Source organism: Hyaena hyaena, unplaced genomic scaffold, assembly GCF_003009895.1.
Source record: "Hyaena hyaena isolate Hyena2069 unplaced genomic scaffold, ASM300989v1 scaffold_493, whole genome shotgun sequence".
Taxonomy (NCBI): Eukaryota; Metazoa; Chordata; class Mammalia; order Carnivora; family Hyaenidae; genus Hyaena; species Hyaena hyaena.
Genome location: NW_024081125.1, coordinates 1052061 through 1336981, shown reverse-complemented (window position 1 = coordinate 1336981; position 284921 = coordinate 1052061). Strand labels below are relative to the sequence as shown.

General features: G+C 51.6%; 3 protein-coding genes, 1 long non-coding RNA gene and 1 other non-coding gene across 11 annotated transcripts in view; 4 read left to right on the top strand and 1 right to left on the bottom strand.

The window, feature by feature from the left end:
• Positions 1–70480: 70480 nt before the first annotated feature.
• GLRX5 (glutaredoxin 5) lies at positions 70481–81944 on the bottom strand. Its single transcript, XM_039254576.1, has 2 exons — positions 81590–81944; positions 70481–71126 (listed from the first exon to the last, which is right to left on the bottom strand). The coding sequence occupies exons 1-2, from the start codon at positions 81885–81887 to the stop codon at positions 70948–70950; spliced, it is 477 nt and encodes a 158-aa protein (XP_039110507.1). The 5' UTR covers positions 81888–81944; the 3' UTR covers positions 70481–70947.
• Positions 81945–82237: 293 nt separating this feature from the next.
• On the top strand, positions 82238–84289 carry LOC120246919. Its single transcript, XR_005532179.1, has 3 exons — positions 82238–82467; positions 83735–83910; positions 84003–84289. It is a non-coding gene; the product is annotated as an uncharacterized LOC120246919 (long non-coding RNA).
• On the top strand, positions 83160–83434 carry LOC120246922. The gene has a single exon (XR_005532181.1).
• Positions 84290–98630: 14341 nt separating the features above from the next.
• Positions 98631–192114, top strand: SYNE3 (spectrin repeat containing nuclear envelope family member 3). Of its 4 annotated transcripts, none has more exons than XM_039254562.1 (18): positions 98631–98690; positions 136885–137042; positions 145277–145449; positions 146472–146781; positions 154159–154320; positions 156041–156388; positions 158889–159025; positions 160122–160296; positions 169231–169413; positions 170324–170467; positions 171309–171443; positions 174434–174595; positions 174739–174911; positions 175352–175481; positions 177056–177214; positions 180140–180289; positions 181306–181344; positions 191683–192114. In XM_039254562.1, exons 2-18 carry the CDS (start codon positions 136899–136901, stop codon positions 191893–191895), a joined length of 2937 nt encoding a protein of 978 aa, XP_039110493.1. In that variant the 5' UTR covers positions 98631–98690; positions 136885–136898; the 3' UTR covers positions 191896–192114. The 4 variants fall into 4 exon arrangements, with proteins under 4 accessions (XP_039110493.1, XP_039110492.1, XP_039110491.1 ...); XM_039254561.1 differs by lacking the exon at positions 191683–192114 and adding an exon at positions 185099–185201 and having other exon boundaries at positions 98633–98690; XM_039254560.1 differs by having other exon boundaries at positions 98654–98690; positions 136894–137042.
• Positions 192115–278579: 86465 nt separating this feature from the next.
• The window catches only part of CLMN (calmin), a 113283-nt gene continuing 106941 nt past the window's right edge, over positions 278580–284921 (top strand). For all 4 annotated transcript variants that reach the window (XM_039254568.1, XM_039254567.1, XM_039254570.1 and 1 more), the window contains exon 1: positions 278580–278695. In XM_039254568.1, coding sequence (XP_039110499.1) covers positions 278614–278695 — 82 coding nt within the window. In that variant the 5' untranslated portion in view covers positions 278580–278613. The remainder of the gene's footprint in view (positions 278696–284921) is intronic.

The window sequence follows — 284921 nt, the reverse complement described above, 5'->3', positions numbered from 1 at the left end:
ACAGTGACCGGAAGTCATGGATATCTTCAATCATACAGGCAAAAGCTAATGCTATTAAGGAAGCTCTATGTGACAGCATCTTTCAAAATTGTGGCCTCTCTGGGCAGCAAACAGAGAGCATCCTGGCGGGGGGGGTGGGCGTCAACGTTCTGCAGCACCCTTCTCATCTTACCAATGGGGAAACTGAGGCTCAGAGAGGGGAAGGCCGCACCCAGGTCACACAGAGAGTTAAAGAAAGCTGGGCTTGGACCACGGTGTCCTCCTTCCCAAGTCAGTGCTCGTAGCCTCCAAAGAAGAGGATTTCCTTAAAGAGAGAAGGACGGGCAGGGACATTACTGAAGAATTTTCTAACTGCTCCTCTGGGGCAGGCTTCCGAGGTTCTTTTTTTTTTTTTTTTACATTTTTTTAACATTTATTAATTTTTGAGAGACAGATCGTGAATGGGAGAGGAGCAGCGAGAGAGAGGGAGACACAGAATCCGAAGCAGGCTCCAGGCTCTAAGCTGTTAGTACAGAGCGCGACGCGACGTGGGGCTCGAATCCACGAACTGTGAGATCATGACCTGAGCCAAAGTCAGATGCTTAACTGCTTAACCGACTAAGCCACTCAGGCGCCCCACGGGCTTCTGAGGTTCTTAAGGCGGAATGCTGATGAGGAGGGGCCAAGAATGCGTTTCCATGGGAACTGACCTGAGGGAGGTGATGCTCACTCCTGGAAGAGGGGGCTGGGGAAGGAAGAAGGTGGAGTCTGCTCCTGGAAGAATGGTCCAGTGGGCAAGACCAGACTCCAAGGTGGGAGTTTCCTCTCTATCCTGGCAAATCCCTGAATGAGGGGGATTCAGATGAATGGATACTTTGAGCTTCTAGAATAATCCCCAGGACCTGCCCTTGCACCTGCCTCCTGCAAGGCTCAGACCTGCGTAGAGGTCTGGGAAGAATCACATCCCTGCAAACGATATCCATCCCTTTCCTTGCTCAGACCTCCTCCCTTTGCCTTCCATCTCTTTCCACTTGGCCCACCAGCCACCCAGCTGCCCCAGCCTGAAGCCCGAGAGTTGCCTTGGTCTCTTCCTTCTCTCCATCCCACGCAGCCGGCTGAGCCCTGAGTCTCATCTCCTTTAAGAAGGGCGTTTTGCTGCAAGCAACGGAAACCTGATCTGTCTTATTAAAAGGACATCGAGCTAAATGCAATATGGGATCTTGGAATCGATCCTAGAACACAAATAGAACAGTAAGTGCATAAACTGGTGAAATCCAAGTAAAGTCCACCCACAGTTTGGTTAATGGTAACGTTCCCATCTTGGTTCTGACAAATGTTCTGTGCTCACGAAAGATGTCAGAGCAGGGGAACCGGGGGGAGGGGTGAACGTAAGGACTCTGTACTCTCTGCAACTTGACTAGAAATCAAAAATCATTCCAAAATAAATAGTTTATTTAAAAATTTTAAGAACCGAGGGCACCTGGGTGGCTCAGTCGGTTAAGTATCTAACTCTTTGACTGAGGTCATGATCTCGTAGTTCATGAGTTCAAGCCCCAAGTCAGGGCTCTGTGCTGGAAGCTTGGAGACTGCTTGGGATTCTCTCTCTCTCTCTCTCTCTCTCTCTACCCCTCCCCTGCTCTTGTTCTCCCTCTCTGCCTGTCTCTAAATGGATAGATAAACAAACAATTCTGTTTTAATTTTAAGAATGAATGAATGGATAAGTGAAATGTGGTTTATACACACAATGAAATATTACTCAGCTCTTAAGAAACACGAAACTCTGATACATGCCCCAACATGGTTGAACCTCGAAGATGTGATGCTCCGTGAGATAAGCCAGTGACAGAAGACAGAAAGTAGAATGAAGGTTGCTGGGGCAGGGAGGAGCCGCGGGGAACAGGGAGTTAGCCTTCAGCGGTTTCAGTTGGGGAAGATGGAAAAGTTCTGGAGGGGGATGGTGGTGATGGCGGAAAAGCATTGTGCGGGTACTTCATCCTGCTGAACAGTACCCTTAAAAATGGTTAAAATGGTAGATTTTCTTATGTGTGGTTTACCACAATTTAAAATAAAAATTAAGACACTGGGGAGGTCACATCCCTGGCGGGGACTCAGAGGCTACACAGCCAAGGACTGAACCCCAAACTCCCCCGCAAAACAGGCTGGGTGCAGCCTCGCGGCCAACACTGCCCGGCACAGACACCCCGAGCGGGTCCCCGGCCCCAGCCGTGCTGACCCGGAGGTCCTAAGGGGCCCCTGCTTCTGCTGCCCCCTTCGCCTGCATGTCCCTGGTCCTTCACAAACTTCCAGTGCAAAGGAGGTCATGTGCCTGTGGGCTGGGTGCAAAGGGCCCTGGGAAATGGAGGCTGTGGAATTCGCATCGTTTTCTATAGTGCGAGGTGGTTTCTAGCTCACAGGACAAGAAAAGTTGTCTTAAATAGTTTGGAAGTATGGCCCTTCCTTCCGTCCACACACTTCCAGCTCAGACCAGCAGCGCGTGTTGTCTACCCCCTGGTCTCCCTGCCGCCTCTGTGATCCCGTGTGCCCTCTCTCTTCCTTGCACACATCCACTGTGTCACCAAAGACAGCCAGTTCTTCCCCCCCCACCCCATATCTCTCCTCCATGACCTCCTTTCCACTTCTAGTCTAGAGCCTTCCGGCAGGTTCTCATCACTTTCTTGCTGGTCCCCAGGCCCAGGAGTGGTCTCAACTTTCCACTTGGATGCCTCTAAGTGAGATACGTCAGGGGCGCCTGGGTGGCTCAGTCCGTTAAGCGTCCTACTTCGGCTCAGGTCATGATCTCACAGTCCATGGGTTTGAGCCTCGCGTCGGGCTCTGTGCTGACAGCTCAGAGCCTGGAGCCTGCTTCAGATTGTGTGTCTCCCTCTCTCTCTGCCCCTTCCTCGCTCGTTCTCTGTCTCTGTCTCTCAAAGTAAAATAAAGACGTAACAAATTTTTTAAAAATAAAATAAACCAGACACTCCTGAAATAAACCAAGGTACTCCTCTGGTCAAAACCCACCTACCGCTGGCCCCTCCCTGCCTTCACGCTAGAACTCCGAGGCCTTAGCCTCGCATCTGCGACCTTGACCCCCAGCCTCCCCTGCTGTCCTAAGGAGAGCACATCCCAGCTTCTGGCCCCAGGGCCTCTCTCATGCCCCCAGGGCAGCTGTGCTACATCTTCTAAATGGAACAGCCTTCTATCATTTTTAGCCAAACAAAAGCACCACTCTGATGTGATCTCCTCACTGATGTTTTCCTTACACGTCAGGGCTAGGCTGGGGCCCTCTGTGTCCCCCGACTCCCCGCCCCTGCCCATGCATGCCCTGGCTCAGCTCCAGCGGGACGCCTACCAGTGGACTGGAGTGTGCTGTTCGCTTCATGCTTCCCGCGACCCTCACTGACTTGGAAGACCCTCTAAGTCTGGAACAATGTTTCATTCACTGTGACATCCTCAGAACCTAGCACAGCAAACAGTAGGCACACAATAAATGCTCTGTGAACGAATGAGGCACATGGACTTCGAGACCTTAAAAAACATGGCTACTATGTCTGGGGAATCTGTCCCAGGGTTTCTAATCTGGGATGATGCCACCTCACCCTGCTGCCTCCAGACCACAAGGGCTCTTCCCTCAAAGCCACCAGGGAGCCTCTCCAGAACGTCCTGTCTGACTGAGCTGAGCCCAGGACCGTTCAGAACCAGCCTCCCATCTACTGAGCGAGAGCCCTGCCCCTCCCAGGTGGGGAGTTAAGCCCCAGACCTCCATGATCCAACCACAGAAGCTGCCTGGATATCTGACCCTCCCCTGCTCCCCTGCCTTCCTCAACTCCCCAGCTGCCTTCTTGCTCTCCTTTCCTTCCTCTCGTCCGTCCACGGACATTTCCATGAATGCCTTCAGCCTCTCTGGCAGGAGGAAGAATCAGTGAATCAGTACACCCTGCCCCTGTGCCAGCCACCTAATACAGAGTGCCTCCCGCCTCCTGCCCACAAGCTCCGATGCTGGGATTCTGGTGCCTGACTTACAGAGGAGCCCCAAACGACGGGTGCAACCATTTGTCTAACTTTACTCAACAGTCACCTGGCCGGAGTTAGAACTCTGACTCCAAAGGACACCCCCTTTTCCCTGTAGCATCTGCTTCTTCTCCCCTGCCCCATCTTTCTGCAAGAGGAGAAAGGCCTGATCCTTCTGACCGTGAAGGACTTTCAGCACCACCATTGGGGGAGAACTCCCTGTCCTCCGAGATTCAGACAGAACCTGGCTGGAGCCCAGCAGAGGGGGGCATTTGCTTCCAACTGGGACACTGGTAGAATTGTGGCTTCAAGAATAGATAGGGCTTGGACTTTGGGGAAGAAAGTTCAAGGGTAGGACGGGCAAGAAGGATGGGGTGAGCTGTGCAAACATGCTGACTCCCCAGAACTCGGTGAGGCCTGTGCGTCACTGGGAAGTGATGCCCATCACGCAGACCCCAGAGGAAACGGAAATATCGGGCAATGATAAAAATAGCCGCAGCAGTGACGCTGACTTTCTTGGAACCACGTGGAAAATGAGATACGGCTAGAACTCCACTGGTGAAGTCATTCAGATTGATCTACACTCTTGCGGGAGGAGGGGGAAGGTTTCGTTTCAGAGAGAGGGGGAGAGGGTCTCCTTTGATAACAAGACATTTTCTCAAGTTATGGAGCCTGGCGATGCCTAAACCTCACCTTTATGTCTTTAAATAACTGGGGTGGGGGGTTGCAGCCTTGGGGGGGGGTGTGAAAGTCCCTCTGCAGTGAGGGTCATTTAAGGAAACCAATGGTCAGTTTTTACCTTATAATGACAGTTAAAAACAGATCCTTCAAACCAAGCAAGAGGACCCTCTCTGGAAGCCTCTGACAGATGACAAAGCGCAGGATGGAAGGCCCGGGGCGCCTGAGCACAGCCATGGTCCCACCTCCCTGAAGGAGCTGGGCTGGGGGCTCTTAGCCCAAGAGGTTTTGTTTTGCTCCTGAATTTTTCTTGCCAGCTTTCACCCTTTGCGGAGGTTCTTAAAATAAGGGAAAAGAGAGCGAGAAACCTCGATTAACATGCTAATCACACCCTTGGTAATTACATTTACTTTAACTGACTCCATAGGCTTTCACTTGTCAGGAAACAGAAGTAATCTCCCCACAGTGCATTTCCTTGCTGCTTTGGCTGCTAGCACTAGAAATCAAATTGGTGTCTCCTTAAGGGCATATATCTGAGGGGCCTGGTAAAAGCTACAGGGTCTCCTCCTTTTTAAAAAATGACAGCAATCACACACAAAAATATTAACACTTCTAAGGATTTTACTGTGCTTCCAGCGCCCCCCCCCCCCCCCGTGCTTGCTCTTATGTTCATTGCCTCTTATTTCATCCTCAAACAACTCTGGGGGTAGAGACCTTTTGTTATCTCCGTTGCATGGATAAGGAAAAGAGACCCAGAGAAGTTAAGGAACATACCCAAGGTACACAGGCCATTTGTGGCTGAGCTGGGACTCCTCCGAGGCAGATCCTCAGCGCCCAGTTCTTAGACATCATGGCATATACTTCTTGGGAAGGTCTCTGTTCTTATTCTTAAATGTCCCCTTTTGTACTGTGCCTTAGACCAGGGGTCCGCCCACTACACAGGCGAGCCAAACCCAGCCTCCAGGCTTTTTTTTTGTAAATAAAGTTTTATGTAGCCACACTCATTCATTTACATATCATTTAGGGCTGCTTTCATCCTTCAACAAAAGGGTTGAGTGCTTGTGAACAAGACTGGCTGACTTGCAAAGCCTGAAATATTTATTATCTGGGCCTTTTTTAGAAAACCTTTGTCAACGCCTGACTTAGATCATTGGTTCTCAGGCCTGACTGTGCATGGAAATCACCTGCAGGCTGGGGTCAGGGGTGGGGATGAAAAAATACCCACATCTGAGCCCCATCCCCAGAGATTCTGATTAAATTTGTATGGGGTGCCGCCTGGGTGTCCAATTCTAGAAAGCCCCCCAGGGCCCAAGTGATTCCAACCACAGCTAAGTTCAAGAACCATTGCCTTAAATTTTTTAATGTTTATGTATTTTTGAGAGAGACAGAGAGAGTGTGAGCGGGGGAGAGGCAGGGAGAGAGGGAGACTCAGAATCCGAAAACAGACTCCAGGCTCTGAGCTGTCAGCACAGAGGGTGACACGGGGCTTGAACTCATAGACCATGAGATCATGACCCAAGCCAAAGTCGGATGCCCAACCAACTGAACCACCCAAGCGCCCCAAGAACCATTTTGCCTTAGATTGTAAGGGACTTGCATCTTTGAAATAATTACACAAGTTTAGTTTGCACATAAGGAACATTTTTGTGGCACTGAAGTGTAGCCCTGTCTTTCCTTGAAAAGAAATAGCAGCCTGTAGGGTACCAGGCTGACACTGAGAGTATTTACCTATACCCATGGGCCAGGGGAGGCCAAGTACCAAGATGTATCGCATGTGGGTACCAGGAGGGAACCTTCTTTCTGCTTGCCATGTTTCCATTTCAAGGGACAGCAATTAGCGTAACACTCTTGGCCTCCTGCCAACCCCTAACTTTGTGAATTCTGATCAGAGGAAGAGGAGGTGCTCATGCCCAGCTCAGCCCCTTCTTCTTCCCACTTGCTCCTCTGCGACCAAGGTGCCCACAGGAAATGTATATTTGGGGCTGCCTTTCCCTGGGTGTTAGGTTTACAGGGCCAGGTCCCCATGTGGGGGGTGCTGGCGGTGGTCTACGGCACCCGTCAGCAGTGGGTGAGACTTTCTGATAAAGGTTCAACGTCTCCTTTGTTTTCAAGCACCAAAGCCCTGTCCACACATAAAGCGTATGATTTCCTTCCTGTTCTTCCCTCCTTGTCCACAGAATGGTTCACTGTGGATGATGGAATGGATGCTGGCCTCGGCCACATGATTTGCTTTGGCCAATGGAACGTGAGGGAAAGTGCCAGCTCTGGGCTGAGACGTTAAGAGGCATCACGGGTGAACCCCCTGTCCCCTCGTGCACTTCTGCTACCTGCCATGAGAAGAGGGTGCAACATCTCCCCCTGTCCCAGAATCAGGGACACATAGAGCAGAGACAAGCCTTGCCCACTGCCTGAAACAGGGCTGCCTTGGTGCACACAGCCCCATCGCTAAGAAAATTAGGTTGTTTGTTTTGTTTTGTTTTTTTGTCATCGCCACTGAGACTTGGGGGTTGCTTGGTCTGCCGCAAGAAACTAATGTTCAGAGGTGTTATTTTGTTCTCCTCCTGCTAAACTCATGCTGGGAAAGAGAGGTTTTATCAAATGACCTCTCAAGGCAGAACAATATGCAGCATTGTGCGGAAAGGTCTGGGGCTCAGGAGCTACTTTGGATCTAGATCAACCCCAAGCCACTTGCACACACCTTTAGAAGATGGTAAGGTTTGTGATGAAGGGCTCACGAGGTGGACAGAAACGAACGGCTTTGGGAACATCAGGCTGTTCTCCAAATGGTAGTTCGGGAAGGAATTCAACTCATCTCGCTACCTTGTCGGGCCATTTGGAGTCGGGTCAAAACCAGAACTAGCGTAGGGCACTTTTAAAGCTTCCACTTTTCTATAATTTTTACTCCTCCCCCTGGAGTATCTGTCAACACTGCTTCCCTTCCCCGGGCAGAGCGGTACCACAGTGCCCCTTTTATCTGTCTGTTTTCCCTTCTACGCTGGACGCTACTTAAGGACACTGTACAGACAGACTGCTGTCTTACTCACCTTCATGTTCCTAGGACCTAGCTCAGCACCTTGGTCTGAGTTGAATGACTGGGTAACAGGGAGGCTCTCTGACGCTCGCAGCGCAAGCTGGGCGCACGTTGCTGGTGTCGTAAGGGATGCGTCCTTCGGCGTTAGCTTTCCGAGACTGTTATGGTCAAACAAGAAGTGCAGAACCCCAGCTCCCTTCATCTGCGCACCTCTGTGGGAGTTCCTGGCTATATGGATGAAGTTGAGCTCCCGGGGACCGTTTCCACCATTCCCTAAAAGGACGAGGCATGGCGATCTAAAATGAATTATTCTTCACGGTAGACACCCGGTTGGGAGTTGCTAAAGCAGTGTGTCCAAGAATATGGCATGCGCTTTTTCAAGGAGAGGTGCCGAGGAAGGCGACACAGACACAGGAATCTTACCCCTGTCCTCACAAGCCCTGTGACTTTGGGGAAGGAACGTAATCACTTTGAGCCTCTTATAAAAATGGCCATTGTGCTGCCTACCGCGGAGTACTTAAATCATACACGTTAGATACAAAATGCCTTGCTCGGCGTAGGCATGCATTAGAACTGAGGGTCTTTAAAATTTTCTCCTTAATGTTTTGGCAACAGCTGGACTTTTAGCCGAATGGGCTTTTTATAACCTGTTTGGCCCAGACAACTCAAAAGGTAATTCTATTTTCTTTTCAGTACATCTTGGATCTGCGTCGTTTGAGGGGATGTGAAGCAGAGAAATGCTGATTTCTATTTTAAGGACTTTGGAGAGCATGACACATCTTTCAATAGCAAATATGAAAGCTTTGCAAATTAGAAATTAAAGGAGTAGCTTCGAACCTGCATCTCAACTGGTGCCTGGCCCCACTCTGCCTTTCCAACCTTCTTGACCACGATGGTCTTTCTTATACAGTGGTTGCTGGGCTGCTTCTTCCCTGAACAACGCCCTCTCGGGGCTGGCTGATCACCCTTTTTACCATCTCAAATAACAATTCCTATCATCATCCTCGCATGTTCGTGCCATGTCCTGTCTTCAAGGTGGTATGGATGCCACCTCCTCCAGGAAGTCTTCTGGGAAGCCCCAGTGCATTTACCATTTCTTTGTGGGTGCTGCAGGGCACAGAGCTTTAGAACAAGACAACCCTGGATGGACCTCACTTCAGCTATGTGACCTTAAGGCAAACAGCCTAACCTGTCTAGCCAGCCATCTCCTTGTGCAAAAATAGAACAGTCACTTAAATTTGTAGTGCGGCTGTAAAGATTAAGTGCCAAAATCTTTTATAGAAAAGTCTCGGTTAAAAAAAAACCAAGTCTCAGTTCATCGAGGGCACTCAACACACATTACTTCCTTTCTTCCTCCTTCCACTGGCCTGTGTCACTACCTTCTCTGTCTTAGACGGAACGCTCAGGTCTTCTACGAGTTTGAGGCGGGTCGTTGGTCCACTAAAAATTACTCATTGATCATCTGCTCTTTGCAGGCGGGCTCTGCCCCCAGCATCTGGGTAGATGCATGAATCGGGCAATCAGAGATCTCTGCCATCGCGGGGCTCAACTTCTAGTCTAGGAGACAGAAAGTAAACCAAAAAAAAAAAAAAAGTAATAAATCAGTACATTATTTTGTATATTGGAAGTTCCCCACTGGGGTGGGGAGGAAGGGGGCGCAGTTTGCAGCACTGAACAGGTGACTGGGAAAGCCTTACGGAGAAGGTGGAATTTGGGCACAGACTCCAAAGAAGTGAGTAGATTGTATCCATTTGTTGAGTGAATGAAACAAGAAAACCCCAAACTTCATTTATTTCTAAGGGAAAATGACTCACGGGCAAGGGCGCGAACTGTTAAAAGATTTCTGCCAGACCCAGATAGAGGAAATTAACAGAGGAAAGGAGAATTCTGAGTATTAGTCCTACAAAGACACATGCCGGCTTCACAAACAACGACATTGTGCTGGGCGCCATGGAGGGTGGGAACAGGCGGGCCTGAGTCAGCAGGGCGAGTTTTAATTGACTTCCTTTTGTAAATGATATTTACAAATTGCATCTGACAAGAGGAGTCTGTTTGTATAGTGAGTAATTCCTCCAGCTAATTCTAAAATGAGTTTGAGGCCTCTAGGCTGAGCTGCGCGAGCAGCATTCAGGAAGACTCCAGAGCTGGCGCTGCATCTGAGAACCTGGCTGGAATTTCAACGCGTTTCTTCCTTCTGCTGGCTTTGGAGGGCCGATAAAAAGGCATGTGATGGTGGGATCCCACGTGGCCGGTCCAGTGGGCATCTGCGTATCTGCAGAGAGTCCTTGTGGACTAGTCTTCTTGTAGGCTTCTGGCGAGTCCAGACGGTGGCAGCCGGGGCTCAGAGAGGGCAAGGGATTCCCCAAAGCCACGCAGCCACTGCTCACAGGTCTTCCAGCGCCCTGTTTGATCCTCCCCACCCCAGGCTGGTAGACCCCCGGTACAAGGAGGGGGTGAGACCCCACTAGCTGCTTCTGCCTCTGAGCCCCCGCTTCCTCCTGAGCCGGAATGGGTGCTCACAGACTGTCACCAAACATTACCACCTTGCTGGAGGGCTGTGTGAAGCGTGTCCACTGGGGTCCCCGTGGGAACCAGTCCATCTCAGGTGCCAAATGGCCCATACATGGAGGGACAGGGAGGGCCTCAAGGTGTCAATCTCACTGTGTAAAAATTTCCAGCAGCAGCAGGAATACTTCTTATTTGGTTCAGCTCACAAATCTGCAGGGGCCAGACATCCATGCAGATGAAGTTGCAGTATAGTTTCCTTCCGTAGGTCCAGCCTCACCAGGAAAATGAAGGATGGTCCTAAAGCAGCTTTAGACCTGCAGAGATCTCACTCCTTTCTTGATGGGACTTTATGCTCATTCGTTCGTTCGTTCATTCATTCATTCATTCATTCATTCATTCATTCATTCCAAACGTTTGCTGAGTACTTGCTATGAACCAGGACTTCCCATAGGCATTGGGAACCCAAAAACAACAAGACCCTGGTCCTGCCCTTGCCTGTGGCCATGTTGGAGGTACCAAGGGCAGAGGAAACAGAGAATTAAAGGAACCCAAAGAGAGATACCTAACTGTGTCTGTAAGTGGTCATGGAAGGCTTCCTGGAGGAGGTGGAGCGAGCCTGAGCTGAGCCTAAGGATAGGAGGAGTTATCAAGGTGAAAGAGGGAGAGGGGAGAGGGGTAAGTGTGAGGGCATGCCATCAGAAGGTGTGAGCAAAGGCCTGAAGAGTGCAGGCAGGCCTGGGATTCAGATTATCGAAGCACAAGGTTTGGAGTCCCCTCGGGCTGATGGAGCCAAGCAATGAAGACCGGGAAAGAAAGGCAGAGAGAGAAGACCTTGGGAACCAAACGGAAGAGGCCTGGATGTAATCTCCAGGGAGGGCAGAGCTTGTTTTGTGCATTAGGAAGAGCAGGCTGGCATCCACAGGGAGCAGAAAGAGGTAGGCAGAGGGGAGAGGGGAGATCCAGGAAAATTCTTTGCTCTCCCAGGTCAGTCTCCCAGTTTCCACCACCCCCTCCCAGCTGATGGGCCCTGGTGCCCAGTGCAGAATCCATCCTTGGATTCTGGGGCAGCAGACAGGGAATGGAATCTCCAGCACATCAGCTCTCTGCTGCCCCCAACTGTCTAGAAGAGACAAACACACCCTCCCTTTGGATCTTACAGGGTTTCTCTTAACCCCTCACATCCCGACACAGAAGTAGCAAACTTTTTCTGTAAAACATGGCAGAGCAGAATATTAAGATTTGCAGGACATATAATCTCTCCCGCAAATACTCACCTCTGCATCTGTAACTCAAAGGCAACTCTAGACACAATGTAGACAAATGAGTGTAGCTGTGTTCCAATAAACCATTCATTTATGGACGTTAACATTTGAAGTGAATATAATTTTCACAAGTCATGAAATATCCTTCTTCTTTTGTTTTCTTTGTCTTTTGTTATTTTCAAGAGGGACTGAGAGAGAGCCATGTGGGCAGGAGGAGAGGGGGAGACGGAGAGAGAGAGAATGGGGAAGAGATAATCTTAAGCAGGCTGCACGCCCAGTGTAGAGCTAGGTGTAGGCTCGACACCAGGACCCTGGGATCATGACCTGAGCCAAAATCAAAAGTCAGAAGCTCAACTGACTTGGCCACTCAAGCGTCCCTTCTTTTGATTTCTTTAACCATTTAAGAATGTAAAATCCGACTTCAACTCAGGTCAAGATCTCCTGGTTGACGAGTTCAAGTCTGGTGTTGGACTCTGTGCTGACAGCCTAAAGCCCGGAGCCTGCTTCAGGTTCTCTATCGCTCTCTCTCTCCGCCCCTCCCCTGCTCATGCTCTGTGTCTCTCTGTTTCAAAAATAAATATACACATTGAAAAAATTTTAATATAAACTTGTCAAAAAGTAAATAAACAAAATAAAAATGTAAACCTCTCAACAAAAACAAAAAATCCAGTTTAAAAATGGGCAAAGGACTCAAGACATTTTTTTGAGATGGCATGCAAACGGCAGTACGCATATGAAAAGATGCTCAACAACTCTAACCTTGAAGGAAGTGCAAATCGAAACACAATGAGATAGCAGCTCACATCCATTAGAATAGGTACTATCCGAAAGAAAGAAAGAAAGAAAGAAAGAAAGAAAGAAAGAAAGAAAGAAAGAAAGAAAGAAAGAAAAAGAAAGAAAGGAAGAAAGAAAGAAAATAACAAATATTGAGGGGGATGTGCAGAAATTGGAACTTTCCTGCCCTGTCGGTGGGAAAACAAAATGCTGCGACCACTGTGGGAAACAGTATGGAGGTTCCTCAAACAATTAGAACTAGGATTTTGACAGGATCCAGCAATTCCACTTCCAGGTACACACCCAAAAGATTTGCAAGCAAGGTCTTGGAGGCTTACCTTCATAGGCATACTTCACAGCAACTCTATTCACAATAGACAAGAAATGGAAGCAGTTCGAGGGTCCATCAGTAGATAAACAGCTAAGCAAACTGTGGTCTATCCACACAATGGAACAGCATTTTGGCCTTAAAAGAAAGGAAATTCTGACAAATGCCATGACAGGGACAGACCTGAGGACGTTATGCTAAGTGAAACAAGACTTTGTCACAAAAAGACAAATACTGTATGATTGCATTTATATATAAAGCATCTAGAGTACCAAACTCATAGAAACAAAAAGTACAACAGGGGCTGCCTGAGGTTGAGGGAAGGGGGTGGGCAGTTCTTTAATGGGTGTAGAGTTTCAATACTGCAAGGCACACAAATTCTGGAGATAAACTACACAACAATGTGAACATGCTTAACACTAGTAAACTAGTAGCCCTCTTTAAAGTCGTGGCTGTGACCTCATGAGAAATTGGCCGCTAAGCCACTTTCAAACATCTGACCTACAGAAACTGTGAGTGAGAATGAACATTGATTGTAGTTTTAAGTCACAGAGCTTGGGATAATTTGTTACACGGCAGTAGCTGACAAATACAGTAGGTTTACAAAGGAGCCCTCACAATAGTTACAATGATAAATCTCATACTGCGTATTTTAACCCAATTTAAAAAATTGTATAAACCATTCTTAGCTTGAGAGCTATATGAAAACAGGCAGAAGGCTGGACTTGGTCTTGGGGCCATAGTTTGCTGACTCCTGTTCTAACAGAATAGAATCCACTGAATTCTCAAAGGCTTCCTTAAGGCTGTACAGGACCCCTTTGGAAGTCCTTAGGATGAACTGTATTTCCCAGTTTCCTACAGGGCTAGCAGAGAAAACCTCTCCTGGCTCTTAATCCGATGTGGCTTGTGAACTCCATGGTAGGGTCAAGGACACAGAAGCAGGTCCAGGTATGGGCCCCAGGTGAAGGCACAGAGGCCTGAGGTAGACATGGACATAGTATAGCTGAAGGGGTTACAGGCGAGACTTCACCAACACCCCACAAGGATCAAATAAGCTAGTGGATAAAGTGCTCAGAACGCTTGATTCACACTAGCTTTTATGATTATTATCCAGGCTTGTAGCTTTGCATCCAGAATTCCGTTGAATCTATTTTTTTTTAAAATTTTTTAAATGTTTTTATTTATTTCTAGGAGAGAGAGAGAGAGACAGCATGAGCAGGGGAGGGTCAGAGAGAGGGGGAGATACAGACTCTGAAATAGGCTCGAGGCTCTGAGCTGGCAGTCAGCACAGAGCCCGACGCGGGGCTCGAACCCACGAACTGCGAGATCATGACCTAAGCGAAAGTCGGACGCTTAACCGACTAAGCCACCCAGGCGCCCCTCCGTTGAATCTATTGATTCTATTGATTTACTGAATCGAGTGTAAGACACACCATTATACTATGTGCCATTTAGAAAGAAAACATTTAAGGCTTCTTCCAGTTCATCTATATTGTCATGAGTTCGTTTTTATGTTTTATGCACGAGAGAGCTTTTTCGACTTATTTTGACATTGGTATTTATCACATATCATGCTCATGGACACATTTCATGAATATATAAGTCAAATAAACTGGTTAAGATATTCCTAAAATCTTTTTGCATCCAAAGCCCAACTTCTTGGAAAGACTTTTCAACTCAGAACAGTCTGTGTTCCCTTTGTCTGCATAGGCTCATTCTCTGGTGCTCTGGAGAGATAGAATGTGTAAAGAGCTTCCACTGTGGTCACTGGGACTTTGTCTCCAGCCCCGGACACGCACACATAGGCAACGGCAGCTGTGTCCCAAATGCCACGTGCCTCAAAGCGATTGCGGATAGCGTGGTATTGAAATATGAAAATTGATGCATTTTGGAGTAGGCAAAATATGCGACCTTGGCATCTCCACCGAGAGACCTAACAGGGTTCTCAGTTCCTCGTGGCCCTCCACACACACACACACACACACACACACACACACACACGCACCTCCTCTAGGTTATTAAATGGCATCACCAACTACCTACTGGAGTAGGTCGAAGATTTGGGACCCATCTTTAATTGTTTTCTTCTCTCCACTGTATCTGCAAGGTTGACTCCTTAGCAAACCTTGTGGATTCCACTTCCAAAACATATTCCAAAACTTCCACTTATGCTCCATCTCCATGGCCTCTGTTCTTGCCTGAGTCATCGTGCGCAGAGAAGTCCTGTTAACACAGAAATCAGTCCTCACCGCTGTCTGCTGTTCGTCTCCCTCCCATCACGGTTGAAAGGAAAGCCGAGGTCCTTACCCCACCTGGGAGGCAAAGTGATCTGGTCTCACCTGTCTGACTTCACCTCCCCCAACCCACCTGGTTTCTTCTTCCCTTATTCTGTTCCAGGTGCGCTGATCTTTCTGCTGCCTACCAACGCCAACACTTGTTTCTGCCTCAGTGCCCTTGCACTATTTCCCTGCCCAGAATTCTCTGCCTCTTACTCTGCCCTTGACTACTCCTTCTCTTCCGTCCACTCTTAGCTTCAATGCTACCTCTTCAGAGGTCACTCCACTGAAGTTTGCCTTTCCACCAACACACGCACATGCACACGTGCACCTCTCTCCATCACATTACCCTTTTCTGTTGTTTTCATGGCATTACCTTATTAACATGTTAATTCCATGGAACAGGAACCTAACTCAGCACCTAGAACAGCCCCTGGCACAGAGCAAGTGCTCAAAACAATTTATGGAAACAAGTGAATATTCAATAAATGTTTGTGGATAAAGCTGCAGAGTATACAATATTATTCTGAAATTAAGAAGATAGTGGAGTGACGGTTTTAAAATATATCCTTAAATTTTTTGACGCTCTCTCTCTCCCTCTCTTCCAAAGGTGTAAACTATTGGCCTCCCCTTGAAATAAAGATGGTTGTGGACTCATTTCTACTGAACAGAACATGGCAAGGTGATGTTTTGTGACTCCCAAGTTTAGGTAATAAACAGATAGTTTCTGCCATGTTCTCTCTCTCTCTCTCTCTCTCTCTCTCTCTCTCCGTCTCTGTTCCCCTCTGTCTTTCTCTCCCTTTCATTTCCTCTGGGAAAAGGCAGCTACCACGCTGTCAGGACACTCAAGCAGCCTGAGGTCCAGGGAAACAGAAGCTGAGATATTCTGCCAATATTCAAGATCTGTCCACCAGCTGCATGAATGAGCCCCTTGGACGTGGACCCTTCAGCCACAGTTAAGCCCTCGGATAACTGTAGCCTTAGTTAAAGTCATGGCTGCGACCTCATGAGAAATTGACAGCTAAGCCACTTCCAAACATCTGACCCACAGAAACTGTGAGTCAGAATAAACGTTGATTGCAGTTTTAAGTCCTGGAGCTTGGGGATAATTTGTTACACAGCAGTAGCTGACAAATACAGTAAGTTTACAAAGGAGCATGTTTGAAAACCGCCAAGGAAAGAAGTGAAGTTTGTCTAACATGGATGTTACTTTTTTTTAAGGTGTTTATTTAAATTGAGAAGGGGGAAGAAGCAGAGAGAGAGGAAGAGAGAGAGAACCCGAAGCAGGTGCAGATACTGATGTGGGGCTCAGTCTTACAAACCTTGAGATCATGACCTGAGCCAAAACCAGGAGTCAGATGCTTACCAACTGAGTCACCCAGGTGCCACTGGATTTTCATTCATGATCAACTCCTTTTAAGTCCTGACATCACTACTTCCACTTCACAGTGTTTTATGATATATTCTGGAGCTGCACTGCTACCAAAATCAAGCTGATTGGTTTATAATTCGAAAAATATACATTTTTTCTTTTCTGAGAAGCAGAGCCCCATCCCCCATCTTCAGAGATTCCCCTTTTATCAAACATGTTTCAACAGATGCAACATTGTCTGCATTTTCTTCAGGTCCCAGGAGAATATTCTTTTAGGACAAGAAACTCATATTCTTTTTCTTTAAAAAATTTTTTTAAATGTTTTATTTATTTCTAAGAGAGAGAGAGAGAGAGACGGTATGAGCAGGGGAGGGTCAGAGAGAGAGGGAGATACAGAATCTGAAACAGGCTCCAGGCTCTGAGCTGGCTGTCAGCACAGAGCCCGACGCGGGGCTCGAACCAATGAACCAGGAGATCATGACCTGAGCCGAAGTTGGACACTTAACCGACTGAGCTCCCCAGGCGCCCCAAGAAACTCATATTCTTGAACACCTGCTGCATGTTCTTTTATAATCTCCATCCTCAACTTCTTTCTAGGTGATTCCCAAGGTCCTCTGACAGTTCTTCTTTTATTTTTTTTAGTGTTTATTTTTGAGTGAGTGAAAGAGAGAGAGAGAGAGAACACAAGCAGGGAAGGGAGAGAGAGGGAGAGACAATCCAAAACAGGCTCCAGGCTCCCAGCTGTCAGCACAGAGCCCAGTGTAGGTCTTGAACCCACAAACTGCAAGATCATGACCTGAGCCAAAGTCTGATGCTTAACCGACCAAGTCACCCAGGTGCCCCAGTCCTTTGACAGTTCTTTCTAGAATTATACTGGTCTTGATCCAAGTCGCTTAGAGTATGATGTGGAGGAATTAGAACATGCTGGGCCTCAGCTGGGTTCCTTACTGGGACCAGGCACAAATCAGCCTCCCTGCCCCTCACACACATGCACACTCACGCAGGCACACGCACACAAATGCATGCATGCACGCATTCTAGGTTATTGAAAAGTCAAACGAGATAACACACGTAAAGAGCTTTATCAAGGCTGGTATAAAGCAGCTGCTGTAGATAATTATTATTCCGAGAGACTGTATCTGCTTGCATGTCACATATCTGGATTTGTCTAGGAAATCATCTATGATTAAAGCCGAGAAGTTAGAAAACTTTAAACAGAGACAGCTAAAGAGGAAGGGAGCGGACTGTGACACGTTCTAAGCATCTAGTCTGTGCCCAGCACTTTACAAGCATTGTTTCACTGACTCCTGACACAAGCAGACCCCACCACACACACGGGGAGACCGAGGCACGGGTGGCGCTGCTGCTCACAGACAGACCAGCATCTGAGATCGGATCTGCCTCCTACGCCCATGGGCTTTTTTCTTCCTAATGCAAGCATCTGTGTCTAGAGTATGTTGAAACCTTGCAGTGGCCAAGTGCAGGGTATGGCTGCAGAAGCAGTGAGGCGGTGAGGACAGACGCGAGCAGGTGGTGGCTGGTGGTGCACTGGCCCCATGCCAAGGTCACAGCAACTTGGAAATTCACTTTGAAGCCCTCCCTCCCGGCCGGCCTTCACCCTCTGCCGCCTCTGTGTGAGAAGGTCTCTGCTGCAGAACAGGGGCCGGGGCTCCACCGCTTCCCCTCCGGCCCCTGACACTTCCCGAGTGACCTGACCCGTCACGGAGGACAGGACGCCCCCCCCCAGACCATTGTACCTCCCGCAGATGTAATGAGATTGTGCATGTGGGGTGTCTCACACGCAGCAGGTCCCAGAGCAACGGGTGGTGAAAATACAGCGTCCCAAGCTCTGATCCGGGTTACCTACGGCAGGAGCACCCATCAGCCCTCCCGCCCCACCCCTACATCCCCTCATATACGCACACATTCACACACGTACACACGCACACACTCATACATGTATGCACGTGCACTCACTCGTACAAACACGCGCCCACACATATACATACACATACACACATACACATGTATGCACACACACTCACAGAGACACACACACAGACACACGCCCACTCATAGAAACGCTCAAGCACTCATACACACATGCACACACACTCACACATGCTCACATACAGACATATTCACCCACAGACACTCATACACACACGTACGTGCACTCACACATACAGACACATGTTCACATATGCACACACGTGCACATGCGGATGCACACAGACGCACGCTCACGCAGACACATGCCCTCACGTACACACACGTGTGTGCACATGCACTCGCACACACATGCTCACACATACGCACTCGCATGTACACACACTCACGTAAACCCACACTCGCACGTGTACACACACACACGTGCACACACTCTCATCCCACTGTGAGATCTGGACCAGCACCGCCCGTTGACATGTAACGCGAGCCACACACCTAACCTAGATTTTCCGAGTCCTCACATTACAAAAAAGGACACAGAAACAAGGGACACTCATTTTGATACTATATTTTGTTTCACCTAATATATTTAAAATAGCATTCCATGCTGAGAACAAACTGAGGGCTGATGGGGGTAGGGGAGAGGGGAAGGGGGGTGATGGGCATGGAGGAGGGCACTTGTGGGAATGAGCACTGGGTACTATATGGAAACCAACTTGACAATATACTATTTAAGAAAAATATAAAAATAAAAATAAAATATCATTCCAACAGGTAATCCATAATTTGATCACGGCCCAGACTCCCCGCATTTCCAGCGCTCACCAGCCGCATGGGCCCCTGGCTGTCCTGCAGCACATGCGACCGTGCCGGGGCGGGGCTGGGGGGGAACCACATGGCCTCCTCCCGACCTGACCAGCCGACCCCCGGTCACGGCCACCTTACCACGCTGCCCACTCCTGACCGATTAGCGGGGAGTCCCCGCCGTGGCCGTTGCTGGGACTTAATGAAGCAGAGCTCACCAGGCTATAAAAATGTCGTTAGGCAGCCCTCCAGCCATGGGGTTAACCATGGAAGTATTGAAAGAGCGCATTAGGGAGATAATCAGCTCATAATTGCCGGCGAAATGAAGGGACTGTCTTGAAAGCAGGCAAAAGCACAGGGTAGTCAGTCACTCTGGGCTGCCACCACCCCAAAGAGGAACACGTGACCCAGGATTTATACCTACAAGTTTGATTCTAAAAGCAGAGACACCTCACCAGTGACCAACAAATACCAAAGAAAGAGTCAATCTCTGGCATAGTTACAGAAATGCAAATCAAACCATATGCCCTGTCCCTTTTCACGCATCAAGTTTGCAAATGCCTTTTAGAATAATACCCACTGCCGGGGAAGATGTAGTGAAATGAGCAGTCTCGTATATTGCCAGGGAGTATATAAATGGATACAGCCTTTCTAAAAAGTGATTTGGCAGTATGTGCTAAGTAACTTCAGTCTCCCCAGATATCAACCATTAGGGAATGATCAGAGACTTTATTAGTTATCTTGTGCTGTGAAATACACCGTCCCAAAACTTGATGCTTTAAGAATTATGTGCAACCCCTGAGTCTGTGAGTGGCTAGGCAGTTTTTCCGGTCTTGGTGGCTTAGCTGATCTTTCTCACATGTCTATGGTCAGCTGGAGGGCCGGCTGAGAATGGATGGTACAAGAGAAATCATCTCATGGATCTCCAGCTACAGGAAGCTTAACTCACCAGGAGCCTGGGAGCTGTGCTCTGAGATCCATCGCCACAATTGCACCGAGGCCCCCTTGCCTGTGTGCCGCGCTCTTCAGTGAATCTCCATGGTGTGGACACAAAGCCAAGTCATCATTGCTGGGGACCATGGAGCTGCTCTGGTGGCCATGTCTGGCTTCGCACAATCTCATGGGATTCTCTGCAATCCCCATGGCTGAAACTTGACCCGTCCTATTTTCTAGTGTCTCATCGCCCACATCCAGAACCAGTGTGGAAGAAACCCATTCCAGGGCACGGAGATGGGTGGGAGAACTATTATAACCCTGTTCGCAGACAATATGCCACAGAGGCTTTCAGAGGTGCGTTTACAAGGGCTCTCATCATGTTATTCATTTATTCATTCAACATACATTTACGGAATGCCCACTATAGGCCAGGCACAGTTCAAGGTGCTGGGAATTCAGTTGTACACAAATTGGCAGGCTCTATGTTTTCACGGAAACTGTATTCGGGCGGAGAAAGGCAAATACACAAATAAACAAGCAAAAGAAAAGATCCGAGTGATAATCATCACACGGAAGATGCCAAGAATCAAAATGTGGTCTTGGGAGGGTGAGCTGAGGGGAAAGTACCAGTCACGTGAGCATTCCAGACAAAAGGAGCAGATGAGGCAGAGGCCTGGAGGCAGGAGCGAGCGCCGTAGGAGAGAGGCAGAGAAAGAAAAGCAGATCGTCCAGGGAGGCGGGTGACGAGGCACATGTGTGCGACGAGGGCCCAGAGGAAAGCCAGTCTTAGACCTTGAAGGAATGTGGTTGGAAATTTCTAGAAGGTTTTAAACGGGCGTGTTGTGACACGGTCTAATTTACATTTGGGGGAAGTCTCTCTGGCCACTCGTGGAGATGAGGTTGTACTGGGGACAAAGAGTGGACAGAGACCAGGTCTCTGGCGAGGGTGGTTATCCAGTGAGAGAGGGTATGGGCTCGGAGTGTGCAGCCAGAGGAGGAAGTGGAGAGAATTTGGTGCGTTTTGAAAATAGAGACTCTAAGACCTGCTCAGGCTTGGGTGTGGGGGAAACAGAGGAGTCAAAAGTAACTCCCAGCTACTTGGATGGGTGGCTGACGGTGGGTGGCTGACGGTGGCTGCCTGGGGAAGGACGGACGAGGAGCTGGCCTGGCCAATGGGAACCCCAAGTTTAGTTTGGGGCTTATGGAGCTTGAGGTGTTGTCGGACTTCCGTGTGCAGCTGTCACGCGCATGATTGATGGTGCGAATGAAGGTATGAAGTTCAAAAGCGAGGTCAAGGGCAGCAGACAGAGACTGGGGGCTCTCGGCCTCCGGTGTGTGTGGGGGGGGATGTAGCAATCTGGGAGTGGCTGGGCTGGTCAGGGAGAGTGCAGAGGACAGAGCGGATGGAGGGTTGAGTCCCCGGGACCCCGCCCCAGAAGTCAGGCAGGGCAGGGGCGCCCCGAGGAGCCAACAGTGAGGACAGGAGAACAGGAAAGCGTGGAGGCCGAGAGAAGGGAGAGAAGTTCAAGGAGGGAAAGGGACCGTTCACCGTGTCAGATGCTGCTAAGACACGGAACTTGGATTTGGCGTCCCAGGAGCCATTGCCGCCCTGGTCAAGAGCAGGCACAGGCGACGCTGGTGACTAGAGACACGTGGGCATCAGCTGAAGGCACAGAGAAGCACAGGTGGACACAGCAACCTCAGGCCATGCGCTCGAGAAGGAGGCACAGAGAAGGGAGAGTCCCTGGTGGATGATGTCGTGTCCAGGGAGGGTTTGTTTTAATGAAATGATGTCGAGAGGGTTTCCAACCTCATGGGATCCATCCAGTGAGAAGGCCAAGTTCTGTGTCCAGGGAGATGCAAGGTACCTGTAAGAGGCAGACGCCTGACGCGGCCAGAGGGGCAGGTCCCGAGCTCGCGCTGAGGGCCTGGACGTTGATAGAGCCGAGCAGTCCATGGGGGTGGGTGGGAATCGGCGGCCGCTGTTGCATTTGCAAGCCCACCTGATGATTCCGTTCAGTGTGGCCCTCCCGCTAGATTGTGAATTCACAGCGTGGGAGGGGTGTTTCATTGCGCCCCCAGCAGCTACCCCAGCGTGGGCGTGTGGTGCCCGTTCACAGGGTGTTTGAGGAATAAAGGATTCTCACATCGATTTCTTTTTTTTTTTAATTTTTTAATGTTTTATTTATTTTGAGAGAGAGAGAGAGACAGCATGAGCAGGGGAGGGTCAGAGAGAGAGGGAGACACAGAATCAGAAGCAGGCTTCAGGCTCTGAGCTGGCTGTCAGCACGGAGCCGGACACGGGGCTCGAACCCACGAACCGTGAGATCGTGACCTGAGCTGAAGTCAGACGCTTAACCGACTGAGCCACCAGGTGCCCCTCTCACATCAATTTCTAAAGCTGACGTTAAAAAGGCAGGGAAGCTCTGCTGTACCAGTAAAGCCAGTGGCACTGGGTTGCAAGGGTGAGTCTATTTCCTGCAGGCCCTTGACCTTCTGCATGCCGCCCTCCCCCCCCCCCCCCCCCCCCCCCCCCCCCCCCCCCCCCCCCCCCCCCCCCCCCCCCCCCCCCCCCCCCCCCCCCCCCCCCCCCCCCCCCCGTCTCTGCCTTCAAAGTCCCTCCAGGCCTACGGCCAAGGCCACCCTCCTCCAGGAGGCCTTTCGATTCTTCCAGCTTCCGGAGCCGGCTCCCTTCCTCCAACCTGCGCCAGAGCATTCCTTTGCCTCCTCTGGCAATTCTCCCATTTGACCTGGAATTAGACGCACTGTATGTTTCTCTTGGCTGCCTCCAAACCTGATGTTTGTGAGTGAGTGAAGGGTGGGGTCCCTGGGGGCGGGGTTGCATCCTGGTGCCTTGTTAGCAGGGCCCCAACACGTATCCACCGCATCGAGCTGGAGGCCACCGATGCAGCCCCGGGTCTCCTTCTTCCTCCTTCCTCCATGCCTCAAATTTCACACTTGCTCTGCAAAAAGGGAAGGTGACCTAATGATCAGCTTGGTACAAACAGCCGGTTTCAGTGCGTCTTTAAGCGGGAGGTGGGGCTTAACTGGCCCCTGGAGTAAACCCAGCCAACAAAGGCAGGCGATCTTTCTCGAGGAGCCTCAGGCGCTTGGAGACCAGGGCCAACCCAAGCGCCTGCCTTCCTTGCATCCCTGGCACCTGGCCCAGAGCCTGGCCCAGAGTGGGTCCCCCGCCTGTGGCAGAAGGGTTGAATTTCAAAGCCTGGAGGGCCCCCTGTCTTTCTACCACTGAATTACTTGGACTTTCAGTCACTGATAAGTAGTTTCCGAAAGAATATACTTTCGAAGGCCATTTTAAAGGTCTGACATGATGAGGCGCCTGGGTGGCTCAGTCGGTTAAGCATCTGACTTTGGCTCAGGTCATGATCATACAGTTCACGGGTTCGAGCCCCGCGTCGGGCTCTGTGCTGACAGCTCAGAGCCTGGAGCCTGTTTCAGATTCTGTGTCTCCCTCTTTCTCTCTGCCCATCCTTGGCTCACACTCTCTCTCTCTGTCTTTCAAAAATGAACAACATTAATTTTTTTGTTGTTGTTGTTAAATAAAGTGGTTCCACGAATCCTTTTGCTTTTGGAGAGGAAGCAGGCGCTCTGGGGTGGCCAGCAGGGCTCACGCTGAGAGAATCTGAGCCTCCCCCACCCCCGGGTCACCTCATCAGCACTATCATACCCTGGGGGAGCCCGTACAGAATTGCTTCTGACCCTCTGTGATGTCATCGTGCTTTAGGGAGCTCTGACAGCCTCAATCTTGAAATGTCAGGCCACAGGTCACCACGACGGGGTAGCAGAGAAAAAGAAGCAGTGCCCCTTGCCCCTAGGGAGCTCACTGTCTAGTATGGGCGCCGAAGGGGAGAGAAAGGGCATTCTGAAGGCCAGGGGGCACTAAATAAGAACATTCTGTTTGCTTCTCTTGCCTTCAAAACCAACTGTGAAAAGGGAAACAGGAGACAGGCAGAGATGGTCGAACCATCAGCTTGATTGATGAAGGTGACCTAGTGCCAGATATGATCTGCTGTTCGGGCCCGACTGACCCCCCGCTCGCCACCTGCGGGTCCTCTCCTCCAGAACTCGGGGCTCCTCGTGCCCAGAGCACAGCGGGGACCCGCGTGGGGTCCCTCCTCCCAGCTCGCCGACCTGAGCACCTTCCTTCCCGCCTTCAGGAGTGACCGAGAGGCCGGAGAGGCTGGCAGTGTCCCCCGCGCCCTCCCAGCTTTCTCTCCTGGGAGTGGGGTCCACCCTGTGTCCCCTCGTGGAAGCAGGAGGAGTGAGGGATGAAGGCTCCTGCACCCAACACAAGCAGCAAACCAGGGCAGGGGGCGCCCTGCACGTAGATCACTTAGGGCCCACGTGCACGGGGAGGAGGTGACCACGGGTGCTGCCCACCCAGGAGGACTGTGGGGAGGACCCAGTGGCCCCACGGGTGACCCTGACACCTGGGCAGCTCATCTGGCAAACCTGCCTTCTCACTGGGGCTCCCGCGTGTCACTGACTGCACGGACTCTGCTCCCGCTGGTCACTTGGGGGTCCCTGGTCAAGAGAGGCATCACCTTCTCGTGAAGCACCTTTCAACGCGTCATTGCAGAGATCCTGGGGCTGGGGGGGTGAGAGCAGGGGTCAGGAGGGGCTTCTCACCACACCTGCTGGAAGTGACATGTGTCCTGGCAATCACAGCCCATTAGCCAGAGCCAGTCCCTGACCACCCGACGGTGAGCAGGCGGGAGGGTGCAGGAGCATGAGCCTCGTCCACACAGCCAGCTCCACAGATGGCCACGGTTGCTTTGCAGGAAAGACTGTTCTGTGGCCCTGAGCTCCAGCAGCCAGGAGCAAGGCTTCTGGAAACAAACCTGACTAATGCTTCTGCCTACCAGAGGGACGCTGAGTGAGCTTCGACGCCAAGCTGCTCGGAATCCCGCCTACACTGGGGAAAACATCCGTGGTGCTACCTAAGCTCAGATGCCACGGTTTGAACCTGGAGTCCTTAAACCCTGGAGGTGGCATGGACAGAATTCAGGGTAGCCCGTGAACTTGGATGGAGAAAAATTACATGTTTACTTTCTCTAATCCCTCATGGAAATTTAGCATTTTTTATTATTACCTATATGCCTATTGCCAGTAGGCAGCAAACTGCAACAGTATGACCAGTGACTGAATTTGTCATCAGTAGAACACACGAACACAGGTGTGTTCATTCACACTAGAGTTGTTGATCTCTGTAAATATCATGCCCACTAAGCTGGAGTTTGAAATTACAATCATTCCGAGATTCCATCTCTGGAGATGGTTATTTGTGCTAAGAGAGAAGCACATATTTGTAACTGTATCATGTGCTTTTATGCTTTGATAACTTTATCTTGGGATAATGGCTTTCTGTTAGTTAGAATACCATGCTGTTTATGCTATGCATGTAAGACCTTGATTCTGAGAAGAAGCTGAAGTTTTAGCCCTGGGGTCCACAGCATAGATCAGGCTAGAACTCCAGGTTTACTTAATCTGAGAAGAGAGACACCCAGAAAAGCTTTAAAAGATCAGTAATGTTTAAAGACACAAAAAAGGCTTTGGCTGCTTCCGGGATGCTAATGTTTCTTTAAATTTTTCATTGTTTCATTTATAAGTAGTGATTAGAGGTCACCTTATTTGGTGGGGGGAGAGATCGTGAAATTGTATGAGAGACAGAGAGAGAGGCAGAGAGAGAATCTCAAGTAGACTCTACACTCAGCACAGAGCCCGATGTGGGGCTTGATCCCACAACCCTGGGATCGTGACCCAAGCCAAAATCAAGAGTCGGATGCTCAATTGATGGAGCCACGCAGGCGCCCCTAGCAGTCATCTTCAAGTTTCCTTTTTAACATTTTAATAGAAAGCACATGAATGCCTAGGAGCATATGCTACATTTCTTCCTCTCAGCATATCTTTATAAACACTGGTGCCAATAAATGGGGTGTGGAGGAGGGAAAAGTGCTGATTTGTTTGTTTGCCAATATTTGTGGTGTAGACATGCCCAGCACAACTGATTTCAGACAAGCAATGTGATATCCTGAACACTGAGTTGGGAAGAGATATACAAGTATGCCCTCTTGTATAGTATTTCCACCATATGGATACATTCAACATACATCACCTCGAGAATCTAGGAAACAGGAACGTGAAGTGAAATAATAGGAAGCAATGAGTTTTTAATGTATATTAGTTTGCTTTTAAAATAGTTAATTGTAGGGGCGCCTTGGTGGCTCAGTCAGTTAAGCATCCGACTTCAGCTCAGGTCCTGATCTCTCGGTTCATAGGTTCTAGCCCTGCGTTGTTCGGGCTCTGTGTTGACAGCTTAGAGCCTGGAGCCTACTTCAGATTCTGTGTCTCCCTCTCTCTCTGACCCTCCCCTGCTCACACTGTCTCTCTCGCTCAGAAATAAATAAAACATTAAAAAGAATTTAAAAATAAAACAAAATAGTTCATTGTAAGCTTATGTGATTTCATCAAGTAATAGTAAAATATGAACTTTAATTTTATTTTTAATAATTTAATTATTGAATGTTCAAAAATTCAAATAATAATTTGAACCACCAGTTTGCAAAATCCCAAGTCCCGCCGTGAGCTCCCGTAGGCTGGTCGGGGGGGCTCAGCACACCTCTGTCAGTTCCTGAATCTTCCTTAGAGTAATTTGGACTCAGAAAGTGGATTCAGCTGAGACAGATGTGAACTGACACACAAGCTCCGCTAATCGGAGGGGAACGGGGTGTAAATGATGGGCAGGAAATAGATTCCTCAGCTGTCTTCTGGGGCTCTTGTTGCTAGAATCCTTCCAACAGTCCATTAGGGCCACTAGGGTCTGACTTCACCTAAATCAAAGTCCTATTGACATGGGTCACCCTGGGGATGGGTCTTCTGAACAGATAGCCCCTTGGGTGGGATGTCAAGGGAGCCCGAAGGGCTGGCCCCCTGCTCCCTTCTCCCTACTGAGTTCACCCCTCACCTGTTGACCTGGTCATTGGCCCCTTGTGCACGACTTACTCCTTTTGCTGAAAGCTTTGCCCTTTGGTAAACTTCAAATGGCCAAGAAGGAGAGTCCACTGTACACCCTTGGTCCATGTCCTGGGGTCCTCTTGGCTCTGTCCTGGGATGCTTCCCCTTGCCTCTCACACACTCTCCTTGATGACCCCATCCAGTGGCCCATTACCCACATCTGCTGGACCCCCCGATGCCCACTTGTGTGCTGGACAGCGCCACACCTCAAATATGTCCCAAACCAAGCTCACCGCCTTTCTCCACCTCCTCCTCCCAGCCCATCTGCTCAGTCCCTGGGGCTCCCAACCTTAGTGCGTGACAGAAGACCAGCTGCCGAAACTGATCCAGAATCCCTCACTTCTCCTACCCCACCATTCTGTCCCCTCCCTGCCCACGGTGTCCCTTCCTTCTTCTCCCTGACCATGGATGACACTTCTCCCTCACGGACCTCTCAGATCCACCCACCAGTCCCCAGGCGCCACCACCCCAGCTCTGGGCTGGACCCTAAGGTCATCTTCCTACCTCATCCAGCCCCCACCCTGCACCATCTGTGCTCTTTCCGCCTTCACTCTACCTTCTCACACCTCTGGCTCCATCCCACCCACTCCCTGCCCTCACCCCCGCCCCCACCTTCACACACAGCATTTTTCATAGAACGAGAACAGGCAATCCTAAAATTTGTATGGAACCACAAAAGACTCCAAATCGCTAAAGCAATCTTGAAAAAGAAAAAACAAAACTGGAGGCATCACAACTCCAGACTTCAAGTTATGTGACAAAGCTGTAGTGATCCAAAGAGTATGATACTGGCACTAAAATAGACACACAGATCAACAGAACAGAAAACCCAGAAATAAACCCACAATTATATGATCAATTAATCTTCAACAGGGGAGAAAAGAATATGCAATGGGAAAAAGTCTCTTCAGCAAATGGTGCTGGGAAAACTGGACAGCAACATGCAAAAGGACGAAACTTGACCACTTTCTTACACCACACACAAAAATAAACTCAAAATGGATTAAAGAGTTAAATGTGGGACCTGAAACCATAAAAATCTTAGAAGAGCACAGGCAGCAATTTCTCTGACATCGGCCATAACAACATTTTTCTAGATGTCTCCTGAAAAAAAAAAAATAAAAGCAAAAATAAACTATTGGGACTACGACAAAATAAAAAGCTTCTGCACAGCAAAGCTAAAAGGCAACCTATTAATGGGAGAAGAGATTTGCAAGTGACATATCTGATAAAGTGTTAGTATCCAAAATATTTAAAGAACTGATACAACTCAACAGCCAAGAAACAAATATTCCAATTAGAAATGGGCAGAAGACATGAACAGACATTTCTCCAAAGAAGACATCCAGATGGCCAACAGACACATGAAAAGATGCTCAATACCACTCATCCTCAGGGAAATGAAAATCAAAACTACAATGGGATATCACCTCGCACCTGTCAGAATGGCTAAAATAAAGAACACAAGACACAACAAATGTTGGTGAGGATGTGGAGAAAGAGGAGCCCTTCTGCACTGTTGATGGGAATGCCAACTGGTGCAGCCACTCTGGAAAACAGTATGAAGGTCAAAGGCATACATGCACTCTATGTTTATTGCAGCATTATTTACAATAGCCGAATTATGGAAGCAGCTCAAGTGTCTGCGGATAGAAGAATGGATAAAGAAGATATGGTCTATATACATAATGGAATATTATTCAGCCATAACAAAATAAAATCTTGCCATTTGCAATGACATGGGTGTAGGTGGAGAGTATTTTGCTGAGTGAAATCAAACAGCCAGAGGAAAACAAATACCTTATGATTTCACTCATGTGGAATTTAAGAAACAAAACAAATGAGCAAAGGAAGAAAGGGAGAGAGAGGCACACCCAGAAACAGACTCTTAACTATCGAGAATAAAGTGATGGTTAGAATGAAGGTGGTTAGGGGGCTGGGAGAAAGAGATGAGGGGGATGAGTCATATATGGAATTGTTGAATCACTATATTGTCCACCTGAAACTAATATAACACCGTACTAACTAGACTGGAATTAAAATTTAAAACTTAGTAAAAAAAAAAAAAAAGGGATAAAGCCTTGTTGATAGAAATCCAAGTTTTGTTAATAGTCAAAGGTAGAACTCTCGAAGTTGTTACTACGTCCCGGGTCCTACTCCAGGCACTTAGATAGAACAACCCACTCAGTGCTGACTACAGCTGATGGGAGAGCCACTGCTCTTATCCCGTATCACAGGAGACTGAGGCACAGAGCGGTTAAGTGATGCACCCCTGGGGTGTGACTCAAAGCCGCCGGATCCCAGCGTCCATGCTGGTAACCACTGTGCTGCCTGGTCTGTGCACTGAGCAGGGAAAGCAGAAAAATAGGGGCATTTGTCAGCTAAGGAGACAGAGCTCTGATGAGGAGGCACCAGAGCTCACATTAGAACGAGGAGTGGGGATGAAAACCACTTGTAAATTCCTGATACCAACCTCAGGGTCCCCACAGCTCCAGGGCGAGGATGGAGCACTCATATTTTCCCTTTCTTTCCCTGGAGGGGTTTGAGGAACAGAGAGGCTGAGTTACCTCCACAAAGTAACACAGCTGCTAAGTTCCAGGGCTGAGCTTCCAGTTCTAAGATGAGTATTCATTCCAGAGTATCAGGAACCTCCCAGATCTACCCTAAGTTTGGGGGCCAGTTCAGGCCCAGCCCCACCCAAAGCATTCTGGGCCTAAGGAAGCAGGAAACTAGATACGAGGATGACATTTTAAATTGGACTGAGCTGGTTTACCCAAGGGACACAGGAGTGCTGATGCACAGGGGCACATGGACCCCAATGTTCACAGCAGCACTCTCCACAATAGCCAAATCATGGAAAGAGCCTAAGTGTCCATCAACGGACAAATGGATCAAGAAGATGTGGTTTATCTATACGATGGAATACTACATGGCAATGAGAAAGAATGAAATCTGGCCGTGTGTAGCAACATGGATGGGACTTGAGGGTTTTATGCTGAGCGACAGAAGTCAGTCAGAGAAAGACATATATCATATGTTTTCACTCCTATGTGGATCTTGAGAAACTAAGCAGAAGACCATGGGGAAAGGGAATGGAGAAAAAGGTTACAGAGAGGGAGGGAGGCAAAGCATAAGAGACTCTCAAATACAGAGAACAAACTGAGGGTTGATGGGGGTGCAGGGGAGAGGGGAAAGTGGGTGATGGGCATTGAGGAGGGCACTTGTTGGGACGAGCACTGGGTGTTGTATGGAAGCCAATGTGACAATAAATTATATTTAAAAAAACTGGACTGAGCTGAAAAATAAAATAAAATGAAAACATTAATTGGACCAGGCTGGACTTAATAACGAAGTCACGGGATTTGCTGAGAGGTCGTTGGGAGAGAGAGAAGGAGGAGGGAGTGTGGCCGAGGAAAGCGCTGGAGGAAAAGAAAGGCATGGGTCTGGCTTCAGAGGGTCCAAGACACCAGCCCCACTCGGGCTCAGCTTCCTGTGATGGGGCCCGCACCGCACTCAGCCTCTAGGGGGCGCTCCACCCATGTTTGCTCCTGCGGCTCCTGGGAATGGGCGGATCAGGTGGCCAACTCGATCTGCAGCCTGCGGGTTTATCTGGCTTGGGGTTCTGTGTCCCGGATGCTATTACAGACCTGTAATTGTTTTCTCAGAGGCGATTTATTTCTCTAGTTAGCAGACTAGGGTTGTTGAGGGTTTCAATTTACCCACTTTTAGATTGCGTTGGGAGACGAGCCAGCACTTTCTGTCCCCACAGCTTTTAAGTGCCTGCAGCCACGTCCCTGCCCTGGGCTCCAGGCAGAAGGCTAGCAGCACTGACCTCCGGTCCCGACGACATCAGCCGCGGTGTGAGAGGGCTGGCCTCTGCGCCTTTCCAGAGAAAGCCTGGCGCCCGCTTCATTTGGGGAGGTGGATCCCTCTCAATCCCGAGCTCGTTCACTAGACTTCTGAAGCCACCCTTTGGGCAGAGTGGTCCTGGCCTGTGTGAGTGGCTGGACACCACCACCACGTCCTCGCTCCGGTCTCAGACACATTCTTGAAAGGAGGTTTCCCACCAAAACCACACTGGTGCAGCCGATGACCATCAGGTCTGTGACAAAGTCTCCTGGTCCCCTCTGCCTTTGCTTTGTGCCTTTATTAGGCACTGGGCCCCTGTGTCTTCTCTAAGACCTGCCAGCTCGCCGTCCATCCCCCCTCCCCGCATGTCAATCCCTACTCACTTCATGTCTTTCCTACCTCACCCTCTGACTCCCCACTCTGAGCTCAGCAAAGGCAGGGCATATCTAGTTTTATTTACTCTGATATTCTAAACGCATCGTGGAGTCTGACACCCAGCAGACTCTGGGGACCTGGGGGAGGGACTGTATATATCCACACCTTGGACTTCCTCAGCCCTTCTCATACTAGGAACAGATTGTCAAGCTCCTCCAGGAGGAGAGGAAATAGCTTGTGGTTTGGGGCCAGGAGGCCTGGCCCCCGGATCCTGGGTGAGCTGTAAAATCGGATGATAAATGACAAGATGAATGGGCTGCTGTGGGCTTGAGTGAGAAAGACACTGTCATCACCACGTCATGTGCTGTTTCAGGATGACCAAACCTGTTGGTATTCCCATTTCATCATCCTTCTGCAAGTTCTGGATATGTAGACACCCCGAAAATGTATCAGAGTGTCCAAAGGAAACTGGTCTTTAGGAGAATTTTTACGGCAGGACATACCATCCTTCTAGAACTTGGAAACAGTGTTTGGAGTGGAGGCTGGGCCTTGGTCCTAGCTCCGGGAGGGGGACCAGACACTGAGCCTCCTGACTTGCATCTAAGATGAACTGTACCCAGAGTTCTAGGACGCACCTGAAGGGAAATAGCCCTAATGCAGCTGCTTCTAACAGAGAGGAAGGTTCTGGTTAGTTTCTAGCAGAAATGCTCTTAAATGCACCTGTGCATGAACTTGGAGTTGTCGGACTACCCAGTAGTCTTGGGTAGACTTGGGACACGCGAGGGCTTTCCTGGGGCAATGGAGGCAGATCTCATCCTGGAGGTGGACACAGGGCGTTCCTTGAAGGAAGCAAAATTCCCAGGGAGGGGATGAGGGGGCTCTGGACTGGGAGGGGTGCAGCCCTAGGATGGAACTGGGCTGTTGGAGACGCCAGAGGCCTGGTGTTGGGAGAGAGGTTGAGCCTGCTGTAAGGAGACATCCAGGGCTGGGATAGGGAGTTAGCCCTTTTACAGTTTCTGAGGTCAGATCTGAGCCAGGACTTCTGGCAACGGACTCTCTGGTAGCAAGTGTAAGACCCTGTGTTGGATCTCTGATAATTCCACGTCTCCGCACGGGTCCTATTTCACATACAGTGTAGTATTGGCTTCAAGTAGAGCCCAGTGATTCATCGCTTACATATAACACCCAGAGCTCATCCCAACAAGTGCCCTCCTTAATGCTCAGCTGTATAAACTGGAGTTTGAACACTGCCTCTCTGGGGCTACTCTGACTCTGCCCACCTGTCCAGAGATGCACACAGCCCCTCCCAGTTGAGCAACCCCCACCCCAGCCCAATAAGGAAATTTGATGTCCATTCCCAGGCCACTCCTCTTTGCTGAATCACTTCTAATTTGATTTTTGTCTTTGTCTCTCCCAGTGGGGGACAGACAGACCCCACCACCACCATCACCCCCCGGCAAGGGCAGAGGCTGTGTGTCTCTCATCTCTGCACACCCAACAGACAGGACAATTGTTGGCATCTAGGAGGTGCTCAGACACATTGCTGAAGGTTTAACAAACCATGGCCTTCAAGATGTCAATGGGAGACAGACTCACAGCACCCTCAGTGCCCAGGCATCATTTTTACATTTTAATATCTCTGAGATCAAGAGGCATCTTGTAATCACTGTGGCCAATGGCATTTGCCATTCCTACTTGTGCATGTCAAAGCTTGAAGAACATGGATGAGCTGCTCGGAAGCAAATCTCTTAGACAACAGTGGAGCCGTCTTAAGAAACTGTGATATATGGTAGGCAGAAAAATGCACTCCCCCCTGCAAAGATGTCCACATATGAATCATTGGAACCTGAGAATATGCTACTTTCCAATGCAAAAGGCACTTTGCAGATGTGATTAAGCTAAAGATCTTAAGATGAGAAGATTGTCTGGATTGTCTGGGCGAGCCCAATGTAACCACAAGGGTCCTTAGGAAAGGGAGGCAAGAAGGTCAGAATGAGAGAAGTAGCTGCAACCACAGAAGCAGAAGTCAGGACTGATGTGGCCATGAGTCAAGGAATATGGCCGGTCTCTAGAACCAGAAAAAGCAAGAAAACAGATTCCCCCCTAGGGTTGCCAGAAGGAACCCCACCCAGCTGATACTTTCATGCTAGCCCAGTGAGACTGTTTTTAGACTTCTGACCTCCAGAGCTGTAAGAGAATAAATTAATTTTGTTTGGCCACTAAGTTTGTGGTCTTTGCCAAAGCACCTGAGGAAACCAATATGGCGCATCTCACCATTTACCATGCATCACAGTTACAGTGGGTTCAGGTAAAACTCATCAGAGAAAGATAAAAGTAAGGGGTGAACATATGATGAAAAACAGGATATGTACACAGTCTCCAAGTACCTGCCCACTAGATGTTTATTAATTACAGAGGGGAAAAATACATATTTTTAAAAGAAATATTTTAGTTTATTTAATATTATATATAGCATTTTTTTCTTTTGTTGTAAAAGACTTTATTGATAAAATGAGGGCATCTAAATAAGGTCTGTAGGTGAGGTAATAGTATTGTATCAATGTTAATTTCCTTTGCTCATTGTTTTAATCATCATTCTGTGGTTAAATTAGAAGGTATTTTCTCTTTCGAGGGAATACGCACTGTAGTGTTTAAAGGTAAAGGGACATTATATCTTTGACTTAATTTCAGCTGATTCAGAAAAACAATAAACAGATCTTCCTCAACTTGCAATGGAGTTACCTTCTGATAAACCGATAAACCCATTGTAGATTGAAAATATGAAGTCAAAAATACATTGCATACTACATCTGAACCCACCAAACATCACAGCTTAGCCTTGCCCACCTTACACATCCTCGCCCACCTCACACTAGCCTACAGTTGGGCAGAATCATCCCACACAAAGCCTATTTTGTAATGAAGTGTTGAGTATCTCATGTAACTGACTGAATACCATACTGAAAGCAAAAACCAGAAAAACAGAATGGTTCTCTGTGGAGCGGTTGCTGACCTTGTGATCATGTGGCTGATGGGGGGGCATGACCTGTTGCAGCCACCCAGCATCACGAGAGAGGATTGTACCACATACCCCTACTCTGGGGAAAGATCAAAATTCAAAATTTAAAGTATGGTTCCTACTGAATGCGCACCGTCGTAAAGTTGAAAAATCGTAAAGATGAACCACTGTAAATCAGAGACCATCTGTACACACACAGTAGCACCTATGTGTCATGATAAATAGGATATGAGCAAAGTAAATAAACCTTTGGGACTCTGAGCAAAACATATAAAAGAATTCTTTGTAGTATTCTGGCAACTTTTCTCCAAGTTTGAAATTATTCCAAAATATAAAGTTTTGTAAAAAAACAAGAAAATTCCCATCATAACACATTTTGCACAGAGGAGGTACATCACTCTGAGTTTCAAGGTGTCTTAAAGAATTGGAGCCTGAACATGAAGACATTTTAGGAATACTCAACCAATTTATTTCACGTATATTGTCTTTTCCATGTATGCGAAACAGTAACAAATGGTCACTCCATGTCTAAACAAGTTTAAAAGAGTTCTTACAGTTAGTTTGCCAAAAAATTCTAAAAGCTACAGAAATCCTGTGTCACAGTTCAATTGCTAGCTGTTTTTCTTTCTTTTTTTTAATTTAAAAAATTGTTATTATTTATTTTTGAGAGAGAGAGTGTGTGAACAGGGGAGGGGAGAGAGAGGGACACACAGAATCGAAAGCAGGCTCCAGGCTCTGAGCTGTCAGCACACAACCCAACGCGGGGCTCGAACCCACGAACCGCAAGATGATGACCAGAGCTGAAGTCGGATGCTTAACTGACTGAGCCACCCAAGTGCCCTTGTTTTTCTTTCTTACTTGGTACGTGAAATAATTATATGTCTTTCAACTGGAAAAAATAAGGTAAATAAATGTTTTTAACCCAGACTTCAATTAAAACATGTGACCTTGGGTAAGTCACCTAGAGCATATTTTCCTCATCAATAAAACTAGGTGACAATATTCATTATGTGCAGAACCGTCAGGAGGATTATGATATTGATAATGTCAAGAACAATGACGTTTAAGCCAATGTGTCTACTTGCCTGGCACTACATTAACTACTGAAAACTAGCACAGAGACCAGCAAAAAACAGATACTCAGTAAACCGTAATATTGGGTGGGAAAGATAATTTCACCCTCTACCATTTTGAGTCCTTAGCTGAAACCTCTTGTAATAAAAAAATAAAGTAAAAAAAAAAAACTGGATTAACAAGAGAACAAGCAGAAGTGAATTAACATGTATACCTCACAAATCTACAGGAGACAGTCAGGGAAACTAAGTCCCCAAGATGGCCCAACCCGTCATCTTAAACACCATCTGCAGTTAAAGACAGAAGAGAGAGATGAGGGGGCTGGACTGGGGTGGGGGTCAGTTATAGGAGGTAAAAAAGCCTGGTAAATGAGGGTGAGGTTGCGGTGCCGATTCAGGTGGGTGCCTTCTCTGCTGCTAAGTTTTTCATGATTTAGAGTCCTTCTCTTCCTGGTACGGAGAGGGAGACACACTGACTGATGGAGATTTCGGGTTTTCTTTTTTGTTTTTGTTTTTGTTTTATTTATTTCTAGGAGAGAGAGAGACAGCGTGAATAGGGGAGGGTCAGAGAGAGAGGGAGTCACAGACTGAAACAGGCTCCAGGCTCCGAGCTGGCAGTCAGCACAGAGCCCGACGCGGGGCTCGAACCCACGAACCGCGAGATCATGACCTAAGCGAAAGTCGGACACTTAACCGACTAAGCCACCCAGGCGCCCCATTTTTTTGGGTTTTCTTTATAGGCACAAATGCTTCTTAGAAAAGGGTAATTTGTATTCTGTTTTCAGAGCTTCTTCTAGGTCTGTTATTCTCAAAAAAATAATCAGCTCAAAAAATTCCTTATGTCAAAGAAGCATCTTGCGGGGGTGAGGGGAGGTGGGAGGGGAGGGTGAGGGAGGGGAGTGGGGGTGGATTCTGTTCCCCTTCAGTAGCTATTGAATCAAGGTTATAAATTTAATTTGTACTAAGATCAGGCTGTACAGAAAAAAAAAATCCTGCTTTTACTTATTTAATGTGGAATGAATTGAGTTTTTCTCCTGAGCTCTCTCCACCCCCTGGGTGGCAGGCAAAAGTATTATTGGGATCTGATATAGAATTTTCAGAGATCCGAGCCTCCAACTAGTATTTCAGTCTTTCGGAGGTACCTGTTTCATCAGCTGGCCTCTTTCTATCTCTGTAGTCTCCCTGAGGTGACATCTGGTGACTGGGAGAGAGAAGCGTACCATCCCTGGGGTGTTGGCGGAGCTATAGGCGATGCTCCTGGCCCCTCAAATTCATATGCTGAGACACAATCCCCTGTGTGATGGGGTTGGGAGGTGGGGCCTTTGTGGTGGTGATTAGGTCATGAGGGTGGATCTCTCAAAAATGGGATTAGTACCCTTATAAAAGGGACCCAGAGGGGCGCCTGGGTGGCTTAGTCTGTTGGGTGCAGACTTCGGCTCAAGTGATAATCTCGTGGTTCATGGGTTTGAGCCCCGCATAGGGCTCTGTGCCGACAGCTCAGAGCCTGGAGCCTGCTTCAGGTTCTGTGTCTCCCTCTCTCTTTACCCCTCTCCTGCTCACACTCTCTCTCTCTCTCAAAGGTAAGTGATCATTAAGAAAAAAAATTTTTAATAAAAGGGACCCCAGAGAGATCTTTGGCCCCTTGTTCCATGTGAGGACAAAGCAGGAGAGCAGTAGACTATGACCCAGGAAGTGGGCTCTCTCTGAACTCCCAACCTGCTGCCCCCTTGATCTCTGAGAAACCAAAGCCCCCAGTATTCTGTTCTAGCAGCCTGAGTGGACTGAGATGGGTGTAGACGCCCTGACCCGTCCTGAGCTCATGGATGCGCCCTTGGAAGTGTTGTGCCCGAATCGTGAGTCCCAGAGACCTCCAAGGAGCCGGCACCGATGCAAATACAAAAGGGTCTTTATTACAAGCTCGAGCAGGGGCTCACCCGCCTACCAGTGTTGTGGCAGAAGGTGAAGCCCCGAACAATAGTGAGCAGGGTTTTTATGGGGGAAGGGACGGGGGTGTTACAGTGCACACGTTGTACGTATAGCATCATCACATAAGCACCAATTACAACTGTACAGCAGCACCCAGGGTAACAGCTTTGACCATTCAGTATCTGTGAGGTGTCCATTACATTTGGTGGGACCCAACCATGACGTTTGAGGATCCTTTGAAAATGACCAATTATGAGGTGAGTTCAAAGGGCCCACGTGGGGTTCAGGCAAGCGGTGAGAAATTGGCTGGTTTGTACAGAATAACGGTCTACAGTTCCCAGCCTTGACTCAGACCACAGGAATGTTTTTTGATTAGCAGATCTGAGGGCGGTCCGAGGATGGCTTTAGCCTTGAGCGATCTGAGGAGTTGGGGCTACGTGCAGCCCGAGGTTGCTCTTAATGAAGGACCTAATTTTTGGCTCTTCAGCATTCGTGGACCTCCACGAATCTCTAGCCTCAACGCTTCTGGAGGGCAGGGCTTGTTCGAGGTCCTGGGTGCTCCGGCATCACCCATGGCTCCCATCTTCCAGCCAGCCCACTGACTCGAGCCGTCACGTCGCCTTGCCCAGGACAAGCCACCTGGTGGTGCCACTCAGGAGAAAGCTAAAACTCAGGGTGCCCTTCAACGGAGCCTCTTGGCAGCTTTCTGAAGGTGGACACCAGGGGCCCTGGGATCAGCCTCCTCTTTGCCTTTCTGACATCCTCACCGATCCAACACCTGCCCGGGTCTGCCAGCCTCGGGCCCAGGAATTACAATCCGAAGAGCGGCTTCTGACACCTCTGCCCTCCATCCGCTGGCTCACACCGCCTTCCTTCTCTCCCACAGTCCTTCAGGGCTGGCTGCTTTCTGTGTCCTACTTTGCCCATCCCCCAACCCTGGGACTGCATTCTCAGTGCGGGCCTGGCCCCGCCCACACAGAGCGCTGGGGCCCTCTCAGGTCTCCAGGCTTTGCCCTTGATATGCTAACGAGGGAGATAAAGGAATCCTAGCACATCCTCCCTCCTCAGAGCTTTCAAAACCTGGTTGCAAAGCCTCTCCTGCCTGGGAGCAAAAGCCTTCTGGCTCCCCCGGAGGAAGCAGCTACAAGGAAACTTGACTGAAAGAGGGAAGTGAAAATGCTTTGGTTTAAATTTACAAAGAGATTATCCTTGGGACACTCTTAGGATAATTATGGCCCTGGGAGCCGAGGTGAGGTCTCCAGGGCTTCACAATGAACTTCAAGACTTAATGCGCAAATTCATGGTAAAAATCACTAGGACAGCATGATGTGAAGGAAAGCAGGCAGAGCTCTGCAGCTGGGACCTGCCTTGAACTCTCCGGAGTCAATCATGCCTCTCCTCTGATTATGAAATGCAGGGTTTGGAAGAGGTCATCTCCAGGGGCTTTCAACTCAGAGGTTCTCTGACCAAAGGTTCTAATTCCACGCGTTCACATTTCTGATGGAAGCTGCTAAAATACAATAAAAATTCAAGCGATTTTAAAATTCCAGGGTGTGAGAAATAAGCTCGCCGGCCCAGTCAAAGGAGGGACGCGGAGACTCAGAGCACAGTGAAGTGAGGCTTTAACCAAGGTTCTTGCAAGAGCAGGTGTGTCGGGGACAGGCACGTAGGGGGCAGTTACAGCAGGCGACTTACCTCCTAGCGTGCAAGTCCCGCCCCTGATTCCTTAGTGGCTGAGCAACGCAGAGGTCGCAGCCTTACCCGGAAGTCTTCTATGTCCCTGGAAGGCCAAAGGTAGTCTTGACTGGAACAAATGTACATTCCCTGAGGTGACACAGAGACTTCAGGTCTCTGGCACGTGCTCTTTGCAAAGCCCATGAAAAAGAAGCCCATGAAGTGGAGAGGGGAAGAGGAACCAGAGGTGACGTGTCTAAGGGTTTGGGACTCCATTGTGGGGGGCTGGGGGGGCGGTGGTTGTACATATTTCCAATAGTTTGTAAACCGACTGTTAACTAGGCAGCCCGGCTTTTATTTGGTTTTTCTGATAATGAATCACCTCGCTTTCTTTGCACACAGGGTCCTTCAGGGGTTGGGCTCCCAGGTTCTGCCCAAGCTGGCTCCCTACAGGGCTTTGGGACAAAGCGTCAGGAAGAGGGGTGGGCTCAGCTACTGGAGGCCCACACGGCAGGTGGACACGAGAGCAGAGAGCCCAGCTACAAGGGAATAGGGTCCAAGATGAGGGGACATGGACAACCGCGTGAGAGGGTTCAGAAAACCCAGCCCAGCAACCGCTTGAACCACCCACTCTTGTCGGGTCCTACCACGGGCAAGCCAGGGGCTCGGCAGTTCTCCCCGATCTGCTCCACTGCCCCACTCTGGGTACCCCTCCTCCCCGACTCAGCAGTGGGGAGTCCGCCTCCCTCTGTCTTTCCGCTGACCAAGATGGCAGCCCCGGCCCCGCAAGGCGTGGCACACTGGCTCTCACCCCGACAGCTGCGAAATTGTAGAGTCTCTGGACATGAGGGACTCCATTTCAGAGAAAAGCCCCATCTTCCTTTCTAGAACCAGTGTCTTAGGAACTAGCCCGAGAGACCTTTGGACTGGGCCAGAAGTGGTAACTGTCGTACAAGCCAGCTGCTCGTAAGCCAACGGGAGAGCTGGCACCCTGACCATGAAACTGTGACTGTGAGCTTTCTGAGGACAGAATAGTTCATTCAGGCACAACAGATGTGTAACCAACGTGGCTCAGTTTCTTTTCTTTTTTTTTTTTAATTTTTTAAAATGTTTTTATTTATTTCTAGGAGAGAGAGAGAGAGACAGCGTGAGCAGGGGAGGGTCAGAGAGAGAGGGAGTCACAGACTGAAACAGGCTCCAGGCTCCGAGCTGGCAGTCAGCACAGAGCCCCATGCGGGGCCCGAACCCACAAACCGCGAGATCATGACCTAAGCGAAAGTCGGACGCTTAACCAACTAAGCCACCCAGGCGCCCCCAGTTTCTTAATACTAATTGACCTTTCCCCCCTTTTATCCAAGTCATGTAATTGTACCTCCATCGGCCTTCTCATAAGCACCTCTTGCTTTCACCCTGCAGGCCAGACACTCTTTGAGTTTCCAGCTGAATCTGTGCTCTTGGGATTGCAATTCTTTGATCCCAAATAAACTCTGGTTGGCTGCTCACTGTGGCTCTTTCTTTTCAGGTTGACACTGCGGGTAAGAATCCTGCTGGCCCTAACCCAAGAGATTATGAGTCTGTTAAGCTGGGGTGGGATGATTCGAACGTTCGGCAAGGATGGAGAACCCCTGGTTAGGCCGCATTCCCAGCACCACTCATCAGTGCTTGCCTTCCCCCTTGGACCACTTACACTTGTTCCCTAGAAATCCCCCTCACTCATCAGACCTCGGCTGGACCTGTCTGTCCCCTGGCGAAGCCTCCCTGACCTGTGAGGCTGGATCACATGGTCCTCTTTCCTGCTCTATTCCTCGAGGTCCACTTAGGGAAGCAGAGACCACTCTAGGTATTTCAAACAGAAGGAATTCAAATATGGGAACTGACTACATGGGTGATGGAAATACTGAGAAGCCAGAGGACGGTGTAGTAACAGCAGGGAAACAGTACTGTACCTGGGGGCCAGAGGGCTATAGGATGTGCCCTAGAAGCCAGAAGCCAGGGCAGGCTGGCAGGAGCCAGAATGCATCCAGGACCATGGAGAGAAGGTCTGTCTGACAAGAGACAGAGGCGAGGCGGGGGTGTTGCCATTGTAGGAGATACCACCCAAATCCCAGAGAAAGGGAAAGAAAATACCCTGGCTCCTTACCCCCTCCCATCTTCCAGTCTCCCACCAGTGCCTCCCATTGACCCTAACTTCCAAGAACCCAAATGGCAAGTGAGCCTAGGAAATATAATTCTATGTGATACCAAGCAAAGCAGATGTTCTAGTTATCTATGGCCATATCAAACCACTACAAATCTCAGTGACTTAAAACTCTTATTATTGCTCGTGATGGGGGGATGGATTGGGCTCAGCTGAGAAGTCCTTTGGGCTCTCTCATGCAGTTTCAGTCAGATGGTAGCTGAGCCGCAGTTACCTAAAGGCTGAATCAGGCTAGGTGTCCAAGATGGCGCACTCAATGGGCCACTAGCTGACGCTGACTGTCAGCTAGGTGCTCAGCTGGAGCCGTCAACCAGAACTCCTCTGTATGGCCTTTCTGTGGCCTTAGGGCTGGCTCACAGCATAAGGGATAGGTTCCCAAAAGGAGTTCCCAGTAGGCTTCTATGACCAAGCCTTGGACCCCATCTCTGCTCTATCTGTTAGTCAAAGCACAAGTAGGATTCGAGGTGTTAAAAGAATAGACTCTACTTACCAATGGGTAAACATATGCACACAGGGAAAAAGAGAATTAATGGTGACCATCTTTGGAGGCAAGCTATCACCATCCAGTTTGTAGTCACAACAATTCACATCCTGTCACAAGCAAAATTTACTCATCCTTTGCCAAGACATCCAAACTTTCATCCTGTTATGGAATCGGCCTTAGGTTCAAGGTCTAGGACCCCACCATATACATCAGGTCCAGGTACGGATGAGGCCGGCTTTGGTCTGAATGCTTGTGTCCCCCCAAATTCATGTGTTGAAATCTCAACCCTCATAGATGATAATACATGGAGGTGGGACCTTTGGGAGGTGTCTAAGTCATGAAGGTAGAACCCTCACGAATGGGATTAGCACCTTTATAAAAGAGGTCCCAGACAGATCCCTCAACCTTCCACCATGTGACGACCCAGAGAGAAGTTATCAGCTTGAACCATGAAGACAGCCTTCCCCAGAATGTGACCCTGCTGGTGCCTTGACCTCAGACTTCCCAACCTCCAGAACTATGAGCAACACTTATCTGTTGTTTTTAAGCCCCCCAGTCCGTGGTATTTTGTTACAACAGCATGAGCAGATTGACAAGGCTCCTTAAGTGCAGATGCTCAAGGGACATTCCTTGTAATCTAAAGACCAGAAGATTATAGAGAGAATTATGTGTCCCCTCCATATTCTGGTCCCCAGCAGACAATGGTTAGACAGGCAGAAAATACGTGCAGTGACATTCCCAGTCAAGAGGGGTGGGGGAAATAAGGCTTTGGGGGAGTGGGAAATACACAGGGGTCCCTGGTCCATAGCAATTCTGAAATGCAGCTGGGTCCACATCACCAGTTCCTTGATGAAAGCATAGTCTTGCTCCCTGGGGATGCTCCCTGGGGGTGCTCCCCCATGACTCTGGATTCTTGGCTCTGCTCTCTGGTTCATCTTTCTTTTTCCATCAAAAATAGCCCCATGTGTACAGCTTTTTCAGGCTTCCTCCTGAGCGTACTATTTCCAAGGCCAAAAGGTGTTTTGTCATTTTGAATTGTCCATCCCTCCATCAAAGCTGATACATTTCCTCTAAAATGTATATGGATTTCCTATCATCAAATTATAAGCTACACATTTCTTTCCAGGACACACCCTTCTATATTATGGGCTCTTCATGAGGCTGCTGTGGGACAGCTTTCAGATTCTTAAAGACCTCATTGCCTAGCAGAGATGACATAATGGCATCCCCTTAAGAGTCTTAAAGTCTTCCTGTCTCACAGAGGTCTGCATGTCCTCAAATCTTTCTGATATCTTAAGAAAAGGTCTTTTGCTTGTAGCCTGGATGTCATTTTGCCTTGACACACCACCTTTTACTGACATCTTCCTGATCTGATCTTTGCCATGGGGCCATTTCTTAGTTTGACAACATCTTGTCCTTTGGACAGATCGCCCTGAGCTCTCTCTACTTCCTCTAAATTCTGTCGAGAACTGAACAGTCGCTTTTCACATTGAGCTCATTTTTCCATACCTGTGTCTTTTCACACGTGGCTAAAAGAAGCCAGTTGGCACTTTTAGCATTCCACCGGCAAACCTCCTTAGCCACATCCATAAGTTCATTAAGTACATTTTGTTGTTGTTGTTGTTGTTGTTTTTAGAGAGGGAGATAGAGGGAGTGAGAGCAGGGGCAGAGAGAGAGAGAGAGAGAGAGATTGAGAGAATCTTAAGCAGGCTCCACATTGATTGCAGAGCCCCATGTGGGGCTCAATCCACAACTCTAGGATCATGACCTGAGCTGAAATCAAGAGTTGGAGTCTCGGGGCGCCTGGGAGGCTCAGTCAGTTAAGCGTCCAACTTCGGCTCAGGTCATGATCTCACGGTTCATGGGTTCGAGCGCCGTGTCGGGCTCTGTGCTGACAGCTCGGAGCCTGGAGCCTGTTTCGGATTCTGTGTCTCCCTCTCTCTCTCTGCCCTTCCCTACTCGTGCTCTATCTCTCTTTGTCTCTCAATAATAAATAAATGTTTTAAAAAATAAAATAGAGGCACCTGGGTGGCTCAGTCGGTTAAGCGTCTGACTTCGGCTCAGGTCATGATCTCACAGTTTGTAGGTTCAAGCCCCGCATCGGGCTCTGTGCTGTCAGCTAGCTCAGAGCCTGGAGCCTGCTTCAGATTCAGTGTCTCTCTCTCTCTCTCTGTCCCTCCCCTTCTCATGCTGTCTCTCTCTCTCAGAGATAAACAAAACATTTAAAGAAAAAAAAAAGAGTTGGAGGCTCAACCGACTGAGCCACCCAGGCGCCCCCATTATGTACAGTTTTATGTTCCAAGGTGGCACAGGCAACCTCCTGACCAACCGTTCTGCCACTATGTAAACCACATCTCTTTCCCTCCATCTCCAGTTACAATTATTTCACTTCCTTCACGCCTTCATGACGGTTTCTGAAATCCTTCCACGCCAGTCCCAAGCGAAGTAGCACCTCCTTCCCCAGTTCTAATTCCTTCTCTGGTTACCTGTTACTGTGTAAGAAGCCGACCTGGGGAGCCTGGGTAGCTCTGTCGGTTAAGTGTCGACTTCAGCTCAGGTCATGATCTCAGTTTGTGGGATCGAGCCCCGTGTCGGGCTCTGTGCTGACAGCTAGCTCAGAGCCTGGAACCTGTTTCAGATTCTATGTCTCCCTCTCTCTCTGCCCCTTCCCTGCTCATGCTGTCTCTCTCTGTCAGAAATAAATTAAAAAAAAAAAAAAAAACTTAAAAAAAAAAAAAAAGAAGCCGACCTGGAACTTAACAGCTTACAGTAAGTTTATTATCCTTCATCCTTCTGTGGACTGGCTGGGCTCACCTGGGATCTCTCATACGGTCACAGCCGAATGGCAGCTGGGGCTGCCAGCCGTGTGGCCTCCCCATATGCCTTGGGTTTCCCACGGTATCATGGCTAGATTCCAAGAGGGAGCGTCCAGAGAGCAAGCAATGTTTCAAAACCTCGGAGGAAGGTTTAAGACTTCTTATGGTCTAGTCTTAAACATCATTTCCACTGTAGCCTTTATTCTAGACCATGGCATTCCACCAGATGGAGAATCAGGTAGACAAATGACCCTCACCTCCCAGTTGTGGGGGGGGGGGGTGCCATGTATGTCCAGGGAAGAGAGGGGTGGACAGCGGCCATCCTTGGAGGCAGGTTACCATGACATAGAAAGACAGGCAATGGTTCTGAGAACAGGTGACCAGCACGCTTACCCTCACTGCTCCCTGTCTCCATAGCACTTAGTACCATTTCTAATTAAATATCCGTGTGGCTCTGATAATTCTGCCGTCCTCAGTAGAATAGGGACTGGGTGACTGCAGGGGTCACGTCCGTTTTCATGCACTATTGCAGAGTCGTATTAGCACAATGTCTGCTCCTTACTGAGCTCAGTATGCGCAGCATTTGTGAAATAAACGAATGAAGAGGGCATCCGCCCAGCCATTCCTTCGGAGTTTTCAGGAGAACCAAGGGCCGTGTATCCGCAGAAGCATTTAGGGGCCTGTCCTTGGATGAAGAGTGGCAGAACTCACTCATTCTTCACGCGCTTAACGACCGTCAGCTTATTGCAGACAAGCATTTCTCGAAGATTGCGCCACAGACGCTGGCTAGTGGCACGTCTTGGATTTGAATATGTGTGGTGGGGGAGGGGCGCCGGGTGGCTAATGAGTAAGGCAGGTGCAGGGGTCCACACCGGCCCTAGCAAGTCGGGATCCACGGGAAGGGGCCTCAGGACGCTGCACCAGGACCAGTTCCCGGTGGCTTCATGCCCAGGAGAGTGTAAAGACTTCCGTGTGGGAGATACTGAGGTCAGGCAAAGTGACCTGGGGACAGGGGGTGGGACCATGAGAGAGCTAAAGCAAGGGTCCCAGGGAAGCAGCCTTTCTTTGGGTCGCTGGTGAAGCTCCTACTGTGTGCTCCAGGGTAGAGCAGTGAGGAAGACAGGCAGATCCTGCCCTCAGTGAGTCTCTATTTTCATGGAAAGTCAGGTAGTTAACAAACGTTCCCCAGAATATCAGAATATCGGCTGTTGGCAGGACATATGAGGCCCTCGGGGACCTCAGCGGCACCTGCCCCAGTGGTGTGCTGGGGAGGACATCTCTGAGAACGTGGCTTGCAGCTGAAATCTGGAGGGGCAAGGGAGTCAGCCCCCCAAGCTAGGCAGGGGCTCAGGGCGTCCCAGGCCGAGGGACCAGCCCATGGAAAGACCTAAGAGCCCATGGTCCCGGGGCCGAAGGAGGCCGGTGATGCCAGAGCAAGAAACCAGTCGGGGAGGCGAAGAGGCCAGCAGAGTCAGACGCCCAGGACCCAGAGGGCCAGGGAAGGGGTCGTCACTCCATCCTCCATTCTCAGGGCAGTGAGTGAGCAGGGGGGAGCGGTGGTGGCCCAGTGTCGTGCATCCCAGAGAAAGGGGGCCCGGAGGACAGCGCGCCAATGGCAGACCGTGGTGCCCGGGGGCGTGCGGCCCGGCAGCTGAGCCTCCGAGCGCTTTGGCAGGGTGCCCAGCGCGTGCGCCCTCCTTATCCTGGCCTAAAGCACGGCCCGAGGGCCAAGTCCGGTGTGCTGCCTGCACACGTACAATCCACAAGCTAAGAACGTTTTCACAGTTTTTAATGTTGAAGAAGATTTAAAGAATAACATCTCATGATGAGTGAAAGCTTTCTAAAGTTCAGAGTCCAGTGTCGCAAAATGAAGTGTTATGGGAACACAGCCACGCCTGTTCATTTGAGTCCACGCTGTCTGTGGCCACGGCGCCATCGCCCCACAAAGCCTGAAGGGCTTCCTCTCTGGCCCCTCGAGGGGAAAGTTCGCCAACCCCTGCTCTGACCTGCTCAGCGGGGACCTCTTCTGGAGGGACACCAGGTCTCCATTTGCTGTGCAGCCTCAAAGACAAATGGAAGAACGCGACCCCCTGAAATCTGAATCTCAAGCTAAGCGTCAGGCCCCCTGGGACACACACTTTTCTGTCTCCACGGCTTGGATCCGCCTCCGCAGGGAGACAGGACGCCCCGAGCAAAGAAGGAAGCTCCCTGCCCTGGCACCTGCCCGGGAGGATGTCCCTGTGTGTATCAGCGGTTGTCCCGGCCAGCGAATTCATGTCACCTCTCGAAGCTGCAGCCGTGGGACAGCTGGGCTCCTGCTTAGGGCGCTGCCCACCCTGTCACTGCCGGGCCAGGCTCGGCCCCCCACCCCAGTGTGCACGGGGTGCCAGTGGGAGCTGCCAAGGGGCTCCTCCCTCAGCCGCACCCCTGCCCTCCTGCATCCACTCCCTGCCGGTCTCCGTGCCTGGCCCAGGCCTTGGAACTGGCCACGGAGAGGAGTCCGTACAAGGTCAGCTTTCGGGCGAAGCAAAGTGGGCTTGTTACCCAGGCGCACAGAGGGAGAAGAAAGTCAAGAGTAGTAATGTCCAAATAGTTACTCCTATGTGCGTGTCGCTCACTACGTTGCCTCTGTTGTTCATTATTTGTCACCTCTGGGGACCCAGTGGAAACCAGACATCCCTGAAAAGGAGCAGGAAAAGAGCAGCCCCCCATTTCCGGGCTCCTGACATTTACCACCCCATGGGATCGTCCAATAGCCCAGAGGGAAGCATGTGTGACCTCTGCCTTTCGAGAATTAACACACCCATGATCACACAGCTGACTGGCAGCGACACTTGGATTTGACTGGCAGCCCGTGGGTGCTCTTTCCACAACAAACTTACAGGGCAAGTGAAGGTGAGAAGCAATGGCAGACCAGAGATTAGAGCACAGGCTTTGTTGTTGGTGGGCCCTGGAGTCGAATCCTGACTGTGTCATTCATTGTAGTAGAGTGTCTAAGATATGACACATGGCCAGCCTCCTTGCGTCTAAATGTGCCCATAGAACTACCAAATGGCTAATGACAACTGGGCAGAGTGTAGCATGTGACCCCCTCCATCCAGTCTTTTAAAACAAGCACGTGCACACTTCTGGGTGCCTTCCTCCATCCTCCTGTTGGAAAGTGGATGTGATGATGGGAGCACTGGCAGCCACTTTGAAACATGAGGAATGGGGTTATACCCAAGAGACTGGGGATCAGACAGCACAGAGAACTTTGAGGACCTGCCACTTTTATACACAAGGGAAAAATAAACTTCCATCTTGCTTAAGCCACCAATTGTATATTTCTCTTAAAAGCAGCTGAATATAATCCTTACCGTCCTATTTAATCTCCCTGAATCTCAGTCGCCTATCCAGAGTATCTGGGTTGTAGGAGCTACATCATGGAATCACATGTGGCTTAAATAGCAGCTAACACTTATTGAGCACCTACGACTTACCAAACACCTTTCTATGCATTTTACATGTGCTGGCACATTGAATCCTCAAAACAAACCAACCTTCGGGGTGGGGGGCGGGATATTCTTATTGTTTACATACAGGATACCAAGGCTCAAGAGCATTAGTTAACTCAGGTTCAGCTGTGAGCGACACAAAGCCAGGCGAAGAGTGACAGTGGTGTTTCCCGCATGTCACAGCACTTAGCAGACCAGCTCAGGTACGGAGCCCCGTCCAGGAGTCCTCGCAGCTCAGCACACTGTCGCCATGGATGGTGGCCTCCCCCTCGGGATCCGCACTGGCAGCCCCATGGCAAAATGGAAGGGAAATTTAAGAAAGTAGAGAGACAGGCTGTCTTTTAAGGAAGATGTCCCAGGAACCAACACGTGACATTTTGGCTTCGATCACATTGGCCAGAATATTGGCACATGGCCACGTGCGGCTACAGGGAGGCCGGGAACCGTCTCTTTATTCTGGAATAGCACCTTCCCAGCTGAAAACTCACCTCTCTGAAAAGGGGGAGGATGGATACTGGGGGACAGTATTAGTGAGGATTGTCTGAAATAGACAGTATTAGATAGATAGATAGATAGATAGATAGATAGATAGATAGATAGATAGAAGATAGATGATAGATAGATAGATAGATAGATAGATAGATGGATAGAAAGATAGATAGAATGGAGATAGATGAGGAGAAATGTATTATGTGAATTGGCTCATATGGTTATGGCTGACAAATCCCATGAACTGCTACCTTCATGCTAGGACCCAGGAAAGCAGGTGATGTGAGTTGGAGCTGAAGGCCTTGGGGCTGATGTTGTAATTCCCAGTCTAAGAGTGAAAGCCGGAGAATGAGGAAAGCTGATGTCCAAGGGCAGGAGAAGATGGAGGTCTCGGCTCAAGCAGAGAGTGGATTTGTCCTTCCTCTGCCTTTTTGTTCTATTTAGGCCTTCAGGAGACTGGACGGTGACCATCCGGGATGGGGAGGGTCATCTGCTCTACTGGGTCGACACCCTCACAGCCACACCGGAAATAATGTCTTACCAGCTATCTGAGCATCCGTTAGCTCAGCCAAGTTGAAATGCACCATCAAGTGGCGCCTGGGTGGCTCAGTCGGTGAAGCATCTGACTCCAGCTCAGGTCATGATCTCGTGGTTCATGAGTTCGGGCCCCACATTAGTCTCTGTGCTGACAGCCCAGACCTGGAGCCGGTTCGGATTCTGTGTCTCCTTCTCTCTCTACCCTCCCCCGCCCAACGTAAATAAACATTAAAAAAAGAAGAAGAAATGAACCATCACAAGCGGTTCAGTAACTGACCCAAGGATCTGTAGAGAAAAAGTGGCAGAGCTTGGGTTCAAGTGCAGGCAGCCTAGCTCAGAGTCTGCCCTCTTGGCCATTCCACTCTCCCAGGGTGGCCATACTCAGCCCCCTTGTGCTTTTGTAAGCAAAGTTTCCTTGGTACGCAGCCACGCCCACTTGTTCCCGGGGTGTGCGGCTGCTTTGTACCACACGCCAGGGTCCACTGATTGCAACAGACACTAGCTGGCTGGCAAAACCGAAATTATTTACCCTTTACAAACGAAGCGTCCAACCCCTGCACTGGTAGACTGCCTTAAGCAAGAGAAAGTAGGAGAAACGCCTGGCGCCGTTTCAGAGCAAGAATCCTCAGAAGCCAGCCCTCCGGACGGTGTTGTGGTTACAACTGACAATATCGGGACTGGTACCCAGATCTGCATGGGCATCAGGGCAGAATCAGGACCTCATTGTCGATGGGCTGCCACCCAGAGGAGAAGCGGAACTCCCAGGGAGGGGGCGGGAGTGGGTCTGCAGGGAGGTGTGCAGGCCCGCCCCCCCCCCCCCCCCCCCCCCCGCCGGCCAGCAGAGGTGAGGTGGTGAGCACGGGCCCTCAGGAGGTGGGAGACGACCGTCTGCTGCCACGGAGCCTGTGCTCTGCCGGACTGGGGACAGGCTGAGATGGCGGCTATTTTTCAATGCCCCGAATGTGCGTAGGTGAGCAAAAGTTAAAAAGAGAATCTGTTGACAACATGGTTCTGAAGTTCACGAGGAAGGGGAAACTAGGAAAATAGCCAAGAAAAGTTTGGAAAACTCCCTCCCTTCATCCTCACACAAGCTCAGTACGGGGGAGACTGTGGTTAGCCCCTCTTGGAGGATGAGAAGGCTGAGTTCAGAGGTGACGGAGGGTCAGAGAGAGATTTACACGCACCTGTATCTGCACACATACCTCTACCCATGCTGGTGCCCGTATAAATGGGCAGGGCAGGCATTTAAATGTAGTTCTTTCTAGCAGATCCTACACGCTCTGTACCCCCTGATGTTTCCAAAACTGTCACAAAAACCCCAGTCCCCTCGGCACTGCTGCCAGAGGGATTTCTGAGGATCCCAGCCTGCTAAGAACACCCGTCTCACTGCTGGCATTGCTGTCATCTCTACCAGAAATGTGTGGGGCGCCTGGGTGGCTCAGCCGGTTAAGCGTCCGACTTCGGCTCAGGTCATGATCTCACGGTTTGTGGGTTCGAGCCCCACATCGGGCTCTGTGCTGACAGCTCGGAACCTGGAGCCTGCTTCAGATTTGGGGTCTCCCTCCCTCTCTGCCCCTCCCCGCTCACACTCTGTCTCTCTGTTTCAAAAATAAGCATTAAAACAATTACCAAAAAAAAGAGTAGATCTTAAGCATTCTAACCAGACATTAAAAAAAAAAATGGTAACTACGTGAAGTCATGGATGTGGACATCAAATCAGCACATTGTACATATGAAATTTATACAAGTATGCTTGTCAATGATACCCCAGTAGAGCTGGGAAATGAATGAATGAACGAATGAATGTCCAGGGTACTTTCCTCTTTGGGAAAATGGCAGCATGGGTAAGCTTACATTGAGCCTGTGGCCACCGGCGTACAGTGGTCAAGGAGCTAGGATTGGAACCGCCTAGAAGGCTTTGGACAGGGCACTCCTTTTCCTGGGCCTCAGTTTGTAAAAATGGACATATTATTATTATTTTAATGTTTATTTCTGAGAGAGAGAGAGAGCACGAGCAGGGGAGGGTAGAGAGACACACACAGAATCTGAAGCAGGCTCCAGGCTCTGAGCTGTCAGTACAGAGCCTGATGTGCAGCTTGAACCCACAAACTGAGAGATATGAGCTGAGCTGAAGTTGGATGTTTAACTGACTGAGCCACTCCGGGCGCCCCGAGAATGGGCGTCTTCTTAAGAACTGTGTCACCAAATAAAGGTGATGATTTGCAGTGATTTTCTTTTCATTCTTTTACTCATTCATTGATTTCCTGAGCACCCACGTCAGGCCTAGCACCCATTCACTGTGTGAACGAGGGACACATGGTGGTGAACACTTTTGCAAATTGTGTCTTTGGTCTTCACAACAGAGATTAGGAGCTCATTCCTGTCCTAACGAAGCTCCGATGGCTTAAGTAACCGGCCTGGGGTCACACAGCTGCTGAGGAGGGGTGTCCGGAGTTGGACCCAGGCATGTAGCTCTGGAGTCTGTTCTCCTCATGCCGCGGTGACTCCGGGGACTGGGTCCCTTCCTGAACACCCTACAGCGAGCCGTGCCGACCACACACATATAGCGAAGCCTAACACGAGGCTGCTTATACAGAGGGCCAGGCTTCTGGAGCAGGGAGGCAGCAGTGTGACACGGATGAGTCAGGGAAGACTTCTTGGAGGAAGCAACCTCGAGTTCAATTTGCCGGCAGAGCCGAAGAGAGGCCCTCCGGCCCACCCCTCCCCCCATGCTGCTCTGATCCAGGTCCCCAGTGACCCCCATGTTGCCAAGTCCTGTGGCCGGGTCTCCACCCTCATGTCACCTGAGCCCTGGGCGCATTTGCCCTGGTTGACCTCTCCCTGCTGCTGCAGACACTCAGCGCGCACTGTTCATCCCTGCATGCTGTCCCTTCCCTCCTCTGCTGTTCTCTCCTGCTCTCCTCTCCCTGGGAACACAGGAGAGCCCCAGGGCTCAGGTCAGGACTCACTCCCACTCTCCACTCCTGGGGGCGTGAAGCACCACCCCCAGAGGGGACAGGTCCTTCCTCAACCTGCCTTCATTCCCTGGACACACTCACTGTCGCGGAGCTCTGAGGCTAGAGGCTGGTGGCGCCGTGCGCCTCGGAAACCTCTGCAGACAGCCCTTCCCTGTCTCGCTCTGAGCTCTGGGCGGGGCCGGCCAACCTTGACTTCCAGCCGCCTCGCTGCAGCCTCTGCCTGTGTCCCCACGTCTCTGTGTCTGGGTCTCTTCTTTCTTCCTAGAAAGACCCAGGCTATGAGATGTAGGGCCCACCCGACTCTATGATGACCTCATCTTAACCAATCACGTCTGCAAAGACCCCCTTTCCAAATGTCACAGTCTGTGTCCCAACTGTCCCTTCCTTGAATGTATGGCACGTAAGTAACCATGCGATTCATATAATCAATGCGACATTGACACAAATGTCCCTTCTCATCAGGCCCCAGTGTCCCACACTGAGGCCACACGGGGACAAGCTGCCTGGTGTGTCCCTCGGGCCTCCCAAGAGTGCGCCGACAGACACCTGCATGCAGAAGGTATGGCTGGTTTCACACAGCCAGCCAGCCCTGGTTAGGCCCCAGAGGGATTATTCAGGTCCACCAAACACCAAGATGTTCCAGGGCTTCCCTCTGCCCTCTCTCCCTGCTGCGGTGTTCTAGAACTTACCACTCCCTGATGACATAGAACACATCTGCTCTTGCTTCCTTGTCTCCCTTAACTCGAGGGCCCGATGTCATTCTCCAAACCCCTCCAGGAGATCCGGACCCCATCGGGCACTCCCTACCCGCCTTGCTGGCCCACTCCTGCACCGCAGTCCAGAAGGCCCAGAGCTGTCTGACGTCCAGAACAGGGGTCTGAAATGATGGCCCATGGACCGAAGCCAGCCCTCCACCTCTTTCTGTATGCCTGGTGAGCTGGGACTGGGTTTTACATTGTTTAAATAGTTGGGGGGATGGGGTGGGGGAAGAGAGAACAAAATAAAAATAGTATTTCACGGCACGCGAACACTATATAAAATTCTAATTCTAGTGTTTATGATTAAAATCTGGAACACAGTCACCCGTACTTGCTTACAGCTCACGGATGGCTTCTTCAAGCCACCGAGGCAGCCTCGAAGGGCTGTGACAGAGCCAGCATGGCCCACAAAGCCTAAAACATTTACTAACAGAGTCTTTGCAAAATTAGTTTGCTGATCATGCAAAATTAGTTTGCTGATCGCCGGTCTAGAACGCGATGATCTGCCGGCTGGCGGCCAGTGACCTGATAAGCCAATCCCGGCGGGTCCCCCGGTGAGCAAACCCAATGTGTGCAACTCCAGGGTGGTGAGAGCAAACTTCAGAATAGTCCCCTTGCTTGGCAAGTGCCCCGGTCACAGCCGGCCCTTGCGCTTCAGACTTCACGCCATCTGAGGTCAAAGGGCGTTATCTTGGATGCCTTGAAAAAGTGAGCATGGGACTAATATTGAGCAGGGTGTGAGGGATCCTCTTAGCTGAGAGAAATGTGTGGCTGCAAAGATTTTTGCCTGCCTCTGGGACTCCTGATCAGCCACCGATGATGACTTCTGAGTCATAATGCTTTGGTACAGCAGATGTGGCCAGGGCCAGGGAACTGGGGCAGCCCAACTGCTTATATATCCAGCTGGGGCAACTGAGGCCCAGAGAGGGAAAGTGATTCTCTTAAAGATTCTCTTAAAGCGTAAGAGCTGCAGATCCGGGACTAGAAGTCAGGTCCTCTGAGTCCTAACCTGGTGCTCTCTGCTACTATAGATGGCACAGTGGCCCCCACTCTGAGTTCTTATATATATATATATATATATATATATATTTTTTTTTTTTTTTAAATAAGACTCTTTTCTACCACTGCAAACTAGTATCACCATTTCCGATTGGCCTCCCACCCAGCACCTTTCTAACTTAGTGAGATTGCTCTTTGATTCACAAATGTCCATGGTTCTGAGAAAGAGTGGCCCTCATCTAAGGAAGCACAGGGCTGAGGATTCTCCCACTACAATTGATATTTATTGAGCACCTACTGAGTTCCAGGCGCTGTGCTGGGTACTGAACGGGACGCAGGGAAGAAGGGAGACATGTGCCCGCCCCCTGGGGGCTTACATTCAGTGGCAGAGGTAAGTAAGAACCCCAGGGCTGGCATGGAGGGTCCCAGGAGACACCTGCTGGGACATGGGGCTGTGGCTTCCTCTAGGAAGAAGAAGGGGTGTTTTCAGCTGAGGCCAGTGGGGTGAGCGTTTTATCCAGCTTCCGAGAGGGCAGCGCTTCTCAGACCCCGGGAAGGGGTGAACAGAGGCGTGGCCAGAGGGCGCCAGGGCCAGGGGGACTCAGAAGTCCTCGCGAGGGGCCTCCGGGAGGGTCTGGGCAATGGGAATCGCCCAGCGCTCTCACACAGGGTGGGTCCTGGGCGCGCGGCGTTCTCAGGAGGGAGCGTGCACAGGCAGGGGAGTTAGGCGACGGGGCATGGTCACGGGGTGGGGGGTGAGGGGAAGGACGAGCACCGACTCAAGGAGCCTCTGGGGCAGACGTCAAGAGGCCTGTGTGGACCGGGCAGGCAGAGTGTCTGGTTCACGCAGCTGGTTGGAACGTGGATTCAGACAACATTGCAGCATGTGACACGTGTGTGCTGCTCACATTCCCAGCGCACGGTCACACCCACCCTTCCGGCCTCACGGCCACCCTGGGGGGAAGGACACAGCCATCCCGATGGGGGAAATGGTGCCAACAGGGACACAGGAGATGGGGGTGCTATCAACGGCCCTGACGGACAGATGCAGGGACAGCCTGTCCTGAATATGAGGGACTTCAAACCCCAAGTTGCTTGGAGACCCTGGACAACTCGGACCGCTTCCCTCGATGACCCATCTGCGGGCCAAGGGCAGGGTTCCCGGCCTGGCCCTCTGTGACACTGGCCACTTAGCACCTCACCCGCAGACGGACAGCTCCTGTCTTTGCCTTTGCTGCATGGACATCCAGTCTTGGCCGGTTGCCCTCGTGGAGAAGCAAGTTAACATGCCAATCGTGGGGCGCCTGGGGGGCTCAGTCCATTAAGCGTCTGACTTCGGCTCAGGTCATGATCTCACCGCTCGTGGGTTCGAGCCCCGCGTCGGGCTCTGTGCTGACAGCTCAGAGCCTGGAGCCTGTTTCAGAGTCTGTGTCTGCCTCTCTCTCTGCCCCTCCCCTGCTCACGCTGTCTCTCTCTCTCTCTCTCTCTCTCTCTCAGAAATAAATAAAACATTAAAAAAAAAAAAGCCAGTCGTCACCTGTGGCTGCTTTACCCTTTGATGGGAGGCACTGTGACGAGGAAACCGAGGCACGGGGAGCAGAGGGGGCTTGTCCGAGTTCAGTGGGAGCCAGGATTCCCATCTTGGTCTTGGGTCCCCAAACGCCTCCCTCACCACGCCCCCACCCCCGCCCGCGACTCTCAGCCTGAGAACACGACACCACCCGGTTCTGCCTGCTGGGGAGCCATGTCCAGCGGAGAAAGGACGGACTCGGAACTCACCAGCCTTCTCTGTGGACTGGCCTGCCCGGCGCCAACAGACACCCCCTCACACCCGCCAGGAGTCAGGGAGGGACGCGAGACCCCTTCCTAGGAAGTGAGGGTGTGGGGGAAGCGGGGCTGTGCCTGGGGGCATATATAAATCTGCCTGATTCGCTTCCCACACGGAGGATTCTTCAGGAAGGTCAGACTATGTCTCAGCGTGGCTGAGCTCCAGTCACGTGACGGACAGGGGGCCCGAACGGCCGACGCCCAAGGGGAGCGGCTCAGCGCCGGGGAACCAGCGCCACCTGCTGGATCTCTGCAGCGTGACGCCGTCCGCGACAGAACAGGATGAAACCACTGAGAAAACAGCATCTCAGACACATAAAAAAGCTAACTTGGTATTTTACTGTTGGCAGTTGAATTTGGGGTCACGCAACGGTTTTATCCACTTCACGTTTAAAACAAAACCAAAATGAGTGTTGGTTAACTATGTCCTAAATACGTGTTGAACGCCTAATAGAACAAGACGGCCGCAGCTTCAGACGTTTTTGGAAGTTGTGTTTGGTAAAGGGTAGCCATACCGTCGCACGCACACACATGTACATACACAGACCTCCCTACACACGTGCCTGTGCACACATGCACATGTATGTACACACGCAAGCTCGGTTTAGGTATTGACAGACGTCATGATTAAGATGGAGGATATATCAATATCGATATTGATACTGATATCGATTTTTTGATTTTTTAACGTTTATTTATTTTTGAGAGACACACAGAGTGCGAGGAATTGGTGAGATTGATTTTTCCGGAAATTATCTCTTGAAAAAGAAGACACTTCTTATAGTTGATCCTTTGCAAAATCGCACGCTACAGGGCATTTTCTCACCTGCTTTAGTTGAAATAACTGCCTTCCATCTGGGAAAGCCGGAAACGTCCGCCTGTGGAGCTAGTTTGGCCAAAGTATTTAAACAGGATGCAATCAATATCCCCCGCTGGAATGTTGAACATCATTATAAACAAGTCTTTTAAAGATGACTTTAAAAAGCAAAACAGAGGGGCGCCTGGGTGGCTCTCAGTCAGTTGAGTGTCCAACTCTTGATTTCAGCTCAGGTCATGATCCCTGGGTCGTGGGATTGAGCCCTGCCTAGGGCTCTGCGCTGAGCATGGAGCCTTCTTGAGATTCTCTCTCTTTCCCTCTGCCTCTCTTCCCCATTCTTGCTCTCTCTCTCTCAAATAAGTAAGTAAAAATTAAAAAGCAAAACAAACCGTAGGTGGTTACACCATGAAGACTGTGGGTAAACACCTAGAAGGAAAGCTCAAGTGTGCTAATATGTGTAAGATAAGATTCCTGTGCAAATGGTCGTGTCTAGATTCAAAACTGTTCCTTCTCAGGCAATTTAAATAAAAGCTAAAGGCATGTGCTCTTGGGACCTGCCTCTCAGTCCACGGTCTTCAGACGAGCAGCAGCAACAGGGACTGGGAGCTGGTTAGAAATTCCAAACCGGGGGGTGCCTGGGTGGCTCAGTTGGTTAAGCGTCCGACTTCAGCTCAGGTCAGATCTCATGGTTCATGGGTTCGAGCCCCACATCAGGCTCTGTGCTGACAGCTCAGAGCCTGGAGCCTGTTTCAGATTCTGTGTCTTCCTCTCTCTCTGCCCCTCCCCCACTCATGCTCTGTCTCTCTCTGTCTCGAAAATAAATAAACTATTAAAAAAAATTAAAAAAAAAAGAAAGAAATTCCGAACCGGAACCTGTATTTATTTATTTATTATTATTATTTTTTAATATTTTTATTTATTTCTAGGAGAGAGAGAGAGAGACAGCGTGAGCAGGGGAGGGTCAGAGAGAGAGGGAGTCACAGACTGAAACAGGCTCCAGGCTCTGAGCTGGCAGTCAGCACAGAGCCCAACGCGGGGCTAGAACCCATGAACCGCGAGATCATGACCTAAGCGAAAGTCGGACACTTAACCGACTAAGCCACCCAGGCGCCCCCGGAACCTGCATTTAAACAGGATCTCTCCACGAGGTGGTTCATATGCACCGCAAGGTTTGAGAAGCCTAGAAAACCCAATATCCATCTCAAAATGTGATCTCGTTAGGACAGCGGTGTTGCTGTTGAAAATGCAAATGGAGCGTTCAAATATTGTTTCATAAACGGTGGGGGGGGATGGCAATATTCCTTAATAAATATGTTTTATAATACATTATATGTAACTAAATTGATATTGTAGCAGTTATGATTATGGGCCCTGGAGCCACTTGCTTGTGCTTATTATCTAATTCTTACAGTTTTTTTTAAAGCTGTGTGTCCTTTGGTCACTTGACTCTTGTCTACCTCAATGCTCTCATCGGTAAATTTAAAACAAATGTTAAAAGTGAGGTGGAGGGGCGCCTGGGGGGCTCAGTCGGTTGAGGATCCAGCTTCAGCTCAGGTCATGATCTCACGGTTCGTGAGTTTAAGCCCCTCGTCGGCTCTGTGCTGACGGCTTAGAGCCTGGAACCTGCCTCAGATTCTGGATCTCCCTTTCTCTCTGCCCCTCCCCTGCTTGCGCCTCTGTCTCTGTCTCTCTCAAAAATAAATAAACGCTAAAAAAATAATTAAAAGTGAGATGGTTATGGTGTATATTTAATATGCTCGAATGTTTGGAAACATGAAGTGATTCTGTATGAGCTGGTGGGGTTCATTTCAGTTTGTTCTAAGTTGGATTCGGCCCAAGTCTCTGCTCTCAGGCTGTATTTGTGTTGACCACCTCTGCTGAGCTCAGTAAACAGCTGGGTAAAGTCTTCAAATGTAAACAATCTATTCACTGAATAGATGTAAACCCAGGAGACTTTGAAAAGCACAGAGAAGCTGCACTTTGCCCAGTGTCATTCTACAGGACCATCCCCCCAAGTGCGCTTCACCGCGGGTGGATAGGGTGGATAATGGCCGGCGTTACCGCACGGCATGGGGGCCAGAGGTCTCTCCCAGAGACACTGAGATATGCAGGAGGCTGGGACCCAGACGGGAAATCCCAGCTCAGAGATTGTCTCTGGGTAGACGAAAGAGAGGGCTTGGAACTATTTCTCTTTTGGCTCGGACCTTGAGAGGTGCGGAGACCCAGTGCGAGTGTTTGGGGGCGGGGGTGATCAGGGGTCAGATCTTGGGGAAGGTCGCAGTGAACAAGTCCAGATGCCATCGATAAGCCAGCTGTCTACTCTGAGCGTGCCGGTGTCCCAAGTCTTTAGAAAAGTCTTGGCCCCCGTGCCCTGGCCTTGACCCGGCTATGCTAAAGGGGTCCATGGGAAGGGCGTGGGTCCCTGAGTCTGAGGTCAGCCTGAGAACGGTGGGGTAGTTTGTACTGAGTGAATGAGATAGGGTCACTCTTACTTCTTTTTAAAATTTTTTTTAAAGTTTTTTTTTTTTTTTTAATTTCTAGGAGAGAGAGAGAGAGACAGCGTGAGCAGGGGAGGGTCAGAGAGAGAGGGAGATACAGACTCTGAAATAGGCTCCAGGCTCTGGGCTGGCAGTCAGCACAGAACCCGATGCGGGGCTCGAACCCACAAACCGCGAGATCATGACCTGAGCGATAGTCGGACGCTTAACCGACTAAGCCACCCAGGTGCCCCTTTTTTAAATTTTTTAATGTTTATTTATTTTTGAGACAGAGAGACAGAGTGTGAGTGGGGGAGGGGCAGAGAGAGAAGGAGACACAGAATCTGAAACAGGCCTCAGGCTCTGAGCTGTCAGCACAGAGCCCGATGCAGGGCTCGAACCCAAAACCATGGGATCATGATCTGAGCCGAAGTCGGAGGCTTAACCGACTGAGCCCCCCGGGTGCTGCGAGATAGGGTGACACTTAGAGAAGAGTGTTGGGGCTTCCGAGCCCAGCCAGCAGGGAGTCCTCCCCAATGTCACGGTCCCCAAGGCCACCTGATAGGATGGGATTCAGAAAGGCCGCTACATGGTTTGCACAGCGAAGGGCTATAAATAAAAATGTTTTAAGTTTATTTATTTGGAGAGAAAGAGAGAGAGTGCAGGAGGGGCAAAGAGAGAGGAAGAGAGAATCCCAGGCAGGCTCTGCACTGTCAGCATGGGGCCCGATGCCAGGCTCGAACCCACAAACCGTGAGATCATGACCTGCACTGAAATCAAGGGTCAGACGCTTAACCAACTGAGCCACCGGGGCCCCCTGGGATATAGATAATTTTTTAAAGCAAAGGTAAAAGGTGCACAGGGCACTGTCCATGCGAGACCAGGCAGGAGCTCCCAGGTGCCCTCCTCAGGGTCGCTGCAGAGACTGCATGTGACACGTAAAGTGTGAGCAAGCAGGGGAGCTCCCCTGAGCTGGGGGCCCGGGGTTTCTACTGGAGGTCGATGGTGCCGGTGCTCACCCCTCAGCCACTGTCTCCAGTCCCCAGCCCCCCGGCCACACAGAGACACTCCCAGCAGGCAGGATGTCCCAAGGGCCAGGGGTTGCTTCCCAGGAGCCAAAGTCCAGTCCTTTCTTTGAGACGTGCAGGGTGCTGGGCACTCGGAGCCCTTACTACACCCTCGCACGTGCCACACTCAAAGGCTCCCCCTTTACTCATGCAGGAAGGTGGCAGATCAGGGGGCCTGGGCCCACTACGCTGGCTTGCAGGAGACGGGAGGAGACGCTGGTCAGGGTGGCCAACACCAGAGTGTGGCTCCAGCCCCAAGGTCGGCCTGCAGGGGCCTGTAGCTGCACAGGCTGAAGCTGGACCTGCATGCACGAGGGGCTGGCGGCCCATCCTGCGCTGCCCGTGCCCCGTTCCCCCCTCCGCCCCCCGAGCTCCGGGGCGGCCCTTGTCAGCGGGTCAGCGGTGAGCCTTGTTCTTGGCACAGAATGACCGGGGGCGGGGGGGCGCCTGGGTGGCTTAGTCGGTTAAGCGTCCGACTTTCGCTTAGGTCATGATCTGGCGGTTCGTGGGTTCGAGCCCTGCGTCGGGCTCTGTGCTGACTGCCAGCTCAGAGCCTGGAGCCTGTTTCAGTCTGTGACTCCCTCTCTCTCTGACCCTCCCCTGCTCACGCTGTCTCTCTCTGTCTCCTAGAAATAAATAAAACATTAAAAAAATTTAAAAAAAAAAAAAAGAGAGAGAGAGAATGACCAGGGGGGCGCATGCCCAGAGTTGGAGCAAAAAGAAAGCCCGCACACAGTTCAGCCCAGAGTCGTCCAAGCCAGTGGCTCCCACCTCCCTGCGGGTCCCTCCCAGTTAGTCTTAAATCCAAACTGAGCTTGGTTCTTTCCAGTACTCTCCTCAAAGCACGAAGAAGAATCCCAAGGTGGGATTCTTGACAAATGTCAAGGGGTGCCTGGGTGGCTCAGTCGGTTAAGCGTCTGATTCTGGTGCAGGTCAAGATCTAGTGGTTTGTGAGTTCGAGCCCTGCGTCGGGCTCTGTGCTGACAGCTCAGAGCCTGGAGCCTGCTTCAGATTCTGTGTCTCTCTCTCTCTCTCTCTGTTCCTCCCCTGCTCTTGTTCTGTCTGTCCCTTAAAAATAAATAAACATTAAAAAATTTTTTTAAATGCACAAAGCGGGCAAGAGGCAGCCCAGGTCACATCCCTAAGCAGGTGTAGGCGGGTGTAGGGGGAGCACCTCTGTTTCCTCGAGGAGCCTGCACGGAACCAAAAGCAGGTCTCCGGAGGTCCTGGGGGCAGCTGGACGCGCACGCGCAGGAGCCCAGAAGAGCCCCAGCAGGAAGCCGGGTTCGGGCCTGGGCTCTAACAGCAAGGGAGCGGTGGCAGGTGGGGGGCCCGGCCCTCCTCGGCCTGAGAGCTCCCACCGGCGCTGTTCACCACCCATGGCTCCCGCAGCGCCCCCAGCATGTCTTCGGCCACGGAACGGCTACGCTGGCTTCCAGGAGGGTGTTTCCAACTCAGGTCGGAGCCTCTACCTGGGCCTCCCCAGAGCCCCCCTCTGCTCCCCCATGAAAAGTCGACAGCCGTGTGTGGCATGAAGCCGGGTTCACATTCCACCACTGCCAGCTTCACCCCTGCCTCCCGCCTGCCCCTCGATCTCCACTCTCCACCCACCAGTCACCAGCTGGCCCCCACCCTCCTCAGCCTAACTGCAGGCTGCTTTCTGTGTCTGAATACCCCTCCCCCCAGCCTGGGGAGGCCCTGGTGAGACCTGAGACGCCTGGGTAGTCACGACACCGTGTCATTATGGTCGTCCTGTCCCACGTTGGCACAGCCAGACGATCCTGGATGAGACAGAGACAAGCCCCATCTGGTCGGAAGCTAATCTAGAACGCCTGGTGGCCTGCTGAACGCTGCTATGCATGGGGCACTTCGGGCCATCTGTGACAGGTGACAAAGTAGGGACTGGCCCTTGGTCCTCCCGTTCTCCGTGCAGTGACTGCATCCAGCACCTGGGTGGGGGTGGCCACCTGAATGTGGCCATGTCCAGGCTCTACGCACAAGTGCCCATGAACTCTTGGGCAGAAGGTCCATCCACTGGTATGACGGCGCGGTCCTCCCTCAGAAACACGGACTTTGAAGCCTGCGGTCCCTGGAGGCAGATGCTGGGCATCGAGGCTGAGGGCTCCCAGATCGCGGTTACCCTGGGACAGCCCTGGGGAGGCAGAGAACAGGGCTGCGGGTGGCATGGCCCTTTGGCCCCACTGAGGGACTGTCCTGCAGGCGGGGAAGCAAGTAGGAGGAGCCAGAGTGCAGGGTCTGATGCAGGGTCGAGGGGTGGCTGCCCGCAGCTCAGCGCAGCCCCTGGCCAGCCGGGAACTCCACCGGTGCACGCGTACACACACGTACACATGTGCACACACTGGGGCCAATGCACAGATCCTGCCGATGCAGTCACTACCGAGGATGACGCAAACCTCCACAGGGACCCTGGCCACTCAGGCAGGCCCACTCCATCACCCGCGGACCAGCACGGCCCCTCATCACCAGGATCTGGCCTTGACGGGGCTGGGGTGGCAGGGGGGATGACCTGCTAAGGAACACAGTCTGATGCGGCCTGCTGGCCGTCAGGGTCATTGTCCTGTAAGACTCAGCAGAGGGTCCACCTCTTCGGTGACCTCAGCCCAGAAGGCCCCTGCTCTGCGCCTCCCTGGCATCCGAGCAAGCTCTACTGTCACGTTAGAATGTTCTGTAAAGTCAACCACAGCCCCCCCTACACTGCAGCGAGGAGCGTAGGTCTTACTCAGAATTGGGCCCTTGCCACCTGTCTGTCCGTCAGTAAGTAGATAAGGAATGTCTGCCGTGTGGGAGTTTATCAGAAGACAGGCTCTCACCCCCTAGATGTGTGGCCTTAGAGGAAGGATGTCCAAATGCTCACAGACTTCATAGTGGATGGTTGGGGTCGGGGGTCCCCTAAAAGCCCCAGGTTGCCCAGCTGCGGGCTTCCATGGGACGTGAAGATGGAGTTCAGTGGCAGGACTGGTTCTTGCCCTCAGCACCACAGAGGGAGCGATGATTTGGCCAGGTCTCCTTCAAAGTGTGCTATAACGTGAGGACTTCAGCTCAACCCTCAGCCCTGCTACCCACGAGGCAGTGACCTTGGACAAGGGCCCCCACCTCCCTTGAGTCACCCGAGGCAGAGAAGGCAGAGATAATATCCCACAGTTGCAGACCTTTGGTGACAAGTGTGTTAGGGATCTAAATGCTTGACACAGTAGGGGCTCAATAAATGCTCGTCCCCTGAATATCATATGACTTCACTCCTATGAGGGCTTCAGGGTATAAAACAGATGAACGTAAGGGAAGGAAAGCAAAAATAATATAAAAACAGGGAGGAGGACAAAAACATAGGAGACTCTTAAATATGGACAACAAACAGAGGGTTCCTGGCGGGGGGAGGGGGGAGGGGCTAAATGGGGGAGGGGCATTAAGGAATCTACTCCTGAAATCATTGTTGCACTATAGGCTAACTCACTTGGATGTAAATTTAAAAAAAAAATAGTAAAAAAAAGAAAATAAATAAATTTGTTATGAAAATCCAAAAAATAAAATAAAATAAAAACAAACGTTTGTCCCCGACCCGTGTCCACTCCTACCAAGGGGCGCTGACCATGGACATCTGCAAAGCTGGATGTGGTAGATTTCTGTTGCTGTGTTGCTCCTGTAGCAAATAACCACAAACTTGGGGGCCTAAGAGCAGCTGAGTGTCTTCTCTCACGGTTCTGGAGGTCACACGTCTGACATCAGTCTCCCCGGGCCAACAGCAAGGCCGGGGTCCCTACGGAGGCTCCAGGGGAGAAGCCGTTTCCTCGCCTTTCCCAGCCTCTGGGGGCCCCTGCGTCCTTGGCTCGCGGCCAATTCCCTATCTGCAAAGGCCACCTCTCCACGCTCTGCGCCTGACGCCCCGCCTCCTCTCTGATGGTGGCCCTACCTCCCTCTTGTAGGACACGTGTGATTGCATCGGGCCCGCCCAGACCATCTTGAACTTGACCACATCTGCAAAGTCTCCGGTAATCACACAGCCTCGAGTTCCAGGATTAGGACGCGGGCACCTTCTTGCAGCTCCCTGGTTCAAACTGCCAAACCAGACCCTTGGGAAGTCTACCCCAACTGTGGGGATTTGGACGGGTGGGACGGAGACTACCCTCTGTGCTCACCTCCATAGTATGTTCTGCTCTCTCAAAGATCATTTGAAGCAGGCTAAGTGGAGAAAAGTTAAGATTAAAATGAAGAAAGCCAGCAGCATTGTGAGGTTCCCAGGATCCCAGCTTCGTTGTGAAAGTACCGAGTCAACGCAAAGTCCTCCCTCAGATGCCAAGTATGCTGACACCCGTGTCAGACCCTGACCCTGATCAGCTGACCCCCAGCGGGAAGGCTCGCTCCAACCAGCCTGGGTCCAGGGTAGGAAGGGGCCCCCCTGCAGACTCAGTGTGGACCCTCCCCTCCCACCCAGATAGGCTGGTGTGTCCACGGCCGCTGACTAACAAAGCCCCTGCCTGCTTGGGATGAGTGACAGACACCAATAATCTGGAAATGCTTTCTATACTCCATCACCCAGCTTCCTATGAACGTCTTCTTCTTCTGGCGAAACGTATCTCTGTGAAAACTGTTAAATTAGTTAAGTAGAACCCAGTGTCAGAATCCTGGCTACTGGCAAACTAGAATTAATTCAGGGTCTGGCTGTTTGCTCAAGCATCATTCCACACACTAGAAGTGTAACCTAGCAGTTCAGTAGAGTTCCCATGGTATGAAATAAAAATAGTATTTAAAAAAGATACAATCCCATGGCAGCCAGTGAAATTATAATCTTAGGAAAGTAATTTACAGGGAACTCATTGTCCGAGGCTCTCCCGTCACCAAGAACAGTGGGGGAATGCGCTCCATTGAGAAAAACTGTCACAAGTACTAATTCTTGTCGTTTACCTTCAAAGAGGAGTTTCCATGCTTCCGGGGCAACCAGCTATTAATAAGGGTCTGTCCTCAAATGCTGGTGAAGGGCATACCACAATCACGCCTAGATGTGGTCCGAGGTAACTGCAGGGATTCCCTTATCCTGAGAGCTCACCGTAGGCCAGACTCTCCATGGGGATTCTCACATCTCAGCCTTTTGACAAGCCTGACGGAGGTGACATTGGCCGCTTTCCCCATCAGTCGAGTGGGAAAGGGAGGTTATTAGTGTGTTTGGAGTATCGCACACCCAGGAAGAGTCAGGATGGGAATCCAGGAAGTGTGTGTGATCTCAGCTCCTGCCCAGTGCTTGGCTGGTCGACCACGAACCTAACGCTTCTTATAACCAGTTCAGAAAGAATGGAGAGGGCATCCTTTGCTCGTGATTTACATCTTTTTTTGAGTGCTATACATGCCAGACATAGGGGATCCCTGAGCAAAGTTAGGAAGACCGCCGTTAGAACCTGGTACGATGGACAAAGGGGCTGGGAGAGAAGAGGGAGGTCGGGGAGGGCTTTGGGGGCAGCGACCTAGGGAGGGTCTAGGTAGGGGAGTGGAGGGGCCAGTGAGGGGTTCGAGGAACGCCACTCTGGCTGAAGCTGGGACAAGGTCTTTGAAGCTGATGTACCTGCCTTAGACCCAGGCCGCACCTGCTCTCAGCCCAGCTGCCCTTGGCCCAGCGCCACAAAGACACTCTTCTCAGGAAGTAGGACGGGGGCCCCTCGGTCACCTTGCGTGTCTGTGCCTGGGCTTGGAACCAGCTCTTCTCCCTTCCTCCCTCCCCACTCTCGCTGGGCTGGCTGTCATAGCCTTCCTAGGTGTAACTTTAAGCTGTTTCGGGTTTATTGGACAATTCATATGCAGAACAGAAAAAAAAATTTTTTTTTTTTTAAGTCACATCAGCTACTTTTTTGTGTGACGGTCCACCAAGATCTATTTTTTTCTTGTCAGCAACTCTCAGGAACAAACTGGGAAGCTTTCTCGCCTCTGGTTTAAATTTACTTCAACCAAACCTGGCCAGCACAAAGGCTGTTCCCCTGAACCCTGAGCCCAATCTCTCCTGTCCAGGGTGACAAGGGACTCGACCTCTTGAGATACAATTTCTCCCTGTGTATCTAACTAAGCTATTTAACAAATACTAGAATTCTCTCTCAAGCTAGGTGCTGTGACTTTATTAATTGTAGGAAAGCTGCATGTCTCAGATTCTGCACGAGTCAACTCACGAGCGCCAGTAACAACAAACCCAAGAGACTTCTTAAAATCTACTGTCTGTCCTCAAGTTTATCTCCAACACTCGCTGCTTAAATGAAGTGCGAGGACATTTAGGGAACCACCGACCTAGGAAACAAAAACTACCTGAAATCATGTGACGGTTTAAGCTTCTAAAACAACCTCAGCTGTCTCTAAAGGGTGTATGAACACAGTATGTTGAAGTTGTGACGATAAGCTAATAAATCACAAAGACACAAGCCCAACATACTCCAGTGGAAAGCTGTGAAGCAGACCTTGCATTTCAAAATAGATGATGTGGGATATTGCTGTTTGTACAAGAACTTTGGTGTCACTGTTCTAATTATCACAGTGAATTCTAATTATACAGATCATTAAAATTATTCAGACTGACATAAGATAGCATCTTCAATTTTCTACTTGCTAACGACGCGATAAGCATATAGGGGAAAAAAAGTATTAATTAACTTCTGGAAAGAACATTTCTGTTTCTGGAGAGCTTAGGGATTTCCTTAACCATTGGAGCTCTCTGGCAACTGATACGATCTCACCGTGATTCATGAGCACCGGAGCGAGATTATTCAGTTGGGAACCTTCCCCTGGTCCTCATAGTCTGGGGCGGCTTCTCCCACTGTTTCCCTGCTAATCTTATCATTTCATTTTTCAGACGAACCTGAAAGGCATGTTGGCAGATCTAAGGAAAAGCCAAAAAATGGCAAGATTATGCTAAGTTACCGACTATACAGCAGATGTGAAGGTGAGGAACAATTTTGCTGTCATATGTGAACCCCATGGCCCGGGGCTCCTCCAGGGACAGTATGAAGTGATTTGTCAATGTTCTCTCCAAAGGCCAAGGTCACAACCTTGGCTCTGCCGCCTCACAGCAGCAGCACGGGGGACACCTAGAGCCTTCCTTCTAGTGTCTACACTTCCATTTGTAGAACAGGAAAGGTCACTTGGCTGAGCTCCAACCTCCCTTAGGGGGTCTATGTAAACTCATTTTGAGCAGTCACCAAGGCAATGATGGGGTGGAGTGCGCAATTCATGTACTAAAAAACCTTGTGAGAACAATTTGCTTTTCTCTCTCTGAAGCCCTGAGCTCAGAGACTGGCCAGGAGCTGCCCTCTAACCAGACTGGGCGGTCTGGTCTCCAGTGCAGTGGGGGTGGGGCTCCCACTTTCCTTTCTTTCGGAATCCCCAAAACCTCTTTGGGAGGCAGGGTGGCAGGGACCCAGAAGGTCCATCCTACCTCCGTCAGCCTGTTTTCAGAGCTTTTTCAAGAAGTGCTCAAGAGGATTAAATACACAGAACAAGCCTGAGAACGGCCCTGGGGAATGAGCCACTCTTCCTTCCTCGTCACCTTGCCCTTTTCACAAAAACCTGCATTCTCTGTCCTTCCTCTGCCACCGGAAAGGTGCAATTCCAACAGATGCTCTGTTTAAGGCCCTGGAGATTAATGAAGGCCTCTGGGGACACAAAGGCGCTTGGTGACAGGATGGCTTTCTTCCCAGGAGCCACTGTAAAGCTCACCTCCGGCTTCGCCTCCAGCCTCAGGACAGAGAAACACTGGGAGTCTTACAAAGAGATAGAGATACCGCACTGGAGGAATCTCTGCTAGGATTCCAATTAACCCCTTTTTTATTAAGACCTTATTTTTTTTTATGTGCCAAATCTTTTTTTTTTTTTTTTAATTCCAGTATAGCCAACATACTTCGGCTAGTTACGTAGTTACATTAGTTTCAGGTGTACAATATAGTGATTCAACGGCCCCATATATTACTTGGTGCTCATCATCCCCATCACCTATTTCACCCATCCCCCCACCCACCTCCCCTCTGGAAACCATCAGTTTGTTTTCTATAGTTAAGAGTCGGGTTTGTCTTTGTTCCTTGGTTTCTTAAATTCCACATATAGTGAGATCAAATGGTATGTCTTTCTCTGACTTAACTTCACTTACCATTTACTCTCTAGATCCATCCATGTTGTTGCAAATGGCAAGATTTCATTCTTTTTATAGCTGAATAATATTCCATTGTAGATCTATACTATATCTACTTTATCCATTCATCTATGAAATAGGACCCTTGAGCTGCTTCCATAATTTATAGTGCTGCAGTCAACACAGGGGTGTACATATCCCTCCAAACTAGTGTGTTAGTATACTTTAAATACTCAGTAGTGCAATTACTGGATTGTATGGGAGTTCTACTTTTTACTTAAGGAAACTCCATACTGTGTTCCAGAGTGGCTTCACCAGTTTGCATTCCCACCAACGCACAGGAGGATTCCCCTTTCTCCACCTCCTCACCAACACCTCCTACTGTTTCCTGCATTGTTGATTTTCACCATTCTGACAGTTGTGAGGTGGCATCTCGTTGTGGTTTTGATTTGCATCTCCCCGAGGATATGATGTTGAGCATCTTTTCATGTGTCTGTTGGCCATCTGGATGTCTTTTTTGGAAAAATGTCTATTCATATCCTCTGCCCATTTTTAATTGGATTATTTGTTTTTTAAGTGTTGAGTTGTATCAGTTCTTTATATATTTTGGATACTAACCCCTTATCGGAAGTCATTTGCAAACCTCTTCTCCTATTCAGTACGAGGGTTTCGTTTTGTTTTTTCCTTTGTGCAGAGTTTGATGTGGTCCCAATGGTTTATTTTCACTTTTATTTCCCTTGCCTCAGGAGACCTGTCTCGAAAAATGCTGTTATAGTTGATATTGGAGAAATTGCTGCCTATGCTCTCTTCCAGACTTTTTATGGTTTCACGTCTCACATTTAGGTCTTTAATCCATTTTGAGTTTCTTTTTGGTATAATGTAAGTGGTCCAGTTTCATTCTTTTGTATGTAGCTGTCTTGTTTTCCCAACACCATTTATTGAAAGGACTTTTTCCCATTGCATATTCTTTAAAAAAATTTTTTTTAAATGTTTTATTTATTTCTGAGAGAGAGACAACATGAGCAGAAGAAGGGCAGAGAGAGAGGGAGACACAGAATCTGAAACAGGCTCCAGCCTCTGAGCTGTCAGCACAGAACCCGACGCGGGGCTGGAACCCACGAACCGTGAGATCATGACCTGAGCCGAAGTCGGAAGCTTAACTGACTGAGCCCCCCCAGGCGCCCCTCCCATTGCATATTCTTGCGTCCCTTGTTGAAGATTAACTGATCATATAATTGTGGGTTTACTCTTCTGTTCCATTGATCCATGTGTCTATTTTTATGCCAGTGCCATACTATTGATCACTATAGCCTTGTAACGTAACTTGAAATCTGGAATTGTGATACCTCCAGGTTTGTTCTTTTTTTTTTTTTTTTCAAGATTGCTTTGGCTATTTGGGATCTTCTGTGGCTCTATACAAATTTTAGGACTGTTTGTTCTAATTCTGTGAAAAATGCTGTTGGCATTTTGGTAGGGACTACACCGACTGTATAGATTGCTTGGTTAGCACAGACATTTAACCAGTGTTTGTTCTTCCAATCCATGAGCATGGAATGTTTTCCATTTGCGTCTTCAGTTTCTTTCATCAGTGTTTTATAGTTTTCAGAGTACAGGGCTTTCACCTCCCTGGTTAAGTTAATTCCTATGTAATTTATTTACTTTTGGTGCAATTATAAATGAAACTTTTTTTTTTTTTTTAACTTTCCTTTCTGCTGCTTCATTATTAGTGTCTAGGAATGAAGTGGATTTTAAATTCTATGACTTTCCTGAATTCCTTCATCAGTTTTGGTAGATTTTTGGTGGGGTGGGGTGTTCAGGGTGTTTTCTACATAATATAGTGTATATACCACATTTTTTAAGAAAATAAAATGCTCAGTGGATTCCTGTCTTCGGAAGATTTCTGGTGACGTCTCCCTGTCTGCCAGTAGCTCAGCTTGTGAGCACCAGACCTCAGGGGCAGGCGAGCGGGGCTGCCTCCTCCAGCCTCGGCCACTTGCTTCTCGGCCGGCCGCCTGGGCGCCCGGCTGGACCGTCAACACCTGGCACTCACAGGGCTTACCTTCCCTGGCGAAATCAGACCATCACATACTTTTTGGCCATTTTTATATCAAATTTAACAGAAGAGTATGAGATTCACTCCTCGTTTCTAAAAACAAGAGGTCAGAGGCACGTAAAATGCACACTGCTACAGACTGAATTTCGTGTCCCCTCATCATTCTGAGGTGGATACCCACCCCCAAGAATGGTGGTGCTGGAGGAGGGGGACTTGGGGAGGCGATCAGATGAGGGCAGGGTCCTCATGAATGGGATCTGTGCCATATAAAAGGGACCCCAGAGAGCTTCCTCCTGAAGACACGGTGAGAAGACACCGTCTATGAACCAGGCACAGCCCTCACCAGACAGCTAACCTGGGCTAGAGCCTTGATCTTGGACTTCCAGCTCCTAAGACCAAAAGAAATAAACATGTGCTGTTCAGAAGCGCCCCAGGTTGTGGGACTTTGCTGCAGCAGGCCCGAGCAGAGTAAGGTACAGTCTTTCTGCTATTCAGAATGAACGACTCACACGCAGGATCCCCGGGTTGGCAGTTTATTTTAAAAAAACAACACCCCAGTTATCACATCTTCTTCCTTGTCCATCATTTTTCTTAACAGAAGAAGCTACGAGAAGTTTGGGGAGATATATTATCTTTGCAGACGGACACATGTGCAGAGGACTCATGAAGAATGATTCAAGAGCTCCTCGTTTTACTCCTGAATCAGGCATGGAGCAAATGACAGTCTCCGAACAGATTCTGTTTACAGCGATACCCTAATACAACATTGAATTATTACAGTGCAGTGGTTATAATTAAGTTCACAATAGGATATGCGCAGCCCAAACACCAGACACACTCAAATCACCCAACTGCTTACAGGCTGGAGGAATCTGGGCGAGCAGCTGCCGTCTGGAGAGCGAAGACCAGAATCAGTAAGGCTTTGCCGGCAGGGAGTCTGGGCACCGGCAGCCCCTGCTGCTCTGGGAGGCCCCGGGGCCGCCCTCACTTGGAGTCTTGGTCCTTCTTTTCATCCACAAGGGCAGAGCGGATCCCCAGCTTTCTCAGTTCCTCCACCAGGTCCCCATTCTGGTGCATCTGCAGCAGAATGTCACAGCCCCCCACGAACTCGCCGTTGAGGTACACTTGTGGGATGGTGGGCCAGTTGGAATAGTCTTTAATGCCTACGGGGAGAGAACATTCCAGTGTCATTTCAATGGTCAGAGCGGAACTCTTCGTGGCAAAATCTGTTTCCTGCACGCACCCAGCGGGATGCTGGTGCTCCCTCCCCCGTCCCTGGGGGACACAGGGTGCTGGCCGCGGAGCAGAAGCCTTAGCATCAACTGGGTCACGGTTCAAACCCCACCTCCTCCAGTAACAAGCTATGAGGCCTCAGACAAGTTGCTCAGCCACCCACCCAGTCCCACCCCCATCTCACAGGGCTTTCGCGACACCACAACCAAGTAGGCGAGGCCCTCGTACACGCTCTGACACACAACCCGCAGGGACTGATGGCGGGGAACCGACCGGTTCCGCTAAGTCCCACAGCACGCACTGAGCCGCATTCTCCCCATTCATCCGCCGGCCGTGGCTTCGGGGAGACAAAATGTTAAAGAAACGCCATGCCTTCATTTCCAAACGGACTACTGAACATGGGTCCGCCAGGCACCAATGGTCCAACTCTGCCAATGACAGTCCCCACCTCACGGCTTTTATGCCTGTCTGGGTTGGTCACTGGTTTTTATCTTTAAGTCTCTGACCCAGAGAAAAATCCTTTCCTATGACCGACTGCAGCCCTCACCCCCTTCAGCCCCTCGGATGGGCTCCCCGCGGGGCAGGTGGATTTGGCTCAGCCCAGAACTCGCAGCGACTGAGTCAAAGCAAGGAGAAGCCCGAAGCTCGCTTAAGGCCCGTGTCCTGGGCCAGGAGCAGCGCCAGAGGAGGGGGACGCCCTCCCCGGTCAAGAGCTCCTGGAAGACGAGGAACCAACCAGCATGCATGTGATCAGTGCCGTGTGTGAGTGGCTCGGAGGACACCCAGAGGGCGCAGCTACGGGGCTTTTCTGTTCAGTTCTGGGCCATGAGGCTGATGCTCTTAACAAAAGAGGAACGAAAAAATGTGGTTTCAATCTTAAGACAGAAGGTTGCTCTTTCCTCACATTCTTCCAACCATTCTACTTCCTTCCTACTTGTGTGCTGAGATGAGAAACATGTTCAAAAACATATCCATCCAGGAAAACATGTGTCGGTTCTATTAAAAACAGAGGATGATCAAAAGCATGGCACATGACCACTAATCACTATATATTTGCTATTTTTACACATCTATAGATATTTTTTTACTTAAAAATTTTTTAATATTTATTTATTATTGAGAGACAGAGAGAGACAGAGCGTGAACATGGGAGGGGCAGAGAGAGAGGGAGACACAGAATCCGAAGCAGGCTCCAGGCTCTGAGCTGTCAGCCACAGAGCCCAACGCTGGGCTCGAACTCACAAACTGTGAGATCACGACCTAAGCCAAAGTTGTACCTCAACTGACTGAGCCCCCCAGGTGCCCCCATCTATAGATATTTTTAAATGGCCAAAACGAGCAGACAAATAAAACAGAAAAGTCAACAGCTTGTTCAAACAAAACACAATGCCATGAAAATTAAAAGTCGCTTGAGTGGCGGTTTTCACATAAACAAACTAAAAATACAAAACCTGGTCCTTGATGCCCTATAATTTATCAAACATTTATTTTCCTAATAAAACACAGCAACTTGAGTTATGGCCCCAATCCTAAGATACAATGTGTTTGTCTTTTAAAAAAAGGCACTGCTGGGGCGCCTGGGAGGCTTAGTCGGTTAAGCGTCCGACTTTCGCTTAGGTCATGATCTCGCGGTTCGTGGGTTCGAGCCCCGCGTCGGGCTCTGTGCTGACTGCCAGCTCGGAGCCTGGAGCCTGTTTCAGTCTGTGACTCCCTCTCTTTCTGACCCTCCCCTGCTCATGCTGTCTCTCTCTCCTAGAAATAAATAAAAACATTTAAAAATAAAATAAAATAAAATAAAAAAGGCACTGCCTTGGAAAACATAGTAACTAAGCTCTGAATCGCAGCACTGAAGACCGCCCCCCAGCCGAGAGCTTTATCTTTCTTCTCCAGACTTCTATGGAGAAATGGTTAGTGGTATAGGCCCCAGAAAGCACACTTTTTTTTTGAGGTAGATTTGACATATGACATTGTCTTATTTCAGGCATGCATTGTAACGATTTGATACTTGTATATATTACAAAATGATCACCACAATAAGTCTAGTTAACACCTGATCCCATTTACTGTTACAAAGGTTCTTTCCTGTGATGAGAACTTTTGAGATTACCTTAAAAGCTCACAAATATGCAATGCAGTATTGTTAACTATAGTCACTGTGCTGTACGTTATATCCCCAGAAAAGCACACTTCTAAAGCCGCTCCAAGGGTCTTAAAAAAAAATCACCTAGAGGTATGGGGCTCACTAATAAAAGGAAACCTTCAAGGGGCGCCTGGGTGGCTTAGTCGGTTAAGTGTCCGACTTTCGCTTAGGTCATGATCTCGCGGTTCGTGGGTTCGAGCCCCGCGTTGGGCTCTGTGCTGACTGCCAGCTCGGAGCCTGGAGCCTGTTTCAGTCTGTGACTCCCTCTCTTTCTGACCCTCCCCTGCTCATGCTGTCTCTCTCTCCTAGAAATAAATAAAAACATTTAAAAATAAAATAAAATAAAATAAAAAAGGCACTGCCTTGGAAAACATAGTAACTAAGCTCTGAATCGCAGCACTGAAGACCGCCCCCCAGCCGAGAGCTTTATCTTTCTTCTCCAGACTTCTATGGAGAAATGGTTAGTGGTATAGGCCCCAGAAAGCACACTTTTTTTTTGAGGTAGATTTGACATATGACATTGTCTTATTTCAGGCATGCATTGTAACGATTTGATACTTGTATATATTACAAAATGATCACCACAATAAGTCTAGTTAACACCTGATCCCATTTACTGTTACAAAGGTTCTTTCCTGTGATGAGAACTTTTGAGATTACCTTAAAAGCTCACAAATATGCAATGCAGTATTGTTAACTATAGTCACTGTGCTGTACGTTATATCCCCAGAAAAGCACACTTCTAAAGCCGCTCCAAGGGTCTTAAAAAAAAATCACCTAGAGGTATGGGGCTCACTAATAAAAGGAAACCTTCAAGGGGCGCCTGGGTGGCTTAGTCGGTTAAGTGTCCGACTTTCGCTTAGGTCATGATCTCGCGGTTCGTGGGTTCGAGCCCCGCGTTGGGCTCTGTGCTGACTGCCAGCTCGGAGCCTGGAGCCTGTTTCAGTCTGTGACTCCCTCTCTTTCTGACCCTCCCCTGCTCACGCTGTCTCTCTCTCTCTCCTAGAAATAAATAAAACATTTAAAAAAAAAAAAAAAAAGGAAACCTTCATAACCATCAGAATGTCTTCAGAGTACCAAATAGCTCGATATATTAGAATATCTTGATGAATTCGTGTTTTCATCATTTTGATACTTGATGCCACAGAGACGACTTAACAGATAAACTATATTTTATCCTTAAATACAGCCTATCTGAACTTCTTTCACAACGAAGCTGGTTACACATCTTTTTTTACTTTCAGGGGATTGGGAGTGGGTGTGGGAATTAAGAAATGTGGAAAGTAAATACCAGTCTCTTTTAATCCTTTGAAACTTTCTCAAATACCTTCTATATTGTGTCCATGTACCATTTATGGGCAGATTTTATACCTGGGTCTTTTCAATCAGTAATGCATTGTGTGATGCTTTCCAAGACTATGAAGAGCTACTGACTTGTTCAGGGAGTCCCGACCGACTTTTGAAACACACCATAAATGAAAGCAAATTTGCCACCTGAGGTCCCCCCCCAAAACCACATGCAGCCAATCCTAAAAAGTAGTTTTTTTTTTTTTTAAATAAAATCTTCGCTAAGTAAAAGAATGATTGCTTCCATCGATCATGTTTATAGTACCACATTCAACCAGAGCTTTAGGCTTGACTCCTTCATTACATTTCACATTGCTGCAGATCACACGTCCGGACCAGACGGAAGAGGCGGACACGCCACCAGAATCAACTGCTACCATTAAAACTACCAGGCAAGTGGGCTTTCCAGCTTCCTGAACATCCCCTGCCCACAGTCACGTGGGAGGGAGATGGCCTCTTTCCCAACCTCGGAGGCATTAAACTTACTTAATGACCTGCTAACTCACATTTCAGGAACTCAGAAGAACTGCGCCTCGGAGCCCACGATGGCAGTGGGGCAGTAGGCTAGGTGCCTCCTAGCTGACAGTTTATCAAAATGAAACCTACCTTCTCCTTTGGTTTTTAGACTAACAAAGGTTACAGGCAGCTGACAGCAAGGTAGAGCTTTAGCGTCTTAAAAAAAACCACTACGTTCCTTTTTTTAGACCTGTGATTACAAGTCTAAATATTTAAGGAGATAACCAGTGGATCCCTAGAGTGCGAAGCAAGTCACTTCTGATAATAAGAGACCACTGCTCACAAGTTGAAAATTAAAATGAATCCCATAGGTTCACCACTGTTTAAACATGGCTAATCTCCCACACTGTTTAATTTTCAAAGCCTGCAATATACTCTGGTAGTTCTTATAAATTTCACTCCGAATAACTCAGAATCAGAGAGAGAAACTCCTGAAAATTAGAAAATCGTGCCCAAGAATGGATTTTTAATGACAATTGTATTTTGAAGATGATAGATGACAATGATTCAACTCGGGACAAAAACTACTGACTGCAAAGGTCTACAGTAGGGTGACACCAGGAATTTGGGGTGACGAAAGAGATGGTCTGACAAAATCGATTCTATGTACACCTGCTGCACCACTGAAAAGAAATCAATATCCCAAAGCATCAAACCAGAGTGGAAATAAAGTACTTCAGAACTTTCGAAAGGTACTTTTCAAAATTCATCACGTTTCAGGACACTAGACTTCATTCCCGGGTTTGGACACCAAACAAATGATAAGAGCACCTTAACGATAGTTTTTTTTTTTCCTGACAGATTTTCATCAGAGGAGCTTCAGAGTCTGGGGCAGGGTAATTTTGCCTTGGGCAAGTCACACCGCCTCCACCTGGAGTTTTCCTAGGAAACAATGATGTCAGCACCCCATGAGGTCATCTGAGCTGAGACAGCAAGGGAAAGAGCAGACCCTCAACAGGGGAAAAGCAAAGGCTGGTGACACAGTGAACAAAGCAATGGCTTCAAGGACAGCTGGCTGTGGGTTGCGGGCCTGTAGATGCAGCCTCAGTCTCCCTACCTGCAAAGTGGGAGTAAATCCACGGCTCACGGATTTATTATGAAGGTGAAACGAGATCTAACTCTTGAAAGGATCGAGCTCACACATTCCAGGTACAAGGCGGACAGCCTCTCCACAGCACAGTCCCACCTCTCTAGAAATACGTGCAACAGAGGAAGCGCAGAAAAGAATGCTGACAAAATACCAGTCAGGTATTCCATGCGGCATGAAAATACTCACTTGCTGATAGGGCTGCTCAGTTTCACACTCTAAGTGTTTTACATACATACCCTCTGTATGTATGTAAAAGTCCTTCAAGGACTGCATAATTATCCCTATTTTGGAAGAAACTGAGGCTCAGAGAAGTTCTTTAACCGAAGTCGCAGGGCTGGCAAACAGCGGAGCCTGGATTTCCACCCAGGTTTCTAGGAATCCAAGGGCCAGGTTCCAGACCGCCACAGGTGGCCTCTGGCGGGCATGTCACCCCTGCCCACGAACCGTACAACTGCACATGTACCTGCCACACGTGGGGCCGTTTCACACCTGTAACGTCTGTATTCACAAATGGCATTATGCCGTGATTACCTTTTTCCAACTTACTTTGTGACTGAACACTGTAGTTTTTGAGATTCAGTCATATGAAATACATCTAGATCTAGTTCATTTTACCACAACTTAGCTTTTATCACCTGACTACACTGCGGTCTGTTTATCCAGTCTAATAGACCAAGATGCTTTCTGGCCAAGTTTTCATTATTACAGGCAATGCTTCAGTGAATCTTATGTCTTCTAACTTATACACAGGGATCTTCCTCGCTGGAGAAAGGGGTGGCAGACTATGGCCTTTGGGCCAAATGTGGTCCACTTCCTGTTTTTTGTAAATAAAGTTTTATTGGGACTCGGACACACCTACCTATCTTCCTACCTTCAGGCCACACGGGCAGAATGGACCGGTGTTGTTTCACAAAGACCTTTAAAAGGTCATCTGTCAGCCCCCACTCTAGACTATACCCAGGAGGGAAGCAGCTGGGTCCTCGGCTAGGGTCACCTTCAACTTGACCCGGCACTGACAGTAACTCCTCCAAAGTGTTGGTACCATTTTATTCTCTCATCTGCCGCATGTTAACACATCCATCGCACAGACCAGAAACACCACTCCTTAACCTGACTTTTTAACATTTGCCAAGGTCCCAGATTTGTTACTGTTGCCCAAATTTCAAAGTTCAAATGCTTAATATTCAACAATGGGATAATGGCTATTCATTCAACAGACACTGCTCCTCTTGAAAGGAATACAATGGTGATCTGAACACGAAGAAATTTAAGAGGGCTTCTGTTTTTAAAGAGCATGGAAGATGGTTTAGGTCATATGATAAATAAGAGAAGTATTTACTTATTCATTAAAATCATCACTGAAAGCTTGCTCCACATAAGCAATCTACATGGTACTCAGGCAATCTGGTCAGACAGGCTCCCTGCTCTCCAGAGGGCAAAGTGCTGAGCAGGGACACGCGTGATCTCAAATGTGTTTTTTAAGCAAAACAAAACAAACAAAAAACACCCAACAACTAGAAACTAGATCCAAATGTTAATAAAGGTGTATATAGACTTTCAGGTAGTTTTTTCATTTGCTTTATTACATCTGGCATTTCCAAGTTTCCTCGATAAGCATGTTACTTTTACAATGGAAAATAAAAGATAGTCCTTGTTAAAACCAGGTTTTGGAGGGGTGCCTGGGTGGCTCAGTCGGGGAGCATCTGACTTCAGCTCAGGTCATGATCTCACGGTCTGTGAGTTTGAGCCCCGCATCAGGCTCTGTGCTGACAGCTCAGAGCCTGGAGCCTGCTTCTGATTCTGTGTCTCCCCCTCTCTCTGCCCCTCCCCTGGTCACACTCTGTCTCTCAAAAATAAATAAACATTTAAAAAAATAAATAAATAAAACCAGGATTTGGACATGCTGACATCTGTCTGCTGGGACGCAATCCCTCTGTGGCTGCCTTGTGTGTGCATTCCAGAGAAACAGGAGAAAGAAAAGACCGGAGGACCTCACAGTCGTCTGTTCCCTGGGCTACAGGTTGAGACCTCTCTGCGTCGCACCTTGGGCCCCAGGCAGCCAGAACACGACAGCGTCGGTGGATGTTCTCCAAGCTCTGGGCCCTCTGTAAAGCAGTGGCACAAGAGAAAAGGAAGGACAGTTTTGCAGGAGCCCTTCTCTGGTTACTAGCAGTGACCTTGAGTCTGGGAAAGGTGCCGCTGTAGCACTGACTAGCAAAAGCAAGCAACAGACAGCTTCTCTGGGCAAACTCCAAAGAGCAGAGAATAAAGAGATGATGAGTCTGAATGGTTATTATGAAGTCTTACTCTGGCTAAACAAATCCCCACTGTGGGGGACGTCTGCACATGACCCTGCCTCCAGCCTCAAGGTTAACACTTGCCTGCGGGTTTCTTTTTCTAAGCGACAGAAAAGGTGTGTTATGCTCAACATCTATGCAACACATTTATTGACCAAGGTAACAATCTGGTATGAAACAAAATGGGAATGGCATCGCTGAAACTCAACGGTCAAGAAATTTAAGGGCTGGGGCGCCTGGACAACTCAGTCGGTTAAGCATCTGACTCTTGGTTTCAGCTCAGGTCATGATGTCACGGTTTGCGGGTTCAAGCCCCGTGTCGGGCTCCGCAGGGCTCTTTAGGGCTCCACACTGGCAGCGGGGAGGCTGCTTGAGATTCTCTCTCTCCCTCTCTCTGTCCCTCCCCTGCTTGTGCTCTCTGTCACACAAAAAAATAAAGCTTAAAATTTTTTTTTAAAAAATTTAAAAAAAAAGGAAACTTAAGGGCTAAATTCCTGTTGCTATTGTCTGAACACTTAGAATGTGAGACTTGGGGCGCTTGGGTGGCTCAGACAGTTAAGTGACTGACTCTTGATTTCGGCTCAGGTCATGATCCCAGGGTCATGGGCTCAAACCCGTGTTGGGCTCCGCAAAGACAACATGGAGCCTGCTTGGTATTCTCTCCCTCTCCCTGCCTCTGCCCTGCTCACGTACACATACTCTCTCTCAAAAACAAACAAACAAACTTAAAAAAAAAAAAAAAAAAAAAAAAGAATGTGAGGCTGGAAACCAGATCAGTGAAATGGAAGACGGGGACCTAAGTGCTGTGAGCCAACCTTCTTATTTCTGCTCCTCCTTTATCCTTATGTTCCCGGGTACCCCATCTCCGGTTATATTAAACAGAGCAGAAACCACAAACCAAAGACCTTCAAAACTTCATATTAAGCGGACTATTAACAACACACCTTTGTATTAACAGCCAGACCAGCAATTTGCAGGGGAGCTGTGGCAAGGTCCCCACCGAAAGATTACAGAGTAGTTTCTCCTATCTTATCTTTTAGGCTGAGCAGCACTGCTGGGTGAAGACCGCAGATTCCCTCCTCCTCCTCCCCCCCCACCTTAAAAAGAAAAAAAAACAACAACCCACAACCCAAGGCCTAGTGACCAGTGGCATTCTAGCAGGAAAACACAGATCATGAGCATGAATTCAGGGCAAGATCACACAAGCTGGTAATATTAACCTGCTTTCACCCCTCCTAGTTTCCTAGTTTCCACCCACAGAAACCAAGAGTTTCCCCCCACAGAAACCAAGAGTTTCCCAGGGATTAATTTGGGGCGGGGGGGCGGGGGAGGGAATACTTTGAAAACCAAAATAACCCAATAATAAGACAGCTACCATTTAGTGGATGCCTTCTGTATGCCTGGAGAAAAGGATGGACCCTTTCTAAAAAGTTTTACTTTCTCTTTTTTCCTCATGCAAACTTTGTCAAGTCTGCTTTCCTTATCTTCCTGCCACTGGAAAAGAAAACGAAGTGATGGGATTTAAGGCTGCAGAGGGATGACAACCCAAAACCTTTCCACCACCCTGGCCAGTCTCATCAAGCAGAAAAGACTACGGACTGGTCGTTTCAACTGGAGAATAACAGTCCTAAATAGGTAACAAGAAAATGGAGAATTCTAGTCCTAGAATAACAGAAAGGCTGGCTCTGTAAAACTGTTTTTGGAGCACTGTAACTTAAGAATAGCGCTAGGCTCAGGGAGAGGCCAGGATTCAGCCACTGGAAGTTTCTAACAGGAATGCAGGAGCCTAAGCCACCCTCTAGGAGGTACGTACAGCCTCCACCTTTCTCTGCCAACCCTGACGCAGGACCTTAAGCCAAGGGGCAGGTCAACACACTCCTCTGTCCCCTTCCTCCTCCCCCACTAAGATAAAATACGCGAAAGCCTGTCAATAAGGTTCCTGGCACGGTGCTTATTAGAAGAGGTACTACTTAGCTGTCAGGGCCCTCCCTCCTGTCCCCTGTGCAATGCCACAGGACCTGCTGCATCTGGCCCAGGCCCTCACTGATCCTTGCGGTTCCTTGAGCTCCAAGCTTGAGTTTGCTAGGGCACAGGGTTCATTCCTTATCTCTCTGCCCACAAGCCTCTCCACGCCCCAGCACGCCCCCTCCCCCACGATCCTAACCTGCCCTTGAGTATCTAAAAACAAATTTCATGGGGCGCCTGGGTGGCTTAGTCGATTGAGTGTCCGATTTTCGCTTAGGTAACGATCTCGCGGTTCGTGGGTTCGAGCCCCGCGTCGGGCTCTGTGCTGACTGCCAGCTCAGAGCCTAGAGCCTGTTTCAGAGTCTGTGTCTCCCTCTCTCTCTGACCCTCCCCTGTTCACGCTGTCTCTCTCTCTCTCCTAGAAATAAATACATTTAAAAAAAAAAAACTTTGAAAAAAAAATAAAAAATAAAAACAAATTTCATGACTTTTTCCTCCCACATCAAGTGATCCCAAAAGTAGTCCAAAAGCTGTGTCAAGGCCCTCCTTTTAACAAGAGAGGATGATTCCTGACACCCTGAGCCTTGAAGCACCAGCCAGCCTCAGACAAAGGCAACCTCGGCCCTTCCTCCACCATCAACAGCACGAGCTCCTTAACATGAGCGAGGCCAGCCTCCTCAACGTGTCCCCCAGAGTGCCTGCCTCCTAGTGGATCTTATGCATCCCTTCTTGCTTCCCTTCCCCACCACCGTCCCCCGACTGAGGCTGAGAGATCTGGCCCCAAAACGCCTGTCTGGGGTCAGCGTGGGGACCGGTGAACAGCTAGGACTTACCCAATGCCCAAGTTGGCAAGAGTACCAGAAGCCCAGATCCTCAAGACCCACATCCAGCCGATCATGCCCCCACCCGACCCCGAATACTGAGTAGTAACCCGCGCCCTAGCCCCGCTCGAGCCCCCAGACAGCTCTGGCGCGACACACCCAGGCCCCGCGGAGCGGCCCCGGCCCGTCGCCCCCCACCCGGCGGACCCCGCCTGACCTTGCCGGAGCTGGGGGTCGTCCAGCACATTGTAGGCCGCGTAGTCGCGGACGCCGTGCAGCCGCAGGATCTGCACCACCGCGTTGCTGAAGCCGCACTGGGGCCGCTCCGGAGTCCCCTTGAGGAAGACCACCACCTTGTCCTTCTTCACCAGCGCGTCCAGTTGCTCCGCCGAGCCGCCCCCGCCGCCGCCGCCCGAACCCGCCGCCCGCACGCCGGGGCCCCACAGGCCGCCGCCGCCTGCGCCACGCCCCCAGCGGAGCAGAGCCGCCGCCACCCGGCCCAGGGACCCGCTCATTCCCGCACGCTGGCCGGAGCCTTCGACGGCCCGGGACCTCGGCTCACCCCCGGGAGCCTTCCCCGGGCCCGCGGCAGTCCGGCCCGCCCCCCGGGGGCCCTCATTGGGCCGGCTCCGAATTCCTCTCCGTGATTGGACAACGCTAGCCCGCACTTACTCGAGTCTACCAATCGTATGACTCGGCCGGCCCCCGACAGGTGGGAGGTGGTCCTTAAACCAGAACCGCATCCCACAGCCTTCCTATTGGTGGCTGGCAATCGCTCTGTCAGTTGATTGGAAAGAGTGAGTGTCCATCAGGGTCACGCTCCAAGGCGAGGAGAGGCGAAACGAGAGGAAAGACGACTTCCCTCCGAAGGGTAGACAGGCCTGCTGGGATACTCCCGGATGACTGCGTAGGGCAGTGGGCCGGCTTCGCTGTTCCGCGGAACGCCGGGAAGAGGTCACTTCCAAGGGAAGGTTCCGGTTCCGGTGTAGGCGGTGGTTGAGTTGCTGTGGCAACGCGATACCTGCGCGCCCGGTTTCCTCGTTCAAGGGCGGCGGCGGGGCTGGAGCCGGCTTGGGTCCGCCTCTCCCAGCCTAGGTGAGCGACGCCGGTGCCTCCGTGCGGCCGCCGCGGTCGTGGAGGCAGCGGGGCCGGGCTGGGCGCTGGCGGCCGGGGCGTTCGCGTCGAAGCGGGGGGCCACGTGTCCCGGCGGTGCCTGGGCCGCGCCGCCCGCGTGGGAGCAGAGGCCGGGCCCCACGGCTCCCGCCTCCAGCGCGCAATTATTCCGGGAAAATAACGTTTAAAACCGTGTGGCGTGCTCTTGTGTGCATATCCCTTCCGGGTTTGGGGTCGTCGTGGACTTTGCGGCCCACTTAAGTCTTTTGGGCTTAAGGCCCAGGAAAGATGTGTTGCCCGGGGAGCTACGAGGGAATTGGTTCGCTGGACAAACGTCTTCCGGGCCGGGTGCCGGGTGTCCAGACTTGGTGCCCCGAGCTTGTCAGCGGGAGAAACGAGAAGCAGGTACAGAGCAGTGTGCGGGGTCCAGGGAGGAGGAAAGAAAGCCTCCCGGGCTCATTGCTTTCTCAGTTCCCCTGTGGATTTAGTGCACCTTGATATATATCCATTAACTCGTTTATTGATCTCCCTCCCCTCCCCCGCCCCAGGCACTGGGCTTAATTCACTGCCATTTCCTCCGACCCTAGAACAGTGAGTGCTTGAGACGCGGCCGGGGCTCCTATTGGCGCAAGGGACGATTCGGGACGATCGGGACCCGCGGGAAATGGAGACGTGATCTGTAGTCTTGGAGCCGCACTGGGTTGGTAGTACCCGAGGGCACACCAGACTTGCAGAAAAAGCATACCCCAGAGGAAGCTGAGGCATAACTGCTCCAGATCCAGCCGTTCTATGTGCAATTTTCCTCTGATAGTTCCTGGGTACTGTTGCCACGGTGGTAATGGCGGCGCCGTGCCATTATCTATCCATCAACAGCCAGAGAAGCCGTGCAGTCGAGATATTGTTTAACAGACGGAGTGGTTTCTGTTGGACACTGAGTACTGCTACAATCTTTTTTTTTTTTTAAGCCTTACCTGTTTTAAACATTGTTTCTTGAGGTGACCTGTTTATGTTTGGGAGGTTCTCGAATTTCAAATCAGAAAATTAGGATGTGCCCTTAGCAAGTGATCTTGCAAGGAGTCATTCTCCATGAAACTGTAACCCTAGCCCATTGAGAATAAACTCAAGGTACTACTGAGAAGCGCTCCTCAGTGATGTACTGATTTCATCCTTATTGATGTTGTGGATACGTGTTAGTTTTCTAAGGTGAGACCCCCGCTTCTTAATCCTTTATTCCCCCCCCCCTCCCCAGATCCATGGAATTCCGGTAAATCAGAGGAGCAGGCATCATGAACAGAAATCTATATAGGAAACGTCATGGTACTGAAGGCTAAGCCTTGTTGCGGAAGTCGAGTCCCAGGTGCACTTATCAGTAGGGGATGTATTATTTCCCAAGTCACCTAACCTTTTCCTCGTGCTTCTATTCTAGTAAGTAGGGTGTTTGTTTTTTTTAAATAAATCTAGAACTGTTCATTGCCTCCTTGAAACTGTCTGCCCTGTTTTTGTGTTGGCTGGAACAGGGAGAAGAATTCACCGACTTCTGTTCTGAGGATCCGGGGACGCAGGACGGTAACAGGGGGTAGCACTTGTCTTACCTAGTGTGTGACATTGGCTTGGAAGCATAGTTGTCTCTCTCACTTTCAGACGTTTCACTGAGAGCACAGCTGTCATTAAAGGTTCCAAGTAAGCCCTGAGCAGGAAGACTACCCAGCCTGCGTTCTTGGAATTTACCAGTAAGCAGAGTTGCTGTGTGCGGCGGAGCCTAAGAAAGGATATGAGAAAGCGTGTCTGTGCTCATTCAGAACCTGCTGGGGGGGGGGGGGGGGGGGGGGGGGGGGGGGGGGGGGGGGGGGGGGGTGCCGGGTGACGGAGGGAGTCGAAGTGCTAGTGCCGCGGCGGCAGCGGCGGCGGACGGCCCTGCCCGAACGTGAGGGGGTGGGGGGGGGGGGGGGGGGGCGCGGGGGCGAGGTGGTGGCGGGGAATGAGGGTTGGCTCTGATAGCATGGCCAAGGGCAAGGTAAATCTGAACCTTTGGGTTAGGTCTCCAAGCCAAAGAAATTAAAAGAATTTGAAGTTTTTCATAAAGCAGCCTAAAATATAAAATATTATGTACGTTGAACCTCTTCCTTTCTGTCTTTGATTTAAAACCACCACTGAGCGCGCCTGGGCTGCTCAATCGGTTGAGTGTCCGACTCTTGATTTCAGCTCAGGTCACGGTCTCACGGTTCGTAGGTTCGAGCCACACGTCAGGCTCTGCACCGGCGTCACAGAGCCTGCTCGGGATTTTCTGTCTCCCTCTCTCTCTGCCTCTCCCCTACTCACGCTCTCTCTCTAGATAAATAAATAAGTAAACATTTAAAAAATAAAAAACAAAACCACTCTTGGAGTATTGCCTCCAAACATTGTGATTTAAAGAAGCAAAGAAGATGGTGTTCCAAATATTTCTTTCAGGGGCGCCCGGGTGACTCACCTGATTGCGTGCCCCACCTTCGGCTCAGGTCACGATCTCATCATTCCCGAGTTCGAGTCCAGGGTCAGACTCTGTGCTAACAGCTCACAGCCTGGAGCCTCGCTCTCTCTGCCCCTCCCACACTCATGGCGGTCTCTGTCTCAAAAATAAACCAAAAAAAAATTTTTTTTTAGAAATATTCTTCCAAAGCATCAAACTCCCATTTATGATGTGGCATTTTAGTTTTGGGGTTTCTCTTTAGAAATTCTATTAATGACTGAATCACTATCTTGGAAACCTGAACTCCGATGTAAAGCTCCATGTTAACTATACTGGGATGAAAAGCAAAAGAATCTTCTATAATGAAAACACGATGAAAACATACTTAAACAGTTGTCAGAAGTCTGCTTTTCTACTCCAGTGTGTTTGGGTGGTTTGAAGACATGAGTCACTCATCTTTATCAGTTTGTGATGCCTCCCGTGTGACCATTAGTGAGAAGGTGGGGAGGGGTGGGAGGGACTCAGTTCTCTGAATCCTATTACATGAAATGTAATTAGACCACAAGCTAAATAATCATGCCATGTGTGAACATGCCGGCTCAGGCATCCTAAATGTGTTTTTCTCTCTGGGCTTATTTATAGATAAAGCTTAACTATGTTTGGCAAAAATATGCTTTCTACCCAGCCTTCCAAAGGCAAATTCACCATTGGACCTATGGTTAAAAACCTTAACAGATTTGAACTAGTTTCTTCCCATATATCAGCCCGAAACGAAGAATCAGGAGTATTGAGCCGAAAACTATAGGTTATTTGAACACTCAGCAGATCGGCGTTTCCGACTTCAAGTCTTAAAGTCCCTGCTTCATTCTTGCAAAGAGCGTGTGTTTCTGTGCACTGGACAGGTGATACAGACGTGTTGGTCCAAACCGGCCATTCTGGAAGGGTCATTTTAAAATGAGAAAAGTGGCTGTTCGGAGACAGGGGGTTGAGCCACCAAACATTCCTGAGCTAAAATAAAATAGCATCTGAGACCCAGAGTTCCACAGTCATGAGCCGGAACCTGGACTCTTTCTTTGTGGAGCACTTAGCCATCATCCAGTAATTTTAGAGCATCCGTGTAACCATGGAATTAACTGGATTCCCCAGCGACCCTAAAAATAAGGGAAAATGCGAGAAACCAAGACCGTGCCCAGCCCTCTGAGAGAGTGCTTGCCAATCCCTAATGCCAGATCTGAATGCGTTTGGGATTCCTAACCCCTATCTGACAAGACAGCTGGCTTTATAAATACTGCTCCGGCCATGGGTGTGGCCTGCTTTTCTCATCTCTGTTTCCCACACCATGTGGGCTCAGCCTCCGTCAGGAAGGGAAGGCCTTGGTAGGACCCACCTCCACTGGTCCTGCTCTCCTCTGGGTGAAACGAAGAGATGGTGGGCCGGAAATTGGGTTCCTTTCATCTAGGACCGATGGTGGGAGACGCAGGTGAAGACGGAGTCTCTGTATGAAGAGCCTGGATGCCACAGCAGAAGCCTGAGTCTGTTCTGGGACTCGGAATGTGGAGGTGTGAGGCCTGGGTTCTAGGTGCGACGTCACCAAGGCGAGTTCCTTCTTGCCGCTTTCCACCCCTTTCCCTCCTCCCAGTCCTGGGTTTGGGAAAATTACGTTTGCATTGTGTGTGGAAGTTTGTGCCTGTTTCAAGATGTTTTCATACAAGGGCTGCACGGTTTTAAGGCATCTGTTTGTACTCTGTGCCTCTGCTTTGGAACATTCACCAACCGCCCGCCGCAATATCATCGTCTATGTGTAGCAAGTACCATTTTGTTCTCCCAGGTTCTGTGTACATGAACTCATTTGAACTGTTCGTTAACCCTAGGATGATGGTGCTCGGACATTGTGGTCTCCAAATTATGTTCTCTCTCCTGTGTTTGTTTATCACGTCTTTTTGGCAGACTCTAGTACTTTGGGTCCCTCTCTGTGTTCTGTTGGCCTTGAAAGCACTTTTTTAAAAAAGATTTTCTGCTGAATCATAGCATCGCCAGCAAATCCTGCAGAAAATCAAATATTCCTCAATTATCTTTGCCGCATGTGTATATATTGGATACAGATGTGATTTGTAGGCTCTCTGAAACTAAAATGGCAACAATTTCACTCCAGAAATCCAGTGGGGGAAAACAATCAACATGACTGATCGCTTCGGAAGCTCCATGCCACTTCGTCCCCATCCTGCTGTCGCACCTTGAGGACAGAACTTGGCAGGAGCCCTTTAAAACGACATATATGCTGGACTTTGCTTTAGTGAGAGCCTTATTTTATTCAGAGGAAAAGGACCCAAGTCATAACCTGTAAGGTAGTATTAAGAATTAAGTGGTGGGACATTAAAAAAAATTTAAAAAAAAAAAAAAAGGGGGTGCCTGGGTGGCTTAGTCGGTTAAGCGTCCGACTTTCGCTTAGGTCATGATCTCGTGGTTCATGGGTTCGAGCCCCGTGTCGGGCTCTGTGCTGACTGCCAGCTCAGAGCCTGGAGCCTGTTTCAGAGTCTGTGACTCCCTCTCTCTCTGACCCTCCCCTGCTCACGCTCTCTCTCTCTCTCTCTCCTAGAAATAAATTAAAAAAAAAAAAAACATTAAAAAAATAAAAAAAAGAATTAAGTGGTGGGAGGGGCGCCTGAGCGGCTCAGTCAGTTAAGCGTCTGACTTTTGATTTCGGCTCAGGTCACGATCACATGGTCCGTGGGCCACGCTGATAGCGCGGAGCCTGCTCGGGATTCCCTCTCTCCGTCTCTCTGCCCCTCCCATGGGCCCTCACTCTCTCAAAATAAACTTTAAAGAAAAAAAAGAATTAAGTGGTCATCAGAAACCGTATTAAGACACGATTAAAAGTGATAAAAGAGGAGCACCTGGGCGGCTCGGTTGGTTGAGCGTCCCACTCATGATTTTGGCTCAGATCATGATCCCGGGGTCTTGGGATCAAGGCCCTCTTCCGGCTCCGTGCTGAGCATTTTAAGATTCTCCCCCCCACCCCATCCCCTGCTCGCTCGCTCTCTTTCTAAAATGTACTTTTAAAAAGTGATAAAAGAATTGTCAATTTTTCCTCAACCGTCTAATGAAATTTTTCATGTTTTACATTCTGTGCTGCTTATTTATTGGTTGCCAGCAGATATTTTCCATAGCTCGAACTGCTAACTAGATTCCAGCAGCTTCCGAGAAGCTGCCTGGACCCCAGGCCGTGGAGGGCAAGCAGCCAGAGCTGGTGTGTGTCAGACCTGCTGTGAGGATTTATCTGTTAGCAGAAGGTTACGTCTCCCTCCTATGATCATGGAGTTCGAGGCCAGATGAACGTTTGGAAAATTTTCATTGTTTTTTCTTTTGAATGATTGCTAAGATGTTTTGCCAAAGCCATGAATACATAAATAGGATGAGTCAGAATTTCACTTTGTACTTCAGCCTTTGAGTCTGAAGCCATGGCCTCACAATTAAGTCTTGCCATCGCCAGGATCCAGCCTTCTGCAACAATCCGTGCAGCCAAGGAAGGGAAATTCACCCAGGGGTAGGGGGAAGTGGGGGTGGGTGGGGATGGGAGGAGACATTAACAGTTTTCTGTTACAGGCAAAAAGTAGAGGATTTTAAGTAAATTTTTTCCTTTTTTTCCCTAATTTTGCCTTTATGGCCAGAAAGATCGCTTTTGTTAACTCTCAACTTTATACTTTTTGAAAGCATAGCCCACCGATATACAATTAATTGACATCGAATTTCTGTATGCGGGAGCTTCAGAGTTTCAGGAAAAGACTACATGATAAACCAGCTCTACTCTGGAAAAGAAAAAAAGGAAAGGGGAAGTGCTTTGCAAAAATGGAGTGACCAAGAGAGTTGTGTATGAAAAGCGCTGGGCAGAAGGTGACGTGTTTCAGGCCCGCCACCCTCTGCAGCGGCCTGGGACCTGGCATTCTCTCTAATGCAGGGGGTGGGGGTGGGGGGGGCTGTGTGTGTGCAGCCCTGTCTGCATGAGCCCCGTCGGGGGTGAGGGTGAGAGATCCCCACTCGTTCATCTCGTTCCCTCCCAGGCAGCTGCAGCCCTGTGATAGTTCACACGTCCCGCGGGCTGGCTGGGGACAGGGCCAGTGATACCCTTTGACTTGGATTTTTGCTCATGGTCAAAAGTAACACGTGTCTTTCAAAATCATTCTTTTGAGAAACTTTGGAGCACTTCCCTAGAGCCTGCCTTTCCCTGCGTGGCCGGCAGGGGGCACTCGTCCTTCTAGGAAGCCAGGGCAGGGAGAGCCAATCCCCGCTGTCCCTGCCGTTGCACAGAGGGGGGAGTCTTGTGCTTGCGGATTCTGGGATTCTGGGAAGAGCCCCTCAGGCCCCCCAAGGCCCGCCCTTGTTTCAGGGAAGACCTAGCTTGCTTTGCTACCATTACAGCCGCAGCGCACGAGAGGCAATAAACTCAAAAGGCTAACACTAAATGCAGGAAGAAGCAAGGCGATTTTACAAATTAAGAAGCCGAAGCTGACTCTCTGGGAACCCTTGATATAAGTTAGGGCCAACAGCCCTCACATGGGCCTAGAGCCTTGTATGGAAATCCCAGGTCACCAGGAAGGGAACCATTCTAATCCACGCGCTTCGGTGAAGACGTCAAGGGAACATAGCATATATTAGATTCCCAGCACGAATTATACACACATGGCTTTATTAAAGGGGCTGTGGTACAAAACAAAAAAACAAAACAGAACAAAACAAAAACCGAACCAGAAGAACACTTTCTTCCATCGTTACGCCAGATAAACAGAATACCATGGTCCTTCTGTGATGTGTCTCTTTTCAGTCCCTGGTAAGCCCCGTAGAAATGCTCCATTGAATTAGATGGCGAGGGATTGAATGATATGGGCATACAGTTCGGTCTTTCTAAACTGCGAACCAACTGCTGGGCTTGAGAAAGCTCAGCTAACCTCAGGCCTGCAGACGGCCGGCCGCCCGGAGATTGGACTGCTGCTGTCCTGTGCGATCCAGGAGGCGAATGTAGAGGCACCAGAGAACACAGCCTCTGCGCGGCCCATGGCCCAGCCCTATTTTCTTGCTGTCGGGGGCCAAACCCTTCAGAGGTTTTGTACGGATTATAGGGGTTTTTTTTTCCCTGCTCCCCTCCCCCACCATTAGACCATCGGCTTCTAGTCTGACAAAATTGATTATTTTGCCCTCCAGTCCTTAGCAATTAGGAGTCCCTACGCGCTCCACGCACGATTCTCGAGTGAAGAACACGTACCGTGATGAGCTGTGCAGGACTCTTGGTTTCGGCTCCGGTCTTGATCCCATGGTTCGTGAGATGGAGGCCCGCGTCGGGTTGTGCATTGACAGTGCGGAGCCTGCTTGGGGTTTTCTCTCTGCTCTCTCTCTGTAACCTCCCATGCTCACTTGCTCTCTCTCTCTCTCTCTCAAATAAATAAAAACCTAAAAAAAATGAAACAAAATAAAATATGGGAGCATAATCCTTAGATTATTGCCTCTCTGGGCCTGATGACTAGAGCTTTGGGCCAGGAGAACAGAAGAAAGTGGGGAATGGGTGCAGTTAGGGAAGACCAGGCCGTGGGACTGAAAAGGAGGTGGGGGGGGGGGTGGGGGAGAGGCCGGGAAGGACCCAAGTGCTGCCTGGATTGGGTGACGGAGGTGAGCGTGGTGGGGGCTGAAGCGGCCAGGGACTACCCTGGCCCTCTGGGGGTCTCTGAGGGTGTGGAAGGTGACTTCCGGCTGTCCTCACTGCGTGAGTCTGTAGACGGGGCAGACAGGACCCAGTGCTTTTGCCCAGAATCGCAGTGACACCAACAAGCAAACATCTCAGTGTGGATGGTGAACAGCCTTGACTCTCAAAGGCGCCCTGCCAGCAAAGACCTTTCTGAAACACCCAGGGACACCGAAAACGTGTGCGCTGCCTTCTCTCCTGTTCACGGGGCCGCCTCTGCTGAGTGTGGCTTTTCCAGTAGCCGGGAGGCGCGCTGGGTGGCACTCGCTCTCGCTGTTCCTCTCTGCGTGCTGGCTCCACAACATCAAAGAAGAAACCAAGGAGGAAAGTTCTTTCGATCTTAGGCCGGGTGCAGCTCCTGCAGCGGGGGAAAGTTGCAAGGAGTCCATCTAGAAAGCACTTGTCATGCGCGTCTGCGGTCAGCTGTGTTGCTGCATGACCTTAGTGTTTTGTGCTCGAGGCTCTGCTGGGGACCGCCTTGGGCCATGAAGATCTGTCCTCGCGACCAGCAGGCTTCACACAGAGCACGGACCTGTTAGACACCACCCCTGCCATCCAAGCCCGGAGCCCTGAATGCTGTTGGAGGGGGCAGCCCGGTTGCCCAGCCCTGGCGCCCTGCTTCCCCCAATGCCAGTGCCAAGGCCACGCCTCCGCGAGCCTGCCAGGCGGGGCTCAGAGGCCTCCCGGCTTCCTGGGCACGCTGCCTATAGTCCAGCACCTCCACGTTATTGCCTGTCCAGAGCAGCCAAGCCCGCTGAAAAGCAAGCCGAGAACACCTCAGCAGATTTCAAAAACACATCTCCAGGGGGCAAAAGAGTGAAAGATTTCCCTTGCCTCCTTAGCCGAGAAGACTTCCTTGCTCACAGCCTCTTTCTGAGTTGGCTTCTGTCCTCCAATTTTGTTTGCAAGCATGGTAATTGCAGGATCTAATTTCCCACAATAGCCCACATTTGCATGGAAATGAGTTTGCAGCACTTTCTCAGTGTCCTTCCCCTCGCTCCTGGACAGCTCCTGTAGCTCCTAAGGGGGAAGACGTGGGGGAACTGGCCCCACTTTCTAGATGTGGAGACAGTGTGGGGGCAGTGTGGGGGGGGGGGGGGACATGGCCCGCCATGCTTAGCCAGCCAGGGGACCCAGAGCCCAGAAAGACCCCCATGTCAGGAGACTCCCCCAGTGAACCCCTCATGCTGCCCGCCCACCCCAGGGCTTGCAGCAAGGGTACCCTCAAGGCTGCATTTAGGTTTCAAAACAAAAGCCGACAATTAAACCAAAATGATGAAGTCACAAGGGCGAGGGGCCCTGGGTGCTGTGACGGAAGACAAGTCATACCCCTCGAATGTTTAGCAGCCACGGAGAGAGCCAAGTGCGGACATGGCTTTTGTGGTATACAGCGATTCAGAAACCATGAATGCACATTATCTGAAATGCACTCAGCCCGCCCCTGGTGTTTTGTGGTATAAAGCTGGAAGTTTGATGCTTTTCTTGCTACGTACACAGGTAATCAGCACAACCAGAGCATTCAGTGCTGCTGTTTTCACACACACACACACACACACATACACACACACACACACAGAACAGACTTTCAGGCTGGTGTTTGCCTCTCACAGCACATGCGTGACATGCAGGGGTCTCCCCTGTTACTAAAGCTGGTGCTGTTCTTTGCAAAGTACTTTAATTTTTCATCCATAGCCTTGACCCCTAGGGAACTCATCACACCAGTGAAGCCAGGGCTTACCATTTCAGGTTCACCGTAACCCTGTGTAAAAATATAACCTAACAAATGGATGAGAATTAAATCATGACCAGGAAATGGTCCTCCGCCATTGCTACCAGACAGAATGCACAGCAATGAAGTGTGGCCTGAGGCCAGAACGCCTGGATCTGTACCCTAGATTCGTCATATGATAGCTGTGTGATGACAAGTTATTACCCTCTCTGTCCCTTCATTTGTAAAATTAGATAATAGTAGCCACCCTATAGGGTGGTGGTGAGCATCAAGTGAGTTAATATGAGTAAAGGCTTAGTGCAGTGTTTGGCACATAGTAAACCCTTAATCAGCATTAGATATCATTATTGCCCAGAATGCCTTCCGCCAGACACTTGGACCTTCACTCCTCTCATTTCTAGATACCTCTAAGTCTCAATTCTGTACCGTGCAGGCTAGCATTTGATGACACGCAGCGTAGTCTTGTTATTACATTGTTCTTTCAATGTCTGAGTCTTAATGTTGCTTCCTCGATAGACGGTAAATTCCCAATGGTAGGAACAGTGCAGTTTGCTTTTGCTGGATTTCCACAACTCACAGCCCCATCCTGGGCGACCGCTACACACATAAACATCCCGGGAGTGTGCGCATCACTGTGAGCACGTGGGAAGCGACCTGGTGCGGTGGCGTTGCATGTGCGTACCACGACCAATAGCTGACATGCCAAGTGGGAAGACTTCTATCGGCCCCAAAACCTATACTGAATGTTGATGGCTGCTTTGCTCACAATAGCCCCAAACCGGAAACAACCCAGATGCCCTTCAGCAAGCGAGTGGCTAGACAAACTGTGGTCCCTCCATGCCATGCGATGGAGGAGTATGAGCTCTTGATACAGAAACACTCGGGAAGAATCGCCAGTGAATTATACTGAGTGAAGGTAGCCAACTGACAAAGGTTACACGCTATATGATTCCACTGTACTCTTCTAAATATGGCAAAAATTATGGAAGTGCGAACTGATTAATGGTTGCCAGGGGTGAAAGGGGGCATAAGAGTGCGGGATTGCGTGCATTTTATTGGTGTCAGCCTCAACATCCTGGTTGTGATACCGTGCTACATAGCTTTGCAAGACATTACCACTGGGGGAAACTGGTAAAAGGTACAGGGATCATTCAGTATAATTTCTTACAACTGCATAATCTACAATGATCTCCAAATCAAATGTTTAATTTAAAAAAAAACCCCACTGGGGCGCCTGGGTGGCTTAGTCGGTTAAGCGTCCGACTTTCGCTTGGGTCATGATCTCGCGGTTCGTGGGTTCAAGCCCCGCGTCGGGCTCTGTGCTGACAGCTCAGAGCCTGGAGCCTGTTTCAGTCTGTGACTCCCTCTCTCTCTGACTCTCCCCTGCTTACGCTGTCTCTCTCTCTCTCTCTCTCCTAGAAATAAATAAAAATATATTAAAAAAAAAAACCCACTGATGGTGTTCCCAGAAGAAGCAGAAAGTATAGGTTGGGCTGCCCACGGATGGGAGAGTATGGCAAGCCTCTTCTAGAAAGATTTTATTTTTTAAGAATGAAGTTTGTCCTTTGTAGTTGACATTTTGTTTCTATTAGTACTCAATCCTTGGAATATATTAATAGCTGTGTTTAGTCACGCTAAACAACCTTATTGTCTAATACGATTAAAATTCACACAGTTTTTTATTTTTTATTATTTTATTTATTTTTAAGTTTATTTATTTCCAGGGGCTTATTTATTTCTGAGCCTGGGTGGCTCAGTGGGTTAAGCATCCAACTTCGGCTCAGGTCATGATCTTGCAGTTCATGAGTTTGAGCCCCTCGTTGGGCTCTGTGCTGACAGCTCAGAGCCTGGAGGCTGCTTTGGATTCTGTGTCTCCCTCACTCTCTCTGCCCCTCCCTCGCTCACGCTCATCTCTCTCTCTCTCAAAAATGAATAAACTTTAAAAAAAATTTTTTTAAATAAAGTTTATTTCGAGAGAGAATGTGTGAGCAGGAGAGGGGCAGAGAGAGAGAGGAAGACAGAGAGAATCCTAAGCAGGCTCTGCACAATCAGTGAGGAGCCTGACACCAGGCTCGAACTCACGAACCACGAGATCATGACCTGAGCCGAAACCAATGCATACGCAACTGAGCCACTCAGGCGTCCCAGAACTCACACAGTTTCTTAATCTGAGAGTAGTAACCGAAAGGTGATCTGTTCCAAAGCCCTCATTTCCAGATTCAGGAACTCAGAAAAGACCCAACGTTACACAGCTAACTAGCAGCATTAACCCAGGATCCAGTCCTGAGCTTCCAGCACACTTAATATTTTTATTTTATAAAAGCAGCCCAGTTAGTGTATGTAAAGGGGTATCCTGAATCACTCTGGGTCCCATGCTGAGTGCCTGAGATGACTCATGGCCCTCCAGCAGGGGTGTCCCTGCTCAGTTACGGGGTGACTGCTGCTGGTGGGGTCAGCAACGTACTCTGAGAACAACCCAGGCTGGTGGGCCCCTCCCCCTACGAGCACATGACAGGACCAGAGTGGGAAAGGACGGACTAACACTCGGAGAACTGGCTAGAAAGAAAGCAGAGGAAAAAGCAGCCAGGATGAGAACCGCTCCCCATGCCCAGCTCAGGGCTTCTCTGGGAGCACCCCAGAAACGGCCAACCCCGTGTGAGCCTGTTAATTCGCCGGTGCGGCCAATGGGACTGACTTAAGTCATCGTGAAGGGGAAAGCCAGGCTAGAGACAGAGAAATGGCAACACGGGTTTCCGGAACACCAGTTACCACGTGAGACCCTGGGCAGGGCCCCTCCTTCCTGCTCTCTTGCCTCAGTTTACTCATTTATACGACAAGAGGTTTGGATTAGCCCGAAGAGCCACTCCAGCTTCTGTTCTAAGCTTCCTATGGAGACGGAAGACACACACAACTAAAAATCAGGCCTGCAGCATATGACTTTGTACAGATCGGAGTTGAGGCAAACTAAGGAACCGCCACTGAGTAACAGACCTGAATCATTTCCCCCCTGGCTGGGTGAATAGGCCCCTGCTTCCCCGCGATGCTGGCAGCAGCAAAGGGAGGTGGGGAAGGAGCAGCACACATTTCACTGTTTGGGAGACATTTTGTACGTTACACAAACAGCCCCCGTCGCCAGATGAGTCAGAATTTCCGAATGGCATAATTTTAGGGCCTTCTTGTGGTTCCTCTCTGGGCCACTTCTGAAAGGGAGGCCTCAGGGCGAGGTTTCCTGTGCTCAATTCCAGAGATGACAGAGGGGCTCTCCCCCACCGTCCTTTGCCAGAATTTTCCTTCCAGATCCGTTTTCGTTTCCACCCGTTTCTGGAGCAGTGGGTAACGCGGAACACTAGGTGAAGGTTTTCTGGCCTTCCGCGTTGCAAACCTCCTCTTCCTCCCGCACTGATTACTCAAGGCTTTCCCCTTCGGGATGAACTACTTTGGAGTGGCAGAAGACTGCCACAGAATTAACAAAAATTAAGGCCCTGTTTTTATGGCAGGCTTAAGAAAAGCAACGGGAGAGTGTTCTCACAAATCACCTAGCCCTGTAAAGCTAAAGATAATAATTGGTGACAATAAAACAACCAATGTGTGCCTAGTATTTTGCATCTTATATAAGATATTTTTCTTTTCACATCTATTTTCACCTATGGAATAGTATTGCTCTCCCCACTTAAAAGTTAAGGTTCTAAGAGGTTGCACGGCTTGTTAGGGTTCATAGCAAAGCTGGGTCCTCGGGGCGCCTGGGTGGCTTGTCGGTTAAGCGTCCGACTTTCGCTTAGATCATGATCTCACGGTTCGTGGGTTCGAGCCCCACGTTGGGCTCTGTGCTGACTGCCAGCTCAGAGCCTGGAGCCTGTTTCAGTCTGTGACTCCCTCTCTCTCTGACCCTCCCTTGCTCACGCTGTCTCTCTCTCTCTCTCCTAGAAATTAAAAAAAAAAAAAAAAAAAAAAAAAAGCTGGGTCCTCAATGCGGTCTCGAAGGTCTGAAATGGTGCTCTGCGCTCTCTGTGCCCGTCACGGCCCCATTCCGGAGACAGGCCCTTGGACACAAAATCATTGCACTGTGACTTCCTCATCTGGGGGTACTACTACGTGCCTCACTCTCCATATTCCCAGGGACTAACACATAGTAGGTGCTCAGGAAATGCTGCATGAAAGACTGAACAGCTGTTTACCAGAACCTGTCGTGCCCACACTGTACCCAAAACAGCTCATGTGACAACGTCAGGCACAGAGCCATTCAAGATGGATTCCTGTGAGGAGGCCCATTTAACAGAAAAGGAAACCGAGGATGAGTAATGGGCGGAAAGAGGCCAACTCGGGCAATTCAGTGCCAGAGCTTGTGTAAAGCACCTGACCTCCGTGAGTCTCAGTCTCCACCCCAAGACAGAACTAGTTAAACCCTTCCTAACTACCTGGAAGACCTTTGCAGAGATGTAATGCGGAGATATATGTGAACACACGGGGAAAGCAAAGAGCATTATCCACGTGCAGGGATAGCAATCATTGTCATTGCCGTCTGCACCTTCAGCTGGGCTGCTGTGACCCCCAGGGTGGTGTCAGCACCTCGGATGGAGTCAGGATGATAATGAGAAACATAACAGGACACCCAGAACCGGTCAAGGGGAAACATGGGCCAGGCCCTTTGTTGGCACGTCCTGTGACCCTGTGAATAATTGTAGCTTAATGAAGGGAGTTCTGAGTTAGGAGGTGTGGCTGACCCTGGTATTCTAACTCCAGCTAGATGATCTACCCCAGCGTTAATTCTGGGCTCTGGCACTCACACACACACACACACCCCATTTCTCTCTGGTCCTGTTTTACAATTTAACCTTTCTCTTAGAACACTGATTTCTTTTTATTTTTTTAAATGTTATATTTATTTCTGAGAGAGAAAGAGACAGTGTGAGCAGGGGAGGGTCAGAGAGAGAGGGAGATACAGAATCTGAAATAGGCTCCAGGCTCTGAGCTAGCTGTCAGCACAGAGCCCGACGCGGGGCTCAAACCCACAAACCGTGAGATCATGACCTGAGCCGAAGTCGAATGCTTAAACGACTGAGCCACCCAAGCGCCTCTTAGAACACTGATTTCTACACCGATGTATTCAACAACTATGGAGAGAGGGAAACGCCCTCTGGGAAGCAGTAGATCTGGGGCAGCTCCCTAAAGCCTCAAGCCCAGCCTCTGCTTCCTCATCTGCAAAATGGGCACAGCCACACTTACATTGCAAAGCCTGGAGTCCCCTGTGATACATAGTTCCACAAGTTGGGTCCTTAGCGGCTCTCATCCCCATTCAGAGGAGACAGAACCAATCAGGGAAAGATGTAATTAGTCTGACAAGGATCAGGGCGAGTGGAGAACAGTTCAAAGGGCCCTAATGCTCTGGGAGCCAAAGGCACAGAGGCAGATAAGATGCAGACGTTCGGCTGTAAGGTTTAAGGCTTTGGTGCAGCTGCAGATCAAACGTGGGCAGGGGTGGGGAGAGAGGAGGGACACTTCCCTGGGCCCTGGGTTTGTGAGATGTCCGGATTATGCTTCGGATTCACATTCCTCGTGGCTCACCCCCTGGCCCCCGTCGCCTCCTCTGAGCATCCTGGCGGGCTCCCATCTGAACCCAGGGCCCAGAAGGAGCCCCCCTCCCCGCCGCGGTGGCTCCTGGCACTGTGGGGAGGAGTGGCCGGATGGGGCGCCCCACTGTCAGGCCAGCCGATAGGTGTCACTTCCTCCTTGGATTTGGCGCCTCCGGGAGGAGTGCCCCTGTCTTTGGCCTCACCTTGGCTCTGAGGGGGCAAGACTTGCCCGCCCCTCGCCTCCTCCCCAGATCTGGACGCCGGAGGCGCTCCCTCCCCAGATCCAACTTTCCCCCGGGGGAGAGGCAGCTCCGTGCGGTCCCCAAGGATGGGACCCGGGCGCAGGCCGGCGGGGGGCCGGGGATCCGAAAGGCTCCAGGGCCGGAGGGGGTGGCCCAGGGCGCGGAGCCGGGTGTGAGGATGGGGAGCCCCCGCGGCAGCGCTCCTGCCCCCGGAGGGGTCTGCGACTGGGCGCCGCGGAGCTGGGGCCGCACCCCGGGGGCCTCCGCCTGGAGCGCGGGGCCGGGCGCGTCCTGCTCCCGCCCCGCCGGGTGTCACGGCCCCGGGGCGGCTCCCGCGGCGGGTCCCCGAGGGGACTGGGCGGGGCCGGGGGCGAGTGTCCGGCCCCGCCCCGGCCCCGCCCCGCTCCGGAGCCGCCCGGGACGCAGGGAGGAGGGCGGCTGGGCCGGAGCTGCCCGCCGCGCCGCGCTCCTGCACGCTCGGGACCCGGTAAGTGGCGCGGGGCGGGGAGGCCGGGCCGGGGCTGGGGGGGCCGGGGCCGGGAGGGCAGGGGCCGCAGTCCCCGGCCCAGTCCCGATGCGTCTGGGCCCAGGGTCGCCGAAAGTCGAGGGGACCCGGGGAGGCGCGCCAGGCGCGGGGGCGGGGGCCCTGGCGTGACAGCTGCGGGCGGGCGGGTATTTTTAGTTTAAACCTAACCGTTCCCTGCCGCCTGCGAAGTCCCCGAGCCTTTCCGCTCCCCAAGCCTGGAGGCGCGGCCCCCAAGAAAAAGCCCCTAAGCGCTGGGCGGCGTGTCCCCGGCGGGCCGGGCGCCGCCTCCAGTCGTCGCTCAGCTGCCGCTTGGGGCCAGCGGACCTGTCACCGCGGGCCCGCGCGCCGCCGGGCGTCCCGGGCCTGGGCAGTAACCGCGGGCAGGAGTACCCCCTCCTGGCGACCACGCGGCTGGCTTCCTAGTGCTTGGGACAGCCCAGAGAGGGCGCCCTGGGGAGGGGAGGCAGCCCGGCAGCCTCGGTTTCATTCAGACACCTGGCTGGGCAGCTCTGGGCAAGCTGCTCAGCCTCTCTGAGCCTCACCCCGAGTCTCTCCACAAGGGCGCAGGGAGGCCAGAGATCTCTTGCGGGGCCTGAGCGATCCCCAAATGGATGCTGACTCCCTTTAGGGTCTTCAGATCTTGACTCCAGACTGTGGACCTGGTGAATGTAACCCAAGGGTCAACCGAGCAGCAGCGAGGACCTCCCGGTGGCACAGCCGAGCTCTGCTTCAAAACTAAAAGGCTGGGCTGGGGTGATAATGAATGTTACTATTTTATCATGTTGGCCTTGAAGCTCTAGCTCAAGGCTGCCCTGGGACCCTCTCCCGGGTTCCTGGTCTCTTTCAGCTCGTAAGGGGTTAAATTCCTCCTGGCACTAGTGGAGGGATCTTCTACAGCCCAGGGGTGCCTGACATGCTGGGGAAGCATGCCCCATCCCAGGCCAGTGAGGGCAGGAGGAGACAGTGGGGGACAAGGGACTGTCCTTCCAGAAAAGGGAGTATGTCACAAAACCACTGCCATTCTGAGCTTGGCGGGCCAGCTTCCTTAATCCACCCCAGAGATGGGGAGTAATTTTCCCAGAGCCGCACAACCAAGAACAGAAGCGGGCTTTCTGGAAAGGTCAGGCCATGCCTCCTGCACACGCAGCAGCCCCCAGGGGTCACAGGCTGGGAGGCGGGAGGCACAAGCTGGTGCCAAAGGGCTGTTTTGCTCCGTTTCCTGGAACCAGCCCCCAGCGGGGCTCTCCGACACGTGTGGGTCTGCACATTCCTCAAGCAGGACCTCGCCCGGCTGCCCGATAGTCACAGCTGTGCCCAGGCCGTGGGCCCCGGGGCGCCGTTTTCAGCTCCAGAGGCCCCTCTGGGGGCAGCCGGAGGGGGGAGCGGGCTGGGAAGGCTTATTTCTGGAACTCCTGCCTTGCAGGGGGTCCTGAGGAGGCCTGAAGATTTGCTGGTGGCCCTGAGGGGAGGGGTGAGAATCCGGGCTCAGGCTGTAGACCCCCTTCAGGGTGAGTTTGAACTCTTTCTGTTTCCATGGGAACAGCGGCATAGCCCAGTTGCTTTGCATGTTCTGTTGCGGCCGCAGACCTGTCCGTGCCTGGGTGGCCCCCACATCTCGTGATGCAAAAACCTGGGGCAGGGGCAGCTGAGGGATCCTAGCTGGGCTGGAGGGTGAGCACTGTCCTAGGGAGGTACGACCAGACAGATCCAGCACAACCCCCCTAAAAACCTCGGGGCCCCTGAGAGCCAAGGGGGCTGAGGGTTAGGCCCCGCTGTTGAGAATGGGGGTGGCCATGTTAGACGGCCTGGGTCCAGTCCTGCCTTGGCCTTGGCCATGAAAACCTCTCAGAGTTTCGATTTTCTTCCCCACGAGATGGGCATAACCTTAGCACCCGCATTATGGGTGGGTGCTGTGAGCTTTAGACGGGACGGTCCATGAATAGTGTTTTGTATGGTACCTGACAGCACAGGAATTGTCACAGTTTAGGGTGATGGGATCTGGTTGGGACACCTGAGTCATCCCCCCCACCCCCCACCGTCGCCACCTGCCTCAGCTCTGCCCTTTCCTCTCTGCCTTGATTTCCTGTGTCTGTCTAATGGTGGGTGGCCCTGAATGATCTTGGAGGCCTTCCATCACCAAGAGCTGGTCTTTGGCCCAGGCAGAGAAATTTGAGAGGGGGTCTGCCAGGTCTGTGTGTGGACTGTTAGGAAGCATTTTCTGTGTCTCACCTCCTACGATCCTGACGAAAGCCAAGGCTGCCATTGCTGGCCCATTTGCGGATGAGGAGACAGATCCAGAGGACAGGAGTGACTGAGTCAGGATTTGAACTCAGAGCTTTTGACTTGCTGCCCTTCATTACACCACACAGAGCCTCTCAGACAATAGAATGACAACAGTAAGAAATATACTAACCACCAGGAGAACAGCATTGGCGAGGCGGGGTCCTGGTCATCAGTAAGCCATTGGTATTTGCTGGGAAAGAATGGATTCTGCTTTTTTTTCCCCCCTGTTAACATCTAAAAGTAGCCCAGCAGAGTCACCATAAGAGGAACCTGGGAGGAGGAGATGGAAGTTCCGGAATTGTCCACTGACCCTCTCCACCCCCAGGGAGTTGTGGCGTCAGGATTTGGGGATGATGTTCCTGGGGCTGAGCCGCCAGGAAGCAGATGGGGGACAGTCCCAGCAGCCCGAGCCTCAATTTTGTTGTCTCTAAAATAGAGATAAGAGGCCCCCGTGGGGTTGCTGTGGGGATAAATGAGACAATTGGGAACAAGCCTCAGCAGAATGCCCCGCGGGGCGGGAGCACATCATAAGAGGAGTTATCGTGGTTTTATTATTCCTAATCCTCCTAATGCGGCTGTAACAATGTACTGTGGCCTGCGCCTCTTGCCTGGATTTCTGGGCTGCAGACTCTGGGCAGGGAATCTCAGCATCTCCGAAATGCTTTGGAAGGGGGACAGAGAGCCGCTAATTAGGAAAGCTCAAAACACAAACGCCAACTGTGAGTCGTTTCGCGGTACATACCCGGCAAGTCAAACAATGGCAGAAGGTGAGAAGTGATCACCTTAAATGTGGAGCAAAGTTGGCTGGGAGTGGGTAAGAACGGGTTGGTAGGGTCATGGGGTCTGTGACAGAAGAATTCCCCTGGGAGCTATTCGTGAAGCCATGTATGTTGTCTGTGCGCCTCTCTACATGGATCCTGTTCTACAGACTTAAGCAGGTTTTATAAAGTCAGGGGAGTAGTAACCCCACAATCAGGATGGGGAAGAGGGCACAGGGTCAGAGAGGAGCCAGGTCTACCCTCGACAGGATTCATTATGTTCTTCTGTCGAGTGGTGAACTCATGGGCGCTATTTTAAAATATTTTTATGCTTCATCATTTACAAATATATATTTGTTTATGCACATACAGGCAGATATATTCCATTGCACATATCAAATCTTACATGCAAATAAAATTAAATATGAGGGGCACGTGGGTGGCCCCATCGGTGAAGCATCCGACTACAGCCAGCTCGGGTCATGATCTCGTTGTTCGTGAGTTCGAGCTCTGCATCAGGCTCCGCACTGACAGCTCAGAGCCTGGAGGCTGCTTCAGATTCTGTGACTCCCTCTCTCTCTGCTCCTCTCCCGCTCACTCACGCGATCTCTGTCTCTCTGTCTCTCTCAAAAATAAATAAACATTAACATTTTTTTAAAAAAGGTTAATATGAAACATCTCACAACGCTCTCTTGGGAAATCAGACTCTTGCCACAGGTTCAAGTTAGTCTAGCTAAATTTGGAAAACATGACAAGCACAAACCCTACTGTGTGACTGATAAATGGTGTCTGATTCCGGAGAAATCATCTCCCTCTTTGAACACATATGACTAGGGGGTGGCATGAGTGCTCTGCAATCTCAGACTATCTATGGGAGTTTTTAAAGTCTTGGTGTAATGATTTATGCCTGTGAATCAGAAAGTCCTGAAATATTTGAGCTGGGAGGGACCTCGGGTACCCTGGACCAACCTGTTGCTTTTATGGCTGATGGAAGTGCCCTGGCCAAGGTCAACATCAGGCACAGAGGTGGGGAAGATAGCTTGCTGTGCGCTGCCACACCTGTATGACTCTCACCGAGACACCACTGTGGCAAGCCCACGGCTTCCTCCTCGAGACAGGGCGACGGGTGGCCTATGTGAGATTCATCTAAGGTGATCAGTTTAATTTTTAAAAGTCAGAAAAGAGAGCTACCGTGTGCAGTGACCACACACTTCCCGAACATACACAAATGCAAACCTCACCAAAGGTCATGCAGAAGCTGTGCCCACACTCTCCTTTCCCTCGAAACCCGCCTTGGACAGCCACTCCTATTCTTCCAGTTCTTTCTGGGACACGCTTGATGTATTTAGAAGTTATCAGAACAACTTACTGCTATGGGCATGGTTATCCCCGTTTTTCATGGGGAAACAGGTTCAGAGAGGTTGAAGGCCTTGCCCCAAATCCCGTGGCAGGTGAGTAAGTGATGGGGTGGGAGTTTTACCCAGAGGACGCACTGAAAAGACGGGAAGCTTTTTTTTTGTTTTGGCGTGTGCTGTGCTCTGCACACAGCCTTCAGTCCTCAGACGCTGCAACCCCGGGGCGCCCCAGCCCAGCTGTCAGGGGAGGGGAGGGGAGAGGAGGGGAACATGCCCTTGTCCAGGGTATGTTGGGTCAGATCACAGGAGGCCTTGTCTCCCTCCTTAGGATGGAGCAGAGCAGCGGTACGTGGAGATTTGGGGAGTCCATCCCATTAATCCCATCCCAGGAGGCCCTGGAGCTTTAAACGCTCACTCCGATTCCTGGCCACCTTCCTTCTGCCCAAATCAAAGGTGTTCTCTGGGTCTTCCCTCTGCAGAGATATCTGTCCCGGCCAAAGAGTCTCAAAGCGCCGGGTGCCCCGGGACTGATGTGTCTGCTGGTGGTTCTGAGGCGCTTTGGGCACGGAGGCAGCCGTCAGCGTGTGTGCTCACCTGGAGAGTGGGGACCTGGGCCCGGGTCTCCCTGCTCTCGGTCCTGTGACCCCATTTTCCATGTGCCTGATGGGGCTGGCGGTACCTTCCCGTAGGGCAGGGCTTTTGTGAGGACCTGCTGAGATGGAACTGCACAAGTCAGGCATCTTTCAGAGTCTGGGAAACAAGCCCTCTCTCTATGTGTCTGCGGAGAATGTGTATGCAGTGTTCTCGAACCGACAGCTGCCGCAGAGAGTAAGGGAATGAGGCAGCCAGCCGGAGCCCCAGATTCCTCCCATCTCAGCCTCTAATTTTACCCCCCGGGGAAACTGAGTCTTTGCCAGCAGAAGTGACCGGCCCAGGCCTCTCTTTGGGTGCCTCGGGGCCAGTCTGGGACCTGAGATGGTGTCGTCTGGTTCCTGGCCAGTACTCTTCCCTCGCAGCCACCTTCCCTGAAAGTCTGTTTCATCTGCATTCATTCCTAACACAGTGTGGGCTGGTCATGTGATGAAAATGGGGAGGCTTGTCTTCAGGGTCGGGCCCTCCCAGTCATCGCCAACGCCTGGATAGAGTAGGTGGGTCCCTGTCGCCACTGGCTGGGTTCTAATTAAGCCAAGAGTTTTATTTGAGGTCTGCAAAGGGCTGAGCCCCTCCCAAGTGACATTTGCCGAAATAATACCGCAGGCTGACTCACTGGGGTAGCCTCTTTCCTTGTTGCTTCAAAGAGCTGGCTCTTCTGTGATGATGGGAGGTGCTGGTAGTTCCCCAGGCACCTTGACCTTCAACCTGGGCCAGGCCAGTCTCGGCTTCCTGCCCTTCAGAAGGGGAGGCCGGAATTAGGAGAGCTCCAAGGTGCCTTGAAGTCATCCAAGAACCATGGCCTCCAAGGGGGTGTTTGGGGACTCAGTTTTCCCGATGCAATGTGCCACCCTCGGGAGAGGCCAGCTCACTTAAGGGGGGGAGTCCCTGCTGTCCCCTCCCGTGGCTCCCCCTTGCTCTGAGGAGGAAGTCCCAGGCCCCCAGCCTGCCCTGCTGGCATTTCATGCTTTCTACCACCTGGGCCACCTCACCTCCTGGTCCCACGAGGCTGCAAACTCACCCTGGACTTTCCAGCCTCCAGACTGGCGCTCCAGCCATTACCTCTGCCAGACTGTGCGCCTGCCCCGCGGCTCTTACCCACCAACACCTGCCACAAATCTCCTCCTCCTGGAAGCCTTCCTCCGGCAGCCCAGCGGGGTGGGTGGTTTGTTTTCCTGTTCCCAGTGCACTTTGCACTCATTTCGGTTTTCGTGTCTGATTCTGTTAGGTTGTGACCTCCTTGAGGGCAGGGCTACAGGATTTTTCATTCGTTGATTATTACTATTTCATTAAAAAGCTTTAGTCTTTAACATGGAATCTCACAAACTGCAGGGGTGCAGATGTAGCCCCAGTGAGCACCCCTGAATGAAGTGGACGGGACAGATCCTAGTGATTGCCAGGACACAGAGGAGACAAGTGGGCTCTGGAGTCGTGAGCCATGGCTGGGAAGAGAAGGGGGGATGCTTGTCACCTCCCTTCGAGGCCCTTCTGGAAGGCCATCCCTTTTCCTGGGCTCTCCGGGGCCAGCGCTGGAAGTTGAGGACATTTCTTTGTCTCTCCAGGACTCAGGTCTGACGTCCGTTCCCTCTCTGAGGATACAGGGCGTCTCCCACTCAGGCCTCTGCCTTCTTGACCTTCCTCTGCCTACAACTGCACCCCACCCCCTCAGCTTTCCAAAGCTGCATGTGTTCATCACTGAGATCCCGAGTCCCGGTCACAGGCTGCGAGGAGCCTGGGGAAGGGGAGGCTTCCTGCCCACGCGGGAGCACCTGTCCTCACGCCCTGCCCCTGCGCTCTGTCCGATCGCCCTGTTTCACTGTCTGTCTGGTACTTATCACCAACTGATATGATCTTACATGTCCACTCTTGGGTTTATCATTCATCTCCTCTGCTAGCACGTACCCTCCATGAGGGCAGGGATTCTTCTCCGTCCCCAGAGCCTGGCCCTAGTAGCTGCTCAGTCCATCTGGATGGAATGAAAGGAGGGACGAATGGACATGTAAACCGAGGAGGGGGACTGGCTGGCACCTGGGGCACCTCGCGCACTTCAGGACAACGGCTGGGGTCTCTTCCACATGGGGGATGCTAGTGTTGCTTGAATGCCTCTGCATTTCCCCCTCGACCTTCACAACAGCTCAGGGGGCAGACTCTGATGGTCCCATTTTACAGAAAAGTCCGACAGCCTGCCCTCGGCTTCTTAGCAGCGGGTCGGAACTTAGCTCCAGTGATCTGATCCCACAGGTCATGCAGGGAAAGCCTCAGCGTTCACGGCCTCTCCATGCTCCGTGCTTGTGTGTATGTGTGTGTGTCGGGGGCGGGGGCCGCAGTGGGCAGGACGCGATGAGTCAGACCCAGAACTCGGGCCTCCACCCTGAGCATCTAATTCTTTCTCCGCAGCCCCTAGTGGCTCTCACATGGACAGGCCATCGCTCTACAGGAAGTCCCTTCTGTGTGGCCAGTATCACCCGGGGCACAGCTTTTCCAGAGCCGGGACCCACCCGGGAGCACCCCGACCACGCTGACCACACCCTTTTCTCAAGTGGTGCCAGGAGAGTCGGCCCGCGGCTCTCTCGCGCTGCGGAGAACTGGTGACCACAAGCCAGCGGTTGTAGGTTGGATGTGAGCCAGTCGGGGTTGCCAGGTTAAATTCCTTTATCCAGGACTGGGCAGCCGTGGAGGCTGGCTTATGTAATTTGCCTGTTTATCTGTTTGCTGATTTCAAATTCGACTTTGCTCGGGGCTAATCTTAATACATGAGTTTTTACAAAAATTCCATCTTGTGGTGGTGTCTTGTCCCCACTTCCTTCTGGGTAAGAGCACCTGAATGCCTAGGGGGAGGGCAGGTGCTCCCAGCAGTCTTTGCTTATTGATATGCTCCTTTGGGGAGAGGAGGGAGTGACCCCATAAGTCCCTGCACTGGTCCCTTGTAGGTAGCAGCGGGGTTTGCCACACAACTCCTAGCTGGAGCCACTTTAGTTTGGGAGCCAGAGAGGCATGCGTTTGTGGCTGGGTGGTAGCCCTTCCGCTCGGGGAGCCGCGTGGCTTGGGCAGCCGCATTCCTTCAACATGCTGACCTTGACCGAGCTGGACAGGGGAGGAGGGCTCCAGAGGCACGTCCATGTCCTGTGCCTAGGCGGAGTGTGGTGGGTGAGGTGGGTGCTTAAAACAGGCTGTCCCATCCTGGGGGGCAAGGGCTCACGGAGAGGGGAGCCCAGGGGCTATGGGGGCACCAGGAAGGACCCTTTTATTTTCTTGGAGGGCACGGTCTTTAGGGACCTCAACTCCTTTCTCTGTAAGGCTGGGAAACACGAGCTCTGCTCTTGACCATGCTGGCTGTGTCTGAGTTTGTGTTGCAGACCGAAAGCCCCCACCTGAGCTAAGAGGCCGTTAGGATGGCCAGCTTAGCCCACAGACCAAGGTGTCACTGCCTTCCTGGGCAGAAGACAGAGCTTTGGCGGAATTCCTTCCTGAGGTGTGGGGCCGGCAGCCTTGACCGGTGGAATCAGACAGACCTGGGCTGGGACCCGGGTTCTGCCACCTGCAGCGTGATCTTGGCAGGTCCCAGCACCTGCATGGGCCTGGCCAACTCACCTGTTCAGTGGGGCTGGTCACACCTTCCCTGCAGAGTTGGTGGGAGGGGCGGCGGGCAGGATCACAGGTGGGCGAGGCATTCTCAGCTCCAAGCAGGTGCTAGGTCCCGGGATCTCCGGCTCTTCCATTTCCAGCTATTTCCCCTAGGTGCTCCCTGGCTGGGGAGCTGACTTCGGTGGCAGCGTGGGTCACTGGGAAGGGAGCCGGACACCTCCGCCTGCCCCTGCCCCGGCTGGCACAGCAATTGCATCCACACAGCCGCTGCTGAGTCAGCCCCTTGGCGCACGTGTTCTTGGCCGAGGCTGTGCTCTGGCTGGTCTCAGGGTGTGACGGGCTGAAGCCAACTCAGCCAGGCCTGTCCTGCTTTGGAAGACCCTTGTTGAGGTGGACACACCCTTCCCTCCCGGCCACCCCTAATGACCAGTGTGACCTTTTACTTTTATAGAATTTGGAAAAAAGTCAGTGTCACCCCACTAGCCGCCCTACCCCCACCCCGGTCTTATCCCAGCCCTGAGCCTCGGGGTCCTCAATACAGTGCAGGGGTGCAGACTAGGTCTGAGTTTGGACTGGGAGCTGCTGGTCACAGACAGGATGGACAGGGTGGCACGTGCTTGGAGCGTGGAATGACAGTAATTCCCTTCTCCATCATCCGCTCTGTCTTCCCTTTGACTTTTTCCTTTTATCCTTCTGATTATGCAATGTTTTCCTCATCACGGGGGCTCCACTTTAGGCCAACGTAGGAGTCTCTGGGCCAACGGCTGCTTGTCGGAGCTCCTTAGAAGCTCTCTGGGTGACCCTGCTGCATGTGGCTGGTTGGCAGCTACTGGATTTTGTCAGGAGAATGTCTCCACCTGGGGCCAGTCTGGCTCTAATGCTTGCGCGTCCCTAACCGGGAACAGGCCTCGGGCGCAAGCTAGCAACGGCTTCAGATGGTAGAGACACTGTACTGATCCCTTATGCTGTTCTGTGCATGGTAATCAGTCCTCATTCTGGTTTTCGATTTGAAGTAAAGATTTACAAAATTCTCTTTTTGAAAGAAATTTACGTTTAAATGGATAAAATTAAAGAAAAACCAACTAATGAGGAAAAATTAAGCCCAGGCACCCCTAGATTGTCCAGAGTCACGGATGTGAGGCACTGATGGCCAGACTGTGTAAAAACTGTAGCCAGGTGACCTCAGAGGGGCCCTCCAGGCCCCATGTCCGGATGGCCTAACAAAACAGAGAGATAGCCCAGAGTGTTCACACCAGGCCCCTTGGCCCAGGGGAGCCTGGGTCAGCGGGTTCGGGGGGGGTTGTGCAGAAGGGTTTCCCCATCTGGCTTTACTTAGTGACCCCCACCAAGCAGCTTGGTTCTCTCAGATGCAATGGCCTCCACCACTCCTGGGTCATCGCGGCGGCCCAGAAGGCCCCCCGGTCCAGCACTTGGGGCTTTTGTTTTCCGGGGACGTTGCTGCATGAACCCAGTGAATGCAGAGTCACTGCGATCCGACTCCACAGGACGCCGGCATCCCTGGGTGCTGGCCCGGGGCCTTGACTTCTCAGATGGGGGAGGTCCCTCCCCCCTCCGCCCCCAGTTCTTAAACGATCCAGAATGGAAATAGACACCGAACTTGAGGCGAACAGACCCCTCCTGGGCCCAGCTCACCTTTCCTGCTTTTGTCTGGTGGCAGCTACCTGTTACCACTGGAAGGCTGGCCTGTGTGCCTTTCTTTTGTGTCTCTGGGAGGTTCCTGTTGTCTTTTAACTGAGCGGCCCATTCTGGATATCAGGGATTGCATACTTTTAGCTGAAAGGAATAGTATGGAATCTTCTAGAGTTCCAGACTTCTCAGGAATGCTGTGCTAATAGGCAGGGGCCGGGTGAGGTATTTCTCTTATGCTGATAAATGGCACTGGCAAACCTTTTCTGTAAAGGGGCAGATAGTAAATATCTTTGTCTTAGGGACCATACAGACTCTTAAAATTACTTTATTCTTCTGTTGTATCTAAAGCAGTCACGGACTCCATAACGAATGGGTGTGGCTGTGTTCCAATAAAACTGCCTATGGACACTGGAATTTGAATTTCATGTCACTTTTACCTATCACAAAATATTACTCTTTCCATTTTTTTTTCAACCACTTAAAAACATAAACATCATTCTTAGCTGGAGAGCTGGGCTGAAACAGGCAATAGGTCATGGTTTACAGGGCCCTGCTCTAGAAGCTTCTAGAAGCCTTTAGAAGCAGGGGGGCAGGGGAGGGTGGGCCTTGCAGATTTGAGGAAGTCGCTGTTCTAACCATTTCAGTCCTGAAAATTCTAGTTCTGAAATGGATCCTGATCTTTTTTTTTTTTTTTTTTCTCTTTCAGATGTTTTTATTTAAATAATTTAAGATCCAGATTATTAATTTTGTGTTGGCATTACTTATCTTCTCTGGTAAGATTACTCTTTTTTTTTTTTTTTAATAGTTTATTGTCAAATTAGTTTCTACATAACACTCAGTGCTCATCCCCATAAGTGCCCTCCTTCATGCCCATCCCCCCCTCCCCCCCACATCCATCAGTCCTCAGTTTTTGTCAGCATTCAAGAGTCTCTCATGGTTTGCCTCTCTCCCTTTCCCCCACCATTTCCGCCCTTCTTCTCCCCCTGATCTTTTAAACCTGCTGCTTAAAATAAAATAGTTCATTACTTATGTCCTGCATTCAGCAAACCTTAAGTCTAGTGGCAAAGAGGGGAGGGACCCGGAGGGAGAAAATTTGTCCTGTGCTGGCTGTGGAGCCGCGGGCAGGTGGCTGACCCTCTCCGGGCCTCACTTCTTCCATCTGGGGAGTCAATAACAGTGGACCTAGCACATTAATGGAATGCCCAGTGAGAAGGTTAATGCATACCTGGCACCCAGCACACTCTTCTGGGACGTCCGCTATTTTCTCTCACCTCTGTGAGGATTCAGGAGTACAGGTGGACAGGAGTGCTTTATCCTTTCAGCCATCAGCCCCCGCACAGTAGACTTGACTTAGCACTTTATGGAGAAGGACGCCCAGAGACCTTATGGAGCTTGTCCAAGGTCACAGCTGGCAGTAAATCGTAGAGCTAGAAGACTGTGTAACTCATAGGACCTAGCTCTTCCCATGCAATGGCCTTGCAGGGGACCGGAGGAGAGATGAAATCTCCTTCAGCTCCGTGCTTGTCGAGGGGTTAATGTAATCAGCATCTTTCCCTTGACAGCCAGGCTCTTGCAACTCCTCCATGCTATGCCTCCAAGTCTCTGGGGAATGAGTATCATTTGAGGGACGTCACAGACTTCCAGCAGCCCGTGGGGGGTTCCGGGCCGAGGGTTTTCTGTAAATATCCTAGAGGGACCTTTGTTGCTCTGGTTGCAGGCAGCTCTGGTTTTCAAATGCCAGCCTGGAAATAGGCATTGGGGGGAAGTCTTTAAGTTTTCCTGACTCCCCTTGGGTGAGAAGAGCCAAGTCTCTGCAGGGCTAGTGGGGAAGGCTCTAGAAGGTTCTAGAAGACTGGATTCAGGGTAGGCGCATTTGAAGAATGGAACCATCGGGGTCTTAGGAAATAAATACTGGCCGTGAGTTCCTAAAAAGTGTTATGCCTTGGTTTCCACTTCTGTAAAATGGAGGTGGAAATGTCATAATTAGTTGCCTGTTGCTTGAGCACGTGCTTGTTGGATGCCTGCCATGGGCCTTGCTCTGAATGCACAAAGGACGGCTGGGGGTGGGGGTGGGGGGCTGACCTTGGATCGTGGAGGCCTCTGGAAGTAAAGCTCAGACACGGAAACAGTGAAGGGAACTGTGATTCTGTGATGCTGGGGCAGCTGCGATTAGGCTCTGAGCTGGGGGAGGTGGGCTGAGCCAGGGGGTTTTGGGCACCCTTGCACTTGTCTGAAGGCTTAATCAGAGAAGGGAGGACACCGGACAGTGGAAACTTGCCGGTCAGCTGCCCTGTCTGTGACCTGGAACAGTCCCTCTCAGTTACCTGAGGAAAGGCTGCCTCAGTGCAGGATGCTGGAAACCCAGCCCCCACCCATGAGTGGCTGAGAGGTGGCGGTAGGGAGAGGGGGATGGGGGGAGGGGTCTTGGGCGGGAAAGGAAGGTGGAAGCCGGTGTCAGCGGCTATCGCCTGTTTGCCCTAGATTGAGGGGTTTCCTGGGATACAGGACTTTCAGGGCAAACACAGGGACAACTGGTCACCCTTGTCAGTCAGTCGTGCCACTTGGATTGTGGCGCTGGGCAGCCTGGGTCGTGGCTGGGCAGTGTAAAAGGGGTCAGCTCTCCCCTGAGCCTCAGTGTCTGCTCAGAGTTGTGAGTGAAGAATCACACGACTGTCTCCCAGGTCTGTGGGCGCATGACGGTAGAAACCAACCCACCCCAGAGGGGAGCCACCCCCGCAGGTCCCAGAGCACAGGGCACCCTGTAAACGCTGTAGGGTAAATGGATGGGGGTTGAGGGTCTCCATCACACTGGGGCAAGTGACTCAGATGCTAATTCATGCTTTGCCACTTTACACATGCTGTTCCCTGTTTCTTGTCCACCTCCTCTGTGACCCGTCCCTTGATCCTTTGCCGTAAACAGTGTCTCCCACCTCCACTGTGTGTCTTGGGGCTGAACCTTTCTCAGCTCCCTAACTGGGCTTCTTTGTTTATGCATCTTTCTCCCATACACTGTGGCTCCTCCTCCCCTCCTCCCAAGGGTAGTATTTCGTCTGCTGACCTTGGTGCCTGGAGGCCCTGGAAAGGTCTCTTGAAGGACTGGGTGGCACGAAACACAGAGAGCAGAGAGTCATTCATGCCTTGCTGAGGACCTACTGTGTGCCAGGCACTGTCCCAGGAAGTGAGATGGGAGCAGTGGCCATGACTGGCAGAGTCCTTGCTCTAATGGAACTGACATTCTAGAAGAATCTAGAATCAACCAGATTCAACAAGCAAGTAGTAACTACACAGACCATATAAAAAGGTTGCATGTGCTCTGAAGAAAAGGAAAAGAAAAAGGCAAGTCTCTGAGCCCCCACCAACTGTCCACAGCTGGGGGAGGGGTGGAGGGTGCAGTTTGGGGGGGCGGAGAGTGGGATGGTTCAGACCTAGCGCATCCTGGCGCCTTCCTATGGAGGCAGAAAGAATGTACCTTCCCTTGAGTGGTGGCAGCCTTACTGTCCAGTGTGGTCAGCTCAGGGTTGGTGGCATGTGGGCCATCGGTCCCTTCGAGGAAATCTGTCAAAGCCCGCGTTGTGCGAGTGGGGGAGGAAACATATTTGGGAGAGTCAGGTGGTGTCTTGTGCCTGGTGGGGGAGCTGAGCATGTGTCTGCCCTCTCCTTGGCGTGGGAGTGCAAAGGACCAGGCTCACGTGCTGGGTGAGTACCCTTGCCAGGACAGCAGCAGGACTGGACATGGGCTCTTGCTAAGGGACTGGTAGCAAGAACCCGGGAGCCCAGGCTTTTCCAGTGGGATCACACTCGTTCCAGCCCAAAGCAGGGAGAAGGGTCAAGAGGGTTAAGGAGGGTGACAGCTCGATCAGCTTCCATGGGTTGCACTTGACCTTGGACTACTATCTTCTGGGACTGGCGGGGAGCTCAACCCCAGACACAGGCCCTGCCAGGAGGGACGGAGGGGCCTCTCTCTGCGGGGCCAAAGCACCCCAAGATTGGGGAACACGCTGCTCCCCAGAGCCCAGGGCCTGCCTTCTATCTGCCGCCTGGTGTGGGCAGCCCCTGGGTGGCACCTCTGAGTCCAGAAGGATGCCACTCACGCGTGTGGGTAACGCCATCATGTTGAGCCCCTGGAAGACAGACCGACAAAAGTGAGTCCACAAGCCCGTGCCCTTGGCTTTCCACAGACCCGTCCTAAACCTGGCGTCTTGAAGTCCTGGCAGGAACAGGCATGTGCTAATTATAATCTGCACAGACTATTAACGATCGACCTTGGGCACCAGGGAGGTGAAGGTTCCTGGGGGAAACGTCTCCAGGGTGCTCTGAGGCTCACAGATACAAGGCAGGGGGTGGCAATACGGGGTGTGGACCCTTCTGGGTGGCCTAGTGGGTATCACCTTGCAGCCCCAGCGCAGTGGGGACAAGGGTTAAATGTCTTGGGCTCTGCTAAGAGAAGAGAAGGCAGCAGGATTACTTGCTGTGTGACCCTGGGCAGGTTATATAGCTGCTCTGAATCGTGATTTCTTTATAAAAAGGCAATCATTTCTACTTAACAGTGGGTGGGAGACTCTGATGAGCTGATGTGATGTAACAGTGCCTGACACCTGGTAGATATTTAGCAATGTTAGTTCCCAGACCTCTGCCCACTGAGAAATCCTGGAGTGCTTCCTGGAGTCAGTGATGGGTCAATGTAGCCAGGGAGAGAGGAGCATAAAGGGGAAAAGCCCCCAGGGAGCTCCTGCTGCAGGGAGAGGAGGTGGGAAGTGAGAGGAGGTGAACCTGTCCTGTTAAGCATCTGGGATTTTCTTGGTTGGGGTCTATGGAGTACTGGAGGGTTTAAGTCAGGAAGGCCTTGACCCTGAGCCCTTAAATGTCCTTTTCTGTCAAGAAGAGAGGACTCTGGTCTGTCTGTCTCCTGCAAGTCTGGGGAAAGAGACGACGTACCCTGATGCCTGAGGCTCGGGAACCGGGCACGGATTCGGCTCTGCAGGGCCAGGGTCTCCCCAGGTGTCAGTGAGCAGAGCCCCCAGGGCGCCCTGCTTCCAAGAACCCCCATCCGGAATGAACATTGCTCTCCTTGGGCTGTTCAGCCCACAGCTGGAGTGCCTTTTCTTAATTGAAAGGCGATGTTCAAGTCGTTCTGTGTCATTTGCTAAGCCAAACCTGAAAACCATCGGAGGGCATTTTTCTCACCTGGAAAGTGGATGTGCTGGGCTTCCTAGTCTGTCTTGTTCTTGGTGATTGACAGAGGCCCATGTGGGTCCTTGGGGGTCAGAGAGGCAAGCCCTACGGTGCCCCAGGCTCAGTGCCAAGCCTTGGTGCCATTGTTAGTCTCACTTTACAAACAAGGACAGCGAGGCACAGAGAGGGTAATGAACTTGCCCAAGGTCACACAGCGGCCAGATTCAGTCCCAGACTGGCCATGCTTTAAAGTCTCTACCTCTTCCGCGCAACACAATGTAACTGCTGGGCTTAAGACTCATTTGAGCTTATTTTGAAAGTCTTAACAGGACAGAGAAACCTCTTCATTTGTTATTAGAATGTATGTCACTTACAAGCCCTTTAGTTTCAAAACACATTGTAACTACCGCCTTAAGGAAATTGCAATTTTGACAACGAACCTATGATTCCACTGCTCTAAGAGAAGCCCTGGTCTTTTTCCATATTCCTTTCAATCTTTGTCTTTTTTGACACAGCTTTTGCTGACGTTGCCAGCAGGGATTGGCACGCCACAGCCTGCTGGCCACATGCCACTTGTTTTTATAAACAAAGCTGTTGGAACACAGCCGTGCGCATGGCTTTTACTATTGCCTGGGACTGTTTTCACACCACAACTGTGGATCTGAGCAGTTGCGACAGAGACCATATGGCTTGCAAACCCTGAAACCTTCCCTAATCGGTTCCAGAAACAGTTTGCCGACCCCGGGTCTAGGGTGCACATGGTGTGATAGCAGGCACTTTTTTTTCTTGCTAGCTGCACCATGATGCCATGGTGGGCCATCCGGTTTTCCTTGTCAATGGCCCAGAATCCGTGAAATGGGTATCACAAAATTTTCTCGATCCTTTCCTTTTCCGCCGGACTGTTAGAGCACACCTTTTGTTTGATTTCGTTTTGTTTTTCCCATTTCCCCATTTGCTAATGTGTTATTTCTTTGAAGCACTGACATAATACCCACTGCTTTTACCGGTACTGCTCTAAGCACTTCACCAATATCACTCACTTTATTCTCAGATCAGCGATTAGAGTTCTTATGATTACCCCCATTTTGCAGATGAGAAAGTGAAGGCAGGCGAGTTAAATCCTCTTGGCTTGGATCTGAATCCTCTAGGAGGCTAGCTCTGGAGACTTACCAGCTCTTAGGAAGCGTCCAGAAGAAACAGGCCTTTGTGACGGCTGTGCGGGGGGGGGGGGGGGGGTCCTGTGACTCACTAGGATGGACCCTGCCCTGCCCAGCCGCCCCACCTCACCCTGCTTTGGCGATTCTCTGGTCTTCCTTGTCACAAGCCAGGCAACTAGGGCCACGTGACCGCAAATCCTGTTTCTTTGTGAAAAATGGCTCAGAAAAGAGGGCGGGCCGCCGAAGCTGAAGGCGAAGTGCGGGGCCAAGAAAATGATGTCTCCTGGTCCGAAAAATACTGCGTGGGTGTAACAATCGAGACTAGATCAAGGGCTCTGCTTTGTGGCCACAGGGACCCGGGGTCTTGCTCAGCTGTTAAATAAGCAAGAAATTTGCAAATTCTCTAGTTGAACTGAGGAGAACAACAACAAAAGTGCAGTGTATCGGTCCAGCCAAGTGGAAGGGTGAAGGATGATTTGTGACATCACCCCACGGAATATTCTGGGTCACTTGCAATGAGAAATGTTAATGGTTAACACCGTGAGTGGTGTGTGGTGGGCTTGGCTTTAGTCTTCCCTGAGCCAGGGGGCCCCGTGAGACCCGCGAACTTCATCAGGAGAATGAGCGTGAGATGCCAGCCTCGTGACGCCCTTGCGGCCCATCCAGAAGCCCTTGGGCATTGTCCCAGGGGGGAGGTTAAAGTCCTTGGTTCACAGAGACACACTGAAAAGTGCATTTAGTGAGTGCTTCCCCTAGGACGCGTGGGCTGGTGGATTGCAGAAGGGCTCAGGTTGAGAAACGCCTTGATCTTGAGATCCTGGTGGGAGACAGACCACGGGAGAACCCTGGACCCTGCGCCCGTCTCCCAGAGGAGTAAGGGGAGACTGAGCTGTCAGGCCTCCCAAGGGCGCAAAACCTGAAGGTCCCCTTGCTCTCTGTGACCTTCACACTGACCGACCACCGCAGCACCTGGCGCGGAGCAGGCGTTGAAACGAGGTTTGCCAGTGAAGGCACTGAGCCTCTCCCTGGCTTTGGAGCGGAGGGAAGTCAGGGCTGGCGTGGTTCTCGCTCAGGAGGTGAGATGGGCCCAACCCAAGCCTCTGCCTGCTCAGTCGGGGTCCTTGGAGGGCATGCCCTGAGGCCATGCACCTGAGAGACCCGCTGGGGCGGCGTCACCTCAAGCCATGCTTGTCTCTCAGGCTTGTCTCTGTCCCAGCCATGCTCCCCGTGGAGGGCTGGCCGCGCCTGGGCGTCTTTGTCAGCCTGAGCCGCGGGGGCTCCCCCCCACCCAGCTCGGCGGCCTCTGCTGGCTGTTGGGTGCGTGATGGGAAATCTTGTTCTGACTCAAAGAGGAACCCACCCCCTTCTTTTGCCTGCCTGACTCACTTCCTCATTTTTGCAGACCGTTTTGTACCATGGCATGGGTGCTGGAGGCCACATGGGCCTGGGCTTGTCCCCAGCTCTGTGCCTGGGTAGCACAGGTGGCCCCTCGGGGCCTCAGTTTCCCCATCTGTAGAGTGGTGCCGTCACCTCTGCCTCCATGTTGGTGGGTAATGGGTGCTGAGCGTCTGCTCGGTGCCTGGCACACAGCAGCTGGTCTCACACGTAGGCACTTTTGCTGACAATTTCCCCAACCCACAGCATCCGAAGGTCAAGATCCGTGCTGAACCTGACACCACCCCCTCCAGGGCAATTTGTAGGTCACAGATGAGCTTGGGGTGGGGACAGGGTAGGGCAGGCGGGACGCCTGTCACCCACCACGCAGTGCTGGCCACGGTGTGTGGCTGGGTGCTTTGCTGGCCAAGGGCCCGCGAGGACGGGCTTCCAGCACAAACACTGTTTGGGAGGCTGGAGGGTGCTCTCCGCAGCTCATCAGATGTCCGCACGTTCAACCAGTTGTCAAAGAAAGATTCTTCAACTTGAACTCTTGCCCTTGTGTTTGAAGAGCAGGTTTCTGATGAGAAGGATGCCTTAGGGCAAATGACACTTTACGAGGCACTTCCCAGCATGTGGCTGGAGGTGCCGGGCTGCAAGGAGCCTGCCCAGTCCAACATTGTCTTCAGACGGTTGGCCAGATGCTGTCTGGTTGCTTGCGGGTCTGTCACTGACCAGAGGAGGCCACTCCCTTGCTCACAGACCCTCACTGGCTCCCTACTGCCCGCAGATGAAAGCCACCGCACCCCTTTGAATCCCGTGCCGTTTGGGCCCTGTGCAGCCTGCCTCTCTGACAGCTGCGTCCTGCCTCTCTTTAGCAATCCCCACGCCCCCGCTGCAGCCTGAACTTGGTCTTGCACTTGCTCACCTCCCAGCTTCGGCTCACACTGGGTCCGTCTATTTGTCATGCTCTCTGCTGCTTTGCATCTTGTCCAGACCTTGCTTATCCTTCGTGTCTCCCCTTCTCTGTGAACCCCTTCTTGGCTCCCCTGGCCAGCATTGCCTGTTCTCCAGGCCTCACGGGCTTCTGGGGTGCCTCTCCACTTGGGCACCCATAACAGCCTCATCTTAGTTCCTGAGCATGCGGACCATGAACTTCATAACCTGCAGGCATGCCGGGCTCTGTGCCGGGCACATCTGGATGCTGAAGTCAGATGGTCTTAGATTTGACTCCTTATCTCCCAGCTGCTGGCTCTGGGACCGTGGGCAGCACACGTGACTTCTTCACTCAGTGGCTTCATCTATAAAATGGGACGGAATATTGAAACCGACTCTTTAAGTATAAAAAATATGTTTATGATGAACTCAGCATAAGCTGTCATATCGAGTAGCTTCTCACAGGGAGGGTTGGTCCCTCAGGGGAATTCTCGATGCCAGGTGGCATGTCCTTGACTTGCAAACCCTGTTGGAGTGTTTCCAAGGGCCTCACTTTGCTTAGTTTCCTCTGAGATTGCCCAGGTTCAGCCCTCTTCCCGTGGTGACGCGGCCCCGGCCGGCCACACTTCTGCTCCCGGCTAGCACCTTGCTCAGCCCATCGGGCCGCCGTCAGCCCCTTCAGGGTGGGGGAGTTTGCTTTCTGTGTGTTCCAGCGTGTGATGGGGAAGTTCCAGGTTTGGATGCTGTGTGGTGTCCGGCTCTCAGAAGCAGTCTGGCCCAGCAAGCGGAAGCAAGTGGCTGGAGGCAGCGGCCTCCCCGGAGTCCGGCAGACCCGGGATCAAATCCCGGCTGTGTGTCTTGAGCGACAAGAATGCCCAGTTCCAGGGGCGCCTGGGTGGCTTAGTCGGTTAAGCGTCCGACTTTCACTTAGGTCATGATCTCGCGGTTCGTGGGTTCGAGCCCCGCGTCGGGCTCTGTGCTGACTGCCAGCTCAGAGCCTGGAGCCTGTTTCAGTCTGTGACTCCCTCTCTCTCTGACCCTCCCCTGCTCACGCTGTCTCTCTCTCTCTCTCTCCTAGAAATAAATAAAACATTAAAAAAAAAAAAAAGAATGCCCAGTCCTGAAATATTAAAGTCAAGTGATTTCGCCTCTCTGAGACTCAGTTTCCTCATCTTTGTAGTGGGGGCGATCATTAAAACCTTCAAAGTTATCTCAAGGATCAGGTGAGGTAATGAATGCTGAGGGAGAGAGGAGCATGCTGACGGGCACCTGATATACACTCAGTGAATGGAAGGCACAGGGTCACCATTTTCAAAAAGATCTCAAAGAGGGGCCTGGGTGGCTCAGTCGGTTAAGCGTCCAACTTCCGCTCAGGTCATGATCTCACAGTTTGTGAGTTGGAGCCCTGCATCGGGCTTGGCCTTGACAGTGCAGAGCCTGCTTTGGTCCTCTGTCTCTCTCTTTTTCTGCCCCTCCCCCGCTCCTGCTTTCTCTCTCTCTCAAAAATAAATAAACATTAAATTACAAATAGAAGGAAAGAAAGAAGAGGATCTCAAGTAGTCCCTGGATGCATCACTGATAAGGTGCAGGTTTGGGATCCTTGGAGGGAAGAACTTCCTTCTTGTCTCTCAACTTTGTAGCCCCACGGTAGGCTACCTGGAAGAGGTAGTGAGCCACCCATCACCAGAGGTGTACAGGAGTCTGGGAGGCCTTTGAATGGGTGTGTTTTAAAGGAAATTCAGGCAAAGGTGGGTGCTTAAACTAGGCCCTCTTAGTTTTCAGATTTTTACTGTTTCTTAAAAAAAGAAACAGCTCTTTTGAGATATAAGTCACCACATCCAGTTCACCTATTTAAAGTATACAATTTGGGGCGCCTTGGCTGCTCAGTCGGTCAAGCCTCTGACTTCAGCCCAGGTCATGATCTCGCAGTTCATGAGTTTGAGCCCCATGTCTGGCTCTGCGCTGACAGCTCAGAGCCTGGAGCCTGCTTCAGATTCTGTGTCTCCCTCTCTCTCTTTACCCCTCCCCTGCTCATGCTCTGTCTCTGTCTGTCTCTCTCAAAAATAAATAAACATTAAAAAATAAAGTTTAAAGTATGCAGTTTGGGGCACCTGCGTGGCTGTTGGTTGAGCATCTGACGTTCGCTCAGGTGATGATCTCGCGTTTCATGAGTTCAAACCCCACGTCGGGCTCTGTGCTGACAGAATGGAGCCTGGAGCCTGCTTCAGATCTGTGTCTCCCCCTCTCTCTCTCTGACCCTCCCTGCTCGAGCTCTGTCTCTCTCTCTCTCTCTTAAAGATAAATTAAACATTTTTTTTTAAATTTAAAGTATATAATTTACTGCCTTTTAGTATATTCACAGAGTTGTGCACGTAAGGTTTTTGAGTGAAAAAAGACCCTAAGGCAAAAGGTTCCGCAGAAGGAGTTTGATTGCCTGCACCCTCGGCCAAGGTGAGAGAATTTACGGGGACAGTTTTATTGTCTGCGTCCCCAGGCGAGGTTCCGTGACTCCAGAGAGAGGGGAGTCGGGGAAGTCGCGGCCTGGTTGGGTGGTGGTGGGGTTTTATAGACTGTTAGTGGGGGTTCAGATAACAGGGGCAGTCTCTTGACTGGAAAGTCCAGGATTGGAAGGTTTAAATTTCTGTTTCCCGCCAATGTAGTAACGGTCACTGATGTAGTGGCGGGAAGGTCAGCCATCTTAAGAAGGTCTGCCATTCTGTGGCTTCTCTGCCCCGCCTCTCAGCCAGCCCAACGGTGCAAACATCACCGTGATCATTATTAGAACATTTTTATCACCCCAAGAAGAAACCCCAGCCAGTGCTCATCCCCCCTGGCCCCAGCCCTAGGCAACACCAAGCTGCTTTCCGTTTCTATAACTGCCTGTTCTGCACATTTTACATAAATGGAATTATGCCACATGTGGTCCTTTGTGACCGGCTGCTTTCATTTAGCATCATGTTCTTGAGGGTCACTTATGTTATAAGATCATCAGTGCTGCATTCCTTTTTCTTGCTGCATGATATTCCATGGTGTGGATATAACATATTTTATCTATCCCCTCATAGGTTGATGGATATGTTGTTGCTTCCACTGTTTTGGGTATCGTGAACGTTGGCGTGTGGGTTTCTGTGTGGGTGCAAGTTGTCATTTCTCTTGGGTGGGTTCCTAGGGATTGCTTGGTCCTATGGTAGCGATGCACTCAATCATTTGAGAAACTGCCAGGCTGCAGTGCCTCAAAGCCCGTGCCATTGAGCTCATAGAGTGGTAGCTGGCCCCATATGCTGCCAGGCTAAAGCCCAGGGCCATCTGCAGAATAAGAATGGTATCAAAGGCCAGCCACTAACCCTATACACTCACCCAATCCCCAGGATAGGAGGCACTTACCCAGGCCCAGAATGAGGCAGGTGAGTAGAAGAACACCAAGGTCACAGACAGTAAATGGCCTGTAAGCAGATACATGGTAGGCTGGGATCAAAAGCTACCCTAAACCACGGGTCTCTCTCGACTCTGACCAAGAGTTAGGCCAGGCTGTGGAAAGAGACAAGTTGTTTCTCATAGGATTGTGGGGGGAAAGGGTCTGAGCCCCATGTCTGAGTACCCAGGCTCCCCTCTGACATGTCAACCCAGCACAGGAAAGAAGGCCCCGTGTATTTGGGATCCAAAGAATGGGCTCAAAATCATCTGAGACTCAAACCCTCGTTTTGTTTGAGCCTCAAAGTGGCTGCACCATTGTGCGTTCTCACCAACAGTAGATGACGGTTCCACTTTTTCCACACCTTCTTCCGTACTCTGTTATTGTCTGTCTTTTTGATTCTAAGCATCCTAATGAGTGTGAAGTGGTATCTCATGGTTTTAACTTGCATTTCCCTGGTGGCTAATGATGTTGAGCGCCACTTATGTGCATATTGGCTGTCTGTGTGTACATCTTCTTGGAAGAAAGGTCATTCAGGTCCTTTGCCCATTTTATAATGGGGCTTTTGTCTTCCTAGGTAGAAGTCCCTTGTTAGAGAAATTATTTGCAGATTTTTCTTTCATTCTGTGGGTTTTCTCTTCATTGTGTTGATGGTGTCCTTCGAAACACAAAAGTTAATAATTTTGATAAATCCAATTTATCTAAGTTTCCTTTGTTGTTTGTACTTCTGTTGTCACATCTAAGAAGTCAGTGCCTAATCCAAGGCTGGGAAGATTTATGCTTATGTTTTCCTCTAAGAGTTTTATAGTCTAGGGTCGCCTGGGGGGCTCAGTCGGTTAAGCGTCCAGCTTCAGCTCAGGTCATGATCTTGTGTTTCAGGAGTTTGAGCTCCGCATCGGGCTCTGTGCTGACAGCTCAGAGCCTGGAGCCTGCTTCCGATTCTGTCTCTCTCTCTTTCTCTCTCAGAAATAATAACATGAATAAGCTTTAAAAAAATACAAAAAAAAAAAAGGTTAATAGTCTGGCTTCTACATGTTGGCCTTTGATCTATTTTCTGTGTGCATATGGTGTGAGGTAGGGGTCCAAGTTCTGTCTTTTGCATGTGGATATCAAGTTGTTCTAACACTAGTTGTTGAAAAGACTTCTCAACAAATTCTTGGCCCCCTTGTTGGAAATTAACTGTCTGTAAATACGATAGCTAATCATTTCTTTATCTGTGGGTCAATGTGAAGAAATGCACATTACCTAGGATGTGTTTATACCAAGATAAATCCTGGCCACAGCTCTGCCACTGAGCAAGATCCTGGTTGGGTCTCTTTCCTTTTCTAAGCCTCAGTCTCCCCATCTATAAAATGGCACAGCTAGGTAAGATTCCTAGGCAGTGGTCTGATTATTACACGGTGAGACTCAGGGAGGTCTCTGCGGAATCTTTGCTTGGCTCCTTGGGGCTTCCCATCATCCTGTGAGCCCAGCCCTGCAGCCTGAGGTCTGGAGCCAGTCTCATATCAGGGGTGGGGGTGGGGGTGGATATCAGGCTCATGGAAGCCAGCCCTGTCTTTCCAAGAATGCTGATGTCGTGCTCACCACTGTTCTCCTCCACGCCAACTGTGCTCCAGGCCTGAGTATACAGAGCAGATTTACGCTGATGAGACACGACCTCCGCCCTTGAGGGCCACAGTCTAATGGGAAGGTAGTCACATCACCAACAATCATGGAGCCAAGAGGGGTGTGCTGGCTGGTGCCGCGTTCCGAGGGCCGCAGGTGCAAGGAAGGGGCAGATGGCAAATCGCGGCTTCGCTGCTAAGGCCATAGTCCTGGCCCGAATGAGAATGCTTGCTCTGGGCAGGATCCGAAGAGTGTTAGGTTGAGCCGTGTAGGACATTCACAGGTCTTTTGTCCGCGACATGGTAACTAGCGGCTATTGCTTTACTGACATCTCTGGCTTGCTAACCAGCCCTAACATGCCAACCAGGTAGGTACTGAACACCTCTCCACGGGTAAAGTGCTGTGGTTAAGGAGAAGGCTGGGGAGCCACACTGCCGCAGTTTCAACTCCAGCTTTGCATGTCTGGGGGAAAGTTATTCAAGATCTCTGCTTTGTTTCCATAGGATAAAATGGGGCTATTGCCACAGCGCCTACCTTGCAGGGTAAGGCATCAAGACCCTGGTCTCATGAAGCTCTCTAGCTATCAGGTTGGAGCTGTAGGTGGGAACAATGTAGCATTTACTGCAGCCGGTGCTCTGCTCGCTTGGCGGTGGCTTGTTCTAGCCGGTGTTGTAACACGGTAACAGTACACTTAGCCTTTCCAAGCTGGAACAGAAGATGATGATTACAGTCCTGTGCATTTGGATAGAGCGAGGTTTCTGGGCCCCATATAATTCCCGTACTAAGAGTGATTCTGTTAGAAGAAGTCCCGAGGTGAATTGGATGGGCCCTTTCCCTTCGTGAGACCCTTCTGGTTTTTATTTTTTATTATTTTTTAATTTTTATTTATTTCTAGGAGAGAGAGAGAGACAGCGTGAGCAGGGGAGGGTCAGAGAGAGAGGGAGACACAGACTCTGAAACAGGCTCCAGGCTCTTAGCTGGCAGTCAGCACAGAGCCCGACGCGGGGCTCGAACCCACGAACCGCGAGATCATGACCTAAGCGAAAGTCAGTCGCTTAACCGACTAAGCCACCCAGGCGCCCCGAGACCCTTCTGGTTTTAAGCTCACCCACCGCAGAGAAGATGGAAGTCAGGTGGTAACTATTGCTTCCACCTTACCAGCAGGGAAACTGGGTTTGGGAGCCGGTTGGTGGCAGTCAGCACTGGAACTAGTGTTTCTCTGATCCCATTCTGGGCCCCACCCCGCCCCCACCCATGGCCTGCGGGAAGGCGCTCATGCTGGGTCAATGAAGTCCGCTGACGCCCCCCTCCCCCCTCCCTGCCTTTCTTGGCTTGTTCCTGAACTGGCAGCAGGTGTCTGTCAAGGACCAGTAAGGCCAGAAAGATGTTCCTTCTGGCTCTATGCTTTCTCCTTTCGGCAAAAAAAACCCCCTGAGCTGGTAATTATTAAGTACCTACTAAGTGCCAATGGGAGTAAATATTCTTTATAATTTCCCGATTTGCCCATCTGTTCACAAATATGTGTAGCACCCACTGTGTGTCAGTGTCTGTCCCAGGTACCTAGATCCAGAGAGCAGTGGTCGAGATAGGCCAGGGCCAGGCCCAGATGCAAGGTCACGTTCAAACGAGAAAAGGCCCGAGAGCTCAGTGCAGTTGGTGAAGTTGTTGATTTTCATACCCAGCTCTAGGAGACCCTGTGGCAGCCACTGAATCGTTGAGCTGTGCAGGCATCCAGGCCCCTTTTGAATCCAGCCTGTCTGGGAGCTGCAGGGGCACGGAACAGGGACCCCAGGGAGCCCCTTTCTCAGAGCTCAGAGAGCCCCTCGCACAGTATGTGCTTCTGGCCGTTGGTTAAAGACGCTGGGTTTCGTCCTCAGAGAACCACCTGTTCAAGGAGTCGCTGGCAGGGACCTTGGAATTGGATCAGGTTCCTCTTGGCTGCGTGTCCCCCCTGTCACTCAGCTCCTCACTCCTCTGGCCTTTGGCCAGCCCTGGAGCTGAGCCACCTACAGCCTTAAGGGAGGAGGGGCTTGGGAAGTGCTCTGTGGAGCCTGAGAGCCTAGGAAGGATGTTTCAAGTTCAAATGCAAGTCAGTCAGGTGAATAGCCTTTCGGGACTGCAGATTACAACTGCCATGAGCTATCACGGCCCCCGCCGAAGGGAAGAGCTAAGTTTGGGAAACTGGCCGTGGAAGGTGTGCGGGGGCCGGAATGGACAGTTCTGGCAGTTTCTGAAAAAAATGTCAAAGCATGCCTACCAGCTAAGCCAGCCACTCCGCTCCTAGATATCTCTGCGAGAGACATGAAAGCCGGCGTGAGCGCACAAAGTGGTCAGAACAGCGTTATTCCTAGTAGCCGGACGCCACATCTATGGTCTGCGCAGACCGTGGGATATTATTACTCAGCACGGAAAGGAATGAGCCATGCATACGGGCAACAGCGTGGATGTATCTCAGGTTAATTGTCCTGGGGAAAAAAAATAATAGTGAGAGAAGCCAGGCCAAAAATAAACAAATAAAGACTTCAGTGCCTCATGCAATTTATGCCAGATCCTCCAGGAAGTGCAGCATAGTCTCAGGGACTGTGCACACATCAGCTGTTGCCTGGGGCAGGGCTGGGCAGAGGGAGGGATCAGAAACGGGATCAGGAGACTTGAGGAGGTATTGCATGTGCTCTTTATCTTGACGGGGGAGATGGTTTTATGGATGTCCCTTTGTGAAACCTACAAATTGTGCAGTTTAACCACGCGTTTGTTTATCAAGCATACTCCTACTAGAGCTGTTAAAGATAAAGGCGACCCCATCCCCAGCCTATAATCAATAAGATGAACCTGACCCTGCCTTCCTTCAGGGAACTCCTATCTGTGCCAACAAATAGGAACAGTAAAATAGGAACAGCCCCATCGAGCTGCAGGGGCCCACCCTGGGTCCATGGCTTACCAGCCACACCGTGCCTTCCAATGCCTCCGTTTTCTTTCTGTGAGATGGACCCAATAATCGTAACTCCCTCCTAGGTCGGGAGGAGAACATAGGGAGAGCCACAGAAAGTGCCTAGGAAACGTGCAGTAAACAGCAGCGTGCACAGGGCCCGTGGGCACCCAAGGAAGGGAGGTCCTTGTCTGGAGAAAGAGGAAGTGGGGAAGCTCTCCACCTCTCAGTGGCTGTAAGTGGATCTTGGAAAGGGGAACGGGGAAGAGTCTGAGGGAGGATTTGGAGGGGTGGGGTAGGGAAGGACTTACCAGGCAGAGGAAACCTAGGGGTGGGGCAGCACCTGGACCCTAAGCTTCTAGAAACATCCGTGCAGTAAGATAAGACTAGGGTTAGGCAGGAGCTGCATCCTGGAGGGTCCCAAGGAGCACTGGCTTCATCCTCCAGCCCGGGGTTTCCTAAACTGGGGTCTGGGGAGGGTCTTTCTGGAGGCTGATGAGGTTTTGGGGTGTTGGTGGGGATTTGGAGCCAACAGGCAAGAAAGAATTCTTGAAGACGTCTTTGGTGCAAAAAGGCGATTTTATTAAAGCATAGGGACCGGACCTGTGGGCAGAGAGAGCTGCGCTGGGTTTGTGAGGAGTGACTGGGTATATAATGTGGAATTGGGGAAGGTAGAGTCAAAAGGAAGTTTCTTAAAGGGATTTCCATATGCAAAAGAAAACTCACAGATTTGTTGGGGGCGTGGCTAGCTGTTGTCAAGCTAAGGTCGTTTTTCCCTCTAGCCAAGCATTAGCATTAAGACCGTCGGGCGGTCCTGGAAAATAGGCTATTAATAAAATCGCCCTTTTCTCGGAATATTACTAAGATATTTGTAAACCGTGGAGACGCTTATCAGCTTAACCATTTGATTTCCGTCTTTTCCTTTGTTCTTGGGCGGCCGGGAGTCCCTGAGGAAGGTCACACACACCCCACCTTGGGGTCGGCGGTGGTTTTTGCCTTATGCTCCCTCATCAGAGCCCGCAAGTTCTCTGAGAGGTTCTACAATTTCTGTCTAATAAAAACAAAGGCAACGTTAAAAAGAAAGCAAACCCTGCCTATGTCAGTGCGATGCTTTCAAATTGAAAGACATTTTTATTTAAGTAGAAAGCTCTCGTTTCTAAAGACAGCGTTGCTAAGAGTGGGTCCTGAGAGTATGTTACTGTGCAGCTGTGTTTTCTTGAAAGAGGTTTGCTCACATGTTATGCCATCGGGGAATGACGGGAGGTGTGTGGCAATGTGTGCGGAGCCACTGTGGCCCAGCCTGCCCCCGTGGGCTGTGGGGTCAATGGATCAGCAAGTCCAGGGAGGGAGCACCAGTTCCGTGGGAGGTAAGGAAGCTCAGGCCAGAAGGCCAGGCAGGTCTGGTGGGTTCAGGAACGGATCGCTTGGGAAGGGAGGTCTGGGGCAGGGGCAGAGAGAGGGCTGACGTCCCCTCCTGGCTTCCACCCTGTTGGGCCACATCTTCTCAGGGAGGTGCCTTGGGGGCTGGGGCAGCACCTGGGGCTGGCCTTGTCCGGGGCCACATGGAGCACTGACCTCCTGGCCCAGGGCCTCGGAAATGTCATTTACAAGACACTTGGGCGCATGGGCGGGGTTTTTATTGCCCAGGCGTGACACGACCCGCGGTGTGAACATCTAACACAGACCTAAGGCTCTCTTGGGAGTCAGAGGCCAGCAGGACCGAGCTGACTGCCTTGCACATCCTTGTGCCTGTGGTCTGAGGCCCTGTGTCCCAACCGGGTCCGACCAGGGCCGACTCTGAGGCCCTGCCCCCAGCACTCTCTGACCTGCATCCAAGGGCCAGTCCCTGCCTCCGTGATCTCTGAGCACCCCGCCCACATCGCCAGCAGCTGGCTGTGACCCTGGGGGAGGGGTGCCTGTCAGGATCCTTCTGGAGATCCCTACAAGGAGCCCTTCCCGTCGAGGCCTCTGATTGGCTGCTCTCCCCGCAGCTGGAGCCAAGCACACCTGTGCCCGAAGAGCTATGCGCCTACACCTGGGAGCCGCCTGCCCTCCCCCCATTCTCTTCGGTGCCCTGTGCATTCTCTCCCCTCCCAGATATTTATATTTGACCTTTGATCTTGCTTGCCAAGGTCAGCGTTCCTGCTTAGAAATCTTGGCGTTCTCCGTGCTATGCCTTTTGATGGAGAGCTTGGCTTTAGTCAAGTTAGAGCAATGGGAAAATGACGTTTTATAGTCAGAGGGTCTGGGGCAGATGAGGGGCCAGAGCACGGCTGGTTTTCACCGCCGGATACCATTTACCAGTGACAGAGAGCTGTTTGAAAAGCCCTCTCAGAGCCCTTGTGGTGAAGCCATGGCTGGCCCGTCCCCTTTGTGGCTGGAGCTGTAAAGCAGCCCCTAAGCCCCTGTTACTATCCAGCATTTGTAAGGCAGTGGGCGGAGGCTTGGCTGGGGCGCCCTGCCGGCTGTGTGGCTTTGCTGCTGTCCCTTAACCTCTCTGAGCCTGCGCTTACCTCTGTGACCCGATAAAGCCCCGTAATTGTCCCAAACTCTGGACTCAGCCACCTTCGAGGATTGTTAAAAGATCAGCCATGATGGTGTGAGAGTTTTCTGTCCCTGCTTTTCTTTTTTTTTTTTTTAAATATTTTTATTTATTTCTAGGAGAGAGAGACAGCGCGAGCAGGGGAGGGTCAGAGAGAGAGGGAGTCACAGACTGCAACAGGCTCCAGGCTCTGAGCTGGCAGTCAGCACAGAGCCCGATGCGGGGCTCGAACCCACGAACCGCGAGATCATGACCTGAGCGAAAGTTGGACGCCCAACCGACTAAGCCACCCAGGCGCCCCTTCTGTCCCTGCTTTTCACACGTTGCTCTCGGGATCACCTTCTGCAAATGCCACGCAGGAGATAACGCCCAGGAGCAAGCACCCTGGCACTTGGGACAATGGCTTCGCCACATCGGGGCCTGCTGTGCACAAATAACGAGCGTGTTCCCAGAATCCACTTGAAACAAGCTTTGGGATTAAAACCAGCTGCCTGCTGGTTCCTGAAATTCCATCTGTGTGTGTGAGAGCGGTGGGAAGGAGTGAGGGCGGAAACTGCCGCAGGGCAGGGATGAGTCACGGGGGAGCTGAGGGAGTCGCCGCAGGGTAGTACGCCCCATTCCCTGGGCACTGGGTCAGCGGGCGGCGGGGGCCCCTGGCCAGGCTGGCGGGGCAGGCGCACCGGGCTGTCACTGGGTATGGAGCCTGCCACGGGGGGCGGAGCTTGCCTGGGTCTGCGTCCTGAAGCCTCTGGGTTCCAGAACAAATGCCCATGGCCAGACATTTAGCCTTGCAGTGACCTCCCTGGAACTTAGATGTTCGTCAAAGACGATCCCAAGAGGGCGGGCTGCCTCAGGCTCCCCACACTGCATGGGCAGCCCCCAGTGAGGTTGGGAGTGCACGGGCAGGGGTGTGGAAGCCAGGGAGAGCTGTGGTGTTTAAGAGCAAAAGCTTTGGGGGCACCGGAGTGGCTCAGTTGGTTAAGTATCCCACTCCTTTAAAAAAAAAATTTTTTTAATGTTAATTTACTTGAGAGAGAGAGAGAGAGAGAGAGAGAGAGACAGTGCGAGTGGAGGAGGGGCAGAGAAAGAGGGAGACACAGAATCCGAAGCAGGCTCCAGGCTCTGAGCTCTCAGCACAGAGCCTGGCGTGGGGCTTGAACTCACAGGCCATAGGATCATGACCTGAGCCGAAGCTGGACACCTAGCCGACTGAGCCACCCAGGCGCCCCAAGCATCCCACTCCTGATATGGGCTCAGGTCATGACCTCACGGTCGTGAGATGGAGCCCCGTGTTGGGGCTCTGTGCTGAGAATGGAGCCTGCTTGGGATTCTCTCTCCCTCTCCCTCTCTTTCAAAATAAATAAACATTTAAGAAAAAAAAAGAGCACAGGCTTTGGACTTAGGCCATCTTGAGCTCAAGTCCTGCCTTTGCTACTTAATATCCCTCTGACTTTGGGCTATGTTCTTAGTGTCATTGATCGTCAGTTTCTCAGCAATAACGTAGGGATATTAAAAGTCTCTTGGTGGATCTTTGTAGAATAAGTGAGTTCATAGCTATAAGCCCTTCATCCTAGAGCCAGGCAAACACACAGTGCCAGGTACATGCTGGCTTTTACGATTATTATCATTAATGCTGCATCCATCACTTGGGGCAGGCTGTTTGCCTTTCTCAGCCTATTTCCATGTTTTTTAAAGTTTATTTATTTTGAGAGAGAGAGAGACCAAGAGTGTGCACATGTGCAGGTAAGGGGCAGAGAGAGAGAGGGAGGGAGGGAGAGAATTCCAAGCAGGCTCCAGGCTATCAGCGCAAGGCTCGAACTCACAAACCATGAAATCATGACCTGAGCTGAAACCAAGAGTCTGATGCTTAACCGACTGAGCCACCCGGGCATCCCTGTTTCCATCTTTGTAAATTGATACTAATACTAGCCACGTAGCAGCCACTCCGTGAACCTGGCTTTGCCCCCTCTCTGCTTGGGAGGGGGCTGGTGCCATGTGCTAGAGTGTTCCCTGATGGACTGTGGTCAGGTCCCAAGCAGGACTCTTACAGCATCCGCCTCACCAAACGGCAAGCTGGGTTACGTGTCAGCATTTCCCAGAGATTGTGTTGGAGGGAGTGAGGTGGGGGACTATCCCAGCCTGGTCCTTATGGTGTCTGCCCCTTACGGGGAGACACCTCATAGCCAAGCAGGGGCCTCCACCATGAAGTCTCTGCTTTGTAGGTCCCAGGGAAGGGAAGGGGAAAGCCATGGACCCCTCGGGAGACAGGGCTTTGGGCCCCAGGAGGCAGTTAATGTCAGGCAATTTTGTCGCTGTCGGGACTGAGCACCTGCTGCTCAGGGCTCCCAGCCTGGGTCTGGTCACATCACCTTCGTCCCTCCAGGTCAGTGCTGGAGGTGGCCGGCCTCTGGGTTCCCTTCTGTCTCCTGGCAGCCTCTTGCCCTGTCCCGCCCCCTCCCCCACCGCCGGCAGGTCCCTGTGGTTTGGGGCTGGACTGAATGGATTCAGTTTGCCTGCTTGGATCCTGTCCCATACGGACAGGGTCACTGCCTGCCCGGGGGCGGTTCCGTCTGATGCCCCAGCGGGCAGGGAGTTGGCCTGGGTTTTGGAGGCTGTGTGGAGGGGGAGACAGGCGCGGGCTATGGAATCTGACAGAGCGAGGTTCACACATCGGTGTCGAGGCCGTAGGTCCATGACCTGGGCCGCTTGCTCTCTCTCAGTGCTCTCCTCTGCGAGTGGACAGGGTGGGGGCAGCCCTGCCCTTGAGCACCTGTCTTCCTGAGTAAGTGCCCGAGGGGTGCCCGCAACATTCTAAGAAGAGGTGCTGGTGGAGAGGAGGAGGCGGGGCTGAGATCCCCCCCCACATCAACCGAAGCGCACAGCACAAGAGGAAGCCTCTGCTCTACCTGCTGCCTCCCCAAGTCACCTACCCCTCAGGTCCGGGTGCCACGGGCACTTGAGCCCAAGTGCCCAGCACGGAGTAGGCCTTTTACCATGGCAGTCGGGAGAGTGCCCTTGTCCTTCCTGGATGGTCTTTTTCTTTTTTAAGGCTACATCGCATTTCTAGCACCCTCTGCCCACTACACACTTACTTTTTTTAGCCTTTTTTCTTTAATGTTTATTCATTTTTGAGACGCAGGGAGACAGAGGGTGAGCAGGGGAGGGGCAGAGAGAGAGGGAGACACAGAATCCGAAGCAGGTTTCAGGCTCTGAGCTGTCAGCACAGAGCCCGATGCGGGACTCGGACTCATGAACTGTGAGATCATGACCTGAGCTGAAGTCAGACGCTTAACCGACTGAGCTACCCAGGCGCGCTTTTAAACTTTTTTTTTTTTTTTTTTTATGGAGGAGGGCACTTTGGGGATGAGCACTGAGTGTTATGTGGAAAATAATTTGACAATAAACTATTTGTTAAAAAAAACAAAACTTTTTTTTAAAGTTTATTTATTTTGAGAGAGAGCGCAAGTGGGGGAGGGGCAGAGAGAGCGGGAGAGAGAGAATCCAAAGCAGGCTCTGCGCTGTCAGCACAGAGCCCGACAGGGGGCTCGATCCCGCAAACCCAGACCTCATGACTTGAGCTGAGGTCGGTGCTTAGCCGATGAGCCACCCAGCGCCCCTCACCATGCCCTTACGATGACATTTCCGCCCCTCACTTTGCCCGCAGCCTCTCCCTGACCCTCGAGTTCAGCTCTCCCCTTTTGATCCTGACCAAGCCTGAGAATCTCGCCAGCCTCCTGGCAACAGGTTGGTCTCACAGACCTATGACTTCTGACCCTTGCTCGGTCCGAGCACATGATCTGTCTTGATTCGGGGTTTTCCTCTGTCCTGGCCCAGCTTGTCTGTCATCAAGGCAAAAATGCCACTTCTCTTCCGGCTGTCATTTGTGATAACCACACAGGATGCTGGAAACCAAGGCAGTTTGCTTTCTGTCTCTCTCCGCTGGACCAGCTCCAGCCCGAATGGCAATGAGCCATGTCCTCTCACCCGGCTCTCGCTGGTTCTTCAGGGACAGCCCAGGGCCACCCCTGGAGGCCCAGTCTCTGGCCACCTGTAGCCACACCCCAGGGCCGCTTCTTGGACTTGGAAATGGAAACAGCATTTTTTTTTTAACCCTGAGCACATTTTGTTTCCTCCTTCCTTTTCTCCCTTCCTTCCTTCCTTCTCACTCCCTTTCTTTCTTTCTTTTCTTTGTCTGTTTCTTTCTTTTGCTTTCTCTTTTCTTTCTTCTTCCTTCCTTCTTTCCACTCTTTTTTCTTTCTTTCTCTTTCTTTTCTTCCTTCCTCTCTCTTTCACTTTTTCTTCTTTCTTTCTTTCTTTCTTTCTTTCTTTCTTTCTTTCTTTCTTTCTTTCTTTCTTTTCTTTTCTTTCTTTCTTCTTCCTTCCTTCCTCTCTCTCTCTCTCTTTCTTTATCCAAAATGTTTGGAAAATACATGGTCCTTTTTAAAAAGAATTAAGTTTATTTATCTATTTTGTGAGAGAGAGAGAGCAGGAGAGAGGCAGAGAGAGAGAGAGAGAGAGAGAGAGAGACTCCCTAGCAGGCTCCCCACTGGCAGCACAGAGCCTGACACAGGGCTCAAGTTCACAAACTGTGAGACCATGACCTGAGCTGAAATCAGGAGCCGGACACTTAGACTGAGCCACCCAGGCGCCCCTGCATAGTCCCAGTTTTTAATACTACATCCATTCAGCCAGTCCAAGGACAAACAAACTTGCCTGCCTGCGTGCTCGCTCCCACGTCCCTTCCCTGATCGTCCTTGGCCTCTCGCAGCTGCCGCTGTCCGCACTGCCCACCAGCCTCTATCCCCCTGTCTACCCTCCTGGCCAGGGTCACCTGTCTACCCTCCTGGCCAGGGTCACCTGTCTGAAGCCCAGCATAGCTGTGTCACCCCCACCTGAACACTTGGTGGCTTCCTGTTGTCCCCAGGGCCCCCGGACCTGGTTCCAAAGGTTGAGATCTGGCCCTCGAAGCACCGCCCCTCCCAGCCCCTCCCCCCCTTCCCCAGTCTCCTCCTCTCGGTTCCCACGCTCCAGCCTCCCCCTCCCCCAGCGTCAGGAGCCTCCCACTGCCATCAGCAAGCAACACCTCCGGCTCAGCCAGCCTGCTCCAGCCCAGGTGACAAGCCCTCTTTTGTGGCCCTGGTGGCTGTCTCTCAAAGCTCAGGTGGGTCTGTCCCCCTTCCCCCCCTCCCCTGCCCCCTTCCTGGGCCACACCTCTGCCCCTGGCTTCCACAAGGCAGGTTCCCAGGAAGCTTTCAGCGAGGGCTGCTCTGCTCAGGAGGAACGCCTTCCTGGTCCTCAGTTGCGGGTGAGCTTTCCTTGGCTGCCGATTTGATTTTTAACTTGAAACTCAACCTCGTGTAACAAAACTGGCGGCTCTCCTTCCTACCCCCTGCGAGAAGACGCAGCGCAGGCTTCCTCCCGAAGGTCCAGGTCTGAGCGGCAATGTAGGGGCCAAGAACTCGGATGGGAAACTGTAGACTTATTGCTTCAAACCTCTACCTGATAGCGGCCCCCTCGATGAGGCAGGAGGCGAAGCCAAAGCGAAGCCCTCTCTCTCGCATTCGCAGTGCTGATAACTTGGTCACATCTACTTTTAGGCTGCATTAGAGTTGTACGTATCTTGAAATGTCGTGTCTGCCCATCGCCACTTCGGAATTATGGTAGTTATTAGACACAGTGTTGGCGCTGGTGATTTAATGTGTTAATAAAGAGGCCTGTGCATGTGCGTGCACGTGTGTGTGTTTCATTGATTCAGTTCAGTCTTTTAAACATTTTTTTTAAATGTTTTATTTATTTCTAGGAGAGAGAGAGAGAGGGACAGCGTGAGCAGGGGAGGGTCAGAGAGAGAGGGAGTCACAGACTGAAACAGGCTCCAGGCTCTGAGCTGGCAGTCAGCACAGAGCCCGACGCGGGCGGGGCTCGAACCCACGAACCGCGAGATCATGACCTAAGCGAAAGTCGGACGCTTAACTGACTAAGCCACCCAGGCGCCCCTAAACATTTTTTTAAAAATGTTTTATTTATGTTAGAGAGAAGGAGCACAAGTGGGGGAGGGACAGATAGAGAGGGAGAGAGAGGATCCCAAGCAGGCGCAAAGCCCTACTTGGGGCTCGAACTCACCAACCAGGAGATCATGACCTGAGCCAAAGCCAGACGCTCAACTGACTGAGCTGCTCAGGTGCCCCCCTCATTCAGTCTTTTGATAATTATGTTTTAAGGTAATCGCTTTCCTTTGTGATTCTTTGCATTTTCTGGTTGGCGTTTAAAGCCTTTATTCAGAGAAAGCCTCCACAGAGGAAGCCAAGAGCTGTCCCACGGCCCTCGAAGCCTCCACCCAGCCCGCGGCTCACCCATGGGCCCGTTCGGTGTGCAGCTTCCCGAGGCCTCTCTGGGAGCCTGTGCTTAAATCCCATGTGTGTCGCTGAATGGGCACCGGCCTCTTGATCTCTGCCTGCAGCCTCCCCAAGCCCAGCTTAGCGAGATCCCTCAGCCTCAGCCGAGGCTGATCGGTGGTGGGTCCCAGCCCCCCCCCCCCCACCCCGCCCCCGGGCCCTGCCCCAGCCCGCAGGGCCCGACGTGTGCCATTTAGCATATCTCAGGGTCTGCAAACCACTAGACCTCGCAGGCCAGCCAGAAGGGCTCTCCCATCTCTCGTGGAGACTCTGTAGAGACTGTCTCTGCCCCTCCCATCCCTTGCTGCTTTGTTAAGTTACTTTACGTAAACCAAGGCCCACACTAGACAAGAGATTAAAGTCACAATGAACCAATTTAAATGCCTGCATCTTCTGACTCGCTGAAGCATTCAAAGACAGGGAGTGGTTTCAGGGAATTATTAAAGGGTTAGAAAAAATCAAAACAGCTCTGAAAGGAGAGCAGGATGGGAGGCTGAGCTCTGACCTGTCAGCCTAGCTGCAGGCCCTCGCGGAGGCATCCCTCAGCTGTGATGACCTGTCTCCTGCAGTTCGGTGGCCGGCCACCCAGGGCGGTGGGGACGGGGGACGGGGCGGTGCTCCAAGCCTCGGGCCGTGCTGATAACCACCGACTGATGATCAAGAAGAGAAGGCCAACGCAGTTCGGCCCATGTCAGAAACTGTGTTTCAGTTTAAAGTGGTGCTTGTTCTTTCTAGAAAGTTCTAGAAAAATGCCTAAGGAAAAATAAGGAAACAGAACCTTCTAGCTGCGTGTTTCTACCATCCACAGGCAAATCGTCTTTAATCAAGTGGCCTCTGACAACGCTGTGCCCAGAAAAGAGAGACCTGAGGTCACGTGGGATGTGGCTCTGGCCACTTCGGCCCACACCCCGTGTCATGTGGGCGTGTCATGACAAGACTGCCCTACCTTTCCCCGTGCGCGTCGTCTTTTGTGTTACTGGTTGTAGAGAGTCGTGACTTCTTTTATTTTTAATTTTTTTAATGTTTATTTATTATTGAGACAGAGAGAAACAGAACATGAGGTAGACTCTCTAAGAAGCAGGCTCCAGGCTCTGAGCTGTCAGCACAGAGCCCGATGCAGGGCCTGAACCCACGAGCCGTGAGATCATGACCTGAGCTGAAGTCGGACGCTTAACCGACTGAGCCACCCAAGCGCCCTGAGAGTCGTGACTTCTAAAGATACGATTTTGCCTAATTTGGGGGTATCATATTGTAAGAATCCTCCATCATAAATTCATTTTGAGCATATTTTTCAGGGGCTGCGTGATATAGTGCAATGCAGCGCACCGTGCCGTCCTTGACCAATCCCCCATTGTCGGGCACTTGGGTCATTCCTGGCCGTGCCTTGTTGGCCATTTTAACTAATGCTGTGTTCAGCTTTTGGTGCGTTACCCTTTACACCGATGCTGGACTATTCCGACGTCATGCAAGGCGCAGTGAGAGCTCGAAGATAAGCTGCACACAATCCCTTCACGGAAGGTGCAGATATAAATAACCTTAATCCAAAGTAGGTGATAGTTGTCATAAGCAGGCAGCTAGAACTGGAATCCAGGAGAGTCTTGCCTGGGCTGCACGGGATTCTAAGAAAGTTTCCTGCGAAAATCTGAGCCTCTGCGTCTGTCCGCAGCCGCAAGGTCAGGGTAAGGGATCCGAGGGCTGCGGAGCTGAGGGCTGGCAGGCGTCACCTGAGGGGGCACAGCAGGTGGGGACCGTGTCACATGCAAACCCTGGTGAGCTGTCAGCGGCTGCCGCGAGGTAGGTGGCCTGCGGCTCCGTGGACGTGCCAGTGATGCCAGCCGTGGACCCAGGTTGGGGGCGGAGTCGCGAGCAGGCACCTGGCTGCTATGGGCACCCCCAGCCCCGAGGTCCTGATATTCGGGTGTGGTCCGAGGCTGGCATCAGCCTGGCCCACGCCCAGCGCTGTGTTTCTTCGGCCGAGGCTTCTTGATCCATTCGGGTCAAGATTCACCATCCGCCGCGGGCATCCCTGACCGTGTATGCGTTTCAGGGTCCCCTTTTGGAGGGGCTTCAACCCACAGAGACAGAAGAGAATTGCCCCCGAGTCTCCGGGTAGGTGAGAGGCCAGCCCAGCGCCCCGCACCTGCTCTCCCTTCTCGGCCACAGCAGAGCCCGGTCTTTCTCCCTGCCAGACGCTACTTTGACAGCCACGGTCACCCCCGGCTGTGCGGCCGGGTGGACGTGCCGGCAGGGACACTGGCGCTGTGTGGGCCTGTCCCCAGCGTTACGCCCCCTCCCCTGCCCCCCACCATCGCCTGTTCTCTCGCCTGCCTGCCTATCTCACGTGCCCTTGCCTTAAGCCCCTACAGGTGCCATGACTCAGCCGCCCCAGGAGGACTTCAACAGGAGCGTGGAGGACGCCCGGGACTGGATGAAGGCCGTGCACGAGCGGCTGCAGGTCAACGACAACACCCAGGGGCCCCGCGCGGCCCTGGAGGCCAGGCTGCGGGAGACCGAGGTATGCAGCGGCCACCGCTTCCGTAGCCCCGAGGCCTCCGTGTGCCTCCCTCTCAGGCCTGAGACTAGACCAGGGCTTCTCCAACTTGGATGTGTTTGAATTTCTTAGGGAGTTGGGTGCAGACTCTGATCCAGGGGTCAGGGTGAACCCCAGCTCTGGCGTTTCTAACGCGCTCCAGGGGACGTGCCGCTGCTGGTCCTGGGACCACACTTTCGTAGGAAGGGGCCGGAGGGGCTTTCTGGTTGTCCTGTCCTGGCAGAGGCGCTTTGCAGCCGGGTGGGTCCCCCACCCAGCCCTTCCTGTTACTTCCCTGGTTCCCCATGTTGAAGGTCACTGTCAGGTCTGGGTGGGCCCAGATCGGCCTTCAGGAGGGCGGAGAAGGGACTCTGCCCAGTGAGAAGTGACCCATCAGCTTCTCCAGGGCCAGGGTCTGGCCTTGCTCCCTGTCTAGCACAAGGCAGGGCTCAGGGCGTATGGTGCTGCGCCTACCGGCAACGCTGGTGTCCAGTGCCTGGTCCGGCATTATGGTGCCCCCATCCGAGGGCACCTGCTCTGGGCCAGGGGGCCAGGGGGTCAGGGGGTGGAGCCTGGGCTAATGTCTCCATGCTGATGCAAAAGTGCTGTGTGACCTTGGCCAAATCCCTATCCCTCTCTGGGCCTCGGGTCATCAGAGCCATGACTTACGCATCTCTCAGGTCACACCTGTTGGGATAGTCCACAGTTCTGATTTGTCAGCTAACAAGGGTCGCTCTTAAGGGAGGGACTACTGTCTCCTACACAGATTGATCTCCTGACCGGGCTAGACGTGGGGCTGGCCCCATACGCAGCGCCCTGCGTGCTTCCTCGGGCGTGCTGCCTTTCTGATTTTGTGCATCTTATGGAAAATACCTAATGCTCTTTTTGAATTTTTTTTTTTATGTTTTATTTATTTCTGAGAGAGAGGGAGAGAGAGAGAGAGACAGCGTGAGCAGGGGAGGGTCAGAGAGAGAGGGAGACACAGGATCTGAAACAGGCTCCGGGCTCTGAGCTGTCAGCACAGAGTCCGATGTGGGGCTCAAACCCACGAACCGTGAGATCATGACCTGAGCCGAAGTTGGACGCTTAACCAACTGAGCCACCCAGGTGCCCCACCTAATGCTCTTTTTGGAAATGGATGGTCAAAAATCAAGAAAATGTATACCATGTCTTTAGGGCCGATATTTTAAGGCTCACGACCACGCTGTGAAGGGTGAGCCTTTGTGCGCATCTTATTAACACGGAAACTGAGGCTTAGAGAGGTCATGTGACTTGTCCAAGTTGAAAAGGTCTCTGGGCAGGACATTCCACCCTGGAATTTGAGTCTTCTGATTGCTTGTCAGATGAGTTTTCTGCTTCCCTACAGCGTCATGTGCTTCTCAGATGACACAGTAGAGCCGTACCCGGCAGGCTGAGAACCGCACGTTCCATTTAATAGAACAGCTCCCTGGACTTGAGAGAGGACAGGTTTTGGAGTCTGGACATCTTGGGTTCAAATCCCAGCTCTGCTTCTTGCTGGCTGTGTGAGTCCCTGCAAGTCACTTGACCCTGCTGAGCCCGTTTACTTCTCTTCTCGAATGGGGTGACATTAATTATCTAAAGTGGTCCTTCTCGGTCCTTGAGTGGCCTGACTCTGGTGGGCCAGAGACCCTCTACTTTGAGTCCTGTTTTCTACTGGCCTCCCCCGTGTCAGGCCTCGGACCCTGGCCTCCGGACCCCCAGGGGACTGTCCCTGGTCCCTGCCCTTGGGATGCTCCTGACATGGCCCCTGCCCACACACCTTAAGTAGGTGTCCTGTCCCGGTCTGCGAGGTAGGCATGGAGGGGCCTGCATCCCCCAGCACGGAAGGCTGCCTGTCCCTGGTGTGGCGCCACCTGAGCTCTCACCATCCTGGGCCACTTGTCCTTCTGTGACAGCCAAGGACAATTGCTTGATGGGGCTGGTCAGAGGGCCCCACCGAGTGACCATGATGGCAGAAAAGGGGGGGGGCCACTTTTAAGTCATATGGTCGGAGGCTTCCCAATTGGACGGTGGAGTGAACAGAGAACCCAGGATGCTTTGAGGCAGCCTGGGGTGTCAGGCCTCTGGGGACAAGTGACTTTATTGCTGAAGCTCAAATACAGACGAGGTGGCCAGGTTGGGGGCTGCAGGGGTGAGGGTGGGGAGGAGGGGGCTCCCGGCGGAGGGAGCAGCAGAGGAGAGACCGAGCAGGTGGGCATGGCCCGAGGCACGTGCTCGGAGCCCCAGCAAGGCTGGGGTTGGGGTAGCACCAGTCATCATGCGGGAGCAGGGGACAGGGCCAGGAGAGGCGGTCAGGGGCCAGAGGCGACAGCCTAGAACACTGAGCCGGGAGCTTGGATGCCTTTGCTGCGACGGGGATGGCGGATTGGAGACTTGGAAGGAAGGTCAGGGGTTAAAGGAGAGGAGTTGGCCTTGGTCATCATCAGCATTGTTACTGTCACCAGTAGGCATTTATCAAATGATTGGTCCTCACAGATCAGACAGAGGGGACCCGACATTCATTCAACACCCATCACGTGCTCAGGGCTGCACTATCGGCTTTCAGGTTGAATCTCACAAAAGCCCTGTGGTGGTTTTATTAGCCCCACTTTTCAAGAATAAAATGTGATTCCTAGACGCTAGGAACTGATATCGTTGGGACTTGAACCCAGGGCCGAGTCCAGAGCATCTCTGGCCATCCCCGTGCGGGAACCTGGGGCAGTGGAGACGGCGAGGGGTGCACCTTACTCTGGGGCTCATGGCGTAAGGGGGGACAGGGGACGAGACACATAATCCAGGTTGCACCAGGACCTCATGATGTTACTGATGTTGTTCCCCTCCTCTAAAACCTTCCATGGCTCCCTGTTGCCCACCAAACTGAAACCAAATTTTACCTGGCATCCAAGTCTGCCACTATCTACCCCACCCTGTCTTCCAGCCTCAGCTGCCCCACCCACCCACGTACCGAGCACACACCCCCTCCTGCTGGCAGACCGCCTAGATTTCCTGTCCGCGGGTCTCTGTCCTGTGCTGCTGTTGCCTCTACTTGGGATGCCCTTTAGTTTACGTGTGTGTGTGTGCGCTTGTGAAATGAAACACTCCCGCCGCCCCCAAGCCCCGGCCCCAGCTCCTGAAACACCATAGCCGTGTCTGTGTGCTTGCTGGTTCAGGGTACTAATCCCTTTGCACCTTGCAGCCTTATACTGGCAGGAAGTTACCCTCTGGCGGTGGGTCAGGCTTAAGCCGGGGCAAGAGTGGTCCTTAGGAACAGCCCTTGGCCAGGCCAGGGTGGAAACTGGAGGGGAGCACGCCACCCCCCACCAGGCGGAGCCCCCAGGGACTGGACTCGGAGCCTAGGTGGAGGGGTCACACGCAGGGGCTCCATCTCTGGCTCTCCCACGGGGCTCAGCCTTGCTACTTTCTGGGCTTTGACATTTCAAAACCCGTTTTGCAACAAGAAAGAAAACATTTCACTCCTGCCATCTGGTGAAGGGAGCAGCTGGTGACTTTTCCACCTTCACGTCCGCGGGCCGTGGGGGCCTCACCTTGGGGGCGGGGTCTCCCCTGGGGGGCCCCCCCACCAGCTCAGCGATGTGCGTCCAGGGTGACTCTTCGCCAGAGTGGCCAGGATGTGAGTCCCAGTCCGGCTCGGAAGCTGCATAGCTACGTGGCCAGAAGCGAGTCCCGTGCCCTCCTGCGACCTCCTTTCCTGGCTACAAAGTGGGAGCAGAGCCCTCTCCACCTTGGGTACCGAGGGGCCGCTGGCGGCTCGGGGACCCTCATGGTGGTGGAGCCTTCTGTGAAGGGAGACGGGGGGAGGGTGGCTCCCGGGGTTAGTCCCCGCCATGGCTGCGGCGCCTTGGGAGAGTCTCTGGAGCATCTGGGGCTTCTGCTTGTTGGGTGGGGGTGGGGGTGCTAGTTGCCACCTTGCAGGAGGGACAGAATGAGGCGAATGACTTAGAGGTGCGCTTGGCAAGGCTCAGGCACCCTGGCGGAGCCGGCCCGATGGATGAGGTTGTTTCTCGTGGTTTCCCTGTGGGGATACGTGCACGCCCACCCTGCTGCCCACGCCCGAGCCTCCGGGAGCGGGGCCCCCAGGTCCCAGCGCTTGTCCCCTGGTCCTGTGGTTTCCAGCCTCGCGGCCCTGCGCTCGGGGCCCGGCCTCAGCCAGGCTGCTTCCTAACCGGCCTCCGGGCCCCTCTGTGGCCAGAGACAGGCTCCATTTCCTTGGACTTGGCCTCCAGACACAGTGCGCTTCCCTGCCTTTGCTCAAGCCCCATCTCGATTGCGTGCACGTCGCTGAGCCTCAGTGCCAACCCCACCTACTCGCAAGCCTCCTTGGGTTTCCCTGTGTGCCTCGTTGGTGCTCCGGTAATTACTCTGTGGTGTCTGTGGCTGTTATAGTCATGCGTGCTTTTCTCTGCGACCCCACCACGGCCTGCACGCATGGGCCATATTTGTTCCTCCTGGACCTCAGTGCCCAACACAGTACTAGCATAGTACCAAGAATAGCACCCAGTATAGTACCTAGCATTGTACCCAGCATAGGACCCAGCACAGTGCCCAGCATAGTACCAAGAATAGCACCCAGTATAGTACCTAGCATAGGACCCAGCCCAACTTAGCACCCCACTCGGTACCAAGCATAGTGCATAGGACCCAGCCCAACTTAGCACCCCACTCGGTACCAAGCATAGTACTCAGCACAGTGCCCAACTCAGGACCCAGCACAGTACTGCACATAGTACCCAGTGCAGTGCTCATCTTAGCACCCCACCCAGTACCAAGCATAGTCCCCAGCACAGTGCCCAACTCAGGACCCAGCACAGTACTGCACATAGTACCCAGTGCAGTGCTCATCTTAGCACCCCACCCAGTACCAAGCATAGTCCCCAGCACAGTGCCCAACTCAGGACCCAGCACAGTACTGCACATAGTACCCAGTGCAGTGCTCATCTTAGCACCCCACCCAGTACCAAGCATAGTCCCCAGCACAGTGCCCAACTCAGGACTCAGTACAGTACTGCACATAGTACCCAGCATCGTACTGAGCAAAGTACCCAGCACAGTACCCAGCACCGTACTTACCTGGTCTTGGCTGCATAGATGGAGACCCCTGACTAACCCATCCCCCCAGCTTTCCTGATGTATCTCTTCTCTCCCCGATCCCTCCACCCAACCCCCACCTGACTGTGGCTCTCATTGGCTCCTTCCCATGAGAATCATTTTGTACTCCTTCCCAGGCGGCTAGTCCTTCCTGCCAAGCTCTCCTGGGTCCTGCTGGTGATCGGCTCTAAAGGACCCTCACACTGGCCGAAGAGCATAATCGTGACAGCAGTGAAGAAAGGTGGAAACGACTTCTTCAAAGCCAGACTCATCGGCTTAGCCACAGCCTCTGGCCCCCGGCCCCCAGCAAACACCCTGTTGGTTGATATTTTGGTCTGGGGGCAGATGCTTCTGCTGGGGGCCAGAAGCTGGGGGCTTCTTGCCATCCCGCCTCTGGGACTGGCCGCCTCTCCTCTCTCTGGGAGGGAAGGGCGGTGGAGTTGGCCATCTGCCGTGTGTCCCCAGTCCGGCCAGCCCCTCTCTGAGCAAGAGTCGGGACAGCAAAGGTCCAGAGGCCTAGAGGAGGTCACATAGTCAGGAACCGAGGCTTTGGGAGAGGGGCCATTGTCCTCATGGGGACTTTCCAGGCCTGGCGGTTCCCTCTGGGTGCGGCAGAGAGAGGCATTCAGCTTCTTCCCCGAGGCCGTGGGCTCCCTAGGTTCTGGATTCTGACTGAGCCTCCTTTGGACAGACAGCGGGTAGAAGTAGGCCTCTGATGGCTGCAGGGACCAGCCCCGCGGAGCCCAGGGGTTCGGTGGGCTCCCAGGGCCCTTGTCTGTCAGCTGCGATCACTGTGGCTGGCTAGCCTGGGGGGAGGGGTGGGCCCGCCGCCCGCCCCTCAGCGCTGGGTGTCAGAAAATCAGGTCCTTAAACTGAATCTCACGGGATGGTAAGAAATTCCTCCTGAGCCACCCCATGGGGCTCCTGCTCCTGAGTGGGGTGAAATGTTCTGTGCAGGGGGTGGGTAATCTTGCTTAGCCCAGAACATTCCGCAGTGGCCCTTGGATTGTTGGTCCACACTAATCACTCTAATACCTTAGTCTTCTTCATGGCTGCTTGCTGCTGAGTGGGACTTGGGGTCTCGGTCATGACCTTCTGGGGTCCCACTGTATCCCTCCGCCTGGCTGGGCTCAAACAACAAACAAAATGCCTTTCCCCTTCTTGGGGTATCTCACCTGCCGCCCGCCCCGCCCTCGACACACACTCACAGACCGCAGAGAGCCTGTGGAAGGAGCCTGTTTAATTTCACTCTCTGGTAACACAGGTAGGAGGGGAAGTCCCTCGGCACCAGCATCGTCACCATCTTTGGTAACCAGTCTCACATGAAGCAGTAAAAAGGATTGACACCACTGCCCATCTGCACGGGTCAGAAAAGGGTCTACATCGTACAACCACCGTTTACGAAGTATACTAACACATCGATGTTTTAAGTAACTGTATTTTTAAAAATTAACGTTAGGACCCTACGGGGTAGACAAAGTGGCTGTTGTTATCACAATCCCCGGGGAAGAAAGGGAGGCCCGGGGTGATCAAGCCACCTGCCTGGCGTCACACAGCTCTCGATGAAGCAGCATTTGGCAGCCCCCTCCCCGCCCCTGCACCATCCACAGAGAAGGGTCAGAGACGGCCAGCCGGCTGGGACTTCATTCTGAGAAGTCCCCCAGGGAGACAGGCTGGGGAATACAGCTTGAACTTCAGGCAGATGTGCTGTCAGTAAAGAGGGCTCAAAGGTGTGTAAAGATAGTACTAACAGTGAACAGTTGGTGGCTGAGAATGGAACATGGGCCAGGCGGCGTGCCCAGGGCCCTCCCTGCAGCACAGAATGTTACTGCAACCCTGGGTGGTGTAACTGCCGTCTGCTCCCCTGCTCCCGTTTCATAGCCCTCGAGAATCTAAGTACTGTGACAAAGGTCAAGCAGGTGGGAGGGAATGGCTCTGAAATTGGAATCCAATTGGACTTCTACTACGGAGACGCCTGAGTTGCCAAAGAACTAAGTCATGGCAGTTAATAAGGACAAGAGCCGATGTTAATCAGAAACACAGTAACTTGCCAGACATTGTATATTCGCCTCGGTCTTCCCAGAGGCCAAGGCCAAGATGAGATTCAACGCGAGAGATGTTCTTTAGGGAAACATCCGTGAGAGAACAGGTTGGGAGACTGGGAGGGGTGAGGTTGGTCGGATGTGGGTCTGACCCCCAATCCAGGAGATCCAGGGAGAGTCTGGGGCCGCGGCGTAACTCTAAGGGAGGCTGGCAAGGCCCTGGGGTTTCCTGGACCTGTCACCTGTCAGAGGAGCCCGATCCCTCGGGGGACAGGCCTGCCTTCACCTTCCTGCTTGGTCACTGGTAGGAGCAGCTGAGGGAGCAGGGCCTTGGTGCGAACTGCACATTCAGACAGAATTCTGGAGCCTCGGTCGGGGCTCTGGGTCAAGCCCACTCCCTGCAGTAGATCTGAGAGGCAGATTCTCACAGCCCCACACAGCGTGACATGCACCTTGCATTTTATGTTTATTTATTTTTATTTCCTTAAGTTTATTTATTTATTATTGAGAGAGAACAAGAAAGCACGAGCAGGGGAGGAGCAGAGAGAGAGAGAGGGAGACACAAAATCCGAAGCAGGCTCCAGGCTCTGAGCTGTCGGCTCAGAGCCTGACGCGGGACTTGAACTCACAAACCGAGAGATCATGACCTAAGCCGAAGTCGGATGCTTGACCGACTGAGCCACCCGGGCGCCCCTACCTTGCATTTTCTCCTTTAATACTGAAAAGAGTTGGGGAGCTCGGTACTATGAGTGACCCCAGTTTACAAAGGAGGAAACTGAGCCCGGGGAGACAAACGTGTGTGAGCTCACACAGCCGGAAGCGGCCCGGTGGGAAAGGGAGGGGCCTTATACCATCAGGCGGCTCCACGGTTCTGTGCGAATCTCCCCAGTTCCTTGCTTCCAAACTCAGGGCCTTTAGCTGGCTGCCCCCGGGTCACAGGAGGAGGTAAGGGACGCCATTTGAACCCCAGCCCCTCTGGCCTCAAAGTCCTGGCTCTTTCCATCATGCCACCGTCTGGCCAATGCTCTGCCTTGTCTCACCCCTGGAAACTGGCTTTTGTGTCCACGGCAGAAAATATGCCAGCTGGAGCCGGAGGGGCGCGTGAAGGTGGACCTCGTGCTGCGGGCGGCCGAAGTCCTCCTGGCGTGTTGCCGTGACGACCAGAAGCCCGAGATCCTGGCCCAGCTGAGGGACATCAAAGCCCAGTGGGAGGAGACGGTCACTTACATGACCCACTGTCACAGGTAGGGCGGCTGGGGATTCCCGGCCCCCCCCCCACGCCTTTGCTGTGGACCCTCCTCGTCCACCACCGCACTGTCCTCGGGCCTCTACCCAAAGGGACATTTCTCCAGTCCTGGAATTGCTGAGGACAGGATGTCCTCCTGGGATTGGGGCCAGCCCTGCCTGCCTCTTTCTAATTATAATCAAGCTTAATGACGATAACGGGCAGTGGGAGCCCATCATGTTTTGCCCACAACGCTTTCTTAGTAGACTTGCCGTGTGTGCATCTTCCAGCAGGGTGGCCGGGCGGCCCCGGTGCCTGGCCAGCCACTTAGCCCAGATTCTGTGCTTGTACCTGAGGGGCAGGGAGGGAGGGGGCTGAGGCGGGCCTGAGACTGCCTCTGGCTCTGCTGCCTGCTTGCATGTGGTCTTGGGAGGGTCACTTGACCTCTCTGAGCCCCAGGCTCCTCATCTGGATGATGGGTATAATCAAGTGTTCCTTGAAGGCTGTCGGGAAGACAGGAGAGGACAGCAAATGTCACGAGCCAGGCACAGTAGGCCCTCAGTGACCAGAAGCGGCTGGTCCCCCCTCCTTCTTTAGGGCTGAGTGGCCGGGATGACTTTGTGCTGTGCTTTCTGCCTTTCAAACCCATTCACTTGGAATTGCGAAGTCGTTTGACGTTGGCTGGAGAGACGGGGCCATCTCCATGTTACAGATGGGGAAACTGAGGCGGGTGAGGGGGTAGGGGTATGCAGCCAGCTCATGGCGCCTTGGGAGCCCACACACGGGTCCCCAGCCTTCTGCCCCACTGAGCAGCGACAAGCCCCGGACGCCTGTGCACTGTGCCCATTACTAGACACACTCCCACTTCTGAGGTGGGGCCCAGGGCCTGGAGGGTCCCCAAGCTGCCCAGGTGACTGTGAGGCCCCGGGACAGTGTCATTTCATTGCACTCCTTCCCACCTCCCCCCGCCCCCCCAGTAGTGGGGAGGGGGCGGCGGCCGGGCTGCCCGGGCGGCTCACACCCCGTGCCCTCTGTCCGCAGCCGCATCGAGTGGGTGTGGCTGCACTGGAGCGAGTACCTGCTGGCTCGAGACGAGTTCTACCGCTGGTTCCAGAAGGTGACGGTGGTGCTGGAGCTGCCCGTGGAGCTGCAGCTGGGCCTGAAGGAGAAGCAGTGGCAGCTGGGCCACGCCCAGGTCCTGCTGCACAACGTGGGCAACCAGGCTGTGCTCCTGGACCGGCTGCTGGAGGAGGCGGCCTCCCTGTTCAACAGGATCGGGGACCCCAGTGTGGATGAAGACGCCCAGAAGAGGATGAAGGCCGAGTACGGCGTGGTGAAGGCCAAAGCCCAGGTGCGTGAGGCGTGGTAGGCTGTCTTCACCTGTGCACCCATTATCCACCTCTGTCTACCTGTGCACCCATTGTCCACCTCTGTCTGCCTGTGCGTCCATTATCTGCTTCTGTCTACCCGTGCAGCCATTATCCACTTCTGTCTACCGGTGTGTCCGTTATCCACTTTTGTCTACTGTGCAGCCATTACCCGCCTCTGTCTACCCATGTACCCATTACCCACTTCTGTCTACCTGTGCACCCATTATCCACCTCTGTCTGCCTGTGCGTCCATTATCTGCTTCTGTCTACCCGTGCAGCCATTATCCACTTCTGTCTACCGGTGTGTCCGTTATCCACTTTTGTCTACTGTGCAGCCATTACCCGCCTCTGTCTACCCATGTACCCATTATCCACTTCTGTCTACCTGTGCACCCATTATCCACCTCTGCCTCCCATGCACCATTATCCACCTCTGCCTACCCATGCATCCATTATCCACCTCTGCCTACCCATGCATTCATTATCCACCTCTGCCTACCCATGCATCCATTATCCACCTTTGTCTACCCATACGTCCATCATCCACTTTTGTCTACCCGTGCATCCATTAGCCACCTCTGTCTACCCGTGCATCCATTAGCCACCTCTCCCTACCCATGCAGCCACCCACTTGCTTCCCATATGCCTCTCCCTTCATCTACTCACCATTTACTGTGCAAGCACCCAATACCCACTCACCACCCAGCCACCACCTCCATCTACCTACCCTCCTCCCACTTACCATCTGCCCCCCACTAAACTATCCCGTCTGCTTTTTGCCATCCAGCCACACCCATCCACTTACCTGCCCAGCTATCTCTCTGTACCCACGCCTCCACCCCAGCTCTCTCCCACCAGCCTAACCAGCCTCTTATTCATCCTCACAACCATTTGCTCACCCACCCGTCCATCTACATGCTCACGCACCTACTCATCAACCCACTCCCCCGTATGTGTTCACTGTTCCCACCCATCCCCCGCCTCCCCGTCACCATGTGCTCACTATCCACCTGTCCCCCACACTTCCTGCACTCACCCACCCACCCCCTAACTACCACACACCTTTCATCTACTCCACCACCCCTCCTTCACCCACCCGTCAGCCTATTATCTATCATCCATACACCCAGTGCCACTCAGTGCTTAGCACACGTGTCGGTGCTTAATACGTGTGCACTGACCGACTGACAGACCGAAAGACCGCGATGCTCGCCTTTGCCCGGCTCCTCCCCTCTTCTCCCCGCCCTTCCTCCGCTGCTCTCTTGTTCTTCCCCTAACCCTTCTGCCCGTTCTTTGTCCCCCATCCCCATACCTCATTATATCCTTGATTTTTAACCAGTCCATTGAGTTGTCAAGTTCAATCATTAGTATCTTTGGACGGAATTCTAATTGGGTTTTTATTACATTCACTGTTCTTTTCTGCATCATGTGAATTTTGCCCTGTGAATCCAGGTACAGGTTATATCTGTAATCATTCCAAGTGTACGTATTTTATAAAGCCCATCAGATTGTTCAAGTAGCTGAGGTTTCGGAGCCTGATGCCGCCATCTATGGGGTCTTCTGCCCTGTGGACCCTTTCCTTAGGGTCTTTGTAGTTCTGAGCTATGAGCTCATGCTGAGCAGGACTTTATCTGGAGACCCCTGTGACTGGGGCCGGACACTCCCCGAGTGGCTGGTGTTTGCCTCATCGAGGCTCCCCTGGGGATTTACCTTCATGATTCCTGTGCTTTCACATCAGTGCCTTGTTGACTTGGGAATCCCTGCATCTCAACTTGAACTCCAAGCCAAAATTATGCGAGAGGCCCCTGGCTCCACATTCTGAAAGGTGATTAGTCTTTCATTTGATTTGTTTTGGTTTTTATCCCAGAGCCCACGCTGAAACCCAAACTTCTTTCTTGCGTTGTGCATACGGGGAAATTTTTCCAGTTCACCCTTTGACAGTCGGGGTGGGGTGGGGCAGGGAGGCAGCCTCTTGAGAGTTCTGCCTTTTTCAGTTGCTTCTGGACCCAAAGTCTTACTTCCTTCTCCAGCTTGAGCATCAAACCCAGGAAAACCTCAAGCGCACACATGACCTTAGCAATCTGTAACATCTTTGCTTGTCATCCACGTGATGTCTCTTACCTTGGTATGTGCATGGGTCTGCATTTAAACAATGCTTGTTAAATTTTATGCAGCCATTTTGGCTGTCTGTCGCGGAAGGGTGTGCAGGTTTTGTAGTCCGCCACGTTGCTGGGTCCTTCGTGATTACAGTTTAAGGGCAACAGACCTGTAATGGACAGAGATCTGGGAATGCACTAGCAAGAACAGGACTCTGGTCCCTGGACGCTTGGGAAGAGGCCTGGGTTCAAGGCTGGCTCTGCCTCCTTCCCAGCTGTGTGGCCTCAGGGCAGCTCACCCTACCTGCTAGCAGATGAGGGCCGAGTGAGTGCACGAGGGCTCTTTGAAAATGGGCACGTGGTTTCCCCACATAAAGGACACTCCACTCCCAACAGCAGTGAGAACAAATAGCAACAACAATGGGTCCTGACACACGGCAGGTGCTCAGAGCTGTTTATTGAATGAGTGAGAGCCCCGCCCTTCAGCTTGGAGGCTCATGATTCCCGGGGCCGCAGAGGGAGGTGGGGGGTGAGGTGCTGGGGCAGTTGTGCAGGGGCCAGAATGGACAGGAAGGCGGGTGTGAGTTTGGCTCTCACGTACGTAGCCAGTTGGCCCTCACCAAGTCCCGAGTGGCAAGGGCGGGCTTAACAGCCATTCTCCGCGTCCGGCCCTGGGGCCCAGGCCGAGAAGGTGCCGTGCATGGCCTCCTGTGACTGCACAGGAAGCAGGTGCGCCTGTCAATCAGCTGAGAGCCGTCCACGCAGCATGCAGGGGACAGGAAGTGGAAAGTAGTTTGGCCTGTGTGTGTGTGTGTGTGTGTGTGTGTGTGTGCGTGCGCACGCCTGTGTGGAGGGGGCGTGCCAGCAGCACTGGGTGAGCACAGTCCTGGCCCACGTGTGCAGATGCTCACCTCAGAGGTTCTCACAGTCCCTTGAGGGGACCCTCCCCTCACGGGGTCCAAAAATCAGAAACACCACCACGCTTGCTGACGATGGCGGTCTTTTCCAAGTCCCTTCGCGTCTTTGCCCTCATTTGCTCCTCTCAGCCTCCTTGTCTGGTAGACAGAGAAGGCTGGACTGGGCCCTTTTGGCAGACTTAAAAAAAAAATCTCAGTGGCAGATGCCATTGTCCCACTCGAAAGACCAGAAGTTCTAGGCGACTCTCAAGGTCGGGGTCTTCTCTCGGCGGTGCCTCAGGTCCTGTGCCCTGTGCCCGTCGGGGGGGAGCCCGGCCGGCCAGTGCTGCTGCGGGTCACACTGACAAAGTGGAAGGCAGCAGTGAGTGGGCGGTTCAGAGCCCCTGGAGGAGGGGGGAGCCCCTGGAGGGGAGGGAGGAGTCCCTAGAGGGGAGGGAGGAGCCCATGGAGGAGGGAGGAGCCCCTAGAGGGGAGGGAGGAGCCCGTGGAGGAAGGAGGAGTCCCTGGAGGGGAGGGAAGAGTCCCTGGAAGGAGGAGCCCCTAGAGTGGAGGGAGGAGTCCCTGGAAGAGAGAGGAGCCCCTAGAGTGGAGGGAGGAGTCCCTGGAAGAGGGAGGAGCCCCTGGAGGAGAGGGAGGAGTCCCTAGAGGAGAGGGAAGAGTCTTATAAGGACTCTGACCCCATGATGGGGGATCGCACCCTCAAGACCTCCCGTGATCCTGATCACCTCTCAAAGGCCCCACCTCCAAATACCATCACGTTGGGGGTTAGGGCTTCAACCTTATGAATTTGGGGGACACAGCTCAGTCTGTCGCAAACGTCATATGTATTAATACCTTGACATTCACCAATGAGAGCCCGTTTCGACGTTCCTCAAGCTACTTAACAGGCCATCGTTTTCACTTCTGAGAACCCACTTTTGACCTCTGACATGTTAACTGGCAAAGCCTCTGGTGTTGAGGGGAACAGGAGCGCAGGAGCACCGTGGGGGCCGCCTCCTGGACTGTGGCCGTCGTGACCACCCCCTGCAGGGGGGTCCTCGGACTGGATCGGCTGGCCAAGCCCGGGGGGGGAGCAGTAGCCCGCTGCCAACCCCAGACACTGAGAGTCAAGAATAGAGCGGGCTGGTGGCCAGTGGGGTCCTGTTTATTATGAGTGTTTTTAATCCACCAGTTACGTTTTCTGAAGGGCCGGGCACATAGCAGCCTCCTCCTCCTCCTCCTCCTCCTCCCTGCCTCCCCTGGGCGGCTCTCAAAGGAGGCGGGTCTGTCTGGCATCTGGACCATGAATCAAACTTGTTGGCTGAGGCTCGCAGAGACATAAATCCACGCCGCCCTTGTTAATTGGTGGGGTTTTGACGTTCCTGACAACGCTGCCTGCCACAGAGGGTTTAATTGTCTGGCCTGAGGGGCGAAGGTTGAGGACTCCCCCATCCGTCACCCCTGTCATCCTGCGACGCGGCCGGCCCGGCAGCGGCTGAATTGTGCTCTGCGATCGCTATGCCTGGCACGGGGCTCGTCTGGACGCCTGCCCGCTGGGCCACGCTGCTCTCCGGGCGCCTGCTCACTGTCACGGGGGCTCTTATTTACTCTGGGTTTCCCGAGCGCCAGCACCTCATCGCTCACACGCGGAGCCGCCGGCCGGCGCGTTCTGGGGAGACTTCACTTCGCGACAACATCCATCACCATCAGCGTCAACCAGGGGCCTGGCATTTATTCTCTGCTTGTTATTCCTGACCCGCTTTGTTTCATAAACGAGGCTCTCCTGCGGAGGCTCTGGGAGGGTTTTGATGGATGCAGACGGTCCCGCAGGAAGGGGGTGGGGGCACGGGAATCCTGAAGCAGTGGTGGCAGTGGCCTCTGTCTCTTGGTCTCCGTGTTTGGAATTCAGACGCCCGCTGTGCTTTGCTGTCACTGCTTACACTCCTCTAAGCGGGAGGCTCCCGGCTCTGCACGGAAGGACTTGGTCTCGTGCCTTGGTTTCCCCATCTCTAAAATGGGGGTTCTTTTCTCCTCCCTGTCATGGTTGTTGCAAAGGTCGGGATGAATTAATTCGTATTTTCAGGTTTGGCGGGAAAGACCATGTACGAATAGCAGCGAAGCTGTCTGAATCCCTGTGTCCGTCTGCGCCTCCCTTTGGGGAACTTTGGGCTGGGTTGTGTAGCAGAGGGCCAGCGACCTCCTAGACATGGCCTGCTCCCTGGCTGAGAGCGGAGGCCAGCATACGACAGCCCCTAGGCCAAATCCAGCCCATCTCCTGGCTTCGTATGGCTCGTGAACCAAGAATGGCTTTTGCCTGCTTAAGTGGCGGAAAATAAAAAGCCGAATCTTCGAGGACATGTAAAAATGAGGTGAACTTCACATTGCAGGGTCCAGATTTCAGTTTCATTGGGACATGAGCCCGTTCTGCATGTTTGCCTGCGTCAGCCTGAGAGCCATTAGTAAGAAGGGCGTAACTGGTTACAACAGAAACCACGAAGTCGGAAACATCTACCCCCTACGGTCAGCCAACCCCTGGCATAGGGCAATGGCTTTGCAGTTGGGCTCTTGCCGTTTACATCTTGTCTAGAAGGCTCTTCAAGAGCTATGTGGCCCCCAGCGTCAGCTCGGATGTCTGTGGAAGGAGAGGGCTTGGCATCGCTGGGACGATTAAGTGTAAGGTAGTGCTTGTCACGCTCCAGGCGCATGGCAGGTGCGTAGGAAATGGGGGTCCTTGTGTTTCCTCTTCTTGACGCTCATTGGGAACCTCCCGCTGCCGGCCACACTCAGTGTTGATTCTTCCTGCTGTCTGGGAAGCTTTCATTCACGGAGCCTGGGGAGGAAGTCAGCAAGGGGCTGCGTGGTGGGTAGGGAGCTCTGGACTCTCAGTGGGTGGAAGGCATGGACAGTGCCAGAAGAGAACCCCAGGACAAGGGGAAGGCCGCTCGTTGAGTCTGGGGCCGCAGGCCAAGTCACAGGCTGTGGGGCCCGGAGGTCAGTGCTGCCGGGCAGAAGCGCTCACGTACCCACTCCTGCCGGGTTGGGTGTGATGAGAGCCCAGGGGAGAGCAGGTGCTTACCAGCTGCCCAGCGCGGTTCTGGGGTGGTGTGAGTTCTGACTCATTTCATTCCATTGCACTCTGGTGAGGTGGGTTATTAACCACATGCACCGAGAGACTTGGACACGAAGCAGGCCAGCGTTCACGTCATGGGCAGTGGGCTTCCAAGCCAGAGTGTTGGCCGCAGGGCCGCAGCCACGTTGTGGGGTCCTGCCCTTGACCAGCATGCTGCAGCACTTGGATCTGGGCCTATGGGCAGTGGGGAGCCATGGAGGGCTTTAGAGAAATGGTGTTGTGATCAGGGGCGTGTTTGAGAAACAGTCCCTGGGCACCCAGGTCTGATAGCAGGGACCTTTATTTCTCAGATGACAGCCACGCTCAGGACACATCTTGCCCCTGTGTGGTGAGGACTCGAGTAGGACTGTCTGAAAACTGAGGTGACTCCAGCCCATGCCGGCAGCTTTGCACAAACGCCGTTGGCGCAGTCTTGCCTTCTGGGTTTGAATTTGGTGCTTTCCCACCCAGGTGACCTTGGGCCAGGGCTTCCTGAGGCACCTCTCCCATGCCCCAGCTTCCCCGTGTGTCAAACTGCGGTCATAACGGTGCAACCAGATGGGGTGGTCGGGAGAGCTCAGTGAGGTGAGAACGTGCCCAAGGTCCCTGGAGTGCTCCCGGCACCTTGGTGAGTGCTCCACCAATGGCGTGTAGCAGGAGTTGTTAAATGCTCCTACCGTTTTTCTTTAATGTTTATTTATTTATTTTGAGAGTGAGTGTGTGTGCAAGCAAGGGGAGTAGCCAGAGAGAGGGAGAGAGAGAGAGAGATTGAGAGACAGAGAGAATCCCAAGCAGGTTCTGTGCTGTCAGTGCAGAGCCCGATGGGGGCTCGAACTCATGAACTGTGAGATCATGACCTGAAGCGATATCACGAGTTGGATGCTTAACCAACTGAGCCACTCAGGCGCCCTTAAGTACTGTCTTGAGTCCCGTTCCCCAGACACGGCAGGAAAAGAAAGCCAGCTGTATAGTTGTCAGGGCCCAGATTGGACATGCTCTGACCCAGAGTCTCCTGGGTTACTACGGATAAGGTAGCGAGGAGGCTCTGGGATTCTTTATCTTTGGCAAAAGGGCAGGGGGTTAATTGCATGTCACACTCCCTACACCCCCCCCCAAACACACACACACACACACACACACACACACACACACAAACCCTACCCCGCCCCACACACACACATGCAAGTCTTGAAAGCCAAGGGTAGCCTGGGCTGGGGACCTTCACGGATGGTGACTGTCCCTCCCTTTCCCCCACAGGACAGAGTGGACCTGCTAGAGCAGGTGACCCGGGAGCACGAGCACTTCCAGGCACGCGTGGACGAGTTCCAGCTGTGGCTGAAGGCGGTGGTGGAGAAGGTGGGCAGCTGCCTCGGGCGGGACTGCAAGCTGACCACGGAGCGCCGTCTCTGCACGCTGCAGGTGAACTTGACCGAGTCTCTACCAGAGGGATCCACTGAGGAGAGGCTCAACCATGGGTTGCTGTGTGGTCATTTATTTACTGCGATGTGCTGGGGGCCCCGGGGGATACAAAATCCACGGCACACAGACCCCATGCGAGATGCACGGAATGTAGTGCAGTATGTGTGGGGCCTCGGCGGCTTTATGGAAATCTCCGAGCCGGCAGGGCATTTGGAAACCCAAGGTCATGGCGGCATGGTCTAGACCAGTGGGTCTCAAATGGGGGACATCTGGCAGTGTCTGGAGACATTTTTTAGTTGTTACACCTGGAGGTGGAGATGCCAGTGGCACATGGTGGATGAATGGCCAGATGGGTTGGTCCGCACCTGTGATGTGCAGGGCAGCCGATACAATGGACCCATCCGACAGCAGGTGTCAGCAGTGCCATGGGTGGGGAGCCCTGCGGTGGAGACATCAAGTCTGCAGTGGAGACAGGCTTGGTCCTCTTTGGCCTTCCTGAATTGCTGTGACCTTGAATGAGCTCCTGGCTTCCTCCGTAAAGGGAGTGTTAGATTATCTTCAGTAATTCAAGGACTACTTTATAATTTTTGCCACAGATATACACCACCTGTACCACTTAATATTTGTATGTAAGTTGATTCTTCTTTAAAGACCAGTGAACAGTAACCCCCCCTGCCCAATCCTATGTGACTAGCATAAGAATGTTCATCGGGACCTTATTTGTAATGGCCCTAAACTGCAAACAACTCAGATTTTAGTCAGCAGAGTGTTGGATTAACATATTTGGAACAGGAGATAGATATAGATATAGATACAGATATAGACATTGGTCACATGTCTCTATCTCTGTCTCTATCTATATATAAAGGGCTATGACTCAGAGTAAAAAAGAATGAAGTGCTAATACCTACAGCAGCATGGACGAATCTAAAAAACATGATTTTGAAACTGGAAAGAAGCCAGTTTCAAAAAATAATATATTCTGTGATTTCAGATATGTAGAGTTCTAGAATCTTTTGGGATGTTTAGAAATGCCTATATTTGGATAACAACATGGACTACGTGGGTGTGCATATTTCTCAGAACTCTTTGAATGGTGATGCTTAAGATCTGTGTAATTTATTCGAAGCAATTACACTTCAACACAAAAGTAAAATATTTTGAAGGCACTTTCAAAATAAAAAAGATTAAAAAGTGCCTCTATAGATGTTTTAAATGAAAAACTAATGAATTGTTATATGAAGGGAAAATTTTGGTCATCGTCGTGAATGGAAAACCCAGTGCTCACTTGTAATTAGTAGATAACCAGACAAATAAATATAATGAAACCCAAGGGGGTTGTTAGGTTCTATTTGGCCCCTTACTTCTGCCAACTGAAGGCTCCAAGCCCGAGGCTGCCTCTGTTGTTGTTAAAAAGGAAGAGCAACAAACATCAGAGAGGGTTAAAGGCAGACATACTCAACCTGGGTTTTCTCCTTGACTTAATCAAATGGTTGTAAAAGTTGCGGGAAGGGAATTACACCCTCCTGTGCTATTAAGTCAGTGCCGTGAAGGCGGACAGTCCACCCCTTGGAAAGGCACCTCTGGCTCTCATCTAGGAGTTTGCGTTTAACATGACATTCCCAGGGGCTCTGGAAATGCAGCACATCATGTCTTTTCCCCCTTGTATGTTTCCCCATTACCCACCCCTCCCTTCCCCCCCCCACCCCGTCCCCTTCAGGAGATCGCCAGCGATTTCCCCAGGGGTGAGGAATCCTTGAGGAGGCTGGAGGAGGAGGCTGTGGGGGTCATCCAGAACACCTCTCCTCTGGGTGCAGAGAAGATCACCGAGGAACTGGAGGAGATGCGGAAAGTTCTGGACAAGCTGCGAGCCCTCTGGGAGGAGGAGGAGGAGCGGCTGCAGGGCCTGCTCAAGTCCATGGGAGCCTGTGAGCAGCAGAGGCGGCAGCTGGAGGCCGAGCTGGCAGAGTTCAGGAAGGACCTTCAGCGGCTGGCCGAGGATGGTCTGGAGCCCGCGGCGAAAGCAGGGACTGAGGACGAGCTGGTGGCCCGCTGGAGACTCTGCTCGGTAAGTGGGGTTTGGCCAAGACAGGGATGGTCCAGATGACATGTGTGCTTTGGGGCATCACAACTTGGAGCTGCTCTGCTCTGCTCTGCATGGGGAGAGAGTCATGCTAAGCTTTAACCACATAGACTCTGGTCCCTCTAGAGCTTTAAGTTCCCTGGCTAGAGTACACAAGTTGGATGTTTGTACCCATTTTCCAGATGAGGAAGCTGAGGCCTGGAGAGATTTCCCTTCCCCCCAACATCCCCAAGATCACATGATGAATTTGTGGGTAAATAAGACCAGCAGTGGATTGCCTAGGGGTCTGCCATTCCCTGGCCCAGTGTGGCACATGGGGTGGACTTCCTGAGCCCAGAGCAGGGAGAGTTAGGTGAGAGGGCAAGTGCTTAGTGTACAGACAATAGAGCTCTAGGGAGACCAAGCCAACAGTGCCCATCCTGTGGGGGTGGAGTGGGTTCTGACCCAGACACAATGTCCAACTAGAGCACAGTCGCCTTCCCCCCACCCATGTGCACACTCGGGAGGTCTGACTTACGGACAGAGAGGTTTTTTAAAATCAGGATTAACAATCTCCCTCCCTCCTATCTTTGCTTATCAGCTCGGTGGGTTAGCTCCACGGCAGTCCCACCAGGGGAAATATTTAAAAGAAAAGCTCCCCAGATCCTGCCTCCACTCTGCATTGTTATTCTATTTTCTCTCTTCCTTCTAATGTTTGCCCATTTGCAAAAATATTTTTGTGTGGGTAGAAGCAAAGCACAGACTCTTTAGGGCTCATGGAGCCCCGTAGGAGACCAGATTCCCCTGCCGCGATCAACTGAGCGCAAAGAGAACCACTTCCTCTTTAGGACCGTTCGCCTCGGCACAGGGAGAGGTGGCCTCTGCAGTGGCGAAGGGCGGGACTTTGGGGTCAGACTCTGCCTGTGTGCAGAGCCTGCTCTTTCTTCTTGCTAACCGGGTGGCCTTGGGAGAAGTACTTTAACCTCAGTTCAGTATGGACCCGGATGAACCCGTGAAAACTTAAAAAGTACTTAGCACAGCACCCGCCAAAGTGGATGCTCAAAAAGTACCGGCTCTTGCCACTAGATGACAGATAAGGGTCACAAAGTACAAATTATGGAGGGAAAGCCTGGGAGGCCCTGCCGCTGTTTCATCGCGACATCTCCTTGCCTGTGCCCGGCTGCGTTTCAGGGAGCCTTTCCTGAGGCTGGAGCTGACCGCATCCCTACGGAGGCTCTCGAGGCTCTCTGCCCCACCCGAGTCTGGTGTCACCTCAATGATGATCAAGCCATGATTCCCCGAAATCAATGAAAGAGAAGCTTGGAATGTATGGCTAAAGACTTTTGTTCCTAAATGAGCATTCGCCCAGGTGCTGTTTGCACTTACGATGCGCAGGGGCAGACACGCCTCGCCTGGTCCAGCCCGGCCCTCGGAGTGGCTGGGTGCCCTGGGGTGAGGCTAAGTGTGTGGCCGCCAGGCAGCCCCACCTGCTCTGGCTGGGAGTGCCCGTTGCCCAGCAGAGCAGGGAAAGGTAGAGTACAAGTATCCTATCTTGCATCAGAAAGGAAGTTTGGACTCTTCCCTTCTTTGAGCAACAGGCACAATTCAAAGAAGAGGGTTGTGTGAAGACTGCGGCTGAAAGCGCAACGTAGAAAGCATCTGTGAGGGACGCGTCTATCTTTTAAACCAACATAGTGGGGATTGTACTTACCCAGCATGCAATGTCCTGAGTGCTGCATCACCTTATGCGGGGGTTCACAAAGCATCAAAGCATCTTGAGATCACTGTTCCCTTTGGTACCCAAGAGTCAGGCTAAGAGCCAGAGGGCCCAGCGCCCATGTCGGGTCCACCGTTTCCTTACTCTGCAACCACCGGAGAACTCTCAGAACTCTCTATACGTTTCCTCATGTAGAACGTGGGGCGTGGAGGATGCTTCTAGAGTCTTTGCCTCACTTTGGTGAATGGGACAGCCAGAGCACTCAGCACAGAGTTGCTGCTCCCTAGACACGAGTTGTTCGTATTATTAGCTGCAGCTACTCAGGCCACCATGGGGAGGCCAGTGGTAATAAAGAGGAAACCCAGCTCAGCAAGAACAAATGCTGAGTTCGAGGCAGGAAGCCGGAAGCTCGAGAGCAGGGGCCGGGCTCCCAGGGACCCCAATCCCTGCCCTCGGTGACAGTTTTTTTTTTTTTTAATATTTCTTATTTATTTCTAGGAGAGAGAGAGAGACAGCGTGAGCAGGGGAGGGTCAGAGAGAGAGGGTGATACAGACTCTGAAATAGGCTCCAGGCTCTGAGCTGGCAGTCAGCACAGAGCCTGATGCGGGGCTCGAACCCATGAACCATGAGATCATGACCTAAGCGACACTCGGACGCTTAACCGACTAAGCCACCCAGGAGCCCCCCTCGGTGACAATTTTCTCCCAGGCTAGCCCACTCCCACCAGCCACGCTTATGCCCCATTACCCAACCTTCCGCACCCCTCGGGTTTCTTCCCTGTGCTGCAGGCGACGCGGGCGGCCCTGGCGGCGGAGGAGCCCCGGGTGACCTGGCTGCAGACCCAGCTGAAGGAGCTCATCGTCTCCCCACATGACCTGCAGCCGCTCTCCGACAGCGTGGTCGCCGCGCTCCAGGACTACCAGAGGTGCCCGGGGCAGGCCGAGGGCGGTGGGGCTCGGGGCACGCCTTGCACCTGACGCTCACGGGGCCTTCCAGCCTCATCTAAAGCCATCTCTGGAAGGTGACCTTCCTCTTGTGACCTGGTAACTCTTAAATCATTCTGGCGCCCCTTCACCACCGGCGTTTGGTTCCCAGAAGGAGGGCTGGACTTGGCTTGGTTCTCTGCTGAGCGGCTCGTTCACTGATTTCCATTACGTCTCTGTGCAGCTTAGCACTGGCGAGGGGCCCCCCAAGTCACAGCCCAAAGGGAGGGCTTTGCAACAGCCAGGCACCATCCCCCGGCCCGCACGTGATGCAGAGATCGCATCTTCAGACCAGCCTCTACCTCCCCCTTGGGCTCTGGGCTGAGGCAGAGCTGAGCAGAGACCCCACCACACCCCACCCCACCCCACCCTACCCTCAGAGGTGTCGTGAACACGCACGACTGTCCCCATATCCAGAGCAAATCTCGTCCCTCTGCCTGACACAGGGGTCCCTTCAGAATCGACTCAGGAGCCTCCCCCCTCGCTGTGTGACTGTACATCAGAGCAGGGGCCCCAGATCCCCTGGGGGGGGGCGCTAAGGTGGTGCCAGGGACCCGAATTTCCCACGCACAGGGTGGCCGAGGGTCTCCCCTCCCCTCCAGGTTCTCTCGTTGAGGGTTTTCTGTGTTAGCCGTCTATGACTGGGTGCTGGGCATTGGATTTGAAAGGTTATTTCTAGAAACTATTTGGGCCTAGGAGGATGGGTCTCTTATTCTGGAAGGGATTTTGCTTTAGCTCCTGTGAGGGGCCCGGGGGTAGGCAGTACTGGCTGAGGGGCTCCATGCTTCCTCTTCAAGGCTTGACCTTCTCTGGCCATGAAGCTGGGCCACAAGGCTGTCTGGGAACTGGCCACACAGAGGGAGAGGCCCCTGAGGCCCCAGAGCCACTCGGGCAGCCTGTGGATGGGGGAGAGCCCACCCTGGGAGAGGTGCGAGCCGGGCGCCCCGCGGGTCCGGATCGAGGCCTCGGTTCTGGACTGACCGCGCTGTCTCCTCTCTCGCTTCCCCCCCAACCCCCCACCCCTCCGTGGCCCCTCAGCATGAAGGGGAAGAGCACCAGGCTGCGCAATGCCACGGGGGCCGAGCTGTGGCAGTGCTTCCAGAGACATCTGCAGGACTTGCAGCTGTGGAGGGCCCTGGCCCAGCGGCTCCTGGACATCACCGCCAGCCTGCCGGACCTGCCCTCCATTCACACCTTCCTGCCCCAGATCGAGGTAACCGTGATCCCGGCAGGAGGGGCAGGGGGGCAGGGGGAGGCCACCAGCCAAGCCTGACGCTGTAGCCGTTCTTCCAGGGAGAGGCGCATCTGCCTCCTCCGGGGGTCTGGGCAGAGCCCGTTGCACCCTGCCTGGCAAGGCTCAAGTTGGCACGGGAAATGTTACTGTTAGCAGCGACAACGGTCCCCCTCAGTTCGTGGGGAGGAGGCAAAGCCTGGCCCCTGGTGTCACCAGAGGACTTCGTACTGACCCTCCCACACCCCACCCTTCAGGACCCTCCTGCGGACGGGCCTCTGGTGGAAGCATGAGCAGTTCTGAGAGAGAGCACGTTAGGTCATTACCTTTGCTGTGTGTGTGTCAATTGGGACGCATAAGACAACTGACAGAAATTACGACCAACCATAGCTTAAAAGCCAGAGACTTTCGGGGGGTCCCACAGCTGGCCTTGATTGCTCAACAGTATCTTCCAGAACGCAGGCTTTTTCTAACTGTCAGCCACATCTCCCTTCGTGGCCCCAAGATGGCTGCCACCGCAGCAAACTCGCATCTTCACAGGAGCAACGTCTTGTTGAACAGCAAGGGGGCAAAAAGGCTTCTCCCCTTCACCATTTCCAACAGGGAGGCAAACCCTCCTTCCCAGAAGCCCCAGCAGACCCTCCTTACAGCTCATTGGCCAGGCTAGGTCACATGACCATCCCTGGCCCAATCACTGGCTGAGGATGATGGGATTGCCAGGACTGGCTTATTTACCAATTACAGATAGAACCCTGTGGTAAAAAAGTTATTAAAGAAGACAGTTTACATGATACAAACAAACTTTATTTAATATTTCATGAGGTGGACAGCATCCTTTTGGAAAGCTGCAAAACGGGGCAGAAGGCAGGAAGGTTCAATAGGATAAAGAATAAAGAGGGGCGCCTGGGTGGCTTAGTCGGTTAAGCGTCCGACTTTCGCTTAGGTCATGATCTCGCGGTTCGTGGGTTCGAGCCCTGCGTCGGGCTCTGTGCTGACTGACAGCTCAGAGCCTGGAGCCTATTTTGGAGTCTGTGATTCTCTCTCTCTCTGACCCTCCCCTGCTCACGCTGTCTCTCTCTCTCTCTGCTAGAAATAAATAAAACATTAAAAAAATTTTTTTGTAGAAAAAAAAAAAGACTAAAGAACAAGCAAAGACAAATAGAAAATATCTGATTGGCTGACAGTCAGCCTTGTTTGGGGTGAGAAGGCCCAGGGTTGGCTTGGTGTTTGGGGATCATGGACTGGATGGCCTGCATTTCTGGTCAAGTGGAGCATTTACAAGGACTGGAAACTTAATCTGAGTTTCACTTTGTTGCCTTGGCACCTAGGGTAGCAGTGGCCCCAGCTTGAGCCTAGAAATTTATTTCAACACCTGTAACTGGGCTCTTTGTCACCCAAACAAAATGCTGGCTGTTTGGTGACCAAGAAGGAGGAATGAGTGTTGGGGTGAGCAGAGGGCGGTGTCTACGGCAAATGCCAGTCAACATGGCAGCTCTGCCTGGCCCTTCGACACTCCCTATGGTGTCCTGCAGCTCTGAAGTCCGTAAGATCCTTGGGGGTCTAGGGATTCTAAGATGTACACAGTGGGAGGAGACACAAAAGAGTATCAGATGTAAACCTTATTTAAAAAATTTCTCTTGGGGCGCCTGGATGGCTTAGTTGGTTAAGCAGCCGACTTTCGCTTAGGTCATGATCTCGCGGTTCGTGGGTTCGAGCCCTGCATTGGGCTCTGTGCTGACTGCCGGCTCAGAGCCTGGAGCCTGTTTCAGTCTGTGACTCCCTCTCTCTCTGACCCTCCCCTGCTCACGCTGTCTCTCTCTCTCTCCTAGAAATAAATAAAACATTTAAAAAAAATTTTCTCTTAATGTTTTTATTTAATTTTGAGAGAGAGAGAGGCAGAGTGAGTGGGGGAGGGGCACAGAGAGAGGGAGACACAGAATCCGAAGCAGGCTCCAGGCTCTGAGCTGGCAGTACAGAGCCCATCATGGGGCTCGAACCCACGAGCTGTGAGATCATGACCTGAGCCGAAGTCAGACGCTTAACCGACTGAGCCACCCAGGCGCCCCTAAGCCTTATTTTATATTAGCTTTCATTCTGGTTATAAAAGCCGTGCCTTCTTGGAGAGTGTAAAGATTTGTGAAGAAGGCAGCAAGCAAGCCGTAAGACCCCCATTAACGTGCTGAGGGATACAACATCACATTTTCTCTCCAACCTGGCGTTTCTGGGGAGGCCCTTTCCCAAGGACTGACCTCTCCTCACTGTTAAACACACTGCTCAGCTGCACACCAGTGCCTGCGGTTTGGGGTGTCTGCTCCCATGATTCTCCAGCGGCGGGGCGTAGCCTTTCCTTCTGGGGGTCCCGTGGGCTTCCTTCTCCCAGGCTCTGAAAGATGACTGCCCATCTTTTTGAGGGACTTCCCAGGGCTCCCAAAAGTGAATTTTATGTGTGTCACAGAAACCCACTTTAGGCTAGCCAATCCCAAATAGACCCTCCATATCTGATGAAAATCCATCTAGACATTTCCATGCAGTATTGTCACTAGTAGGCCAATGCTTTCATTCATTCTTTCCAATTTTTGCATATTTGGGATCATGTTATATAGTTGTGTATTCTGATATTTTTAGTTGGCGCTTACAAGCTTCGTTTAAAATGGTCCGGGGACGCAGAGTTGCCTGATTGGTCGGTTAAGCATCAGACTCTTGATCTCCGCTTAGGTCTTGACCTTACAATTTGTGAGTTCGAGCCCCACCTTGGGCTCTACACTGAAGGCATGGAGTCTGCTTGGGATTCTGTCTCTCCTTCTCTCTGCCCCTCCTCTCTCTCTCTCAAAATAAATAAACTTAATAAAAGTAAATAAATAAAATAAAATGGTTCAGGGGGCCTGTCCAAGATGGCAGCATAGAAAGATCCTGAACTTAATGTCCTCCTATGGGCACGTTGAATCTATCGCTACATATAGAATAATTCCCTCTGAAAAAGACCTGAACACTAGCAGAATGGCTGCTTGCATCAGATGGTAAAAGGGCTTCACTGAGATGGGGAGGAGAGGCAGAGACAGCATCTGGCCAAAATGCTCTCTCCCAGGTCCGTGACTCACAATCAGGAAGCATCTCACACATTTGGGGCTTCTCAAGGAGCAAGGGGTTTGTGCCCCACATCAGGCACCCAACCCCTGGGACCTACAATGAGGAGATAAACCCCCAAAGCACCTCACTTGGAAAAGTAGCGGGGCTCACGTCCTTGCCGGGAACTGAGGTTCTTCTTGTGGAGGGCTTATGCACAGACTCGCTTGCTCCAGAGGCCAGTGCAAGAGCGGCAGTTTGCAAAGCACTTGGACTCTATATGAAGGAGATACAGTTGCCGAGCTTAGGATGCTGGGGGAGGGGCCTTTAGAGATTCACTGTGGGGATGGAAGAGCCGGCAGGTGCCATGAGCACCGCCCCCTCCAAATCACTAACACCAGGGTGCACCCCAGCCCTGTGCTTTCCCGCTGTCTGGCTAGAGCTGGTGAGTGCATGCATTCACACAAGGTGTGCTCCTTGATCGTCGGGCTGCGGTGGCCAGGCTGGCTTACATTTCCGGGGCCCCCAGGACTGTCACATTGGAGAGTCAGGTCCTGTAAGGCTGTCGCTCCCCAGGCCACTGCACAGAGAGCAGACTGAAACACACCTTCAGTCTTCCAGGGACAAAATCTTATTTCCTTGACTCGGAGCTCCAGCCCAAGGAGCACACTTGAGTTTTGCCACATACTGAGCAGCCTGTAGAGGTGCCATCAGAGAATGTAGGGCAAGGGACGCCACCTCTGCACTGTCGCTCGGCTTTGCTAAGCTCACTGGTGTCTCCCGGAAGTGGACTTATGTACTGTCCTGGGACCCCAGTGTGGGTGGGTGTTCGACTGTGGTCCCACGGGACTGTATATATTTGCATAAAAGATGCTTCCTGAGGGTCTAGCTTCTCATCATCCCGAAACTAGGTGCTAATGGATCCCTTCTCCTGGCACTCTGACAGGTCTGGGTACTCCCTCAGCAAATGATGTTATTAAACATAAATCAGGCTGGTGGCGCCTGGCACGCCACTCCTGATCTCAGGATCATGAGTTCAAGCCCCACGGAGGGCATAGAGCTTACTTTAAAAATATGACCAGGCTGTTCAGACAGTCACAAAGTTTCAAGAGGCAATGAAAAGCTAAGGCAACGTTGAACAGTTAAGTTTCATCTCCTACACAAGGCCATTTCTTCAAGACCGGGAGAAGTAGCCGCTTCACCTAATACATAGAAACAAACAAAGACAGCCAAGAAGAAAAATGAGGAAACAGAGGACTATGTTCCAAATGAAAGAGCATGATAAAACCTCAGGGGGAAAAAAAACCCTAATGAAATGGAAATAAGTAATTTACCTGATAGAGAGTTCAAAGTAGTGGTCCTAAAGATGCTCACTGATCTCAGGAGGAGAGTGGATGAACACAGTTAGAACTTCCAAAAAAAAAAAAAAAAGATGTAAGTAGTTAGAAAGTACTAAACAGAAGTCATGAACTGAAGAATGCTGTAACTGCACTGAAAAATACTTTGGAGGGTTCAAATGCAGACCAGATGAAGCAGAAGAAGGGATCGGTGATCTAGAAGGCAGGGCAGTGTCAGAGCAGCAAAAAGAAAAGAATTTAAAAAAATGAAAATAGCTTAAGGGACCTATGCGACAACATCAAACAGAAGAACATTTGCATTATGGATATTCCATAAGAAGAAGAGAGAGAGAAGTGGGCAGAAAACTTATCTGAAGAAATGAAGACTGAAAGCTTTCCTAAACTGGGGCAAGAAACAGACATCCAGGTCCAGAAAGCACAGGGATCTCCAGATAAGATGAACCCAACGTGACCCGCACCAAGACACATTATAATTAAAATGTCAAAAGTGAAAAATAAAGAGAGAATCTTAAAAGTAGCGAGAGAAAAATAACGCGTGACACACAGGGGAACCCACATATGACAATAGGCAACTTTGTCAGCAGACACTTTGGGCAGACATTTTTCCAAAGAAAACACACAGATGGCCCACAGGCATGTGAAAAGATGTCACATCACTCATCAGCAGGGGAGTGCGAATCAAAACAACAACGAGATATCACCCCACACCTGTTAGAGTGGCTAAAATCAAATGGCAAGAAATAATAACGCATTGGGGAGGATATGGAGAAACGGGAACCCCAGCACACTGTTGGTGGGGATGTAAACTGGGGCAGCCACTGTGGAAAAACAGCATGGAGGTTCCTCAAAAAATTAAAAACAGAATTGCCATATGATTCAGCAATTCTACTTCTGGGTGTTTATCCAAAGAAAACAAAAAGACTAATTCGAAATGGTGTATGTACTCCATGTTCATTGCATCGTTATTTACAATAGCCAAGGCCTGGAAACGACCTAAGTGTCCACTGATGGATGAATGGATGAAAGAAAATGTGATTATATCTATATCTGTATCTATAACTATATCTATGTCTACGTCTATATCTGTATCTATATCTATGTCTATGTCTTTATCTGTGTCTGTACCTATATCTGTATTTATATTTATATCTGTATATACAGTAATCTGTATTTAAATAACATGGTTGGACCTTGAGGGCATCATATTAAGTGAAATGAGTCAAACTGAGAAAGACAAATACCACATGATCCCACCTATATGTGGAATCTAAAAAAACAAAACCAATCCCATAGATAGAGAACAGAATGGAGGTGGCCAATGGCCAGGGGTGTTGGGGGCAGGTAAACTGGGTAAAGGGGCTCAAAAGACACAAACTTCCAGTTACAGAGTAAATAAGTCATGGGGATGTAGTGTACAGCATGGTGACGATAGTCAATATTGTAGTGCGTCGTAAAAGTTGCGAAAAGATTTACCAAATCTTTCAAGTTCTCATTGTCATAAGGAAAAAAGAAATTATAACTTTGGATGGTGACAGTTGGCAGTAGATTTATTACGGCGATCATTTCGCAGTGTATACACATATTGAATCATTATGTGGTGTCTCTGAAACTAACATATTATGTGTCTATTATACTTCAAGGAAGAAAGATACAATGTTTCCAAAAAATCATAATTTTAAATGGCTGCATAGTTTCCATGGTAGTTTTTGTTCCATGTGTACAGTATTTAGATTGTTTCCAATATTCCTTGTCATAATTTGTATATGGTGAGGGTCCATGTACACAGATTTTGGTCTCCATTTCTATCATTTTCCTCCTCATTTTGCTGATGAGAGACCAGAGCCGGAGAGAAGTTAGGGTGCTTGTTCACGGGGCCGCTCAAGAGGCCGAGCTGAGGCCAGAATGGCGGGCTCTAGACTCTCACCTTAGGTTTCTTATTCTTGCTGTCACACCGGGTCCTGGGGACAGGTCTGCCATTTACAATACGGCAACTTTATTATTATCATTTGACTGTTGAGGAAACCACGTCCCAGAGAGGGGAAGGTACTTGCTCAGGGTCACACAGCAACTAAGTGTCGGAGCTGGTTTTGACCCAGGTGTGTTTGACTCCACGGCAAGTGCTTTTCCCACTGGCTCAGATTGCATGTCCATCCTGTCCCGCTCACTGGGGCAGAAAGCTAACCAGGACCTGTGCCAGGCGGGAGGGAGAGGCAGTGTCTTTCAGGAGGTTGACTCAGGACTCGTGAGGCGGGAGTTTTGTGGACCAGTGGGTTGGAACAGGCGGGCAGACTGTGGTTTGTCCACGCTGTGTGTTGGCTGGGATTGCATCTTGCATTGCGCTCATGAGTCTTTCACACACGGGATGGATTTCACGGGCCAGGCTCAAGTGGCCAGCTCTGTTTTTCCTGGCTCAGCTCCTGCACTTAACCTCAGCATAGCCAATCAAGCTGCAAAGTTCTTCTAGAACTAAGGCATCAGGCCCCAAAGTCGAGCATGGCTGAGATGCTAGTTTCCAAGGACGGCTGTAACCATGCTCCCAAACTAGATGGCTTAGAGCCATGGAAACTCGCTCTCACACAGTTCTGGAAGCCGGAAGTGAAAAGTCAGGGTGTCTGTCTGGAGGGCCACGCTGTCTCTGCAGGCTCTGGGGACAATCCTTCCCGCCTCTTCTAGGTCCTGGAGTTTGCTGGCCAGCGCTGGTGTTCACTGGCCTACAACCTGTCCCTGCGCTCTCAGCCTTTGCTGTCACACGGACAGCTTCTCCCCACGTGCCCTCACATTGTCCTGCCTCGGTGCCTGTGTGTCTGGGTCCAGATTTCACCCTTTTTTTTTTTTTTAACATTTATTTATTATTGAGACAGAGACAGAGCATGAGCATGGGAGGGGCAGAGAGAGGGGGAGACACCGAATCCAAAGCAGGCTCTAGGCTCTGAGCTGTCAGCACAGAGCCCAATGTGGGGCTCGAACCCACAAGTAGTGAGATCATGACCTGAGCCGAAGTTGGATGCTCAACCGACTGAGCCACCCAGGTGCCCCCAGATTTCCCTTTTTAATAAGCGCACCCGTCATGCTGGATTAGGGTCCACCCTAATGACCTCATTTCAACTTGATTATCTCTGTTTTAAAGACCCTGTCTCCAAATATAGTCACATTCTGAGGTAGTTTGGTTGGGGGTGGGGGAGGGGCGGATATTAAGACTTCATTATCTTTTGGGGTCCACAATTCAACCCGTAGTGGCCGGTTAGATGGTACAAGCCGTCTGTTACTCGCGCGCCAGTACATGCTGGGTAGGCACCACCCCATTTCAGCCCTCATACCAACCCCGAGAGTGGGGTGTGACTGTGCCTATTTCACAGATGAGGAAAGCGAGGCTCAGAACTACCCAGGGCCTCCCAGCTTGTATGGAATTTACCCTCATGATCGTAACTTCTCAGCCTTAATTCTTAACCACTGCGACGTTGTGTCCGGGTTTTCTGAAAAGAGAGTGGAGGGTGCCCTCCCTATAAAGAGGCTTTGTTCTCTCTGTGGCTGATCACACATGGCCTGCCCTCACGGGGGGCAACAGCAGTGCAGCTGTGTCGGCCATGTTTAGGCTGCCCTTCCTCTAGGGAGTCTCTGCTCTTCCCGGGCTGTTGGCAATACCGCCTCCTCTGGGGAGGCGTCTCAGATTTCCCCAGCTAAGGGTGTTCAGCTCTGCCTCCAACACCCATCGGACTCTGTCGAAACTTGAAGGGAAAGGATCACTTTCTGCCTTGGGTTGCAGATGCCTACCTGGGTTGGGGGTCTTTATCCCTTCCCAGCCCTGTGCCCAGCTCAGTTTCTCAGTAATATCACCAAGTATAAAATGGAAGGACTCTGGCCAGCTGAACACAATTCCCTTGGCCTCCGGGACCCGGGGCCCTCAGATCAGCAAGAGGTGCTTACCTCAAACAGTCGGTCTGCAGAAGCCTGAGTTTGGCACGGGGCTTTGGGGCAGGAAGAGTGAGTGTAGGCTGGGGATGTGGTCAGGGCAGGCTTCCTGGAGGAGGCGGGGACTGCGCTGTGCAGAGTGCAGGGTGTGTGGGAGCCAGCTGCTCATCACATAAGTCTCCCTTCGGTCTTTCCTTCACCTGGCGAGCTCCTGCACATCGCTACTCCACTCAGATGTCACCTCCTCTAGGGAGGCTTCCTGAATTCCCACGTGCTCCCATAGGCTCCTAGCTCTTCAGAATGTCCCCAACAGCACCCAAGGGGTAGTCCTGCTGCTGCCGGTGATGGGGGATCATCGAGTAAAGGACCCAGCTGGTGCTGTGCAGGTGCAGCCGCGGTGTGGGTGGTCGATGCTGGAGGGGCAGCTGGGGGAGGGGCAGCGGGCAGTCAGGAGCTGCTGTGGTCCAGGGGGGCGAGGCTGAGTCGCCATGGGCACGGGCAGCGGGGATGGATGGAGAGGAGGTACACCTCTTGCCCAGGCTTCCCGGTCCTGCCCTGGGGGTCACAGAGGCCTCATCCCCCGCAGGCGGCCCTGGCGGAAAGCTCACGCTTGAAGGAGCAGCTGACGACGCTGCAGCTGAAGAGAGACCTGCTGAGGAGCATCTTTGGCCGGGACGAGGCCACAGCCCTCCTGGAGCAGGCGGCCAGCGCCGTGCGGGACCGAGACCTGCTGCACAACGGCCTCCTGCAGAGGAAGAGCAAGCTGCAGGTGAGCGTCGCGGCTGCCCGGGGACAGCCCTCCGGGGAGGGAGGCAGGGCGCCCGGACTCCTCCCTCGGCGCCACCACCGGCCTCTGGGTACCTGCCCCAGCCCGTTGTCCCCTGGGTCTCAGCTCCTCACCTGTGACCCGGTGCCCACCTGCCGCCCCGGCCCCTGCCCCTGAATCTCCCTCGACACTGCCGCCAAGCGGAGCTGTCTTCCAGAGGAAGCCAGGGTGGGGGTCGAGGGGGTGGAATGAGAAAATGCAGAGACAATTGCCTGTGAACTTTAAACCACCTAGAGCTGGAAGCTAATGGTATTAGGAGCACATTTCTGAACGACTGCACGGCATCGAAGGGGTAACGGGGTGCGTTGTGGATGGTGTATTCTTTCATGTAACCAATGTTGGCTGAGCATCTGATGATGATGCTGACCTAACGCCCGGGCACCGAGGGGGGCTGGCACTCGCTGAGAGCGCCATTCACACCCAGGACCTCGTCTTACCCAAGCAGCAGATGTTTAGCAAACATCTTAGGGTTTGGGGGGCAGACAGTCTCTGCCACGGCTCCTCGGGTCTGCCACTGTCTCATGAAAGCAGCTCTAAGTGAACTGGCCGTGTCTCAATAAAACTTTATTGACAAAAACAGGGCTCCGGTGGGATCTGATGTGTATGTGTATTATGAGATGCAGTTCTGTGCTAGGGAGCAGAGCAACTGTCATGTGAAGATGCCATGGTGATTCCAAGGAGGGGCGTCCGACCCCACTAAGGGCTCTGGGAAGGCTTCCTGGAGGGGGTGATGCCTGAGTGGATACGGGCCGGCCAGGAGAAGGCTGGGGTTTGGTGGTGAGTGGCTGGTTGTGCAGGGTGCCTGTGAGGGAATTTCCTAATCTGTGTGCTGTCCGTCTGTGTGCCTCTGCAGAGCCTGCTGGCTCAGCACAAGGATTTTGGGGCTGCTTTCGAACCCCTACAGAAGCAGCTCTCCGACCTCCAAAGCAGGGTCCATGCGGAGAGCGGCCTTCAGCAGGACCTTCCTAGGAAACAGGCCCAGCTTTCCCGGTTGCAGGTAAGGGCTTTGTGGGGCCCGAGCAGCCCCGCTCAGGTGCCCAGTTGCATCTTGAAGCAGGTCTCCCCTCTTGCGGCCGGGCACTGGCCAAACAGCAGCCACGGAGCCCGTCACCTGAGATCTGACCTTTCGTCCAAATCTCTGCTAGATTGATCTGGTGGCTTCTGGCCTCTGCCGGACCTTTCGCACCTGCAGACCGTGAATTCTTGAGCCTCAGATAATGATGAGCTATACTTCCCGTTTACTCTGTCCTTCCCAAATCTGATGTTGGTATTCGTTTTTAAAATTACTCTGCTAAGTGCTCCTGATGGGTACAGAGGCCTTCAGTTAAATAGTCTGATTTTGGAAGTGAGAATAAAGGTCTTAAAACACAGGCAGACTGTCAATAATGACTGGCTTGATAAGGAGGTTGAAGGATTTTAAATGCATGTGATGCCATTACCCTTCTCGAAGTCAAGCACTGCTCGTACATACATTGAGACAGTTCTTAGGAAGACATTAAAAACGGTGTATCCAGGGGCTTTAAAACTAAAGTTGGGGTGTGATTCTTCACAAGGAGAGGCGGTCATCAAGTAAGAATCCAGACGGGAGTCTGACCCCCCAGAGATGCCTTCTAGGCTATAACCGTTTGTTTTCATAGTGTCCCAGGGTAGTTTTGTCTCCTTTAAAAAAATCTCACAAGCTCTGAGAGGCCCATCAGATGGCCATATAGTGCAGCCGCTGGGGTGGGGGAGCCCCATCATGCTGGGACCTTCCCAAGCTCCCCCACTCAGAGCGGCCCCCCATCGGCTCCCATGATAGGAAATTAACATTCGGTTGCACCTGCTCCTTTTTATTGCAGGGGCTGCAGGAAGAAGGGCTGGACCTGGGGGCACAGATAGAGTCCGTGAAGCCTCTTGTCCAGGGGAACCGCACCCACCAGCACAAAGTGGACCAGCTTTCTGCCGACTACCAGGCCCTGGAGAGGTCTCTGGAGGTAAAACCAGGCCCCCGGGATCCTACGCTCTCTGCCTTTGCTTCCTTCATTTCTTCAAACCTTTCTTTTCTCTTTTTCCCTTCCTTTCTTCCCTTCCTCATTCATTCAGCGGCCGATTACTGAGCGTGTCCCCGAATGGCCAGGGTGTGTTCTGGGTCCCTGAGGATGAAGGCAGCACCAGGCAGACAGCCAACCCCCTGCTCCCAGGGTTATATTCTAGTGGGTAGATGGACAGTGAGTCTGCAAAACAACAAGTTCATGTACAATTCCAGCTGTATCTCCAGGAGGCCAAAGAACAGAACAGGCTGCTCTGATCCTAACAGCCCCGGGTGCAGAGGGCGTGGGTGTCTGGCGTGGTCAGAGCAGGTTGAAAATTGCGCCCCCGGCAGCTGGGAGCCTCCTCTGCGGCGCCCTCTAGTGGCCAGCCTGGTCTCGGTGGCGCCCGCACAATTCCGCTTTCCCTTTGAGCCCTGGGAATGGAACAGAGTGCAGGCTACCTCAAAACTGGCCGCAGGACAACTTTAAATGACCGATTCAGATGGGGTCTGGGGTCAGCATTTGTGACAAGCGCCCTGGGGATTGTGGAGCGGCTCTCAGGCCGCCACACCTCCAGAGAACTTAAGTCTAGGGGCACCTGGGTGGCTCAGTTGGTTGAGCCTCTGACTCTTGGTTTCCATTCAGGTCATGATTTCATGGTTTGTGAGTTCGGGCCTCAAACGCCCATAGCACGGAGTGTGCTTGGGATTCTTTCTCTCCCTCTCTTTCTGCCCCTCCCCTGTTCATGTGCTCTTTCTCTCTCTCCCCCTCTCTCAAGATAAATAAATAAACTTTAAAAAATAAAAAATAAATTAAAAGCCTTGAGTGACACAGCAATAAAAGGATTAGTATTTAGACAATACATAAAGAGCACGACAGAATTGGGATGTTAGCATTCGGCAACCCCTAATCATACTCAGTTAATGCCCCTTCTAATGGTTATCACGATCAATCACGATATCATTGGGCATCGGCATTAAAGCTGATGCTGGCTGTTCCTCTGGGCTCTGCGGGCCCCCAAAGGGCAGGGACAGGGGCTCCTAGCTCTCCCTAGTCCCCCACCTCAACCTGGAGACCACCAGCTGCTAATCTATTAAGTAGAGTTAAATCAGTTCATCTAGACCTTACGCACCAGGTAAAGCCATGTTTCCCGAAGCCATGTTTCCCGAAGCTCATGGGACGGTTTCGTTGCCGTGACCACAATAGAGCAGGGGTGACCCCTGCTGATACAGGGAGAGCGACAGGCGCCATCATCCCGCTCCCACAATGCAGAACTGCCCCACAGCCTGTGAGGTTTCCTGAACCACCCGGGTGCCCCGCTCAGGGCTTTTTAAACCTAATAAGTCTGTTCCCCACAGCCCAGGCAATTTTCCTGTCGCCCCTTGGGGGGCACAGACCCCACTAAGCACCCCCAGGCCATTGAAGGCGTTGAGTTTGACGCTGGTGCACGGGGACGGGGTGGGGGTGGGGGGCCCGTGGTAGTGACAGTGTGGAGAAGTGGCGTTTTAGGTAACTGTTCAGCCTCTTGTCACTGCTTTGTCGCAGGAAGTTGGGATGCACCCTCTCTGTGTCCTCAGCCCCAGCGGGCCGGGCGTCCAGGGGTGTCAGCTAGCATCTGGAATGCACGAGGGCAGGACCTGTGGTGGCCTGAGCCTCACAGCAAGCCCCTGGGTCTGACCTGCCTGCAACGGATGGAGGGGGAGGGGCTCAGAGGGTGCCAGGTGGGGTGGTCAGGCCAGGCACCCCCCTTTCCTGAAGGCAGAGAAGAACAAGGCCCCAGCCTCAGAGAGCTGGGAATGGGTGACCCAGAGGAGAGGGGTGAAAGCAAGACCGTTTTCAAAACCTCTCTATCAAAGTGTAATCATATATAGAAAAGAGAACATGTACGTGTGCAGTTCGATGAAATTTTAAAAACTGAACACAGCACCCGGGTCATGACACAGGAGAATACCAGCTCCCCGGCCCCCAGAGCCCTTCAGGGCCCCCCGCACTCACTGCCCACCACTCCTGGTGCCGGAAGGTAACCCTGATTTTTGACTCAGAACACCCTGGACTGAGTTTGCCTGATTTTATACGTTATGTTAATTGAATTAGATGGGATGTTTTATGTGTGTGTGTTTGTGTGTGTGTGTGTGTGTGTCTGGCTTCTAGCTGTCTGCATGCTGGCTGTAAACTCATCCATAACTCATATTAGACTGGTGCACAGATCGCTCGTTCTACGGATGAATATACCTCAACATATTCATCCTTACTTGTGTGGATAGGCACGTGGGTGGCTTCCTGTCTTCCTGTTACATCAGCACCGCGTGCATGCCTTTTGGTGAAGACATGTTCGTATCTGTTAGGTATCCACCCAGGGGGGACATGGTCGGTTCAGTCTTGGAAGATACTGACCTGCGGTTTTCCCAGGTGGTGTATGATTTACAGCCACACCGGGGGTGCCTCCGATTGCCCACACCGTCATCCAGACATGGTAACATCCACATAACAGTTAGGAAGGGTTAGAGACACTTTAGGGGTGCCTGGGGGGGGGGCTCAGCCAGTTAAGCGTCTGACTTCAGCGCAGGTCGTGATCTCATGGTTCATGGGTTCCAGCCCCGTGTCAGGCTCTGTGCTGACAGCTCAGAGCCTGGAGGCTGCTTCGGATTCTGTGTCTCCCTCTCTCTCTCTGCTCTTCTCCTGCTTATGCTCTGTCTCTCTCTGTCTCAAAAATAAGTAAACAGTAAAAAACAATTATTAAAAAAAAAAAAAGAAGGCTTAGACACACTTAATACTGGAGTTGGTCTTTCTGGAGTGAATCCCTGCACTGTGCACAAGGAAGGGCTCGCGTCTCATGTGCCTGCTGGGTGGGAAGCCCTGGGGGCCATCCTGCCCCGGGAAAGGTCTGGGGGTCCTGCAGGTGGGGTGACCTGGGGTCCCACCTTTGCCCTGGGGCCCCTGGGGCTGTCCCGCAGGACCTCATGGACAGGTGTCAGCAGAGCGTGAGGGAACACTGCACCTTCAGCCACGAGCTGCTGGAGCTGAGACAGTGGATCTCCGTGGTCACCCAGAAGCTGGAGTCACACCAGGAGGAGGCAGGCCCGTGGGATGCCCAGTCCCGGGAGGCCGAGGTCGAGGTAGGATGGCAGCTCCCTCGCTTGCATCCCCCAAACCAGGCTTGGGAGGCCAAAGATCCCATAGTAGGGGACAGAGACCCCTGCCCTGAGAGCCCATTAAGTGTGTGTGTGTGTGTTCGCGCGCATGCATGTGTGTCCTTTAGAGACTTCTGGCTGAGCTCCCAGAGAAAGAGGCCCAGCTGCCCCTGGTCGAGGCATATGGCCGGCTGGTGATGCAGAAGTCTTCTCCGGAAGGGGCTGCTGTGGTCCAGGAGGAGCTGGGGGAGCTGGTGGCATCGTGGCAGCTCCTGAGGCTTCTGGAAGAGAGCCTGCTGAGGTGAGGGTCCCCCACTCTGAGCCTGGCCTCAGACAACACCCATGTTCCACTGTGGGGAAAGCTCAAGGTGCCAGTAGAACAGGTGGTGGGGGCGGGGTGTTGGAGCTTAGGTGCCAGGCACCCCTGTGTATCTCCAGTCTGGCCCAGGGGCCGGAGCAGCGGGAGCAGGGAGGTGCCCCCCCCTTGGGTGTTAGCCTGCGGCCTGGGCTTCCCCCACATCGATAGGCACGTGCACTTTAAGGACAGGGTGACGCAGGTTGCAAGTAGGAAACTGGAAACGCATGAGATCCAGGAACGTTCCGACACACCCGAGGGGTCGTCACTGACTTGCGAAGACCAGAAGTCGGCTCCGACCCCGTGGGGCCCCCCGCTCGATTGCTCCCCTGACTGGATGAGTCCCCATCACATCCCCAGGCTGATGGGGCTGTTTGTCTTCTCAGCCTCATCAGAAACCAGCCGCTGCAGAGGACGGAAGTAGATTCAGGGAAGAAAACGATTTTCACCAACAACATTCCCAAGACTGGGTTTCTCATCAATCCCACGGATCCCGTTTCTGGGTGTCACCGCCGGGTGAGTCTGCCGAGTGGGGCTTGCCTGGAGAGGCCAGACCCGGAGTGAGGGACGGGGCTGGTCTTCAACAAAGCCTCTTCCCTGCCTGGGGACACGGGCTCAGCTCGGGACGTGGCCATGTCCTATCCTGGGTGTTGCACTGGAAAGAGGGACGTGGAGACCCCAGACCCGGGCCATGGGGAGGGTCAGAAGTGTCTCTTGGGCTGACGGGTCCTCACCCCTCGGAAACCTCACCCCTTGGAGACTCTAGGGCTGAAGGCTTCCTGCTGGCCCCAGACACAAACCGAAATCATGAGAGATGGGTACCTTTTTTGTACCGTTAGTCGTATTCTGTTCAAAAGGACTCACCCAAATCCCTTGTCCTGACAGTTTTCTAAAAAAGGAACCACATTGAAAAGACATCCCTTCCTTGTTAAAAAGCAGCACCTCCACTCCCATTCTCCCATGTTTTGCTGTATCGCCCCTTCCCAAATCACCGAGTGTTAACCGTGCCCTGTGGTGCATACCTGGAGCTGGGGTCCAGCTGTGAGTGAAACAATCACTTCCAACCCGCGGGAACCTAGAACCCAGCACAGACCTTTTCACGCAGTAACGTGCACCCCGATCGGAGGAATATGCAGTTTCTGGTCAGCGGGTCTGGGCCGGGGCGCAGGGTCCCGCATTTCTTGAGGCTCCCAGGTGGTGCCCACACTGCTGGGCTCCAGGGCACATTTTGAGGAGTGAGGAAGTGGGAGCCACAGGCAAGGAAGTAGGGGTTTACAGAAAGTACAGTGGCAGTGGCCAAGGGGCAGATGCCCTAGGGGCTGCTGCAGAGGGATCGTGACCCGGTTGTGGGGCAGCAAAGCCCTCCTGGGAAAAGCGAAAGATCAGGGGAATCCTCAGGGCCGGGTAGGAGTCGAGGAGAGGAGGGGTGTGTTCCAGGCGGAGGAGAGAGCGTGTGCAGAGACCCAGAGGGAGACCGCACGAGGGCCGGGGGCCAAGACGCGTCTGTGGCGGGGGCTCAGAGGGAGGGGCTGTGGAGTCAGGCAGGACCAGAACCCGAGACCCTCAGACCACACCGAGGGGTGTGAGCAAGGGCCTCGCTGAGGGGACTTGCGTTTTAGACAGGTCAGTCTGGCCACAGGCCCTGGCGGGGGACAGGGGTGGTGGAAGTGTAACCGCTGCGACAGCCATCCTGGTAAGGAGCGGTGGTGGCTGTCACCAGGAGAGCAGCGGGTGGCCACGGTGATGCACTGTCGCAGCTCCAGCAACTTGGGGCTGAACGTGCAGCGTTTCTGCACACCCCGCTGGCCTCCGTCCACGAGGTCCAGCAGCTCAGCCCCAGGGGGACCCTGAGCCCTGGCCGAGGCAGACACCCTGGCTTCCCCCAACCCTGCAGGACCCCAGACCTGAATTAGAATTAGTTCCTAGCATGGCCAGGTTGACTAGAAAGATGCTGCGCCCGCCCCCCCCCCCCCAACTCCAGGCTTTGCTCATCACCTTCGGGCATCCTCAGCCCTACCCTCTGCCTCACAGGGAAGCCACAGGGTGCCATCGGTAGGCTGATGTCCCCTCTGTGCCGTGAATTCCTGCAGGCCAATCAGCTCCCGGAAGAAGGCAGCCAGGAAGGTTTCTCCCAGCTCCTGAGGGACTTTGAGCAGTGGCTGGAGGTGGAAAACGCCAAGCTGGTTCGCATCATCGCAATGAGAACGACCACAGCCAAGGATCTGAGGATCCAGGAAACGAAGCTGCAGGTTGGTTCCCACAGAAAGGCTCTTTTTTGGCACCCATGGATATGTTTGTCACCAGGGAGTTCTTAAAAAAAATAGCACACACATGGCATGTGAACCATTTTCATTTGTGTATAAATAATCGTCTTTAAACTTCTTTGGTTCACATATTTTAGAAGACTTTCGGAGAATTGTACATTCAGCCTCCTTCTGTATTCCCCGGCTTGAAAAATATCACTACTCATCATGACTCTTATACATCAGTGAGTTATTGCCGTGTAACAAACCATTCCATCAGTTTGGGGTCTGGAACAGCAAACGTTTATTTGACTCATGGCTCCGAAGGTTGGCAATTGAGGCCGAGCCTGTCCGGGCAAAGCTTCTGGTCTTGGCTGGGCTCCCTTATTTGCTGTCAGTTATAGGTCAGCGGGGTGGCTCTACTTTTGGGAGCTGGCAGGCTGTTGGAGATGAGCATGAGATGGACCAGACAGCCCTCATCGTCTTGTGGGACAGCCCAAGCTTCTAGGAGCAGAGGCATCATCTAAGAGGCCAAGTGGGAGCACTCTAGGCCCTGAGGCCTAGAGTAGGAGCTGGCACGTTACTTCCCGTGTATTCTGTTGGACAAAAGAAGTCACAGGGCCAGCCCATGTTCACGGGGAGGGAAAGCAGACTCCACCTCTCGATAGGAACGACTCAAAAGTCATTCAAAGGCCATGGATATGGCGGGGAGGCAGGATGGGGGCGTCATGGCCATTTTCGCAATCCTACCACAGATCTTTCTCCTTCACTCCCATATCTAATCAGTCACCAAGCCCTCCTGGATTCCACCTCCTGGGAGTTTTTGGTTTCTGTCCCCTTTTACTACCAAGTTAATCTAGATACTTAACCATTTTTGACCTTGATTATGGGAATAGCCTCCCAGCTGGCCTTCTTTCTTCCTGATGGGCCCCTATCCGGGTCCTAGCTCATTCTGCCCCCTAAGTGACCTTCAGCATCATGAACCTGTCTTTATCTTTCCCCAGATATAAACCTTTCCGCGTAGAGTCCAGCCCCCCCAAGCGTATCACACAAGGCCTTCCTCATCCAAGCCCCAGCCTACCTCTCTCCTTATTTCCCTGTAGTTTTATTAGGAAACCTTGGGGTTTGGATTTCTTTTTATTTTTCTTACTTGGGATTCATCTGGATTCTGTAGTCTTGAGTCTTTCTGGAAAATTCTAGAAAATTCTCTGATGTTAACTAACATATTGCTTCTGCCGTATCCCCTTTCTCCTCTCCTGTGATGCTGCTTCATGTTATTCTTTCTCACCGTGGGCTCTATGTCTCCTACCTTGTCCCGCATCTTGTTCATCCTCTCTCTGTTGCATTCTGGAGAGTTTTTCTACCCTCCCTTCTGGTTTACTCATTCTCTCTTTTGCTGTGTCCCATTCACTATTACACATGTCTGTTAACCCTTTAACTTTTGATATTGCATTTGCCAGTTCTAGAATTTCTACATGGCTCTTTTGAAATACTGCTGTCACTTTTTGTGGCTTCCAGATCCCTGCTGAACTTCTTAAGTCTGGTTTTTAATTCTTCAAGCACAGTGGCTGTGTTAGATAGTGTGTCTCATAATTCTAGTATCTCAAGTCATTTTAGGAGCGTTTCCTTTGCATGTTGTTTCTGCCTGTTCATGTTGTCAGTGTCTTACATGTATGAAGCTGCTTTGACTATGTGCTGGGCATTGCGTTTGATGAAATAGATGTAGGGGTAATTTGAGATTCAGGATCAACTCTTCTCTGGAGAGGGTTTTGTTTGGGACTCTGCCAAGCAAGGATGGCTTTATTGTTCTGAATCCAGTGAGTCCAAGTTCAAAGCTTGAGGCTCCCTGGACCACTGATGACTTGGGGCTGGACTTTAGTCCACTGAGTGTGAGTTTACTTCTAATTCACCTTTAGGAGTCTCAGCCAAAGGAAGAACTGATTATCGGAGTCTCCACTTCAGAGCCCAGACCTTGACCTTTGTCTCTGTAGCCCCATGCGGCTGCCCAAAGTGCCATCTGTTTCACAACTGTTTCTTCTGGATTGGCAAATGTCCTGCGGGCAAAAGCTGGTCTGAACTCTGGCCTTACTTCTCTGGGTTTCACCCTTTCCCAGGCTTCAGCCTGATGTGCCTTGCTCTCTTGTTAACTCTTTGATGACTTTTAAGTGTTTTTAATACTTTGTCCTCCTCAGTGAGAAGTTTGGTCCAATTGCCTATGACGAGGAAGTCCTTATGTCCCTCCTAGCTCTCGTTTGGCCACGACTCTCATTTCTTGCCACCACCAACCAACTCCAGCCATATCAGAGATGACTTGCAATTGCCCCCATTTAAGCCTCCTGGCTCTTACAGAGTTCACATTCTAGTCGGTTCTGAGAAGCTAAGCAACCTCCCTGTATCACACCACTAGTAGGATGGGGTAGAAACAGGATCCAAAGCCAGAATTTAAATCCACATGCTCGGATGTGCAGCCCTGCTCATACCCCCACATCACTACTTCTCGGGAGTCTTGAGGATGCCAAGTGCCACCCTGGGGTGACACAATACTGTAGTTTGATAGAAAAAATCTGCCCGATCCCAGCAGCACTCTGTAGGGCTTCCGCATGCCAACAGAAAAACATGTTCAACAATGGTGGCTTTTATAATGATAGTGACTATTCCATCAAACCCTCTGAGGACTTGGTTCTAGAATGTCCAAGACAGAAGTGCCCATGGAGGTCAGCGGCGCACCTGCCTCTCTCATGCGGGAGCTCATGCCATCTCGTTCCAGAGAGCCATTGCCTGGCCTTGACTTGAATTTGCTCAATGGGCCTCTCACTTTACAGGTGTCTCTCAAAGGAAATTTGATTGGCTCCTCCTTACCAGCTGGCGGGGTGGGGGGTGTCTGGGCCATTTGGAAGGTACACATGACTCGACTCTGCCTATACCCCACAGGAGCTGGAGGCTCGGGTGCCAGAAGGTCAGCATCTCTTTGAGAACCTCCTTCACGTCGGGCCAGCGAGGGAGTCCTCAGATGAGCTCGAGGACTTGCGTTACCGGTGGATGCTGTACAAGTCCAAGCTCAAGGACTCCAGCCACCTGCTGGTAGGTGCTGAGGACATGTAGGTGCCAGGTCCCCCGGGGGTGGGACTACAGCTGAGCCCGAGCTCATCTGGGGAGCCGCAGCCGGGCCACGTCCTCTCTGCCCTGGGCCTCCACCACTGGAGAGAGACGGAGGCTCACGGGACCTAGGGCTTCACTTGCAAGATGTCGTTTGGCCATCCTGCCGCCCCGTGAGGCTGGCACTCCAGTAACGACGGCGGTAACCATCACGGTTAACGTCTGCGGAGCGCCTTGTGCCTACTAGGCTGAAATCTTTATTACCCCATTGGGTCCTTACACCAGCCTCCAAAGGGGAAGCTGAGATAGAACCTGAACTCCCAGGGCTGTAGAGCCAGCATTCAAACACCCCCTGCTGCGGAAGGCGCCGTGGAGGGCGCGCTGGCCTGGGCCCGGAGCCCTGGCATCGAGCCCTCCTCCTCCACTCATTTGCCCTGCGATCGCCAACAATCACCTTCCCCCATTGCGTCCCCATGTCTCCTCCCACAAAACGATGGCAAAGCCACAGCTAACTAGAAATAACAGCTTTTATTAAATGCTGTGTCCTCATAACAACCCTACCTAGGAAGTCCTGTTGTTATGTTATCCCCTGAGAAGCGACGGGGAAACTGAGGCACAAGTGTTAGCCCAAGGAGGGGGGCAGTTGAGACGGCTTCTGAGGACCCTTTCGGCCCTCAGACCCCCAGATGCCAAGCTTCAGCGCTCCGAGTGGCTTTGCCGTCCCCGCCCCAGCTGCCGTGGCCACTAGGTGTCAGCGCAGCCCCAGCCAGGTGGCCGCCGCCTGGTTCTTCCCAGACGGAATCCCACCTGGGCCTGAAGTGCGTTAAAAAGCTCATTAAATCGAATCACCTGCTGGCTCAGCCTGTCCAGATGACCAGAAGTTTTAAAGAAACACTCCCCTGACAAAATGAATATTCCATTACAGGCTCTGCTGGGATTTGAGTATCACTCACTTAACTTCTTTTTTTCCCCCTTTTCCTCTCCTTCCCGAAAAATAACAGACACAGAGTTCTCCAGGGGAGCCAACTGGATTCCAGAAGGTACGATGTCTGCCATCTGCTCCACACACTAGAGGGCAGGGCGTCTGGAGGTGGGTAGGCCTGTGACGCTGAAGCCAGACGCCTGGGCTTTCCGGAAGTTTCCAGGAGGTCTGAGGACCATTGATGGGGACTGAGCTCTGGGCTGCGCTGAGCCGGGCCCCGGGGTCCTCGGGAAGCCCCAGGAGTGTGCAGAACACACTCAGCTGTGACAAACCCATGACAGAGGAGGGACCCTGGAACTTTTCATCCCAAACCAGGATGTGGGAGGGAAGAAGGACACCACTAACACTTATGTTGTGACAACAGGCGTCAGCCAGGACTGTCCCGGGAAACCTGGACCATTCCAGGCCAACCGGATCGCGTGGCCACCTATGGGCCCAGTGGGGGGCCAGCGGAGGAAGGGGGTGGTTATGCTTTTCGTATTCTACAAGGCAGCTGTGTCCATTTCCGCCCAATGAGAAGCTCTCAGAGCCACTCCTGTGGCATTTGCAGGCCAAAGCGGTAACAGTGACAGCAGAACTCATAATAATAATCATTATCGACTCAGACGCTAGGGGTCGACCACCCACTGTGTGCCAGGAATCATGGGCAGTCATGGTGAGGGCTTTTCACGTAACGGTGCCATCAACACCCCAAGCACGGGGAAACGGAGCAATGGCAAGGTTGGAATGGGTCGTTCAGCACAGGCATGTGGCTTCCGGGTGGTCTCTGGCCTCTGGCCCCAAAGCCGACATCGTGACTTTCCACACTGTGCCTTGGAGAAAGCGCCTCTGGGGCCTGGTGGGTGTCCCTGCCTCAGGGAAAACCCGATGTGAATGGATGTCTCCTTTTGCAAAGGATCACTCTTATCTCAGGCCCTGGCCCAGGAGAGAGTGAGCCTTCAGCAGTCTCTGCTCTGGGCTCCTCAACGAAGAATGCCATGGAATCTGTTTCCAGACGCTTTGCACCCTGGGATTTCTTCTTGGTCCCCGGCGGGTGTTCACGTCTCACATCTGCAGGAGAGCGGGTGTCCCGCGGACTGGGTGAGACAGCCACAAGAACAAGGCTGTGCGTTGGGCCCAGAGTCAGCTAGCTTGGTGGCTTTGGGCAAATCGCTTTGCCTCTTGGGGCTTACTCTCCTCGTCTGTAAAATGGGATTATCAATGCTGATGGTATTCATGAATGAATCCTGAAGACCATGTGAACTGTCGTTCGTAGAAGTCCTTCAGAGAGACTGTAGCCCTGGCGTCCCCCCTAATTTAGAATGACAGAGAGCCTCCTCAAGAAATGGGGAAGAGCATCAGGAAGGACAGTGTGGCTCACACAGTCCAGCCTGGCTTCCATACTTTTAAGACCTGCATTGGGGAGTGCCCATCCGGAGCTCCCAGGGGGAACCCATGGGAGTCCTGTCTGGGTCCCCCGATGCCTTGCACACAGTGAGTGCTCACTAAACGGTTCTGAGTTGGGGGACAGTTGCCTGGGAGAGACCAGGCCTCCAGAGCAGGCTGCTATCTGGGAGCTTCCGATTGGCTTAATGTGGAGTTGCCCACAGCCCTGTCATTCAGGGCTCAGCCATAGCTCATTTGCTCTCCGTCATTTATCCCACAAGTATTCACTGAGCACCGACTGGGCCAAGCACTGGTTTGGGCACTTGGGATTCATCAGTGATCAAAGAGCAAAGTCCTGCCCTGGTAGGCTGTGTGCGTCCTGGCTGGGAGGAAGAGCACGTCTCTGAGTCTGGGGCTCTGAAGGTCAAGGGCAGACTGGGGTCTTGATATTTACAGGCTTTGTCCTATCTGTGACTAGCAGGTGCTGGGCACAGTTTTGTGAGGTATGCAAAACAGGCAGGCTCGAAATGCTAAAAATTATGCTTATTCAGGCTCTGTTTAAAATAATTGGATGTGTAGGGGCGCCTGGGTGGCTCCGTTGGTTAAGTGTCCAACTCTTGGTTCTGGCTCAGGTCGTGATCTTGCAGTTTGTGAGTTCAAGCCCTGCTTGGGATTCTCTCTGTCTCTCCCCTCTCTCTCTGCCCCTCTCCCATTCGCACTTCTCTTTCTCAAAATAAATAACCTTGAAAACGTTTTAAAAAGTAACAGTAAGAGAAAATAATTGCATGTGTCACAATTTGGGTTTGGTGCTAGCCAGCTGGCTTTTGTGAAGCCCACGACGAGGAAGGAAGCAGCCTCCAGGCCCATGTGCAGGGCCACCTTGGGCTCATCTACGCGACAGCTCAGGCACAGATTTCTGGCTCCCACCCCAAGTTTTTGATTCACTAGGGCTGAGACGGCCCGAGAATCTGCATTCCTAGCAAGTTCCCACGTAATGCCGCTGCTGCTAGCCTGGGACTCCACTTTGAGAACCCCGGCTTTATTTATGCACCGGATTTGAATCTAGGATCCACCATTGGCCTGTGTGACTGTTGACGGGCCACTTAGCCATGCTCTCTGATGACTAGAGCGAGGGTCCACCAAGCTGACGGTAGACAGAGTTCTTGTAACTCTACACATAGTAGGTTCTCGATTGCCAGGTAAATGGGGCCCTGAAGGCTTTGCAGATGCCGCCCCTGCTTCTCTCTCTGAGAACAAAGGGAGCAGTGACACCCTGGCCGGGGGGTGGGGGGCGGGGAGAATCCTCCCTTCGCTGTGGTTCTTGCGTGGTTTCTGCAGCCGACGTGTGCACAGGCCCAAGTCAGGCGCACCTATGTGCGCAGACACACACACACGGACATGGTGACGGGTAGAAAAATCCATGCTATCTTCCGAGGCTGTAGTCTTGCTACCTTAAAAAACACTTCCTATGTTATTTTTAGTCCAAAAGAAAAAATAACTGCCCCCAAACTAATTATTTATCAGCAGTTGGTTCTCCGCACTTTTTTTTTCTTTTTTTTTCTCTCTCTGTGCCCGAAGTCACCGGGAGCTCCAGCTACGTCAATGGCTTCAGTCTGTTTGTTTGTATAAACACGATAATTAAGATTTATTAAATTTGCAGCCTGCCTACGCACTTGCCGGCTCGATGCCCCCGGATACGTTTGCCTGCAGCATCCAGACACATGAACTGTAACTGATTTTTTAAAAAATTTTTATAAATGTTTAGTTATCTTTGAGAGTGAGAGAGAGAGGGAGAGACAGAGCATGAGAGGGAAAGGGGCAGGGAGGGAGACACAGAATCTGAAGCAGGTTCCAGGCTCTGAGCTGTCAGCACAGAGCCTGACGCAGGGCTCTAACCCACGAACCGTGAGATCATGACCTGAGCGGAAGTCGGAAGCCCAATGGACTGAGCCACCCAGGCGCTCCTGTAATTGCTTTTTAAGTTGCAAGTGGGCCGTGAGGGGACTGAACTCCTGCATCAGCCCAGGGAGGTGGTGTAGTCCTACTTGAGACAAACTTTTAGTGGAAGAGCACATTTGCGAATGTTTCTGTTTGGCCTGGGTAAACCGCGCCAGAGCCAGCATGCCGTTTCGCAGGAGCGGAGAGCAAACACCGCCCTCCCATGCACGCTGTAGCCTCTCGGGATGGAGACCCAGATGGCGAGCATTGCATTTTCTAGATCACATTTCGTAGGTTCTCAGACTCATGATGTTTCACATTTTCACATTTCTGGAATCGGGGCGACCTGTTACCATCCAGTTCTTTCCATGAGGATTTGCGTTTGCTTCCCTCCACCACCCAGGACACTATCCACCTGAGATTTCCCGAGATTGAAAATCTTTGCTTGCAGGGTGGTGTTTTCTTGTTTTCCTTCGGCCCACGCTGACTGCGTAAACTCTGACCCCCAGCCCCTGGGAGCTCCGGTCCAGCTTTCACATCAGTGACAAGATAACACATCATATTTCCTCGCTTCCCCTTCCTGAGAGGTGGGGTTTGTCCGCGTTCCCCCTGACGTTGAAGGTGCAGCCCCTCGGTGCCCAGGTGTGTGGCCCACCTCACAGTGAGCATCTGCAGTCACATGAAATGCTCGTATATTCCACATCTAAGGAAGCCTTAGTGAGTTTTCAAGGTTAAATGGGAGCTTTCTCTGACGATAACTATGATTTTTTAAAAAATCTCTCCGGGGTGCGGGGCACTGCTCTCAACCATTCACGTGCCTGGTCTTTGCCGCTCACAACCACCTTCTCCTCTTTAGTGGGAGAAGCATGGCCTCCGTATGGGACAGCAATTGGGGCTGGAGCAGAGGGGATGTGACTTGACTTGGTTCCCCTGTGATTCACTACTCCTGGGGCTAAATTTGGCCCTTCCTTGGTCAAAGGGCTGGGCTTTGCTGGGACAGTGCAGTCTTTGACCTTCAAAATGAAAGAACCCAGGATGGACCTCAGCCCACGTGCTGTGTAGTCCCAGGGCCCTGTGCGTCTCTCTGTCTGCCAAGCCTAGAAGCCAGCCACTGGCCATCGCTGATGCACGAAAGAATCAGTGTGAACTCTTCAGACGTCAAGTGTTTGAAACTTGTCTTTGACTTCAGAAATCCAGACCACTGTCATCTATATTTGCCTCTATTTCTTTATCCTTCCATCAGCCAGCCCAGCTGCCTTCTGTTTGCCCACCCCCCAGCCCTCTGAAGCTCACCCCAGCAAGGTAGCAGTAGCGACCTGTTCAGTATGCCCAGTGGACGTCTCTGTCTTCCGTGCACCTGGCCTCTGGGCAGCCCAGATGGGTGACCGCGCCCCACTCCCCCCAGCTGCTCTGGCTTCCTTCTCCCCCTCCATCACGGTGGCCTCGCTCCTTGTTTTGTTTTTTTCCAGTCATCAGAATCAGTGTGGATAAAACTCAGTGTGGATGGCATACTATTACTTAACGCAGAGTCCACAGTCAAGATTTAAAGCCTCAACAGCCTTTTAAAAATTTAACAGACACTTTGGTTTGGGAGCAGTTTTGGGTTTACAGAAAAATTGAGCAGATCGTACAGAGAGCTCTCCCCCACCCCTCTTCCACGGCTCCCTTCCTGTTAACATCCTGCATGAGTATGATGTATCAGCTACAATCCATGAATCTGCACTGACTCATCGCTATTAACTAAAGCCCATAGTTTAGGACTTTTTTAGGGTCTGCTTTTTGCGTTGTACATCTTATGGACTTTGACAAATGTGCAATAGCACATATTCACCATGGTGGTGTCACACAGAGTAGCTTCACTGCCCTAAAAATCCTCCATGCTCCCCACCTCCTTCCCTTGGCAACCACTCATCTTTTTACTGTGGTTAGAATCTTGTCTTTTCTGGAGTGTCATCTAGTTGGAATCAGTATGTCACCTTCTCAGATTGGCTTCTTTCATTTAATAATATGCATTTAAGATTCCTGCAAGGGTTTCTTTGTTGCTTGAGAACTCACTTCTTCTTGTGATGGAGTAATAGTCCATCATTTTAATATTCTACCTATGGGCTTCTTTTATTTTTTTATAGACTTCCTTCCTCCGAGAGGGGTCCAATCCAGGATCACCCATTGCCTTCAGTCGTTACATCTCTTTACTTTCCTCTAGGCTAGAGCTATTCTTCAGTTTTTCTTGACTTTGGGTTCAGGTCAGAGATTTTATAGAATGCCCCTCAAAGTATTTTCCCTGCTACTTCCCCATGATTGGAATCGGGTTGTGCATTTCGGTCGGGAACATCACAGAAGTGATGCTGGGTTCTTAGTGCATCTTCTTGGGAGGCCCACGATGTCGGTATGGCCCCAGCATCACGGATGCTAACTCTGAGCGCGTGATTAAGGGGGTGGCGACTGGACTTCTCCTCTGTACGGTGCTGTCATTTCTTTTGTAATTCATAAGTAATCTGTGGGGGCGCCACATAGAGGCGCTGGAAGTACAGAGCCTCTTCAGTGGCTGTACCGCGGGGTTTTCTGCATCGCAGGGTTTTCCACAGCCGCTTTCTCCCCATGACTTATGTGGATTGTTCGTTCTGCTACTGTGGCCTTGTTCCCTGACTCCCAGCCTCTCGGGTGCATCTCTCAGTCCAGGTCTCCCTTCTGGCTTCAGTCCCAAAGCCCCGTCCACCTGCTGGACGTCTGCCTGGGAGTCCCATAGACCCTAGGGCTCAGCATGTCCAAAGCCGACCTCACTGTATTCCCTGCACCCAAACAAACCCCAGTCCCTGTATCAGTGAGCAGCATCATGACCACCCAGTTTCCAAGGTGGGCGCCTCCTGGTCATCCTAGACCCTCACCAACCTTGGTTCTGGTCCAAAGCCCAAGCTTGGTCACGATGGAGCTCACATGAGAAATAAGGAGAGTAGGAAGGGAGGGAAAGGGAAGAGAAATAAGCCGTATGGCCATACATCTGCTCCCAAATGAGGCTCCGTCCTTGCTTGAGTAATAACAAAATCTCCAGTCATTCCATCCGGAGGAACTTCCCACCAGTTACCTAAACCACCTCCACAAAGGCCAGCTCAGATGGTCTCATCCCCAGTCCTCCAAAACCAGCTCGAGGTCCTGGAAAAATACAAGTCTATGGCCTGACCGTCGTGTGCAGAGCCACCCCAGGGAGGAGAGAAACGAGCCCAGCCCCACCCCAGCCACCGCCATCCAGTCCCTGCCTGGCAACCATCCGGGGCCTCTGAGTTCTCCCAGGAGTGACTCTTGGGCTCCAGCACTGAGCCATTAGTGAAGAAATGATCGCAGGCAGCGTGAACAGGCCTGGCCCAGGAAACCCTGGCCTCCCTAAGACTCGCTGGTGCCCCCAGGGAAATGCAGTGGGCCCCCGACACAGCCCCCTCCTTCCAGGAAGAGGAAGCCAGCCAGCAGGGGGTGCTGCAGCCCATCAGAGGGCCCTCAGGGACCAGACAAGTTGCTAGTGAGGGCTTCCTCCTGGAGGCCTGGGGACCGCCCTGCCTTGGATTGTCAGAGAAAAGCTGGCCCCTGCCTGTCACTCTTGGTGCTGGCCTGGAAGTATCTTCGTGCCGACACACGAGCCCCAGCCCACTCCCAGGAAAGCCCCTGACAGCCCCAGGGGTGCCCCAGTGTGACTTCCACACATGGGGCCCCAGGACAGGCTGGGAACAGATCCAACAGACCCAGGCTGGCTGACAACTTGAGCCCAGGGTGACCTTCATTGTTGGCATTGTTGCGGAGCTGTTTCTTGTGAGAACACCATGCAGGATGGTGGGCGGAGCCTGGGCAGGGGACGGCACTGGTGAAAGGTCCTCCAAGGAACAGATGTAGGGACCCCCCCCCCCCCCAGAGCACAGGAAGGCCACAGGGAGGAGAACTGAAATCTGGGCCCGCACGTTGTTCTCAGGGCCATTCGGTGGAGCAGCTAGACAGTGAGGACAGTCACCGACAGATGGCATCTGCGTGGTTACACCACAGGCACCAAAGCAGAGAAGCAGATGGTCAGAGGCACGGGAGGGAGGGGAAGGACTATTTCATTCATTATTTCATTCACTCGGCACATATCTGTTGGACACCGCTGAGAATAGGGCAATGAACAAAATTAATGTGGACTGTGCCTCCGAGGAGTCAAGGGGGAGCATAGAATGGACTCAGCAATCCAAAGGAAAGGTCCTGGGGCTATGAAAATGTGTAATAGGACTGTTTTGGTCTATGGCAGGGAAGGTCCCCCCCCCCCCCGAGGAAGCCACTCACAATCTGAAATTGGAGTGATTGGTAGGAGTTGACCAGGTGCATTGGAGAAAGGAGGGAAATTAATATTTCAGACAGAGGGATAGCCTGTGCAAAGGCCCTGTGGCAGGAGGATGTGAGGGCTTTTGAGGGGCCAAGAGCTGGCATTTAAGGAGGGCAGTGCTTTTTTTTTCTGTTGGGCCTGGGGAGATTGATGGTGCCCGATCCGAGGCACCTGGCAGATGGGGGACCTTGTGGGGCCAAATGAGCTACCTGTCGGCCCCTGTATCCATCAGCTAGAGGAGGAAGCGAGTGAGCATTTATTGAGCAGTGCATGCATTGCCTCATTTGCCCTTATGACTTTGGTGGGCAAGTATCATTCCCCCTTTTCCCCAACAGACGAAGGTACCGAGCTCAGAGAGGCTAAATGACCTGTCCTAGGTTACACAGCTAAGGCGCCAGAGAGCCAGGGTAGAACCCAGGACTCCAAACCGTTTCTTGTCCTCACATCGCTTTTTTTTCATCAATGGTAGAAGATGCTAGAAGATTAGGTCCCGCTTACCATGATAAACTCATCTTGCCTGAACTCCTCAAAACTCCAGGGTCTCAGATTCCTCTGAGATCCTGAAAGACCCCAAGCATTTAGCTGTCCGGTGTTACATGTCTGTTTCCTCCCCACCACCGTGTGCTGCCCCCACCCTCTGCCTCTATACGCTTGGGGGTTGGGGGCTCATCCCTTCCTGAGGAAGGCTCTTCTCTCTTTGGAGAGTTCTAATTGGGTGGAACACACGTAGTTCCTTTCTGTGGGGGAAACTGAGGCACAGAGCAGCTCCCGGATCTGGAAAGAGCTGAGATGGTCACCTTCTTTGCTGATTTCTTGAAAGGTTGTTCATGCCTCTGTGTGTGTGTGTGTGTGTGTGTGTGTGTGTTGTGTTCTAAGCATTTGAGGGTCATATTAAAACATGTCGAGCTCTAAATGAACAGCCACTGGGCAGGCAATGGGAGTCTTTTGAAAAAGACCACCCCTTGTCAACACTTGTAAATGCAAATGGACTTTAGACCTTCAGAGGTTTTCCCCAGAGGATAATGGCCAAGACACCGCGCCTCACTTCAGTAAGCAAAGGGTTAACTCTGAGAATGTAGGTGCAAACAAAAGGACCCTGTAAACAGATCCCCTGTTTGGGAGACCATTAATCGTAGGTTTTCAATTTGGTGTAAAGCTAGGCTAGAGTGAGCCTGTGGCGTGTGGTTGTTGCTCTCTCTTTCTCCCCGACGGGTCAGGGATTTGGAATCGGGCAGCGTCAACATGACATGTCAAGGAGTCAAGTAAGAGTCCACACAGGCTGAGGCAGCCCCACGTGACCCAAGCAGGTGGGCAAGAGCATGCACCAGCCCAGTGTGACCCAGCCTGGCGGCCCTGGGAACTCACGCTCACTCAGGTGCTCAGGCGACTTAACCATCGTGATTCCCCGCACCCAGGGGTGCCTCTCTGCCATGTAGGTTATAAGGAGTCTGCTTTTACTAAATCAGTGTCAAAGGACTTTGGGGAGGGAGGACATTTGAGGCTGGTGGCATAGGATTCAGTGTAATCAGCCTGGAGGAGATCGCTGGGGCTGGAGAGCAGGTGAGGTGACTCAGGTATGCGAGCTAGGGAGTCAGAAGTGCTCGGGTCAGAACTGCTCAGGGACATGTGCATTGAGCAATGCTTCCTCACCACCACCAGTTATCATCACCTTCAGTATCTTCACCACCGCCACCATCACCACCAACACTGTCATCATCATCGTCACCACCGTCACCACCATCACCACCACCGTCATCATCCTCGCCATTGTCGTTACTGTTACCACCACCATCATCACCTTCATCGTCATCACTGTCATGGCCATCACCATCGCCCTCACCCTCATCATCATAATCATCCACACCATCATCATCATCATCACCTTCATCATCACTTACTTGACTTTGGGGGCCCTGGAGAGTCAAACTTTGACTCCTCGGGGAGTCCACAGACATAGTCTACAATAATAGTTCTACTAATCAAAGCTTCTCTACTTTTAAGCTGGTGTATACATAAATATACATTGCTATGAGTCCTCACCACAGATGGGGGCGGGTGTTTGATCCCCCTTTATCAGAGAAGGAAACAGGCTGGGAGAGGTCATTGACTCTCCCCCCGGGCACGCAGATACCGTGTGACAGAGTCTGCACTGGGACCTAGTCAGCCTGGCTCCTCAGAGTTAGGCCCCTGCCCTGCACCATGTTGTGTTTTGGCCAGGGGGCCTCTCCTTTCCCGACTGGCCAGCACTTGGCTCTGCACCCCTTGGTGGGGAGGACATCCCATGAGGCCACAACCTCACCGGTCCCTCTAGAATTTCAGAAATGTTCTTTGCCCACTTTCGTGGACCCTGGGACCAAGAAATTCACTAGCCATTCGGACCTGGGAGTCTGGCCCTCAGGTGATTGGTGGTGTGGAGGATGAAGAGGGTGGTAGTGGAGGAGGAGGAGGGAGAGGAGGAGGGAGAGGAGGAGTGAGAGGAGGAGGGAGTGATGATGAAGAGTGTCCTGTAATCCTCAGAACAACTCTGTCAGGTAGGTACCATCGTTACCCCTGCTTAGAGATGACAGGTTTGAACTTTGGAGATACTGAGTGACCCACTCAAGATTTATGACCAGAGATCTCAGTTCCTGGCAAAACTGGCCTTGGCCCCACTTGACAGTCGGGAAGACTGAGACCCAGACGGACGCGCTGCTTGCCGTCCCCTCGGCTCAGGGCCCCCGAGCGCGCTCACACTCTGCTTTGGTTCTGCAGAGCCCGTGGCGGCGGCGGCGGTGGCGAGGACTGGGCCCCCTCTTCTGGAAGGTGTGCCGCGCGGCGCTCCCCCTGCAGCTGCTGTTGCTGCTGCTGCTGCTGTTGCTGTTACTGCTCCCGGTGGGGGAAGAGAGCCGCAGCTGCTCGCTGGCCAACAACTTCGCCCGCTCCTTCACGCTCATGCTCCGCTACGATGGCCCCCCGCCCACCTAACCCGCGGGGGCGCACAGGTGACGCCCTCCTCCAACCCTCGTCAGCCCCAGGGCTCCGAGGGGACCCAGGAAACTGGAAACAGAAGCAGGCAGCAAGCCGGCACCGCCGCGTCGGTGTAAATACTGTATGGACCTCCCCCGAACAAAACCACTTTTTATACGGTGTCTTCTTAGTCTGTTTATACTAAAGGTGTCCCGTGTCCGACGAGGCAACGATGTATCAATTTGTGTATCCTCTGTATGTAGATGCGCTCAGTATGTATCGTTTCATGTATGAACTCTGTTTGTAGGTGGGACAGTTCCTAGCAGTTTGTGTGGGGGGAGGGGGATTTTGTGGCCTTGTTGCCTCTGGGCAACCCCCCCACGCCCCCGCCAGGAAAGCAGGAACAGAAACATGTCACTTTTATGGAAACCGCTTAGCGGGAGGCCACGCCCCACCCCCAGATGCTTTCATAGGAGAGAAACCCCTGCCCCTGCTCAGCCCAGTCGCTCTCGCTTTAGGCACAGTGAGAAACGACAGCGGGTTCGATGCTGCGGGTCAGAAGTGTAACGGTGAGGCTCGCAGGCAGGCCTGGTGATGGCAGGGAGAAGTGATGGTGATAGCGTGAGATCAAGGAAGGAAAAGAAGAATGACAATGGGCAGGACCCAGGACTATACCAGCTCACAGATTTGAGGGCACCCTGAGGAGGGGCCGGGCTGAGGGTGCGAAACCGCCCCCCTGCCCCGACTCTGATAGCCCAGAGCAATGGCGTGGGCCATGGCCATGACCCTGGTCTGCAGGCCTGGTTAGCTCATGCCCCCTGGTCAAGGAGGAAGGAAGGACGGCAACCTCATCACTAAGGTCTTCACGCAGAATGGGGAGCCCGCGGTGCTGGGGAAGTGTGTACTTCTGTCACCCTTGGGCTGTTTTCCACTGTCTCGAGCTGAAGGGTCAGAGGGGAGCACCTGGCACCCCAGGGACCAGGGATCGAGGGTCCAAGACAGAGATGAGAGGTGGGGCTTGGAGCCCAGCCTGTCTAGGCGTCTCTGCCTCTTCCTCCCCCGAGAACAGACTTCACAGGGACGTGGGTCTTCTGGGCTGAGAGCGTCCCACAACTGTCCTCACAAGGGGACCCAAACGAGGCTGTCTCTGGGCAGGGCCAGGCAGTTAAGCTCCATGTGCGCCCTGGAGACGGGCCCCGCAGACTCTGTGCGGGGCCCTGAGCCCAGACACATGTCCCTTCCTCCTAAGTGCATTATAACTGGATGATCATGTTTCCCCTAAATCAACAAACACTGAGTTTCCTTTTGGAAAACACCAGGTGCCCCCGCTTTACAAACTGATTTTGTCTGCCCACCTACAACTAGTAGACCAAGAGGGGACCCTGCAGGCCTTTGGAATCATGAAGTGTCCAGGCTCAGAAAGGCCCTGTAAAGAGGGAAACTGAGGTCCCAGGAGGGCTCTGACTGCTGGCACCAAGCCCCACCCCACCGCATTCCAGCACACACAGCACCCCCCCCTCCAGTGACCCAGGCCCCCCGACTGGGCTGAGCCGGACATTCCCAGGGCAGGAAAACGCAGCTGCGCAGAGTTCTTGGTTCCCACTCAGAAAGCACACTTTTCTCCAGATACTAGGAAACTGAGGTCTCTGCAGGTGACCAGTGTCCTGAGAAATCTGGGCTGGAGCCCAGGCCTCGGGCCACTTGGGTGAGGCCAGGTGCTCCCAGGACCCGCGCTGGAAGGTCAGACTGTGGCGGGGCCTTGGAGCATCTCCTACTCTCCCACTTCGCAGGCGAGGAGGCTGAGGCCCAGAGAGGGGGAGGAACTTACCCAAGACCGCACAGCAAGAGGCAGGAAAGCCAGCGCGAGCTGGGCGTCTCGATGCCCAGGCTCCCTGTAGGGTGACCCTTCATGTCGGTAGCTGTGCCGCCTGGAGCCCCCGCCCCGGGCAGAAGGCCGGGGGTGGGACGGTCTGTACAAAGTATTTTTTAAACTTTGATAATGAGGCCATAGAGCCTGCTTGTTTGCATAACTTTTTAAAAAAAAGAGAATGGATATTTTCATTATTTTCATATAAATACAGTTGTGAAATAGCAACCCGCTCACTGGTGCTTTTCAAGTGTAATCTCTTCTGCTCAAAGTGGATGCGGACAGTTAGCATTTGTACGACTTTCTAGCTTCCTGAACAACCACAGAGAGGTTTGAGGTGCCGTTTGGGAAGGTGCCCGGTGGGGCCTGCGTGTGTCTGTTTTCCCGCCATCCCCAGAGTGAGAGTCACGGAGAGAAATGTGCAGATCACAGCCGGGCCCAGCTCGTGTGTGTGTGTGTGTGTGTGTGTGTGTGTGTGTGTGTGTGTGAGAGAGAGAGAGACAGACAGACAGACAGACAGACAGAAGAAGAGAGGGAGAGAAGGAAGGAGGGGGTATGGGAGGGAGGAGCAGAGGGAGAAGAGGGGAGGGGAGGCGAGAAGAAAGGATGAGGAGGAGAGGGGCGGGAAGTGGGGTGAGGGCAGAGGAGAAGGAGGAGAAGAAGAGGGGGGAGGAGGGGGAAGGGGAGAGGAGGGGGGGAAGAGGAAAACACAGCGAGTATGATCAAGGTGCTGCTTACCTTCCTCAGCGGCCTCCCGCCCCCGCCCTTTCTCTTAGTCTGACCTCCATGCGAACAAGCACATGCAGGACCCAAGGGTGTTTATAAGGAAGCCAAACGACGGGTAGGATGTGCCGGTGTGGATGGCAGAGGAGGCTCAGTGACTCAGGGAGGAGCAGAGGGGACAGTGGCATCAAAAACAAGAGTGCCTCCCATTTGGTGCCCGGACCCCGTGTAAGCACCGGAGAAGCCATATGTCATTTAACCCCCACGACAGCCCTCAGGGTGATGCATGAGCTTTGCCTCCATTCTCCAGGTGGGCAAGCTGAGACCTAAAGACAGATACTTGCCTGTGCAGAAGTGGGATTTGAACCCGGGTCTGCCCTGTGCCCATCAGCGCTCCCAGAGCGGGGCAGACCCAATGTCACAGAAGCTGGGATGGCCCAGGACATGGTCCACTTGGATCTTGCTGTCGCTTGGGGGTCACCATGCACTGTGAGCCCAGCTGTGCGGAAGGGCAGATCGGGGCGGCAGGCAGGGTGAGGAGAGGGCGTCGGCATGGCAGAAGGAGCTGGGAGGAGGAACCGGGATGGGCTCAGGACTGAGGGGTGGTCTCTTAGGCTGTGCTATTATCTTGGAGGGGCTTCTAGAAGCTTCTGGTGAGGCCCAAGGCTAAGGGCAGGGACGTGCAAGCCCTCAAATGCTGCATGTTTATTATTTCTGTTACTGGCACAATTATTCGTCTGCAGCCACGGGTCATGGTAAAAAATTTGTGGTTGGAAATACCAAACTGAAAAGCCCACTTTTCCCCACTGGAGATTTTCTGGCTTCCTAGTGTGCATTCCAGCAATCAGTTTAGCCAAGAATTAGGATAACCATGCCCTTCCCCACCTCCCACCCATGGTGAGTCCACGGAGCAGGGGCACTGAGCAGTGCCCTGTGGGAGGCTGTGCCTGGGGGTGAGGGGGCTGGGGAGGGGTCCTGTGTGTTCTGAGTTCTGAGATGCCCACAGCTTACTTTGAGCCTGGAGCGGCTCTCGCTGGTGGTGCCACGGTAGCGTCCAGTGAGTCTCTTGTATCCCTGGCCCAGCCGGGACTGTGCCCCGATTCTTCCTTTCAAGGGACCTCAGCTGCTCGGGCGGGCCTCCCCAACCCTGCTCCTGTCACCCAGTCTGATCGCCACCAGGCGATGCAGGGGAGGTGGCAAGGTCATGAGCTGTGAGCTCAGCACCGGCCCAGCACTAAACACATGGGCACCTATGCTCCTCTTACTGCATCCCCGGCAGACATTGCTAGTTGATCACCGAGTTCTTCCCCTCCCCCTGTCTGGCCTGCATGGACCTCACAGTCCTTCTGGAAACCACCCAGGCAGCTGCCACCAATCAATCCTATTTGTTATGTGAGAAAAACCCATTTGACCTCCTTGTCCCCAGTTCCAGCCCTCTCAGAAATCTCTTAATTCTGGTCTCCACCCCCCCCCCCTTTTTTTCACTTTAAAATTAGGATGTTCCCAGGGTTCCTGGATGGCTCATCTGGTTGAGTGTCTGACTCTTGGTTTTGGGTCAGGTCATGATCTCACAATTCATGAGATCAAGCCCCGCATGGGGCTCTGTGCTGACAGCTCGGAGCCTGCTTGGGATTCTCTCCCCCATCTCTCTCACTCTCTCAAAAATCAATAAACTTAAAAAATTATTAACAGTAAAATAAAATTAAGATGTTTCCCATAAAAAATCACCCTCCTTAGTTTAGTCTATGGGAGATACAAATTAACTCCTGAAAACAGATCAGGGACTCTCTGACCCTCCCCGATCACATGGTCTCTATCTCTCAGAAATAAATTTTAAAAATTTAAAAAAATAAATAAAATAAATTACATGAGTATTTTTAGGCTGTCAGAGGTGGGAGGGCTTTTATGGACTCTCTTATTCCAACCTGTGCCCATTTTACAGATGAGGAAACTGAGTTCCCAACAGCTGCTGTTCACCCAGTGCCGCAGGGAGTGAGTTAGTTCCAGAGGTGGGGAGAGGTCTCACTGCATCAGGTGACAGAGTGCTCAGCGCTGGACAGGGTGCAGAGGGGGTTCTGCTGTTAACAGCCCGGTGACCTTGGGTGAATGCCCTGCCACTGGACTTGCGACCACAAAAGGGGAAGTTAGCCCTGGAATCCCTTGTGCCGCTTGAGATGTGAGCTGCTCTCGGAAGATGGTGATGGGCTCCTGTGTGGAGGGAACTCTCTAGATTCAGCCCCACTTACTGGAATCCCTCCTCCCACCAACTTTGACTAAACGACCAGGGGCTTTGCGTTTCCTTCATCCTGAGAGATCTAGAGCCAGTCAGGTGTTGGCATCCTTCACTCAGCTCAAGGGTGTCAGAGCCAAGGTGTCTGCAGCTCCCTCCCTTCCCTCGAGGTGACCTCATGGCCCTAGGTGGTTGCACAACCTCCCAGGTCACGTCTGGGTTCCAGGCAGGGAGAGGGTGAACGAGCTAGCTGAACCGCCTTGCTTTTTGGAAGCGCTCCCAGAGGCCCCGCCCAGAGACTTCTGCTGTCCCCTCATTGGCCAGACTGCGTCACGTGGTGCCTTTACCTGGGCAAGACCGCCCCGCCCCCCCACAGCGCGGGCAGGTCTTAGCGAGGAGGAAGATGGAGTGGATTGAGGTGGCCGTTAGGTGCCTCTGCCTCCAGTGTGTGGACCCTCCGTGTCTCGGCCTCGAGCTCCGTCAGCAGAGCTTGGGGGACGTTCGTCAGTGGAGTGAGAGCATCACAGGCCGCCGCCCACCACCTGCGCCACCAGGTGGCGGGGCTCCCTGGGTCCAGGAAGTCCTGTTGTCCCCAGGGTATTGCAGGCGTTCCTCGCACACTCAGGGCGCTTCCAGGCCCCCGTGTTTTGTAAGATGTGGGGACAGGCAAGTAAGTCAGGTGCCCCTGCTTGGCCACAGTGGGCAGAGACAGCCCCGCCCCTGTCCCCACCCCGGGGCTAAGCTTTTTAACACCTCTGTGTTTGGAATTCGCCCAGGAAATTCACATTTGCTTCAATTTCTTCTGGAACAGGAGTTTTCTTTCTTCTGGGTGCAAATCCCGGAAAGAGGGGCCCCCAGGGCAGCCCCGCCCTTCCTAGGCGATCAGGAAAGTGTGTGGGTACCCCACGGGTGGCTCCTGCCGTGGGCCCGACAGAGCCCCGGGTGCATCCAGCAGAGGGAAGAGTCGAGGGGCTTACGGCAGCCATCCTTGCTCCCTCGGTTTCAGTTACAAGAGAAATGCCTTCTATCTGTCTTCAGAGTGAGAAGGAGGAATTTGTTTTTTAAAAGGGAATTAAATCAAACCCCACGGTCTAAAAACAAACCTTCCAACCCAGCACCCAGAGCTTAAGAGAACAGTCAGCCACTTCAGCATCCCCCCCCACCCACATTGGTTGTCATGGTAACATGCCAGCGCTCACTGGTTGGTACCCAACCACCTTGTCCAGGTGGGATGGTGATCATACAGAGGGATCTGTTTCCCCAAAGGGTCCGGGCTTCCTTTCCGGGCTGCTTACCCCGAGGGTCAGCCATCAGCCCCTCTTCCTGTAAAACAGCCCCTCTTCCTGTTCTGATGTAAAAAGGAGGGAAGAAACCTCAATTCAGGACTTACTAGATGTCCCTGGCTCCTTTTTTAAAAAATTGTTTTAATATTTATTTATTTTTGAGAGAAAGAGACAGAGTGCAAGCGGGGGAGGGGCAGAGAGAGAGACAGAATCCGAAGAAGGCTCTCGGCTCTGAGCTGTCAGCACAGAGCCCGACACGGGGCTCGAACTTGTGAACCACAAGAATATGACTGAGTCGAAGTCTGACACTCAACAGACTGAGCCACTCAGGCGCCCGGGCCCTGACTCCTAAATGCCTGTTAGAGTTATGATCCTGTGGAAAGCTGAGCACAGGGAGGGCTAGCAGTTTGCCTACAGGCAGCCAGAGAGTCAGTGAGTGGCACCTTTGGGACTTAAACCCAGGGGTGAAGGGGTCCAGGCCTCTCCACGGAAGTTCAGCCTCAGCTCCCTGTCTTCTCTTGGTGGCCCCGGGTTGCTGCTGCTTTGGTGGCTGGTTGATTCATTGAGGGTGACACTGTGAGCACGGGCTGCAGGGCTCCTCCCCACCCCCCCATGCCCGTCCCTCCAAGGAATCCCTCTCCTCCCACCAGCATCGGGAACTGGTAATAGCAGGATGGGGGCCAGAGGTTGGGGGCCAGTGCTGGTGTCACCTGGAAGAACAGCGACAGGCCACCTCCCACAGGGCAGGTGGGGGACCTAGCGGGCTATGTGTCATCGATGGCTGGCTGTGAAGATGCTCTGATTTCTTCTACTGGAGAAAGAAAGAGGCATTTTCTCTCTAGGGGCAGAGGCCGTGCATGCTCTAGAAGATTCATTAGCAAGAAAGAAACGGACCAAAGAAGTTGTGTGTGTGTGTGTGTGTGTGTGTGTGTGTGTGAGGGTGAGTGTGGTGTGTGCATGCTATATACACACATAGACCCAGAAGCAGACTGGGTAGGCTGGCTCCCAGCCCTGGGCTTCTGGAACATCGACCCAGCAGTGGCGTCCGGCACCCTCAAGATGACCGTGCAGGGCCAAGGGCATTTCCCCCGATGACAGCACTTTATGCTTCTTACAGAAACAGCTGCTTGTCCCTGTGTCATTCTCCACACAGAGGGGAAGGTCAGTCGACCCCTGGGATTCTCTGTCATCTGGAAATTTCCATAAGCTGGTCTGGAAATGATGCTCTCTGTTTTCTCGGGACAGCACACAACCAGCTTGTGAAGGAGGATTTAGCGCGATGGGTCCCAGATTCCATCACATCTCTCTTGCTCCGCGTGTCTGCGTCTTAGTGTTTTAGAAGCCACTGGTGTTCGGAGAATTTGTTAGGTACCTGAGGTGCCAGAGGCAGGAGAAAGGCAAGTTTCTAGTATCGGCTCTGGAGGAATGACTCCTTTTCAAGTTCATTTCAAGTCCGGGAGACCAAGCTTCTTGTTCCAAAGCACGGGAGCCCGATGGGATTGTTAGTTGACCTTGTTCCCTCTCCCAAGGGTGGGGGTGGGGGGAGACTCGGGAACCAACCAGTCCAGGCCTTTGCAGAAGCCCACCTGAAGGCATCAGCCACATTCCTGAACTCTCTCTACCCCCAGCCAAGTCATCAGGCTCAAAGGGGCTCCATTTTTGCCCTCGAAGAGTGACCGGCTGTTTACACTGGCTGGTCTGTTCTGGTTAATGCAGTGTGAACCAGGTGACAGTCCGGTGGAATGTGTGTGTGTGTGTGTGTGTGTGTGTGTCTGTGTGTGTGTGTGTCTGTGTGTAGATGCCACATAAGTGGATTTTGGCCTCAAAAGCAAACTAACTTCACTGTTTAAAATGTCCTGTTATGTAACCAGTATTCACAGGGACCATATCCACTTCCGTCATACTATTTGTGATTGTAAAACATGCGTTTGCAATAAATTAAGCTTTCTGGGAAGCAAGCAGCGACAGAGCCAAATGAGCGTCCAGGAACATGTGTGTTTTATCTCGGTTCATATCAAGTCCACGACCAGCCCAGAGCCTTCCCTGCTCGGGAGGGAGGGAGGAAGGAAGGGATGTGTGGGCTCTTTCAGCTTCTTCTCAATGCTATGTTTCAAAGTCACATTGAAGTTTACAGCTCCTTTCTGTCGCTGGAGTTGGAAGTAGCCGCATTCTCAAAGACGGCTGGATGTTTTTGTTGTTGCTTTTGGTGTTTAAAAATGTATCAGCTTTATGTCTGGAAATAAAAATCTCTATTTTGGTCTATGAAGCATTGTGTGGTTCAGAACACCTTTTTTTCGGAAGGCAAGGGTTTTTGTCTGACAGGGTTATGAGGAGAGAGAGGATGTGTGGCTAAGGCCGATTGATTTTTAAGTTCTGACTCCCAGGCAGCAGCCAACGCCTGGTTTATGAAGAGGTTGAACTCAGGGCGTTAGCCGTTCTCAGCTCGACGGGAACATCGCGATCACCTGGGTCGCGTCTTCAAAGACATTGCCAGCATCTCCCCAGACCTTGGGGGCTGCAACCTAGAGCGAGTGGATTTTGAGAATTCCAGATGCACTCTGAGTAGACAGACGGCCCCAGGCAGAGGCAGGCACCGGGCAGATAACAGAAGGCCCCTGGATCAAAGCCCTACTTCGATGGTTTACTTAACAAACAGTTTTTAGGGCTGGGAATCTGGTTTCCAAACGCACAGTGCCTTGGAAGCTGTACCCACAGAGGGGTAGAGGTATGAGACAAGGGGCGATGCCATCCCTACGTTCAAGGAGAGGTCTAAGAAACCAGCAGTGAACCCCAGACCCATCGCCTATTGTTGAAGTCTCCCGGCAATGGCCCTGGCTTGCCAAGGAAAGGGAAATTTGTGTCCAGAATCTTCTGCTCACAAAGCGTATATACTTCAGTTTAGAACACTTTTCACGAGAAGGTTTTAAACCAGAAAGGCTTTGACTCTTGTATTATTTATCCCCCTCCCCCACATTCTCAAATTTTAAAAATCAGCTGTTATTTTAATAACGCATGTAATACTCTTCCCACTCTGTTATCTGAAGATACCCTCGTCACTTATTAAGAGGAGACAAGGACCTCTCAGGTGAGGAAAATGCGTCTTTAATCCGTCACTCCTTGAGGGACTGGTAAAAGGTAGAGACCGGGTTTTAGACTCTGTATAAAAACCAAGTGGTGTCCAGAATTGTGAGGGTGAAGGACTTGGAACCTTCTAGATGCAAAGTCTGGTTCCCCGGCACGTGCCCTCGGAGTTCAACACCATTCCCATTGCTCTCTGATCTCTGATGGGAGAGTCTATCGTGTTAGGACAGGTCAGCCTTAGCGGCAAGGGAGACCGTGAAGCCCTTGGTGCCCCACTGGTAGTTGCTGACGTCAAAGGGAGAAGGACTCTCGACCATCAGCTGTTAACAAGAATGATGTTTGTTTGCTATAAGGAATTCACTTTAAGAAATGAGTCCAGGGGCATCTGGGGGAGCTCAGTCGGTTGAGCGTCTGACTTCAGCTCAGGTCATGATTTCACAATTCATGAGTTTGAGCCCCGCAACAGGCTGTCTGCTGACAGTGAGGAGTCTGTTTGGGATTCTCCGTCTCCCTCTCTCTCTCTGCCCCTCCGCCGCTCGCACTCTCCCCAAAATAAATAAATATTAAAAAAAAAAAAAAGAGAAAGAAGTGAGTCCATCAGGTATCTTGGGACCTACAGGCTAACATCTTAAGAGTCGTGCCCAAAGGCCTCCAAGAGCCTTCGCAAATCTTGTGGGCTGGGATAAGGGAGCCCCTCGGCTTCCGATTAGCTGTCTCCCAAAACAAAACAAAAAGCAGAACTTTGTCCGCAGGGACACTCCACCCTTTGGGTGGTCATGGGGTCGGTCTGTTCAGCCTGCTTTAAAAAGCCTTAATCTGTATAACGTGAAAGTAGGCCGTGCATCACGTAAGCGACTGCTGTCTACAAGACATCGGACCCTGGGTCAGGAACTGTGGCGTTAAAACATCGCTTGCGGTGGGGGGAGGCGGGACTACAGTTTCTAAATCTTTACAGAGCTTTCCTACTCCTGGCGGGGTGACTAAGTCATTTTTATGACTCTGTGATTTCTTTCCCGCCACCCCCGCCAACCAGCCCTGGCCATGGAAGTAATTATCTTACCTCTGTTTTCATCTGCCGCTTCCAAGCCCAGCCGTGACATGCGTAATTGGAGAGATTCATCATCTTTCGTGGAAACCCCTTGGTGAGAATGTTATCCGGCTACTTGGCCTTGGCCTTTCCCACCACCGTCTAGCCGGCTCTGGCTCCCACCGCTCCTGAGGTGACCTTTCTCCACCCTGCTTCCCTCGATTACGCTTTGAGGGGTGTGCCCCCCCCACCCCGCTCCGGGTTTCCATCGCGGGGATCCTGGGCTGCCGTTGCGCTTTGGCATGCATCCCGATCGGTCACTGCTCCCAGCGCCCACTGGGTCTTCACCGCGGCCTTCGGCTAATTTCTAACAGGAGGGCTCTGCTACCAACAGACATCAAGGGAAATTGCTCCAAATTGTCCTGTGACAGTCTCTCTCCATTGCGAGGGTGGGTTTCCCATCCTTGACCATGTGCAAATAATTGAGGCCCTTTTTACTTTGGAAGAAGGTGATGGGTTGACAAAAAGAAAAGTTTAAACACACACACACACACACACACACACACACAAGCTCAACGCAATTCGGTTTCCTGGATCAAATCCTGGAACAGTAAAGGGACATTAGTGAAAAACTCAACGAAACACAAATGAAGTCTGTGGTTTCTTAATAATATTGCCCCGGTGTCCGTTTCTTGGTTTTGACAAGCGTCCCGCGGTTATGTAAGCCGTTAGCATCCAAGGAGACCCAGCGAATGGCATATGGGAACTCGGTGCTATTTTGGTAACTTCTCTAAAATCATTCCAAATAAAAATTTTATTTATTTATTTTTTTAAGTATAGACTGTTATGGCCTTGGGGAAAATGTGAGAGTTCTCTTTTGCCTCTCAATTGCTCCCTAAAAAATGGTGTTGGATCTGTTCTGGAAAGAGGCTTGGAGTCAGCCTGATGTGTGGGTTTTTTTTTTTTTTCTTTCCCAGTCACTGCGTCTTCAAGGTCAGCAACTTGGGAAAGTTCTCCAGTGTTCTTCAGTGATACTTACCACAGGGACATGGCTGGGAGTGAAAGCAGACAGGATGCACACCGCTTGGCACGGGGTGAACACTGAGCGAGTGGGGGCCATCCGTTCCACTCCCCACCCAGCCGCCTCCTCGGCCATGGTCAGCACGTTCGGAAGACGTGTCTTGTTTCAGCCATCTGAACCTGGAGTTTGTGGGATACTTAGGCTGACCCCCACGTACTGCCTTGCAAATGCGGCCAGGGCTCTGTGGTGTCCCCTCTGCACTTACAAGCGTCCTGGGGAATCCTTGTTGAGAAGGGGGGTCCTGGAATCAGCCAGGGGTCAATTGCAGACAACAGCATCCATGCTAACCGGTTTAAGGAGAAAAAGATGAATTATAGGGTGTTGCGTGGCTCACAAAATTTCTGGAAGGCTTGAAGGAATAGACTCCAGTCTGCGATTCCAGGAATAAGCCCGGCCTTAGGGCCACTCTGCCTCTTCCATGGGGGAGACAGAAGGCAGCCACCACTGTAAGAAGCTGCCAAACCAGGAAGCCACTGATGTTGCCAGAAGGCTCCTGTTGTCCCCTCCCTCCCCCCAGCCACTCACAGCAGCCACATGGGTGCGCCGTGGCCAGCTGTCTCACGGGCCTCCCATCCATACTGCACATCTCACGGGAGAATCTGAGCGGGCCGAGCCTAGGTCACACCCGGAGCTTGGCAGCAGGAGTCTGGAAATGTTTGAGCTTCATCTTCTCTGCAACTCAGTAGGGCCTCTTGCAAGGGGTTGAGTGCATGATGAACGGAGCTCCCCACAGTCCCCGCCTTTTGATACTCAATATTCGTGCACACCCCTATTTCCTGTCCAAACTCCCACATGAAAACAGCGGCAAAAACACTCAGTCCCACGCTGTGCCCCACGCCTCCCTCTCCTACAAACAGGTGCATGCCTGGCCACGTGTCTCACTAGTTGTATATCCATTTCCGTGCTCTGTGAGTTTCCATCAGGTCCATTCACAATCCGAACTTGACACTCAGAAGTCTGTAAACTAAAGCATAAGGTCAAGGACCCACGTTGTCCAGGAACAGGCCCTGAGTGGCTGGAAAGAGTCTGTGTGATTGCTCAGCTGACTCTCAGGAGCCGTCTGCATATAGATGGGCTTTTGGTGAGTGGAGAGCCCAATGTACCCTTGCACTTGAGCCCTACTCCATGAGGATGACCCCCAAACCTCTCCTTCAAACTTCCTTATCATCAGTCCCTAAACTTGAACTTTTCAAGCCCTTGCCCATCCTTAAGCCAAGTCAAGAATATTTAAGTAAAGAGTATCATTGAGTGCCTACTGTTTGTCAGGCGTAAATAAAATGGTGACAAAAACGCAAACCCAGGCTCCTGTCTGCCGGGAGCGTACTTTCTGGAGCTGGCTGCTGCTCACCAGTCCGTGTAGACCTGTACCCGCAGTCACTTCTCCTATCAGGCAAAATAGATTACCAATGGACAGAGCAAAGTTGGCCCCCGGGGGTCTTCCCTTCCCCGTCTTTCATCGCCAGCCTTCAGGAGGTCTTCGATCTCCTAGCACTGAACTTCTGGTTCTCTCATATCGCCCAAGGCCAGGTAGAAACTCAGGCTCAAAGTCTTTACCCCTAAGACAATGTGTCATGGGGGCCTCAGGGTGAGGTCACAGGGCAGGCGGAGGGGTTGCGGGCTGTGCAGCAGCTGTAAGAGCCTTGGGGTCATGGCCTTGGGTGCAAATCGCAGGGAGGCGAAATGAGAGAATGGCAAAGACTTCAGGCCTGGACAGTCACGCAGGACTGGGCACGGCGCGGGGATCAGGTAGCGGGGGGTTCCCGCCCGTGGAAAGGTTGGACCAGCGATGGTGAGGTCCTCTCGGCCACCATGGCCCACGGCCACTCGAGCACTGCCTTCGCCATGGACTTGTCTCCATCCACTCCTCCTGGTGCTGCTGGGAGACCTTCTCTGACAACAGCTGGGACTCTGACGTGCCCCTCCCCCACCAAGACAATTCATGACCATTGGTTTGCTCCTCCTCCTCCTCCATTGCTCTTTCTTTGATTCCTGCTCCATTTCTCACAGCCCCTGGTGCTGGCTCTCTTGACTTGGCTCCCGTTTCTGGCTCCATCAGTTCAGATTTGTCTGTTCTGACATTTCTGTCCCTTGGGACTGGGCTGGCGGGCAGGCCGGATCCAGTTGCCACCCGTTTTTGTGTAGCCCAGGGCCATCAACAGGATTTTAAAATTTCTAAGTGGTTACGTGTCTAAATGTTCAGGGGCGCCTGGGTGGCTCGGTTTGAGTGTCCGACTTCAGATCCAGTTACGATCTCACGGTCAGTGAGTCCGAGCCCCGCGTAGGGCTCTGTGCTGACAGCTCAGAGCCTGGAGCCTGCTTCAGATTCTGTGTCTCCCTCTCTCCTGACCCTCCCCTGCTCACGCTGTCTCTCTCTCAGAAAGAAATAAAACATTCAAAAAAAATTTTAAAGAAAAAAAAAAGAACTCTCTGAGTTTTGATCAGCAGGGAGGGAACATTCGGAAATTTTAAGGGAACCACACCTCCCACATGTGACTCTGCTGCAGATTCACAAACGAATCAGACCCAGGCCTTTGAGCGGCTCAAGATAAAGGGCAGACTCTCACAGAGACATGGGAAGGAGGGTTTAATTCTCAAGGCTGCCTCCTCCTTGGCAGGACCATTTTCCATGGCATTTCTCTACAGGCCAGGGATTCAAAGAATGAAATGAGACTCCAGTGAGGAGATGAGCACTCTAGCCTGCAAAGCTGTGCAGACCTGGCCACTAGCTGGTGTCTGTAGGCTTGTATTCACTTACCATTGAAAGTGGGCTGGGCTGCGGGCGTCTGGGTGGCTCAGTCTGTTAAGCGTCCGACTTCGGTTCAGGTCATAGTCTCACAGTTCATGGGTTCAAGTCCCGCATCGAGCTCTGTGCTGACAGCTCGGAGCCTGCTTCAGATTCTGTGTCTCCCTCTCTCTTGGCCCCTCCCCTGCTCACACTCGGTCTCTCTCAAAAATAAATATTTAAAAATTAAAAAAATAAATGGTCACATATTAAATGATAATTTAAGTACCTACACATCATCTTCAGTTTCGCCTCCTAGCCCATCAAGGCCGAAACTGTTTCCCAGTGGGCCCTTTTGAGAAGCATTTGGCAACCCCTGCTCCAGGATGTCACTGGCACAACTTCCAACCCAACCATTCCTTGTATCCCAGCTGCTCACCCCTGGATCCCAGCCAGGTCCTTCTGGAAGACTAGCTCCCTTCAGGGGGCCCAGGCAGAGAGCACACTGGACTGGATGTCAGGAGAAACTGTTTCCAGCCCCAGCAGTGGCCACCAGCTCCCTCTGTGCCCCTTGGTGACTTGAGGGTCTGCTCTGCCTCTAAGCCCCTCGCTGCCAAGTGGGGGTTTAGCTGTGATGTGCGCGCCACAACTCCCAGAGCCCGTCAGTCCTCCAGAGTCTGTCATCCACATAACCGCGGGGACACACTGAAAGAAGGACACACAGGTGGTGCTGAGGAGGCTCGGGGTGGGGCCTGTGTTTGATCCTTCACGCTGGGGCCTCCCGTGATGAGCCCTGAGGTGCACGAGCACACTCACACAGAGGCGCCCCCACACACCACAGATGCGTGCGCGTGCTTGCACACACAGCGCACACATGCGCATGCATGCACGCTCACGTTTAACATGCATCACGTGCACAGACACACCTCCGTCCCATGCACGCTCTGCGCACACACATCACAGACATATGCACACTTGCGCATACCACACACACACCAGACACACACAGATGCACGAGTAAGGACACACACACCACACATAGACACCACAAAGAGACCCAGATACACACACACACACACACACACACACACACAGACCACACGATCACCTTCCGTGCAAACCACACGCAGAGAGAGGCACACATCCACACAGACACACATGCATGGCTCTCTGTCCAGCCTTTGTGGCTGGGAGCCCCCCCACCCCCAGAGTTCAGGGGCACCTCCCTGGGGGTTCCCTCCTCCTAGACTCTTGGCCTGATTAAGTCTCTTCAGAAACCAGAAAATTAAATTTGGGGTCACTTTTCTGTTCCGGATATTGTGCATAATTTGAGGATTACTGTGGGCAAGGAAAGAGACTGGACATTTCTCTCTCTCTCTCTCTTTCTTTCTTTTTTTTTTTTTTTTTAACTGAGCTTGGAAAGAAAAAGACTGTTGTGTGGGTTAATGAGCCTTTTGGTGGGTGAGGTCAGGAGGAAGGGGGGTGGCCCAGAGCCATCAGAGCCAGCATCTGAATACGTAGCAAGTCTTGCCTTTTGGGGTCAAGGAAGGGGTCGGTAATGCGGGGGCTATAAAGAAAGAGATTGCATTTAATTAAAGAAACATCTTCTTACAATCATGTTTTGGCCGAAAGGCATGTCCGACCCTGACCAAAGGCCCAGGGGGCCAAACACAAAATGTGTATAGTCTGGGATGCCAGAACGCCTCCCACAAGCTGTATGTATCAAACCCCAGTTTATGCAGGAGTTGGGGGAAGTCAGGGAGAGAGCCATTTATTTTATGAGTCATGTACGAAGCTTCACAACATGATAACGTAGTATTCACAGTTTGCTAGGCACTTCCACTGACGTTATTTCATCTGGTTCTCACAATAGATGTCAAAGGCATTATTGTATCTTACCCCCAAGACTATTTATTGGGTACAGAAGAAAGGAAGGAGAAAGGCCTCAAGGTGAAGAATACAGCGCAGCTGGAGAATGTTGAAGCAAATCACTCAGCCCAGAAGCTCCGGATAGGCTCACCTGAATGAGTGCCCGAGGCGCTGGGTTAAGGACTTGGAGGCTTCAATTAAGCAGAGAGTTCCAGGGTCTGCTGGTGACCAGCATGGCAGAGGTGGTGGGGGGGGGGGGTATATTTGGATTCCTTCCCTTCTCTTATTTGTCTTGTAAAGGGAAAGGATTGATCTCAGCTGGGCCCGCAGACTCACATGCTAACAGGACCCAGACAGGAAACACAAATGAGAGATTTGGTCTCTTGCAAAAAACATGGTGGAGAAAGGTTTGGGGTCCCCTGTCGGTCGTTGCCATGTGGGTGTGTGAGCTTTCAGGTGTGCATCTGACAGTTCTGAGATCACATACAAGATTTCAGATTTTAATGTTAAAAAAAATATCTTTTATGTGACAACTAATTTGAATAATTTAAAAATACCTGTGCAAAGTATGTGTGTGTGTGTGCATGTGTGTGTGTGTGTGTGTGTGTGTTTAGACTGGATGTGACCCAAAGGATTGCTTTGCAGCCTTTAGCCTAAATAATCCCCCAAATTCCTTCCTGTTCAAAAATTCTAAATTCTGGGGCATCTGGGTGGCTCGGTGAGTTAAGATCTGACTCTTGATTTCGGCTCAGGTCATGATCTCACTATTTGTGTGATCGAGTCCCGTGTCAGGCTCTGCACTGACAGAGTGAAGACTGCTTTGGATTCTATCTCTCTCTCCCTCTCTCTCTGTTCCTCCTCTGCTCTCTCTCTCTCAATAAATAAACTTAAAAAAAATCTAAATTCCACGTGGAGTGCAGATCCAGAGACCATGTTCATGTGATATGTTTCTTAGTGGATCCATTGCCCAAACCCTGGTTGCTCACCCACCTGGCCTGAGAGCAGTGTGAGTACCTACTGTGTGCTGTCACCAGCCTGTTACACACATTGTCTCACTCAAGCTTCACAGGGACTTCCAGCTGGCTCTCCTCGTTTTTCGTGTAGCTGAAGACACAGGCTCAGAGAGGTTACAGACTTGCCCAAAGTTGCAGAGCATACAACCAAATCAAAATGTACTCCTTGGTGAGTTTTCAAGCTTTTGGGGTTTGTGGGTGGGAATTCTGTGACATAGTCAGCACTTTTTTCAGAGGGAAAAAAACTCTCGAATGCTGATAACTGCATAAAGCCAATGAGGACTTAAACCCAATGTAGCATCTAGGTCCACTGTGGCACGCCCAGTGTTCAAAGGATTGTAACTTGATCTTCTTTGATGAATAACCCGGTAGGCGTTATCAGGGTTGGGCCAGTTCAGAGGCCCCTGGGCAAAAAGTCCCTTGGCTGCCTTCCAGCCCATAAATTGTCTTAAGGGGCCGCCTGGTTTTAGCTGTTGGTGGAAGATGGGAGAGATGGAGACGCCCTGAAAGCCTGTGTCTTTCCCATCTGTTCCGCATTACGATACTGTTAAATATTTCATGCTCTCCATTGTAGCAACAAATAAAAGCAGAACTCATCTCTTTGTTTAAGTTTCCTTGACTGACAGTGTTGGTGATTAAGCAACATACTTATTTTCTCACGACTGGAGGGGACTGGTTCTGCGGGAGGTTTGGAAAGTGAAAGGCTCTCACTCACGAAGCTGAGTGGGAAGTGTCCTGATGCTGACAGAGAGACAAAAATGACAGCTCCAGGGATGGGGGTGAAGAAGATGTTTTTTGGTTGTCTCAGCCATGGAGAGGAGAGCCTGGGTGACAAGATTTTCTGGTGTGCACCCATCTATCTCCCATGCATGCATGCATACATGCATGCGTCTGTCCATCCATCCATCCATCCATCCGTCCGTCCGTCTGTCCGTCTGTCCATCCATCCATCCGTCCGTCCGTCCGTCCGTCTGTCCGTCCGTCCATCCATCCATCCATCCATCCATCCATCCATCCGTCCGTCCGTCCGTCTGTCCGTCTGTCCATCCATCCATCCATCCATCCATTCATCCATCCATCCATCCATCCATCTGTCTGTCCATCCAGCCATCCATGTGTCCATCCATCCCTCCACCCACCCAGCCATCCATTCTTTTATCCCCATTTTTGGAAGGCACCCACAAGCTAAGGGGTGCACATGGCTTCTAGAAGCTGGAAAAGGCATGGGATGGATCCTCTCCTATAGCTTCCAGAAAAAACACAGCCCTGCTAACACCTCAATCTTAACCCCATTTTCAGCCTTCTTATTATCTTATGAAGATAATAAGTCTGTGCTATTTTGAGTCACCAAGTGTGTGGCAGTTTGTTATGGCAGCAACAGGAAACTAACTAATACATAACCTCACAGGATCACTGTGGACATCCATTGAGCTAATATTCAAAAGCACTTAGCACCATACCTGGCACATCGGAAATGCTCAGAAATAGTCATTGCTCTTGCTTCGATTATCACCACTGTTCTGATGTGCGGTGGGGACAAGGAAATAACTAAGGATTTTTAAAATTAAACATGTAATGCATGCTTATTGAAACAAATTTGGTAGATAAACACAGTGCAATTCTGTTATTTTCTAAAACAATACCTGTGAGAGATGGATTGATTACATTAATTGCCCCAAATCTTCACTCCCCTCTCTATCCCCTCCCTTCCTGGGTGGGTTCCTCTCGTTGGTTCTGGGCTTAGCCAGGTGACTTAGTTTGGGTTGGCAGCAGATGTGACGGTGAGCAGAGGCCTGGAAGGGTTTGTACCTCTGTCATCTCCACGAGGACCTGGTGGCCACCTGGAGGTGGGGGTCATGTGACCCAGGGTCACCCACAGTTCCAGTGGACCGCCAGCTGATGTCAGACCTGTGGCCAAGCCAAACCAAAGGGCATCTCACTGAGCCCTAATCGCTGACACGCATATTCATGGGCTAACCAAATGATAATTCCTTTAAGCGGTTCGATTTGGGGATAGTTTGTCATGTGGCCTTACTGCTACAATAGGTAAGTGGTATAGAATAATAGTAATAGTAACTACCAGCAACATGGACTGGGGACTTACTACATGCTGGACTCAGTACTAAGTCCTTTGTAGACACCAGTGTTTCTTATGGACATACTCAGGTGAGAATCACCTAGAAACTTGTCTCAATGACCCAGAGTCCCAGCCTGGCTTTACTTAATCAGAAAAACTGGAGGGGCCCAAGAACCTTCATTTTAGCATCTCTCCCTTCACTGGTGGGCATCATGACACCTGGGAACCGTTAACATTCATTCTCTCTCTCTCTCTCTCTTTTTAATGCTTATTTTTTGAGAGAGAGAGAGAGAGAGACACAGAGTACGAGCAGAGGAGGGACAGAGGGAGACACAGAATCTGAAACAGGCTCCAGGCTCTGAGCTGTCAGCACAGAGCCTGACGTGGGGCTCGAACCCATGAACCATGAGATCATGCCCTGAGCCGAAGTCAGATGCTTAACCGACTTAGCCACCCAGGTGTCCCCGTTAACACTCATTCTCGCATTTCAGCTTCACGGCTCTCTGGCTCTCTCGGAAGGCAGGGATCCTCACGCCCATTTTACAGACGAGGAAAGTGAGGCTCAGAGAAATAAGTTTGCTTGTTGGGGGCAGAGCCTGTGGGGTGGTGATAAGATAAGATAGGGGTGGGGGGAGGGGAAGGAGGTGATGGGCACAGAGGAGGGCACTTGCGGGGATGAGCACGGGTGTTATATGGAAACCAACTTGACAATAAACTATTAAAAAACTAAAAAGAATAAAAGAATAAAAAGAAGACAAGCAGTAGGCCAGTCAGTCCCCAAACGCTGCTTGCGTGGTGGCCTGGGCTGGCTCCACGAGGCTCCGCCCTCCACCTGACATTGGGGGTTGGGGTGGGGGGTGGGGGGAGGGGCGCTGGCGACCACTGGGGAGTGCTGTTCTGGGCCCACCTGATCCAGGCAGAGGTGAGACATGTCAGAGGGATGATAAAGTCGGGCCTCTTCACTAAAATGGAAATTGCTGTTAAATAAGAGCATAAATATTTAATCACCCGAGGTGACTACTCTTTGCATAACAACTTCGGGTCCAGATTCAGTAGGAAGCCGGCTGAAGATAAACACGGTGTCTGGGTGCAGGTCCCCTGCCTCCCTGACTGAGTGGGTGTCCAGGCGCCCTGGCTCCGGGCCTGAGGAGAAGCCCTTACTCTGTCCTCACCCGCACGCCGCGCTCCTGGGCGTCGAGAGGGGCCGGGCCCCTGGCTGCAGCCTCTGGCACCGCCAATGGCTCCCATGTGAAAAATCTCACCTCCCCGCTGCGAAGGGCCCTTGGAGGACAGCACCCCCCCTCCCCCGCTGTCTGAGGGGTGAGGTGACAGCGGCCCTGTGGTGGCTCCTCATTGCTCCCCAGAAAGCGTGTTTCAGGGACTCCTCGGAGCATTCTCTCCATCGCTCACACCCCTTCGCAGAAGTGAGGCAGCCCATGTCTTCATGGGGCGTGGAGGCAGCGTCTCACCTCCCGGGATGCGTTTTCGGGCCTGGGCTCCAGCCGCGTCCCCTCTTCTCATGGCCATTCTTGCCCACGACGTGGTCGTTGGCCACACGGGACGTCTAGGGAAAGCCCTCTAGCGTGCGATACTTCGTCACCTCCTCCGAGATCTTCAAGCTGCCTGGGGAGGGCGGGAGTGTGGGGCCAGGGGAGGGGCTGACGGGAGGCGGAGCTGGGAAGAAAGCCCACAGCCAGGTCACAAACAGGGCAAGTGACAAGGGACAGTTGTAGTGGCTGGTTCTCACGTGGTTGGTTCTCTCAGTGTGTTGGGTGTGCGCTAACCCCCACGTAGGGACCCCCACACCACTCCCGTGAGGCGGGTACGGTTCTTGTTCCCATTACACAGATCAGGAAACTGAGGCTGCCTTGGTCCCCACCCAAGATCTAGTCCCCTAAGCCTGATCTTCCAGCCTTTTGTTATTTTCTTTTTTTTTTTTTTTTAATTTTTAAAATGTTTTATTTATTTCTGGGGGGGAGAGAGAGAGAGAGAGAGAGAGACAGCGTGAGCAGAGGAGGATCAGAGAGAGAGGGAGTCACAGACCCCCCGAAACAGGCTCCAGGCTCTGAGCTGGCAGTCAGCACAGAGCCCGACGCGGGGCTTGAACCCACAAACCGCGAGATCATGACCCAAGCGAAAGTCGGATGCTTAACAAACGAAGCCACCCAGGCGCCCCCAGCCTTTTGTTATTTTCAAGTCATGCCCCCTACCTCTGTCGTGTCCTTCCTCCACGTTCCCTTTTGGGGGTGTTAGCTGGGACTGACACGTGTCGTTTGCCCCCAAAGGCTCTCGCCTGTGCGGGGCCAGCTGAGGAGCTATTTATTGTTCCAGGAATTGGGTCTCTGCGTCTGCCCCCAACCCCAAACCCCTTCAGCCTCCAGTTCCCACTAAGCCTCAACGGCGAGAACTCAGCCCCGCTGCCCGGAGACAGCTGGTGACGCCTGCAGGGAGTCTTAGTTGTCACAGCCAGGAAGGGAGCATGTCTGGCATCCCATGGGTGAAGGCCGGGACACTGCGGACACCCTACAGCGCCCAGGACGGCCCCCTCAAAGAACAATCACCCCTGAAAGTCAACAGTGCCCAGAGCAACGAGCTCTGCTCTACCTACAGACCTTGCCTCACCTTATCTGGCCCCCAACGTAAGAGTCTTTCTCCTGAGTGTCCCCCACTTTGATTAGACCCTTGGGAACTCATGCCCGCCTCCACTCAAAGCCTGAAGCCCACCTTTGGGCACCCTGTGGCTCACAGTTCATCCTGACTACTTGCCCAAGGGGCCACCTGTTCCCTGGCACCATTGTCACATGGTCCCACCCCCCGCAGAGGATCCACCCCACACACCTGCCCTCCCACCCTGCCAACCTCACCACTGGGGTCCGACGGCGCCCAGGTCTTGGCGAAGACCAACTACCATCACCATGTTCCGACAAAATGGATCCCCCCACCCCCGCCAATAAGGTTTTCTTGCCCCAGGACAGTGTCAGGCTCTGGCTGGACACCACCCACCCCACTTCCTGCTGTAGCCATTCATTTCGCAGGCGTCCGGAGGCTCCGTTCCCTGGAGCCCCAGTGTGGGGGCGAGCCTGGCAGTGGAATGAAAAGACTTGGTGACCCATGCCTAAAAATAAAAATATTATTCAATTGTCGTGTCTGACAGGCAGAGAGCGCCTGACGCAGAAAGCAAAGCCATGGCAACCGGGTAAACACACTGGAAAGCCTCTCACTTGGGTGGGTTGAAACAGATCTCAGCTGGGCCTTCTGGACACGGACGATGGGCAGGCGTCTCCACTGCTCTGGTTTCTGGGCTTGGATGTGGTCGGCCGTGGGTGTGTGGGAAGGAGGAGGAAAGCAACAGGCCCCCCTCGGCTGATCCCACGTATTCAGGCTTCCCTTACCCTCTTGGGATGTTCCCTGCTCTTGGGGGCAAAGCAGCTTTGGAAACGATTTCCACCACAATAGGGGGATCCCGGAAGGTGAGCACGAATACCCCATTTGCGTCCCCAGTTAAAGAGATCATTTCTCCTTTTGTACCTGCTGGAGAGTGGGGGCCCTTTGTTGCTGCCAATACTTTCTTCCCTCTGGGTCTTGCTTCTGCTTAATGCCTTGTGCAAAACGGCCTTCCCTGCCATCTCTGCACCCCTGAATTTGACCCTTCCTTCCGGACTCAGCTGAAATGTTGCTTCCTCCAGGAAGGATGTCCAGATTTTTTCTGTCTGCCAGCCCTGCCCCAACCATCCACAGGCTGCCCAGCTTCCCAGGGCACTTCATCAGTGCTTATATTGTGCCCCTTAAATCAGCAAGGTGGGACCAGGAGCCACGTGGACACAAACTCAGGCAAATCAGTTCAAATCCCAACTCTGTTCCTAAGCGGCTGTGTGCCTTTGAGCACCTAACCTCTCCATGCCTTAATTTCCTCACCTCTGAAATGGATCTGACGTCTACCTTGTAGAGCTGTTGTGATCTTTAAAAAAAAAATTTAATGTTTATTTATTTTTGAGAAAGAGAGAGAGACAGAGTGTTGGTGAGGGAGGGGCAGAGAGAGAGGGAGACACGGAATCTGAAGCAGGTTCCAGGCTCTGAGCTGTCGGCACAGAGCCCGATGTGGGGCTCGAATTCATAAGCCATGAGGTCATAACCTGACCTGAAGTCGAATGCTTAACCAATTGAGTCACCCAGGCGCCCCTGGGCTGCTGTGATTTTAAAATGGCAAAATATAAGAACTGCCTGCACTAAGTAGCCGCCCAAAAACGCCAGCCGTTATTACCAGAAAGCATGAATGAGCTCTGGGCTTGAAGCTGGCTTCACCACCCAGTAGTTTTTAGGGGTTGAATTGTGTCTGCTCCTAAAAGATACCTTTGAAGTCCTAATCCTCAGTATCTTAGAATGTGACCTTATTTGGAGACAGGGTCGCTGCAGAGGTAACTAGTTAAGATGAGGTCACAATGGAGTGGGTTGGGCCCCAATCCAGTATGTCTGCCATCCTTCAAGATGATGTGAAGACACACAGGAAGACAACGAAGGCAGAGGCTGGACACAGGCATCTATGCGGTAAGGGAGGCCAATGGTTTCCGGTAATGACCGGATGCTTGGAGAGAAGCATCGAATGGATTCTCCATCACGGGCCTCAGAAGAAACTAGGCCTGCCGATGCTTTGGTTTTGGATTGCTGGCCTCCTGAGTTCTACAAGAATATATTTTCATTTTTTGAAGCCATCCAGTGTGTGGATGCGATTGGTGACAGGGGCCCTTGGAAACTTGGACAACGGGCTCTCCCCTCTCTCAGCCTCGCTTCCCCAGCTGTGCCCTGGAGATCAGGGCGGGTAATCGAGGTGAAAGCACTGAGAACCTAGGAGTGCCGAATTAAGATTCGCAGAAGGAGAAACTCAGCCAAGTTCAGAAGAAGGAAAACAGAGGTGAGGAGATGCGTGTAATCCCAGAGGCCACATGACCTTCCTGTGGGAAATCCAGTCGGTAGTGTCTGCTTCTGTGTCCTTCCACGTGACTGAACTCAGGAACCTGTCATGGCTGCGGGCAAGGAACTAGAGCCCTCACTGGACACCAAGAGAGAGAAGGGACCAACTGAAGCAAGTACACATAGAATTTAAAAATGACTCAGCCGAGGGGCGCCTGGGTGGCTCCGTCGGTTGGGTATCCAACTTCAGCTCAGGTCACGATCTCGCAGTTCCTGAGTCCGAGCTCCACATCGGGCTCTGTGCTGCTTGCGCAGAGCCGGTTTCAGATCCTCTGCCCTCTCTCTGCCCTTCCCTGACTTGCTCTTTCTCTCTCTCTCTCAAAAATAAATATTTAAAATAAAATGACCCAGCCAAACAAATATGTCTGAGAAACCCAGGAGTCCCGCCATCCTACTCCCCCAGACCAGGCAGTGAGGAGGTCATCTGCTGTTTTTATTTGCCCTACATCCGTTCCCATTGCTTCTTAAAATAGGTCCCTCCTTCCGTGAAATGTTCTCCCCTCTGTCCACGTGATTCCGGGATGCCGGCCGATCTGCTGCGCTGGGCAAGGGGGTGGTCACGTGACCCAGGCCTGGACAATCAGAGCTTCCCGTCTCTCTGGTCACAGCAAAGTGATCATACAGGTAATGCAGGTGACCGAATAAGACGAATCTCGCCCTGGGATTTTCAATACAGAGGGTGGGAAACAGAAGGCCTACCTTCAAGGTGGCTGAGCTGTGACACTCTTTCCCCTTACTGCATGGAGAAACTCACCTACAGCAGGAAAAACTAGCTCTACACACAGAGGACAGCAGGGGGCCATGGTGTGTGCGTGTGTGTGTGAGTGTGACACAAAGGGAAACTGAGGCCCGATGGTACTAGTTTAGTCGGTAAGCCAGCCCCATTCATGAACTTCCGGCTGCACCAAGCAATAAATCTTCATTTTTACCTTAACCATATCGAGTTGGGATTCTGACATCCACAGTGAGAAAGTCCTGCTCAACCCAAGAGGGTTGGTTGACATGAAGGTCAAACAGGGAACCCTCCCTGGAGAGAGCAGGCCGGGGCCCCCAAGAGGTCCTGAGAAAGAGTGACTGCATGTTGGTGGCCCGTGGCTGCAGGGAGGGCCTTGCCTGGAGGGGTGTTTGGTGTAGATCTCGGGGTCGGGGGCTTTACAGGAACGGCTATCTGGCCATCCATCTGAGGCCTCAAACCCATATTCAGGACCCTTCCCAGAACCATCACCTTCCCCCCCACCCCGAGCTTTGCCTGTGCTGCCATCTTAGGTAATTTCCAGATGATTCCCTTTCTGGAGATGGACCCAGAGCATAGGCGGAGGGATCCGCCCCAGACTAGAGGAGGGATGCCTTTTCTTCTAAGACGGATGTCAGGGAGGAACAAGGGAGAGCTATTGGACATAAGCTGCAGGTGTCCAGAGGCCAGGAGTGACAGCTACTTCTGTGTCAACTGACTGAGCCATGGGGTGCCCAGACATCCGGCCAAATATTCTGGATGAGAGTGTCTGGGAAGGTGCTTCTGGATGAGATTAACATTTGACTCAGTAGCCTGAGTAAAGCAGATTGTCCTCCATAATATGGTGGGTCTCCTCTAAGTAGTTGAAGACCTGAATAGAACAAAAAGACTTCTCAACTTCCTCCATAGTGTTGTGAGCACATTCTTTATAGCAACTACGTATATCACTACATATCTATTTCGTATTGGTTCTCTCTCTGGACAACCTTGACTAACACAGAAGACATGAGGGACATACCCAGGAGCCCTTCATTTCTGTCTGTGAATTAGGGGATGCATCTTCTCCTGGGATGGAGAGGTTGGGGGGCTGGTTTCGAGATTGGTGGAAGCTGAGGAGAGCAGGTGAGGGACAAGCGGTCGGGAATGACCCAGATCCGCCCAGAGGGTGACGGAGACCACAGGTATTCAGTGGCATCAATCACACTGCAACAGCATTCAGAGGCCAGGGGAGGGGCAGAGGGGCCAGGGTGGGCTGCAGATTGTGGCCCAATGCCTTGCAGCCAGCTGACCTTGGGCTGTTTTCTCCAGTGTTTGGAGTCTCCACGTTTTTATCTGCACCGCGGTCAGGAGAGGTGAACCGGAAGGCCCCTCTGGGGGTCGATTCAGATAAGACTCGAATAACAGAGGGGTGTGAGCTGCAGGAATTCTGGGGGAGGGCGTCTGGGCGGGGTGAGCAGCTGCACCAAGGCCCTGGGACGGCTCCCCGTGGACCTGAGGAAGAGCCGGAAGGCCACTCCCTGGGCCCCGGGTCCCCAGCTCAGCCGTGCTCACAGCCTCCCCGCACCTGGGTCTCTGCCTGACTGTGTCCTTGTCCCAGAGACCTTCCTGGTCTCCCTTCTCCATCGCACCCCCTGACCCCCATCGCACGGCAGACCCCCAGCCTTTACTTGGTTTGTAGAGTTTCTTATGGTTTCTTTGACCTATATTGGTTCACCTGTTGTTACTCTCTCTTCCCGACGGATCGTAAGCCCCAGGAAGATAAGGACCTTGGTTGGTTCACAGAGAGCCCAGAGCCTCACCCACAGCCTGGCATGTACCAGGCCTCCAAGATGAGTTCTGCAGGAGGCTGGCAGGATGTGGCACGGGGCCTTGTGGGCTGCGGGAGGGGCTGTGTTCTTCCGCATTCTAGAATTGGGTCATCAGAGGGATTTGAACAGGACACACATGAGGGGTTTTAGGCTCTGACTTTGCCCTTCTGGCCGTAGCTGGGGGAGGTGGTACGGGGGAGGGCGGTGGCAGTGGGGGGCCATTAGGAGTCCAGGGAGAGAGGAGTGAGGGCGAGCTTAGACTCTGAGTGCACAAGAGCCGGACCCTCTGCCCAGCTGAAGGGGAGACTGGAGTCCCCCAGATAGTCTTTCTGGGGCAGAGGCAGGGACCAGATGAGCCTCCCTCCTCACAGGCACGCTGGCCCCGCACAGAGCCAGGCTCATGGAGGGAGGGAGTGCGGGCTGGGGTGAAGCCAAAACACCTGCGAGACGTGCAGGGGGGAATAGAGCCCTGCCCCCACGAGCCCAGAGCTAAGGACAGAGGCAGCTGGAGGGAGAAGCAAGTTTTCAGGACGCACATGTTGCCCCACTTAGGGACCCTTTACAACAGCAGGTCTCTCTCTCTCTCTCTCTCTGCCGCCACAGGGATATCCATGCTTAATACCAGGTAACGATTCTTTTCTTGTGCTGCCCTGACCTTCAACTTATTTATTTATTTTTAAAGTTCATTTATTTTGACAGAGAGAGAGGGAGAGAGTACGTGTGCACATGTGAGGGAGGGAGGGGCAGAGAGAGAGGGAGAGCGAGAATCCCAAGCAGGCTCTGCGCTCAGCGTAGAGCTTGATCCCACAAACTGTGAGATCATGACCTGAGTCAAAATCCAGAGCCAGATGCTCAACAGACTGAGGCACCCAGGCACCCCTTGATTTATTTTAATCCTATGAAAACTATTGGATGGTTCAGATTCCTTAAAGCCAAAGACAAGTGATCTGCTATAAGATTGTCACTTGTCCCCAATGCTTTCGTGGACAGCCAAGACCAGAGATGAAGGGATGGTTCCCGTCTGGTGGGCCCCTTGTCCGCCCCTTTCCTGAGGGGGCCATGGATGCAGGTACCCACATCTGACCTCGGGCCACCCCTTGGAGCCCCTACTTTCTCACCTGTATGTCCCCAGGGTTACCTTGAGGACCAGCAGAAGTCCCACCAGGCCCAGGGAAAGTGATCATACATGTTGGTTCCCTCTCAGCATGACTGTAAAAGGCGGGACTGCCTTTGCACACAGCAAAGTTGCTGAGTGGTGCTCAGTGAATTGAATTGACTCGGGGAGACAAACACCCAAGAACATGATTTTATGAACTCATCCTAGACGGGGGCTCTCCTACTTCCCTAATTGTACGGAAACCAAGATATCTCACTTCGATGACCCCTTCCTCTTCCCCAAGGGCTGTAAGTTCTGCCAACAAGTTCTTAGCTAATAAGTGTTTTTCTTGTGGAATGTTAGCATTCTCTTGAACAATAAATGTGACCCTTTGGCCACGCTTCTCACATTTCACAGTTGAGTCAGGCCTCGACGTGGGCTGGTCTGGATGTCACAGAGACATCTGTTCGAAAGCAGAAGATGATGCCCATGCCAGACAAGGGCTCTACATAGAGTTCCATGCAGTATAAACCCTGACTGCACTCTCACCACTGATCTACTTCCTTAGAAACGCCAATCTGATTTGGGCCCCAAAGGAGAAAATTAAAATCGGAAATGGAGACGCAAATGTGATATTCTGTTTTGTTTTGTTTGATTTGTATGTGCACTTTAAAAGAGAGAAATCCAAATATCTTCTTGTTTAGATTTTATCTTCAATGAGGTTAAACTTACTGAGTCATTGTTCCCAATGGCAGATATTGTCACTTTAGAGGCTTGGGAATATTTTTATTGATGCACACAAAGCGTCAATTTTATGAGCAGGAAAAGGGTCTGGGATTCCCCTGAGCACACATTGTCCATCTTGTCTGTGGCTCGACGCCAGGCCCTGCACAAGGCCTGTCCATAATAAGGCCCAAAATCAGCTGAAGAGATGAAATTAAGCCATTACCACAACCCTCCTAATCAGTTTGGCAAAAATCCCAACGCACTTTCATCCCTGTGTCAACAGAAAGCCTCAAACAGGGGTACCTGTTGGCTCAGTTGGTTAAGCCTCCGACTCTTGGCTGTGGCTCAGGTCACGATCTTGCGGTTTTGTGAATTTGAGCCACGCGTGGGACTCTGCACTGATGGGGACCCTGCTTGGGACTCTCTCTCTCTCCCTCTCTCTATGCCCCTTCCCATTCGCACTACGTCTCTCTCTCTCTCTCTCTCAAAATAAATAAACTTAAAAAAAAAAAAAAAAAGGAAAGCCCCAAACAACTCAAGTCCAGTACGTGTGGGCTTCAGAGCAGACATTGGCCTCCAGCATGGTGTTCAGAGTCCTCCACTTCCTGTGAGAGAACAGGCCCCTTAGGTAGGTGGAGGCTGTCTCCCTACAGTGGGCTAGTTGTCTTCTCACTTTTCCTTTGAGGAATGTCATACACTCAGTGACACAGGTGACTTCAATTTATTCTTTGTCAGTTACATCTCCAGGCATCGTGTCTGCAGAAGTGTCTACTAAATTCCTAGGAAGAGTTTCAAAGTCAGGGGGGCCATGCGGAGAGAGATCACAGGACTAGGGGCACCTGGGTGGCTCCTTCGGTTAAGCGTCCAACTTTGGCTCAAGTCATGATCTCATGGTTTGTGACTTTGAGCCCCACGTCGGGCTGTCTGCTGTCAGCACAGAGCCCACTTCAGGTCCTCTGTCCCCCTTTCTCTCTGCCCCTCCCTTGTCTCTCACTCTCTCTAATATAAAATTAATTAATTAATTAATTAAAATTAAAATTAAAAAAGAGAAAGAGCACAGGACTGCTAGATGGGAATTTAAACCTGAGCAACACTGGTCAATCAAAGTGATGGAAGGTGAAGACAGATAAAAGCTAGGAGAAGGAAGTCAAGATACTTGGACGACCGGACACTATAGTTTTAAATATTGCATGAAAACAGCAGAAGAAGAAGGTCTGTGAAGTTGGAAGAGTTGTCTGAACTGAAACCCCCGGGGAAAGTTTGTGAAAATGACATTAACATTCAAATGAGCATTCACAACTTCTCAGGGGGCAATCCTATACAAAGTTATTACAAGAAAAAAGAGAATAAGGAGCAGAATCGTAAACAAGGCAAACCAGAAAGATCACACTCACACAAAATCGATCAAAATGGAATGGACTATTTTTTTTTAAAGCTGAAAGTCAATAATGTGATACAAGGCACACAAAAACATGTAAAGTATATCTCAACACCCTCCTCCCCCGTCAAATGAGGAGACAGAACTCAAGAATTGGAAATAGAAGAAACAATCGTTTTAGAAATGAGGACAGAACTAGAAGAAACAGCAGCACAGAATATTCCCTAAGAGAAATGGAAGGTGAAAAGCAGATACATTTTAAAAATAAAAAACAGAGAGGCGCCTGGGTGGCTCAGTCAGTTAAGTATCTGACTGTTGGTTTTGGCTCAGGTCATGATCTCATGGGGGTCTTCATGGATTAGAGCCCCGAGTGGGGCTCTGGGCTGACAGCACAGAATCCTGCTTGGGATTCTCTCTCTCTCTCTCTGCCTCTCCCCTGCTTGCGCTCTCTCTCTCTCAAAATAAATAAATAAACTTAAAAAATTGTTTTAATAAAAATAAAAAATAGAGACAAAGAAGATGTGAAAGGCAGTGACAAATATTAAAAATAAAATAAGAAAACTCAACAAATGGATAATGGGACACCTTTTTTTTTAATTTTTTTTTTAAATAGTTTATTGTCAAATTAGTTTCCACATAACACCCAGTGCTCATCCCCACAAGTGTCCTCCTCCATGCCCATCCCCCCCCACATCCATCAGTCCTCAGTTTTTGTCAGCATTCAGGAGTCTCTCATGGTTTGCCTCTCTCCCTTTCCCCCACCATTTCCGCCCTTCTTCTCCCCCTTGTTCCTCTTTTAAGTTCCTCCTAATCCTCCTATATGTGCAAACATATGTTATTTGTCCTTCTCTGCCTGACTTATTTCGCTCAGCATAACACCCTCAAGGTCCATCCATGTTGCTACACAGGCCAGATTTCATTGTTTCTCATTGCCATGTAGTATTCCATGGTGTAGATAAACCACATCTTCTTGATCCATTCATCTGTTGATGGACACATAGGCTCTTTCCATGTTTTAGCGATAATGGGACACCTTAAAAAGAAAACCAGAGCAAGGAAATAGAAAAAGTACAAAAACCTCATAATTCAAGACCACTTTGTTGAAAGAAAAATATCTGAAGCTTCACACCGAAAGAGACACTGGGGCCTAAGAACACGAACCAAAACAACCAAAACCAACACTAAGACATAGTCTACTAAAACCACAGGTGCTAAGGAACAAAGGAAAAGTCTTTTAGAAGCTTAGGTACAAAGACCATGTGACTTCTAAGGTAAAGAAAATTGAATTGCTGTAAAAATTCTTTTAACATCAACAATTTATACCAGGAAATGTAATAACTTAGTCAGGATACCCAAGAGGAGAAAATGTGAGCCAAAGATTTTATATTCGGGGAAACCGATTTTCGAACGCAGACTGTATAAGGATAATAGAAACATGGGCGCCTGGGTGGCTTAGTCGGTTAAGCGTCTGACTTTCACTTAGGTCATGATCTCGCGGTTCGTGGGTTCGAGCCCCGCGTCGGGCTCTGTGCTGACTGCCAGCTCGGAGCCTGGAGCCTGTTTCAGTCTGTGACTCCCTCTCTCTCTGACCCTCCCCTGCTCACGCTGTCTCTCTCTCTCTCTCTCCTAGAATTAAATAAAAAAAAAAAAAGGATAATAGAAACAATCATCAGCACACATGAATCAGAAAACATTGTCCCATTATTCTTTCTGAAGAAACCTACCATAGAATGAATTTGGGATGATCAAAAACAGTCGACAGGCATCCACAGCCGGATGTGGTGAACATCGAACATATGCGTGCGTACCTACATTCCGGCTGTTATGTTCCAACAAAAGAGCTTTACGAGAACAACAGAACAGGGGGAGAGGAGGGGGAAGCATATGTAGAAACACTTAACTATGGCCAGTAGTCAGAACTGGTGGCTGGTGGTGGGGCTATTATCGTGGCTGATGTGCAATGAAATAATGTAAATGTAGGATTAGGGATATTTGAACTCTAACATCCATGTGATCTTGGTGAGATGCTTATAATGGAAGAAAGAAGAAATGTGATCGAGAAGAAGGTGACTCCATCAAATAAAACAAAACTCTTTGGTTTTGATTTGGCACAGCAGTATCAGTATGAATTTGTGAGGCGCTGCCTGCATATTGTAGCTGTCTCAGCCCGGTTCACTGAGAAGACAGAGAAGCAGGACTCATTGGCAGTCATTAGCTCAAAACAATTGATAGACCTAAATGTAAGAGCTAATACTGTACAAGTTCTAAAACAAAAACATAGAAGAAAATTTCTATGACCTTGAGGGCAGAAAAGATTTCTTAGGATACAAAAAGTACTAACCATCAAAGAAAAAATTGATCAATTGGACTTTACTACGTTAAAACCTTCTTTTCAAAAGATACCATTGAGACAGGAGATGTACAGGAAATGTCTATACCACCTGCTCAATTTTGCTGTGAACCTCAAACTGCTCTAAAACATAGAGTGTATTTTTAAAAGAATTTTCAGTGAAAGAAGAGACCAAAGCTTTGCATCATTTTATAGGAAAACTTTATTATTCCAATTTTGCATTAAAACAATAGTGACATTTTAAGGGCCGCGGTGCAGGAAGAGTAGCTTAGGGCCACTGTGGATGGGATGTTTAGTGACCCCTCTGCTGAGGGACCCCATCGCACTGAGGAGATGTTCGCTTCCAAGCAAGGTCAGGTTTTATAAATATTTTGGTTCCCCAAAAGGATATTAGGACATAATGTTTTTCTCAAAGTGGTCTAGATCACACACTCTCTCCTTTTTAAAAAAAAAAATTTTTTTTTAATGTTTTATTTATTTCTAGGAGAGAGAGAGAGACAGCGTGAGCAGGGGAGGGTCAGAGAGAGAGGGAGTCACAGACTGAAACAGGCTCCGGGCTCTGAGCTGGCAGTCAGCACAGAGCCCGACGCGGGGCTCGAACCCACGAACCGCGAGATCATGCCCTAAGCGAAAGTCGGACGCTTAACCGACTAAGCCACCCAGGCGCCCCACACACACTCTCTCCTACTCACAGCTATTGCCCTATTTATTTATCTGTTTGAAAGCTCATGATAGCTTTCATGCCTAAAACGAACAACTTTGACACATAGTTACTGCAGTACATTTATGCAATAACAAATACATATTTTTACCTTAACTGATTGACAAAATTTCAGCACATAAAGCACAGAAGAGAGTCCCGCTCCAAGTTACATCAAGAAGGCTTGCTAATACTTCACAGTGGATGGGTAGCTGTTAAGAAATCTGAATGCCATGCCTTGTTCATATCACTGCTCTCATGATGATTAGATATGAGACAATCACATGATTGTTGATCACACACAAGTTCAGGGATGCCAGACATGACATTGAAATTGGCATCAACTATTTGACCTTCCAAAAGTCAAGCCAAAGGTAAAGTCAAGTATCAGAGTTTGGCTCACTCCCAAAAAACTGATGGTGACCTTTAGTGTGTCAGTAACGTACTCATATCTACAATGTTTGATTTTTATTGATAAGAAGCATGTATTTCTTTATGACTTTGAACAGATATTTCTATTAAAATCACACATTAAAAATGCTTGCCGTCATCCAGTCCCCCAGAAAAAGCAAGTGTTTGGAAGAACATTGCATTGGGTCTCTAAATAATTCCCAACCCTTTTGAATACTGAAGAGAATTTTTAAAAAACTATACCATTAATGCACTTAAAAGAAGTGAATTTATGGTATGTATACTCTGATAAAGTTGTTGATAATTTTGAAACATGCTAGAAAGGAATAGAGCTTTTTTTATTAATTGTAAAAACAATAACAATAAAGACATCATTCAGGTATTGAAAAGGTAATGGGGTGCCTGGATGTCTCAGTCGGTTGAACATCCGACTCTTGGTTTTGGCTCAGATCATGATCTCACAGTTTGTGGGTTCAAGTCCCACATCGGGTTCTGTACTGGCAGAGTGGAACCTGCTTGTGATTCTCTCTCTCCTCTCTCTCTGCCCCTCTTCCACTCACGCTGTCTCTGTATCTCTCAAAATAATAAACTTTATTTAAAAAAATTTTTTTTAAATGTTTTTATTTATTTCTGAGAGAGAGAGACAGCATGAGCAGGGAGGGTCAGAGAGAGGGGGAGACACAGAATCTGAAATAGGCTCCAGGCTCTGAGCTGGCTGTCAGCACAGAGCCTGATGCGGGGCTTGAATCCACAAACTGTGAGATCATGAGCCGAAGTTAGACGTTTAACTGACTGAGCCACCCAGGCGCCCCTGTCTCTCTCAAAATAAATAAATAAACTTAAAAAAACAAAAACAAGAAAGAAATTGACATTTTTTATCAATTTGTCAGTACAAATTGACAAGGCAAAGCACAAACTGGGAGAAAATACTTGCAGTGCATCTACCGGACAAAGGACTTGTATTCAGCATACATAAAGAACACCTACCATTCAATAATAAAGAAACAAAAAACTCAAGTTTTAAAATAGGCAAACGACTTAAACGGATGCCTCACACAAGATCGGAATGTACAGTACAAATGAGACACCACTCTGCATCCACTAGAACAGCTAAAATAGAAAATCTGGAAAATACCAAGTGCTGTAAGCAATAGGGAATACTCAGAATTCTAGTAGACCACCGGGGTATAATGGAGAAACACTTTTGGAAGACAGTTTGGCGATTTCTTATGCAGTTGAACATAAACCTTCCATAAGTCTCAGCAATCACACGCCTAGGTATGCACCTCAGAGAATGAAAACCTAGGACTACATAAAGACTTCTACAATGGAATACGACTCAGTAATAAAAAGGAAAGGACATTTGGGAAGAAGCCTGTCTCAGAAGAGAACTTCTATATACTTCCAAACACATGAAGCTGCAAAACAGGCAAACGATTCGGTAGTGACGGAAATTGATTGGAAGTTGCCTGGCTGGGGTGGGTGTGGATGTTTGGCTGCAACGAGGCATAAGGGAACTTTCTAGGGTGATGGAAATTATCTCCATCTTGCCTGGAGTGATGATCACTTGGGTACATAATTTGTCAAAATTTGTCAAACTATACACTGTATTGTACGTAAAGCATATGTCAGTAAATTAGAAATAATAAAGCAAAGGGGCCCCTGAGCATCTCAGTTGGTTAAGCAACCAGGTTCAGGTTATGATTTCTTATTTCATGAGTTTGAGTCCCGCCTCGGGCCCTGAACTGATGGTGCAGAGGATGCTTGGGATTCTTTCTCTCTCCCTCTCTCTCTGTCCTTCCCCTGTGCGTGCTCTCTCTCTCTCAAAATAAATAAATAAACTAAAAAAATAAATTATGGGCGCCTGGGTGGCTCAGTCGGTTAAGCATCAACTTCAGCTCAGATCATGATCTCACAGTCTGTGAGTTCAAGCCCCACATCAGGCTCTGTGCTGACAGCTTGGAGCCGGGAGCCTGCTTCACATTCTGTGTCTCCCTCCCTCTCTGCCCCTCCCTTGTCTCTCTCCATCTCTGTCTCTCTCAAATTTTTTAAAAAACATTAAAAACTTTTTAAATTAAAAAGAATAATAAAGTAAAAAGATAGTCATGTACTCATTGGTATAAATATCAGGGTTTAGCAAATGCTAAACTAACTTTTAACTGCCTTTCACCTTCCATCACTTTGACTGACCAGTGTTACTTAGGCTTAATTCCCCATCTAGCAGTCCTGTGCTTTTCCCTTTCCTTTCTTTATTTTTTCTTTTTATTTTTTTCTTTAAAAAATTTTTTTAAATGTTTTATTTATTTCTGAGAGAGAGACAGCGTGAGCAGGGGAGGGTCAGAGAGAGAGGGAGACACAGAATCTGAAGCAGGCTCCAGGCTCTGAGCTAGCTGCCAGCACAAAGCCCGATGCGGTGTTCGAACCCACAAACTGAGAAATCATGACCTGAGCCGAAGTCAGACACTTAACCGACTGAGCCACCCAAGTGCCCCTTATTTTTTAGCTTTTAAAAAACTTTAACTATCTTTATGAGAAAAATATCATAAACACACTTAAGTACTAGCTACACACTTAGAGAAACTATTTAGCTTATATAACAAACAATTATATATTAATACCTAGGTTTTCAAAGCACTTTTAAAAAACAATAATAGAAAAAGACAAATAGAAAAATAGACAAAAGATATTTTCCTTTGATTCTAAAGAGAAACAGAGCACCAATGGAAAATAATTACATTAAAAGAAAGCTCCTTTTTTTTTTAATAGCTTTATTACTGAAATAAGCAGATTAAAGAAGACAGCTTAGCCACGTGACCACGGCTGGGGTCCCTAACACTTCCCCTGGCTGGCAAAGCCGGTACACTCAGGATTACGCCGCACAACCATCACACCCAGCACCGGGCGCAGAGGGTGGAGTCTCTGAAAGCTGGACCTGCCACACGGATTTGTAGCTTACTTAGGAGGTGATCCCAGGATGCAGGGGTGAGGGGGCAGGAGGATGAGATGCAGGGGTGGGGGAGGAGCCCAAAGGAGGGAGCACAGTGGAGGTTGCTGCTGGAGGCACGGGGGCCTCTGAGAGGCATCCACACCGCCTCCCAGAACTTCCTGAAGGAAGCAACGCCCAAACATTCACCCACCAGCTCCCTTGGTGCACCTGTGACCAGGGACGGGGCAGATCAGGACTTCCGGAAGGCGGGGTGGTCTTGCCTGGGCTGGTCAGTATTTGCGGAGGAAGTGAGGCAGAGCCGGCCCTTGCCATCGGACTGTCAGCTGCTCGGGGGCAGGCACCCCAAGTCACTCATTTCAGCATCCCCTGGCACCAAAGCAGGCGCTTGGTGTCTAAGGCATAGTAAGTGCTCAACCAATACAGGAGGGAGGGAGCAGGGAAGGGAGAAGGAGGGAAAGCTTTCCCCCTGAGAGGGGGCGGGTCCCCGGACAACTTCACGGCCTCACAGGAGACAGCGGGAGTCACGCAGGGCGTGGGGAATGGCGGGGGGAGAAAAGGTCCAGAAGGGAGGGGGTCCTCAGCACGACAGAGGACTCTGTCAGTAGATCCAGGGGTTAAGTGTAGAGCCAAGAAGGTCAGAGGCGAAGGTGGGTGTGCGAGGCAGTGGAAATGGGTTCAGAGCAAGGAGCAAGGAGACCAGAGTTTCTAGGATGTTGCTCTGAGCTGCGGGGAGGGAGGCCGGGCAGCGGGGTCCGTGGGTGCCTGTCACAGACGAGCAGAGGCCATCGGTGCCCCATCCTCATCCCTCAGGCCACTCTGGGAAGACATTCCTGCCCCCTGTCCCCCAAAGGCCATCTTCTGTGTCTCTGGCCTGGCCACCTTCCCCAGCAACTGGAGTAGCCCAGGGAAACCCTCAACAAACGAGCGATGGGCGGCTGAGAAGACACCCCAGCTTCCTACCCTTGGAGGGGCAGTTTCTGAGCAGGGCTGCTGCTGTGTCCCTGCAGGACCCAGCACCCACGGCAACTCCCTGGGTGGCTCCCCTTTCTTTGGCTTTACGCCCTTCCTCACCCCACACATGCCTCCCAGAACCACTTCCCAGTAAGCCGCTGACACTCGGGGCGCAGAGGACCTGCTTCTCCAGGGAGTCCAAACCGTGGGCGAGTGAATGACGAGAGCAAAGGGCAGCTGGGGTGAACTGCAAACGTGTTGGATTGTTTGTGGGTAAAACGAACGCCCTGCAGCACGGGGCAGCCAGTGTCTCTGCTGTGTCACCCTCAGTCCCGAGGCTGCCCCTCAAATCCACCAAGTACAAAACAAAGTGAGGGGCGCCTGGGGGGCTCAGTCGGTTGAGTGTCCAACCTCGGCTCAGGTCACCATGTGGCGGTCCATGGGTTCGAGCCCCACATCAGGCTCCGTGCAGATAGCTCGGAGCCTGGAGCCTGCTTCAGATTCTGTGTCTCCCTCTCTCTCTGCCCCTCCCCTGCTCATGCTCTCTCTCTCTCTCAAAAATAAATAATAAAACAGGGGCGCCTGGGTGGCTTAGTCGGTTAAGCGTCCGACTTTCGCTTAGGTCATGATCTCACGGTTCGTGGGTTCGAGCCCCGCGTCGGGCTCTGTGCTGACAGCCAGCTCAGAGCCTGGAGTCTATTTCGGAGTCTGTGTCTCCCTCTCTCTCTGACCCTCCCCTGCTCACACTGTCTCTCTCTCTCTCTCTCCTAGAAATAAATAAAAATATTAAAAAAAAATAATAAAGCATAAAAATTTTTAAAAATAAAATAAAATGGAAATCCTACTGATCACTTCCTTCTTGTTGCTAACTGATCTGTTTGCTGGGATTCTGGGACGAGGTAGCACAAACTGGAGGCTTAAACAACCGAAGTCGATCTCACAGGTCTGGAGGCTGCCAGTCAGGCGAGGCCAGGGCTGGTTTCTTCCGGGGACCCTCTCCTTGGCTCGTAGACGGCTGTCCCCTCCCTGTGTCCTCACACGGTCTCTCCTTTGTGCGTGTCTGTGTCCCATGTCTTCTTCTTATGAGGACACTGGTCACATCGAATCAGAGTCACCCCATGCGACCTCACTCTAGGGGAAACCCCGTCTCCAAACACAGTCCCATCCTGAGGCGCTGGAGGGCAGGACATCAACACAGGAGTTTGGGAGAACGCAGTCCAGTCCGTAATAAGTAGTGACCTTGACTCTTTCACATAAAATAGGCCGGGTTGGGGGCCACCAAGTGGAGAAAGGGCCACGTGCTACCCGGGACCCCCAGGACCGGCTCTCCCACAGCACTTCCTTCCCCGATTCAGCTGCGGGGGAGACACCTGCCATCCGGTGCTCCTTTCGAGTGGAGACAGAACCGGTGTCCCCCCTGGAGTTTTTTAATTTCAGTCTCCTTGCAGGATATTGATCCCACCCCCCTCCTTTTCCCTGCTCCGGGTCCCAAAGCCACGGGCGGGAATTGAGACCCAGCCATTCAATCTTCCCTCACCGGCGAGCTTGGGTTCCCAAGGTGTAGACGAGGCGGAGCGGCTTTTATTTGCGTTTTCATGTCTTCCAACTCCAGAGTATTTTTCCCCCGAAGCGCTGGACGGGCATGAGCTCTGTGCCGTCCACCTGCCGCCCTCCGACACAAAGGTCCGTTTGTGTCCCTGCGGCTGTGGGGGAAACGGCTCCCCCGACCCCCTCGTCCACAGACGGGCCACAAAAGCCCAGCACGAGGTGCGGATCAAAACAGGCCAGGCCAGGCGCTGCCAAGCCAAACACAGAGGAAACGGGGTGCGAGCCCGGCAGAGAAACCAGATTCCCCTGGAAATCGCTTGCTCCCCGGTGCGTCTGGAAGGCCGGCTCCAATAAAGCGGCTCCGGAAGGCCTGAAGGACCCCCACGGCCCTCGTCTTGATGGAGAGGCCAATAAAAACCTCCGCACATCCAGGCTGCAGGCCCCTCGGCGCGGCCCTGGGGCCATAAACCAGGATATGAGCAGCTGGGGAGCCGGGAGGGAAGAGGCCTCCTCCCCGAAAGCCCACCAGCCGGCCGGCCTGCAGGCCAGGAGGTAAACGGAGATGCCGTCAGGGAAACGGAGGCCGAGGCCGCTGAACTGGAGGGGAAGCCGCCTGCCCAGCCCAGGCCTCGGCTCCAAAACCAGGCCAGAGCTGTAAAATCCGTGGGAATTGCAGAAACGTAATGACTGCCGGGCAACTGCAGTTTTCAGAGAGACTCGGGAGGAACCGGCCTCAGGAAGCAGCCACAGGCCCCGGGGTGGGAAAATAAACTCTGAGGACACCCTGGGGACCCCCTGTGCCCAGCGACAGAGGAGGGTGAGATGTGTGTGTGTGTGCGTGTGCGTGTGTGTACATGCACACGTGCGCATCTGAAGCCACTGGAAATGCCTGTCTTAGGCGTAACCTAAATGCATTTATTTAACTTGCAAATTCGCCTGCAGAAGGCTGCAGGGAGAGAAGCACCATGGAAATGGCGCATTTGTGTTTCCTGCCATCCCGCCCCGGGGAATGGAGCCCCCCCCCCCCCCCCCGCGCGGGAGTTCACACTGGGAGACACACATCTGGCCTCCCCCGGCTGCCATCTCAGCCCGGATGGCCGCCTCCAGCGGGAGCACTGGTTCTCGAAGGCTTAAATACACATATATTTCAATATACACCGGCGCCTGCATTCAGGGCTCACTACAGATCCTGACGTGTGTAGAGGGCAGTGAGTGCACCTTCCAGACTCCAGAGCAACTGATCACCTACTATGAAAACTTCCTCCTTTTGAAAATGGGTCTTAGGTTAGTCTCAGCCTCTAAGAGGATCCTCCTCTTCCAGTAATGCATTCAGTAATATCAACCGCTACATCCCTGCTCAATGTAGCAAACATTTCCTGAGCCCTGCCTCAGCCTGGTCCTGAGCACGGATGTGCAGGATGGGCATGCGGAAGGGTGAGCCTTCACCTATAAATCCTGTAGTTGAGGGCTCTCACACAGGCCGCCTGCTGGTCAAATCTGGCCGTTCAGCAGCTCACGGTATTTTTTTTTTTTTTTAAGTTTTTAGTTTATTATTTACTTTTGAGAAAGACAGACAGAGTGCAAGCAGGGGAAGGGCAGAGAGAGAGAGGGAGAGAGAGAGAGAATCTCAAGCAGGTTCTGCGCTTGAGATGTGGGGCTCGAACTCACAAAACTGTGAGATTATGACCTGAGCTGAAATCAAGAGTTGGAAGCTGAACCGACTGAACCACCCAGGTGCCCCTCACAGTACTTTGTAGATGTTTGAGTTTGAATGCTCATAGGCAGGGCACACGTCCCCGATTTTCACCCTGTGCCCTTTACCCGCTCCGATCTTAGGATCAGTTGATTGTCATGTATACTATGTATCTGCTCCTGCTTGGGACTGAGCCCCGTGTCAAGGCTGGAACATCCAGGCCAGGATGACAGTGCAGGGATGATGGCATAAGCATGCAGGTGCAGCCCTAACCCCTGAGGCAGGGGACTGACTTTACAGAGGGTCATCACAGGTCATGGGCACGTGCAGGCAGGTAATGGACCAGGGATGGGCGCTTTCCCCTGCCCCATGCTGCTTGATCGGTACCCCAGCCTCATTGTCCAGGAGGACAGGTTGTTACCCCCTTTTCAAACGAGGGAGCTGAACTGATCCCCAAACCCCCGCCTACCTGAACACTCGTCACAGGCTTACCATGCTGCCATTTCCTAAGGAAAACCTCGGATGGCAAGTAACACGTTCTGCAAGTGTTCCGCAAGATGAACAAACATTTCTAATAAATTTCAACTTGATAACTGAGCGATGTCTTGCGATATGAGTAGTACGTGACACCAAATGTCACATGATCACAACTGATCCAATGGTTCTCCCCTCCCCCCACCCCACGGGATTGTGGGTGATCGTCTCCCATGCTCGGAGGCTCAGCCTCAGGCCACGGTGTTTGACAGAAATCAGTGATTTTTCAGGATGTTGGAAGGTGCCCACCACTGACACTAGTGTGTTTTCTGTCACTTCAAAGCACCCATGCACAGCCTTTTGCATTTCCATGCAAGAGTGAGCTTAGCAATGCTTTGCTTCATTCTGGTTCATTGGACAGGTTCCTTGTTGAAGTTGCATGAAAAGAAAAAGATTCCACTGAGCCATAGTTAACAGCGATTCCGTTAGTGATGGTGCAAGTCGTCTCCTCCTCGTCCCCTTCACACCAGCCACGAAGGTTTTCAAAGGTAAGTGCAGGTTAGTTTGCTTATTTATCTTAACCTTTTCTATTTTCTTTATTATTTTGTATCATATTGCAGCATTGTAATCATTTTTATGTGAATATTTTGGGGTTATGGAACGAGTCATCTGAGTGCCCACCACTTCTTAGGGGGAAATTCACTTTGATAGACAAGTGCTTTGAGTCACAAGCATGTTTCTGGAACGAATTGTGGTCGCCAACCAAGGTTTTCCTGTACTTCTCTTTAAGTCTACTTGGTTACTTTCCTAAATTTCATTTTCAAAGGACGCTTGACTTCACTGCCATGAATGGGAAACCAGCTGTTGTGAAAGCCTGCGGCCCAGACAATGAACCTGATGACCCTTAGCCCAGGGTACTGAGTTCCAGCCAGATGGGGGATCACGGGTCCATGGCTCTGACCCTGGGGCCTGCCCGCTCTGAGTTAAGGAGGGAGATCAGCCAAAGTCGATCTGGACACAGAGCACCACGCAGAGGATCTCTCCTTGACTTGACCAGAGGTTTGGAAGCAAACGGAAACGGGAAAGATTATTGTATGTTGTGGTCTGCTGTAACTTAAAGCAACAGTCCCTCTGTCCTCAAAATCACCTCCAGGCTTCCCAAGTCACCACACTCTTGGGGAAGCACTGACAGATGCGGACGTACTTAGGGCTTGGGGACGCCAAGTGGCCTGCCCGGTGGCACACAGCGAGAAGGCAGCGTCTGACCCCTAAGCCCACCTGTTGCTGCCACCCTGAGGGTCTGGAATCGCTCAGGGAGGGACACAAGGGCTTTGCTTGCTCAGGAATTCTGTTTCTGGACTTGGCAGATACAAACATTTCCCCCCGAGGCCATGCCAGCAGTGGGGCAGCGCAGCCACCACCTGCAAGGGAGATGCTCACATCGAGACTGGGCTTTCTCAGCCTTGGCACTAACGGCACGTGAGTGTGTTGCTGGAAGGCTGCTCTGTGCATCCTGGGATGCTCCGTAGCATCCCTGACCTTGACCCCCCAGCTCCCCTCCGGGAGCGGCAACAATACCTCCTAGGGGACAAACACCCCCCACCCCATTTGAGAATACTGCTTTTGATGGAATGAACGTGATTTTTCATTCCTGCGGGAGATTCTAATATTAGTGGGGTTAAAAAAACATTTTAGAGAAAGGATGAGAAATTTACAAGTAATATTTATTTATTTAAAAACTGCCTAAAGACCGATGAGCCCTGGAAGGGGAAAGGTCATTTATTATTTATGTCACTGGAGCCAAACTAAAAGCTAATGGACCCGGGGGCAGAAGAGAGGGGGAGGGGTTATACAGCAGCCACGGGTGCCAGAACCTTGACACTCTTTGTCCCCTTCAATTGTCCAACGAGTCCCGCAAGGGAGGGATTGCAAAGGCCATGTGCAGGTGAGGACCGGGCTGGGTCCTATCATCTGGGAAGCTCATGCCACCTTCCCTGAGTGGAGACGGTGGACAAGAGCATCGGTTCTGGGACACGGAGGGACTTGGAGTCGGGTCGGCCCGGCCTCCCCAAGCCCTGAGAGTGACAGGACCTGGCCCTTGGATGACCATGACCACAGCCCAACCTGTCATCAAGAAGATAGCGGGGAGGCATCCTTAAAGAACACTCTACGCCCCCTCGAAGCTTCCCACGGACCCCACAAGGCAGACGCTCTCCTCCCAGGGTAGGGGAAGAGGAAATCAGTGCGTACACCAAGCAGCCACCACACCAGGATGGGGCAATCTCTTCGCCCTCTGCTCCGGACTCTGACTCAACCACATGGCCCTTCTCTTCATTTCTACACAGACGGGATGCCGGAGAGTGGCGACACAGCAGGGAAGCATCAGATGTCCGCCGCAGGGTCCCAGTCTCTGCAGAGCTGGGGTGAGGGCATTCGAGACCACCGGGTCTCCCATCTGCCTGCCCCCTCCTTCCAACCCGATACTGCCCTGCGTGGTTGCAGACGGAAGCCGATGTCTGCTGGACCAGCCCCTCGAAGCTGAACAACCAGAGATCACACGCAGGTCACTCCTGGGGCCCGAACACCCATCTCAGTATTTTAGGTCACGCTTGGGTGATAATGTCGGGCTCCCAGAGCAAAACTGATGTTTGCTGGTTTCCTTCAGCGGCATTCAAGGAGCCACGGCTGCTTCGCGACTGGCCATCCTGACCCCAGGATGAACAGAAAAGAAGCCTCACTGCCACCGTCTCCTTCTATGGAAATGAACAGGGGACGGGGGCGGGGGGGGGGGCGGTTGGTCACTTCTGGTGGAAATTCTACCTGGGTGGATATTTGCCCTTCCTGAGGCTTCTCTGAGTCTCGGATGCCCACGCTCTCGCCTGCTCCACGGCAAGCTTAGTAAATACTGGCTGAAAGGGACCCAGACAAAGGTGAGCCCTGCCCCTGTCTGTGATGGAAGAGCTTCCCAGCAGAAAAGGCTTTTCACGTGCACAGACCTCTTCCGAGGGCCTCGGGGGGGGGGCGGCTCACCCCGGGGGCCGTGCCTCTGCTCTCTCTCTCCTGGCGTCAGGAAGTCAGTGGGCATGTTTCCCATAATCACTCAGCGACTTTGTCCAGAGTTCCCTCTACTCATGTCCCCCGAGACCAGAGATGCTAGAGTTAAGTCAGAGAAACAGAGGCGTGAACTCGGCTGAACCAAGAAAGGCAGCCCCCAGCAGGATGTGGCTCCTCTGGCCCGCACAAAAGGATTCACCTGGGAAAGGGGCCAGCTCAGGACGACCTTTGTGAGCAACTCCTTAGCAGGAAGGTTCTGCCTGGCCAGCCAGGCGGTGGGGGGTGGGGTGGCTCTCCGGCAGGAGCCCCAGGGGTGCAAGGTGATTGGGCGCCTCTCCCCGCTCTGCAGACTGCCCAGCAGGGGGCACTGTTGTCTCCACAGAACTCAAATACCTGCCCCTCTTCCAGTGCCCCCCCACCCCCCTGGTGTCTGCAGGCCGCCCAGGCCAGCCTACCTGGCAGCGCTGTGTGACAGCTACTTCCCGCATCCTTGAGGATGACAGCAGCGATCATCATGGCTGCTGTTTACTGAGCACCTACTATGTGCCAGGCGCTCTGTGTCACCTCACCAAAGCTGCACAGGAACCCTGTGGGTCAGGTATGAGAAGCAAGACACAGAGGCTGCCGGGTCAGTATGCCTCGGCGCTGGGTTCTCTACATCCCAGGTCCTGTCAGTCCAACATGGCGGCTCTCCCCTGGGACCCAAGGTCTCCTTGACTGGATCTAGACTCTCGACCCCAGTGGGAAGAGAGCTGGCTCCAAGTTGACTATGACCTTGTGCGAGTCCCTCCCTGACTGAGCCCCTATTTGTAAAACAAAAAAAAAATCCCCTCCAAGGGTTGTTGGGAGGTTAGGGGAAGTGATATCCAGAAGCCCAGAGGAAGGCTTTAACCTAGACAGGAAGAATCCAGATAGCTTCCTGGAGGCGGTGATGCCTCGCCCTGCAGAGCAGGATCCCCTAGGGTCTGGCATGGAAAAGGCACCGGTGGATGCTCGCAGAACTTGTTTCTCGTGTGAATGCTTAGTGTGTCCGAGGTGAAGATGAGGTCCTTGCAAGCAGGGCCATGCCACCCGTGGTCCCCAGGAGAGCACTGAGCACACAGGAGCTCCCACCTCTGCTCACCTGGTCTGATGGGCGAACACATAACCTCATCTTCCGCTCCAGGGGCATCTGGCAAATTCCGGACACATTTTTGGTTGTCGCAACTGGCGGGAGCGCAGGAGTGTGCCACTGGTCTCCAGTGGGTGGAGCCCAGGGATGCTGTGATGGGCCCACAATGCACAGGACAGCCCTCCCCCCACCCCCAGCACAGAACTCTTTGGCCCCAGGTGTCAGTCCTGCTGAGGGTGAGGCGTCCCTTCTAGCCCAGCTCTTCTGCCTCCTAACATTTAACAGATGGGGAAACTGAAGGCCACAGAGGGAAACGCCCACCCAGCTCCACCAAGCTCCACCTGTTACAGCACAGTGGGGTCTCCCTGAGAGTCCCCGTGTGTCCTGGCAGCAGCGAGGACAAAACCATGACCAGGCGCCCACGAGCGTGGCTCCCTACGGGCTGGGCACACATGATCTCACTTAATTTCCACAACAAGCTTGTGAGCTAGGTACTATTATAAACCAAGCACAGAGAGGGCAGACAACCTGCCCAGGGTCACACAGCCATAGGCAACAGAGCCAGAAGAGTCTGGGACTGTTGGGATCCAAGCCCACGCTCCTTCTGTTACCTGGCCGGCCTCCCGCAGAGCTGCCATTGGAAACACATGCGACTTTGTTCCTGAAACAAACAGAAGTATCCTTCCGTGATGTCTATTGTCACTGCTCTCGCGGTTACAGTCGTTGTGCTCCAGTTATCTGGGGGCTTTACAGCCCTTCAGGATCGCTGTGCTTCCCGTGGTCTTGGCTAAGCACTCTGACTTCTCTGAGCCTCAGTTTACCGCCTGGAAACGGCACCCATGCGCGCAGGGCCGCTGCATGGAATGGGCTCATCGGTCGAGGTCCCTCCCCAGCGGGGGCCTCGCCCCGGGGCTGTCCCCTCTGCCCAGCCCTCCTCCTCTGCAATTCCAGTTCTAGTTCTAGGGCCACCGAATGGGCTCGCATATTTGTGCGGGCGGCGAAGCGGCAGCCCCCGCGTGAGCCCCTGAACAAAGAGTCCTCATAGAACTTTCCGTGGGACCCTCTGCGCAGGCTCAATGGGGAGCCTGTGGCAGCGACAGGCGCATTGTGCATTGTCTGAGACCAGCGCCGCAGCTGCAGGGAGGGTCCTCGGCCAAGGTCACGCGGGGTGGGGGTGGGGGTGCGCACAGCACACAGGCCTCCTCCGTCCCAGCCTCGGCACCGCGGGGATTTGTCCCAGGGGCCGGGGCCACGGCCGATTCCAAAAAGAAAGCCTTCCGGGCCCCTCTGTGTGCCTGAGAAAGGCATCCGTTCTGTGCTAACTGCTCGCAGACCTGGAACGGGCAGCCCCGCCCCGCCTGGGCAAAACCCCGGATTCCTCAACGGAACCCTGAACTGAAATGATCCCAAACCCAAGACAGAACGAACCTCCAGACGAAGCCAAACGTGGATCTTTCGCTGAACTGGAGCAGCACTGGTGTGCTTCCCAAAACCATTCGCTTGGAACGCCGGTGCATTTGTTCACTCATCTAGTAAACATTTACTGGCCACTGCCCTCCGGGTCAGACACAGGCCGAGGCACGGGGGGTACACCAGGAATGAGACGCGCGGTCTGGCTCCTGTTGTCACAGCTGCGCAAAACAGCTGTGATGACAGAGTCAAGAAACGGGGCCACGTCCACATTCTTAGTGTAAGCGCACTGATCTAAGTTCAGCACCACCGGCAGTGGAGATCCTCAGTCTGTTCCCTGGTGTAAGGAAGGGGCGGTGGAAGGTAGGGGGGTGGAATGAGGGTGGGGGGTGGGTGTTGGGGTGCATACCTTAATAGAAGGTGACCAGGCGCTAGAGGCGCAGCTCAGTCTCCCGGCAAGCAGCCTGAATCTGAAGCAAACCTGAATTTCACTTACCTGAAGGGCAGGAAATTAAGGAATCCGAGGATAGTAAGACATGCAAATGCATTTCCAAAAGCCCAGAAGGCGTCCTGAGTAGAATGCCAGGTTGCTCATTAATTAATCCACTAATTCATTCATCATTCTTCCATTCGGCAAACGTTTATGGAACACCCACCCTAAGCCCAAATGTTCCTTAACCACCTGCCTTTGCAGTTTCCGAATCTTGCGGTTCGTGAGTTCCAGCCCCGCATCAGGCTCTGCGTTGATGGTGCAAGGCCTGCTTGGGATTCTCTCTCTCCATGTATCTCTGCGCCTCCCCAGACCCCAAATAAATAAATAAACTTTTTTAAAAAAGGAAAGAAAGAAAGAAAAGAAAAAGCATGGAGCTAAAACTTCGAAGTTTGGCCTGAGTGGGTTACAGAGGTTCGTGATGATGCCCGGAGACACAGAGGACTGGTATTTCCAAAGTTATGAGTCACATCTGACATCGGGGGCGGGGGGGTGGTAGACAGGATCAAACACCCAGCATCTACCACCTACCCATTTGGGGGCACATTAGGGGCCCAGGGAATATTCTAGGGGTGAGACATGCCTGGTGAGACAGATCTTATTTTTAAAGATGGCCATAGTAGTATCTCTCATCTGCCACGTGCTTCTGTAGTGTGACTTTTCAGGACATGTAGCCTTATTCCTCTTTGAGTTTGGGCGGGCTTGGTGACTTGCTTGACCAATAATAGAAAGTGGCGTTGCCGATATTCTGGGACCTCTAGGGCCAGGTCATAAGCTGTGTGGTGTGCACTGGGCTCTCTTGGGGTGATCCGGGAGTGGTGTCGTCTGCATGAGACCCCATTTGTAGGTGTTCCTGTGGACAGCTCTAGCTCTCTCCCAGCTGACGACCAGCATGTCCTCACGCTGTGTGGGCTGTCCTCGATATCTGCAGGTGAAACCTTCAGATAATTCCAACCCCAGGGGAATTCTGATGTGCAGGCAGCGTGCAAAGCCCTAAGCAAAAACCAGCCAGCTGAGCGCAGACAGATGGTCAAGCCTCGAGAGGTGCTGACGCACCAGTATTTCGAGCGGAGACCTGTGGATGGCTTGTCACCCACAGCAGCGGATAACTGCAACGCCCCTGGGTGGCTTTCAAGGCTCTTTGTTTAAAGAAAACCAGGGAGGGCACCCGGGTGGCTCAGTTGGTTAAGTGTCAGGTCATGATCTTGTGGTTTGTGCGTTCGAGCCCTGCGCTGGCTGGGCTCTGTGCTGACAGCTCAGAGCCCGGAGCCTGCTTCGGATTCTATGTCTCCCTCTGTCTACTCCTCCCCTGCTTGCATTCTGCCTCTCTTTCTCTCTCAAAAATAAATGAACATTAAAAAAAATAAAGAGAACCAGGGATAAGAAATTAATCAGAGCCCCACCTCTGGGCTCCCAGGCCACCCCCCACCCCCAGTGTGTGATCACAACCAGAGTATCTGGAACCTAAATCATTTGTCTGTCCCACTAGACTGTGAGATCCTAGAGAGAAGGGAATATGTTAGGATTCTGGGGTTGCTACAACAGAAACAAACACATGTCTACTTAAGCAGAAACAGAATTGATCTGGAGAATTTGGAAGAGCTTGAAGAATTTCAATGAAAATCAAAGACTGGATTCACAAAGGAGTGAGGAAGTCCAGGGACCCAGGTGTCAGGGACATAGGTAGAGGCTTTTCAGGTGTTAGGTCTCTAAATAACAAACCTCTCTGTCATTTCATGTCACTCTGCTCAATATTCAAATTCCAGGAGGAAATTCTTGGGCCACGGAATGACAGGCCCACTTGGATGACAGCCCCACCAAGGCTGTGTCCATTGGGTGGGATTGTCCCCTAAACAAAACCAAGGTAGTGACCCCAAAAGAACGGGGAGTGGGTACTGAGCAGGCAAAACTGGGTTATCACATTTACCTTAGCAACCCCGGTCCCTTGTTCAATGTCTGGCACATAGCAGGTGCTCAAGAAATACTTGTTTAATGATTAAACAATCACAAGAATAAGCGTGCATAAATGAACAAATGAATGAATGAATGAGTGAATGAATGACTGGAAAATGACTAGGCGGCGTGCCAGCCTCTGGAGACACCTGCCACATACGGTGGCATCTGAACCCTCCTCCACCCAGCCAGCTCTTCTTTGCCCAACAGTTTCTAAGCCTGGATCGTAGAGCGCGCAGACTTCTAACCCCCTCATCCTGCCTGTTTGAGAACATGATACACGTTGAACAGGGCTTGGGGTAATTCCTGAGAGCACCCTGGGAGCAGGGACTCCCTCACCCTGCTTGATTTTAATTAAGTTTCAGGGGCAGGTGGCGAAGGAGGCAGGTGTGAGGGGGAGTGGGCTCTGAGGCCAGAAGCTGGGAGGTTTAGGGTTTCCTTTGCTGAGTCGACCAGCTGTTTCGCAGAAGGCTGCTTAACAGTGCTCAGTCTGCTGGAGGGCACGCATCACCTAAGGCAGGGGGGCCTCGCACATCTGCCCAAAAGCTGCCTCTAGAGGATGTGAGATCCTGGTGCCTCAGCCCTCGCACAGTCTCCTGGGAGTGAACGGTTAGACTTGACCGACTCCTTAACGAGATCTTGCTGCGTCTGTTGCTTGACGCGCTCTTAGACGTTGCATCCCAAGTGTAGAAAGCAAAGTAGAAGAGGTTGTTTGCAATATTGAATCTAATCTTTGCCGCCTTTACCATTGATGAGAACATGTACAATTGAAGAAAACTTAAAAAGCAAATTGGCTCAGGGGCACCTGGGTGGCTCAGTGGGTTAAACGTCTGACTCTTGGTTTCGGCTCAGGTCATGATCTCCCGAACCATGAGGTGGAGCCCCACGTCGGGCTCTGCACAGACAGTGTGGAGCTTGCTTGGGATTCTCTCTCTCCCTCTCTCTTTCCCTTCCCTGCCTGCTCTCTCTCTCTGTCTCAAATTAAATAAACATTTAAAAAAAGAAAGCAAATGGGCTCAGATTGTGTTAATACCTAGAAACAGCCTGACTTAATTATCTGGTGGTACCTTAAGCCGACAGCTGCTCTCCAGACAGGAAAGAATAGGGATGGGGAGGGAAGGTCATTTGTGCTAAGTACCTTCAATGTGGCAGAGGCAGTGCAAGGTGCTTATAACCATATTGTCTCCTCTTATCCCTGCAAAAACTAAAGAGTCATATCCACCCCCATTTTACAGGGACAAAGTGGTTAACTGAGAGGTGATCACCCAAGGTTGTGAAACGCCTAAGGGACAGAGCCAGGACTGGGACGTAGTTCAAGTCAGACTGTGATCCATCCCCGTTTCATGGAATCACAAGGTGTCGCAAGGAGTCAGCAAAGGAGGCTTTTGAGCTGCGACTCAGAGATTTTACCCAGGAGTGAGTCTATAACCATCGCTTACTCTTATTTTTTGCTGTTCCCCCAAGTGAGATCATCTGATCTCCTGGTTCACAGACAATTAGACACAGCAAATAAGGAGCAGGAGGGAAGGCTGTGGGAGGGGCCACAGTGATAATAACAAATAGCGAGACAAGGTTCCAACTACAATGGACGGGGAGATTGCCTACATCAGATCGACCCTCCTGGTTATGATAGTTAAAATCTCTGGATAACACATTTTTTTCAAGTCTTTATTTATTTACTTATTTTGAGGGGAGGAGAGAGAGAGTGTGTGTGCATATATGCACAGGTGGAAAGGCCCAGAGAGAGAGAGAGAGAGAGAGAGAGAGAGAGAGAGAGAGAGAATCCCAAGCATGCTCCACATTGGCAGCATGGAGCCCAATGTGGGGCTCGAACTCATGAACTGTGAGATCATGACCCGAGCCAGTATCAAGAATCAGATGCTTCACTGACTGAGCCAACCAGGCACCCCTTGGACAACACATTTTTAAAAACAACTTGAAGGCACTCAAAAGCAACCAAAGATGGGAGGGCATTCAGCTCTTGAAAAAATAGGCAACACGTCTTTTTATTGATCTTCTCAATGAGAAAGCTTTTGATTTCATCCCCTCTTCAGTTTTCCATTTCACGTATTTCTAATTTATTTTATTGTGTCTTTGCTTCTGACTTTGGGCTTAATTGGTTCTCCCTGTCCTTGTTTCTTCAGGTGAGAGCCTAGGTCACTGCTTTGAGAACTTTCCTCTTTTCTAGTGGCCATTGGTGCCATAATTTTTCCCCTAAGAACGCTTTAGCTGTGTCTTACAAATGTTGATATGTCTGTCATGTTCTTATTTTCATTCGGTTCAAATAACTTCCTGATTTCTCTTTTGGTCTATGGGCCAGTTAGAAGTGCATTATTTAGCTTCTGATATTGTGGGATTTCCCAGATATCTTCTGGGTATTTCTTTTTTTTTTTTTAATGTTTATTTATTTATTTATTTTGAGAGAAAGAGAGCACAAGCAAGGGAGGGACAGAGAGAGAAGGAGATATCAAATCTAAAGCAGGTTCCAGGCTCTGAGCCATCAGCGCAGAGCCCGGTGAGATGCGGGACTTGAACCCATGAGCCGTGAGATCATGACCTGAGCCAAAGTCAGGTGCTTTGCTTCTGAGTATTTCTACTTTAATTCCATCGAATTACCCCAACACAGAATCCATAGACATGGACTGAGACGTGGTCTGTAGCCCAGAGGGTGGTCTACCTTGGTGTGCGTTCCGTGTGCATTTGAAAGCGGCGTGTCGTCCGCCATTCACGGGTGAGGTGTTCTACAAATGTCAAGTATGCTCTGCTGGCTGATAGTGTCCTCCTTGTGTTTTGTTCCTTCTTCCACTTTTCTGTCTTCTTTTAGGATTGTATTTTCACATTTGACCTCTTCTGTTGGTTTCTTAGCTATAGCTCTTTGTATCAGTGGTTGGTTTAGGGATGTAGCACACATGTCTAACTTATCACAGGCTCCCTTCATGTGATATTATATCGCTTCACATATTCTATGAGCCTCATACAGCAGTGAACTTCCTTTTTCTCTCTCCTGGCCTTTGTACTAATTGTCAAATTGTTTTACCTCTATATGTATTATAAGCCGCGTGCCATATTGTTACTATTTTAACTTTAAGCAATTATCTTTTTTTTTTTTTTTTAAAGTAAGCTCCACGCCCAATGTGGGGTTTGAACTCATGACCCTGAGATCATGAGTCACATGCTCTACTGACTGAGCCAGACAGGTGCTCCACAGTCAATCATCTTCTTTAAAAAATTTTTTAAAAAATGTTTCTTTATTTTTGAGAGAGAAAGAGACACAGACACAGAGCGTGAGCTAGGGAGGGACAGAGAGAGAGAGACGGAAACACAGAATCCAAAACAATCTCCAGGTTCTGAGTTGTCAGCACAGAGCCCAATTTGGGACTCAAACCCACAAACCGTGAGACCATTACCTGAGACAAAGTCAGATGCTTAACCGACTGAGCCATCCAGGTGCTCCAGTCAATTATCTTTAAAAGAGATTTTTCATAGAACAAATAATCCGAAATTTGTATGGAACCACAAAAAACCCCATGTAGCCAAAGTAATCCTGAAAAAGAAAAGCAAAGCAGGAGGCATCACAATTCCAGACTTCAAGCTGTATTACAAAGCTGTAGTCATCACGACTTAATGGTCCTGGAAACTAAACCAGACACATAGACCAATGGAACAGAATAGAAAACCCAGCCAATGGAACAGAATAGAAAACCCAGAAATAGACCCACAACTATATAGTCAACTCATCTTTGACAAAGTAGGAAAGAATACCTAATGGAAAAAAGACAGTCTCTTCAACAAATGGTGCTGGGAAAACTGGACAGAAACATGCAGAAGAATGAAACTGGGCAACTTTCTTATACCACACACAAAAATAAATTCAAAATGGATGAAAGACCTAAATGTGAGACAGAAAACCATCAAAATCTTACAGGAAAACACAGGCAGCAACCTCTTGGACTTTGGCCTGAGCAACTTCTTACTAGACACATTGCTGGAGGCAAGGGAAACAAAAGCAAAAATGAGCCATTGGGACCTGATCAAGATAAAAACTTCTGCACAGCAAGGCGAAACAATCAACAGAACTAAAAGGCAGCCAATGGAATGGGAGAAGGTATTTGCAAATGACATATCTGATAAAGGTGTGTATCTAAAATCTATAAAAGACTTATTAAACTCAACACCCCAAAACAAATAATCGAGTGAAGAAATGGGCAGAGAACATGAATAGATATTTTTCCAAAGAAGACAGCCAGATGGCCAACAGACATATAAAAAGATGCTCAACATCACTCATCATCAGGGAAATAGAAATCAAAACCATGATGAGATACTACCTCACACTTGTTAGAATGGCTAAAATTTACAACACAAGAAATAACAGGTGCTGGTGAGGATGTGGAGAAAGGGGACCCCTCTTGTACTGTTGGTGGGAATGCAAACTGGTGCAGCCACTTTTGGAAAACAGTATGGAGGTTCCTCAAAAAGCTAAAAATAGAACTATCTGACTATCCAGCAATTACAAGACTAAGTATTTACCCAAAGGATTAAAAAATATAGAATCAAAGGGGTACATGCATCCCAATGCTTACAGCAACAGTATCAACACTAGCCAAACTATGGGAAGAGCCCAAATGGCTGTAACTGATGAATGGATAAAGAAGATGTGGTATATATACATATATAAGGGAATATTACTCAGCCATCAAAAAGAATTAAATCTTGCCCCTTGCAACAATGTGGATGGAGCTAGACTGTATGATGCTAAGTGAAATAGGTCAGTCAGAGATAGTCAAATACCATATAATTTCACTCATATGTGGAACTTAAGAAACAAAACAGATGAACATATAGGAGGGGAAGAAACAAAAAAAGAGAGAGGGAAACAAACCATAAGAGACTATCATAGAGAACAAACTGAGGGCTGCTGGAGGGAGGAGAGTGGGGGATGGGCCGGATGGGGGATGGATAGTAAGAAGGCACTTGTTATGATGAGCACTGGATATTGTATGTAAGTGATGAGTCACTGAATTCTACTCCTGAAACCAATATTGCCCTATATGTTAACTAACTGGAATTTGAAAATGAAATGAAATGAAATGAAATGAAATGAAATGAAATGAAATGAAATAAAATAATTCCTCAAAAGAAAAAAAAAAAAAGAGCAACAGGAACTTCCATGCATGGCTGGTGGGAATATAAAAGGGGGTCACCATTTGGAACACACTTTGGCTGTGTCAAGCTAAACACATACCTATGTGTGATCCGGATATTCTTGTAGGAATTTATGCAAAAGAAACAAAAGCCTATTTCCACACAAAGGCCAAAACTTGAATGCTCACAGTAGGGTTTTGTTTTATAATAGCCAATACCTGAAAACAACTCGTGCCCATCAATAGATGAATGGATAAACAAACCATGCTTTGCCCATAAGGCAGAATACTATGCAGCAATAAATAAAAGAATGCACTATTGCCCCCTGCAGCGGCATGGATGTGGTGCAAAATAATTCTTCTATAAGAAAGATCCAGAAAGAAAAAAAAAAAAACACTATGTACTGTCCAGTTCCGATGATTTACGATTCTAGAAAATGGAAACTAATCTGTAGTGACAGAAAGCAGGTCAGTGGCTACCTGGGAATGGGAGCGTGAGATGGGAATGGATTTCAAAGAAGCACAAAGACACTTTTGGGGTAATGAATAAATCCATCTTCTTAACGGTGGTGATGGTTTTATGGTTGTTACATACATCGAACATTTTCAAAGTGTACACTTTAGATATAGGCAATTTCTTATATGTCAACTACACATCAATAAAGCTGTAAACACTTATTGAATGGGCCTAAAGTAGATGAGACATAACAGAAAAAATGATCAGTGAACTTGAAGAAAACACAATAGAAACGATTTAAACTGGATGAATACTTACTAGGACCTATCCAGCAGGTTACCATATATTCAATCAGAGTCTTTTAAGAAGAGGGTGACAAGGGGACAGAAAAAATACAAGCAGAAACAATGAGCACCATTTTTCTTCTCAAATTTCCGATAAACTACAAGTTCTGAAAAGGTCAACAAACCCCAAGCAGGAAAAATATGAAGATGTCCACATCACAAGCAAAATGTCTGAAAATGAAAGCTAGTGAAAAACTTAAAAGCATCCAGGATTTTAGGGGCGCTTGGGTGGCTTAGTTGGTTAAGCGTCCGACTTTCGCTTAGGTCATGATCTCGTGGTTCGTGGGTTCAAGCCCTGCATCGGGCTCTATGCTAACTGCCAGCTCAGAGCCTGGAGCCTGTTTCAGAGTCTGTGACTCCCTCTCTCTCTGACCCTCCCCTGCTCACGCTGTTTCTCTCTCTCTCCTAGAAGTAAATTAAAAAAAAAAAAAATTAAAAAAAAAAGCATCCAGAATTTTAAGAAGATACATTAAGATTAAAAAGATACATGAAGATTAAGCACCAGGGCAACACTAATGGGAGGGACAGCTGACTTCTCAATAAAAAAGGGACAGAAGACAATGGATTTTCAGGTTTATATGTGTGAAGGAAAATATCTGTCAACCTAGAATTCTGTAGCCAGTAAGTTTTCTTCAAGAATCCAGGGAAATTGGGGCACCTGGGTGTCTCAGGCAGTTGAGTGTCCAACTCTCCATCTTGGCTCAGGTCACGATCTTGTGGTTTGTGGAATTGAACCCTGCGTTGGGCTGTGTGCTGGGGTTCTCCCTCTCCCTCTCTCTCTGCTCATCCCCTGCTCATGCTCTGTCTCTCTCAAAATAAATAAATATATTTTTTAACACAAGGAAATTAAGATATCCTCAGATAAACAAGAGCCGAGAGAATTCACCACTGGTAGACCCACATCACAATGAGTATCACAAAATGCTGTTCAGGCTAAAAAGAACTGATACAGACGGGGATACAAATCTCAAGGAAGGAAAGAGAAATACTAACAATGTTAAGTAATAAGGTAAATATAATGACTATTTTTCTTAATTTCTTTAAAAGACCCTTAAGCACTCAAAGCAAAAACATTTTAAGTGTATTGTAGGGTTTATAACTTGTAAAGAAGTAAACTATATGACAGGAAAAGCACAAAACACAGGAGAAAAGTAAACAGATTTCCGCCATTCGTTGTGGTTCTTGTGTTTTCCGTGAAGTGGTGTAATGTTAATTCAGGGTGAGCCAGGATATATTCAGAGTTTGTGTAAAAATACCTTAAGTGTCCACTAAGAAGTAAGACAAATGCTAAAATGTCAATAGACAAGAGAAAATGGAACACTGAGAAATATTCTGTTATCTCAAAAGAAAAGCCAACAGGAGAAATAAAGAAACAGAGGGAAAAGGACAAAAGAACAAAACAAAACAAAAAAAACCAGCAAGTAGAAAATGAAGGCCTACAGCCAACCATATCAGTAATTCTTTACACATAAAATAAACGCTCCAACTGAAAGATAGCAGTTGTCAGACTGGATCAAAGAGTAAACATGAAAAAATAAAGCAAGACCCAACTCTATGTTGTTGACAAGAGAGATCTCTCAACATAATGAAGAAAGCCGATGTGAGATTTAAATGATAAAAAAATACATAACATGGAAACACTAACATAAGAAGGCTACTGCCAATATACTAACATCAGGCAATGTAGAGTTCAAGACAAGATATATTCCCAGAGAAAAAGAGAAACATTCCATAATGTTAGGAGGATCAAGTCATTAAAAAAAAAAAAAAAGCCCACAATAACCTTAAAAATATATGTCTGAATAATAGAGCTTCAATATAGGTAAAGCAAAAATTAAAGCAGAACTAAAAGGAGGAATAAGCAAATTCACAATCACAGTTGAAGATTTTGACAATCACTCCATCAATAACTGATAGAACCAGGGCCAGGGTTACTGTAAGGCAAGTGAGGCCCTCACCTTGGGTGCAAAATATAGAGGCTCACCGACAAACTCTGTAAGCAAGATCAATAATATTTTAAAGCAATAAATTGCCTTAAAAATTTTTTAATTTAAATGTAAAAAATCATAATTAATGCAAAAAATAAATCCATGAGGAACAAAACACCCAAATTTTAAATGAAGATGGGATCAGTATTTGTGATTTTTCCTTTTACTTCAGGCTCTAGTATGGATCAGAGCAGCAACAGTACTGATCTTTCTTTAGGTAACATTTTTATATTTTCTTCAGAACTTCTACCCATGAGTTACAGAAGAAATCACAAAGGGAGTAAGAAAATACCTCAGCCTGAATCATAATGAAAAGGTAGCAAGGTGAGATATATAGAATGCAGCTAAAACACTTCTTATGGGATCAGGTTTACCTTTAAATGTCTATATTTTTGAAAAATTTTTAATGTTTTATTTATTTCTGAGAGAGAGGGAGAGATAGAGATAGTGTGAGCAGGGGAGGGTCAGAGAGAGAGGGAGACACAGAATCTGAAGCAGGCTCCAGGCTCTGTGCTGACAGAGCAGGGCTCGAACCCATGAACCGTGAGATCATGACCTGAGCCGAAGTTGGACAATTAACTGACTGAGCCACCCAGGTGCCCCTAAATGTCTATATTTTTAAAAGAACAAAGTTTTAAACTCCGTGATCTCAGCCTGTTAAACGCTTAAGAAAAAGGAGCAGACTGAACTTGAACAAAGTTCATTATAAAGATGCATAGAAATCAGTGAAACCAAAAGCAAATGGACAGTAGCAAAACTCAGGAAGATCAAAAGTTGTTTCTTTCAAAAGATCAAGAAAACAGAAATCCGCGGCTAGATTGACAAACAAAAGAGAGTGGAAAAAACCAACATAGCTTACCAATATCAGGAATGAAAGATGGAGCGTAGCTGCACATGCTACAAAGACTCAAGGGATAATAATGAATAACTTCATGCTGATCGATACATTTGACAACTTGGATGAAATGGACAGATTACTTGGAAAGCACCACCTATTAAAACTGACTCAAGAGGAAATAGAAAACCTGAAACTACTTGGTCCTACTTACAGACACAGCTACCTTTCCCTCCAGCTCCCGACAATTTTTCCATCCCCTACACATCTCATATCTCAGGGTGTCCTGGCACCCGGCCCCCCTCCTGGAGGACCTAGTAAGTATTATATTGATTGCTCTATTTTATAGCTTTGTGTCATCTAGTATATATTCATTCTTTTATTAATTCAGCAAAGGTTTACTGAGCACCTCCTAGGTGTGAGGGTACTGTACTAGATATTAGGGAAACAGCTAATTATATCGATTAATGGTTAGCTAAACTTAATCATTTGTGTTCATTCTTAGTAAAATTGGGTCTTGGATTCTTGGTGAGGGACATAGCTCATCATTATGACACATAATGGAAAAATGAGATTTGTTTGATGTTATTTCAATGCAGTTTCTTTGCATTGGAAATTGAATTTATTATAAACATGAGGGTTGTCTGTATTCTGTGAAGGAAGAAGGGACATGTGTAATATGAGTTAGAAAGCTTTTTAACCAGGGGCGCCTGGGCAGTTCAGTTGGGTAAGGGTCTGACTTCCACTCAGGTCATGATCTCACAGTTCATGGGTTCAAGCCCCACATTGTCAGTGCTGACAGCTTGGAGCCTGAAGCCTGCTTCAGATTCTGTCTCCCTCTCTCTGTCCCTCCCCTGCTCATGCTCTGTCTGTCTGTCTCTCTCTCTCTCAAAAATAAACATTAAAAATTTTTAAAAAAGAAAGCTTTTTAACCGAAAAAAAACTAATCAAGGTTTTAGAAAGATCATCAGTTGTCTGAGAAATAAGTACCCGTAGAGGCTCTGGTCTTGATCAAGATGCTCTGAACTGCCAGCCTCTTGTGCTCTACCACCTGTGGTGTCCTCCCTCACCCAGTGACAGGGTGGGGGTGCTGTTGATGCTGGAAAATGGGGGGTAGGGGAAGGAGCCCGGGCACTAAGGTGCACAGCCTTCAAATCCCAGCTCTGCCACTCACCAGTGGCAGGAGTCTGGATGAGGCATTTCACATGTGACACCACCCCCAGGGCGTAGGAGGATTGCAGGTCCCGGTGGCCGCTGAAAAGCCACATCACTCAGATCTGCCCTGGGTGTGGCTTGTGCTGACCTGACCACCTTCTTTGACCAGGCTGGGGGACCCGAAGGGTCCTGAGAACACACCCACACCCACCCCACTGTTCTCTGATCCTGCACCCATGCACAGCCTAGAATCCATTCACACCCACCCAAGGGCCACAGTAAAATATTAAGAGGCGAACGGGCTATGCATTTGTAGGTTTAGGATAATATCCGTGCCTTTGCTCACACACATATTTTACCACTAGTGAAGCCCTGCTTCTTGGCTCATTCGATCTTCACAACCAGCTTCTAAGACCTTGGGGTAAGAATGACATGCCCATTTCACAGAAGAGAAAACTGTTCATAAGAGGGACAGAGTGACTCGCCCAAGGCCCCACAGGAGTCAGCAAGGCTGGGACAGGAGACCTGTCCAAATCTTTATCCTCGGTACTCTGGGCTTGTGAAGGGTTCAGTTCTTCCTGCCAGTAAAGGAGGCTGATGTGCAAAACTGCCGTGGATGCTGGAGGCTTAGCCGGGGCCTTTTTGCCCTATAATGGACGCTGGTAAATATTCCTGGAGCCAGGAGGGGCCAGTAAAATGTTAAACAAATAAGGGCTATCATGTAGGATCTACGGGTTGCTTCCTGGAGTCCCGGCCAAGCAGGTGTTGGGGGTGGGGTGTGGCGGGGCTACGCCTTTTGTGAAGGGGCCCAAAACAACGATTGGCGGTGGTGAGCCTCTAGGGATGGGCCCTCGGTTTACTCTCCAAACCTGTGTCAATATCTGAAGGGTGTCCAAAGGCTAGAGCAGTGTTTCCAAGGGTGACACAGCTAGACAAAGAAGGAACCGGAAGGCAACTTGTACCATGAGAAGGAGGTGCTGAAGGAGCTGTTCTGGGCCAAGGTTTTCCTTATGTCACCGTCCGCAGCCCTTCCCCTGCCCCACTGGGCCCTGCAGATGACAAAGGGGCCTGGTCTCCATTCCCCGGGGGGCTCAGTTTTCTAGATGCCTCATTCCCCCTCCAATTCTCTGAGGCTGCGTCATCCACGGTCGTTAGGCTTTTTCTCCCTACCTGCGTGAAACTTGCTTCTTTTCAGAAGCCAAAGTCTGGGCTTCTTCCTGCAATCTGTCTTCTCTCCAGCTCCACTCTGGGGTTCATTTCTGACCTTTGGCAGCTCCTGAATTCCATCTGGGGTTTCCATCCCAAGTGCAGGGCCCACACACCCAGATCTACCCCAGGACTGTTGCGCTGCCTTAGATCACATCCAGGGGGAGCCCCGAAGCCAGCTCTGGGTGGGCAGCTTAATCCTCTCCAGCCTCAGTCTCTACCAGCTTCCAGCCTCCCAATCTGCTCCACATGACAGCAAGGAGGACAGCCTGCTTGTCTTGGGAACAGGGAACAGCTTCGACAGCAGCCTCCGATCCCCTCTTCCACTGGCAGGGAGGCCCGTCCGCCTGTCCTATGTTGGGATTCTGGGGCTGCCACAGCCTCCCGTCCAGTCTGTCCTCATGACACCCTGAGCCTCAGTTTCCTCATCTGTAGCCTAGTAAGAATACTAGGACTGATCTCAGTGGACACCTGGATGGCCTGAACCTGTTCCGTCACATGGCCGGGTTTAACCGCGTCACTCCTCCATGCCTTCCATGGCTGCTGGGGGCTGGTTCCTGCCCCTTGATGAAATCTCGGGCGGTCCTCGGCTTATCTGCTTGCTCTAGGACAACGCCACTGAGAATGAGCATCACAGTGGTCTCCCGTCTCATTTTAGTAACTACTGGGTTCATTCAGTACAAGGATCAAAATCCTCTGCTTCATTCAGAGGTAAAGCTTCTCCTCCCTCGGCCAGGAAGTGAATGACTAGAAGCATCACGCTCCCCGGGGAGCCCTTCTGCACACTTTTGTTCCATTATCAACACAAGTACAGCCTCCCAGGCTGTCAAAGCCACTCATGCAGCCTCTTAAAGCTCTGGAGACTTCTTAAGAGTGAGTCACACCCCAGGCCGCTGTTGAGTTTGAAACTGTGGAAGACGCCAGCACCACCCACGTGTCCCTGGTTGCAGGAGGGATTAAGGGTGGGGGTAGGGAAGTGCTCACCGACAGGGACCACTTCCTTGAAGGAATCCTCCCATCTCCTGGCCTCTCTTTTGTGTTCTGGGGCAGATGAACAGGCAGAGGTCCCGAAATCACTTGTGGGCCATCTCCTTTGCAAGTTCTACCGAGGCGGTCTGGTATCCACCCTAGAATGTGGGAGTCTAGGCATCGGAGCCTTCAGCTCAGGGCCTCAATAGAAAAGGGGATTAAAATAGTTCTGCCCAAACACTACAGGATACAGTGTTCTCTCCATTTAAAAGGGCCTAGCACACGGCAACCACACAATAAGTGTTGCTATTCAACTAACTGAATAAATGTTAGCCAGTGCTATTGTTACTAACAATAATTACTATCATTATTCGTCCAGGCTGGGCTCTTGCAAGCTTTCTCTCCATTTATGGTCCAAGCTCTGCAAATGCTTTGCAGTTTCCTGCCTTGCTTATGTTCCTTTATTCTTCCTGGATACTTCCCTATTCCCCTCCTGGTCTGGGGGACCCTAGGCAAGCCCTAGGCAGCCCTAGGCAGCCCTTGGCCTCACTGGCTGGCTGTTTCAACCTCCCCGGATGGAGCTGACCCATCTCTTACTCTGGTGCTCCCTGTAGCAACTATCTTGCCTCCATCTTGGCACGAATCCCACCCACTGCATCGCCTTTATCTGCTGTCATGGCCTCCTGCCGCCAACATATGGCTTTTAACCAGGCCTTAGGTCTTTACATAGCCCTAGTGCGCCTGTATTCAGCAAAGGTTGTTGAATGCATAAGTGATACGTGAAATGAATGAATGAATCAATCAATGAATCAATGAACCAAAGACTTAAAAAACCCAGCCAACCAACCCACCAATCCAACCAATCGACTTACTAGTAAAGGAAGTACAATTCTCCTCAGTGAAACTTACCTGAAGCTATCAACCTGCTGAGCATTTCAACGAGGTCTTGATGGCTAAAATGGAGCTGGGGACTGGCTCTGCATAAAAAAATTGTCTAGATGTTTCTTCCCTATTCACCTAAAAATAAAGACTGGTGAGTGGCAGCAAGAATGTGGTTCACCTCAGGTCTTCACAGTCAAGTACCCAAGTGCCCTGACTCTGACAAACCCCAAGGTTCTGAGGCCATTAAAACCAGTACTTTGAGTGATGATGGTTGTTCCTTCACATTTCACTGGGGTCGCCATTCTTGAGATTCGAGTTGCATGAAGGACCTTTTCCCTATGGAGTACTGGTAACCGTGATCATGACCACTGTGTCTGACACAGGCCAGGCCTTGCCCTTGACAGTTTATGAAGGGACTTCATTTATCCAGTCTCACTTGGAGTCAATAGTCTTTAGACTTCCAGCTTGCCCAATCCAAGAGTCAACTTTCATCCTCATCTTCTTGGCAGCGTTTAACACAATTGATCACTATTTCCTCCATCTTTAAATATTTTCTTCAGTTACTTTCTGGGCCACCACACTTTCCTGGTTTTCCTCCGACTTAGCCGGCTGCTCATTCCAGATTCTTCCCTTCTCTGCTCTCCTCTCTCCTCTCCTTTCCTCCTCTCCTCCTACAAGCACTCTGTTAGTGACCTTGTCCATTTTCAAGGCACTGAACATCACTTTGCCCTGATGGCTCTAAAATATCTAATTCTAGGCGTGTCCTCCCTTCTGAGCTTCAGATGCACAAACCCAACTGCCTATTAGACACCTCGCCCTTCTCTTGAATGTGTCACACTTTAGATTCTTGATTCCCACTACTCACCTCATCACTTAAACCTGTCCCAGCCCCTGGCCTCATCCATCTGAGTAAATGACAGCATCATTCATCCAAATGTTCATGTCAACAAGCTAGTATCATCATCCGTGCCTCTCCTTTCTCTTCCTCGCACCTCACATTGGAAGTTCTATCGGCAGTTCCTCTGAAATACCTCTGAATTCTGACTACTTCTCTCCTCTTTGCTCCTGCCCTGATTCGTGTCACTATCATCTCTTGCCGGGATGAGCAACAGTCTCCTAACTGGCCCCATTACTACCAGACTTTGCCTCATTTGTCCCTTGCACAGCCACAAGAGTCATCTTTCAAAGCAGCAAATCGTATCATGGCACCCATCTGCTTGAAATTCTCAGATGACGTCCTAGTCAGTGCAATAAAGCAAGAAAAAATATTAAAATTGTACAAGAAGAAGCAAAACTGTCAGAATAGAGGCTGGCCATGGGAAATATCAACTTGCATTTTGTGTTCATGTCTTTCGAGTTTCCTCCACTCTGGAATGAATTCTTATTCTTTCCCTATCATTCATGTCTTCAACAGATCTGTAGGATGACCCTCAACTTGGTCCCGTCTGACATACCTGGACAGGATATGTGTATATTCAGCTTCAGTAGAAGCCACCTGGAAGTTTCCAGAAAGTTCTATTTAATATGCACTTCTGCCAGCAATTACTGCACATCCTTATAAACACTTGCTATTTTCTGTTTTGTTTCATGTCAGCCACTCTGATGGACCTGTAATAGAATCTCAAAGAGTTTGGATTTGCATTTCCCTGATGAATAATGATGTGGAACACCTTCTCATGTGCTCATTGGCCGTTTGAATGTCCTCTTTTGTGAAAATCCTCCTCAATAGTTTCGCTCATTTAAAAAATAGGTTTGCCGTTTTCTCATTGATTTGTGTAAGTTCATTAAGTATTTTTAATACAAGTTCTTAAATGTTAAAAACAATTCAATAAAGCATCTAGAAGAAGCATGGGGGAATACCTTAATGATTTTTGTGCAGCAAAGATTTCTCTAACTGAGCACAAAGAACACTAACTACAAAGAAAAAGATGGATAAGTTGAATTTTTTATAAAATCAAGAACTTCTGTTCACCAAAAGACTCTTTAAAAAGAGCCAGAAGGCAAGCCATAAAGTAGGAGGAGGCACTTGTAATGCATATGCCCAATAATCACATTTTTGGTCATATCTACTAACATAGGCTATACATATATCCAATGAATATATGTAAATACATGTTCCCACCAGGTATGTATCTAACAGAAATGCTTACACATGTGTGTCAAAAACTGTGAACTAAAATATTATTAACAGGATTTTTATTAATAGCCCCAAACTGGAAGCTACTCAAATGTCCATCAACAATAGAATGGAGAGGGGCACCTGGGTGGCTTAGTCGGTTAAGCGTCCGACTTTCGCTTAGGTCATGATCTCACGGTTCGTGGGTTCGAGCCCCGCGTCGGGCTCTGTGCTGACTGCCAGCTCAGAGCCTGGAGTCTGTTTCAGTCTGTGACTCCCTGTCTCTCTGACCCTCCCCTGCTCACGCTGTCTCTCTCTCTCTCTCCTAGAAATAAATAAAAAATATTTGGGAAAAAAAAAAGAAAGAAATAAAACATTAAAAAAAATTAAAAAAAAACAATAAATATTAACAAGTTAGATGTATGTATATATGTTTGTGTATGATGCTAGAAAACCAAATAATGATATTGCAGTGTACATATTTACATATTCTGATGCAATNTAAAAAAAAAAAAAAAAAACAATAGAATGGAGAAATAGATTAAGGTATAGTATAGGATGGAACAGTGTGTAGTGATGGGGGAGAAAAAGAACTTAATTCCTGCACATAATGATATGGATGAATCTCACAGATAGATAGTGTCCATCAAAAGAAGACAGGCACAAAGAAATATATGCTATCTAAGTCCATTTATATACAGTTGAAAATAGGTGAAGCTCACCTTTCACTATTGTAAACACTTGTCACTGATGTGTATACTTAATTTTTGTGTACTTTATCGAATGCACTACCCTTTGGTTAAAATTAGAAATAGCTCCCCAGTGGCTTCTCGTCACACTCATCGAAGGCCATATATAATATGGCCCTGCCCAGGTCACTGACCTCAAATCCTACCTCTCTGAACTTCATTCACTCTAGCCTCACTGGTCTAAGGCTGGTACTAAATACTTCACAGTTGTACCTGCTAGAGGCAGAGCAGACTTCTCTGCCCCTTGGTGTTAAGCTTGACCATAGGATGTCCTTTGGTCCATGAAATATCAGTAGGAGCCTCAGTGTGCTTGTTCCAAGCCTAAGTTGTAAGAGAGACCCCCTCTCTCTGCTTCTCCTATTGCACTCCTGCCTCCAAATTGAGAACATGTTCTCCCTAGTGTGCTGATCCAAAGAAGATGAGAGACACAGATTTGCAGCATGGAGCCAAGCCTGGCTGAGCTGCCTTGGGTCAGCCAACCACTATCTAACCTGAAGAGGCATCATCAAGAATACATAGTTGTTGTCTTAAGCCACTGAGTTTGGGGATGCTTGTTACGCAGCGTTATTGTGGCCATAGCTGACTAATCCATCACCTCTGGATCATTACCTTCTGCCAGAAAAGCTTTCCCCCCAAATATGCACATGGTTCACATCCTCATCCTCTTCTTTGTTCAGATGTCACTTCTTTAGAGAGTTCTTGCTTAGCCACTCCATCCACAGAGCTCCCCACCTTCTTTTCATTCCTTTTTATCCCCTTGCCCTGCTTCGTATTTCTTTATAGCTCTTACCGCCACTGCCGTTTTACTAACTACGTATGTATCTGTTCATTCCGCCTTCCATAAAAGAATAGAAGTCCCATGAGAGCAGACCTTTTGTCTTTTCATTACTGGATCTCCAACGTCTAGCACGGTGTCTGACACCCACTAGGAGCTCAGTAAATACTTGTCGCAGCCCTGCCCTGAGCCCCACGCACGGTGTTGCCAGAACATGGAGGAAAAGACTGACTCAAAGGTCATGTCCTTTCCCTTGTTTACCAAGGTGGGGCTGGCCCAGAAACACAGAGTGACCAGCCACTAGGTTGCTGGAGGGGAAAAAAAAATCCAGAAGCAGGGACTCTGCCAAATCCATAAGCTGTCACACCAGCTCCTGGGAAAACGTTTCCATCATGATGGTGATTGGGTGTGAGCTAGTGCGTGCCCATAAACGCACACTTGCTCAGTTCATCCCTTTAGGAGTCTATTCCGGGGCCTCGCTGCCAGAGAACATGTCTCAGGCAGGCACAGAACCCTTCAGTGCACTGTTGTGCATTTACCAAACGCCACCCACACACCTGATGTTTCCAGAACCCACTCAGTCCACAGAGGGGGCTCAGTGCCAACTATGTGTCTGGCTCTGGGCTCCACCCTTTGTGGGCTCCATGGCGTGAATCCTCCCAAGCCCGGGCCAGGTAAGCACCATCACTAGTATTTACCAAGGAAGCTGTGGTCAGGGCAGTTAAGGAGTTTGCCCAAGGAACCGGCAGAGCCAGGATTTGAATCCCAGTCCTGCTGGTGTTGAAGCCCTTATGGGTTCCCACCGGGTGACCTGTCCCTCTGCGTAGAGAGGGGTAGGCGGACACGCACAGAGCTGGGGGTCCTGGGATCGCCCTTACCCCCACAGCATCGCCAGCACGTTGTGTGTCTTAACCACATGCTCTTGGGTCTAGAATTTGATTTTGCGGGGGAGGCATCGCATGTAACCTGACCTGCCTGCTGGGAATTACTTCTGAGGTTTCTCAGGTGGATAAACAGAGAGTCCTCAGTTGGAGCTGTAGAGCCCTGCCTCCTTTGAAATGCTTCAATAAAGGCAGGAGAATCACACCTACATACAGCTATAAATACAGGTGTGGACATAGTTATAAAGATATAAATTATATTAAAAGTGGGGGGAGGAGGAAGTAACCACAGAAATACTTAGAGGGAATTGAAATGGAAGGAAGAATGAGCATCAAACCGCTTAGGTTTCTACAGGGAACCGGCGCACCAGTCTGCAGAATTATGTCTGCAGAAGCCTCTGGCAAGAAGAGAAACAGAAAGATGCAAAAAGTTTCCTGTCAAGGAACTTTCCCAAGTGCAGCGCAAAGGTCTCTGGGAGAGTGTCCTACAGCCAGGCTGGAGGGCAGAGCAGCGGGCAGTGCAGTGGGGGCGGGGCAGGACCAAGCCACGGGAACAAGCCCTTCAGGAGGGACTGGTGCTCGCCCACCTTGAAGGTGGGAGGCTGTGAGTCCTGACTCAACCCTGAGAGAAGGAAGTCCGCACGTGAGCGTGTGATCTGTCTGTGGCTCTGTAAACCCCCCCGGGCAGGTGGCCTGGGGCAGTGGCTGACAGCGGGTGCTGGGGGGGGGGGCGGTGGATAAGCAGATCAGTCCTATTACACTGTGGCACTGTGACACTTCCCTGGGTCTGGAAAACAGCCGATGGTATTTACCCCGCAGGACTACCTGAGGAGGAAGGGATGCCTTCACGGAACACCCATGGGTCTCCAGGCTCAGAAAGTCCAGGATGGTCAGGGCTGAGCTACCGCTGGTTTGGCATTCTTTTTTTTTTTTTTTTTTAATATTTTTATTTATTTCTAGGACAGAGAGAGAGACAGCGTGAGCAGGGGAGGGTCAGAGAGAGAGGGAGTCACAGACTGAAACAGGCTCCAGGCTCCGAGCTGGCAGTCAGCACAGAGCCCGACGCGGGGCCCGAACCCACAAACCGCGAGATCATGACCTAAGCGAAAGTCGGACGCTTAACCGACTAAGCCACCCAGGCGCCCCGCTGGTTTGGCATTCTTGCATTGGAGAGAGACCTTCGTTAGTCGAAGCCAATATTAAAGATGATTTGTATCTTTTGAACCTGCACCAGTGGGTAAGAAAGAAGGTGGTGCTGGCATTTATTTTTGCATACTAATTTACTAATAATCTTTGCGCTGCTCCCAAAGAGCCTTCTTATTTGCATGCTTATTGTCCACCTCTCTGGAATGTATGTTTTGTTTATTTAATTTTGAGTGTGGGGGGAGAAAGTGGAGTGGGGGAGGGGCAGAGAGCGAGGGAGAATCTTCAAGCAGGCTCTGCACTGTCAGCACAGAGATCAATGCGGGGCTCGAACTCACTGTGAGATCATGACCTGAGCATAAACCAAGAGTCAGATGCTTAACCGACTGAGCTACGCAGGCATCCCTGGAATATATGCTTCATAAAGGGAACAAGGATGTTGAATCCGAAGAGCCTGCCCAGTGTCAGCACCCTGAAAGAGCACTAGGGAGATTCCAGAAGCTGGGTTAGACCCTTTGGTGAGATCAGCCTTCAGCGGACACTCAGCCGTGTGCAGGCTGCAGGCACTGCTCTCTGCATGTCTCAAGTCCAGGATGGCACCACAGATAGATTCCAGATTCAAAGCTCAGCACCAGTGACACCTCCTCCCAGAAGCCTTCCTGTACTGCGGTCAGAATCAATCCCCCTGCCCTCAAGCTATGGGCCTTTATCATTCCACGGACCAGGGCGGTCCCTTTCCAGGGGTGCCAGGCGCTAGGTCAAGGGGCCCAGCGCATCTCCCCAGGGAGGAGTGCCGAGCATCAGGGCAGTCGAGCAGAACAGCGACACCGTCTGAATTATTCTCAGGATTCATCCAGCTTCCGGGCAAGCCTGCAGCGCAGTGGGGGAGCAAGGGACAGACGGCGGTTGCAGTGATCTTGGTGAGAGGTGACGGTGGCAGTGAAGGTGGGGTGAGCTTGCTGGGTTGCGGAATTGTTTTTAAAGATAAAACCGACCTAATGTCCCAGAGAATCCAAATACCAGGAGCGGGAAGAGCACAGGAGGGGCCGGTTTGGGAGGAGCCCGGGGGGTCAGTGGGGGCCGTGGTGAATGGGTGGTGTCTGTGAGGCATCCAGCGGGGACATCACACAGGCAGGTGGATGCATGAGACAGAAATGCACGCAGTGTCAGGCCACACAGGGCACGTGAAGCCCAGGAGACTGGATGGCACCCCTGAGAAGTGAGGGTGGTAGAAAAAAGAAGCCAAGGACCCTTCGCCATGCTTGGCTCCCCCAGGCAGAGTGCTCGCACCGCGGCCAGCTCTGTACCAGGAGCCGGGGGAGGCACGGGTGCGAAGGAGACCCCATTCCTGTCCTCCAGGAGCGCCGAGCCCGCTGGGGAGGACCGATCTTGCCTCTCACCCGCAGACCCGAGATGCGGTGTGATGTGGAAAGACCTCCAACCAGAGTTAGACAGACCTGGGCTGGACCCCTCCCCCGCCCCCCACACCGGCCGTGGCTTTTCTCTAAGCCTCAGCATCCTCCTCTGCTAAATGGGAACAATTCTATGTCCCAGCAGAAGACACACTGAGAGTGTTAGAGAGAAGAAATGTGCTCGGCACGAACTGATTCTGGGGAACCTGTCCGTACTCTTTATTATTTGCTAGCACATTCCCCGCAGCCCTCCGCTCTGGGCCCTCCAGCCCACATCGCGTCAGCTGGGTGTCCAGAGGGCCGGGCCTCCAGGAATGGACCTGATGACTCCCCTCACCTGCCACCCAGCCTCCCTCCGTGGCTGCCGCTGCCTTGTACAGGCTGGGGACGTTCGGTGGCAAGGTCAAGGCCACGCTGCCCCTTGCAGTAATTGGAGACGACAACAGTGTTTTGTCTCTCGGTGGAGACTGGTGGAGATCAAAGCCGGCATAAAGGAGCGGCTGCGACAGGCAGGAATGCCCTGGCAAATGCCACCAATTACTGAAAATTGGCTGCAGTTAGGACTATTACCATTAAGGGCTGCCTGGCTTCCCCCCGCGTGTTCCAGAGGCGCATTCCCGACAGCGGGTGTGAGCGCGGCCCACAGGGCTGGAGGGAGGGCACAGAGAACTCCAAGGGTTTGCACTGACCCCGACTCGGGCTTCAGCGCGGATTCCTGCTGGCCAAGAGACAAGCAAAAGGGGAGTCTGGGAATGTTCTCTGGGCAAAGAGGAAGTGGGGCTCCTGGAGAAGGTGCGGGGAGAGAAACTGAGCTCTGGAGACCCGTAAGGGAAAGATGAGTGGGCTTGGCGGGTGGGGAGGGGGCTTTCTCACACGGGCTGCTGCCGCGTCTCGGCCCAGAGGTGAGCACCACCAGCCCTCTGCCCTCCGGGTCCTGACCAGAGGGCGCAGATGTCTGTGATATGCTGGCGGAAGGCCTCCTTTGGGCACGAGAGCAAAGCGAATCTTGACAGGGTGTGGGACCCTGAGCCAAATGACACCTGCTGGTGTCTGATGCCCACTCGCTCACTCGCTGCCTTCTCCACCCCGCCCCCCAGCAACCTTGGGGGAAAGGGCCCTGAGGAAGATGGGCAGCCAGAGAGTGATCCCCAGAGCAACGCAGGGTGCATATGCGAATTCCGGCAGGTACCAGGGATGAGACAGGGACACGGTAAAGGTACACGTTTTTCCTTCAAGAGAGACTGAGATGTAGTGGACAAACCATCAGCTTTCTAGCCGCAAATTGTGGATCTGATCTCCACCTGCAACGCGGGTGAGCTGTGTGACCTTAAATCGCTTAACTTCTCTGAGCCTCATGATCCACATCTGAAAAGTGAGGAAAGTAGTACTGACATCAGAATTCTAGCAGATGGCACTTTTAAAATGAGTCATGGCATCCTTAATGCTGTTAATAAAAAGCCCCAGGGGCTCCTGCTCGGGGATCCGAGCGGGTCCCCACTTTTCAGTGTCAGCACGTGCTATCAATCAGCTGGTCAGTGGGGGCCCTAATGCCTCACCCTGAGAATAAAAAATGAAATGGCTGTGCGTTAGGAGGGTTTTGGCTGTAAGTAACAAGATGTCCACTTGACAGTGGCTTCAGCAGTGAAGATAATGATCTTGGCCAACAGTGGAGGGGGGTTTGGGTTAACAGCTCAACCAGCCTCTCCTCTCTGCTGGGGCCAGCTCCGTAGTTGGCAAGGCTCAGGGCAAAGAAGATGAAGGGCCCATTGTTTAAAAAGCAGGATATGAATGCTGTAAGAAAACAAAACAAAACAAAACAAAAACCCTAAACTAGAAAACATTTTTTTTCTTTTGAGTCTTTCTCGACCTGTCATGGTGTTTTTATTTGCTATTTAATGAGACACAGGGGGCCAGTGGCGTCTCACCCTGCCGCTGGGCACCCTGGCTGCTGGGGTCCTCTCCCGCCAATCACGGGACTGACCTGCGGTGACCCGGCTGGGGCCCAGAGGACCAGGAGGTGGGGAGCAGGCAGCTGAGACCCCTCCTGGGGAGGTGGAATGGCAGCCAGAGGCAGAGCTACGAGTAAACGAAGGCTCCGTGCGTCGGGCCCATGCTCCATTGTCCCAGCTGACTTTGCTTACAAAACACAAATTCGAAGATAAAATTACTTGGGATTTTAGGCCAGTGACCACAGAGCCTCAAATCTCAAGTGTGGGGCACAAAGCCAGCCGCTGCCTCCTGTCTGTACATAGTGTCACTCCCAGGTAGGAAAACAGGGACTTGACCCACAGTGTCTCACCCTTTTTCAGGGAAATAATTAGTGTCCCTCCCCCCCCCATAAGGTGAAAGAGACATTTCTACGGTCATCTCATTGGTCAGGGCTGGTCACGGGGCCACTGATAGCCACAAAGGAGTCTGGGAAAGTGAGTATCTAGAACTATGAGTTCCTGCAAGGAAGAAAGAGGCTGGCCATGGCTGCTGGTGACCCTCGACGGTGTAGTCTGCAGGCTAGTGTAGGAATTGTTCAAAGCCGGCTCCTGGGACCCGGAGCTGCTTTGGGCTGCTGGGTCACCCGCTGTAGGGAGTTCAGATCCATCCACCTGCAAAGGGACGGGCACAAGAGACTACATGGTGACCAAGCAAACAGGCCCCGGGACACGGAGCAACCCACACTCACCCCAGGCTACAGGAAGGAGGTGTTAATCCCACTTTTTGCAGGTTAGGAAATTGACATGGTTTTCGGTACCTTGTCTGGTGTCACACAGGATGTGAGTTCAGTGTAAGGGTGAGAACGCAGCTCACTCCAAAAGCTCTGTCCCAGCCCCCGTCCAGCTCGGAGCATGCTGAGGATGAGGAGGTGGGGTGGGAAGGGTCTCTGTGATTTGCCTTACAGGCAGGGGTGGGATGGCAAGGCAGACTGGGGCTCTTACACTCTACCACCTTGGATCCTTGCAGGCGGCCGTGAGGGAATGGTTTTGTCTCCGAAGGTCACAGCGAAGTCAGTGTGGCATCATCATTAAGGAAAATGAGGAAAGCTGGGTCAGGGAGGTCTCCACTTTTGCCTGTGAAAATATGTGATGAGGAGTGCCTAGATAGCTCAGTGGGTTAAGTGTCCAACTTGGGCTCAGGGCATGATCTTACGGTTCGTGAGTTCGAGCCCTGTGTCAGGCTCTGTGCTGACAGCCAGAGCCTGGAGACTGCTTTGGATTCTGTGTCTCCCTCTCTCTCTGCCCCTCCCCCACTTGAGCTCTGTCTCTCTCTGTCTCTCTCAAAAATAAATAACGTTTTAAAAAATTGAAGAAAAAGAAAATCTATGATGAGCTGAGGACTTGCAGAGCAAAGTAGTTTGCTGATAGGGGTGGCAAAAACATCCCATTAGATATGACAAAAGACACTGTGTGGCCACCCCATGCATGGGGCTGCAGAGACCCTCAGGCTCCCATACTCTGCCTACACTGGATGCCCTCTGAGCTCTAAAATCAGAGCTTTCCAGCACCTTCGCCTCCAGACCAGCCCCGGGGCAATGACACCCACATGTTCCCATCGCCAGCCAGAGCTGATGCTGTTCTCCGCCCCTGAGAAGTCTGTCCCCGTGGCAGGACCACCCTCAGGCCAGCCATGTGGCATGGCGGGAAGAGCACTGGCCCCCCAGCAGCCTTGTGGATCCTTATCATGATGCTGCCACTTGTCAGTGGTGTGTCCCTGAAGAGTCACTTCCTGTGTCGGCCAGAGTCTGGGGTGGCAGGCTACAGTAACCAATCTGGCTCACTTATGCGGAAAAAGCCAGACCCAAGAAGGCTGCCATATTGGAAGGGTGTGGAGGACCAGACTCTGAAGGTAGAATAAGGCTGCTTGGGGGTAACGATGGGCCAAAGGATGGGTCTAGGCAACAGGAACCAATGAGGGGTTCTTCTCAGCACATTACCCCACCCCCCTTCTCCCTAGGACCAATCAGGCTCAGCCATCCTTAGGGCTTTCATCCCTGTGCATGAGGTGGACACTCTGGGGACTGAGAGACAGAGACTCTGACGGGCTGAGCTGGGTCCTAGATCCACTCCTGGGCCCAAGGATGTGGGCGCCTTGATGGATAATCCGCCATCCAGCCCATCAGGAGGAAGAGGCGTGCCCTTCAAAGATGGCGGGCACTGTCATCGGAAGGAGCGGGAATCGATGTCGGGCAGGAAAAATGAGCACATTTCTACTCCATCTCCTCCTTCTGGAGGCTCAGTTTCCTCATCCAGAAAATGGAAACCTTGACATCCATTGAACTTGAAAGCGGGGCTCCTTCCGTGCCCCTGTGCGTGCCTGGCACAAGGTAAACAGCAGCTGGGCCTTCCCTTACGTCAGTTGAACGGTGACACAGTCGGACCTGGTGACAGACTAGATGTTCACGGCTGCTCCCGTGAGTCCAGCAGGTGTTCCCTCCCCCAGGAAGAGAGGAGGGCCACACAAGCGCTCATTCCCACTTAAATCCTCCAGCCAGCCCATTTTCCAGATGGGGGCCAAGCCTCAGAGACAGTCAATAGCTTGCTGGTGGTGGGCACGGCTGAATCCAGCCCAGGTCTCCGTGGCTCCGAAGTCACAGCCAGCGGTCACAGTTTGGGGGCTGCATCGCATGACCGAGGTGGTTTGCTGGCATCCACTGGGGACACTTCAGTCCCGCGGGAGGGCGTGTGGAGTCCCTCAGTGAGTTTCGGGCCCCGTGAGCTCTACACATGGTTCTGCTTTTCCTCTGAAAGAGTATTACGTGGATTCACTTGAAGTCATTTTGAGGGTGAACCAGGTACCAGATGCTGGCACACAGCCTCCCCCTCGCTCTTCCTGAGAGGTATGAAGCTTTAATTTCTGCTGTGCTTAAAAAATAATGGTTCTGGGGGCAGAAGGACACGTACAGTGAAAAGGAAATTGCAGGCAACGTGCAGACAACTTTCGGTTTCCAGATGCATGTCAACCGACCCCGGGAAATAGGCCCTCCTCACAGGGAGGGGCTGCCAGAAACCCTTCTGGGCTTCGGAACATCCCAAAGGAGAATTAGCCAGAACCTTGCCTTCTCACCTGGGACCCATCGCTGTATTTAGCAGCGTTTAAGAACAATCCCCCCATCACTGCTGATTAAGAGAAACATCAGTTTTAATGGGGAGGTGTTACCAAAGCCTGGCCATACACCCTAACGGGAAAGGTCACCTTTCCCCGGAGCGGCTGTGTTCCTTTCTTTTCCAAATCAGGCCAGAGTGTACGGGAGGGAGCCAGCCTTTTCTACGGAGTGGCTGGCCTCTGTCACCTCACAGAAGTCGAGATCCTCCAGACAAAGATACCAAGTGGCAAGTAGACCCCAGTCGTTTATACAGGGCTGTGGGTCAGGAGCCGGGTTACGGATTTTTTCTGGGACTGAGGCCTCACCTAGAAACCCTGGGAAATAGGATACCCCCTCCCTGAATCATCTTCTCCCGGGTACATTTTCAGCAACCCAGCAAACCTGGTACATGCAAATGGCAGCTTGTGAAAACAGAGCCGACGGGCAATTGAATGGGCTGCGGGGTCTCTGCCAAACCTCTTTCCCAAAGAGTCACTGAGGCTGAGGGGAGACTGGATGGGTTTCCAGCAAGCAAGGGGCGGAGAAGGGGAGAGGCTGTGCAGTGCCCCGGAGTCCGCCTTAAGCGCGGTGAGAAGCTTCGGTCATGGTGAGCTGATGCACTGGTTGCCCTCTTGTATGTTACAAAGCCGAAAACCAGGTATCGATAAGGAGATTCGTTCTACAGTCACAGCTGAGCACCCACGCCAGCCGATGGTGCCGCGCTGGGGAGAGACAGAAGAGCGCGCCCAACGCGGGAGATGGGCGTGGATTCCTCTGTTCATTCATTTCCTGCAACCAGTTTTAACTGGGGGTCTGCCAATGCCAGGCAGCGTTCTAAGCACTGAAATCCAGCGATGAGCGGGACAGACCAGATCCCTGCCTCCGGGAGCTGTACCTGGGGAGAATCGCGGCAGGGGGAGGGAGGAGAGCGAATGATCAAACAGGAGCAAATGGGTAATGCCGGCTTGTGGGAAGCGCTAGCAAGGGAAGGCCAAGGCTGGTGGGGGCAGTAATGGGGGCTTCTGAAAACTGCAGGCAGGGGCGCCTGGGGGGCTCAGTCGGTTAAGCGTCCAACTTCGGCTCAGGTCATGATCTCACAGTTCGCGGGTTCGAGCCCCGCGTGGGGCTACTGACAGCTGGGAGCCTGGAGTTGCTTCGGATTCTGTGTCTCCCTCTCTCTCTGCCCCTCTCCTGCTCACAGTCTCGTGGACATTGTAGGGGCGGTGAGGTCTGGGTGGAAACATGAGACTAGAGGGTGGTGGCCCAGGGGGAGGGAAGGGCAGGAGGGCCAGCCAGGTGAGCAAGGATGCTGAACGTGAAAGCACCTACTGATCTCAGGAGCAGGTGCTCAGTGGTGCAAAGGGACGTGAGGAGGGAAGGCGGAAAGGCGTGGTCCAGAGCAGGAGTCAGACAGGGGACAGAGCAAGGGAAGGACATTCATAAGCCCCTTCTGATGATCTCAACCCCTTATGCCTGTTTTCCCGCTGGCCTCCGGTCCGCAGCTGCTCATAGGATTGCAGCTCAGGTTCTCCAATCAGACAACAGAACCTGGGTTCAAATCCCAGAGCTATCACTTACCCACTCTGTGAAACGGGGCCATAGGGTCCCAGTGAGTTTTTATTTATTTTTTAATAAGTTTTTTAAATAGTTTGTTTACTTTTGAGACAGAGACAGAGCGCGAGTGGTGGAGCGGCAGAGAGAGAGGGAGACACAGAATCTGAAACAGGCTCCAGGCTCTGAGCTGTCAGCACAGAATCCGACACAGGGCTTGAACCCATGAACCTTGAGATCATGACCAGAGCCGAAGTCGGACGCTTAACCGACTGAGCCACCCAAGTGCCCCCCAGTGAGTTTTTAAAAACGAATATAGACTCACTTTTTTTTAGAGTTTTAGGTCCACAGCAAAATTAAGCAGAAAAGCAAAGTTTCTAGTAAGTCCCCTGCCCCCCCCATCCTCCACAATCAATGTCCCCCCAGCAGAGTGGTACCTATGTTACATTCAGTGAAACCTCATTGACACATACGGTCTGCTGCCCAATGTCCACACTTTACATTCAGGTACATTCTGTGCCCTGACAAATGTGTAATGACACGTATCCGTCATCACGGGGGCATACAGAATGATTCTACCGTCCCAACCATGCTCTGTGCTCTGCCCATTCACCCCTCCCCACCACTAACCCTTGGCAACTGCTCATCTTGTTAACCATCTACATACTTCTGCCTTTTCCAGAAGGTTCCATCATTGCCACCTACAGTATGCCCTGTTTTCAGATTGGCGTCTTTCACTTCGTAATATGCATTTAAGTTTCCTCCGTGGCTTTTTTGACTTGATACCACTTTTCTAGTCTTTTCTTCTGCATGGAACACTATTCCATTGGGCGGGTGGACCACAGTTTACTTACCCACCTACCCTGGGAAGTTAGCAACAAGGTGATACATGAACGGCATGGAGAACTGATAAGCACCCTGAAGGTCAATGTGTCTCTGAGGCAAGGGCAGCCCTTTTCCAAAAGCAGGACCCCCGTGAAGGCGGGGCCCCTAGTGAAGACAGGCTCCCCAGGTTTCTTGTGGCCTCAGAATCCCCATTCAGGGGTGACAAGGGCCCTGTTGGAGCTATGGTCTGAGCGCTCCGCTGAAGGGTGTGAGGCTACTGGGCTTCCGGGATCCTCGAACTTGGTTCACGGAGAGGGGAAGGGTTGGTGTGGCCTTGGTCATAGACCACGTTTCTCGCATACACCTCGTCTTACCAAAGAGAAAGCATGCGACATCTCGTATGCTGATTAGCCCAGCCCTTTGTTGCCAATTCGGCAAAGCCGCATTTGAAGCTCGCCGTACTGTGCTGGGGAATTTCATGATGGTGTTACTTCAAACACCAGCCCCTAGGGTGTAGGTTAAAGTTACCTAACGCACCCGCACTCACCCAGCAGTTTCTAGTGAAACGCGATTCTAAAGGTGGTGACAGGTGTGTGACAAAGGCTTATTATGGGCTGCACCCCATGCTTTGTCAGCCTGCTCTCTTGGCAACTACCCTTCCCTCCCAGGCCTCGGGACCTGGCCTTCTCAGTAACTAGTCTCATGCCCTTGGGTTGGTCACAGACCGGACTGGAAAGCTGGGTGTGGAGGTAGGAAGAGGGCACTGGGAAGGCAATAAGGAAGGGCAGGGTCTGACAGAAAGGACACTGGCCCCAAATGGGAGCCCCAGGCTGCCCTAATTTGCTGTGTAGCCTTGGAAGTCCCTTCACCTCCCGAGAATGGGGCTCATCTCTTCTCTGAGCAAGTGGGTGGGGCTTGCCCTGACATTCCTTGGGAAATGTGGCCATGCACTGCCCACAGCAGCATCGCCCTGGCAGCTGCCGGTCTGTCCCAGGGCCCGATCATTCCAGAACAGCCCCTTGGTAGCCAGGAGAAGGCGAGTGCCTCTTCGTCCCCCTGGCTGCCCTCCATCTGCTATTGCCCAGAGCTCAGAAGCCTAGATCCTCCAGCTCCAGCATCCATGAAGGCAAATTGCTAGTGCCCCAGCACCCCTGCTCGAAGGCATCTTTTAGTGCCCATTACCCTCCCCCTCCCCCAAAAAGCCACTCCCATCAAGACTAAGTTCTCATCCATTCATTGGAAACATTGATATACCCATCGTAGATTTCACCTGGGGCTGGTGGGGTGTTCAATTGAAAATTGTGAGGAGTGTATGTTCATGACACGGTAGGCAAAGAATGCCAGGGACCCCCTGGGCCATGCAGATATCCATGCAGATATCCAAGATGGTGGGGAAGTTTGCTGGAGTGGGACCGGAGGACTTTGGGCTGCCCACTGAAGGATCCAAGGGCTGAGCAAGCAGAAGAAAGACGGTGAGAGGGCAGCCCAGTGGAAGGAACAACCAAGATGCAAAACCCAAAATGAGAAAAGTGAATTTGGCGTGGGGGATGTGTGGGTCCCTCGCCTCCCAGAGATGGCCCAGCCTGTCCCCTGCCAAAGAAGTACCTCCATTTTTCCAGGACTTCTTCCACTTTCCTTCTTTTTCCTGCCTCCTTCCCTTTCTTTTTTTCTCCTCTTCTTTTGACTTTCTTCATCAAATATTTCATAGTACCCATCATGTCCCAGCCACAGTTCTGGGCATGAGCCGCTGGTGAGTCACAGGGAAGTGAGGGAGGAAGGTAATGAAGAGCCCGCTCTACAGATGGTCAGTTACAGGGGGTGGGGAGTGCCACAGAGGGAAGTCCCAGGGAGGGGTAACAAGGAAGCTGTTCTCTGGGAGGTCTTGAGCAGGGCAGCGTTGGTGGACAGTTTGGAAGACATACCCACAACAACGCCTCCTATCCAGCGGTGGACGTTTATGTCTTTTGATCTTGAATCTGAGCTTGGCTCTGTACTTGCTTTGACCAATGGACAGTAGCAAATGTGAACACAAGCAGAGGCTTAAGAAGAGCCTATGCATCGAGGCTGGCCCTCTTTAGTGGCCCTCGGAATCCATGATGTGACAAGCCCAATCAGCCTGCTGGAGAGGCCACAGTGAGGGAGACTGAGGCACCCCCACCCACAGTGCCAGACGCCACACATGTGAGCCCATCCTTGAGCAAGGTTGCCCAGACAAGGTGCCGATAGATGAGCAAGCCCAGCACGAAACCCACCCCCACTGGCAACCATAGAGTCACAAGCTAATTAACACCACAGTTGTGTGTGATCGTGGGCTGATTAGTCATTAGTCCATCGAGACAACCTATTTGAGGTCATTGTGGGATTGGAGTAAAGAATTAAAATGGCCCTGAAGTAAGAACCAGATGCCAGGTATAGTTACAGTCTAGAAACTGCCATGTTGAAATGGGCCCTGAGCGAGAAGAGATACATGCTCAGGCAAGGACTGCTGGTTCCTCGAGGCTAGATGATTAAGCTCTTTTGGACAGTTGAGGTCCATAAGAGAACTATCCATGAAATCGATTATGCACAATTATACATAGTATGTCTTATGTAATATTAATAGATATATTGTACATGCTTAATATTCACAGGGGTACCAATTAATGCATGATTATACATAGTACGTCTTATGTAATATTAATAGATTGTTATATTATTGTTAATATATTATATTATTATATATTAATAATATCTATTAATATTATGGCTACAAGTCGCTATATTTTCAAGTGGTTTGTTACGCAGCCAAGACTGACTGATACAACAGGAAAAGGGTTCCCCGATGAAGGAGGATCTGAGCTATGTCTGAACAACGGGCAGGAATTCAGCAGGAGAAGGCTAAGAGAGGGTAGAGAATTCCAGGTGGAGACAAGAGCGTGTGCCGTTTGGCAGAAGGCAGAGCTGCGCGTTTCTTTTTTAGTACTTTATTGAACATACACAGGAAAATGATTGATGAACTGACATGTAATAAATGAACACAGTGTAGCCAGACCCATATGAGAAACAAGACACGTCCTGTGCCCCAGAGGACTCCCTTATGCCCTTTCCCAGCACCACCTCCCTGATTTCTACCAACACAGAAGTGGTCAGTGGTAGGCTGACCACTACCCTGATTTCTACCAACACAGAAGTAAGTGGTTTTGAACTTCTTACTGTTTTTTTTTTAACTTAAAAAATTTTTTTAATGTTTTATTTATTTTTGAGACACAGAGAGACAGAACATGAGCAGGGGAGGGGCAGAGAGAGGGAGACACAGAATCGGAAGCAGGCTCCGATGTGGGGTTTGAACTCACGGACTGTGAGATCATGACCTGAGCCGAAGTCAGACACTTAACTGAGCCACCAAGGTGCTTCTGTTTTTTTTTTTTTTTTTTTTTTGTGTTTTTGTTTTTTAACTTTTTACCAGTGGAATCCTGTAGTGTGCCTTCTTCTGTGCCTGGCTTCTCCTACTCCACATCACGAGTTTTGAGACTCAACCGTGTTGTTCTCTCATCTTCGTTGATGAATTCCGTTATTTATCTACTCTCCTCCTGGTCAGCATTTGGGTTATTTTGGCTACTAAGAGTAAAGCTGCCATGAATACTTTTGAACACACCTTTTGAGGAATATGTATGCATTTGTGTCCAGTAAAGGCTACCAATGGAATAGCTTGCCTATTAGAGCAATTCTTTTGAGTAAGTGAAGGGAACAGGTGGATTGATCGGGGCTCAGGGTGCTTTAGCGGAGAAGGGAGACCTGGCAGAAGGCTGTGGACATAGAAAAGTTAACATTTGACACTAGCTACCAAGGATGAACTTGGGGAGATCGCATCAACTTGACAGGACTTCTTGCTGGCGTGGATACAGACTTTTGTCCTTTCTCCTTTGGAATCTGCATGTTAAAATCCACTTGCACAGCATGAAATACATACTTTTCCAGCAGCGCCACGCTTAGGGTGCATTTGAGATGCACAGGGGTCAGCAGTGGAAACGCCTGCCAACATTTCACATAAACCTAAGAAATGTCCCCACAGAGGGCAATGGAGAGAGTATTTTTGTTCCTGACCTACTAGGGAAAACGTGCTTCTTGTCGTTTTGTGTCCATAAGGCTAACAATTGGCTGGATTTATTTCCCAGGGACTCTCTAACATGAATGGTCCCGCTTAGTTACCTGGGCTAGCTCCAAAGGAATATGGAGCAGAAAGATCACACTTAGTTTCTGCATAATATTTGAGGTCAAGTCTCGCCTCTGTTACCCTACTACCTGTGTGACCTTGGGGACGCTACTGAACTTTTTTTGTCCTCAGTTTCCATCAATAAAATCAAGATGGTAATAGTACCTCCTTCAAAGTGTTCTTGACAGGATTAAATGAGATCACGCAACACACTGGACACAATGCTTGGCAAATAGTGAGCTCTTAGCAGCTGTTTGCTGCCCAGCAGACAAGAGATTCACAATAATTTTGTTGAGATGAGCTTGCCGTGCTGGGGATGTCAGCGGGAGGGGCTGGCCCGGGGATTTTGTTTGCACCAAGTTTCAGCTTTGAAAATCACCCTTCTTGGGATTCTCATCAACAAAGTTTGCTTTAGATTCCAACATGTTAAAAAATTACATATATTTTCTGCAATGTTGTTGCAAACAATAGAGGGTGCTCAGTCCACACATCCTGTCTCTCCCCACCTCTTCCTATTGCCAACATCTCCCTCATCGCGGGGTGGGGGGGAAAAGGTTTTCATCATTTGCTTTACTGGAAAATATATTCTCCTTAAATAGTGTTCTAATACCTGCAAAAAAAAATTAGCAGCACTGTCTCTTGGGAAGCAGCCTTTGACTATTCAAACTTGGAAGAAATGAAGGGTTTTATTTGTGGAAATTGGGGCATCCGGGGCTGTCTACTTAGGGAAGCAGTTTTTTTTTTTTTTTTAAACCACCCATCAACACCTACACATACCAAAAAAATTAATAAAATCCCAGAGAACACATTAATATCTTGCAGTATAGGTAATCTCCCAGGTGGAGGGGCAATTTTTCTTTTGAGTGTGGTTCATTTTATGCCATAGAAATGATCTGAATCTTCCTGAAGATGCATCTCTTGCCTATATGCCTGTCTTTGATCTCACAGCCACCCCTGCCTGGCAGGGACGCTGGGCGTTATCTTACAGATAAAAGCACAGAGGCCCAGAGAGGTTAAGAACTTGCCTGAGGTCACAAAGCTCAGACCATGACCGTCGGCCCACTGTCCACCACACCACACGTCTTCCCTTCTTTTTTGCTTGAGCCTGATCTGCTCTATTTCTCAGCATCTCTCTCTGTCACTAGCCTTCCCATCATGTCCTCCAGAATTCCTTGGGGCAGGAGGCAAACAATGGGGACTAGTTCGCAGGAAGAAATTGGCAGAGAGCTGGCATTCTTAAGGCATGGAGGAGACCCTGACTCTTTCAGGCAGCCAGGGGCTCAAAGGGTTTTAAGAATCACTGGTTGGTGACGTTTAAATATAACGTGTTGAGTCACACACACACCACTAACAGGGGCCACTGTCTGGCGCAGTGCTGGGCTCTGGTAACACAAAGATGAATTGGGCGGCCCTGCTTCTAAGGCCTCCCTGAGGAATTTGCACAATGTACGTGTAACAGGCATGCACAAACACTAGAAGCAGAAGCTGCTCTATTCCTTAGCCAGCCCCAGGTACTGTCAACTCCACCGTCTTGAACAGCTGGAGAATCTGCCTCTGCAGCCGCTCACTGGTGTGGGCCACCACCATCTCTCACCTGTGTCACTGGCACCAACAGTGTCCCGAGCTCCTAGCCTACACCTCTGACTCTTTCTCTACACCACAACCAAAGGGACAATGTGACCCAGTTTAGTCCTCCAAAGGTTCCTCTCTGTCCTTATGACAAAATCCAAACCCATGAGAGACTCTTGAATGCTGAGAACAAACTGAGGACTCATGGGTGTGGGGGGGAGGGGGGAGATGGGCATGGAGGAGGGTACTTGTGGGGATGAGCACTGGGTGTTATATGGAAACCAACTTGACAATAAACTATTGAAAAAAAAAAATCCAAACCCCTGAGCAGGGGCCAGTCCTCATGGGCAGGTTCTAGGTCATATCCACTGCTGGGTTCTAGTGCAAGGCCAGGCCATGGTTCGTCATTCAACCAATGTTTGTTCAATGAATAAATGAGGCTGGGCCAGGATGTTTTCATGCTACAGGGAAGCCTTGTGACATCATAATGCAGGCTCTCTGCCCAGGAAGTATTCTTGGTTTTTTTGAAGAATCATTATTGGTTAATTCAACAGTTTTTATATGATGAGCTAAATCTTTTTGCAAATGCCATGTAAACACGACGATACATAAGTGGATATGACTAATACCAAATTGCTAAGTGTTAATCTGGTCCACAGCCTAAGTCCAGCTGTATTTGGGTGATGTGGGCAGGCATGAGAAGTGTAGTTCAAAGTGTGCTTTTGCCTTACTCTGTGACCTTGGGAAGGTGTCTGGACCACTTTAAGCGGCACCTAAAAATGACCCTGCTTGGCTGGCCTCATGAGGTCACTGGGAAGACCCAGTGAGCACTGGCCAAAGAGGGGCCATCCAAACGTACAGTGCCGTGTGTATGTAAGGGATCATGACAATGACCGGAGAAGGTAGCTCCCCACTGGGTGGAGCCCCCAGCACACTCCTCTCCTGCAAGTGGCTGGGGGTCGGGGGGTACACTGGGGTTATCTTTGCTGTTCGTATTTCTTCCCAAAGGAGGTCTGAGATGTGGATGTGCAAACCCTCTGTCCAGATTATCTGCCTGAAGTCATCCATCCCCATTAACAGAAGCAGGAAGATCACTTGCCAGATGTTTTAGGAGTCCTTACAGAGGGAGGGAGGTTGGACTTGATCTCTGAGGTCCTATCCAGGGATTCTTTGAGATTCTCTAACCCCACATCCTTTCCCTTGGCAGAAGTCAGTTTTAAACAATGGCATAGGCTCTAGCAGAATTGGGCAATTTCTAGAAAATCAGTTTCTGGAAACTCCCGGGAAGCCAGGCCTTCAGGCAGAGTACTTTTCCTTCCCAAAAATAAAAACGCAAAAGAAAAATAGAACTGTAAATTCAGGTAAGAGGCGAATAACGTCAACGCCCATGGGTGTCACACGACCTTCTCTCCCAGCTGGTCTTCCAGATGCAGGAAGTTGTACACACCCAAGGAAGGTGCAGTGTGGTACTCGCCTGGGGCCCGGAAGTGTGTGCTTTGCCCACTGCCAGCATGTGGATATTTTTTTACTGCCTCTCTAGGAGTTTGCTTGAGCCCAGGACATGGGGATCAACCTTTCGTCATTTGGTCCTTGCTTGGTGAGTTCAGGCCTGTACTGAATCATTCATTCACCCATCCGCCATCCACTCAACATGAGACCACATTCAGCGCCAGGCAGTGTGCCAATTGCTCAGAAAGAGAAAGTAATGAGACTCAGTCCTTGTTCTCAAGTACATAACTCATGCGGGGAAACCATCAAGTAAACGTAGTCATGATCTAACATCTTAAGATAGGGGTTCATAGAATATTATGAGATTGCACTGAATATTATGGGAATTCTATAAGACGGGCTCTCAGCTGGGCTTGGGGGTTTGGAGGTTCATGAACATGAACATGAGTTAGCAGTGTATGCTAGGTAAAGCGGAAGTACAGGAACAGGGGAGGGCATGGGCATTTCAAAGGGAACAGAATGAGCAAACGCCTGCAGGTGACTGGGGTGTGGCCAAAGCCTGCGATTTCACATCCTGGGTAGAAAAGTGTAAAACCAGGATTGCTGGGCAAGAAGGCGGCACAGGGACCAATCAAGGGAGGGCCAGGGTCCAGAGAGAATGAAGGAAAGAGGGATGATATTGACACACTAGCTCGGTGAACATTCAAGCACCTGTAGGGGGGCCAGCCTCGTGCTTTGTGCCGGCTCCGGTTCCTATTCCATGTTGAAAACCACCCCAAATTCTCTGCCCCTTGGTACAAAGAATTTCTCTGCACCGACATCTAGTACACAGTTGGTGCTCAATCAATGGCGATCATGGCCCCTCCCTGCCAGGGAGTTGTTACTGCCTACACAGCGTTCCTCAACTATGTGGCATTCCATTCACATCTTCGTATGGTGAAAAATGGCCCATCCCTGCAGCTAACATCCCCACCTCATTGTTTAAAGCCTTCTGTTCCCTGAGACCCACCTCTGGATGGAGAGGAAAGCTGATTCTCTGGGCTCTTTGCTTTGTAAAGAAAATATTTTCAGCTTATCTCTCCCCTCTGTAGCAATTACGGAAAATAAATTGAAGTGTAAAAACGAGAGATGGCTAGCAGATGGGGCCAAATTAAGTGATGCCTGGCTATTAGCACCCAGCGCTGCAGGACCCAGAAGCCGACCTTGCTCCCTGGAGTGTGAAATGAACATAGGCTTTCAAACCAGGTCAGGGAGAAGGCAGCTGCCAGGTGCCTGTGTACCCCCATTGGCACCATGGGCCTCCACTGGGCTTCCAGACCCGCGGATGAGGAGGGCTGGGACAGGCGGGGGACTCTTGGAAAGGGTCTTGTGAGGTTAACAAAGAAATTGTTGGTTTTCTCCCTGATTATTAAAAATATGTGCTCCTGGTGAGAAAGTTGGCAAACAGAACAAGAAAGAAAAAGCAATCTAGAGCTTCCCACCTTGACATTATGGTCCTGTGTATCCTCTGGTTAAACTTCCTCACTGTATGGCCAGCTCATCCGGCCTTGACGTTGGGTCCCCAATAGGGCCCTGGCCCCTGAAGAGGGTAGCACCCAGGAAGCCACTGGGGCCTGTGCCCACTGGCCCTGCCCAAGTTGCTTGCCCCAGTCGTGGCTCCCCTCAGCCTTCCAGTCCAGCTCCAAGGTCAGCCTGGTCCAGAGATCTCTCCAGACCCCTTCCTTATCCCAGCGACTTCTCCAGTGGATTATCTCCCTTCTGGAAGTCACTTCCATCTGTATTATTGTTTCTTGGTTGTTGGCTGTCTCCTCCACTGCCCCTCCCCCCAGCCCCACTCAGGAGTCTGAGTCTAAGGTAGATTCACTCACCAGGGTCTGTACCAGTGGGGGCTGCATAGTTATTTGTTAATTAAGAAGGAGCCCAACCATCTGGGTTCCTAGTAGTTCAGTAGCATGAACTTGGCAATGATGAACACAACCTACATTTTAATGCTCAGAGAGCCCTGCCCATTCCCCCCCCCTTATATATAAGCCATTCTCTATCTCTGGGCGTGTGTGTGCGCATGCGCGTGCGCTCACACCCATATGCCTTCCATAGCGCTCAGGAGGGGGTCAAAGTACTGAGCTAGGGGCTTGGACCTCACGCCCCTAGCTCATTCTGCAGCCGTGGGTCAATTCCAAGACTCCAGGACCTCACTTTTTCCGTGTTTGTGACACCAGTTAGGAGCTTTGCCTGAAAGTAGGAGTTGTGAGCCCCAAGCAAGATAAGATCCTGGAACTCTTCAAAAGTTAAAAGAAATAGTAAGAAACACTCCCCCACCTCCACCCGGAAGGCCCTTACTCATTTTCAGTAAAGCCCCAGAGAGGGTGACCCTGGCCTGCACGCGGTGGTGGGGGGTTGCCTCTTCCTTCCCAGAATCTGGGGTCAGCTCTGGCCAGGATCCGCAGGGAAAAGGTTTCTTTCCAATATCCAAACCCAAGAAAGAAGTCTTTCTCGCTGCGGCTCCCCAATCTGGAGGCAGATGAGAGATTCCCCCTAACTCCGTCTCAGTATGCGTTCGCCCCCTACCCAGGTTCTCCCACGTGGCCCCCGGGGGCGCAGGGCCTCGAGGGGGCCCTCCCCTTCGCAGGGGTGGCCACTCGGAATGGTGCGGAAGCCGGGGGGACCTCAGGTGGAGGAGTGACTCTGCCAGGTCGTACCCGGGACAGGGGTGCACCGAAGGGCCGCGAGCCGGGTGGGAGGGGACGGCCCCTTCCCGGGACCGGGCGCTGGGACCCGCGTGCTCACCGCCCCCCCCCCCGCCCCGCACCCTCTGACGTCGCCCCGCCCCCCGCCCCCTGAGACATCACAATCTAGGGGCCGGGACCCCGTGCCTCATCATCGCCCGTTTGCGACCAAACAATCCGACCAACAAACACCCTCCGGGGGGGGGAGTGAAAAAAAAAAAGAAACCGGCAGGAGCGCAGCCTCCCTCCCCCGCCCCGCCCCTCGCCCCCCGGGGCCCCCGCCCCCGGATGGGGGAGTGAGCGCCAGCCGGGCGCCCCGCACCCGCCGCCCCGCGCGCCCGCCCGCTGCCCGCCCGCGGCGGGGGCGGCCCGACCGCGCGCCCGCCCCGCCCGCCGCCGCCCGCCGCCCGCCGCCGCCGCTCCGGCTCCGCGGCGCCCTCGGCCGCCAGCCTCTCCGCCCGCCGCCCGCCGCCCGCCGCCCGCGCCCGGCCCCGGCGCCCCGGCCCGCCGCCCGCGCTTCATGGCTGCGCACGAATGGGACTGGTTCCAACGAGAGGAGCTCATCGGGCAGATCAGCGACATCCGCGTCCAGAACCTGCAAGGTAAGGCGCCCCGGCTCCCCCCGCCCCCCACCCCCTCGGGGAGCGACGCCCGGTCGGGTGGCCCCTCGCCCGGTCTGACCCGGCTCGCTCGGGGAGGGGGCCCAGACAGCCGCCCCCCAGCCCCCGCGGGGCCGCCCCGGCCAGATTTGCTGTCGCCCAGGGGGTGGGGCGGCACACGTGCGTGTGTGTGTGTGTACGTGTGCGTGTGTATGTGTTGGGGGTCCCGTTTTCTTTGGGGGGACGTCACGGCTCCCCTGCAGCCACTGCTGCGAGTTTGGCCAAGTTTGAACGTGTGGGCTCTTGGGGGCGGTGGCCCGGGTCAGGGAGGGAGGAGAAAGTGCGACTATGTGTGTGCGTGTGTGCATGTGTGTGAGCTCGCACACCTCCTAAGTACCTCGGAGGCTAGGGGACCGGACGGTGGGGGGCGGTGCTTGAGGGGGAGGGCCGGGAGCCCGGGGCCAAGGGCGCGGGTCGGCGGGCCACTTTCCGCAGGGAGCGGCCCCTCCCGTGGCCCGGGGCTCGACTTGGGAATGGGCGACGGCCCCGCCCTCCAGGCGCGCGACGCTGGGACCCGCGGCTATCTTGTCACAGGGTGAAAGAGAAACTTGAAAGGCCATTGAGTCCCAAGGGCCATCGTGAAGTGTAGGGAGTTTATTCATTGTGAAACTTCAAAAGCACGACAATATTTAAAGGGAAAAAGTCACCCAGGGTCGCCCAGTAACCCACTCACGCACCCACCCACCCAAAGAAAGCTGCTTTCCCTGGAGGTGTCTTTCTAGCCTCTCTCTTTTCCAACGCGGGCTTTGCAGAACTAGACAGAGTTCCACTTCCGGCCTCTCTTCAGACACAGAGACCTGGCTGGGCCGGCCAAGTTTCTTTAGCAGTTTCCTGGGCTGACCTGGGTTTCTAGACAGTCCTAGGTTGGGGGCGCTGCAGAGAGAGCTGGGAGACCTGGACAGAGAGATGATGGGTCTGTGTGGGTGTCTCCCCCCCCCCCCCCCAGCAGGTGCCTGCCTTTAGTGCTGGGAGGGGGTAGGGAGCCCCAGCAGACAGGGTGCATCTGGGGGTGGCCAGGCAGTCAGTTGAGTTTAAACATTACACCTGATGGAATGTTCTCTGGGAGTCCATGTAGACTTGCTCCACCCCTAGGCTGTGCAAGGACAGTGCAAGCAAAGGTGACCTGAAATAGGATGGGAGGGGGGAGCCTGGTGCAGCAGACGCTAGACCCTGAGTTTGCTCTGGGTTCCTCTGAGCTCTTCTGGCTGTGATTTGTATGAAAGGAGGAGGGTCAGACTGGATCCCTTTTGATAGTAAGCCTCACATCTGGATCCTGTTGCCCCAGAACTGACATCGTATTTGGGCGTGGGGATTAGTATCTTTTGCTAAGATGGCATGTGGTTTGGGCTGTCGTGGTGTGTTTGTGCGCGTGTATGCGTGCATGTGTTGTAAGCAGTCAGTGGGTGTTCGATACACACCTGCTAACCAGGTGCAACAGCTTCCCGCCTTGCTGTAAGATCAGCTCCCAGCGTAAAGGAGATGTTAAACAAACATTAAGAAAACTTTAGAACGTCATGTAAAATGGAAGAGTACAATACATACTCTTGAACTGGCCCTTTTTACTCCACGAGATGTTGGTGTAATTCATCCACGTCTTTGCCTATATTTTTAAAGTTTTTACAGACTATTGTTATAATTCACATACCATAAAATTCACCTGTTTTAAGTTTACCATTCAGTAATTTTTCGTTAAGTCTACGGAGTTGGGCATCCCAACCATCCAGTTTCGGAACATCTTCATGACAGGGAGCAGAAGCTCCCTGGCTGCTGGCGTGTGTGTCGCTCAGCTCCCAGCCCTGGACCCAGGCAACACGCAGTTCCCGGTCACTGACTGGTCTGTCGCCTGGGGCTCCCCACTTTGTTGGTCTGCTCGCCGCTGAGGGACATTTGGGTTGTCTGCGGTTTGGGGCTCTTGGGAGGCTTGGGGGATGCTTGTGCTGTGCGGGCGCTGGCCCCCGGCTTCGCTGCTGTGGGAGAGGAGGTGGGGGCCAGAGTCCATCTTCTCTGTCCAGTCTTCCCTTGGCTTCCCTGTCTTTTGACTGGATGCTTAGATATTTTCTCTCCTTGTCTCCCTGGTACTCAGGAAGTCTCAACCAAAGGGCCATGTCTAGAAGGGCCCGCCCGGCGTGCTTCAAGCATCTGCCCAAACCAGCTGGTGGGTGTCGCTGGGCTGGATATGTCTGGCTGACCAACCACACAGGCCGTGGGTGGGGTGGGGGTGGGGGGTTGTTCATCTGAACTCTGTGTGGGCGGGGGGGGGGGGTAGTCAAGGGTGGGCAGGAGGAGCCCAGGCAGGAGGGTTGTTTGTTTAAAGCTGTGCATCTGCTTACAGCACATACATAGTCAAGAGCTGTTGTGGCCGTGGCAGTGGGGTTTCATGAATCTGTAATCACAGGGATCAAGGGGCCCAGCCTCCATCTCCATCTGCGGTCAGGCCATCCTTGCCTCCGTACTAAGCCTTGACTCTTGGTCTCGGGCCCAGGGGCTTCCTCCAAACTGTCAGCTTTGAGGACACTGCACTGTCCCGCCAGCACACCCCTGTGTTTACATCTTTCTGCGCTATCTGTATATTGAAGTTGACTCGGAGGTGTGTCGGCCTCTGCCCATTTGCTCATTGAAGCCTTTTATCTAAATGGCCCTGAACTGGCCTGGCGTCCAGGTGTCCAAGCGGAGAGGATTGTGATGTCACCAGATGGTCTCGCACGGAACCCTGGAATGAACGCCTCCTGACCTGTCTTTGGCGGTCGGGGTGAACTGGCCCTCTCCCAGGAGGCCTGTCACTCGACTTGCTGTCCCTGACCCATGGGCAGAGGAAACCCTCACTGATATGTTCCCTTTGATGGCATTGGCTCCTAATAAGTGTTTGCAGATGGAGGACTCAGTGGCCGAGAGCACGGGTGTCCCTCCGGGCAAAAGCTGCCTGTGACACCCTCACGGGGTCCCTTTCAGGGAAATGGAGGTGGCCCAAGCCGTTGACCTTTCCAGAGAGGAGAGAATGGAGTTGCAGGACATTGGATTGGCAGCCTGGTGGCCCCACTTGCTTGGAGGCTTGTGGGGTAGAACCGAGGCTAGAGGCGGTCTGTTAGCCATCCTGTGCCGTGGCTCCTGGCCTGGCTGTGGGCGGTGAGGGCGCTGCTGCTCCTGTGATGGCGAGGCGACTCTGGCTACTTTGACCCGGCCTCAGGATCCGGCTGAGGGTCCCACCAGATCTAGCCATTGGTCAAAGGGAAAGGGGGGAGGTGTTGGGTCAAGATTGGGAGATGCTCCTGGTCAGGTGAGAAGCCTCCGCCGGTCCTCAGAGTCCCCGGCATGTTTAGCAGGCACGTGCCAAGGTCTTAGTCGTGTGCAGGCGACATGGAACTCAGTTCGTTCTTGTCCCTGCCTTCGAGGGGCCTGAGGCCAGACCGAGGCTCACGTGCTCTCCTTCTCCCCCGCCGCCTGTTTGGTCTCCTGCTGCGAACCTTGACCTCAGTACTTCTGAGCAGCTCGGCTAAGACCTGGTCCCCAGAGCTGGGGTTAGGTGGGCCTAGGCAGACAGACGGCTCCCCCTACGGCTGCCCTGGGGGAATGTAGGGGCGGTACAACCCCCTCCCCGCGGCTGACCGCTGGGCTTGCTGTCCCCACCCCTGCCTCTGTGTCTCCCTCAGTCCCCATCAGTCAGGAAGTCAACTGCCCAGGCTTGGCAAACAGGAACTGCGATTTGGGGGCCCTTGGAATGGACCGCCAGACAGAAGGGGTAGCCCTGTGCCTACAGAGCCGCCTATGTGCCAGGCATGTCTCCCACCAGCCCTGGAGGTGGATGCTTGTTTCGGAAGCCGGGAGGTCAGATGCCTCTCCCGAGGCCACGGGCTTGCCGGTGGAACTGGGATGCGAACCCAGGTCAGACGGAGCCATGCATCCTGTCGCACCGCTCTATGAGTCATGTGCACAGCCCTCCCTCCCCCCCGCCCTGGGAGGAGCTGGTAGCCTCATGGTGGGGAGCTGGGAAGGCCTGTCTGAGGAGGGCCGTTGGGAGTCAGGCCTTGAAGGCCGCGCAGAAAGAGGCCTGAGTGCAGGAAATGTCCAAGGCACAGCGTAGGCAGGAAAGTCAGAAGAGCCTGAAGGCAGGCTCTGGGCAGGGCGGCGCCCGTGTGGTTACAAAGACCAGCTCTTGCCCTGTGATTGCACCGGCTCAGGTCGAGGAGCAGGCCCTCCCCATGCTTGCCCGGGCTCCGTGGTGACCTCTTTATGGCCCCAGGCCTTGTGTCACCTCCTCCGGCCTGCCTACCACTCAGCCACCAGGCATATGACCCTGCTCATCCCTTCGGCGGGTCTCTGTGGCCAGCCTGTGGGCCGAGGGCAGCAACCCTGGTCCACTGCAGGATAAGAGCATCACTTTCCATGGATGTGGCGATGTGAAAAATGTTGGACCGCCCAGGCTCACGTGGTCAAGTCCAAGCCCCTTAGCCTGGCGTGCGGACCCTCTGTGGTCTGGGGCGGGATGCCAGCCAGTCCCCTCTCCCACGACCACTCACCGGCTCTGAGCCCTCAGCATTCTCCCCTCCTGGCTCTTATCTCTATTTACCTGTAGACCTCCCGTGCCTATGGCAGAGGGGCCAGGGATGTCACCGTGGTCAGAGTTATCCAGCACCCAGGGAAGAGAAGGCCTCCACGTCCCCCAGCCCTTGGAGGACACGGCAAACGTGATGGAGGTTTTTGTAGGAAAACAGAATCAAACGCGCAACCTGCTTGCCTCTAAGGGCCGCAGCCCCGGATCGGTGTGCTTGGTTCCAAAGGATAAACCCTTACATAGAACATGTCTTTTGGGCTCCCTGCTGGAGTCAGGCCACACGCTTTGAGTTAACACTGGATCTTGCACCCCCAAAAGCCATATTCCAGACCTGGATCCATCCCCCACTCAACATGTGGATTCTTCTCTGGGGACTTTCCTAGGTGGAGTGCTTTGCGCAGCTCGGGGAAGCCCTGCCCAGGAGGCTGAAGGCCTGGAGCTGAGTCCTGGCAAATCTCTTCCCATGGCTGTGCCTCAGTTCCCTCATTGCAAAACAAAGAGGGCTGGGCTCAAACAGGCCTCTGGGAAGGTGGCTTGAGGAGTGATGTGGCCTGGACGGAGCGTGCCCACGTAGAGGCACCTGAGTTCCAATCCCTCACACAGGTGGGCAGCCGGCATGTGACAGTTGGCACCGCTGAGCACGGCTGGTGGCACTGCTGGATTCTTTTCACTGTCAGATGCTAGGGACCCCCCCCCCCCGCCACCTTCCCACCCAATAAAGGTCCACTGGAGACAAACTTGCAGCTGATAAGTGTGTTCTAGAAGCACAAGTCAGTAAATGATGTACTCTTGGTTTATTCTTGGCTGCTCAATTATGGCTTCTATGAAGAGCCCGGGGAGGGTCGGGGACACCCCTGAACTAGCTGAGTGTCGTGACCTGCCTGCAGTCAGGGCAGACTAGGGGCCCCTGCTGCCACCCACGTTTATACTGAGGACCAAGACGCCCAGGGGCCGTCACCTAAAAGATCTGTTGGTAGCGAGAGGGGGCCTCAGTCAGTTGGCAGCGGACCTAGGAAAAGGTTTTGTCACAGGGTCACTTATTAGTGGCCAGGACTGTGGCTCATGGTCGGCCTTAACTCCATCGGGGCTGCCCAGAGCTGCCTGGGGGTGTACAGGCTCGCGGGAGAGAGGCCGAGCTCCTGACTCGATTCAGCGCCCTGGGGATGCAGCCCCTTGCCGAAGAGGCCCGGATTGCAGTAACTGCCCTCCCTGACCCATGGAACACTCTGGCATTTAATTTTGGACTGTAACAGCTGAGGCCCTGGGCACGGTCCTGCCCCGACCAGCCTTAGGTCACGCCTGCCATGCTTCAGAGGGGAAGTGAGAAAAGGAAAGTAATTGTCTTTTTAGTGATTGAACTGTTAAAAGTGAACTCTCTGTTCCCATAGAAACCTTTTCTTCTCCCACCCCTTCCCTGCACTTTTTTTTTTTTTTTTTTACAGTGGTAGACTGCACAGAAGGAATTAGAGAGAGGCAACATCACAAATCACAAATGTGGCTTTAAGAATCTTGGGTGGGATTTTCTCCCCCTCACTGGGCTGTCTCCTTTTCTTTCCTGTATTGTCCTCAGTCAGAGCAGGGGTGACACACTATGGTTTGCAGGCCGTATCTGGCCCCCTG

Excerpts from the sequence above, each read along its gene's own strand:
- SYNE3 (XM_039254562.1), top strand. The coding sequence starts at position 136,899 with ATGACTCAGCCGCCCCAGGAGGACTTCAACAGGAGCGTGGAGGACGCC. Across the intron at positions 156,389-158,888 it reads CCCGCTGGAGACTCTGCTCG|GCGACGCGGGCGGCCCTGGC; the intron begins GTAAGTGGGGTT and ends CCTGTGCTGCAG. Across the intron at positions 174,912-175,351 it reads CTGGAAGAGAGCCTGCTGAG|CCTCATCAGAAACCAGCCGC; the intron begins GTGAGGGTCCCC and ends TTGTCTTCTCAG.
- GLRX5 (XM_039254576.1), bottom strand. The coding sequence starts at position 81,887 with ATGAGCGGGTCCCTGGGCCGGGTGGCGGCGGCTCTGCTCCGCTGGGGG. Across the intron at positions 71,127-81,589 it reads CGACCCCCAGCTCCGGCAAG|GCATTAAAGACTATTCCAAC; the intron begins GTCAGGCGGGGT and ends CTCTCCCCGTAG.